The sequence below is a fragment of the Thamnophis elegans genome, chromosome Z (assembly GCF_009769535.1).
Source record: "Thamnophis elegans isolate rThaEle1 chromosome Z, rThaEle1.pri, whole genome shotgun sequence".
NCBI classification, from domain to species: Eukaryota; Metazoa; Chordata; class Lepidosauria; order Squamata; family Colubridae; genus Thamnophis; species Thamnophis elegans.
In genome coordinates, this window is record NC_045558.1 from 107,925,803 (window position 1) to 108,180,856 (window position 255,054).

The 255,054-nt window shown below is 40.1% G+C and overlaps 3 protein-coding genes across 4 annotated transcripts; 2 read left to right on the plus strand and 1 right to left on the minus strand.

Annotated features, from left to right (window-relative positions):
- Positions 1–26,593: 26,593 nt before the first annotated feature.
- Positions 26,594–31,063, plus strand: LOC116520324 (erythroid membrane-associated protein-like). 2 transcript variants are annotated; one of them, XM_032234476.1, is made up of 4 exons: positions 26,594–26,759; positions 27,329–27,627; positions 29,752–29,856; positions 30,501–31,063. In XM_032234476.1, the coding sequence occupies exons 2-4, from the start codon at positions 27,351–27,353 to the stop codon at positions 31,058–31,060; spliced, it is 942 nt and encodes a 313-aa protein (XP_032090367.1). In that variant the 5' UTR covers positions 26,594–26,759; positions 27,329–27,350; the 3' UTR covers positions 31,061–31,063. The 2 variants fall into 2 exon arrangements, with proteins under 2 accessions (XP_032090367.1, XP_032090368.1); XM_032234477.1 differs by having other exon boundaries at positions 26,597–26,759; positions 30,537–31,063.
- Positions 31,064–59,594: 28,531 nt separating this feature from the next.
- LOC116521270 (epididymal sperm-binding protein 1-like) lies at positions 59,595–207,440 on the minus strand. Its single transcript, XM_032235954.1, has 8 exons — positions 207,380–207,440; positions 207,021–207,164; positions 201,394–201,558; positions 199,994–200,155; positions 198,941–199,087; positions 196,581–196,745; positions 59,959–60,080; positions 59,595–59,603 (listed from the first exon to the last, which is right to left on the minus strand). Exons 1-8 carry the CDS (start codon positions 207,438–207,440, stop codon positions 59,595–59,597), a joined length of 975 nt encoding a protein of 324 aa, XP_032091845.1.
- Positions 207,441–250,551: 43,111 nt separating this feature from the next.
- Positions 250,552–251,523, plus strand: LOC116521271 (olfactory receptor 5V1-like). Its single transcript, XM_032235955.1, has one exon. The coding sequence runs from the start codon at positions 250,552–250,554 to the stop codon at positions 251,521–251,523; it is 972 nt and encodes a 323-aa protein (XP_032091846.1).
- Positions 251,524–255,054: the final 3,531 nt, after the last annotated feature.

Consider the following 255,054-nt stretch of genomic DNA (forward strand, 5'->3'; position numbering starts at 1 on the left):
TTCTTTTTTTGTTTTCCTTTTTTTTTCCCCTGCCTTGTTTTTTGTTATTTTTGTCTTCTCTGTGTTTTGATTTTTTCTTTTCCCACTGGTGTGGGCATGTGTGTTTAAGTAACAAAATAAAAAAAAAATTTTAAAATAAAAATTAAATGATATGATTCAGTAAAAAGAGAGATTGTTAACAGGGTAAACTATCTTTTAATTAGAATGTGTGGAAATTATATGAAGAACCTTAAAGCTGATAAATAATTATGCTATGTTGATATCTAAAACTTGAAATTTGAAACTTGAAGATTCATATTTTTAATGGAAAATAGATGGAAAAGAAATGATGAATTGTTTATTTTAAAGAGAAAGAAAAATCATATGTCTGTACATGTTAAAAACTAGAATTGGAAAATAGGAGAAGAAAAGTAATACAGCTAAATTGGAAATAATGGAAATATAATGTAAAATGAATGATGTCTTTTGAAGGAATGTTAAAGGAGGACTTTGGACAATGCTCTGTTCCAAAACTTTTTTTATTATGTAACAAAAATAAAATAAAAAAATTAAATAATAATAATAATAATAATAATAATAATAATAATAATAATAATAATAAAAGACTTCACGGGATCTTGATTCTATGCCTCTGTTTATGCAACCCAGGGTTGTATTAGCTTTTTTGGCTGTTGCTACACACTGCTGGCTCATATTCCATTGATCATCCTTTAGGACTCCAAAGTCCCTCTCATCGTTTTTGAGCCAGGTCTCTCCTAATCTGTATCTATACCTTTGATTTTTCCTGTTCCTCTTTCCACTTTTTGAACTTGTCCTTTTGGTCTTTCAGTATTTCAGAAAGATCTTTGTGTAGCCATGCTGGTTTCCTCTTGAATTTCTGTTTTTCTTTTTCAGTGTTATTGTTTCCTCATAGGCTCCAGGAAGTTTCCTCATAGGTCCCAAGAACACGTCAGTCTGTAATAGCTTAAGTACCACGATGTCCTTTCAAATGGACTTGCTCAGCCCAAACACAAAGAAAAATACCTGGGGCAATCAATTACCTATTATGTACTGAAGAATCCTCTGAGTTTCCGTAAAGTACTTAAAGAATGGCAAATATCAAAAGTATATTTATAGCCAATAAAGATGTTAACTGTTTTATATCTGGAAATGAAAGGGTTGCTGCCAGTATTTTTACCGGTTTGCAATCCGCATGCAACCTGTTTGTGCACTCACTTTGCTCGCCGCATGCACTGTTAGATGTAATTGTTTTTTGTGCAGACCACTTGAAAACTGAATTACACTCTCACAAATGTATTACTTTCCAAAGGATTCCAAAGAAACACAATTACCAATCTAATACAAAGGGAGACTCCCCTCAAGAAGGAACGGCATCACCCTCCTCCCTTACATCAAAGGCACCACAGATAAAATCAGCAAAATTCTCCACAAACACAATATCAAAACAGCGTTAGGCACTGACCAAAAAATAGCCAACATCTTAAGAAACCCCAAAGACAAGATCCAGCTAGCAAACCAAGGAGTCTATGAAATACCATGCAAAATCTGCCCAGCCACATACGTTGGACAAACTAATAGGAGAATAAATGAACCTGTCACAGAACACAAGAACAGAGTCAAAAAAGAAGAAAAAACTTCCTCCCTCTTCCAGCACCTCAAAGCAACAGGACATGAAATTGATTTTGAAGGAACCAAATTGATCTCCAAAACTGAACACTTCAACAAGAAAATAATTATGGAAGCCATCGAAATAGCCACCCCCACAACATGAATAAACGTGACAAGACCTCCCACCTATCAGACATCTGGAAACTAACCCTGGTCAACAAACGAGCCCCAGCCACAAAACTGACACCGGACCCAGAACAACACAGGATGCCACCACCAATCAACCTCACCAGACTCAAACCCAAACTCATCCCATAGACGAAATGCAACCACTACCACCCAGAAGCCAAACCACGGCAGCATCACAACTGCTGCACTCCGTCTGACCCCCACAGAAAGCAAACTAACACACACCATGAACACATGGTCAGACCACAAATTCTGAGCCAAACCAAAGCCCGGGATGTTATATCACAGCCATCTGCTCAGGACATTACATCACAGAACTCAGGAGGTTACAACACAAAGGCTCAGGATGTTACAATGCAGCCAACCTCCAAGGATTTTGCAGCACAGAGCTTGGGATATCGCTACACTAGAGCTCACACAGCCCATTACCCAGGTCATTACAACACAAAAGACTAATGGGCACACAGCTTGTACCTCAGCCATATAGGATGTTATGAAACAGCTGACTAATCTGCATACATTAACTCCATCAATTAATCAAGATGTAACAACACATCCAACCAACTTGCTTATAGCAACAAAGCCAGACTCCACCCGCCCTCCAATATTTATAGAAAGACGCAGCTCCGATCAGGCTTTGCACACACAAGCATGAAGCCAAGGCACCAGCATGAAGATGGCGAGTGGATCTCATCAAAACATCACCAAGATACTCTCAATCTTTACACAGGAAAAGACCTGAATACGCCAAGACCTACACTGGGCCTCCTCCGAATCCCATCTGCCAGTCAATGTCGACTGGCGACCACACGGAGGAGAGCCTTTTCTGTTGCTGCCCCGACCCTGTGGAACGAGCTCCCCATGGAGATCCGTACCCTCACCACTATCCAGACCTTCCGCGCAGCCCTCAAGATCTGGCTCTCCCAGCAGGCCTGGGGATAGGTTTCCAATTACCCGCCCGAGTGTTTGATTGCTGAATGAAAGTTGTGTTTTATTATTTTTTCTTTGTGCACATATTGTTCTGTTTCTGACCTTGCACCCCCCTCCCCTGTGGTTGTAAGCCGCCCTGAGTCCCCTCAGGGAAAAGGGCAGCATATAAATCCCAATAAACCTAAACCTAAACCTAACACATGCTGATATATATATCAGCATTCTGGACTTAATACACATTGACAGACATGAAATGATTGAAAGTTTGATGTTACAGGAACCTTAGAGAAGAGCAACCATGAAATTTTGGAATTCAGCATATTACAAGCTCAAGCAATAGAATAAGTCAAAGTAGGGCCTTGGGTTTTAAGAAAGATATTTGAACAAACAGAATAATGTTTAGAAAGGATTCTGTGGATCAAAATCTCAAGGGAAAACAATCCAAGAAGCTTGAGGTACCTTGACAAATGAGATTATAAAGCCCAATTCCAGTGAAAAATAAAATAAGAGATTCCAGAAAAAAACAGCATGCAGAAAGAAATCTTTGTTAATCTGAGGACAAAAGTATAAAAGTGAAAGAAATGCATATAACTAAGGCAGAATATAAGCATATAACCCAACTTGCAAAGATAAAGTCAGGAAAGCCAAGGCTCAGAATGAACTAAGACTGAGGAAGATGGAAGACTGAGGTCAGGTCAATCATTTGTGAATAGATGTATTAGTTTAAAATGCATGGGTCAGTTTCACAAGAGGTGGGATCTAATACTATAGTAATGTATTAACTTACATCGATGCAGTGTGTAGTAATACATATTATAATGAGTGATAATAACATGTTTCCTGAAAATAAGACCTACCCTAAAAATGAGCCCTAGCCCAATTTTATGCCTGTGCCAAATATAAGCCCTACCTCCTAGCCGAGGTGGCGCAGTGGTTAGGATGCAGTACTGCAGGCCACTTCAGCTGACTGTTATCTGCAGTTCAGCGGTTCTAATCTCACCGGCTCAAGGTTGACTCAGCCTTCCGTCCTTCCAAGGTGGGTGAAATGAGGACCCAGACTGTGGGGGCAATATGCTGACTCTGTAAACCGCTAGGAGAGGGCTGAAACCCCTATGAAGCGGTATATAAGTCTAATTGCTATTGCTATTGCTAAAATAAGCCCTAATGAAGGGGGATAGGCATGGCCAGCATATGAGGCAACAAGCACACACAGGCTGACAGTAACTGGTAGCAACACAAATTCAAGTACTTGTGCAAGTAGCAGGTGGGAAGTAGAGGTGGAGGAAGGGAGGCAATCCGGGTGCATCATGCAGGCTGTGGAAAGCTGAGCCATGGTGGGCCAGAGCAGTGGGCAGCCATTGGAGGGCCATCTTTGCATCTTTCAGCTTGCACATTAGAATCGCCCTGCCTTCTGTTCCATGCCTTCTTTTCGGTGCAATCCCAGAGTGTACTGACCAAGGAACTGGCATGCTGCAGCTGCTGCCTGAACCCCGTGTGGTTGCCAGCTTTTTTGTGTGTGCCAGGGAGCAGGGTGCCCAGCTGGGCTAATCATCCTGAAATCATGTTTCCCCAAGAATTTGTCCTAGTGCTTATTTTGGGGCTCAAAAGAAAATAAGAAAATAAGGTCTTATTTTGTGGGAAAACTCAGTGTGTGTGCATGTGTGTTTGTTTGTATGTATGTATGTATGTATGTATGTATGTATGTATGTATGTATGTATATGTATGTGTGTGTGTATATATATATATATATATATATATATATATATATATATATATATATATTATATATATATATATATATATATGTCTCTGTGTGTGTGTGTGGTGTGTGTGTGTGTGTGTGTGTGTGTATGTATGTATGTATATATATATATATATATATATGTTTGTGTGTGTGTGTATACCTTTTTTCTTTTAATGCACTTTTTAATGTCTTATTTGTTTTTGTTCTTGTTATTTTTAAATTGTAATGAAAATAAAAAAATTAATTTTTCTGTAGTTTTGTATTTTAACTTTTTTCAAATAAAAAAATAGATAAAAAAGAAAAAATAAGTAGCTCAGGGATGAAATGTTGGGTTTTTGGTGCACTCTGAGTTTTGTTGTTTCTTTGCAGACAATATTACCAGACTCAAAAATATCAGTGCCCTGTAGTGGTCTGTTCACACATCATCAATGACTGAGATGAGATTCGGATAAGATTTTCATGAATCAAGTTCTCTGAATCAAAATCTGTAGTTAGTCCTCTAAGGATTAGCTACCATCTTTCAATAACTCCTCATCCTCTGTTTATTCTTCCTGTTTTCAGCAAATGCAAGGTCCATATTTAATGCACTTAATCCATGGATGCTCCTTCTACAACTTCCCCAGGTTCTCAAACAATTTGATCTCAAGACCATTTTATATTCTTGGAAATGATGGAGGACTCCAAGAGTTTTGGTTATGTGTTCTATCTATGTAATGAATTAGAAATTAATTTGGTTATATGTGCTATCAGCATATATAATGTATTAGAAATTAAAACTAAGGCAAGATAACATATTTTACATGATGGACCCCCTGAAATGGTTTTGTGGATGGACTTTGCTGATATAGCTAATCATACTGGCCTAATGCAAATGTAGAAGGGAAATAGTTCCCTCTCATACCTGTGGAAATGTGCATTCTAAAAGCTGCCTCATGTCCTTAGATAAGAATCAATTTGTCCCACTTTGAATTATATCCAAACAATGCATCCAAACTACGATTCTCTTTCCAAAACGTTCAGGAGATAATGCTGCAATTCAGACAGCTTCCAAGAGTCAGATGAATGGTATCCAGGTGTCCTCTGCTCAGGCTTCATTCTTCAGTTGGAAGAATCATTGGAAGATTTTTACCACCATCTTCCCACAAAAAGGATATTGTGGCACCAACCTGATCCCAGAGATCAAATCACTAAGATCCCCTTTCATCTCACCTTATAAGAGCTAATTAATAGTAGGAATACTGGATCATATCTCCCTCTATTGTATTCTTGCACTTGGTGTGAAGTCATTTTAAGAATAACAGGATACAGATTTATAGAAAATACTATGGGAGGTAGTTTATTTAGGATAACCCTAAATGGGAATGGATAGGTTGGTCAACAAAAATTATGTGTTTTTACTTAAAGGTCAAGAAGCAATAATGGAAAGGTATGAACCACATGCATAGCACCACTTCAGAAGAGAGATTTCAAAAATTGAGATTTAGAAGACCACAAAAATGCGGTTCCGCAAAAATGCATCAAACCTCCAGAATAAGAATGCGCCCAGAATATGGAGAGTATCACCATTATTCACTGGAAAATAATGGTCATTGGAAAATCCAGAGCTCTCTCTCCTGCTGTTTTAACAAGAGTTCATTCTTTTACTGAGAAGACCAGGAACACAGATAGTTTTGTTTGTAAATATTGCAGAGCCTGATGGTCTGTCACAAAAAAGACAGGACAAAATCCTCTCAGGTGGATTTGGAGGGTGGATTTGGAGGGTGGATTTGGAGAGGGAAACCCTCCCACCATCAAATGTAAGCTACATCTACTTTACAGGAACAAAGGGTCTCAAACTGCAAACAGATTAATGGTTAGAAGTTAAGCCCCAAGCAACTGCATACTGGTATACAGTACACCCATGGTATGGTAGGCATGCAAATTAGAAAAACCTACACTAGGCAATTTCTTATTCCTACTCTGCTTTGTGCTACCCCGTACCACGTGTACAAGCTTCTCTGTTTTCCTACAAGTTTCAATGAAAGAAAAGGAGCAAAAGTGCTTTTGAAGTTGGAATTTTTAAAAAAAATGTTCTAAAAGCCTTGGAAGGGTTGGGGGGTTGGCATAGGAAGGCAGCAATTTTACACTTACAAAGCATGGTATCTTTATTTATGTATGTTTGTAGATCAAACTACTAGAGAACCTGGCTAACTCAGGAAGGGTGGTGATTTTTCAACCCATCAGGAATTACGGGCACCAGTCCTGGGAAAATCTTCCATTGACAGGGATCAGCCTTCCCCCAAAGGAAACAACACTAGATGAACTAGTATGTATTGTAAAATGACATTAACAGAAGCTTGCAAGTCTGGAAGTACAAACTTCCTGCCTCCACTTTTAACCATCTGAACAAATTAGGGCGCATCCTAATTCCCCCTCTCCCCCAGACCTTTACATTACTGGGAACTCATGCCTTTCTTGTCTGTTTCCAACACTGCGTGTCTTCATTTCCTTCCCGAAAGTCACCACACAGCTGTGCGTCCCATTCCCCTCTCCTCACATTTGTTTTCTAATTAATGTGTTAAGGAGTAGAAATGTATTAGAGGTGAGAATTCACCGTTGAGTAACATCGTTAGACCACAACGTTGGAATAACTTGAAAAGCTGATAGGTAATCCGTTATAACTACCTGCATGGAATTAGCAACCTAGTTTCATACTAGGTAAGGCGAGATGAGCAATGGGAGATGAAAATATGTAAAGAGCTTTATTTATTTTTGTATCTTGTATTTTGTAAATCTTGCCTTTTTTATATAACTTTCAAATAGGGAAAAAAAGAAAAGAAAAAGAGAACCAGGTCATCCTCTGAAGAGGAGAATATGTAACACAACAACGGTTAGAGTGGATGGAGGGAGGAGTAGAAGGAAAGATAGGAAGGAGAGGAGAAAGGAGAGGAATAGGAGAAAGGGAAAGGCAGAGGAAGAATGGGAGGAAATGTAAGAGTAGGAAAGAGGGGAGGAATGGAAGAAGAGGGGAAGGGTAAAGGGGAGGACGGGGAAGGAGAGAAGGGAAAGGAGAGGAGGAAGGAAGGAGGAAGGAAGGAGAGAAGAAAGAGAAGAAAGGAGGTAGGAAGGAGGGAGGGAAGGAGGGAGGGAAGCAAGGAGGGAAGGAAGGAGGGAAGGAAGGAGAGAAGGAGAGAAGAAAGTAGGGAAGGAAGGAGGGAAGGAAGGAGAGAAGAAAGGAGGGAAGGAAGGAGGGAAGGAAGGAGGGAATGTAGGAGAGAAGGAAGGGGGGAAGGAAGGAGGAAAGGAAGGGGGAAAGGAAGGAGAAAAGGAGAAAAGAAAGGAGGGAAGGAGGGAAGGAGAGAAGGAGGGAAGGAAGGAAGGGGAGTAGGAGAGAAGAAACGAGGGAAGGAAAGAGGGAGGGAGGGAAGAAGAAGTAGGACCGTTGTAAGATAAGATGGATCTATGGGATGATAAAAAAGCAATCTTCAAGTATATTGTCAACAGTAGGGAAAAATTGTTATAAATACATATTATTAATAACAGTTATGAGATCATATAATTGTCAATGTATATATGAAATTGATAAAATAAATAAAAAAAATAAAAAAAGATACTAACATATACAATGTGTAGTGCTTTGACAAGTAATAATGGATATGAATATTGAATGATACCCATGAAATGAAGATTAGAAATCCTTTTGGATTATATACTAAGGTTAATAAAAAAGAACTAAGTTAGATACAGTTAAGTTTTGATTATTAGGGGGGAAATGTGATGATACGGGATATAGTCAAATAGAGGAGGGATAATGATGATAACCTATATATATGTATGGGTACAATATAAGGAAACTGGATGAAAATTGCAAACAGTGATTTGGAAAGGAGGATTAGAAAAGTTTGTCATTAAATATTATGGATGTTTAGCTAGAATAAGACATAAGGATTCAGTGTTATTGGAGGATTTCAGAAATATTAAATGAAATGCCAGTATGTGGTTATGTACTAAATCTTGGTATATTTTATGATGAAGGACGTTTAAACAATTATAGTCAAATAAAAATGAAGGTATAAGGGTAACATGTATAAATATCTGAGTTAAAATACTCGAGCTAATATGAATTATGCTTGATGACCGTGGAAGAGATGCATGAAAGCCTTTTGCAACCAACTGATACACTTTCTAAAGTATGTAAATAAGGAAGAGTTTATGTCTTTGTTTTGAAAATAAAAAATAAAATTTATAATAATAGAGTGGTATTAGCAATTCACTTGATCTTGATTGCATCCTCTGTTAATGCAGCTCAGGGTTGCATTGGCTTTTTTGGCTCCCGCTGAATGCTGCTGTCTCATATTTAGCTGGTTCTTCACTAAGACTCCAAGATCCCTCTCACAGTTACTGTGATTAAGCCTGGTTTCACCTAATTTATATCTGTACTTTTGTTTTTTCTTGCCTAAATATGAGATTTTACACTTCTCTACATTGAATTTCATTTTGTTAGATAGGACCCAATGTTCAAGTCTGTCAAGATCCATCTGGATCTTGAGTGTAGCTCCTAGAGCAGTGATGGCTAAGCTTTTTTTGGCTCCCATGCCATAGAAGCGGAGCATTTATGACTCTTTGGGGAAGTATAGCAAACTAAAGATGGATCTAGGAAACTGCAGATGATGACTGTGATAAAGTTCAAAGGATCTGTGAGGATTTTGCCTTAAACACCAAGTCAAGCTGATAAAAACTTCATCCCTGAATTTGAGACACATTTGCAATTGCAAAGGGGCTTCTTTGCCCACCAAAAACTATGAATCACCAAATAATTCAGACTGAACATTAAACAACTAAACTCTGAGATCCACAGTTCAACCCTGCGTTACAATCATCTCTTCTTTCAAGTTTTACAGTTATATGTAAATGGCCATTTAATTTATTCTTATAGGACTGGAACTCCTCTTGATTATAGCCAAGTAATAACAGGAAAAAATAATACAAATTCTTTGCAATGTAAAATTTTAAAACAATTATTGCTGTATGTTCACCGCAATCCATGAGATAATCTAGGGCTCAGGGTGTTACTGTTACAGGCAAGATTCTTTAAAGTACAAATGTGGTCATGTTTAGCCAATTGTCCTGTAACATCCCAAGCTGCTACATAATTAGCTGGATTAATACAAATATGGGAGTGCTATATAATTGGCCACACAACACATATGGTGTTCCATGTCATGGACACTAAAAGAAAGAAGGGAAAAGGAAGAAGGGGAACTCAGACACAAAACAGGTCATTTAGAAAACAAACACAGGGTCAATCAAAAAGGACTCAAAAGCATTTAGACAATCGACAAAATAGGAGGAGTAAACACAGTGAATTAGAAACCAAAGTACATGAGGTGATGTACTTTGATATTATATTATAGATATGATATTATTGCCAATACTGAAACTTGATGGAATGAACTGATAAAAACCACTTGCTGGAATTTGGTGAATGAAAAGAAGACTTGAGTGATAAGACAGAGGTGTTGCAATAATGTGATTTACTTACCAATCACTGATCAGAGCAATGGAGAAGGAGGACTTGACTTACCTTCATGGAATGTCCAAAGAGAAAATCCAATGATTTATTTTAAAGGTCAGCATTTTGATTCCATTTTGGTGGGATTGTTAGCTGTAAATGATAATAACGTTCTTTAGCCTGGTATTTCCTAAACAAAAAGACAACCAAGTAGAAAAAGTAGATACTTATGTCTAAGTAAAGGACAGGTCTGCCCCAGGTACAAGTCACTTTATATACCGTTCAAACATTTTTGGCTTCGGAATTTCTGCTCTGATTGGCTAGCACAATTTGAGTCATAATGCATCGAGAGACTATGATCACTTGTATATTTGTTCCATGTAAGTGTTCATATTATCACATAATATTCTTAATATGATCTTGTTAATGAATAATTGGGTATACAAGGGTGGGGATTTTTTTCACCATTTTAATGAGTTTTTGAGTTCAGTTTTAAAGCTCCATTCTGAACCACTTCTTATCAAAACTTCATTTCCCCCATGAGGAATATATTTCATATTAAAAGACAGAAACATTAGAGACGTTAATCAAAGGTGCTTCCTTTAACTGAAAAACAGATACCCAAAGAGCCTCCTTTCTTTCTCCCATCAGTCAGAATAGAATAGAACAGAAGAACAAAACAAAACAGAATCTAGAAGGACCATGGGGGCTTCTAGTCTGACCCACTGGTGGGATTCAGCCAGTTCACACCACTTTGCAATACCGCTTGTTAACTTTCTGAGCAGTTTGGTTGAACTGGTTGTTGAAAGTAATCATTAGGGCAGAGAACAGTTGTTAAATTATTTGAATCCCACCACTGGTGTAGCCTCCTGCTTAAGCCAGAGAAACTATAGTATTTCAGATGTTTCTAGTCCCACAATGGCAAACCTATGGGATGTGTGCCAAAGATGGCACGCTACAAACTCTCGGTGGGAATGCGACCCATAGCTTCAGTTCAACTCCGCCACAATGTACATGTGCCAGTGATTTTGGATCTCTGCCACCACATGCTCAGGGGATGGGGCGTTTGCATGGGAGCCTCACATGCATATGTGGGGTGGAGGATATGTGGGGCCATGTGCACATAATACAGAGGTGAGTGAATGTATGGGGTGCGTGTGCATTGAATATTGGGGATTTGGTGCATACACGCACTTTGAGCACACTGTCTAGAAAAAGTTAGCCATCACTGGTTAGTTTCTTCTTTAAAAAATCCAGTGATGAGCGCCCATGATTTCTGAAGGAAAGCTGGTTAAATCTCCTCACTCTTAGGAAGTTTTTCCTTAATCCCAGTTTCCTTCTCTGTTTGATTTGTTTCCAACCATTGCTTCTTGTCGACATCTGGTGCATTTTACACTAATTTAACCCCGTCTTCTTTATGTCAGCACCTCAATATTGGAATACTGCTATCATGTGCTCCCAATTCTCTTTTCTTTACAGTAACCAAACCCAAATCCTGCAACCGTTCATATGTTTTAGTGTCCTGGCCTTTAATTGTCTTAGTTGCTCTTCTTTACACTTTGTCCAAAGTCTCAATGACTTTTTTGTATTGGTTGCAGTATTCTAGGTGTGGTTTTAAGACATTGGTTGGATTATTTTCTATTGCTTGTGTTTGCATTAGACTGAATCCAGTATGATGTTCTAACTTTCATCCAAGTTTCACCAACTTCAATTCCCTCTATCACTTCTTCTTTATTAATAAGAATTAAGTCCAGTACAGCTTTATTTATAGTTCCCTCTTCTACTTTCTAGATGACAAAGGTGTCTACAAGGTTGATCCCCCATTTGCAGCAGAATTTGTCTTGCAGTTGAGATTTGGACAGTTAAAAGTCTTCCATTACTATGGTGGTATGCTTCCTACATACTGTACATTTGTTACCTGGTTGGCAAAGAGTTGATCTATTTCTTCTCATTTGTTGTCACAAATGGCCTAAATACAAATGTAAAGAAGAAATAGTTTCCTCTCATACCTGTGGAAATGTGCATTCTAAGAGTTGTGCCGTGTCCTTACATAAGAATCAATTTGTCCCACTTTGAATTATGTCCAAATAATACATGCAAACTATGATTCTCATTTCAAAACTTTCAGGAGACAGTTATGAGCATCCTACATCTTCCTGGGCTTGCTTGCTTATTTGGTTGATTTAGAGTATTCTGTCACTTCGCCTTAGATATAAAATAACACCCAATTTAAAAAAGCCAACACCAGTGAGCTAATGAGGTAACTCAAATCTCATGAATGCTGTACAAGTAGTTCTCATTTCTGAACACAATTGAGACTGGAATTTTCAGAATTGCTAACCAAGGTGATTGTTCAGTGAATCATACCCAATTTTATTACCTCTTTTGACCTCAATTGTTAAATGAATTGTTGCAGTTCTTAATTGAGTCTGGCTTCCTCTGTTGGCTTTGCTTGCTGAAAGGCGATGGGGAAGATTGCCAATCCCATGACTCCAACCATTGTAAACACCATGTCATTCCATTGCCCACTGCATGAATTTGATCCTGTCATCATGGAATCCTAGGATTGTTGCAAGTGCAAGGGCTGGTTGTAAGACATTTCCTTCAGTGCAAGTAACTTTGAATGGGCACTAAGCGGATGGTTTTGAAAGAAGGATGACCTGAAATAGGCAAAAGGTTTTTAGGCAGAATTAGAAGACTTATATAAAAGTGAAATATTATCTATAATTCAAATGAAGATTACAGAAAGAGAAATCAAGGGCCATTTACAAAAGTGGATTTTTTTGTGATTTCTATATATGAAAATATATTTTTGCTCTTTACATAGATCAAACCAACTTATGGTACATCATTTTATAGTATGGTGACCAAAATTCGTTACAGTATTCTAGGTGTGATCTTACTTGGCTTTCATACAGAGGTTCTAAGACTTCATGTGATCTTGATTCTAGCCTCTGTTTATACAACCCAGGAAAGTATTAGCTTTTTTGGTTGTTGCTGCACACTGCTGGCTCATGTTCCATTGATCATCCTTTGGGACTCCAAACTCCCTCTCATAGTTTTTGAGCCAGGTCTCTCCTAATCTGTACCTATACATTTGATTTTTCCTGTCCCTCTGTCTTTTTCGTCTTTCAGTTTATCAGAAAGATCTTTTTGCAGCCATGCTGGTTTCTTCTTGAATTTCTGTTTTTCTTTTTCAGTGTTATTCTTTCCTCATAGGCTCCAGGAAGCTTCCTCATAGGCCCCAGGAACACGTCAGTCTGTAATAGCTTAAGTACCACGATGTCCTTTCAAATGGACTTGCTCAGCCCAAACACAAGAAAAATACCTGGGGCAATCAATTACCTATTATGTACTGAATAATCCTGAGCTTCCGTAAAGTACTTAAAGAATGGCAAATACTAAAAGTATATTAATAGCCAATAAATATGTTAACTGTTTTACATCCGGAAATGAAAAAGTTGCTGTCAGTGTTTTTACCAGTTTGCAATCCGCATGCAACCTGTGTGTGCAGTCACTTTGCTCGCCGTGTGCACTGTTAGATGTAAATTGTTCTTTGCACAGACCATCTGAAAACTGAATTACACACTCTCACAAATGTATTACTTTCCAAGGATTCCAAAGAAACACAATTACCAATCTAATACAAAGGGACACTCCCCCCCCCACGAACTAAGACACACCCTCCTCCCTTACATCAAAGGCACCACAGATAAATCAGCAAAATTATCACAAACGCAATATCAAAACAGCGTTAGGCACTGACCAACAAATAGCCAACATTTTAAGAAACCCCAAGACAAGATCCAGCTAGCAAACAAGGAGTCTATGAAATACCATGCAAAATCTGCCCAGCCACATACGTTGGACAAACTAATAGGAGAATAAATGAACTGTCACAGAGCACAAGAACATAGCCAAAATAGAGAAAAAACCTCCTCCCTTTTCCAGCACCTCAAAGCTACAGGACACAAAATTGATTTTGAAGGAACCAAACTGATCTCCAAAACTGAACCTTCAACAAGAGAATAATTATGGAAGCCATCAAAATAGCCACCCCACAACATGAATAAACATGACAATACCTCCTACCTACCAGATATCTGGAAACTAGCCATAGTCAACAAATGAGTTGACAACACAAGATGCCACCACCAATCAACCTCACCAGACTCAAACCCAAACTCATCCCATAGACGAAATGCAACCACCATCCAGAAGCAAAACCATGGCAGCATCACCAACTGCTGCATCCCACTCTGACCCCCACACAAAGCAAACTGACACATGACAGGAACACCGGCCAGACTGCAAACTCGGAACAAACCAAAGCCCGGAATGTTACATCACATCCATCTGCTCAGGACACTACATCACAGAGCTCAGGATTACAACACAAAGGCTGAGAATGCTACAACCTCCCAGGATGTTGCAGCACAGGACTCGGGATATCACTACACTAGAGCTCAGAATGTCATCACACAGCCATTACCCAGGTTGTTACAACACAAAAGACTAATGGGCACACATCTAATACCTTAGCCACACAGGATATTATGAAAAAGCCAACTAATCTGCATACCTCAACTCCATCAACTAATGAAGATGTAACAACACAAGCAACCAAAATGCTTACAGCAACACAGCCAACACTCCTCCACCACCACCACCAATATTTATAGAAAGACTGCAGCTCTGATCACGCTTTACATGCACAAGCACAAAGCCAAAGGCACCAGCCTGAAGATGGTGAGTGGGACCTCATTGAATCATTGCCAAGATACTCTCAATCTTACACAGGAAAAGACCCCAACTATGCAAGACCTGCATATGCTGATACCTATCTGAATTTCAGCCAGTCTTACTTAACTTGCAAAGTAGCAGCTGTTTTTGAATTTGTAAAACCTTCAGGCCGAGGGGCCTCCCCTTGCTTTGCTTTTGACATCTCTAAAAAACTGATTTGTACCTAGATTTTATGTGGTATAAGTATTTAATGCAGATTGAGTTTAATTGGGTGAAATTTATAAATTTAGTAAATACATCTCAGGAACGAGTCTTGGAGAAATTCAGGTTTGGATAAAAATTATTTACCACATATTTTGCACATTTTTACAAGGTTATTTCCACAAATAGGGCTAGTCATATTTGTTGTGGTAGACAAAAGAATCTTACATTCCAATTTCTATGAGATAAAATATTCTTCTTGGGATGTCTGACAGTGAACATCAGAGGCAATGATTAAAAAATAAGAAAAAGAAAAAGAAGGCCAGATATATGTAAATGGTGCTATAGATTATTTTTAAAAATGTTGTAAGCATATGTATACACACAACCTCACTTACAAATATGTGCAACATACAAACCTATCTGCAAATTTTTAACCAAAATACTTTGAAAATTGCTGATTGGCACTTGTATGGTATTTTATTTAAATATTTGAGATTCTCCTTATTCATGGAAGGGCTTGTCTGCATGGATATAGAGGAAGTATGAATACTTACAAATATTACTATATATACTCATGGATAAGCCAATCCATGGATAGAAGAATCCCAGTTTGGGAGTTGCACATTAAATTATCAGTTTATTCACAACTATATACAATACAAATTTGCACATATAAAGATAAATTTCTCTGTAGCATTGAAAGAAAATCATGATTTATTGTCTTTGTAGAGTAAAATAGTAGCTTTCCAGCATGATCTACATAATCTATTTTTAGTTACCCAAAGATTCTCACCTTTGGCTTAATTCCTTACAAAAGTTATGTCTGTTATCAGATTCAAACCAACGTTGTCATCTTAATCAACTTTAAATTACTACAGAGAGAAATTTATCATTTCCATCCATAGGCTACTAGTTTTGATTCGACTACCTTGTTTTTCATTTAGGACCATGTGTAATACTTGGTCTCAGCAAAATACTTTAAAAGAATTTATAAAAGATGCCATTTTCTATATATTACCTACAAGGTACAACAATATAGTCCATTCAATCTGCAGTTACATCGAAGGCACCCTTTAGAGTCCCATGAAGTTCCTACCAAATGCTTCGATTTATCAGTAGGGTCGGTGCATATCTTCCCTAGGGAAGAAATTCCAATCAGTCTCATCTCACCAGAAGATCAGTATTTATACGGCTTTATCTTTGCATATTTGCAAGGCACCAGAAGTCACCTTTGGGCACAAATACAGCACAAATACAACATACATACATACATACATACATACATACATACATACATACATATATATATATACACACATAGATAGATAGAGACATACACACACACACACACACACCACACACACATTATATATATACATATATATATATATATATATATATATATATATATATATATATATATATATATGATTTCTAATATGAAATTTTATATAAATTGTAAGTGAGGAATATGGAGAGGATGCTTAAAAGTTTTTTTATAAAAGAATAAAAATTCTATATAGAATAGAACTTAAACATGTAATACTATTAGATGTATTTGGGATAAGTAATGCTGTAATATAAATTTATCTTAAATTTAGAATATATTACATTAAAAGGATGTAATAATAGCTATAGTCAATGAATGTTTTATAACCATAATAATTGTATGCATATATTTTAGAATGATGGTATGACTTTTTATGTAAATTGCAAGTGAAGATATTGTGAGAAAGCATAAAAGTTTGTAAGCAGTCGACACACTGTAAGTAATGGAGAAAATTTTTTTATTTTGTGTGTGTTTATGTCTGTATGTTTTATCCTTGTCTAAAAATAAAAACTTTTTTATAAAAAAAATACAAGATTTATACTAATATCAAAGAAATGGCAGAGCAGAATCATTAAGCAAAGGATCATTTTTTAAAAGGAGGGACAAATAATATTATAAAAACAACAATGACAGATAATAGTAGAGTTATCTTGTGTTGTTATCCCATTTTCTATTGCTCCTTTGTCAATTGTCCATGATGGGTTCCAGATTCAATTCCAACCGGTATGGTTGGAACTGCCCCGGAGTTACCCACATGCATGAGCATGGTGCGTGCGCACATGAGTTATAATGTCAAATGATGCTTCCGCAAGCCTCCACGACAGTCCAGCTGCTCAGCACAGCATCGCGCAGGCACTATATGTGCTATGTGTATGCCGGAAGTGCCAAAAGCTTAAAGCACAGGTAAGGAGCGCACACCCTGGTCAAACAACCAGGTGTTCAAAGCTTTAGGGAAGGCTAGGATGATGGAGCCCCTACTGAACTTCAAGGGGCAGGGTGATCCAAAGGAAGGGACTGCCATGAAAAGACATCGTGCCTAGTTCTCATCCAATGGCAATATTTTGGGGATGGGACTAGGACTAAGACCACTCTATCTGACCTTGTAGAGCAATAAGGTCCTTGAGAAAGATGGTTCTGCAGATATCATATGCCAGTATTATATACCTGTGATGATCAGCACCTGGAATTGCACTCAAAAGAAAGTAGAAGCCAGCACAGATCACTTGTGAATTAAAGATTCAATGAAACTGCGCTGAATACAAACATTATCAAGTTACACAATTCAAAGAAACATAGAAGGGCACCATAGGCATAACATTACCATCTTTGGGTCTTTGTTGTCGATAAAAGCAAAATCCATGACACAAATTAAGAATGATGGATGAGAAAAGTAAGGTAAGAAGAAGATTCTGCAAAAGATGAGATTTTATTGTCAAAGTTATGTACAGCAATTTTATAACATAATTTATATAGATAATTATTCAATAAGATAAGACATGGAAGCATAACAGTATAAAGACCTTATCAAAGTGCACTTGAATGACAGCTGAACACTGCTTTGAAATTGACCATAGATTCTCAGGTGATGAAGGCAGTGGACAAGGAGAAATCCTCAAAGACCTGTTTAAGGGCAACCAGCATCCACCAATCCTTCTTCTTAAAGTGGGGTGGAGTTGAGGCAAGTATCAACACAGTTAAATTACAATGTTTAGCCATCTCCCAAAACTTTCTGTTTATGCCCAAAATGCATTCAAAGGATATTATTGATACTAGACGGTCATCTTTTTTTGAACCTCCACTTCAGGAAATAAAATACCTTTCTTATGCACAGTTGAGGCTTTCTTCTGGACTTTGGAGACAAAGACCAGATCCCCTACCAGCATATATCTTACTCAAACCAAACTGATATATCCAGGCAGAGTAACTGCAAACCACAACCCGTAAGAACAGAGGAATAAGAGATTTTTTGCCTTTCAGCTCTAAGGATCCCAGTTTAAAATGTAGTTGGGATTAATTGGAGCTGGTTGGATTAAACTGCATATTCAAATGCTGAGAGAATAGGTGGGTCTCACTGAGTGACTGCCTCATTTAGCAAATGTTTGCATTTATGAATCTCTGGGGAAGTATAACAAACTAAAGATGGGTCTAGGAAACTGCAGCTGATGACTGTGATAGAGTTCAAAGGATCTGTGAGGATTTTGCCTTAAACACCAAGTTTGGTGTCAAGCTGATAAAAACTTCATCCCTGAATTTGAGACACATTTGCAATTGCAAAGGGGCTTCTTTGCCCACCAAAACTATGAATCACCAATAATTCGGACTGAACATTAAACAACTAAACTCTGAGATCCACAGTTCAACCCTGCACTACAATCATCTCTTCTTTCAAGTTTTACAGTTATATCTAAATGACCATTTAATTTTTTTCTTATAGGACTGGAACTCCTCTTGATTATAGCCAAGTAATAGCAGGAAAAAAAACAATACAAATTCTTTGCAATGTAAAATTTTAAAACAATTATTGCTGTATGTCCATCGCAATCCATGTGGTTATCTAGGGCTCAGGGTGTTACTGTTACAGGCAAGATTCTTTAAAGTACAAATGTGGTCATGTTTAGCCAATTGTCCTGTAACATCCCAAGCTGCTACATAATTAGCTGGATTAATACAAATATGGGAGTGCTATATAATTGGCCACACAACACATATGGTGTTCCATGTCATGGACACTAAAAGAAAGAAGGGAAAAGGAAGAAGGGGAACTCAGACACAAAACAGGTCATTTAGAAAACAAACACAGGGTCAATCAAAAAGGACTCAAAAGCATTTAGACAATCGACAAAATAGGAGGAGTAAACACAGTGAATTAGAAACCAAAGTACATGAGGTGATGTACTTTGATATTATATTATAGATATGATATTATTGCCAATACTGAAACTTGATGGAATGAACTGATAAAACCACTTGCTGGAATTTGGTGAATGAAAAGAAGACTTGAGTGATAAGACAGAGGTGTTGCAATAATGTGATTTACTTACCAATCACTGATCAGAGCAATGGAGAAGGAGGACTTGACTTACCTTCATGGAATGTCCAAAGAGAAAATCCAATGATTTTATTTTAAAGGTCAGCATTTTGATTCCATTTTGGTTGGGATTGTTAGCTGTAAATGATAATAACGTTCTTTAGCCTGGTATTTTCCTAAACAAAAAGACAACCAAGTAGAAAAAGTAGATACTTATGTCTAAGTAAAGGACAGGTCTGCCCCAGGTACAAGTCACTTTATATACCGTTCAAACATTTTTGGCTTCGGAATTTCTGCTCTGATTGGCTAGCACAATTTGAGTCATAATGCATCGAGAGACTATGATCACTTGTATATTTGTTCCATGTAAGTGTTCATATTATCACATAATATTCTTAATATGATCTTGTTAATGAATAATTGGGTATACAAGGGTGGGATTTTTTTCATCATTTTAATGAGTTTTTTGAGTTCATTTTTAAAGCCCATTCTGAACCACTTCTTATCAAAACTTCATTTCCCCCATGAGGAATATATTTCATATTAAAAGACAGAAACATTAGAGACGTTAATCAAAGGTGCTTCCTTTAACTGAAAACAGATACCCAAGAGCCTCCTTTCTTTCTCCCATCAGTCAGAATAGAATAGAACAGAAAAGAACAAAACAAAACAGAATCTAGAAGGACCATGGGGGGCTTCTAGTCTGACCCACTGGTGGGATTCAGCCAGTTCACACCACTTGCAAATACCGCTTGTTAACTTTCTGAGCAGTTTGGTGAACTGGTTGTTGAAAGTAATCATTAGGGCAGAGAACCAGTTGTTAAATTATTTGAATCCCACCACTGGTGTAGCCTCCTGCTTAAGCAAGAGAAACTATAGTATTTCAGATCTTTCTAGTCCCACAATGGCAAACCTATGGGATGTGTGCCAAAGATGGCACGCTACAAACTCTCGGTGGGAATGCGACCCATAGCTTCAGTTCAACTCCGCCACAATGTACATGTGCCAGCGATTTTGGATCTCTGCCACACATGCTCAGGGGATGGGGCGTTTGCATGGGAGCCTCACATGCATATGTGGGGTGGAGGATATGTGGGGCCATGTGCACATATACAGAGGTGAGTGAATGTATGGGGTGCGTGTGCATTGAATATTGGGGATTTGGGTGCATACACGCACTTTGAGCACACTGTCTAGAAAAAGTTAGCCATCACTGGTTTAGTTTCTTCTTTAAAAAATCCAGTGATTGAGCGCCCATGATTTCTGAAGGAAAGCTGGTTAAATCTCCTCACTCTTAGGAAGTTTTTCCTTAATCCCAGTTTCCTTCTCTGTTTGTTTCCAACCATTGCTTCTTGTCGAGATCTGGTGCATTTTACACCAATTTAACCCCGTCTTCTTTATGTCAGCACCTCAAATATTGGAATACTGCTATCATGTTGCTCCCAATTCTTCTTTTCTTTACAGTAACCAAACCCAAATCCTGCAACCGTTCATATGTTTTAGTGTCCTGGCCTTTAATTGTCTTAGTTGCTCTTCTTTACACTTTGTCCAAAGTCTCAATGACTTTTTTGTATTGGTTGCAGTATTCTAGGTGTGGTTTTAAGACATTGGTTGGATTATTTTCTATTGCTTGTGTTTGCATTAGACTGAATTCCAGTATGATGTTCTAACTTTCATCCAAGTTTCACCAACTTCAATTCCCTCTATCACTTCTTCTTTATTAATAAGAATTAAGTCCAGTACAGCTTTATTTATAGTTCCCTCTTCTACTTTCTAGATGACAAAGGTGTCTACAAGGTTGATCCCCCATTTGCAGCAGAATTTGTCTTGCAGTTTGGACAGTTAAAAGTCTTCTATTACTACGGTGGTATGCTTCCTACATACTGTAACATTTGTTACCTGGTTGGCAAAGAGTTGATCTATTTCTTCTCATTTGTTGTCACAAATGGCCTAAATACAAATGTAAAGAAGAAATAGTTTCCTCTCATACCTGTGGAAATGTGCATTCTAAGAGTTGTGCCGTGTCCTTACATAAGAATCAATTTGTCCCACTTTGAATTATGTCCAAATAATACATGCAAACTATGATTCTCATTTCAAAACTTTCAGGAGACAATTATGAGCATCCTACATCTTCCTGGGCTTGCTTGCTTATTTGATTGATTTAGAGTAATTCTGTCACTTCGCCTTAGATATAAAATAACACCCAATTTTAAAAAAGCCAACACCAGTGAGCTAATGAGGTAACTCAAATCTCATGAATGCTGTACAAGTAGTTCTCATTTCTGAACACAATTGAGACTGGAATTTTCAGAATTGCTAACCAAGGTGATTGTTCAGTGAATCATACCCAATTTTATTACCTCTTTTGACCTCAATTGTTAAATGAATTGTTGCAGTTCTTAATTGAGTCTGGCTTCCTCTGTTGGCTTTGCTTGCTGAAAGGCGATGGGGAAGATTGCCAATCCCATGACTCCAACCATTGTAAACACCATGTCATTCCATTGCCCACTGCATGAATTTGATCCTGTCATCATGGGAATCCTAGGATTGTTGCAAGTGCAAGGGCTGGTTGTAAGACATTTCCTTCAGTGCAAGTAACTTTGAATGGGCACTAAGCGGATGGTTTTGAAAGAAGGATGACCTGAAATAGGCAAAAGGTTTTTAGGCAGAATTAGAAGACTTATATAAAAGTGAAAATATTATCTATAATTCAAATGAAGATTACAGAAAGAGAAATCAAGGGCCATTTACAAAAGTGGATTTTTTTTGTGATTTCTATATATGAAATATATTTTTGCTCTTTACATAGATCAAACCAACTTATGGTACATCATTTTATAGTATGGTGACCAAAATTCGTTACAGTATTCTAGGTGTGATCTTACTTGGCTTTCATACAGAGGTTCTAAGACTTCATGTGATCTTGATTCTATGCCTCTGTTTATACAACCCAGGAAAGTATTAGCTTTTTTGGTTGTTGCTTCACACTGCTGGCTCATGTTCCATTGATCATCCTTTGGGACTCCAAACTCCCTCTCATAGTTTTTGAGCCAGGTCTCTCCTAATCTGTACCTATACATTTGATTTTTCCTGTCCCTCTGTCTTTTTCGTCTTTCAGTTTATCAGAAAGATCTTTTTGCAGCCATGCTGGTTTCTTCTTGAATTTCTGTTTTTCTTTTTCAGTGTTATTCTTTCCTCATAGGCTCCAGGAAGCTTCCTCATAGGCCCCAGGAACACGTCAGTCTGTAATAGCTTAAGTACCACGATGTCCTTTCAAATGGACTTGCTCAGCCCAAACACAAAGAAAAATACCTGGGGCAATCAATTACCTATTATGTACTGAATAATCCTCTGAGCTTCCGTAAAGTACTTAAAGAATGGCAAATACTAAAAGTATATTAATAGCCAATAAATATGTTAACTGTTTTACATCCGGAAATGAAAAAGTTGCTGTCAGTGTTTTTACCAGTTTGCAATCCGCATGCAACCTGTGTGTGCAGTCACTTTGCTCGCCGTGTGCACTGTTAGATGTAAATTGTTCTTTGCACAGACCATCTGAAAACTGAATTACACACTCTCACAAATGTATTACTTTCCAAAGGATTCCAAAGAAACACAATTACCAATCTAATACAAAGGGACACTCCCCCCCCCAAGAACTAAGACACACCCTCCTCCCTTACATCAAAGGCACCACAGATAAAATCAGCAAAATTATCCACAAACGCAATATCAAAACAGCGTTAGGCACTGACCAAAAAATAGCCAACATATTAAGAAACCCCAAAGACAAGATTCCACTAGAAAACCAAGGAGTCTATGAAATACCATGAAAAATCTGCCCAGCCACATACGTTGGACAAACGAATAGGAGAATAAATGCACACATTGCAGAACACAACAATGCAGTCAGAAAAAAAGAAAAAAACATCCTCCCCTTTCCAGCACTTCAAAGCAACAGGACATGAAATTGATTTTGAAGGAACCAAATTAGTCTCCAAAAGTGAACACTTCAACAAGAGAATAAGTATAGAAGCCATCGAAATAGCGAAGCACTCCCATAACATGAATAAACGGGACAATACCTCCCACCTACCAGACATCTGGAAACTAGCACTAGTCAACAAACGAGTCCCAGCCACGAAACTGACACCGGACCCCAGAACAACACAGGACGCCACCATCAATCAACCTCACCAGAGTCAAACCCAAACCCACCCCGTAGACAAAATGCATCCACCATCCAGAAGCCAAACCACGACAGCATCACCAACTGCTGCACCCCCTTTTGACCCCCATGCAAATCAAACTGACACACGCCATGAACACATGACCAAGGAACCAGCACACTGCAGCTGCTGCCTGGACCGCGTGTGCTGGCAGCTGTTTTGTGTGTTTGAGGGAGCAGGGTGCCCAGCTGGGCTAATCATCCTGAAATCATGTTTTCCCAAGAATTTGTCCTAGTGCTTATTTTGGGGCCCAAAAGAAAAAAGATCTGGTCCTATTTTGGGGGGAAACTCAGTATGTGTGTATGTGTGCTTGTATGAGTATGTGTGTATGTGTATGTGTATGTGTATGTGTTTGTATGTGTATTGTGTTGTAACCAGCTGGGCTTGCATTCCAGATCAACATTGGACCAGGATTGTGGATTGCCTCCTTTGTAACAAAGGTTAGAACTGATATGCAATTGTGAACTAGCTTTGCCTATGAAAGAAACTTCCATGTATAAGGGGTAATAAGGGGTTGTATCCAGAAAGTTGCTAAGAATTGGAGTTAAGAGCTGTTTAGTTTCTAAAGTGTTGCTTGGTCATTGTATTTTTGTTAATATGTACAATAGCTCCAGGTTAAGAGGGGAAAAGCAAAGTCCGCTGAGAATTGCGGGGAAGCTCTGAAGCAAATGTATTAAATGTTCCTGATGAAGACTAGACAAGCTAGCATTGTAACCACCTGAAATGTTTGGTTAGATACTGCCTCAGTTTCTTTCCTCATAAAGAATTATTTACCTTGGATCAACTTATCTATGAATGGTCTGCCATGAAATTGTTTTCTACAATTCTAGGTGGACGTAGCCAAAGGGGACCAACCCGACCTGCCCCGGAGGCTTTTAAATCTTGCTTGTGTGACTCAATCTTTTAGCTTTATCCTTGTATTAAAAAAAAACAGACACGCTGCCTCCTGATCCCCGCTGAACAGGAGAAAGCAATTGTTTTAAACACAAGTTTGTTAAATCATCATTTCCCTTCAAATTGTACCAAATTGCCAATAAAAACTTGTATTGTGTAGCATGGTGGATAAAGAACTCTCTGACAAATTGAAAGACAAAAAAGGTAAGTATAAAAAGAGGAAAGAGGAGCATATAACTAAAGCAAATATCAGCAAATAGCCCGAGCGTGTAAAGATGATGTGAGGAAAGTAGAGACTCACAATTAAGAAAGGCTTGCCACAAAATGAAAAATAACAAAAAAAGCTTCTTCCAACAAGTTAAAAAGAAGAAAAAAGGTTAAGGAAACAGTTGGTCCATTGCTGGGAAAAAAATGGCAAGAAGGTGACAAGCAAATAGAGCAAACTATTTGACTCATGTTTTGCATCTGTCTTTACACAAAGGGATTAAAACAGTCCAACATATCAAAAAAGGCATCACAGAAATGATAGCAGTGTTCCAATATCTCAGGGGTTACCACAAAGAAGAGGGTATCAAACTATTTTCCAAGGCACTTGAGGGTAGAACAAGAAGCAATGGGTGGAAACTAATCAAGGAGAAACGCAACTTAGAACTGAGGAGAAATTTCATGACAGTTAGAACAATTAATCAGTGGAACTGCTTGCCTCCAGAAGTTATGAATGCCCCAATACTGGAAGTCTTTAACAAGATATTGGGTAGCCATTTATCTGAAATGATATAGGGTTTCCTGCCTAGGCAGGGGGTTGGACTGGAAGACCTCCAAGGTCCCTTCAACTCTGCAAATGTATTGTAAGAGCTAATTAAATTGTAGAAATACTGGATCATATCTCCCCTCTATTGTATTCCTGCACTTGGTGTGAACTCATTGAAGAATAGGAGGATACAGATTAAAAAAATTATAGAAAGTACTATGGGAGGTAGTTTATTTAGGATAACCCTAAATGGGAACGGATAGGTTGGTCAACAAAAATTATGTGTTTTTATTTAAAGGTCAAGAAGCAATAATGGAAAGGTAAGGAACCACATTTATAGCACCTCTTCAGAAGAGAGATTTCAAAAAAGTGAGATTTAGAAGACCACAAAAATGCAGTTCTGCAAAAATGCATCAAGCCTCCAGAATAAGAATGCGTTCAGAATGTTGGGAGTATCACCATTATTTCACAGGTCATTTGTAAAGGCACGTGAAATCCAGAGCTTCCTCGCCAGCTGTTTTAACAAGAGTTCAGTCTTTTACTGAGAAGACCAGGAACACAGATAGTTTTGTTTGTAAATATTGCAGAGCCTGGTGGTCTGTCACAAAAAATGACAGGACAAAATCCTCTCAGGGTGGATTTGGAGGGTGGATTTGGAGAGGGAAACCCTCCCACCACCAAAATGTAAGCTATATCTACTTTACAGGAACAAAGGGTCTCAAACTACAAACAGATTAATGGTTAGAAGTTAAGCCCCAAGCAACTGCATACTGGTATACAGTACACCCATGGTATGGTAGGCATGCAAATTAGAAAAACATACACTAGGCAATTTCTTATTCCTACTCTGCTTTGGGCTACCCCGTACCACGTGTACAAGCTTCTCTGTTTTCCTACAAGCTTCAATGAAAGAAAAGGAGCAAAAGTGCTTTTGAAGTTGGAATTTTTTAAAAATGTTCTAAAAGCCTTGGCAGGGCTGGGGGTTGGCATAGGAAGGCAGCAGTTTTACACTTACAAAGCATGGTCTCTTTATTTATGTATGTTTGTAGATCAAACTACTAGAGAAACTGGCTGGCTCAGGGATGGTGGTGATTTTTCAACCCATCGGGAATTGCGGGCACCAGTCCTGGGAAACTCTTCCATTGGCAGGGATCAGCCTTCCCCCAAAGGAAACAACACTAATATTTATTGTAAAGCGACATTAACAGAACTTGCAAGTCTGAAAGTACAAACTTTCCGCCGCCACTTTTAACCGTCTGAACAATTTAGGGCGAATCCTAACACCTTTACATTACTGGGAGCTGATGCACCTCTTGTCTGTTTCCGACGCTGCATGTCTTCGCTTCCTTCCCCAAAGTCACCCACACAGCTGGGCATCCCGTGCCCCTCCCCCCCCATTGATTTTCTAATTAACATCTGAGTGCCGGGACGGCGACAGTCTGTGTGCGGGGAAACTCAAGATGACGTCCCCTCCAGCTTCGCCGTCCACTTTCACTTTCCCTCTCCGCGCTGGGCGGGCAGAAGCAGCGGCGCCTGAGTGGCGATTTCCTTCCGGGGTCCCGCTCGCTTCTGTTGCTCCAAATTCTCCAGCACGGCGGCAGGCGGAGGACAGAGGTAAGCGGGGGAATGGGCGCAGAGCCGAGAAAGGTGCCTTCCTCTCCCTTCCTGCACAGGCGCCGGTTTCCCCGTTCCTCGGGGTAGCTTGACTGCAAGCAAACCCATTGGGCAGGAATGAGCCTCCAACTCCGACGCCTTGCCTTCTAAGAAAGCGCTGCCCGCTTATTCACTGGAGGGCAAGACACAGTGCCTACCTGCCCATCCCCCCCACCCCGCCGCCTTCTATCCTGAGCAGGACGAAAAGCAAAAGCGGTCCGTGGGGAAAGGAAAGCGATAGTCTCCCCAGCTTCCAAAGATAGTTCTCGGGGATCCCATCTCGGTTATAGTTAAGGTAGCATGCAGGAGGCCAGAAACGGAGAGAGTCGAGGAGAAATGGGTGAGAGCCCCCCGGGGGGGTTTGTGCTTTTTCCACTTTTTCTGCTACCCTATTTGAAAGGAGTTAGAGCTGGATGGAACTATATTTAACTTGCTTTCCTCTCCATAGACCTACCTAAACTTTGGCCACACTAGGTTTCATCCCTTTAATCTGGTTTCAATTGAAGTTTTTACACCTTTTTCCCTCCCAGGTACATTTGACTGAGGGGCACAATGTCACACACTCCCCGCTGCAAACTAGTTGACTATTTGGAAGAGCTGAATGAAGAGGAATTTGAGAAATTTAAGATGCACCTGGAGGACTACCCAGTAGAGAAGGGCTACAAGCCTATTTGCCGCTCCAAGACTGAGAAAGCTTCCCACATTGAAATAGCCCGATACATGATTGAGGCATTTGATGATATCAAGGCCGTGAAGATGACCGTCAGCATTCTAGACAGAATAAATAAAAAGGATCTGGCAGCAAGAATCCGAAAGGAGATGCCGGAATGTATGTAGGAAAAGCCCAACTGGCTACTCTTAAGCTTAATTCCTTTGTTGGCTCCTATTCCTCTTTCCCATTGGCTTTCTAATAATATTTCTCTCCAAATCAATGTGAGAACAGTCTTTACATGTTGTCACTTTGGGGTGTAAAGCAAGCATGTCAGACAGGTAGAGGAAAAGGGAAGTAAATGTGAAGTAGTGAATGTAGCATTTAGTAGTAGTATTGTGATATTCGTCTGTTTTTTGCAGCTCAAATCCCACCTCTTGTTTTGGCTGAGTTGCTAATCTTGCAAACAAAAACAACTACAGGGTGTTCTTTGATTTAATAGTCATCCCCTTTGTTTTAGCTGAGACATCTGCTTCCTCAGAAATCCTTTTACATTTTTATTTTTTATTTTTTTTATTAAATTTTGTTAATTTAAAACAAATACAACATCCTTCTTTACATGCTATAGAAAGTGTATCAGTTGGTTACAAATAGACTTTTGTGCATCTCTTCCACAGTCAACAAACATAATTCATGTTAACTCGAGCATTTTAACTCAAATATTCATACATGTCACCATCATCGTATATCCATTTTCATTTGACTATAATTGTTATTGTTATTATTATTATTAATAATAATAATAATATTTTTTGTTACTCAAACAAACAACACATGCCCACACCAGTGGGAAAAGAAAAAAAAAACAAAGAAGACAACAAGAACAAAAAACAAGGCAGGGAAAAACAAAAGAAAAACAAAAGAGAAAACAAAAACACAGGTGTATATTATAAAGAAAGTATATCAGCTGGTTACAACATGTTTTGGTGCATCTCTTCCATTAATTCATATTAATTCAAATATCTTAATTCAAATGTTTACCATATTGACATCATTATACCTCCACTTTTAGTTGATTACAGTTATTTAAACATCCTTCATCCTTAACTATTCCAAAGATTTAATCCATAACCACATGCTGACATTTCATTTACTTGTTTGTAATATCCTCTATTAACATCAAATCCTCATATCCTGTTTTAGCTGAACATCCATAATATTTAATACCAAAAATTCCATCTTCCATGCAGTATAGTTTATTATCATTCTCCCTTCTTTATGTAATTATATCGTATATCGTAACTATATATATATATATATTATTTTATTTTTTAATAGTGATAATTATTGTGATTAATAACCTTTGTATATGGTCCAAAAATATTCCCACCTCTTCTTTTGGCTGAGTTGCTAATCTTGCAAACAAAAATAACTACAGGGTGTTCTTTGATTTAATAGTTATCCCCTTTGTTTTAGCTGAGACATCTGCCTCCTCAGAAATCCTTTTACATTTTTATTTTTGAACTTGGTATTTTGATGAAAAATTCTATTGGCCAGTTTTTCTCAATGCGTGATACTCAGGCACTCTATGGATTATTCAAGCATAGGCACATGTGATCATAGAAAACAAACTGAACATACTAAAAATAACATTAAATGTTTTTATTTTTAAAACACTACATTACAATTACTTTAGTCTGTTTGCTTACTGGAAAACTGATGGCAAAAGAAGAGCTGGAATTCATTCCTTCTTTTTTGGACCCCACAGTTGCAGGAGATTCTACTAACTCTCTGCCCTTCCAGATGTGTTGTCCAAAACGATGGGAGTGGGAGACGTCTGGTTGGCAGGTGGGGGGATTGTTCTAGCGAATATTGCTTGTTGCTCATTTTATCAGTTGATGCTCATTGCATTAATTCTGTGCTAATGCATTTATTTGTTTAGCCCAGTGGTAGTCAACCTGGTCCCTACCGCCCACTAGTGGGCGTTCCAGCTTTCATGGTGAGCGGTAGGGGTTTTGTCCGATACTGAAGGACTTTCCTTTTTTTTAATTTAATTGACTTTTTAAAAAAAATTTCATAGCATTATTTTCATTAGGTTTTCATAAAATCACCATTACTGTGGAATCGGTGGGCGGTTAGAACATTTTACTACTAACAGAGATACAAAAGTGGGCAGTAGGTATAAAAAGGTTGACTACCCCTGGTTTAGCCTGTCAGATGGTTGCAGAAGGAACAAAGGAAACCAAGTAGATTCATTTTCTTCATTTATTTTTAAATATAAGGACAACCATTTATTTCCGACAGATTTCCTTCCAAAACCATCCACCATGACCAAGAAAGAAAAAAAGGAACGAGAAAAGAAAATACTGTCGAATCTACATGACAAGTTTTTTGGGATCCCAAAGAAAGGTTAGTTGCTGCTGAATGTATTAATGTGTTCCTAAATAAAAGTCTTGGGGCTGCTGCAACAAGAAGGGCAAAGAAGATTGATCTGAACGTTTGCCCCAGTTTGAATTGCTGTCCATCTAGTTGCCCCTGCGTTAACGCTTCCACTACCTGAGGCACCTCCCACTCCATTTAACAAATGCATTGGGGAGGGGAGAGATAGGTGTTATTTGGCAAGGCAGTCATGTCAGTGCCTCACTTACTGGCCATCACAACCTGAGACTATAATGGATAAGCTCCATTATGGTCATAAGTCAAGGATTATCTCTATAGAAAGTCAAGTCAAGTTAAATTTCTTGCTAGTAAGTTCTTCCTTTCTCGGATTTAATTCAGGTTTTTTTTCTAAATGCCACATTTTTACTCCAAACTTAGCTCTATGTTTCTCTAGAAATGTAAATGCTTATAGTATCTTATTGCCTTTTGTCTGAGGGCTCACACTTATATCCCCCTTACAAGTGCCATTTGAGAAAGAGACATTTTCCTACAAAGAGGCCACGTGTAGGAAAGTGGATGCCATTTTGAAAGCCGCCACCATATTGTGTGTAAGCAAATAAAGAACAGAACTTTGGTTGAATTGTTCTATATTGTTTTTAACCTTACCCTTACAGAAAATACCATTCTAATCTCTTTATCTACAACTTTAGTTGAAGTGATCTTGGATCCCAAGACAGCTTATCCCGCCCTCATCCTTTCAGAAGATCGGAAAAGAGTACATATGGGGGACCAAACCCAGATCCTTGTTGACAACCCTGAGCGTTTCTGTTTTTTACCAGGTGTTTTGGGAGCAGAAGGCATTGAGTCTGGGACTCTAGAATGGGTGGTGGAAGTGGGCAAGGCCAAAGAGTGGGCTATTGGGGTTGCCCGGGAATCAGTGGAAAGAAAAAATTCAGAAGATATCACCATTACTCAAGGATTCTGGGTATTGCAGCTAGCACAAGGAGAATACCAAGCATCTACAAGCCCTCCAATCAAACTTACACTTTGGAAATCACCACAAAGTGTCTTGATTATCCTGGAGCATGATTTTGATAGGCTCATCTTTTATAATGCTGACTCAATGGAACATATCTTTACTTTTAATTATCCATTTTCTGAGAAACTGTTCCCTTTTCTCCTAGTGAGGGACAAAGAGATTCCCTTGAAAATTTCTCCAAGAACTTCAGTGTGACAAGACATGGAGAAAAAAAAGGAAAATGAGTTTTTGAATCATTTGTTTATTTGCTCTGGAGGAGTTTCTTTTTGGATAAGTTAGTTTAATGTTTTATTAATCTTTGATTCATTTCTCCTTGACTTCAATCTATATCTTAATAAAGAATATGTAGATAGATAGTAAAGAGATAGAGATTGGTTTTTTGTTTAAATGCATATATATTTTAACTTTCTACTGCTGTTTGGCCACTTAATGAAAAGAATGGACTCTCTGGAGAGGGGACTAATGCTGGGAAAGATTGAGGATAAAAGAAGAAGGAGACAATAAAGAATGAGGTGGCTGGCTGGAGTCATCAAAGCAATAGGCGTGAGCTTAAATGGACTACAATGGTAGAGGACAGGAAGCCCTGGAGGAACATTGTCCAGGGGTCGCAATGGGTTGGATGTGACTTCACAATTAACAACAACAAAATTGCTGTTTTCTCATTATTGTGTTTTGCGTATTTTTTATAATATTTAATGTTTATTGTACTAACTGATGATTTTGTTTTAAGCATCTTTCTGATTTTAAAATATAAAACAAAAATATATGCAGCTCAGGATTTAATATTTTAGTTGCTTAGGTAGTTTAGTTGTTTAGTTTAGTTGATTATTGTTTAGCCAGAATGGGCTAATCATGTTTTGAGGGTAAAAACAGACACACACCTTTACTGACAAAAAGAAAAAGGTATTTTTATTTTCAAAATTAAGCTTTGTGACAGGACACAGGTTTGCCTCCAAAACGATGATAAATATGACGATGCCTTTAAAAAAATATAATACGTATTGACAACGATGATGTATATAACGATGTCTTTTAAAATTATAATACAGATTGACATTTTGTTAAACTTGGAAGAACTTTAGCAACCTTTGTTTTATAAAGTAACTACAGTTTTATCCACCATAATTTTAGCCGGTCTTATATTAACTTGCAAAAATAGCAGTGGTTCTAGAATCTGGAAATCAGGCACATGTACGATTGGCTCTCCCCGCTTTGCTTTTTTCTGGCCATTTAGACAAGAATTGTTAACGAATTATTTTTCTGAAATTTTTATAAGGTTTATTTCTATAATGTTAATCATATTTGTGGTGGTGCAAAACAGAATCTTACATTCAGATTTCAGTCAGATATAATATTCTTTCTGGGATGTCTCACAGTGAATGGCACAGGCGATGATTACAAAAATAGGAAAAATAAGAAAAATAAGGCTAAATAGAGATATCTGGGGCTATTTGTTTTTTTTTTTTTTTAAATCAGTCATTACACTCTTGGAAGCAGATGTTTACAATCAACTCCAATATACCCTACATATTTGTATATAAACCTACTTGCACATTTTTAACCAAAATACTATGAAAAATGTATCACTTGCAAATAAGTCAACCTTATATTTCATGATATTTTGGTTAGTTTACTTTATTGATTAGCCCATGGCCCATATCAAAGTGCAAAGTTCCAAACATAAATTATTATTAAAGTCTAATAAGAACAGTTTAAAGTGGAATTGGAATAAAATACAATTAAAATGAGATTGGAATAAAATACAATAATTTGATAGATTAACTATAAGGCATGCCTCCTTCAGTCACCAAGAAGAAAACTCCCAATTCCATTGTTTGTGGAATTCAAAGGTATTTTTACTGATTATGAAAAGATAGCAGTGAAAGTAAAGCAAGATCTGAGTCAGAAAGGCGCAAACACATACATATCAAACAATTACCTAACTCCCTCCTTAAACGACCCCCACCCCAGTGTCCAATCTTCAACTTCTTAATTTGTCATGTGGGTTGCATCTCCAGACAGCATCGTCATGTTGGTATGCATGACAGTTGGCCTTGACCAGTTCCAAACACCGACCATCAGCATGCGCAGAAGATGGTGAGAAGAAAACTCCCTTTGCCATATCACCTCCAGTACCATTTATTCTCATCCCAAATACCATGCTCCCACCCTCCCCATTTCTATGGCAGCCGATAGCAACTAAGCGAAGCAGAGGCTGACATCCGGCCCTCCTTCAGAAAAGGATTTCATCCCAAGAGAAAGAGAAAACAACACAAAAGACCAATAACCAGCTTTAGCATCTGCATGAAATTCAAGGCTTATCAGGATATTTGGTGTAAAATTTCTGTAAAAGTTTGAGAGCCCTGACATGGGATTTGTCCACCCATTCATCTTGGGAAAGGGGAAAATGTCTCCAGGACACAAAATATTAAATGTGTCCTCTGCTTTCTGGAATCTAAGATTTCTTTAACCTGAAAAAATATTGCTCTTCTTCAAAAAGAAGAGGAAACAGGGTTGAGGGTTGGGACAGATGAAAGGAAGAAGTGTGCTCTGGTTTTAGCAGGTTCACATGAAATATTGGATAAATCCTCCTAAGGGTCTTTGGCAATTCCAATTTTACTGATACAAGATTTATGATTTTCACAATGGGAAACGGACCCAGGTATTTCGGGCCCAGCTTCTTTGATTTCTGAAAGAAGTCTGCAGAAGCTTGGTGGACAAAAACACCCCAATTTGGTACTCTTTCAGCTGGGCCCTTTTTTATCCACCTGTTTGGTTATCCACCTGTTTTTTTTTGTGAGGTTGGTGATCTCCCTCTAGAGCTCTGCGGGTCATGGGCCAAAACTGCCGAAGTTGATCACTCCACTTGGATAAGGATAAAATTTACAGTTTTTCATGAGGCAATTCAGGAATCGGCACAAAGTCCTCACCAAACAGAACTTTAAAAGGGATCATTCTGATACTAATGTGCACTGAATTATTGTACTCCATCTCTCTATGTGGTAAAAGTTCAGCCCAATTATCCTGTTGATAGTGGATAAAACATCATACTGGTAGGTACTGCTCTAGAACCGAGTTAGCCTGTTCACAAGCCCCATTAGTCTGAGGATGATAGGCAGAGCTTAGTCCCTGGGCAGAGCCAATCAATTTCAGGAACTCTTTCCAAAATGGGGAGGTTAATTGGATCCACTGTCTGAAATAATGCATTCAGGCACTCCATGCAACCTATATGCATGTAAAATAAACAATTTAGCCAATGACTTTGCTGATGGGATCTTGGAGCAAGGCACAAAATGGACCTGCTTGGAGAACAGATCAGTGGTTACCCAAATAATGGTATTTCCAAGACTTTCGGGTAACTCGACAATAAAATCCATCAATATCTCCTTCCATCAGCCATAAAGTTATTCCCTCCTGGGATGCATTTGAGTGTAAAGTTGAAAGGGTTGAAATGCTGTGCCCGGCGTACTTGTTTAGGTGATAACTTAACATGGAGTCTTCAATGCTTCCAAGTTTTTATGATCAGTCCATACTTCAAAAGGGTGTTTTGCTCCCTCTAGGAAATATAGCCAGGTCATCAAGGCCCATCTGAAAGCAAAAGCTTCCTTCTCCCATATGGCCCATCTCCTTTCAGTTTCTGTATGTTTACATGAGGTGTAAGCGCAAGGATGTAATTTCCCCTCTGAGTTTGTTTGGAGAAATACTGCCCCCACTGCCACATCACTGGCCTCCACTTGAATCACAAATGGTGCATCCATGTCTAGGTGTTTCAAAACAGGCTCAGCTGTGAAAAGTCGCTTTAATTTCTCGAAAGCTGCTTTTCACTCCATAGTCAAGTTCAGAGGCTTACCCGGCTTAGGTTTAGCCTCTCCCTTTGATTTTAGGAATTTTGTAATTGGCAATAGCAATAGCAATAGCAGTAGACTTATATACCGCTTCATAGGGCTTTCAGCCCTCTCTAAGCGGTTTACAGAGAGTCAGCATATTGCCCCCAACAATCTGGGTCCTCATTTTACCCACCTCGGAAGGATGGAAGGCTGAGTCAACCCTGAGCCGGTGAGATTTGAACCGCTGAACTGCTGATCTAGCAGTAGCCTGCAGTGCTGCATTTAACCACTGCGCCACCTTGGCTCAATTGGCAATGCGATGCTAGCGAACGAGGGGGGAAATTGGCAATAAAAATTTCCAAATCCCAAAAAAGGTTGTAGTTGCTTGCGAGTGCAAGGAGCTGCCCGCACAGTGATGGCCTGGATTTTTGCCGGTTCCATTTCGATGCCCTTGTAGGAGATATGATAGCCTAAATAATCAATCTTCTCCTGGTGAAATTCACATTTAGACAATTTGACATAAAGTTCAGTGGCCCTGAGTTGTTTGGGGACTGAGCGCACCAAAGTCACGTGTTCCTCACATGTTTCCGTGTAGCTAAGGATGTCATCAAGGTAAACTGATACACCCTTGTAGAGGTGCTCATGCAAAACTTCATTTATTAATTGCATGAAAACTGCTGGCGCCCCCTCCAGTCCAAACGGGAGTACTCTAAACTGGAAACATTTCAAAGAGCAGTTGAAACAGTTTTCCACTCCTCTCCGTCTTTCATTCTGATCCTGATGTAGACTTCCCTTAGGTCCAACTTTGTGAAAAATTTCCCTTTGCCCAACTGGGCTAACATGTCCTTCATGAGTGGCAGTGGGGTAGACGTTTTTCACGCAAATGGCATTAAGATTTTTATAGTTAACTCATAAATAAAAAGCACCATCTTCCTTTTCTCTGAACAATACAGGTGCAGCCACCCGTGGTCTAGCTGGTTCCTTCTCCTGGCTGGGAGGGAAATCCTCAACAGCTTCCACCCCTTTCAAGGCAGTTTCTTTTCATTTTGCTGTCTGGCTGTCTGGTTTCTTCTCTCCAGCAGCAATGCATTTTCGGCCAATTTTTGAGTAGCAGCTTGCTGCTCGGTGCCCCTCCTTCCTGCATCGGAAACAAGCAGTAGATCAGGGCTTACTTATAGACCATCCTTTTCCTCACCTCGGAGCTCCTTTGCGGAGGTGAGCGGGAGATTTTTGCCTTTATCACTGCGTCCCCTGTATTTTGACATCTGCTGCCCTCTCATAGAAGTGTTGCAGGTTGCGTGAGGCCCATCTATTCACACAGCTCTGATATATATTTTGTTCAGACCATCCATAAAATTGTCCATTAAAGCCTCACGAAATTCTTGGATGTACTCAGCCACTGGACTTCTTCCCTGAGTCAGAGATTTCATCCTAGTTCTTGCCTTATTCTAGGCTATTGAATCATCAAAGTGCTTCCTTAGGGCAGCCATGAACACATTGTAGTTCCTCAGCAGGAAGGAGTCATCATTATGCAAAGCGACCATCTAGGCTGCCGCTTTGTTCTCCAATGCCTTGGTAACAGCTCTCACCTTGGCTTCCTCATTAGGGAAATCCTCCTCATACTGTTGCATGTAATTCCAAACCGGGACCAGGAAAAATCCTAGCTCTTTGGGGTCTCCTCTGAATTTCACACGAAGGGGAGGAACTTTTGGCATTCAGCATCTGCGGGGGACCCCTCCCCCCTTGGAGGGACTCAGACAGCTGCTGCAGCTGGGGCTCTCCCATCCTGATCAGCTCTTCTGTCTTTCCCCAGGGTTCCCCCCAGAGTCCTCCAAGGGTTAGGCAGGTCCGCCACGTGTTCCTCTTCTTGATCAGCAAAATCAGCTTCCCTCTCAGCACGGCTCTCATGGAAATGGTGTTTCTCCCATGCCTCTTGAAAAAGTTTCATAGCATGGGACATCATGAGGTTCTCTTGTTCAGCTTCCTGCCAGGCCGTCTCAGGTCGCCAGCATTGGCTGGTGGAAACTCCAGCCAGAATCTCCTCAGGATCTCTCCTTTGCCCCACTCCCAATGACCACCGGGGACAAGGGGATCTTTCTTCCAAGTTCAGTTCAGCCATCTGTTCCATACCCAAGGGGCATGAGGATCCGACAGCCCCCATGTAGTCCTCCTGGTCACTGCCTGGATTGGACATTTCTTAGGTGGGTTTTTGTTTTAAGTGCACTCCCCACAGAAGGTGTTAGCTTTGGAATGAGCACGAAGTGAGATCTTGCTTAATGTCAGGCGTGTCTCCTTCAGTAATCAAGAAAGAAAACTCCCAATTCCATTGTTTGTGGAATTAAAAATTTTACTGGTTATGAAAAGATAGCAGCGAAAGTAAAGGAAGATCTGAGTCAGAAAGGTGTGAACACATACATATCAAACAATTACCCAACCCCCACCCTACAATGACCCCCACCCCAGTGTCCAATCTGCAACTCCCTAAGGTGTCATGTGGGTTGCATCTCCAGACAGCATCATCACATTGGTATGCAGGACAGTTGGCCTTGACCAAACACTGACCATCAGCATGCGCAGAAGATGGTGAGAAGAAAACTCCCTTTGCCATATCACCTCCAGTACCATTTATTCCCATCCCAAATTTCATTCCCCCACCCTCCCCATGTCTATGGCAGCCGATATCAAGTAAGCGAAGCAAAGGCTGACATTAACAGAGTTGGATGTTGTAGGTCATCTAGTCCAACCTCCCCCACAGCAAGAGACCCTATATCATTTCAGACAAATGACAGTCCAATCTCTTCCTGAAAGCCTCCAGTGATGAAGCTTCCACAACTTCTGAAGGCTGCTGTTCTATTGGTTGATTGATTTCACTGTCAGAAAATTTCTCTTTATTTCTAGATTGAATAACTTCTTGGTCAGTTTTCTTGTCTGGCTTTCAGGTGCCTTGGAAAATAACGTGACCCATTCATCTCTGTGACAGCTTCTCAAATATTGGAACACTGCTATCATGTCTCCCTTGGTCCTTCTCTTCACTAAACTAGCCATGCCCAGTTCCTGTAACCGTTCTTCATATGCTTTAGTCAGAGTTGGTATTCAGCCGCTTCTGACTGGTTCTGGTGAAGCCATAGCAGAAATTTTGAATATTTTGAGCTCCGGCAAATACTACCTCTTACTGGCCTCACCCCTGATCTATTTGCTGTCTCCCAGCCTCTTAAGTCCCAGCTGATTGTCAGTGTATTGTTGGCTCCCAGCTGATCACTAGGTCTTCTTTTGTTGCCCTGCTCATCAGAATGGAGCTAGAAAGCAGGTTAGTGGGGTTGGGAGGGAATGGGGAATTTGCAGTAACCTTCCCAAGGAGTGGGGAAGGAATGGGGATTTTGCAGTATCCTTCCCTTGAGTGAGGAGGGAATGGGAGTTTTTGCAGTATCCTTCCCCTGGAGTGGGGGTGGGAATAGGCATTTTACAGTATCCTATCCCCACAAGTGGGGTGGAGGTGGGGATTTTGGAGTATCCTTCCCAGGAGTGGAGTGGGAATGGGGATCTTGCAGTATCCTTCCATGTTTACCAAGCCACACCAAGCAATGTTCACCAAGCCACACTCACAGATTCGGTAGTAAAAAAAAATTGAATTCCACCATTGGTTTCAGTCCCCAGTCCCTTAATCATATTGGTTGTACTTCTCTGCACTTTTTCTAGAGGCTCAACATCTTTTTTATAGTGTGGTGACCAAAACTGGATGCAGTATTCTAGGTTGGTCTTACTAAGGCTTTATAGAGTGGTATTAGCAGAGAAGGAGCCAATGTCACGACGATATGGTTGTGCAGTTTCAATGCTCTGAGACCACAGCCAACACTTTTGCCACTGGGTGGTCTAAACGGACCTAAACCATTCCGAAAAGACAGTGAACAGGAAGAATACATCTTGCTGATCTGGGGGATACTGCAAAATCCCTGAAAAAAGTAAGAGAAGTTCTTCAAGCCAGCAACAAAAAATCCAGCCAACGCTGACAAAGTCAGGGTGGCTCCAAAATGAAAGGATACGGAAAGAGAAATTGTTTCCAGCTGGTGAGGAATTTTTATTGTTTTAAAAAAGAGACTGCCTATAAAAACTCAAAAATCAATTTAGATTGAAGAATAGAAGAATCAAGCGGTGGAATTAAATTTGGAATGGTTTTGGACAATGGTTATCTTACTTTTTAAATGTTATTTTCACTGATCGAATCTATGCAAACCTTTTGAAACAGATGGATTAAGTTTTCTTCTTCTAACTTCCCCTTGTGACTCGCTGTAATTTACCATACAAAGTAGATCAAGAAGATGATTAGAGGATTGGTACAAAAAATGGCAGAAGATATGAAATTGTTTTGTTATTGGAAAGATACAGGTTGATAGAAGAAACATAACATAAAACTAGTTAAACTTAGTGAAAATAATGATAACAGATGTAGTTAAATAAATAATTGATAATGATAATAATGTATACAACACTACAATGTGTAGTGTTGTGACAAGTAATAATTGGATATGAATATTGAATGGTACCCATGAAAGGAAGATTAGAAATCCTTTTGGATTATATACAAAGATTAATAAAAAAAGAACTAAGTTAGATAGAGTTAAGTTTTGATTATTAGGGGGAAAATGTTATGAAGCAGGATATAGTTAAATAAAGGAGGGATAATGATGATAACCTATATATGTGTATGCGTACAATATAAAGAAACTGGATGAAAATTGCAAACAGTGATTTGGAAAGGAGGATTAGAAAAGTTTGTCATTAAATATTATGGATGTTTAGCTAGAATAGGACATAAGGATTCAGTGTTATTGGAGGATTTCAGAAATATTAAATGAAATACCAGTATGTGGTTATGTAGTAAATCTTGGTATATTTTATGATGAAGGACGTTTAAACAATTATAGTCAAATAAAAATGAAGGTATAAGGGTAACATGTATAAATATCTGAGTTAAAATACTTGAGCTAATATGAATTATGCTTGATGACTGTGGAAGAGATGCACGAAAGCCTTTTGTAACCAACTGATACACTTTCTACAATATGTTGTGTTTGTTTTGAAAATAAAAAATAAAATTAGCACTTCACTTGATCTTGATTGTATCCCTCTGTTAATGCAGCTCAGGGTTGCATTGGCTTTTTTGGCTCCCGCTGAACACTGCTGTCTCATATTTAGTTGGTTCTTCACTAAGACTCCAAGATTCCTCTCACAGTTACTGTGGTTAAGCCTGGTTTCACCTAATTTATATCTGTACTTTTGGGTTTTCTTGCCTAAGTATAAGATTTTACACTTCTCTATATTGAATTTCATTTTGTTAGATAGGACCAATGTTCAAATCTGTCAAGATCCCTCTGGATCTTGAGTGTAGCTCCTAGAGCAGTGATGGCTAAGCTTTTTTGGCTCCCATTCCAAAATGCAGGGGGAACACAAAGGTATGGTATGTTGGTGTGCCACACACAAAATGCTATGCATGTGACCTGTCCCCATGCACACACATGCATGTGTGACAAGCACACGCGCACAGACACACACACACACAGACACACAGACACACACACACACAGACACACACACACTTTTGGCATTGTTTTTTTGCTTTCCCCAGACTCCTGAGGCTTTCTAAGAGCTTGGGGAGAGTGAAAACAGTGTCCCCCAGCCCCCCGCAGATACCTCCTAGAGGCTTCAGGAGCTTCTGGAGGAACAAAATGGACCTATAGGGAACCCAGAAGTTCAGTTATTGTGACTTCTGGTTTGTCCGTAAGGCCGCTTTTCAACCTCAAGAGTCTTCAGGGCTTCCGGGGAGGGACTTCACCGTCGGCAGCAGCTTAATTGAGCTGCTCCCAGATTTCTGGTTCGTTATCTACTTAAACATCCCGTAGATATCTCATATCTTCAGGCAAGAAGGTTGTAGAGAGCGGCACAGCTGGTAAGAGCTTTCTTTGAAGTTTGCAGCTTTTTTTTTTTGCTGTGAATGGAGGGAAGAGATAACCGAGGCTGAGTCATATCTCCGGCCGGAAATCTCTGCTGTCTTCACAGCACAAGACAAAGAAACCCCCCTCTTAGGACAATTTTTGAAACTACTTTATTTGAAATTATTAACACAAGCAGAGCCCGTATCTGAGAACTTTATTTGTTTTTTCTAGGAAATATCCTAGCTTCAGTGTTATAAAGCTACAGAGTTTCTTTTGTGTATTTGTTTCCAAGATGGCGATTTTCCAGCTTTCACATTTGCAATAATGCTATATCTCTAATTCCTTGGCAGCCTCTCATGAACTAATTAGCTCCACTTGACTCTTCCTTATCAAAGTTTTCAAAGACTCTTTGTTGAGAACTTTATTTGCTTTTCCTACCAAAATACTAGCTTCAACGTTATAAAAAATTCCTTTGTGTAATTGCTTCTAAGATGGCGATCTTATAGCTTCTGCATTTGTATATCTCTAACTTCCTGGCACAGAATCAAAGGAATAACCTCTCACAAATTAATTAGCTCCACTCCCTTGAAGATTTCCTCTTATCAATCTCTAAAAGTTTTCAAAGACTCTTTTGCTAATATAGAGACATTCCAAACAGAGGTTTGTTTTTTTTTCTTTGCTGAACTGTTTTGACGTAATGCTAATCCTTTGAAACCTACTGTAAACTTTGCAAAAAGGGAGGAATTTCTCTTTTTTTCTTGTAAGCTGCACAGCAGGCTAGAAAAATTTGATTAAGTGCTTAAAGCAAAACATAATGGCATCAAAACCAAATCCTGCGAAATTACCTCCGAGAGCTACGTCCCCCATACCTGGCACAAAGTTGCAGCTTCCGCCCTCTATGCCCCCTAGTGGAGATGTACCAACGAAAGAATTCTTTTTGGAAATGTTTAGAGAATCTAGAGAACAGAATTTAGAAACTTTCAGAGCATTCAGAGATGAAATAAGGAATGAGATAAAAGTCTTATATGACAACTTTGATACTAAGATTACTAAAATGATGAGGATATGATGGGAATTGTAAATGTACTGACAGAATATGTATCCAGAATGGAAGATAACTTAGAGGTTCTTAATGAAGCTAAAACTAACTTGACATCTAAAACGGAAGTGATGGAACAAAAAGTTGAAAACGCTGAAAAACAAATTATTATGATACAGTATAAGCAGATGGAGCTTGCATTAAGAGTCAGGGGGCTGCGCAAAGAGAAGCAGGAGAACTTAAAGCAGATGTTTTCAGAGGCTTTTGACTGTCTAGTGGGAAGACAGGGATCCAATTTTGATTGGCAGATTGATAAAATTTATCGCGTTAATTCGTGGGTGGCAAAACAGAAGCAATTCCCCCGAGATGTGGTAATATACTTTGTTACAAGAGAGTTCAGAAACATGATATTACAAGAGTCCTATAATACCAGACTTCAAATTGGCGGACAGGACTTGATTGTCTTGAAGGAAATACCACCTCAAATGCTAAGAGCCAGGAGAGATTATGCTTTTTTGGTGGAAGAGCTCAGAAAGTGTCAGATACAGTATAGATGGGATGTCCCATTTGGTATCATAGTTACATTTGATAAGCAAAGATACCTCTCAATTCTGTATGGAAAGCTCGAGATTTCTATCATAAGATACTGAAGGTGGGACACCCTGAATCATCTGGATATGGAGAAAGACCACGAGAAGGACAAGACAAACAGCAAACCACACAACTACCAGATAAAATGTACCATCTCCCCCTTCCAGAAGGGCAAGGTGTCAGGGAACAAAGACCCAACCGTGCGACTACTAGACAAATGGAAAAACAAACCACAACACAACAATCTCAACAATCACCGGCCATCGATCAAGGAGTTACAGCAACAAGTTCCGAAGCCATGGGAGGAGCCAGACCAAAGGTGAGACAAGCCATGCAGGAGGCTCTAAAAAAGCTTCAGGCAACCGAAAATGACAACTAAGATTTTGACATGGAATGTTAACGGACTGAACTCTCCACAGAAGAGAAAGAAAATATTTCATTATCTCAGACAGTTTAAGAATGATATAATTTGCTTGCAAGAAACTCATATCAAAACAACTGATCAAAAATACTTGTTTAACCCCAAACTTGGTCAACATTTTGTGACCTCTGCCACTGAAAAGAAAAATGGCATAGTTATATACTTAAGAAAAGACATTAAAGCTGAGCTGATTGAAGCAGATCCCTTTGGAAGATATATTGCACTAGATATAATCTTAGAAGGGAAAAAGACATTACTTTTGGGGATTTATGCTCCTAATCAACAGCAAGATGGATTTTATAGAAATCTTCATGCCAAATTAGTACAGTGGGACTTTAAGTCTTGTATACTATTGGGTGACTGGAATGGCATCATTGACACTAAAAGAGATAAGAAGACATCTCGCTCGAACACCAAAATCCGAGCTAAGTTACCCAAATCTTTTTTTGATATGATGGACGATTTCGAATTGCGAGATGTTTGGCGCAAAAGGAATGCAGAGGAATATGACTATACCTTTTTTCTGATAGACATCAATCTCTTTCAAGGATTGATTTCATCCTAATTACTAATGATTTACTTTCTAGGGTGAAGAAGACAAAGATTGCGGCGAGGGTTCTTTCGGATCATAACCCAGTTTGGATGGAACTGGGAAGGGTAGTGCAGGCAAGAAGGTCTTGGAGGTTGAATGAAAATTTATTTAGATATGAAAAGTATATTAATGATTGTAAAAAGTTGTTATCTGAATACTTTGTTCTTAACATGAATAAGGGTACATCTATGGAATATGTATGGGATGCAAGCAAAGTGTATATGAGAGGAGTATTGATGAATATAAACAAAATACATAGACACAAACAAGGGCAAAAATGAAAAGAATTGGAAGAGGAAATTAAAGGGAAAGAGTTGGAACTAACATTAAATCCAGGTGATATAAAGGCTAAGGAAGCAATCTCCATTAAAATCCCAATTCGATATGCTGATTTCTGACCAGGTAGCCACCAGTTTATTATATGCATATAATATTGCATATAATATTGCAGAAATACTTTCAATACTTTCTGCAATGCAAATAAACCCGGCAGGTGGTTGGCTTACCAGATTAGGAAAAAAAGAAAAAATCAAAACGTATCCAAATTGCGTTATAGAGGGAAGGAGGTGTTTCAAAAGGAGGAGATTCAAAAGGCATTTCGAGAATTTTATACAGAACTGTACAAGGAGGACAAAATTAGGGGTTTAGACATAGATAAATATTTAGATAAAGAGAAAATCCCCCTAGTTAGAGAAGAATACAGGCAAAAGTTGAATCAATCAATAACCTTTGGGGAAATCCTGCAGGTAATCAAACAACTAAAGTTAGGGAAAGCACCGGGTACAGATGGTTTAACAGCGGTTTATTATAAAAACTTACAGTTAGAAATGGTAGAACCTCTTAGAGAATTATTTAATAAAATTCAATTGGAAGGTAAAGTGCCCCCATCATGGAAGACAGCGTTTATATCGTTGATACCCAAAGAAGATCAAGATACTACCCAGCCAAAAAATTATAGACCTATCTCATTACTTAATGTAGATTATAAAATTTTTACTAAAGTATTAGCAAATAGGTTAATGGTGGTTATTCAACAATTGATACATACCGACCAAACAGGCTTTATACAGGGGAGGCAGATGAAGAGCAATGTTAGATTAATCATTAATGCTTTAGAATACTTGGGAAAGAATAATCAAATCCCTGCTGCACTCATATTTTTGGATGCCGAGAAGGCCTTTGATCGAGTTAATTGGCAATTCCTGTTGAAGATATTGCAAAAAATGCAGATAGGAGATAGTCTTTTACGGTCAATTGCTGCAATATATCAGCAGCAAACAGCCCAAATCATAGTCAATGGAAGTTTAACAGACTCCTTTCAAATCGAAAAAGGTACAAGACAGGGCTGTCCTTTGTCCCCACTATTGTTCATTATAACTTTGGAAGTATTGCTGAATAAAATACGGGGCCTGGATGGTTTAAAAGGGATCAAGATTAGACAGCAAGAATACAGAGTCCGCGCCTTCGCGGATGATCTGGTTATAATATTGGAACAACCGCAGGAATCCAGTACGATCTTAATGAATACAATTAATCAATATGGTCAAGTCTCTGGCTTTAAAATAAATTTAGGAAAAACTAAAATATTAGCCATAAATATGGATACTAAACAAAAGGAAGAATTAGGAGCTATGCTAGGATGTGAGGTAGTTAAGAAAGTCAAATACCTTGGAGTTAATATTCTAACTTCAAATGGGAAATTATACAAGCATAATTATGAACCACTTTGGCATAGTATACAGACGGAGATGAAAAGGTGGGAGAAATTGCATCTATCCTTGCTGGGTAGGATAGCGGCAGTAAAAATGAACATCTTACCAAAAATTTTATTTCTTTTTCAAATGTTACCAATACTTAAAAGAGATGCGAACCTTTTAGAATGGCAGGAGGGTATCAACAAATTTGTAGGGGCAGGAAAGAAGCCGAGGGTAAAGATGAAAATAATGCAAGATTTACGTGAAAGAGGAGGATTGAAATTACCCAATTTAAAATTATATTATGATGCAGTGGCATTATCTGCAATCAGTGACTGGACCCATTTAACCAATGATAGAATATTGAATATCGAGGGACATGATTTGGTATATGGTTGGCATGCTTATTTGTTATTCAACAAAAAATTAGATAAGAATTTTAAAAATCATATTTTAAGAAATGCTTTATTGCGGGTCTGGAAAAAATATCAACACAGACTAAACAATAAGCTGCCCATGTGGGCAATTCCTAGACATGCAATTCAAAATATGAATATAGAACAAAAACACGATAGAACCACTTACAGACAACTTCTCACTTCAGAAGGGGGGGTGTTACAATTATAATCTTTATTGACACTTAAAGAGGAGAAGGTAGTTCAGACATGGTTTCAGTATGGCCAATTACAGGCTAGGTGGAAAATAGACCAAAAAACTGGCTTTGAAATAGTTGAGGATAACTTGTTTAAACAAATAAGAGATCAAAGCTTAATGCATATAAAGAGGATATATAATGTATGGATTCCGTATGGACAGATGGATTCCGAAACGGAACTGATTAAAGACTGTATGATAAAATGGGCACAGAATATTGAGGAACCAATAATGCTGGACACATGGGAAAGAATATGGGTAAGAAATGTGAAATTTACACAAGCACAAAACTTGAGAGAAAATTTTTATAAGATGTTTTATAGATGGCATTTAGATCCCAAAAAGCTCGCTTCTATATATCCGAATGTACAGCCTAAATGTTGGAGATGTGGTTCCCTTGATGCTACATATTTTCATATATGGTGGACATGTCGAAAAGTTAAGGCATTTTGGATAAAACTGTGGTGGATTATGCAAAATATCTTCAAAAGAAGGATAAAATTCACCCCTCAGTTATTTTTACTAGGTATATGTACTGATTTTACAGTGGTAGAGACTAATTTGTTTCTGTACTTAATAACTGCAGCAAGACTGTTGGTGGCACAATACTGGAAGAAGGAAGACGTACCTACAACTCAAGAATGGACTTTGAAAGTTATAAACTTAGCCGAGATGGCAAAAATCTCAGCATATCTTAAAGATCATTCAAACGAGAGATATAAACATGACTGGAAAAAATGGATTGACTATACACAAAGCAAATATGGGACTAAGAAATTCCAGATAGCATATGCTTAAGATTAGTAATAACTTAAACTGTTTAAAGTTTGGGTAACAGTAAGGTGACCAGATTTTCAGATTGGAAAAGAGGGACACCCTTGACGCGGGGGGGGGGGGGGGGGGGGGCTTGATTAAAAAAAAATTTTTTTGTCAAAAGGTCACCCCAGGACACTGAAACCAGCATAAATACGAATCTGTTGCCAAACAAAATTTTGATCACGTGACCATGAGGATGCTGCAACGGTCGCTAAGTGTGAAAAATGGTCGCAACGGTCGCTAAGTGTGAAAAATGGTCTCAACGGTCGCTAAGTGTGAAAAATGGTCATCAGTCACTTTTTTCAATGCCATTGTAACTTTGGTCACTAAATGTTTTCCCCCTCCTCGAGACTCCTCACTTCTTCCTTCATTCCTCTTGCTTATCTACCTTCACCTTATCTGTCTTCTGCTCTTTCCCTCTCTTCCTTCCTTCCTCCCTCCTTCCATCCTCTTCTTTCCTCACTCACTCCCTTCCTCCTTTTTTCTCTTCCTTCCTCCTTCCATTCTTTATACGATATAAAATTCAATGAGGGTGAAACACACCAAATCTGGCAAAGCTGCCTTGCACCAACCTGGCCTGCCCATAGAATAGCAGCCACTTTGAGACACATAAACCTGGTCTGAACATATTGCATCACAAAGATTTGCAAAGATCACATTTGCAAAAAGGAACATTTCTTGTAGTAAATACATTTTATAAACAATTTAAAAGTAAAAATCCCCCCAAAATAATAAAAAAGGTATTCTATAAATAAAAGAAATCCTTAAAAACCATTGTTAAGTATTACACCAGCAATAATTTATACTGTCACCATTTCAAACTATCATCAGAAATATGAATCCGTTGCCAAACATCAACATTTTGATTGCGTAACCATGAGGATGCCACAATGGTCGCTAAGTGTGAAAATGGTCACTAAGTGTGAAAAATGGTCATCAGTCACTTTTTTCAATGCCATTGTATCTTCCTGATTATTAAAAGTGCAAATTCACTCAGTGTCAATCATGACTCCTGAGTCCATTTCAAAGTATTGTGCATAGAAATTTTAAAAATGGCTTGTTTCAATTTATTTTGGATAGAATCTTTTTTTAAATAGTCTAAGACAATTTAAAAAAAGAATCAACACAGAATACCACTATTTTAAAAAATCATATGCACAATAAATAAAATATTATTTTAAAATACATTGAGCCTATACTCCTTACAGTAAATGACTCATCTGGAAACAAGCCAATAGCATTTTTTGTGCTTTCAAATTTACAGATGTTCCAAAATCAGCTTAAAGTCCAAATATTTAAAGACCACCCCCCTCAAAGCTATCTTACCAGAGCTTTAAATATCTTCTGGGGAGGCCCTGTAATCCCATTCATGACAAAGGTAGGGCTTTCTCAGGAGGAAGGTTTCAGCTGGTGCTCATCCTTTGGAAACCTCCTCCAGAGCAGGGAGCCCTAACCTGCTGTCCATTCAGGAAGGCTGTACAAATTATTCTGTCTTCTAGAGCCATTGGGATTTAATATGGTTTTATCACTGGATTTTCTTTTTATTGTTTTTGTGGAATTGTTACAATGATTTTATAATAATATAATTTTATTTGGCATTTTTGTTGCTGTAAACTGCTGAAAGCCCCTGATAGAATACAAATTATTTAATAATAAATTTAAAAAGCTGGATGCAAGATATGAAAACATTGCAAATTATTGTTCAAGATAATTTGAGAAAAGGGAATCATTCACCAAGAGTGCTAATAACTACTGCTAAGTTATATAGCAAATCAGATACTAAGGCCTAATGCCACAGAGGGGAGAGAAATTCATAAGTTTTCAAGATTTCCTGCACTGCTTCAAACATATACACTTAATACCAATGAATCCACAGCTATTATTTGATACAAGAAGATGGGTATGGAGAACGGAAAGAAATTTAAATTAATAAAAAAGATGCCACTGAAATCATCTGTTTTAAATTATAATCCCTCTTCCTGACAGTGGATCAATAAAAAAAGATTATGCCCAATTCAAACTGGAAAAATACATTTAGCTCAAAAAAATAAGATCGTCATGGTGATGAAAGAACATGGCAAATATCCCTAGGAATTATTTGTCTCTCCAGGCAAATAAGGAAATACCTGTTGCTCTGGTCTTTAATGCAATTCTTGCTTAAGGCAGAGCCCTCCCCCGAAAAAATGCTTCTGCCGGGCTGCGAGAGCCACGTGGAAGTTGTCTGCACAGCTGAAAAAAGGACTGTTTGCTGGGCTGGGAGGAGGAGACAGCCCCCTGCCTTCTCCTCCTTTGGCTTTGCGGAGTTCACAGCCAGCACGGGCGGCAAGTCTGGATGGAACCACGTGGAAGTTCTCTGCGCGACCGGCAGCCGCTTTTTACTCCCGAGTAAAATTTTTACAAAACATGATTTATTTTACTCACCACCAGTAAGCCCAGCTGCAACCCCAACAAGAAAGACAAAATAAAATGGAGACTCGCACATGCGTCCTCAGCTAAGGAGTCCAGCCAATCAGTGAGCTGGTTGGCCAGCTCACTGATTGGCTGGAGTCCAGCCAATCAAATCAGTGAGCGGCAGGCTGGGCTGGCTTAAATTTGTAGGTAGCATAGAACAGAACGATGAGCCAGCCCAGCAGCTGATGGGCGGGAGCTGCAAGCGCCAAAAAAAGCGTGCCTTTTAAAAAAGCGGGCGGGACACGGGAAAATGCATCAAAAAGCGGGGGTGTCCCGCCAAAAGCGTTATGTCTGGTCACCTTAGGTAACAGTAAGACGCTAAGTTCAATGCAGAGATCCTTTCGATCCTTTTCTTCTGCTTTGTTTTTAAGATACCTTAAACTGTGTTTGTTAAAAAGCTATACCGTGTACGGGCTCTGGGAAGTTGGGGGGAGGGAAGGGAGGTGGGGTTTTAGGGGGAGGGGGGAAACATAATATGTCTTAGATCTCAAAGCATATGATTGCACTTGTATACTGTGGCTTTTTAATGTTAGTGTAAAAATAGGACAAGCTGAATATATTGATAGACAATAGAAATACACCGAAGGGAGGAGTAGAGTGAAAGAAGAAAGAGGGGTAGCAAGGGTGGGAGAGAGGATTGGAGGTAGGAGGAGAAGGAAGGGAGGGAATGTATTGGGAGAGAGGAGCGATAGAGGGGGAGGGGAAGTAGGTAGTAGAGGGGAATGTTGGAAGGAAGAATGTAAGTTGGAGGGGGTGAAAGAGGGTGTATGGTGGGTCAAGGTGGCATATTGGGTTTGTATTTTGGGGGGTATGGTCTATGAAAGCGAGGGCTGTGTTTATTATTCAATGTTATATGCCCCGGTCATGCACAGTATACATGTGATTGTATGAAATGAAATGGAAATGGAAATAAACGTATTTTGAAGAAGAAAAAAATAAATAACAATAACAATAACAATAACAATAACAATAACAACAACAACAATAACAACAACAACAACAACAATAATAATAATAAAAAGAGTCTTCAGGAGGCTTCGGGGACCAGTTTTTGCCCTCCGCATACTTCAGGGAAGCCTCCTGAAGGCCCTGAAGGCTCCAGAAGGTGAAGAACAGACCTACGAGCAAACTGGAAGTGACTTCCGGTTTTTCTGTAGATCCATTTTCAGCTGTCCAGAGCATTCGGGGAAGCCTTTTGAAGGCCATTGAAGGTTGCAGAGGGCAAAAAATGGACCTACGGGGAACCCAGATGTTTGAGGGTTGAGGTTTATTTGATTTATATGCCACCCTTCTCCCAAGGACTCAGTGCGGCGTACAACATTAAAAGAAACACATACTGCAAAAGTTAAAAAGAAATTAAAAAGGATATCCCCAAACCCAATTAAAATTAACAATGACACAATTTTTTTAAAAATAATTCAAATTAAAATTAACAATAATCAATACTTTGATTTGTTTTGTTCAGGCCAAGCTGGCTTGCTGGAAAAGCCAACTTTTTAGGGCACGTCGGAAGGACTGGAGGTAGGGGATTATACGAACCTCCGGGGGCAGCTCATTCCAGAGGGAAGGCGCTCCCACAGAGAAGGCTCTCCTCTTGGGGGTCACCAGTCGACAGTGTCTGGCTGACGGCACCCTGAGAAGGCCAACTCTGTGGGATTGCACTGGACGATGGGAGGCTACCGGTGGCAGTAAGTGGTCTTGCAGGTACCCTGGGCCTAAGCCATGGAGCGCTTTAAATGGCATAATTAGTACCTTGAATCGCACCCGAAAGACAACTGGCAACCAGTGCAGGCCCCCTAAAAGGGGTGTAACATGGAAGTACCTGGGTGCCCCCATGACAACCCGCGCAGCTGCATTCTGGACCAGTTGAAGCTTCCGGGTGCTCTTCAAGGGCAACCCCATGTAGAGAGTGTTACAGTAGTCCAGGCAAGAAAGGGCGAGGGCATGGGTAATTGTGCACAGAGCATCCCGATCCAGGAAGGGGCACAACTGACATACCAGGCAAACCTGGTAAAAAGCCCCCCTGATCATGGCCATCAGGTGTTCTTCTAAACTAAGCCGCATATCCAGGAGAACGCCCAGATTGCAGGCCCTCTCTGAGGGGGCTAAAATTTCTCCCCCTATCATCAAAGATGGAACAAGATGCACAAATCGGGATGACAGAAACCACAGCCACTCCCTCTAGGAGGGATTGAGCTTGAGCCTGTTCCTCCCCCTCCAGATCCGCACAGCCTCCAGGCATCGGGACATCATGTCGAGGGCATTTGTTTGGGTGGTTTGGGGTAGAGATGAAAAGTTGGGTATCATCAGCATATTGATGATACCGTACCCGAAAACCACGGATGACTCACCCAGTGGTTTCATATATATGTTGAACAGGAGGGGTGAGAAGACCAACCCCTGGGGCACCCCACAAGTGACATGCCTCAGGATCGATCCCTGCCATCCAGTCAACACAAACTGCGACTGATCCGAAAGGTAGGAGGAGAACCACCATAAAACGGTGCCCCCCACTCCCGACCCCTCGAGTCGTCACAGTAGGATACCATGGTCGATGGTATCTAAAGCAGTTGAGAGGTCTAATAGGACCAGGACAGAGGAACAGCCCCTATCCCAGGCCCACCAGAGATCATCGACCAACGCGACCAATGCCATCTCCATTCTGTATCCGGGCCTGAAACCCTACTGAAATGGATCCAGGTAGACAGCTTCATCCAGGGACTGGGGAAGCTGACGTGATTTTCTTCAGTCTGCAGAATCACACGAGATGTTTTCTGAACCTCAAAATAAAGGTTAGTTGTCCACAGATGCGTTAAGTGTTTTCAAATTACAAGACTTGAATCAAGAAGAAAAAAAGAATGATGACTAGTCTGCAGGTGACTGGTTGCGGAATCAGATCTCAAGATTTCAAAATGAAAAGCATTTTGTTCCAACTCTTTTCTAAATGAAGTGGCTGGGGAGAAAGGGAGAAAGTGGATACCGGGAGTGGAGTCCCGTCAGAAAAAGCTCCAAAAGTTGCCATTGTTTTAGGACATGGACTAGCCTTCTGCATGAATAAAAGTCATAGCTCCCATAATATCCCCCTGAATGATTACCCCCTAGTGCCAAATTAATTCAAAAACCAATAAGTGAAATCTCTCAAGATCCACAAACATCACAACTATTCAGTATTTTTGCATAACATTTCATGAGATTTCCAGTATTTTTATCTTGCTTTAGTTTGGTGAGCACATCACCACCCAATACTATTTCATAGCAGCTTTTTCTTAAAAGGATCCATGGTCAAAAGGATTTGTTTAAAGATTTTGTTTTTCATGCCATTTCTTTGTATCTTTAGGTTCTTGATAATCCTGTCATCTTTCTCCTAAAAAAACCAGGAATCATTTTCTGCAATGGGATATTTTAGAAGGAATGCCCCAATCTTTCAGAATTTCTTATAATGAAAGCACACGTAACTTTAATGGATGTATTTGTATACAGTGTTATTGGTGACATTATGGATCAGCCTACAATTATTTTTTTCAAATTATTGTGCATCACTGCCCCTTCCAATTGGCTCCCCTTTTCAAGTGGTAATAAAAAATAAGCTTAGAGCTTATGAAACACTTCAACAGTTCTCATAACTCTTTTGTCCTTAACCTGTATTAATACTCTTTTTCCTAATTCTGTACGCCATCAATTGAGTTGCTACCACTTCAACCTTTTCTCCGTCTCTTCTCTTTAGTGGAGGTGATGCTGGATCTGAAGATGGCTTTTCCCACCCTCATCCTTTCATAAGATCAGAAAAGCGTATAATTGGGTGAACAAGCCCAGAACTTTCCTGACCATCTTGAACACTTTAATTTTTTTCCCCTGGCATCCAGGGAGCAGGAGACATCAATTCTTGGACTTCTCAGTGGGTGAGTGAAGTGGGCAGGGACAAACAATGGGCCATTGTGCTGTGTGAATCCATAGGAAGAAAAGGACGTTTACATATAAGGGCTACTAAAGGGTTTTGGGTGAAATGTCCCACTTGAGGAATTATCTGTCCAGATCTTGAAGTGATTGCCATTAGATTTAGGGAATCTAACTTTTGAATAAATACAATAGAATAGTGTTGTTAATTTCTGATTTCTGTTCCATTTATTCTCTTCATGAGAATCTTATGTATGAAAAAAATGTGAGAAATAAAGTTTATGAAACATTTACCCAATGTGCTAGAGCATTCCATAAAAAATAATATATGTCCACTTCAATTTTTTTTAAAAAAAACAACTTTAAAAATAAGGAATGGGATAAAACAATTCTGGCCTGCAGTTAAAATATGGGTCAACAAGGGGAGGAAGAAATTAGGATTTCTGGGCTCTTCTGGAAGAAAAAATAAAATACAAAACCACCAAACTCTCAATGAAGAACATTTTGTTGATCATGAGTCCAAGTATAACCATTCTTAAAAGGAGAAAAGATTTAGGCATCTTCAAAGGATGGATAATATTAACAACTTCCAGAATGCAGAGTATGATTTCTGCACTTTGCTCAAAGCAACTGCGATGTCTTTGATTCAAGAAGTGTTTCCCAAAATCTTTTGCAAGTAATTTTGAATTAAACTATAGCTGTTATTCTATAGAAAATAATAAGTTTTTTAACTAGAATAATTTAATTCAGGTTGATAGCATGATTTGGTTGATGGACTCAAATTCAATCATAGAGATCACTAGTTTACTTTGCCTTAGTCAAATAACACCACAAACTGCCTTGCCTGGTTACTCCAACACTAGAATGTGGAACCACAATTTGGGGGTAGAAGAAAGACACATCTGCCTTTACTGACTTTCAGTTGCAAATTTTATTTTCCTCTGCATTTTCCTGCTGCAATGTGAAAGTACATAAACTTTTCCTCTCAGGTTGCCTCAAATGCTCTCCTGTTTTTCCTTGAGCACTTTATTTTCTGACAAGGTAGCTCTGAGCAATATCAGCTATTTCACAGGGGAAGGAATGTAGCTTCAACTATGCCAGTACTGGTGACTGATTCTAATACCTTTTAGATCCCAATAACTTTTAAATAGAAGACAAGGAATAAAATGAAGGCACTGTCAAAGATTGCCTATTCAAAATCTGCAAGAAATATGTTAACCTCTGCTGCTGCTATTTTTTTTTATTATTATTCATTAAATTATTATTTAAAAAAGATTTATGAGCGTCCTACATCTTCCTGGACTTGCTTACTTATTTGATTGATTTAGAGCAATTCTGCCACTTCACATTATAGATAAACTAATTCCTATTTTTTAAAACTGCCAACTCCGGTAACCTGATGAACAAACTCAAAGCTCATGAATGCTGTACAAGTAGTTCTCATTTCTGACCACAACTGATACCAGGATTTCCAGAACTGCTAAGCAAGGTGATTGTTCAGTGAGCCATGCCCAATTTTATGACCTTTTTTGACCTCAATTGTTAAATGAATTGTTGCGGTTCTTAAGTGAGTCTGGCTTCCCCTGTTGACTTTGCTTTCTGAAAGGCGATGGGGAAGATTGCAAATCCCATGACTCCAACCATATTTTTTTTTCACAAAGTCTGTAATATTCTGCTGTTGCTTCAACACTGTATATTCACCACAGATGAAACAGAAACTGTCTGGCAAATTCATACATATTCACAGAGCCATAATACACCGTTGAGGAATGATGAGTTAACATGAATTCTGATGAAAAACTATGAACAGCCTAGAACCAAGAACCTGATGATGATTCATGCACAAGTGTGGCATGCAGGAGAGAGCAGCTCTGTTTCTGTACACGAGACATCACAGTACTGGCCATGCCTTCTGCACTGACTAGAGATGCTGCTATCTGTCCTGTGTCTCCCTCTCACTGGATTCTTCATGAAAGGTTAACCCCTTCTACCATTAGAAGCACAGACTTAAAACTTGCTTAGCTTATGTATAGATTGCTGACCATCAGATTTACAGTGATTTTTTTTTTTTACATAACCCGGACAAACCCTTTAAGGATTTTTGGGAATTTTATATCTTAAATGTACTTATGTGAATTAATTAATAGTAATTTGGACTTTAAATTTGGTTAAAAACCCATAATATAAAAAATACCCAAAATGAAAAAAATGAGAAATTTGAAGACAATTTTGCATGTTGCAGCAATTCATGAGGAGGAGTTTTTTGAATATTTTATTTGTTTTCAGCACACCAAAATACATGGAAAATAGATGAAAATAATCAAACAGCTTTTTAGTTGCAGACCTGTTACCTGTAATAGGCAAAAGACTTTATGCAGAATTAGAAGACTTATCTCAAAATGAAAATTTTACCTATAATTCAAATAAAGATTACAGAAAGGGAAAGCAAAAGTGGCAATTTTTGAGATTTCTATCCATGAAAAGATATTTTTGTTCTTTAAATTCAACATGTCTTGGTGGGATCATCAGTATGAACCAAATCATAATGACATGTCGTTAGATTTAACATCAATGTGCATCCAGGAATAGCCCTTACAGTAGGATACCTTTAAAAAAAAAACACAAAATTATATAACAAATTGAGGTTTCTGTTAACTTGGAAAATTAAGCTATTCAAAACATTAAATACATTTGTTCTTTACCTATCAGAATTTTAGCCAGTCTTACTTAACTTGCAAAGTAGCAGCTGTTTTTGAATTTGTAAAATCTTCAGGCTGAAATGCTTCTCTTTGTTTTGCTTTTGACATCACTTAAAAACTATTTGTACCTAGATTTTTATGTGGTATAAGTATTTAATGCAGATTGAGTTTAATTGGGTGAAATTTATAAATTTAGTAAATACATCTCAGGAATGAGTCTTGGAGAAATTCAGGTTTGGATAAAAATTATTTACCACATATTTTGCACATTTTTACAAGGTTTATTTCCACAAATAAGGTTAGTCATATTTGTTGTGGTAGACAATAGAATCTTACATTCCAATTTCTATGAGATAAAATATTCTTCTTGGGATGTCTGACAGAGGCAATGATTAAAAAATAAGAAAAAGAAAAAGAAGGCCAGATATGTGTAACTGGTGCTATAGATTATTTTTAAAAATGTTGTAAGCATATGTATACATTCAACCTCATTTACCAAATATGTGCAACATACAAACCTATCTGCAAATTTTTAACCAAAATACTTTGAAAATTGCTGATTGGCACTTTGCATGGTATTTTATTTAAATATTTGAGATTCTCCTTATTCATGGAAGGGCTTGTCTGCATGGATATAGAGGAAGTATGAATACTTACAAATATTACTATATTTACTCATGGATAAGCCAATCCATGGATAGAAGAATCCCAGTTTGGGAGTTGCACATTAAATTATCAGTTTGTTCACAACTATATAGAATACAAATTTGCACATATAAAAATAAATTTCTCTGTAGCATTGAAAGAAAATCATGATTTAATGTCTTTGTAGAGTAAAATAGTAGCTTTCCAGCATGATCTACATAATCTATTTTTAGTTACCCAAAGATTCTCACCTATAGCTTAATTCCTTACAAAGTTATGTCTGTTATCAGATTCAAACCAATGTTGTCATCTTAATCAACTTACAGAGAGAAAATTATCATTTCCATCCATAGGCTATTAGTTTTGATTCGACTACCTTGTTTTTCATTTAGGACCATGTGTAATACTTTGTCTCAGCAAAATACTTTAAAAGAATTTATAAAAGATGCCATTTCCAATATTTTACCTACAAGGAACAACAATATAGTGCAGCTGATTTGCAGATACATCGAAGGCACCCTTTAGACTCCCATGAAGATCCGACCAAATGCTTCGTGTTATCAATAGGGTTGATGCATATCCCCCCTATGGAAGAAAATTCCAATCAGTCTCATCTGACCAGAAGATCAGTATTTATACGGCTTTATCTTTGCATATTGTAAGGCACCAGAAGTCACCTTTGGGCAACCAATACATTTTATAAATAAATACAAAATATATACAGCATATGTAGATGTTGATAATTGAATCCAGAAACCTGCAAACTACACAGCTCTTCTCAAAAGAGCTATTCTCATTTCTGAGCTTCTTTTTAACAGTAGTATTTCTCCAGTCTAAATGTAACCGTTCCCCTAATTAAAAATTGGATGTTGGAAAAAAATAATTATTACCATTGTGCAATTTTGTTAATTAGTTAATTATGCTTAAAAGTTTTGTTATAAAAGATAAAAATTCTATATAAAATTGAACTTAAACATGTAATACTATTAGATGAATTCAGGATGATGTAAATGCTATAGTATAAATATAAATTTATCTTAAATTAGAATATTTTACATTAAAAGGATATAATAATACTAGAGTCAAATGAATGTTTTATAATATAATAATTGTATGCATATATATTAGAATGATGTTATGAGTTTTTATGTAAATTGCAAGTGAAGACTATTGTGAGAAAGCATAAAAGTTTTGTAACCAGTTGACACACTGTAAGTAATTGGAGAAAATTTTTTATTTTGTGTCTGTTTATGTCTGTATGTTTTATGCTTGTCTAAAAACAAAAAGTTTTTTATATAAAAAATACAAGACTTATACTAATATCAAATAAATGGCAGAGGAGAATCATTAAGGAAAGGATCATTTTTTAAAAGGGACAAATAATATTATAAAAACCACAATGACAGATAATAGTAGAGTTATCTTATGTTCAGTTATCCCATTTTCTATTGCCCCTTTGTCAGTTGTCCATGATGGTATGGTTGGAACTGCCCCGGAGTTACCCACATGCATGAGCATGGCCTGTGCGCACATGCGCTGTGATGTCAAATGATGCTTCCTCAAGCCTCCACGACAGTCCAGCTGCTCAGCAGAGCATCGCGCAGGCACTATATGTGCCATGTGCATGCCAGAAGTGCCAAAAGCTTAAAGCACAGATAAGGAGCGCACACCCTGGTCAAACAACCAGGTGTTCAAAGCTTTAGGGAAGGCTAGGAGGATGGAGCCCTACTGAACTTCAAGGGGCAGGGTGTTCCAAAGGGACGGGCTGCCATGAAAAGACACCGTGCCTAGTTCTTATCCAATGGCAATATTTTGGGGATGGGACTAGGACTAAGACCTCTCTATCTGACCTTGTAGGACAATAAAGGTCCTTGAGAAAGATGGTTCTGCAGATAACATATGCCAGTATTATATAGGGTGATGATCAGCACCTGGAAGTGCACTCAAAAAGAAAGTATAAGCCAGCATAGATCACTTCTGAATTAAAGATTCAATGAAACTGCGCTGAATACAAACATTATCAAGTTACACAATTCAAAGAAACATAGAAGGGCACCATAGGCATAACATTACCATCTTTGGGTCTTTGTTGTCGATAAAAGCAAAATCCATGACACAAATTAAGAATGATGGATGAGAAAAGTAAGGTAAGAAGAAGATTCTGCAAAAGATGAGATTTTATTGTCAAAGTTATGTACAGCAATTTTATAACATAATTTAATATAGATAATTATTCAATAAGATAAGACATGGAAGCATAACAGTATAAAGACCTTATCAAAGTGCACTTGAATGACAGCTGAACACTGCTTTGAAATTGACCATAGATTCTCAGGTGATGAAGGCAGTGGACAAGGAGAAATCCTCAAAGACCTGTTTAAGGGCAACCAGCATCCACCAATCCTTCTTCTTAAAGTGGGGTGGAGTTGAGGCAAGTATCAACACAGTTAAATTACAATGTTTAGCCATCTCCCAAAACTTTCTGTTTATGCCCAAAATGCATTCAAAAGGATATTATTGATACTAGACGGTCATCTTTTTTTGAACCTCCACTTCAGGAAATAAAATACCTTTCTTATGCACAGTTGAGGCTTTCTTCTGGACTTTGGAGACAAAGACCAGATCCCCTACCAGCATATATCTTACTCAAACCAAACTGATATATCCAGGCAGAGTAACTGCAAACCACAACCCGTAAGAACAGAGGAATAAGAGATTTTTTGCCTTTCAGCTCTAAGGATCCCAGTTTAAAATGTAGTTGGGATTAATTGGAGCTGGTTGGATTAAACTGCATATTCAAATGCTGAGAGAATAGGTGGGTCTCACTGAGTGACTGCCTCATTTAGCAAATGTTTGCATTTATGACTCTCTGGGGAAGTATAACAAACTAAAGATGGGTCTAGGAAACTGCAGCTGATGACTGTGATAGAGTTCAAAGGATCTGTGAGGATTTTGCCTTAAACACCAAGTTTGGTGTCAAGCTGATAAAAACTTCATCCCTGAATTTGAGACACATTTGCAATTGCAAAGGGGCTTCTTTGCCCACCAAAAACTATGAATCACCAAATAATTCGGACTGAACATTAAACAACTAAACTCTGAGATCCACAGTTCAACCCTGCACTACAATCATCTCTTCTTTCAAGTTTTACAGTTATATCTAAATGACCATTTAATTTTTTTCTTATAGGACTGGAACTCCTCTTGATTATAGCCAAGTAATAGCAGGAAAAAAAACAATACAAATTCTTTGCAATGTAAAATTTTAAAACAATTATTGCTGTATGTCCATCGCAATCCATGTGGTTATCTAGGGCTCAGGGTGTTACTGTTACAGGCAAGATTCTTTAAAGTACAAATGTGGTCATGTTTAGCCAATTGTCCTGTAACATCCCAAGCTGCTACATAATTAGCTGGATTAATACAAATATGGGAGTGCTATATAATTGGCCACACAACACATATGGTGTTCCATGTCATGGACACTAAAAGAAAGAAGGGAAAAGGAAGAAGGGGAACTCAGACACAAAACAGGTCATTTAGAAAACAAACACAGGGTCAATCAAAAAGGACTCAAAAGCATTTAGACAATCGACAAAATAGGAGGAGTAAACACAGTGAATTAGAAACCAAAGTACATGAGGTGATGTACTTTGATATTATATTATAGATATGATATTATTGCCAATACTGAAACTTGATGGAATGAACTGATAAAAACCACTTGCTGGAATTTGGTGAATGAAAAGAAGACTTGAGTGATAAGACAGAGGTGTTGCAATAATGTGATTTACTTACCAATCAATGCTTAGAGTAAAGGAGAAGGAGGACTTGACTTACCTTCATGGAATGTCCAAAGAGAAAATCCAATGATTTTATTTTAAAGGTCAGCATTTTTGATTCCATTTTGGTTGGGATCGTTAGCTGTAAATGATAATAACGTTCTTTAGCCTGGTATTTTCCTAAACAAAAAGACAACCAAGTAGAAAAAGTAGATACTTATCTCTAAGTAAAGGACAGGTCTGCCCCAGGTACAAGTCACTTTATATACCGTTCAAACATTTTTGGCTTCGGAATTTCTGCTCTGATTGGCTAGCACAATTTGAGTCATAATGCATCGAGAGACTATGATCACTTGTATATTTGTTCCATGTAAGTGTTCATATTATCACATAATATTCTTAATATGATCTTGTTAATGAATAATTGGGTATACAAGGGTGGGGATTTTTTTCACCATTTTAATGAGTTTTTTGAGTTCATTTTTAAAGCTCCATTCTGAACCACCTCTTATCAAAACTTCATTTCCCCCATGAGGAATATATTTCATATTAAAAGACAGAAACATTAGAGACGTTAATCAAAGGTGCTTCCTTTAACTGAAAACAGATACCCAAAGAGCCTCCTTTCTTTCTCCCATCAGTCAGAATAGAATAGAACAGAAAAGAACAAAACAAAACAGAATCTAGAAGGACCATGGGGGGCTTCTAGTCTGACCCACTGGTGGGATTCAGCCAGTTCACACCACTTTGCAAATACCGCTTGTTAACTTTCTGAGCAGTTTGGTGAACTGGTTGTTGAAAGTAATCATTAGGGCAGAGAACCAGTTGTTAAATTATTTGAATCCCACCACTGGTGTAGCCTCCTGCTTAAGCAAGGGAAACTATAGTATTTCAGATCTTTCTAGTCCCACAATGGCAAACCTATGGGATGTGTGCCAAAGATGGCACGCTACAAACTCTCGGTGAGAATGCGACCCATAGCTTCAGTTCAACTCCGCCACAATGTACATGTGCCAGCGATTTTGGATCTCTGCCACACATGCTCAGGGGATGGGGCGTTTGCATGGGAGCCTCACATGCATATGTGGGGTGGAGGATATGTGGGGCCATGTGCACATATACAGAGGTGAGTGAATGTATGGGGTGCGTGTGCATTGAATATTGGGGATTTGGGTGCATACACGCACTTTGAGCACACTGTCTAGAAAAAGTTAGCCATCACTGGTTTAGTTTCTTCTTTAAAAAATCCAGTGATTGAGCGCCCATGATTTCTGAAGGAAAGCTGGTTAAATCTCCTCACTCTTAGGAAGTTTTCCTTAATCCCAGTTTCCTTCTCTGTTTGTTTCCAACCATTGCTTCTTGTCGAGATCTGGTGCATTTTACACCAATTTAACCCCGTCTTCTTTATGTCAGCACCTCAAATATTGGAATACTGCTATCATGTTGCTCCCAATTCTTCTTTTCTTTACAGTAACCAAACCCAAATCCTGCAACCGTTCATATGTTTTAGTGTCCTGGCCTTTAATTGTCTTAGTTGCTCTTCTTTACACTTTGTCCAAAGTCTCAATGACTTTTTTGTATTGGTTGCAGTATTCTAGGTGTGGTTTTAAGACATTGGTTGGATTATTTTCTATTGCTTGTGTTTGCATTAGACTGAATTCCAGTATGATGTTCTAACTTTCATCCAAGTTTCACCAACTTCAATTCCCTCTATCACTTCTTCTTTATTAATAAGAATTAAGTCCAGTACAGCTTTATTTATAGTTCCCTCTTCTACTTTCTAGATGACAAAGGTGTCTACAAGGTTGATCCCCCATTTGCAGCAGAATTTGTCTTGCAGTTGAGATTTGGACAGTTAAAAGTCTTCCATTACTACGGTGGTATGCTTCCTACATACTGTACATTTGTTACCTGGTTGGCAAAGAGTTGATCTATTTCTTCTCATTTGTTGTCACAAATGGCCTAAATACAAATGTAAAGAAGAAATAGTTTCCTCTCATACCTGTGGAAATGTGCATTCTAAGAGTTGTGCCGTGTCCTTACATAAGAATCAATTTGTCCCACTTTGAATTATGTCCAAATAATACATGCAAACTATGATTCTCATTTCAAAACTTTCAGGAGACAATTATGAGTATCCTACATCTTCCTGGGCTTGCTTGCTTATTTGGTTGATTTAGAGTAATTCTGCCACTTCACCTTAGATATAAAATAACACGCAATTTTAAAAAAGCCAACACCAGTGAGCTAATGAGGTAACTCAAATCTCATGAATGCTGTACAAGTAGTTCTCATTTCTGAACACAATTGAGACTGGAATTTTCAGAATTGCTAACCAAGGTGATTGTTCAGTGAATCATACCCAATTTTATTACCTCTTTTGACCTCAATTGTTAAATGAATTGTTGCAGTTCTTAACTGAGTCTGGCTTCCTCTGTTGGCTTTGCTTGCTGAAAGGCGATGGGGAAGATTGCCAATCCCATGACTCCAACCATTGTAAACACCATGTCATTCCATTGCCCACTGCATGAATTTGATCCTGTCATCATGGGAATCCTAGGATTGTTGTAAGTGCAAGGGCTGGTTGTAAGACATTTCCTTCAGTGCAAGTAACTTTGAATGGGCACTAAGCGGATGATTTTGAAAGATGACCTGAAATAGGCAAAAGGTTTTTAGGCAGAATTAGAAGACTTATCTAAAAGTGAAAATAGTGTCTATAATTAAAATGAAGATTACAGAAAGAGAAATCAAGGGCCATTTACAAAAGTGGATTTTTTTTGTGATTTCTATATATGAAAATATATTTTTGCTCTTTACATAGATCAAACCAACTTATGGTACATCATTTTGTAGTATGGTGACCAAAATTCGTTACAGTATTCTAGGTGTGATCTTACTTGGCTTTCATACAGAGGTTCTAAGACTTCACATGATCTTGATTCTATGCCTCTGTTTATACAACCCAGGAAAGTATTAGCTTTTTTGGTTGTTGCTGCACACTGCTGGCTCATGTTCCATTGATCATCCTTTGGGACTCCAAACTCCCTCTCATAGTTTTTGAGCCAGGTCTCTCCTAATCTGTACCTATACATTTGATTTTTCCTGTCCCTCTGTCCAATTTTTTGTACTTGTCCCTTTCGTCTTTCAGTTTATCAGAAAGATCTTTGTGCAGCCATGCTGGTTTCTTCTTGAATTTCTGTTTTTCTTTTTCAGTGTTATTCTTTCCTCATAGGCTCCAGGAAGCTTCCTCATAGGCCCCAGGAACACGTCAGTCTGTAATAGCTTAAGTACCACGATGTCCTTTCAAATGGACTTGCTCAGCCCAAACACAAAGAAAAATACCTGGGGCAATCAATTACCTATTATGTACTGAATAATCCTCTGAGCTTCCGTAAAGTACTTAAAGAATGGCAAATACCAAAAGTTTATTAATAGCCAATAAATATGTTAACTGTTTTACATCCGGAAATGAAAAAGTTGCTGTCAGTGTTTTTACCAGTTTGCAATCCGCATGCAACCTGTGTGTGCAGTCACTTTGCTCGCCGTGTGCACTGTTAGATGTAAATTGTTCTTTGCACAGACCATCTGAAAACTGAATTACACACTCACAAATGTATTACTTTCCAAAGGATTCCAAAGAAACACAATTACCAATCTAATCAAAAGGGAGACTCCCCCCCCCCAAGAACTAAGACACACCCTTCTCCCTTACATCAAAGGCACCACAGATAAAATCAGCAAAATTCTCCACAAACGCAATATCAAAACAGAGTTAGGCACTGACCAAAAAATAGCCAACATCTTAAGAAACCCCAAAGACAAGATCCAGCTAGCAAACCAAGGAGTCTATGAAATACCATGCAAAATCTGCCCAGCCACATATGTTGGACAAACTAATAGGAGAATAAATGAACCTGTCACAGAACACAAGAACATAGCCAAAATAGAAGAAAAAACCTCCCTTTTCTAGCACCTCAAAACTACAGGACATGAAATTGATTTTGAAGGAACTAAACTGATCTCCAAAACTGAACACTTCAACAAGAGAATAATTATGGAAGCCATCAAAATAGCCACCCCCACAACATGAATAAACATGACAATACCTCCTACCTACCAGATATCTGGAAACTAGCCATAGTCAACAAATGAGTTGACATCACAGGATGCCACCACCAATCAACCTCACCAGACTCAAACCCAAACTCATCCCATAGACGAAATGCAACCACCATCCAGAAGCCAAACCATGGCAGCATCACCAACTGCTACACCCCGCTCTGACCCCCACACAAAGCAAACTGACACATGACATGAACACACAGCCAGACCGAAAACTCGGAACCAAACCAAAGCCCGGAATGTTACATCACATCCATCTGCTCAGGACACTACATCACAGAGCTCAGGACAAAGGCTCAGAATGCTACAACCTCCCAGGATGTTGCAGCACAGGACTCGGGATATCACTACACTAGAGCTCAGAATGTCATCACACAGCCCATTACCCAGGTTGTTACAACACGAAAGACTAATGGGCACACATCTAATACCTCAGCCATACAGGATATTATGAAATAGCCAACTAATCTGCATACATCAACTCCATCAACTAATCAAGATGTAACAACACAGCCAACCAAAATGCTTACAGCAACACAGCCAGCACTCCACCACCATCACCACCAATATTTATAGAAAGACAGCAGCTCTGATCACGCTTTGCACGCACAAGCACAAAGCCAAAGGCACCAGCCTGAAGATGGTGAGTGGGACCTCGTGGAATCATCGCCAAGATACTCTCAATCTTACATGGGAAAAGACCCAACTATGCCAAGACCTGCATATGCTGATACCTATCTGAATTTCAGCCAGTCTTACTTAACTTGCAAAGTAGCAGCTGTTTTTGAATTTGTAAAACCTTCAGGCCGAGGGGCCTCCCCTTGCTTTGCTTTGGACATCTCTAAAAAACTGATTTGTACCTAGATTTTATGTGGTATAAGTATTTAATGCAGATTGAGTTTAATTGGGTGAAATTTATAAATTTAGTAAATACATCTCAGGAACGAGTCTTGGAGAAATTCAGGTTTGGATAAAAATTATTTACCACATATTTTGCACATTTTTACAAGGTTTATTTCCACAAATAGGGCTAGTCATATTTGTTGTGGTAGACAAAAGAATCTTATATTCCAATTTCTATGAGATAAAATATTCTTCTTGGGATGTCTGACAGTGAACATCAGAAGCAATGATTAAAAAATAAGAAAAAGAAAAAGAAGGCCAGATATATGTAACTGGTGGTATAAATTATTTTTAAAAATGTTGGAAGCAGTGACGTGCCATGAGGTTCACCGCCGGTGAGGCAAGCGTGCAGGACCTCTATATTCTCCTCCCCTCACCCCTCCAATCTAGGCAGGGTCCAAGCTGCTCCGGAAAAAAAAACCTGCACGCCTCTTGCCTTTGAAGGAGAGGAAGAGGAGGAGGAGGGCACCTGCTTGGGGGGGGGGGTATGACAAGCTATGGGGTTCATCTTCCCACTGCATAAGGATCGGAGGGCTCGCCTCGGAGCCTGCCTCTTTGAGCACGCACTTGCTATAGCTGGGTGAGGAGGGTGGTGGGGGGTTTTAAGCCAAGCGTCTGAACGCAAGAAATGAATAATCTCCCCTAGCAGCCTTACACACCAGAAGCACTGAGGTGGGGCAGCAGCAGCTGGCGTTGGCAGAGCCCCCTGACTCTGCCCACACTCACGCGCCAGGATTTTCCTTGTGGGATTTCGCCTCCCCCCCGCCAGATGAGTGTGCGCGCACATGCCATCCACCCCCCCTCAGCTCAGCTGCACCTGAGGAGAGAGGGGAAAGCCAAGCAGAGCCCCCCTTCCCACTCAAAGCCCTCTTAAAGCAGAGAACAACCTGCTCTATGGCGGAGAGGCGCGCTGCCACTTTAAACTGCCGGCATGCCTTCCGAACCGGCGATTCAGCAGAACATGCTGTATGAATACTTACAAATATTACTATATTTACTCATGGATAAGCCAATCCATGTATAGAACAATCCCAGTTTGGGAGTTTGGGAGTATCAGTTTGTTCACAACTATATGCAATACACATTTGCACATATAAAGATAAATTTCTCTGTAGCATTGAAAGAAAATTCTGATTTAGTGTCTTGGTAGACTAACATAGTGGCATTCCAGCATGATCCACATAATCTATTTTTAGTTACCCAAAGATTCTCACCTATAGTTTAGTTCCTTAAAAAAATAGTGTCTGATAACAGTGTTATCAAATTAAAACCAACGTTGTCATCTTAATCAACTTTAAATTACCACAGAGAGAAATTTATCATTTCCATCCATACGTTTCTAGTTTTGATTCAACTACCTTGTTTTTCATTTAGGAGCATGTGTAATACTTTGTCTCAGCAAAATACTTTAAAAGAATTTATAAAAGATGCCATTTCCAATATATTACTTACAAGGAACAACAATATAGTCCATCCAATCTGCAGGTACATTGAAGGCACCCTTTAGACTCCCATGTAGATTCCACCAAATGCTTCATTTTATCAATAGGGTCGATGCATATCCCCGCTAGGGAAGAAAATTCCAATCAGTCTCATCTGACCATACGGCTTTATCTTTGCATATTGTAAGGCATCAGAAGTCACCTTTGGGCAAACAATGCATTTTATAAATAAATACAAAATATATACAGTATATGTAGATGTTGATAATTGAATCCAGAAACCTGCAAACTACACAGCTCTTCTCAAAAGAGCTCTTCTCATTTCTGAGCTTCTTTTTAACAGTGGTATTTCTCCATTCTAAATGTAACCATTCCCCTAATTAAAAATCGGATGTTGGAAAAAAATAATTATTACCATTGTGCAATTTTGTTAATTAGAGGTGGGCTGCCAATTTTTTACTACCAGTTCGGTTGCACTTGTGTTGTTCTGCACATGTGCAGAAGCATCCGGGTGGCAGGGTGGAGCCTCCCAACACTGCTACTACTGGTTCACCCAATCTGGGCCGAACCAGGAGCCATCCACCTCTGGTTAGTGAAAACATTAATGTTGCTATCCATCCTATAGCTAATTCTGTGCAGCTTCCAATCAAAATTTAAAACAGGACAGAAACCATAGTAAAATTATAAAAATGATCATGTTACACATTACTATTTCTTTGAAATGATTTTCATTTTTGTCATTCACATTTTATTTTGTCCCTCCTTTAGCATCCTTTCTTCAATGATTCTATTCTACCATTTCTTTGATTTTAATGTAACTCTTGCATTTATCAATTCATTTATTATTTGTTACTGGCAATTAAGGCTCACAAGAGTGTCATTTGGGCAATGGCAAATATACCCACTGTCATTGGCTAAATCCATGTTTCAGCAGGATTCACTATCGGATCCTCTGATGAATCGAGAAATACAAGAGTTGAGAGGGTGGGGATGACGGCGCTATGACATGACATGCAGTCTAGGAGCTCCAGGATTGCTGTCAATATCTCTGCTGCTGGATGGTCCTTTTGGACCTAAACTATCCGATAGAGATGGTCATAGAGAAGGGCACATCCTGCTGATGTCAGGGACATCGCAAAGTCCCTCGTTGAGCCAGGAGAAGCTCTTTTTTTCCAGCAAAAGAGAAGCAGCTATTTAAGTTGCAGAAGGTTGGGATAGTCCCTGAATGGAAGAAAAGTAGGAGAGAGAGAGTATGTCAAAATGGTGAGATAAATTTTTACTATTAGAGAAGAAAACACCCCAAAAGGCTTGGAGTAAAATTAAAATTGAAGGCCAAAGGGAGCAAGTGGCGGATTAAGCCTGAATTAAATTTAGTGTGTGGTTTTTTTTTAATTTTGCTTTTTTTATGGGTGGAACTTTTACAAATGCCTCTTACTTTTTAAATTGGACTGTTTTCTTTTTCCCCTCTTCTTCTATTTTTTTCTTTTTTCATATTTGTGGATTATGATTTTCTTTCTTTTCTTTTTACAATGCTCAGCTGGATTGTTTGCTTTTCAGCACTTTCTTTCTTAAAGTTTGGAATTTAAATAGAGGGGTAGAGATAGCATAAAAAAGAAACATTCCCATCTAGAGGCTTGAGGCTTGGAAACATCGTTTTTTTAATCTCCTTTGAACATTCGACTCGAATCTAATATTTCAAGGTTCTTGATTTTGTTTATTAAAAGAGATAGTGGGAAGAGTACAGGTTGTTTATACAAGTGCTCTTCTGGAGTACTATCAATAGCTGGACTAGAATGAAGAGAAAACCTTGACTTGAAAGATTATAGTGAATTTGTTTGAAACTTAACAAAAAAAGCTTTGGATGTCTTAGTGGCAGTGTTTATAACTTGGAAGAATGGGGCAATATGAAGAAGAAAAAGAATTAACATTGCAAATGATTATATTTGAAATTCAAAAAGTACAAATAAGTACAAAAAATCTTTACAAAGATGATGGAGAACATACAACAAAAACAGAAAAAATAGAAGTGTTGAAAATATTTATAAAACGATGATGAAATTTGAAGATAGAGTTCCACAAATTGAAGACACTCCACGACACTCCAGTGGCTCAGCAGAGCATTGCACAGGGACCATACGTGCCATGCGCATGCCGGAAGTGCCAAAAGCTTAAAGCACAGGAAAGGAGCACACACCCTGATCAAACAACCAGGTGTTCAAAGCTTTAGGGAAGGCTAGGAAGATGGAGTTCTATTGAACTTCAAGGGGCAGGGTGTTCCAAAGGGACGGACTGCCATGAAAAGACATCGTGCCTAGTCCAATGGCAATATTTTGGGGATGGGACTAGGACTAAGACCACTCTTTCTGACCTTGTAGGGCAATAAAGGTCTTTGAGAAAGATGGTTCTGCAGATAACATTATAACAGATTATCTGGACTCCTTTCAGTCAGGATTCAGGCCTGGCTGCAGCAAGGAAACAGCTTTGGTCGCACTCATCGATGATCTCTGGAGAGCCAGGGATGGAGGTCACCCCTCCATCCTAGTGCTCCTTGACCTCTCAGTGGCGTTCGATACCATCGACCAAGGTATCCTTTGGCGACGGTTGCGAGAGGTGGGGGTGGGAGGCACTGTTTTTCGGTGGTTCTCCTCCTACCTCTCAGACAGGTCGCAGTCGGTGTTGGTCGGGGGGCAGAGGTCGATCCCTAAGCCCCTGAAATATGGGGTTCCTCAGGGTTTGGTCCTGTCCCCCCTCCTGTTTAACATCTACATGAAGCCACTGGGTGAGATCATTCGACAGCACGGGATAAAATACCATCAATATGTGGACAATACTCAGTTGTATCTGTCCGCCCCGTGTCAACTCAGTGAAGTGGTCGACATGATGTGCCAGTGCCTGGAGGCTGTCAGGGTCTGGATGGGGGTTAACAAGCTTGTGCTCAATCCAGACAAGACCGAGTGGCTGTTGTGTTTCCCTCCCAAAAATTCTAGAACATCATTTGTCGGCTGTGATCAGGGGGGCATTTGCCCAGGTTCACCTGGTGCACCAGTTGCGTCCCTACCTGAACCGGGAGGCACTTACAACAGTCACTCACACCCTCGTGACCTCAAGACTGGACTACTGCAATGCACTGTACATGGGGCAGCCCTTGAAGAGCATTCGGAGACTTCAACTTGTCCAGAATGCAGCCGCACGAGCGATTGTGGGTGTACCTCGATACACCCACGTTACACCTATCCTCCGCGAGCTGCACTGGCTTCCAATCGGTCTCCGGATACGCTTCAAGGTGCTAGTTATTACTTATAAAGCCCTTCATGGAATTAGGCGTGGGTACTTGAGAGACCACCTGCTGCCAATTACCTCCCAAAGACTCATTAATTTAATATAGATAATTATTCAATAAAATAAGACATGGAAGCATAACAGTATAAACACCTTATCAAAGTGCACTTGAACGACGGCAGAACACTGCCTTGAAATTGACCATAGATTCTCAGGTAATGGAGGCAGTGAATAAGGAGAAATCCTCAAAGACCTGTTTAAGGGCAACCAGCATCCACCAATCTTTCTTCTTAAAGTGGGATGGAGTTGAGGCAAGTGTCAACACAGTTAAATTAGAATGTTTAGCCATCTCCCAAAACTTTCTGTTTATGCCCAAAATGCATTCAAAAGGATGTTATTGATACTAGACGGTCAGCTTTTTTGAACATTTGCTTCAGGACAGAAAATATCTTTCTTCTGCACAGTTGAGGCTTTCTTCTGGACTTCACAGACAAAGACCAGATCCCCCACCAGCATATATCTTGCTCAAGCCAAACTGATATATCCATGCAGAACAACTGCACACCAAATGGTGAGAGAATAGGTGGTCCTCACTGACTGACTGCCTCATTTAGCAAATGACCCTTCAGGGGAATTATCACAAACTAAAGATGGGTCTATGAAACTGCAGCTGATGATTGTGGTAGAGTTCAAGAGATTCTAGGTGTGGTTTTAAGACATTGGTTAGATCATTTTCTGTTGGTTGTATTTGCATTAGACTGAATTCCAGTATGATGTGTTTGCTTTCACCCAAGGTTTCACCAACTTCGATTCCGTCTATCACTTCTTCTTTATTAGCAATAGCAATAGCAGTTAGACTTATATACCGCTTCATAGGGCTTTCAGCCCTCTCTAAGTGGTTTACAGAGTCAGCATATCGCCCCCAACAACAATCCGGGTCCTCATTTTACCCACCTCGGAAGGATGGAAGGCTGAGTCAACCCTGAGCCGGTGAGATTTGAACAGCCGAACTGCAGAACTGCAGTCAGCAGAAGTAGCCTGCAGTGCTGCATTTAACCACTGCGCCACCTCGGCTCTTAATAAGAATTAAATCCAGTATAGCTTTATTTATAGTTTCCTCTTCTACTTTCTAGATGACAAAGATGTCTACAAGGTTGAACTCCCATTTGCAGCAGAATTTGTCTTGCAGTTGATATTTGGACACTTAAAGTCTTCTATTACTTCGGTTGTATGCTTCCTACATTCATTTGTTAACTGATTGACAAAGAGTTGATCTATTTCTTCTCATTTGTTCGGTTGCCTATAAGATACACATATGGCAATGTCACTTTGTTTCCTTTTATATTGTTTGTTTTGCAAGCTTTGAGCATTTGTATATAAGCATTTAGTTTAAAGTCCTTCTGATGAATTGGGCCTGCAATTTTTCTGTGTACACTTTTCCTGTTTTGTGAAGTGCAGGCTATCCCTTGCCAAGAGACCTTTGTGTAGGGTCATTTGTCTCAATGTGAAGGAGGAGGAAAGGGTATTAATCTGAGGACCTAATTATTTTGGTTAGGATCTCAGTCACATCTTTGATTTTCCCTGCCAAAATTGCTTTCTACACTGTCTCACCCATTCGCAGCATAAAAGGATTATAAAACTAGCGTAAGTCTCACAGAAGTCTTGATTGCTTAAAAATGATAACTCCCCAAAGAATTAATATTCTTTTCAGTGGTTTCAGAGGTCATGGAAGACTAAAAGGAACTTCAAGAATGAAGGCCTTGTGCATGCCGGAACCTCAGATAGGCTGCAAGGGCCTGTCAACAGGAAAAAACCCACTGCCGGAATATAAGTGATGAGATTCTGGGAGTGGAACACTGAGGCCACCTTTTTGAATGGCAGTTGTGTAACTAAGACTGACATGAGGTCCAAGCCCAACTCCAGGTCCACCCTTGGGGTGCCCCAAAGTGTGACTGTCCAGTGAGGGGGGAGGTAGAGAATTGCTTCTCTTTTGTTTGGGGAGTGTGCATGTGAGAGAGATAGATGAGGTTGGGGCCAACAAATTCAAGTTAGGCATTTCTCAAATATTTGATACCTAATAGCCCATCAATTTTACTAGAAGAAATTGCTGGAAGTTTCCTCATAGGCTCCAGGAACATGTCAGTCGGTAATACCTTAAGTACCAAAACGTCCAAACCCAAAGAAAAGTACATGGGACAATCAATTACCCATTCGGTACTGAAGAATCCTGTAAGCTTCCATAAAGTACTTGAAGCATGGCAAACACCAGAACCATATTTGTAGCCAATAAAGATGTTAACCTTTTAATATCTGGCAATGAAAGAATACATTCAGCTGCCAAGGTTCCCAGAAAGTTAGTAAGAGTTTCATCCGGGAGATAGATAGATATATGCATTTTCATCCGGGAGATAGATAGATATATGCATTTTCTTTCATTAAATATATATATATATATATATATATATATATATATATATATATATATATATATATATATATATATATATATATATTTATTAATGAAAGAAAATGCAGCCACCATTAAATAGATTCAAAATAGAAAATTTATTCCGAAAGGAATTCAGATTCAGGATGTTGAATAAACCCATTACTGATTCTGCAGGACATATGTCTGAGCAAGGTTTTTTTACCAGGATTATGGTCTGGGAACAGTGTTGTTGGCAACTTCCTTCATTTGTAGTCTCAGAAAGCAGAGTTGTAAGGTTCAAAGTTGTACACTGCTTCATACTCACATTTGGTGTAGCTTGAAGCTCTGCTTCAGAAGCACCTAACTGCTGATATATAAAGGCTTGAGTCTGACGTTGAAGGAAATCAGCCAAATGTGCTCATCAGAATGAAAGAAAAATTGGTAATGGAAAACCCATAACCAAGTCTTGTAACTGTTGAGCATGAATGATAGTAGCACCCCAGGTTCTCCAGCATCCTATTTCCCCAAAAAGCTGTAGGGTCTGGCTGTTGTAGAACAGTGGGCTACAGATTGCTCTATAATAGTGAGAGGGAAAAAATTTTTTGACAGAGAACAGAAAAATAATTTTTAAAATGTTTAAATATAGAATTAGTTTTAAATGTTAAAAAATTGTTATAGTTTTTCAAAGAATTACCTTTTATGCAAATATCAAAATTGAAGAAATATCTTACTGGGGAGCTACCAAATGACTGGAAAGCAGTCTGTGTTGTTCCTACTTTTCAGAAAAAGTAAAAAACAATGAATCCAGGAAGCTACAGACAAATCTGCATGACATCAATACCTTGGAAATTCTTGGAAAAGATATTGAGAATGTGAGACTTGAAGATTCCAGTTCTTTTGGGAGTGGTCAGAAACTCATAGATGGCATCGTTTTATGGACATTTTGTTTTTTGTTCTTTTAAACCCCTCTGGGTCTTAACTTGGCTTTTGGAACTTTTTGTTTGCTTTTTAGTTTTAAAAATACACTGGCTGGCTGAATGGTGAATTTTTTTAACCCTCTGCTGGATTCCAGTTGGACTTTCTTATTTGTTTTTCCCCTTTGATTGATGCTATTGTTCTAACTAACTTTTGCTTTTCCATATGAAAATAGAGTGCTCTGGGATGGTGAAGAGCTTTTATTTGATTTACAGTAAGCTTGAACTCTCACCATGGAGCTTTTGCATTTATTTTTTACTTGCCCTTAGAATGTCAGGATTCCAAGTATACCCAAGTTCCATAAGAATTGCAGGGCTGGAAAATTCCTGAAAGGACATTTTTATTAGAACATATTGTATTTGCAAATTCCGGGTGGAAAACTAGCTCTAAGTTTGTGCCGGTTTTTCTCCCAATAAAAATAAAACTTTATAAATCTCCCCCCCCCCCCTTGAGTCTCAGGCACATGGTCCAATCAACATACAGCCCAGTTGGTACATGACCTCAGTCTCCACCCTGCGGACACCTGCATTCACCATGTCAGTCCTCAAGCAGTGAGAAAAGAAACCTCTCTAGAGAAGGCAAAAAAAGAAAATGGCCACAATTCTTTTCAGGGTTGACATAAAGTTTATTTTCTTTAATTTTTCTTTCAATGTTGGCTCGAAATACCCCAAACATAAAAAAAAACTTGAAAAGAGCACCCATTCTTTTCTGGGAGAAAAAGGATGGTGGCTTACGCCACTGTGTAGACTTTTGGGGGATTACTGCCATCTGTGTGAACATTTGTACCTTTTAATGAAGGACATTCTGCCTTAGACGTATCTAAAAGTGAAAATATTATCTATAACTGAAATGAAGATTACAGAAAGGGAAAGTAAGGGCCATTTACAAAAGTGTACGAGCTTTTTTGGCTGCTGCTGCATACTGCTGGCTCGTATACCATTGATCATCCTATAGGATTCCAAGGTCCCTCTCATAGTTTTTGAGCCAGGTCTCTCCTAATCTGTATCTATACTTTTGGTTTTTCCTGTCCCTCTTTCCAATTTTTTGTTATTGTCCTTTTTGTCTTTCAGTTTATCAGAAAGACCAGCCATGCTGGTTTCTTATTGAATTTCTATTTTTCTTTTTCAGTGTTATTGTTTCATCATAGGCTCCAGGAAGTTTCCTCATAGGCTCCAGGAACATTTCAGTCTGCAATAGCTTAAGTACCACAATGTCCTTTCAAATGGACTTGCTCAGCCCAAACACAAAGAAAAATACCTGAGGCAATCAATTAGCTATTATGTACTGAAGAGTCCCCTGAGCTTCCGTAAAGTACTTAAAGAATGGCAAATACCAAAAGTATATTTATAGCCAATAAAGATGTTAACTGTTTTACATCTGGAAATGAAAGGGTTGCTGCCAATGTTATTACCGGTTCGCAACCCACATGCAACCTGTATGTGCATTTAGTTTGCTCGCCACGTGCACTGTTAGATGTAAATTATTCTTTGTGCAGACCATCTGAAAACTGAATTACACACTGTCACAAATGTATTAATTTCCAATGGATTCCAAAGAAACACAATTACCAATCTAATCCAAAGGGAGACTCCCCCCAAGAACCAACGGCATCACCCTCCTCGGTTACATCAAAGGCACCACAGATAAAATCAGCAAAATTCTCCACAAATACAATATCAAGACAGCCTTTGGTACTGACCAAAAAATACCCAACATATTAAGAAATCCCAAAGACAAGATTCCACTAGAAAACCAAGGAGTCTATGAAATACCATGAAAAATCTGCCCAGCCACATACGTTGGACAAACTAATAGGAGAATAAATGCACACATTGCAGAACACAACAATGCAGTCAGAAAAAAAGAAAAAAACATCCTCCCCTTTCCAGCACTTCAAGGCAACAGGACATGAAATTGATTTTGAAGGAACCAAATTAATCTCCAAAAGTGAACACTTCAACAAGAGAATAAGTATAGAAGCCATCGAAATAGCGAAGCACCCCCATAACATGAATAAACGGGACAATACCTCCCGCCTACCAGACATCTGGAAACTGGCCCTAGTCAACAAATGAGTCCCAGCCTCGAAAACTGACACCGGACCCAGAACAACACAGGACGCCACCATCAATCAACCTCACCAGAGTCAAACCAAACCCACCCCATAGACAAAATGCAACCACCATCCAGACATCAAACCAGAACAGCATCACCAACTGCTGCACCCCCCTTTGACCCCCACGCAAATCAAACTGACACACGCCATGAACACATGACCAAGGAACCAGCACACTGCAGCTGCTGCCTGGACCGCGTGTGCTGGCAGCTGTTTTGTGTGTTTGAGGGAGCAGGTTGCCCAGCTGGGCTAATCATCCTGAAATCATGTTTTCCCAAGAATTTGTCCTAGTGCTTATTTTGGGGCCCAAAAGAAAATAAGATCTGGTCCTATTTTGGGGGGAAACTCAGTATGTGTGTATGTGTGCTTGTATGTGTCTCTCTGTGTGTGTATGTGTTTGTATGTGTATTGTGTTGTAACTCTAAATAGATACCTATCACCCCGGCTCAGATGATAAGGAGTTGAACTCTGTGGCTTAGTGGTTAACACATCTGCCTAAGATGCAATACAACACAGGTTCGAATCCCAGTAAGGTTATGGCTAGCTGATAAGAGCTAAATAGCTTGAAATAGATCTATACTAGTCTCCCTTTATTTATTTATCAGCACAAATACAACATACATACATACATACATACATACATACATACATACATACATACATACATATATATATATATATATATATATATATATAATTCTTTTAATGTACTTTTTAATGTCATCCTCCGTTTATTCTTCCTGCTTTCCAGCAAATGCAAGGTCCACATTTAATGCACTTAATCCATGGATGCGCCTTCTAACAACTACCCCTGGTTCTCAAACATTTTGATCTCAAGACGATTTTATATTCTTGAAAATGATGGAGGACTCCAAAAAGTTTTGGTTATGTGTTCTATCTTTGTAATGAATTAGAAATTAATTTGGTCATATGTGCTATCAGCACATGTAATGCATTAGAAATTAAAACTAAGGGAAGCTAACATATATTACATGATGGACCCCCTGAAATGGTTTTGTGGATGGACTTTGCTGATATAGCTAATCATACTGCCCTAAGTGCAAATGTCGAAGGGAAATAGTTCCCTCTCATACCTCTGGAAATGTGCGTTCTAAAAGCTGCCTCATGTCCTTAGATAAGAATCAATTTGTCCCACTTTGAATTATGTCCAAACAATGCATCCAAACTATGATTCTCTTTCCAAAATGTTCAGGAGATAATGCTGCAATTCAGACAGCTTCCAAGAGTCAGATGAATGGTTCATTCCTCAGTTGGAGCATTGGAAGATTTTTACCACCATCCTCCCACAAAGGATATTGTGGTACCAATCTGATCCCAGAGATCAAACTACTAAAATCTCTTTTCACCTCATCCTTATTAGAGTTGTACTATATATAAGAAATAATTACCTCTCTACAGAAATAGAGCACAACAATGATGAGAACTATCTTGAAAGCATTTGGGTCAATATTAAAGGTTGCAGGGGGAAATGACATTGCCATAAGTCTATATACTACAGGCCACCCAACCAAGCAGAGGAAGTAGATGAACTTTTTGCTAGTCAGCTAACTAAGGTATGTAGGAAGCACACCACAATAGTAATGGGGGATTTTAACTACCCTGACATCAACTGGGAAACAAACTCTGCACCAAGTGGAAGATCCAACAGGTTCCTAACAAACCTAGCAGACAACTTTGTTTCCCAAAAAGTAAAGAAGGGAACAAGGGGATCAGCCATATTGGACTTAATTCTCATTAACAGAGAGGAAATAATAGAAGGTGTTGAAGCCACAGGAACCCTGGGGGCAAGTGACCATGCAATATTGGAATTCAACATTATGAAACACAAGTAGAAGAACAAAGTCAAACTAGAGTCTTGGACTTTAAGACAGCTAATTTCAATAAACTTAGAGAGAGCTTGGGAAAAATTCCATGGATGAGAATCCTCAAGGGGAAAACAACTCAAGAAGCTTGGGACATTTTGAAAAATGAGATTACAAAAGCCCAGTCTAGCACAATACCTATGAAGAAGAAAAGTAACAGCTCCCAAAAGAAACCAGCATGGCTGCATAAAGAATTCTCTGACAAATTGAAAGACAAAAAAAGATAAGTATAAAAAGTGGAAAGAGGAGCATATAACTGCCTTTTGGGGGGCTCATTTGTTTTTCCCGGGGTGGAGGTTGGGTTGGGAGGCAGAGGGTGGGTTCACTATGGAGGGGCCCCTTTTACGCATCTTTTTCTTCCTGATGGCTTCCAGGGGAGGGAGTGGGCAGCTGCTGGGTGAGTTGTGCTACCACCCGCTACAGGGACCTGAGTCCCACCTTGTAGCTTACTATTGCCTTGGGTTCCAGGACCATAACAATGCCCGGTTTTGCTGTGGAACCTGCAGTGAGCCCTTCTGCTGATCCTCCCAAGAGCACAGCTTGGATCCGACTCGCTGTCCTGCTTTCCACCCGGTTCCCGAGGTGACCAGTCCGACCAGACCCACGCTTGGAGAGGATGGTAAAGAGCATCTTCTCTGGGCTAGAAAACACCTTGGATGTTGAAAATGTGGTACCCCAGCTTCAGCTGCCTCATTTCGTCCCCTTTGCCCACGTTTTAGAAGGCACCTGCTCCCTGGCTGACCTTCTCTGAAACGAGGCAGGCTTGGGCTGCTTTATCTCATGAACAGGAGACCACCAGGAAATGCCAGGAATGAAAGAAAAGCAGGAGTTTTCTAAACAACTTCTTCCCCCTGTAACAATGGATACTGGAGGGGCTTGGGTGTTTATTTTCTTTCCAGGGCTCCTATCCCTCGGCCCCGTTGACGATGCCTTCTTCCATCCGAAAAAGCTGGCCTTCTCACTTAAAACCCACCTGTCGTTTGAGGGTCAATTGTCCAAAATCGCCCGTTTCCCTTCTTTAATCCGCCCCTATTTTGTAACCTGGGCTACTTGAAGATGTCTGGGTTTCAACTCCCAGAATTCCCCAGGCAACTATGCACGGCGGCTGAACATCTTTTGGTGTTTTAATGGGATCTTGGTTGGCACCATTATCCTGTGGAGCCTTTGCCGCAATTACAGTGTTTTGAAGTGTCCTAGAGTCTGTGGCGACCATGAAGAAGAGGAAGAGGAAGGAGAGATCGAGATGGTGGAACGTCGCTCTCAAGTTTCGTCTCCCCCATTCTCCTACCTCCCTCTTCTTCCCCACACTCTATTGATTACCCACCACCATACAGTGCTATCGACCCTCTCGCCTCTTTGCCGGTTTCTGCGACCAATGCACCACTTAGGATGGGCCCAACTGAGGGGGCATCCCCGCCCTGACTCCGTGGGACTGAGGGCGGAGCCCATAGCAGGCTCCATGAGACCGAATGGGGATACCCACCTCCACCTTATCCGGCTGATCCACCTCGATACAGTGCCATCGATCTTTTTGCCTCCCCGAGTTTTCTGCCTCCTGTATCCAATGCACCACGCTGGAAGCGCCGAGCTAAGGCCTCCGGGGCTGTGCGGAGGGCCCCGGCCGAGCCCGCCGGGGCTGTGGGGGGAGTCCCGGCTGAGCGCGCTGGGGCTGTGGGGGGAGCCTTTGCAATGTAGCGGGTTTCACTTCTAAGGGAGCCCTTGTGCTTCCCTAGCAAACCACCACACTAAATCCCTTGTTTTTAAAATCAAGAAAATGAATGACCCTCTCAGGATTGATTTTAATTGTATTGATTAGCCTTGATTGATGCTTTTAACCATGTAATCCTTTACTTGCTTAATGTCCATCACCTTTTTGCCACCAAGCTATTGGCAAGCCATGAAGATCCTTTCAAGTGGTTTCCGTGTCCCAACTGATGCCAGCAGTGGGAAGAGTAATGATTTTTGCTTGGACCAAGATCACCTGTCCCCCTTTCCCTCTGCACAGAGTGAACAAACCAGCTGGGCTTGCATTCCAGATCAACATTGGACCAGGATTGTGGATTGCCCTCCTTTGTAACAAATGGTTAGAACTGATATGCAATTGTGAACTAGGTTTGCCTATGAAAGAAACTGCCATGTATAAGGGGTAATAAGGGGTAATAAGGGGTTGTATCCAGAAAGTTGCTAAGAATTGGAGTTAGGAGCTGTTTAGTTTCTAAAGTGTTGCTTGGTCATTGTATTTTTGTTAATATGTACAATAGCTCCAGGTTAAGAGGGGAAAAGCAAAGTCCGCTGAGAAGGGCGGGGAAGCTCTGAAGCAAATGTATTAAATGTTCCTGATGAAGACTAGACCAGCTAGCATTGTAACCACCTGAAATGTTTGGTTGGATACTGCCTCGGTTTCTTTCCTCATAAAGAATTATTTACCTTGGATCAACTTATCTATGAATGGTCTGCCATGTAATTGTTTTCTACAATTCTAGGTGGGACGTAGCCAAAGGGGACCAACCCGACCTGCCCCGGAGGCTTTTAAATCTTGCTTGTGTGACTCAATCTTTTAGCTTTATCCTTGTATTAAAAAAAACAGACACGCTGCCTCCTGATCCCCGCTGAACAGGAGAAAGCAATTGTTTTAAACACAAGTTTGTTAAATCATCATTTCCCTTCAAATTGTACCAAATTGCCAATAAAAACTTGTATTGTGTAGCATGGCTGCATAAAGAACTCTCTCACAAATTGAAAGACAAAAAAGGTAAGTATAAAAAGAGGAAAGAGGAGCATATAACTAAAGCAAAATATCAGCAAATAGCCTGAGCGTGTAAAGATGACGTGAGGAAAGCTGAGACTCACAATGAAGAAAAGCTTGCCACAAAATAAAAAATAACAAAAAAAGCTTCTTCCAACAAGTTAAAAAGAAGAAAAAGGTTAAGGAAACAGTTGGTCCATTGCTGGGAAAAAGTGGCAAGAAGGTGACAAGCAAATAGATCAAACTATTTGACTCATGTTTTGCATCTGTCTTTACATAAAGGGATAAAACAGTCCAACATATCAAAAACGGCATCACAGAAATGATAGCAGTGTTCCAATATCTCAGGGGTTACCACAAAGAAGAGGGTATCAAACTATTTTCCAAGGCACTTGAGGGTAGAACAAGAAGCAATGGGTGGAAACTAATCAAGGAGAAACGCAACTTAGAACTGAGGAGAAATTTCATGACAGTTAGAACAATTAATCAGTGGAACAGCTTGCCTCCAGAAGTTATGAATGCCCCAATACTGGAAGTCTTTAACAAGATATTGGGTAGCCATTTATCTGAAATGATATAGGGTTTCCTGCCTAGGCAGGGGGTTGGACTGGAAGACCTCCAAGGTCCCTTCCAACTCTGCAAATGTATTGTAAGAGCTAATTAAATTGTAGAAATACTGGATCATATCTCCCTCTATTGTATTCCTGCACTTGGTGTGAACTCATTTGAAGAATAGGAGGATACAGATTAAAAAAATTATAGAAAGTACTATGGGAGGTAGTTTATTTAGGATAACCCTAAATGGGAACGGATAGGTTGGTCAATAAAAATTATGTGTTTTTATTTAAAGGTCAAGAAGCAATAATGGAAAGGTAAGGAACCATATTTATAGCACCACTTCAGAAGAGAGATTTCAAAAAAGTGAGATTTAGAAGACCACAAAAATGCAGTTCTGCAAAAATGCATCAAGCCTCCAGAATAAGAATGCGTTCAGAATGTTGGGAGTATCACCATTATTTCACAGGTCATTTGTAAAGGCACGTGAAATCCAGAGCTTCCTCGCCAGCTGTTTTAACAAGAGTTCAGTCTTTTACTGAGAAGACCAGGAACACAGATAGTTTTGTTTGTAAATATTGCAGAGCCTGGTGGTCTGTCACAAAAAATGACAGGACAAAATCCTCTCAGGGTGGATTTGGAGGGTGGATTTGGAGAGGGAAACCCTCCCACCACCAAAATGTAAGCTATATCTACTTTACAGGAACAAAGGGTCTCAAACTACAAACAGATTAATGGTTAGAAGTTAAGCCCCAAGCAACTGCATACTGGTATACAGTACACCCATGGTATGGTAGGCATGCAAATTAGAAAAACATACACTAGGCAATTTCTTATTCCTACTCTGCTTTGGGCTACCCCGTACCACGTGTACAAGCTTCTCTGTTTTCCTACAAGCTTCAATGAAAGAAAAGGAGCAAAAGTGCTTTTGAAGTTGGAATTTTTTAAAAATGTTCTAAAAGCCTTGGCAGGGCTGGGGGGTTGGCATAGGAAGGCAGCAGTTTTACACTTACAAAGCATGGTCTCTTTATTTATGTATGTTTGTAGATCAAGCTACTAGAGAAACTGGCTGGCTCAGGGATGGTGGTGATTTTTCAACCCATCGGGAATTGCGGGCAGCAGTCCTGGGAAACTCTTCCATTGGCAGGGATCAGCTTTCCTCCAAAGGAAACAACACTAATATTTATTGTAAAGCGACATTAACAGAACTTGCAAGTCTGAAAGTACAAACTTTCCGCCGCCACTTTTAACCGTCTGAACAATTTAGGGCGAATCCTAACACCTTTACATTACTGGGAGCTGATGCACCTCTTGTCTGTTTCCGACGCTGCATGTCTTCGCTTCCTTCCCCAAAGTCACCCACACAGCTGGGCATCCCGTGCCCCTCCCCCCCTCATTGATTTTCTAATTAACATCTGAATGTCGGGACGGCGACAGTCTGTGTGCGGGGAAACTCAAGATGACGTCCCCTCCAGCTTCGCCGTCCACTTTCACTTTCCCTCTCTGGGAATGGGTGGTGGAAGTGGGCAAGGCCAAAGAGTGGGCTATTGGAGTTGCCCGGGAATCAGTGGAAAGAAAAAATTCAGAAGATATCACCATTACTCAAGGATTCTGGGTACTGCAGCTAGCACAAGGAGAATACCAAGCATCTACAAGCCCTCCAATCAAACTTACACTTTGGAAATCACCACAAAGTGTCTTGATTATCCTGGAGCATGATTTTGATAGGCTCATCTTTTATAATGCTGACTCAATGGATCATATTTTTACTTTTAATTATCCGTTTTCTGAGAAACTGTTCCCTTTTCTCCTAGTGAGGGACAAAGAGATTCCCTTGAAAATTTCTCCAAGAACTTCAGTGTGACAAGACATGGAGAGAAAAAAAGGAAAATGAGTTTTTGAATCATTTGTTTATTTGCTCTGGAGGAATTTCTTTTTGGATAAGTTAGTTTAATGTTTTATTAATCTTTGATTCATTTCTCCTTGTCTTCAATCTATATCTTAATAAAGAATATGTAGATAGATAGTAAAGAGATAGAGATTGGTTTTTTGTTTAAATGCATATATATTTTAACTTTCTATTGCTGTTTGGCCACTTAATGAAAAGAATGGACTTTCTGGAGAGGGGACTAATGCTGGGAAAGATTGAGGATAAAAGAAGAAGGAGACAATAAAGAATGAGGTGGCTGGCTGGAGTCATCGAAGCAATAGGCGTGAGCTTAAATGGACTACAATGGTAGAGGACAGGAAGCCCTGGAGGAACATTGTCCATGGGGTCGCAATGGGTTGGATGTGACTTAAAATAGCTGTTTTCTCATTATTGTGTTTTGCGTATTTTTTATAATATTTAATGTTTATTGTACTAACTGATGATTTTGTTTTAAGCATCTTTCTGATTTTAAAATATAAAACAAAAATATATGCAGCTCAGGATTTAATATTTTAGTTGCTTAGTTTAATTTAGTTGATGGTTGTTTAGCCAGAATGGGCTAATCATGTTTTGAGGGTAAAAACAGACACACACCTTTACTGACAAAAAGAAAAAGATATTTTTGTTTTCAAAATTAAGCTTTGTGAGGTCATCAGGACACAGGTTTCCCTCCAAAACGATGATATATGACAATGCCTTTAAAAAAATATAATACAGATTGACAACGATGTATATGATGATGCCTTTTAAAATTATAATACAGATTCCCATTTCATTAAACTTGGACAAACTTTAGCAATCTTTGTTTTATAAAGTAACTACAGTTTTATCCACCATAATTTTAGCCGGTCTTATATTAACTTGCAAAAATAGCAGTGGTTCTAGAATCTGGAAATCAGGCAGATGTACGATTGGCTCTCCCTGCTTTGCTTTTTTCTGGCCATTTAGACAAGAATTGTTAACGGATTATTTTTCTGAAATTTTTATAAAGTTTATTTCTATAATGTTAATCACATTTGTGGTGATGCAAAACATAATCTTACATTCAGATTTCTTCAGATATAATATTGTTTCTGGGATGTCTCACAGTGAATGGCACAGGCGATGATTAGAAAAACAAGAAAAACAAGGCTAAATAGAGATATTTGGGGCTATTTGTTTTTTGTTTTTGTTTTTTAAAAATCAGTTTTTAAAAAAAATCAGTGTTTTTTAAAAAACACTCTTGGAAGCAGATGTTTACAATCAACCCCAATATACCATATATACTTGCATATAAACCTATTTGCAAATTTTTACTATGAAAAATGTATCACCTGCAAATAAGTCAACATTATATTTCATGATATTTCGGTTAGTTTACTTTATTGATTAGCCCATGGCCCATATCAAAGTGCAGACTTCCTAGCATAAATTATTACTAAAGTCCAATAAAAACAATTTAAAATGGAATTGAAATAAAATACAATAATTTAACAGATTAACAGAATTGGAAGGAATGTTGTAAGTCACCTACACCATTTCCGACAAATGACAGTCCAATTCTTCCTGAAAGCCTTCAGGGATGAAGCTCCCACAACTTCCGAAGGCAATCTGTTCCATTGGTTGATTGATCTCACTGTCAGAAAAATTCTCTTTATTTCTAGTTTGAATAACTTCTTGGTCAGTTTCCTTGTCTGGCCTTCAAGTACCTTGGAAAATAACTTGACCTCTTCATCTCTGTGGCAGCCCCTCAAATATTGGAATACTTCTATCATGTCTCCCCTGGTCCTTCTCTTCACTAGACTAGCCATGCCCAGTTCTGTAACCATTCTTCAAACGTTTTAGTCAGAGGTGGTATTCAGCCAGTTCTGATAGGTTCTGGTGAAGCCATAGCAGAAATTTTCAGTAGTTTGGACACAAACACCACCTCTGAGTGGCCTTGCCCCAGATCTATTCGCTGCCTCCCAGCTCTGAGTCACAGCTGATGGTCAGTCTTTTGTTGCCTCTCAGCTGATCACTGGGTCTTTTGTTGCACTGCACAAGAAAATGGAGCAACAAAGCAGATAAGGGAGGTGGGGAGGAAATGGAGATTTTGTAGTAACCTTCCCCGGGAATGGGGATTTTCCAGTATCCTTCCTCAAGGAGTGGGGAGGGAATGTGGATTTTGCAATATCCTTTCCCTTATACACCAGCAAGCCACTCCAAGCAATGCCCACCAAGCCACACCCATAGAACCGGTAGAAAAAAAATATTTGAATTCCACCACTGGTTTCAGTCCCCAGTCCCTTAATCATATTGGTTGCACTTCTCTGCACTCTTTCTAGAGGCTCAACATCTTTTTAATAGTGTAATGACCAAAACTGGATGCAGTATTCTAGGTAAGGCTTTATAGAATGGCAATAGCAGTTAACTTGATCATGATTGTATTTCTCTGTTAATGCAGCTCAGGGTTGCATTGGCTTTTTTGGCTGCACACTGGTGGCTCATATTTAGCTGGTTGTCCACTAAGACTCCAAGATCCCTCTCACAGTTACTGTGATTAAGCCTAGTTTCACTTAATTTATATGTGTACTTTTGGTTTTTCTTGCCTAAGTATAAGATTCTTTACATTTCTCTACATTGAATTTCATTTTGGTAGATGGGACCAATGTTCAAGTCTGTCAAGATCCATCTGGATCTTGAGCCTATCTTCTAGAGCAGTGGTCCCCAACCTTTTTATCACCGCGGACCAGTCAGCCTGTGATAATTTTACCGTGGCCCGCTGAGCGCGTGCAGGGGTGGGGGTGGGGGTGTAAAAAAACTCCCAGCCCGGAGTACCCCTTTAAGTAATCCATATTTCAGTAAACTGATCTACCGTCAGGCTGTTGCTTGTAAACTGGACTAACTATTTCTAGTTAATTTCTAACTATTTGAATGGAAGATTATATGCTTATAGTTTCTATTCTTTTGTTAACACACAACCACATTTTTATTCTTCTACAGACACCATTTTTAATTACCAGGATAGTACACCAATGACAGCACCATGATCAGAAAATGTTAAATGTTGCATTATTTTCAATATGTATTTGTAAATATATGCCAAATAGATTGCAATCGCTTTCTGGACTTCCTTTAAATTTGCAGGTAAATGCTGCAATAGATATATAGCTCCCATCAGATTGATGATCACCCAAAAATGTTATTCATTGAATTCACTGTGAATCCTTTCTTAGTAAGTGCATTCAAGCCAGCCTACTACTAGCTGGTAGCCTCTCTGTCCATTCACCAAATTATCTGGGACAAGGGTGTCAGAGTGACATCGAAAATGTCAAGGTAATAGCCATGACTATGAAATTAAAAGCCTATTTATTCTTTTATTTGCATCACATAAAAACCAAGATGGTTCCCATCTTGAATTTTTCTAAATACATCCTACATACAACCATGATGCAGGAGTTTTCATTCAGCAAGAAAAAGGAACCGGTGACTTGAGCCAAGTCAACATCTGGAAATCTTATCCCAGTCATATCCAACCTAGCTTATTTTTTGAGATCACCTCAAGGCGAGCTGGAGCGGGACGCGCTGCGCCACGAGTTGGAGAGCTTGGAGAGGCTGAGCACGCAACTTGGAGAGCTGCGTCTCCGCCGCCTGGAGCCCGAGCTGGCCCGGCGGCGGCAGCAGCTGGAGGGGCTGTGGGCCGACTGCGCCGCTCTGGAGGCGCTGCTGGAGCAGCTCCTGGCCGAGCACGAAGGGCTGCAGGAAGCGCGCAAGCAGCGGCCAGCCGCACTGCTGTCTGCCCCGCGCGTCCTCCGGGCCGGGCGCTCCGAGAAGCGGCAGCTGGCCTCCGACTACGCGCTGGTGGTGAGCTGGAGCTGCGCGCAGAGCCTGGAGCGATACGAGGCCGAGTTGCGGGCGATGCAGGAGCTGGAAGGGGGCCGCCTGGGCCAAGAGGACCTGCGCAAGCTGCGCGCGCAGAACCAGGAGAGCCGCCGGCGCCTCGAGGAGCTGTGGCGCCGCTGCCGGGAGCTTTGCGCGCTGGGCGAGCGGCTGGAAGAGGAGCGGCTGGCGCAGCAGGAGAGCCACGGCGCCCAGCTGCAGGGATCATGGCCCCCGGCCGCTGCGCGGCCCGGTGCCAGGTACTCCGCGGCCCGGCACCGGTCCGCGGACCGGGGGTTGGGGACCACTGTTCTAGAGTGTTAGCTATTCCTGCCAGCTTAGTAACATCTGCAAATTTGTTAAATTCCACTTCTATTCCCTCATTTAAGTCATTTATGAAGATATTAAAGAGTGTAGGGCCTAAGATGGAACCTTGTGATACCCCACTGCTTACTTCCCTCCACGCAGAGGTAGACCCATTAAGGACTACTCATTGAGTACAGCTTGTCAGTTAATAATCCATCTGGTGGTGATGCTATCAGTCCCACTTTTTTCTAGCTTACCAAGAAATAGTTTGTGGTCCACTTTGTCAAATGCCTTTTGAAGTCTTTTTATGTTCAAAGTATTTCACTGGTCTAGTAATTTAGTCATTATGTTGAAGAATGAAATAAGATTCCTTTGGCATGATCTGTTTTAATAAACCCGTGCTGGCTGCTAGTTATTACTTTACTCATTTCTAGATATTGGCCGATCTGGTCTTTTTTTTAAATTCTCTTTTCCAGTATGATCTATGGTATTGATGTTAGGGGGATTGGTTTGTAGTTTCCCAGATCTGTTTCCCCCCCTCCCATTTTTTTAAAATATGGGAATAACATCAGCTCTGTTCCAGTCCTCTGATAGTTCCCCAGTGCTCCATGGTTTTTGAAAGATGTGGTACAGTGATTATCAGATAACATCTGCCAGCTCCTTTAGAACTCTGGGATGTAATCCATCACGTCCTGGTGACCTGTATTCATCAAGATCAAACAGGTGTTCTCTTACTATTTTTTTGCTTATTTTAACTTTTATTTGTAATCAGTCTTTTACAGTTATGTTTTTGGTAGATTAGGCTTTTTGGTAGGATAGAATCCCTTTGGTGAGATTCATAGCCTTTGGGGCTGATTAGTAGCTCAACAGCTGGAGTCATAACCAAGGACCTAAGAACTGTTATGGTATATTATTATTATTATTATTATTATTATTATTATTATTATTATTATTATACAATTTTATCACAGCGGCCAGTTGTTTCGCCGGATTTGGCATTGGTTACTAGTCGGGCCCCACCAAGGGGCCTAGGATGTCGTAACGTATTTTTGTAATATGCGTGCAGATCCAAGCAGTGCGGCTTTTTGCATTTGACTGATGGTGATTTTGTCAATTTTTAACTGTTTTAAATGTAATTCCAGTGCTTTTGGTATAGCACCCAGTGTGCCAATTACCACTGGAATTATCACTGCTGGTTTGTGCCATAGTCGTTGAATTTCGATTTTTAAGTCCTAGGATCTTGTGATTTTTTCATATTCCTTCTCGGCGACCCTGCTATCACCTGGTATTGCGAAGTCTATGATTGTGACCTTATTTTTCTCAACCAGTGTGATGTCTGGTGTATGCGCCAGTATTTTGTTGGTTTGTATACGGAAATCCCACAAGATCTTGACCATCTGATTTTCGGTGACTTTTTCAGGCTGATGTTCCCACCAGTTTGTTGCTGTTTTAATATTATAATTTTTGCACAAATTCCAATGGATCATTTGTGCTACTGAATTGTGCCTCAATTTATAATCAGTATGCGTGATTTTTTTACAGCAGCTGAGTATGTGATCAACAGTTTCATCAGCTTCTTTGCAAAGTCTGCATTTGGCATCATCAGAGGATTTTTTGATTTTGGCCTTGATGGCATTTGTGCGGATAGCTTGTTCTTGCGCAGCCAGGATTAGTGACTCTGTTTCTTTCTTTAATGTACCTGTTGTTAACCATAACCAAGTTTGTTCACTGTCCACTTTATCTTTTATTTTTTCCAGAAATTGGCCATGCAGTGCTTTCTTCTGCCAACTCTCCATTCTTGATTTTATCACATCTTTTCTGTATTCTTGTTTCGTCTGTTGGGCCTTCAGTAGATTTTTGTTCTTTACTTCGATTAATAGATGTTCTTGACTTTCTTTTAAATAATCAGCCAGTGCATGTTTTTCTTCTTCAACTGTTTGCTTCACTTGTAATAATCCTCTGCCACCTGATTTTCGTGGCAGGTATAGTCTATCAGTATCACCACGTGGATGTAAACTGTAGTGCATTGTCATTAGTTTCCTGGTTTTTCGGTCCAAAAGGTCCAAATCAGCTTGTGTCCAGTTAACTATGCCAGCTGTGTATCTTATAACTGGTATTGCCCAGGTATTTATGGCCTTGATTGTATTTCCACCATTCAATTTAGATTTCAAAATTTTCCTAACTCTGTTGGTGTACTCTCGCCTGACAATAGTTTTTACTTCTCCATGCTTGATGTTATCCATCTGCAGAATGCCTAAGTATTTGTAGGCTTCATTTTCTTTGCATTTAATTAATTGGCCATTGGGCATTTCAATTCCCTCACATGCAGTGATTTTGCCCTTTTTATGGATACAGTGGCGCATTTTTCCATGCCAAACTGCATTGAAATATCGGTGCTGAATACTCGGACTGTGTTTGTCAATGATTGGATTTCTATTTCTGACTTTCCATAGAGTTTCAAATCATCCATAAATAGTAAATGCGAAATTTTTTCAGCTTCTTTCAGCTAATTTCATTTTTTTTTAAGATTACTGATAGTGGGATCATTGCGATGATGAAGAGAAGAGGTGAAAGTGAATCACCCTGGAAAATTCCTCGCTTGATATTAACCAATCCGTAGATCTCATTCCCTACTGCCAACTCAGTTCTCCATTGTTTCATCGCCTTTTCAGTAAAGGATGTAATATTTTTGCTAATGCCAGTTGTTTCTAAGCATTTTATGATCCAACTACGTGGCAGTGAGTCAAATGCCTTTTTGTAATCAATCCAGACCATATTCAAGTTCGTTTTTCTGTTCTTACAATTTTCTAATATCATTTTATCAATTAGAAGCTGGTCTTATGTGCCCCTGCTCCTTCTTTTGTTGCCTTTTTGCTCTACTGGCAAGATGTTGTTTGTTTCCAAATAATCCATCATGTTATCTGCAATAATGCCTGTGAGTAATTTGAAGGTTGTTGGCAAGCATGTTATTGGTCTGTAGTTTTCAGGTGTTGTTCCTTTAGTTGCATCTTTCTGAATCAAGTATGTTTTTCCAGTTGTCAACCATTCATCAATTTGGCCCTTTTGTAAAATTTCATTCAGTTGCCTGGCCAATATTGCATGTAAACTGGTCAGATATTTGAGCCAGAAACCATGTAATTGGTCCTTTCCAGGTGATGTCCAATTCTTTACCTTTTTAACTCGATTTTTGACCATCTCAGTTGTTATTTCTAATACTTGCATTTGTTTGTTGCCAATGCTTTTCTCAAAGTCATGTATCCACTTTGCTTCCTTGTTGTAGTCCTTTGCATTTTCCCACAATTCTTTCCAGAATTCAACTGTGGCCTGTTTTTCTGGTTTTTCACTTTTGGTGTCACCATTCACATTAAGTCTTTGATAAAAACGCCGTTGGTCTGATCGAAGTTGCTGATTTTGTTTATATTGGATGATTCGTGCCTCATATCTTTCAATTTTTCTAGCTGTTGCTGTTATCTGCTGTTTTACAATCTCTACAGCTTCATTGATGTTTCTTGTATCCAATCTATATCTTCTGATTAGCCGATCTATGATTTTGTTGTTTTTAAGCCATTGCTCATGCATGTTCTTTCAGTTACTAGCATCTACCCTTAATTTTTTTATTTTTTGTTCTAAACGGATTTTCCACTTTGGTTTTGATGCTTTTTCTGTTGTGTGACTAGGTACTTTAATTTTAATGTCTAGTTCATTAGTGACTATTACAGCTGCGCTGTACATTAACTGGTTTGTTTCCAAGATGGATCCCAAGATGGATTATTATTATTATTATTATTATTATTATTATTGTTGTTGTTGTTGTTGTACAATTGTATCACAGCGGCCAGTTGTTTCGCCGGATTTGGCATTGGTTACTAGTCGGGCCCCACCCAGGGGCCTAGGACGTCGTAACGTATTTTCGTAATATGCGTGCAGATCCAAGCAGTGCGGCTTTTTGCATTTGACTGATGGTGATTTTGTCAATTTTTAACTGTTTTAAATGTAATTCCAGTGCTTTTGGAATAGCACCCAGTGTGCCAATTACCACTGGAATTACCACTGCTGGTTTGTGCCATAGTCGTTGAATTTCGATTTTTAAGTCCTGGTATCTTGTGATTTTTTCATGTTCCTTCTCGGCGACCCTGCTATCACCTGGTATTGCGATGTCTATGATTGTGACCTTATTTTTCTCAACCAGTGTGATGTCTGGTGTATTATGCGCCAGTATTTTGTCGGTTTGTATACGGAAATCCCACAAGATCTTGACCATCTGATTTTCGGTGACTTTTTCATTATTATTATTATTATTATTATTATTATTATTATTATTATTATTATTGTTATTATTATTATTATTATTATTATTATTATTATTATTATTATTATTATTATTTTATTATTATTATTATTTCAGATTATTATTTAAAAAAAGATTTATGAGCATCCTAGGTTTGTTTAGGCTTGCTTGCTTATTTAATTGATTTAGAGCAATTCTGCCACTTCATCTTTGAGAAAAAATAACTCCCAATTTTTTTTTAAAAAGCCAACTCCAGTAAGACAACAAGCTAACTAGAAGTTCATGAATGCTGTACAGGTAGTACTCATTTCTGACCACAACTGAGACTGGAATTTCCAGAATTGCTAAGCAAGTGATTGTTCAGTGAGTCATGCCCAATTTTATGACCATTTTTTGCTAAAATTGTTTAATAAATTGTTGCTGTTCTTAAGTGAGTCTGGCTTCTCCTGTTGAAAGGTGATGGGGAAGATTGCAAATCCCATGACTGCAACCATTGTAAATAACATTTCATGCCATTGCCCACTGCAAGAATTTGATCCTGTCATCGTGGGAATCCTAGGATGGTTGCAAGTGCAAGTACTGGTTGTAAGACATTTCCTTCAATGCCGGTTACTTTCAATGGGCACTAAGTGGATGGTTTTGAAACAAGGACTACCTGTAATAAGCAAAGAGCCATAGGTAGAAATAGAAGACTTATCTAAAAGTGAAAATATTATCTATAATTTCCAGAAAGAGAAAGCAAGGGCCATTTACAAAAGTGGCATTTTTTGAGATTTCCATATGTAAAAAGATATTTTTGTTCTTTTAAGTTCAATATTCCTTGCTGGGATCATGAATACGAAATAATTGAAATTCACATGTCATTAGATTTAACACAAATGTGCATGTAGGAGTAGGACTTGTTGTAGGATACCTTTAAAAAATGTTATAATAAAAAATTGAAGTTTCTGTTAAACTTGGAAAATTAAGCTATTCAAAACATTAAATATGTTTGTTCTTTTAAGTACCTACAGTTTTACCTATCAGAATTTTAGCCAGTATTATTTAACTTGCAAAAGTAGCAGCTGTTCTTGAATTTGTAAAACCTTCAGCAAGAAACCTTGCTTTGCTTTTGACATCTCTTAAAAACTGATTTGCACTTTTATGTAGTATGATTGTTTAACAAAGATTTAGTTTAATTGGGTGAAATTTATAAATTTAGTAAGCAAATCTCAGAAACAAGTCTTAGAGAAATTCAGGTTTGGATAAAAATTATCTACGACGTATTTTGCATATCTTTACCACATTTATTTCCATAAATAAGATTAGTCATATTTCTTGTGGCAGAGAGTAGAATGTTACATTCTGATTTGTGTCAGATAAAATATTCTTCCTGGAATGTCTGGCAGTGAACATCAGAGGCAATGATTAAAAAATAAGAAAAAGAAAAATAAGGTCAAATATATGTAACTGGTGCTTTAATGTTTTTTAAAACAATGTTGGAAGCAGATGTATACAACCTCATATACTGTATATGTGCAACATATAAACCTATATACAAATTTTTAATCAAAATACTTTGAAAATTGCTGATTGGCACTTTGCATGGTATTTTATTTAAATATTTGGGATTCTTCTTACTCATGGATGAGCTTATCTGCAAATATATAGAGGAAGTATGAGTACTTAAAAATATTACTATATATATTCATAGATAAGCAAAACCATGAATAGGCTTACCCCAATTTGGGAGTTGCACATAAGTTATCAGTTTATTCAGAAGTATGTACAACACAAATTTGCAAATATAAATGATAAATTTGTCTATAGCATTAAAAGAAAATCTCCTTCTGTCCCTCCCACTTCTCCATAAGAGAGAGCCCCCCCAGCTGCAAGACATCACCCATACAGGAAAATGCCCCAAAGGCCCCTCCAGAACTATTGACAGCCACCTCTGACAAAATTCCAGAGGTTGAAGAGATCCTCAAAGAATATCAGGATCTTGAAGAAGTGCTCAGTGAGTCTGAATGTAACATCCTACCCCTACCCGCATCCCCACCCCTCAACTACAAGACAGGATGCACCAGCGAAAATATCCCTGTGACAAAACTACCGAAACCCAAACTATACACCATGACACCCCAGGAAATGCAAGAAATGCATAATACATAGAGAAAAACCTAGCAAGAAGGTTCATCAAGCCATCGAAGCCACAGGTTGCACCCCCAGTCCTATTCAAAGGGGGGGGAGGGAATGGGACAATGAGATTATGTGTAGACTTTAGAGGGATAAATTGTATGTATGTACACAACCTATGACCGCTCCTTCTCATGAAAGATATGCTCTTTCTACTAGCCAAGGGGAAAGTCTTTACTAAAATAGACTCAGAGAAGCAAACTACTGAGTTTGCATCAGGGAGGGAGATGAATGGAAAACAGCACTCAACTGCTCCCTAGGGAGCTTCCAATTCAAAGTAATGCCTTTCAGACTGCAGGGAGGGGGCAGCAGGGTTTATGCAGTTAATAAACAAGGTGTTGCATGAGCACCTTTATATGGGGGTCCTCATCTATCTAGATGACATCCTCATTTATACTGAGACCATGAAGAACCACATACCCCTAGTTTGCCAAATACTGAAAAAACTTTTGGCATCAAACCGGTATGTCAAGCTGTCAAAATGCAAATTTCACTGCAAATGGCTATACTTGGGCTATTGAGTGTCAAATGAGGACATAGAGATGGATCCAGCCAAGGTACAAGCTGTCCTCGGCTGGCAGTCTATTGGGTCACCTGAGGGCCTTAGCTGAGCTTTTCATCTAACTACCAATGGGAGGGGCAGAATGTTTGAATGCCATGGTAACACCTGAGGCGTAACATGAACTATCAGAAGTCCAATTGGGAGGACCTCTTGCCATTCACTGAGGCCACATACAGTAATGCTGTTCAAAGTGGCACAGGACTAACTCCATTCAAATAGTCAGCAGCATGGACTTTGTCCCAATGCCAGAATTCCCCAGGAAAACCCCCCTCCTCAATCAGCATGACAGACTGGCTATTGAAACTAAAAGCAGCATGGGAAAATGTCAAGAAGGTGCTAGATAAAGCGGTGCAGACCTATAAGAAAAAGACAGACAAACACCTAGTCCCACAACAACCAATCCAGCTGGGGATAAAGGTCTACTTCTCCACAAAATAATTGAGGCTAAAACTCCCCAGTAAGAAGCTGGGACCCAAGTTCAACTAGTTAATGGCAGCTTTTTCTTAAAAAGATTCACAGTGAATAGTATTTGTTTTAAAGATTTTATTTTTCAGCCAATGTATAGGTCTTCAGGTTCTTGGATATGCTTTAGACTCTTGCTTACTCTTGCTTTGGCACCATTAATCCTGAAAACAGCTGCCTGGGGTTTAGCAAACATCAGAAGCTGTCCAAGTAGTAGCTTTCTTTGCAAAATGGCCAGGCTGGTTTAACCTTGCAGTCCCTGTTTCCTATGTAGTGATAGAATTAGCATAATTCTGCTATGTGGAAAATTACACAGTAATGCAGCCCTACTTGTTGTCCTTCTATTGTGTTCACTGGGAATGTTGGGAACTATGATCCAATATAGCCAAAGGGCAACCATTTGGAAAAATATATGTCAATCCATATTTTAGCCAAATATGGTCCAGTTCTATTTGAAAAACAACCTGATCTTAATTGAAGCAATTTAATGTTTTGCTCCTCTACAGGTTATTTACCTGATTATGACCAAAGGAAAAAAAGGGACAGCCAATTAGCTTTTCCAACAGATTTTCTTCAGTCTGCAGAATCACACGAGAGGTTTTCTGAACCTCAAAATAAAGATTAGTTGTCCACAGATGTGTTAAGTGTTTTCAAAATACAAGACTTGAATCAAGAAGAAAAAAAGAATGATGACTAGTCTGCAGGTGACTAGTTGCGGAATCAGGTCTCAAGATTTCAAAATGAAAAGCATTTTGTTCCAACTCTTTTCTAAATGAAGTGGCTGGGGAGAAAGGGAGAAAGTGGATACCGGGAGTGGAGTCCCGTCAGAAAAAGCTCCAAAAGTTGCCATTGTTTTAGGACATGGACTAGCCTTCTGCATGAATGAAAGTCATAGCTCCCAAAATATCCCCCTGAATGATTACCCCCTAGTGCCAAATTAATTCAAAAACCAATAAGTGAAATCTGTCAAGATCCACAAACATCACTGCTATTCAGTATTTTTGCATAACATTTCATGAGATTTCCAGTATTTTTATCTTGCTTTAGTTTGGTGAGCACATCACCACCCAATACTATTTCATAGCAGCTTTTTCTTAAAAGGATCCATGGTCAAAAGGATTTGTTTAAAGATTTTGTTTTTCATGCCATTTCTTTATATCTTTAGGTTCTTGATAATCCTGTCATCTTTCTCCTTAAAAAAAACAGGAATCATTTTCTGCAATGGGATATTTTAGAAGGAATGCCCCAATCTTTCAGAATTTCTTATAATGAAAGCACACGTAACTTTAATGGATGTATTTGTATACAGTGTTATTGGTGACATTATGGATCAGCCTACAATTTTTTTTTTCAAATTATTGTGCATCATTGCCCCTTCCAGTTGGCTCCCCTTTTCAAGTGGTAATAAAAAATATGCTTAGAGCTTATGAAACACTTCAACAGTTCTAATAACTCTTTTGTCCTTAACCTGTATTAATACTCTTTTTCCTAATTCTGTACGCCATCAATTGAGTCTCTATCACTTCAGTGTTTTCTCCATCTCTTCTCTTTAGTGGAGGCGATGCTCGATTTGAAGACAGATTTTCCCACCCTCATCCTTTCAGATGTTCAGAAAAGCGTATAAATGGGTGATCAAGCCCAGGACTATCCTGACCATCTTAAACCCTTTAATTTTTTCCCCTTGTGTCGTGGGAACAGAAGACATCAATTCTTGGACTTCACAGTGGGTGAGTGAAGTGGGCAAGGACAAACAATGGGCCATTGTGCTGTGTGAATCCATAGAAAGAAAAGGATATTTACATATAAGGGCTACTAAAGGGTTTTGGGTGAAATGTCCTGAGGAGTCTGATTTCTACACTTTGCTAAAAGCAACTGCCATGCTTTTGATTCAAGAATTGTTTCTTACAATCTTTTGCAAGATGTTTTGAATTAAACTATAGCTGCTATCCTATAGAAAATAAATGCAAGAAATCCTGAAATGCATATCCTGGATTAAGCATTGGGTAGCTGGTACTCTGAAGTTTATGAAGATTGGGAACATCCAAGCTGTCCAACTTTGGGGCACTTTTTGCAGCTCGGTAAGAATGGAAGTCATCAGGAAGTAATGAGAAAGTTGGATATAGGGTGGTTTGCAAAATGGATTTCTAAACAAGCTTTGGTTCTTGTCCAAGTGCCCCGTGATGCCCGTAAAATCTTTCTGGCAAAGAACCTATAAGTCCATAAGGATCTCCTTCAAGCAACTCATTCAATGCACTTAATCCATGACTACTGCTCCTCCTCCAAATAAGGCCTGGTACTCAATATTCTTGAGAATAATTTGACATGGATAGTTATTACTAGAATATTGTTCTTCTAATCTTTATCCACTTATCAGATCCATATTTAGCTTGTTTCCAGGTTGGTGCTTGGACCATCTTCATGCCTTCTCCCAGTGGATCCTCAATGTGTCTCTTTGCTTAGAGCAGTTAAGTGATTTGTAATAAAGACTACAGAATAATAAGTTGCTTAACTAGAATAATTTATTTCAGGTTGATAGTATGATTTGGTTGATGGACCCAAATTTAATCATAGAGATCTATTTTACTTTGTCTTAGTCAGATAACATCACAAACCGCCGTGCCTGGTTACTCCATCACTAGAATGTGGAATCACGTTTTGAGGGTAGAAGAAAGACACATCCGCCTTTACTGACTTTCAGTTGCAAATTTTATTTTCCTCTGCATTTTCCTGCTGCAATGTGAAAGTACATAAACTTTTCCTCTCAGGTTGCCTCAATTGCTCTCCTGTTTTTCCTTGAGCAGTTTATTTTCTGACAAGGCAGCTCTGAGCAATATCAGCTATTTCACAGGGGAAGGAATGTAGCTTCAACTATGCCAGTACTGGTGACTGATTCTAATACCTTTTAGATCCCAATAACTTTTAAATAGAAGACAAGGAATAAAATGAAAGCACTGTCAAAGATTGCCTATTCAAAATCTGCAAGAAATATGTTAACTTCTGCTGCTGCTATTATTTTTATTATTATTTATTATTCATTAAATTATTATTTAAAAAAGATTTATGAGCGTCCTACATCTTGCTGGGCTTGCTTGCTTATTTGATTGATTTAGAGCAATTCTGCCACTTCACCTTATAGATCAGTGGTCCCCAACCTTTTTATCACCGCGGACCAGTCAGCCTGTGATAATTTTACCGTGGCCCGCTGAGCGCGCGCAGGGGTGGGGGTGGGGGTGTAAAAAAACTCCCAGCCCGGAGTACCCCTTTAAGTAATCCATATTTCAGTAAACTGATCTACCGTCAGGCTGTTGCTTGTAAACTGGACTAACTATTTCTAGTTAATTTCTAACTATTTGAATGGAAGATTATATGCTTATAGTTTCTATTCTTTTGTTAACACACAACCACATTTTTATTCTTCTACAGACACCATTTTTAATTACCAGGATAGTACACCAATGACAGCACCATGATCAGAAAATGTTAAATGTTGCATTATTTTCAATATGTATTTGTAAATATATGCCAAATAGATTGCAATCGCTTTCTGGACTTCCTTTAAATTTGCAGGTAAATGCTGCAATAGATATATAGCTCCCATCAGATTGATGATCACCCAAAAATGTTATTCATTGAATTCACTGTGAATCCTTTCTTAGTAAGTGCATTCAAGCCAGCCTACTACTAGCTGGTAGCCTCTCTGTCCATTCACCAAATTATCTGGGACAAGGGTGTCAGAGTGACATCGAAAATGTCAAGGTAATAGCCATGACTATGAAATTAAAAGCCTATTTATTCTTTTATTTGCATCACATAAAAACCAAGATGGTTCCCATCTTGAATTTTTCTAAATACATCCTACATACAACCATGATGCAGGAGTTTTCATTCAGCAAGAAAAAGGAACCGGTGACTTGAGCCAAGTCAACATCTGGAAATCTTATCCCAGTCATATCCAACCTAGCTTATTTTTTGAGATCACCTCAAGGCGAGCTGGAGCGGGACGCGCTGTGCCACGAGTTGGAGAGCTTGGAGAGGCTGAGCACGCAACTTGGAGAGCTGCGTCTCCGCCGCCTGGAGCCCGAGCTGGCCCGGCGGCGGCAGCAGCTGGAGGGGCTGTGGGCCGACTGCGCCGCTCTGGAGGCGCTGCTGGAGCAGCTCCTGGCCGAGCACGAAGGGCTGCAGGAAGCGCGCAAGCAGCGGCCAGCCGCACTGCTGTCTGCCCCGCGCGTCCTCCGGGCCGGGCGCTCCGAGAAGCGGCAGCTGGCCTCCGACTACGCGCTGGTGGTGAGCTGGAGCTGCGCGCAGAGCCTGGAGCGATACGAGGCCGAGTTGCGGGCGATGCAGGAGCTGGAAGGGGGCCGCCTGGGCCAAGAGGACCTGCGCAAGCTGCGCGCGCAGAACCAGGAGAGCCGCCGGCGCCTCGAGGAGCTGTGGCGCCGCTGCCGGGAGCTTTGCGCGCTGGGCGAGCGGCTGGAAGAGGAGCGGCTGGCGCAGCAGGAGAGCCACGGCGCCCAGCTGCAGGGATCATGGCCCCCGGCCGCTGCGCGGCCCGGTGCCAGGTACTCCGCGGCCCGGCACCGGTCCGCGGACCGGGGGTTGGGGACCACTGTTATAGATAAACTAATTCCTATTTTTTTTAAAAACGCCACGCCAACTCCGGTAACCCAATGAGTGAACTCAAAGCTCATGAATGCTGTACAAGTAGTTCTCATTTCTGACCACAACTGAGACCAGGATTTCCAGAACTGCTAAGCAAGGTGATTGTTCAGTGAGCCATGCCAAATTTTATGACCTTTTTTGACCTCAATTGTTCAATGAATTGTTGCAGTTCTTAAGTGAGTCTGGCGTCCGCTGTTGATTTTGCTTTCTGAAAGGCGATGGGGAAGATTGCAAATCCCATGACTCCAACCGTTGTAAACATCATGTCATTCCATTGCCCACTGCATTAATTTGATCCTGTCATTGTGGGAATCCTAAGATGGTTGCAAGTGCAAGGACTGGTTGTAAGACAGTGCCAGTAACTTTGAATGGGCACTAAGTGGATGGTTTTGAAACAAGGATCACAGGGCTGCCCAAAAAAAAATTTCAACAGCTGTTTTGGTTATTCCACCTAATCTTTATGTTTTTTGGTGCGCTGAATCCGAAAATGACCTCCATTTTGTCATAGGACATCATGATTCCTGACAATTTAGGTAACTATGTTAAATAACTCAATACCTCAAAATAAATGGAAATAGATATAAAATTAAAGTTTTATTACAATATTTTCATGAAAATCCTTTTTGAACTGATATGAGCTCACCTACACACACTAAACTCGATTCGTGGAGCTCCTCGGTGCATTTACGCTTGTGAGTAGCATCTGGAATTTCTCTCTGAAGCATCCAACAGTAGTCTGCCATCATTGTAATGCTCCATTTTCCCTTGTATCTCCTTTCCATCTCTTTAATGTCTTGGTGGAATAGTTCACCTTGTTCCTCGCTCACAGCTCCCAAATTTTCAGGAAAGTAGTCATGGTGGGACTGGAGTAAATGTACTTTCAAACTCATCAGGAATTACCTACAGGTATGGAAGCGTAAAAACCGTTGTGGAGTAAAACTGCTTTGAGACTTCTTTTTGAAGAATCTATAAAAAGATCCCATTGTTCTGAATCGTATTGGATTTTAAATTTACCCATCAGACCTTTGACATCAAAGCAATAAACCAACTTGTCTTCCTGGGCGAAGTAAGGAATTAACTCCTTTTCACGATCTCTGAAGCATGAAGATGACACTCCTGGCAACAATAAATTTCTGCTTTTCAGCCTTGATCTGAGTAACTCAGCAGCATCTTTGGGAAGATTCAAGTCCCTTACCAAATCATTCATCTCCTCCTGAGAAAACAATTTTGGTCTTGTATCATCTTCAAAGTCAGAACTTGATTCATCATCTGGTTTAGGTATGACTTCGCCTTCATCGGAGCTAGGTATCTCTTCCAAGGTAGCAGGGGGCTTGGGTACTGGTATATCTGTGCCATGGGGGATGGGACAAATTGCTGAGTGAAGCTTGGAGTATTGAAATGGAATGCTTCCATTTGAAATTAAACCCTTTCACATCGCATGAACAAAGGTAACAGTCATCGCTATGGTTCTTTTGCTCTCGCCATACCATAGGAGCCCCATAACAGAAAGATTTTTTCTTACCCTTGAACCAGTTTCAGAGGACCTCAACACACCATTTGCACACTTTATGAGGCACCCAAACTTTATCTTCATCTCCAATTTTTAGTCCAAAGTATGCAAAGTATACTTTTTTCACAAAGTCTTTAATATTCTGCTGTTGCTTCAACACTGTATATTCACCACAGATGAAACACAAACTGTCTGGTGAATTAATACACTTTCACGGAGCCATAACAATGATGAGCTAACATGAGTTGCGATGAAAAAGTGTGAACAGCCTAGAACCAAGAAACTGATGATGATTCGTGCACAAGTATGGCATGCAGGAGAGAGCAGCTCTGTGTCTACACGAGATGTCACAGTGTGGGCCATGCCCCCTGCACTGACTGGAGATGCTGCTATCTGCCCTGTGTCTCCCTCCCACTGGATTCCTCAGGAAAGATTAACCCCTTCTACCATTAGAAGCACAGACTTAAAACTTGCTTAGCTTATGTATAGATTGCTGACCATCAGATTTACAGTGCTATATTTTTTTTTTACATAACTTGGACAAACCCCTTAAGGTTTTTTTGGCATTTTATATCTTAATGAACTAATGTGAATTAATTAATAGTAATATGAACTTAAATTTGGTTAAAAACCCCCAAAATACCATTTTTTTTAAAAAAAATGATAAATTTGAAGAGCGTTTTGCATGTTGTAGCAAATCATGACATCTAGGAGTTTTTGCAATATTTTATTTGTTTTCAGCACACCAAAATACATGGAAATTAGATGAAAATAATCAAGCAGGTTTTTAGTCGCAGACCTGTTACCAGTAATAGACAAAAGGCTTTATGCCGAATCAGAAGGCTTATCTCAAAATGAAAATTTTATCTATAATTCAAATGACGATTACAGAAAGGGAAACAAGGGATGTTTACAAAAGTAGAAACTTTTGAGATTTCTATACTTGAAAAGATATTTTTGTTCTTTAAATTGAACATTCCTTGGTGGGATCATCTTTACGAAAGAAATCAAACTTACAAGTCTTTGGATCTAATACAGATGTGCATTCAGAAATAGAAACTGTTCCTTGATACCTTTAAAAAAACACAAAATTATATAACAAATTGAGGTTTCTGTTAAACATGGAAAATTAAGCTATTCAAAACATTAAATACATTTGTTCTTTAAAGTAGCTACAGTTTTACCTATCAGAATTTTAGCCAGTCTTACTTAACTTGCAAAGTAGCAGCTGTTTTCGAATTTGTAAAACCTTCAGCAAGAAACCTTGCTTTGCTTTTGACATCTCTTAAAAACTGATTTGTACCTAGATTTTTATATGGTATAAGTATTTAAGGCAGATTCAGTTTAATTGGATGAAATTTATAAATTTAGTAAACACATCTCAGGAATAAGTCTTGGAGAAATTCAGGTTTGGATAAAAATTATTTACCACATATTTTGCGCATTCTTACAAGGTTTATTTCCACAAATAAGGTTAGTGACATTTGTTGTGGTAGACAATAGAATCTTATATTCCAATTTCTATGAGATAAAATATTCTTCTTGGAATGTCTGACAGTGAATATCAGAGGCGATAATTAAAAAATAAGAAAAAGAAAAAGAAAGCGGGATATATGTAACTAGTGCTATAAATTATTTTTTAAAATGTTGGAAGCAAATGTATACACTCAACATCATTTACCAAATATGTGCAACATGCAAACCTATCTGCAAATTTTTAACCAAAATACTTTGGAAATTGCTGATTGGCACTTTGCATGGTATTTAAATTTTTGAGATTCTCCTTATGCATGGATGGGCTTATCTGCATGTAAATAGAGGAGGTATGAGTACTTACAAATATTACTATATTTACTCATGGATAAGCCAATCCATGGACAGAACAATCCCAGTTTGGGAGTTGCACGTTAAATTATCAGTTTGTCCACAACTATATACAATACAAATTTGCACATATAAAGATAAAATTCTCTATAACATTGAAAGAAAATCCTGATTTAATGTCTTGGTAGACTAAAATAGTAGCTTTCCATCATGATCTACATAATCTATTTTTGGTGACCCAAAGATTCTCACCTATAGCTTAATTCCTTTAAAAAATAGTGTCTGATAACAGTTTTATCAAATTCAAACCAACGTTGTCATCTTAACCAACTTTAAATTACCACAGAGAGAAAATTATCATTTCCATCCATAGGTTTCTAGTTTTGATTCAACTACTTTGTTTTTCATTTAGGAGCATGTGTAATACTTTAAAAGAATTTATAAGAGCTGCCATTTCCAATATTTTACCTACCTGGTACAACAAAGTATTCCATCCAATCTACAGTAACATCGAACGCACGGTGTTTTAGACTCCCATGATGATCCTAACGAATGCTTCTTTTTACCAAAAGGGTCGATGCATATCGTCCCTAGAGAAGAAAATTCCATTCAGTATCATCTGACCAGAAGATCAGTATTTATAAGGCTTTATCTTTGCATATTGTAACGCACCAGAAGTCCCCTTTGGGCAACTAATACATTTTATAAATAAATACAAAATATATACAGCATATGTAGATGTTGATAACTGAATCCAGAAACCTGCAAACTACATAGCTCTTCTCAAAAGAGCTATTCTCATTTCTGAGCTTCTTTTTAACAGTAGTATTTCTCCATTCTAAATGTAACAGTTCCCCTAATTTAAAATCGGATGTTGGAAAAAAATAATTATTACCATTGTGCAACTTTGTTAATTAGAGGTGGGTTGCCATTTTTTTACTACCAGTTCGGTAGCACTTGTGTTGTTCTGCACATGTGCAGAAGCGTCCGGGCGGCAGGGTGGAGCCTCCCAACACCGCTACTAGTGATTCACCCAATCACTTTCCTTTCCCCCCCAAAGGTGGCGGTGGTGAAACCCCTACTGAAGGAGCCGTCCTTGGATTCAGCCATTTTAAATAACTACCGTCCAGTCTCCAACCTCCCCTTTGTTGGGAAGATTGTTGAGAAAGTGGTGGCCTCTCAGCTCCAGCGGTCCTTGGAGGAAACCGATTATCTAGATGCCTTTCAATCTGGTTTCAGGTCTGGCTACAGCACGGAAACTGCTCTGGTCGCACTGGCCAATGATCTCTGGAGAGCCAGAGACGGGGGCCATGCCTCTGATGCTCCTTGACCTCTCAGCGGCCTTCGATACCATCAACCATGGTATCCTTCTGCAGCAGTTGCGAGAGGTGGGGGTGGGAGGCACCGTTCTTCGGTGGTTCTCCTCCTACCTCTGGGACAGGTCGCAGTCAGTGTTGGTTAGAGGGCAGAGGTTGACCCCCAAGCCCCTTAATTATGGGGTACCGCAGGGGTCGGTCCTGTCCCCCCTCTTTTTTAACATCTACATGAAGCCGATCATCTGACGGCACAGGATAAAATACCACCAGTGTGCGGACGATACTCAATTGTATCTGTCCGCCCCATGCCAGCTCAGTGAAGCAGTTGACGTGATGTGTCAGTGCCTGGAGGATGTTAGGGTCTGGATGGGGGTGAACAAGCTGGGTCTCAATCATGACAAGACCGAGTGGCTTGTGTTTTTCCTTCCCACAAATTGGCTAGGTACTCCATCTCTCAGGCTGGGGGGTGAAATTATATGCCCCTCAGACAGGGTTCATAATTTGGGAGTCGTCCTGGATCCACAGCTGACTTTAGATCATCATTTGTCCGCTGTGACCAGGGGGGCATTTGCCCAGTTTCGCCTGGTGCACCAACTGCGTCCCTACCTGAACCGGGAGGCTCTTACAACAGTCACTCACGTCCTTGTGACCTCAAGACTGGACTACTGCAATGCGCTCTACATGGGGCAGCCCTTGAAGAGTGTTCGGAGACTTCAGCTTGTCCAGAATGCAGCCGCCCAAGTGATCATGGGTGCGCCTCGGTACACCCACGTTACACCTATCCTCTGTGAGCTGCACTGGCTGCCTATTGGTCTCCGGATACGCTTCAAGGTGCTAGTCGTCACTTATAAAGCCCTACATGGTCTTGGACCTGGGTACTTGAGAGACTGCCTTCTGCCAATCACCTCCCATAGACCCATTAGATCCCACAGATTAGGCCTTCTCCGAATTCCATCTTCCGGCCAATGCCGGTTGGTGACAACTCGGAGGACGGCCTTCTCTGTGGCTGCTCCGGCCCTCTGGAACGATCTCCCCGTGGAGATTCAGGCCCTCGCCACCCTTCAGGCTTTCCGTAAAACCGTTAAGACCTGGCTGTGACAGCAGGCCTGGGGTTGTTCAGTTCTACCCCTACACGAATTGGTTGTGCTTGTTGTGACTTTTAAATTGTTTGTATCGTTGTTCTGTTTTGTTTTACTTTTTTGTATTTGTTCCCTTCCCTCCTGGTTTGTCAGCCACCCTGAGCCCCTTCGGGAATAGGGCGGCATACAAGTCAAATAAACCACAACCACAACAAATCTGGGCCGAACCAGAAGCCATCCACCTCTGGTTAGTGAAAACATTGACATTGCTATCCATCCAATAACTAATTCAGGACAGAAACCATAGTAAAATTATAAAATGTACACCATACACATTACTATTTTTTTGACATGATTTTCATTTTTGTCATTCACATTCCTTTAGCATCCTTTCTTCAATGATTCTATACTACCATTTCTTTGATTTTAATGTAACTCTTGCATTTCTCACCCAATGGGGTGAGGCCACCAAACATGTTATTAATCATTGCATTCGGACTTTCTGTAATTTGGGTAACCCAACAGAGTTGAAAACTGATAATGGCCCGGCTTACACTAGTTCCGCCTTTGCGGCGCTTTGCCATCACTGGTGCATTATCCATAAATTTGGTATTCTTTATAACTCCATTGGTCAAAGCATTGTGGAACGAGCTAATCAAACTTTGAAAACTGCTCTTGCTGCACACTCCAAACATAAAGGGGAAAATAACCCCGGCTTACCTGGAATACAAAATGTTTTAAATCTTACTCTTTACACTCTCAGCTTTCTTAATGTTACTGGCACCCTGGGTCTCACAGCCACCAGCAGGCATTTTTCTGCTTCTCCTGCAGACACTCCACATCCACAAGTGTACTACCGATGTCTGCCGGACCCGTCCTGGAAAGGCCCTGCCTCCCTCATTACTTGGGGCTGTGGTTACGCCGCAGTTGAAGACCATGGTGAAATTATCTGGACTCCTGCTCCCTGTGTTCGGCCTTACATGGTGCCTGCTGATGTTCCCTTGGTGTAGTACACATGACTTGGGGGCCTGGGGTCCCAATTCTTATTTACAGGACTTGAAGAAGGTTTTTAATTTAACTAATTGTTGGATTTGCTTACATATCCCAGCTGATAGCAAAGGTGGCATGGTGTTACATGCTATTCCCTTTAATGAAACAGGATGGAAACAAGCTACCTGGCCTAGAACGCAAAGTTTGCTCGACATCACATATGCTGTAGCCACCTGTGTGCAAGAACCTGCTCATTACTGTTTTTCCAGCACAAGCCGATGGAAGAATGCAACATATCTTGGCAACTACACTAATTGTAAGACTCTGATTCCGTGGAATGGATTGGCTACTTGTTGTAATGCCATTAATACAACAGCACCAGATGGAGTCAATAAATACTGGGCTTGCAGTCAAATGCAGGCCATGGTACAGTTTGCCAACTCCTCAAAAAAAGGAACTTATGACATACCTAATATGTGGCTCATATGTGGTAGAAGGGCTTACTGACAGACTCCAAGAAATTGGCAAGGTGTATGTACGTTGGGATTGTGGGCCCTGGCTATATATGCTATGAAAGAATTCCCTAGTGGAAGAATTTGAAATAAACGAGACACCTTCTCCGAATCCCCCCTGATGTTGGGAGGATCATCCTGGACTCAATTTTCTAGAGGTGTTCTCCCTCCACTAGGTGTTGCAATGAATTATAGAGATTTGCATTTGTTAAATAATTGGACTGTTGTTATGTTTAATGAAACTATTACTGCTCTAAAATTAATTAATCAGGAACTGGAGGATATACATAGTGTAACATTGCAGAATCGTTTTGCTTTGGATATTATTTTGGCTGCAAAAGGTGGTGTTTGTGCTTTGATTCATTCACATTGTTGCATGTACATTCATGATAATCAACCTAATATTTCTGCCACAGTGGAAAAAATGGAGTCCTTGGTACGTAACAACCTCCTGCATAGTGGTGGCTCTGGAACCATCGACTTATGGGGGGCTTTGTGGTCCTGGCTACTTGATGGCTCCTGGTTGAGATCACTGATTCCTGTGATAATAACCATCATTGTATTGCTGGTGTTACTCTGTTGTTGTATCCAATGCCTCCCATCCCTGCTACACATGTGCAAAACCCTTCTTTCCTCTAATAGGGCGGATGCTCTGGCCATGGAAACCAAGGTCCGTTTGAACTTAGAGGAGATCTCTGTTGATAATATAAAAAAAGAGGAGATGTGAGAATAATTACAGAGAAATGTTCTCACAGGATGTCCCATAGTGTACACGAAACAATGAAAGTGCATGGGAATGTGGAAAACAGGATGAATGAGAGAATTCAGAGAGGATTTTAATTTCTGGTCTGGTGTCACGCCAGTGCGAGCTGGCGACAGATCCTCTGCTCAGTTCGCCCGGCCTTTTTCACGAGCGTGGCCGTAGCAGGCAAGGTCTTTTCGAGGTGCGAGGACCAGTGGAGAGGGGAAGCATCAGAGCAGAGGCGGTAGAAAGGCGATCTCCCCCACGAAGCGAGACGCTCCCTCAGATCGAGTGCAAAGGAGGGCGGCTGATTAATGGCCGACCAGAAGACGTGACTGCCAGTCTTTAACAAGGAAGGGAAAGACAGCTGCAGGGAACATATCGGATTGGAAGACGGTAAACGAAAGACCTTGATTCAAGAGACTAAATTTGAAGAAATTAAAACCTAATCAATCTGAGCACGGATACGTAAGTGGGTGCATTGAGCTGAAGCGGCGAATAAAGACAGACAGGGAAAGATTTAAGAGAGCTGAGCGGCAGATCGGATAGAGAAGTTTTTGAATATTTAAGTTTGGAGGATAAACAGTGGGCGAGACGGTGAAGAGAAAGACAGTGGGTTGTATCTGCCCTCCTCATGGAAAAGGGGGAAGAAGATCCGCAAGCCACAAGGGTTTGAATCAGCTTTAAAACTCTTTAAAACTCTGGTGAGGCGGTGCCGAGACATACTGATAGAGACAACAGAGGGGCGACATCTTGAAAGCGAAAACTGAGCTGCGGGGAAAAAAATCATCTCTCTCTCTGCCTCTTTCTTTATTTCACTGACAACAAGAAGTGATTGATGGGTGAGCTTTGAAATGACTATCGTGAGCTCTGACCTCTCCCATCTCTTGACTCTCCACTGAAAAGTTCTCTCCCTATCTAGTGGACGCCTCTTAGATATTATAGAACTGTTCTACTGTATAGTACTGCTCTAATTTAACTATCTCTCATTTTTTGGGGGGTGTTCATTATAGTGGATTGATTGTTGAACAACATATTGAGACTTGGGTAACTGATATATTATTAACACTACTGACTAGATACTTAACTCATTGGTTAATTAATTAATTAATTAATTAATTAAGTATAAGTTATTTAAAAAGTTTATAGATTAATGTAATAGAATTGTATAAATACTCTAACAGCAACTAGAAGGTACTGGAACTACAGATTAAAGGGGGATAGCTGAATTAGGTTAAATGGCAACAAGAATATTAACCTTAACTAAAGGAAGCAAAAAACAAACTTCTCTATCCATTCCGGTGAGGGAAAAGTCGCCTGAGAGCAGGCTGACGGGAGATAAGACAGCCTCAACTTCACAAGGCCAGGAGGTAACGATGACTCTCTACAGGAAGCAATATTGAAGATGAATGAAAACATCACCAAAGGCCTGGAGGGAGTAAAGAATGAAATGAGTGAAGTCAAAAACAATATGGGGAGGATTGAAGAGCGTGTAGGGGCTATCCAAGCAGCTTTGTCAAGAAATGAACAGGAAATAAAAGAAGTTAAGGGGAGAATGGAAATAGCAGGAAAAAGGATAGACAAGACAGAGGATAGACTGGAATCCATAAACAAAAATCTGGAGGAGGCTATCCTCCACCTAGAATTAGAGAGATCAGCATTTTATTTGAGATTGTAGAAGAAGGAAGAGATGTAGAAATGTAGAAGAAGCGAGAGATGAAAATCTTCGGGAACTGATTGCAGAAATCCTGGGACTAGTACTCAACAAACCCAAAAACGAGATCATTAATGAATTGGATGAAGTTTACAGAATTAACACAAGCTTTGCGAGACGTCATCGACTTCCAAGGGAGATCCATGTGAGGGTTCTAAGAAGACAATTGAGAGAGGATATCTTAAGCACAATAAGAGGGGATTCATTAACTTATAAAGACAAAGAAATCCTTATTTTAAAGCAGATCTCCTGGAGAGTTAGAGAGAAAAGAAGGAAATATAACTTCCTCTACTCACAATAAAATAGACATAGAATCCTGTTTCGATGGCTCCTTCCGAAAGGAATGCTAGTAACATGGAGGGAAAAGAAATACCGGATAGATACCTTGGAGAAAGCGCAAGAATTCCAAGAACTTTTATTTGCAGATGAAGAGAGGTTTAATAAAGAAGGAACCTCAAGTAGAGGACAGGAAGATACTATACCTGAATCCCAACTGGAGGAGTGAGAGACGAGAGAGGTCAGAGAACGAGAGAGATATGGCAGAGAAGAATCAAGAGCAAGGTCACCAATTGAGACAAGATCTAAAGGTGCCCTCAAAGCAAACAACATGTAAAGAAGTTGAGGAATGGGAAACGAATATACTATCAGCAAATATAAATGGTCTTAACATAACATTAAAAAGAAAATGTGTACTGTTGGATTTATTGAAACAAAAGTTAGATGTAATCTGTCTTCAGGAAACCCACATTAAAGAAAAATACAACAATCGGTTGAAATGCCCAAAATTAGGAAAAGTATTTTGTTCATCAGCACAAACTAGAAAAAAGGGAATTGTGATGTACATAAAAGAATAGTTAAACCCAAAATTAAAATATGTAGATAAAGAGGGTAGAATATTAATGGTGTAGATAATGAATGGTGGGAAAAAAATCTTACTAGTTGGAATTTATGCCCCAAATCAAAAACAAGAAAGATTTTATGTAAATTTACACAAGAGGATAAATGAAATAAAGTGGCAAAATATATGTATTCTAGGGGACTTTAACGCAGTAGTAGACGGTAAAATGGATTATAAGGGTATACACAAGAAAAGCACTAGAAGGAATCTACTGACTGCTTATGCAAATATGGTGAAGGAACTAGACCTCTATGATGTCTGGCAAACACTGAATGACAAGATACAGCAGTACACATTCTACTCTCAACCACATAATTCTTGGTCACGTATTGATATGGTCTGGTCAAACCTGGCACTACTTATGGATACTGTAAATATTGAAATAACAACAAACAAGTGGGCCGACCATCATCCAGTCCTATGGCAAAGGAAAGGAAAGACAAAGATAAAACCTAGGTGGACATTAAATCAGAACATATTACAAGAGAAACAATTTGTACAATCAATAGAAAAGGAATTGGGATACTTTTTTCAAGAAAACAGTAAAGAGCAGACATCAACACAAAATGTCTGGGATACGATGAAGGCAGTCGTGAAGGGAACATCAATAGCTTATATAGCAAGAAGAAATAAAATGCATAGGAAAAAACTTAATACATTGAACAAAGAATTGAGAGAGATAGAACTCTGATTCAGAAAGAGCCAGACACTATCAAATACAGGGAAAAAGGAGAGTTAATTAAACACCAAATAAATCTGATCTCTCAAGAGGAAGTAGCACGAAACATTAAGAGAATGAAGCAGAACTACTGTCAGATGGATTCCTCCATCTCTCTAGGGGACATTGAATATATTTGGGGCTTTGGAAGCTTAACCCTGGGCAAAATATCGATGGAGCAATCAGTAGGTCTATGGGGCGGAAGCTCATCTGAAGATTTTTCACTAAAAACTCCTTTCAGGTTCCAATACTCTTTTGGAATCTTTTCTCCCCCTTCCATTCTCTCCTGGCCCCTGGCGGCCAATGCGGGGCTGGAGCCAGCAGGCTCTGGGGAATCGTCCTCCCCGTTTGGAGCTGTGCTGGTGTGAATGCGCAGCCATCCCTCCCTCCAATTAATGCGAGGGTTCCATTTACGAAGCCAGGGGAGGCCCAAAATCAAGGGTCTGTCCATTCCAGGAGCCACAATAAAAGAGATTAATTCTACATGGGTGCCCATTTTCATCTCTAGAGGTTCAGTATAGAAATGGGCTGGGCCACCCCCTGCGATGGACCCATCGATTTGGCAAAACACAATAGGGGTTTTCAAAGTTCTTAATTTCAGGCCTGGTTTTTCCACCATTGCAGGGTTGATCATACATCTCGAACAGCCTGAGTCAAGGAGGGCAGGAAGCTGTTCTGACACCCCATCGGGTGGTAATCTTAATTCTATTGGGATCAACATGGGGCCTTTATTTGAACTCACCCAGCAAGGCGAGGCATCGTCATCGGAGTCAACAGAGGAGCTGATGGTGACGTCAGCTTCTTCCTCCACCTCCTGTCTGAGGCCCGGGGGGGTGTTATCAGCAGTGAAAGCAGCCTCTTTCTTCTTCTTCTCTGGGACCCTGCTCGTCTTCCCTTCTTCTTGGCAGGGGGCGGGGCGGTTGTAGGAAGTTTGACACGGCAATCTGTGGCGCGGTGGCCGCCCCTCTCACAATGGAAGCATGTGAGCGGCTTGCCTTTGCCAGTGGAGCTTCCCTTTCCCTCACTTCTGATTCGGAAAGGGGGCTTCTGAGTTGGGGGGTGATCTTCCTGCTTTCTCCTCTCTCACACATTGAAGTCTAATCAAATCGAGCTCAACGTCTGCTGCATTTTCATACCAAACTGTTACGCGCTTGGGAAGGTGTCTGTTAACACATTGTTGGTAAATGTCCTCATTTAATCCTAATGCAAATTGGTCCAAAAGGGCATCCTGAGACCAGCCTCTCATATAACAAGAAAGGTGTTGAAACTCCTGAATATATTGAGTCACCGGTCTATCTCCCTGCCTGAGGGCCATAAATTTCATCTTCCCCCATTTCTCAATTAGAGGGTCATCAAATCGTCCTTTAAATGCAGTCATAAAAGCATCAAAATTCCTCAGGAGGGGGGAATTGCTTTGGTGCAAACTGATCATCCATTCAGCCGCCTCTTCCTCCAAAGCAAGTAACACCATTCGCACTTTCATTTCATCTGTTTCTAAATCGGGCCCATAAATTTCCATATAGTTATAAATTTGTATAACAAAGAGACCCAGTTTCTTGGAATTCCCGTCATATTTTACAGGTAAGGGAGGGATTTTTGCCATTCTGCGTCTTCTGGGGGCCACCCCTGCTCTGGCAGCCATCCTGGCTGGGGGAGGAGAAGCTGTTTCTGGGTTAGTTTGCTCCCATCGTCCCTCGGCCTCTTCACCCCCCCTAAATTTTTGCATAGAGTACCTTTGTTCAAAGTCTTCCGTTTGGTCTCTTTCTCAGGGTTTCCGTTCGGGCAAGGTTTCTTCCAATTCGGCTGGCTTCACCCTTTGTTTTCTCCTAGTAACTCCAGCATCCCAACTTTCGCTGTCCTCCTTTTGCCCCACACTTAGGGACCATCGAGGGGGAATTGCAGGGTCCGTTATTCCTAGGCCAGCCATTCTCCCAGGTAATGATGGGTCTGCAGTTTCCCTTTCAATCTCTTCATCGCTTGCTCACAAAGACATCTCCCTCATTCCTTCTTGTAAGTACACCCCCCACGGAAGGTTGAAATCTCCTGGTGGGGTGTGAGTGAGACTTTGCTTACTGTCAGATCCTCTCCATTAGATAATTAGGAAAGAAGACCACGAGACTCCATGAGTAGAAATCAAGTGTACTTTTACTAATTATAAATGATTAAAGGCATAGCGAAGCGAAGTCTGATTATTTAGGCGCAAAAGCGATTGATATATAGAATAGCCCATTCCCCACCCCTTGGCATTACAGTTACAGTCCAATCATAATTCTCCAAAGTGTCAGGTGTGAGATAACTTCAAAAGGCATCACGAAGATGGAATGTCGGTGCCGTTAGTCCTGGCGGGAATCTCCTACGCATGCGTAGTCTGACAGGCAGCTGAACTCCAGAACCTTCCTCCAGCACAATGAGTAACCCCTCCCAAATACCATGTCCTCCCTCCCCGTTTCATGGCAGCTCAACAGCAAAGCAGAGGCTGACAACTACTTTGAATATGCAAATAAAACTGGGAGATGGCTGGCTCACAAAATAAGAAAAGACGATGCAAAAAGAACTATTAAACAGCTGAGGGATGAGGAGGGGAACCGGAAACAGGAAATAGGGGAAAAGAAAAAGACCGTACAGAACTATTATAAGAAACTATAGGAACTGGATGAAATTAGTGAACAAGACATCAGAAAATACCTAATAGAACAGAAACTTCCAGTCTTGCCGGAGGAGATGAGAGAGATGTTTGACAAGGAAATTACACAAGAGGAATTGAAAAAGGCCATTCAAAAACAAAAAAACAATAAAACACCTGGTCCAGATGGGCTTCTGTCGGAAATCTATAAAAAACTCCAAAATACCTTAGAAGACAAATTATTAGAATTATTTAATGAGGCACTACAAAAAGATAAGGTCCCAAAATCATGGGGGGAAGCTTTCATTACCCTAATACCAAAAGAAGAGGTGGACAGTAGTAAAATCCAAAATTATAGACCTATATACCCAAATCTGATAAATTTTCACAAAAATATTACGTACAAACAACTGTTAGATGACCAAAATAGACTAAATTCCAGGAAAAATTTGGCTGAAATGGGAATAAATATTGATTGGTGGCCATACTTTCAAATACAAAATAAATACAAATCAGATCTAGCACAATTTGGCTTTCAGGGCAAGGACCAGGAATTGGATAAAATTTTAATAGGACCAGACGAGAAATTAATCTCAAAAATATATAACTGTTTCCTGACTCAAAAAATGGAAATAGAAAGAGTGAAAGAAGTTATGGTAACCTGGGCCCAGAATATTGGCCACACAATTGACCTAGATGACTGGGAAAAGGTATGGGACTGGAATCTGAAACTAACGAAGTTGACGGCCTATAAAGAAAATGTATACAAAATGTTCTACCGCTGGCATCTCCCTCTGACAAGACTAGCAAAAATTTCCACAAAATTATCGGCCAAATGTTGGAAATGCAAAATAACACTGGGCACTTACTACCAAATGTGGTGGACATGTCCGGTGGCTAAGAATATTGGAAGCGAATGCTGAATGAAATTATGACAATTAAATTAAGTCTCAAGCTGGAAATGTTTCTATTAGGGATAACAGATAAAAAAATAAGTAAAACCAATCAATACATTCTCGTCCATATCTTGACGGTGGCAAGGATCGCTTACGCGCAGTGCTGGAAGAATGAAAATGCCCCGCTAGCACAATGGTGATGAATAAAATCCTAGAAATAGCGGAAATAAACAGATTGACAATACGGATTAACGAAAAAGAAGACTCAGACTTCTACAAAGTCTGGGAGAAAATATACAAATGGCTTGACAAGACAGTGAGGATTAAGATATAAAAGGAGATAGTTGACTAACTTAAAATGATCTAAGCAACAACTTAAATATACAATACACAAAGACTGAGTGACAAACGAGAGTAGAAATGTATTAGAGGTGAGAATTCACCGACGCGTAATACCATTAGACCACAATGTTGGAAAAACTTGAAAATCTGATAGGAAATCCTTTATAACTACCTGCATGGAATGAGTAACCTAGTCTTATACTAGGTAAGGCGAGATGAACTATGGGAGATGAACAGCGCTGTCTGCGCTGTAAATATGTAAAGAGCTTTATCTCTTTTTGTATCTTGTATTTTGTAAATCTTGCCTTTTTTTATAACTTTAAATTAGGGGGAACAAATTTTTTTAAAAAGAATCCTAAAAATAACTAGCCATAGGCAATTCTGGCCCTCAGTGATAACATTGTATGGTAATGAGTGTAATAAGAATAAAAGGGGGCTTCAGAGTCTGTTCTGAACGCTCTCATCCCGAGACATCTTGCCTGAGTGTCTTATTCCTCATGAGAGACCACCACATGGGTGTGGATAATGAACTTTTAACTGGGTGGGATTCTGATGTAACTTCCAGAGTTGGGATCACACAGCTATGTGCCAACATGCCTGCTTTATTAAATTGGAACTTTAAGCATAGTTTTGCCTTCGATTCTGATTTGATTCTACATGGTATTTGGAACACTGACAGGCGCAATATGAAGAAGGGAAAGAATTAACATTGCAAATGATCATGTTTGAAATTCAAAAAGTACAAATAAGTACAAAAAACATTGAAGAGAGGATGGAGAACGTACAACAAAAAAACAGAAAAAATAGAGAGAAGACTTGAGAATAATTATAAAATGATGATGAAATTTGAAGATAGAGTTCAAAAAATTGAAGAAAAATAGGAACAAAGTGATAGGAAAATTGTTGACATTGACAGCAAATTGAGCCTGGTTGGAAACGACAGAAGTAGAATGTTGAAAGGAGATATTAACGAACTGGAACTCTATCTCAAATCCCAAAATATGGAAAAAGAAAAGGGAGAAAATTTGGCAGAAACAATGAGAGAAATTCTGGCAGAAACACCGTTGATAACGAAAGGCATGAGGATGGAAGGAACAGATGGAGGGTTTCAAGTCTTTACAAGATATGCAAGGAACAACAAGGTACCAAGAGAAGTCCACATAAGACTTATCAAGAAAACAATTAGAATACAAATACCACAAATGGCAAGAGATATAGGACTGCACTACTACTGGGAGGATACAGGAAGAAGAAATGAAATGTTCAAATAAAAATTAAGTTAAACTTAGTTAAATTTAGAGTATTATGTATAAAATAAAGTAATAATAGTTAAAGCTAAATATGATTAATAATGAATATATATATATAAACACACATATATATACATACATATATACACACACACATACACACATACATACATATACTAGATTGATAATATGAAATTTTATATAAATTGTAAGTGAGGAATATGGAGAGGATGCTTAAAAACTTTGTCATAAAAGATAAATAATTATATATAGAATAGAACATAAACATGTAATACTATTAGATGAATTCAGGATGATGTAAATGCTATAATATAAATTTATATGAAATTTAGAATATTTTACATTAAAAGGATGTAATAATAGCTATAGTCAAATGAATGTTTAATAACCATAATAATTGTATGCATATATATTAGAATGATGATATGAGTTTTTATGTAAATTGCAAGTCAAGATTATTGTGAGAAAGCATATAAGTTTTGTAACCAGTCGACACACTGTAAGTAATTGGAGAAAGTTTTTTATTTTGTCTGTGTTTATGTCTGTATGTTTTATGCTTGTTTAAAATAAAAACTTTTTTATAAAAAAAAGAAATATAAGAGTTATACTAATATCAAAGAAATGGCAGAACAGAATCATTAAGGAAAGAATCATTTTTGAAAAAATTCTAAAGGAGAGACAAATAATATTTAAAAACCACAATGACAGATAATAGTAGAGTTATCTTGTGTTCAGTTATCCCATTTTCTATTGTTCCTTTTTCAGTTGCCCAATGGCAATGACGTGCGGTGAGATGTATTGATGGTGAGGCAGCAATTTTTTTAGACTTGTGGACTTCAACTCCCAGAATCCCACAGCCAGGCATGCTCAGTTCCAATTTAAAGCAACAGCATTTGTTTTTCTCCTTTGCTATATAAGTTTTCTTCATTCATTTTCTTTTTTTTCTCCCTTCCCCTCCTTTCTCCCTCCCTCCCCCCTCTCAATCTCTCTCTCTCTCTCTCTCTCTCTCTCTCTCTCTCTCTCACACACACACACACACACACACACACACACACACACACACAAGTTGAATTGGACTATCTCTCCTACCCCCTTCCCTCTCTCATTCAAACAAACTCTCTCTCAAACAAGCATATACACAAACACACACAAAGTTGGATTGGAGGGAGTCAGGGAGACCACAGGAGGAGGCAGGAAGCCAGTCAAACAGCCATACTGGAGCAAACACACTTTCCCCCAGTGCCGGAAGGATGCAGCCCAGCTTCACTGATTGCAGGTTTGAAAAGACAATGTGGCTCTGCCTGCAATCAAACTACACTTGGGGAGGAAGAGCATTTCCCTCCAGTTTTTGCCCAAAGCCCCGTACCAGGAAGATGAAGTTTGAATTCCTCCCCCTCCCTCCGACCCACACATATCCAGCTGTTTCAGAGAGGATTTTAACTCTGCTCTTGCCTGCCATCATGAAAAGAAAAAAATGTAAAAGGAAAAAGGCAAGAGCTGTGGTCAGGCTAAGCTAGTTGCTGCCAGAGTCATTGTGGATGACTCTGCTTAACTGTTTTAAAAAGCCTCTAAAAAAGTGTCCCTTATAGGAGGAGGCGGGAGAATGACGTGCCTCATCTATGTCAGGAATTTTTTGGCTTTTAACCTTGCTTAACTCTGCTCGACTGATCATAAAATGCCAGACTAGATGAGGCACATCATTCTCCCACCTCCTCCTGTAGAGGGCACTTTTTTAGAGGCTTTTTTAAACAGTTAAGCACTAAGCATAGTCATCCATGGTGACTCTGGCAGCAACTAGCTCAGCCTGACCTCCGCTCTTGCCTTTTTCCTTTTACATTTTTCATGATGACAGTGGGGAGGCGCTGCCTCCCCTGACTGCACGTCCCTGCCCAGTGGTGGGTTCCAGATTCCGTTCCAACCGATATAGATGGAATTGCCCCAGAGTTACCCACATGCATGCACATGGCACATGCGCACTGTGTTGTAATGTCAAATGATGCTTCCGCAAGCCTCCATGACACTCCAGCTGCTCAGCAGAGCACCACGCAGGCACCATACATGCCATGCGCATGCCGGAAGTGCCAAAAGCTTAAAGCACAGGTAAGGAGCGCACACCCTGGTCAAACAACCAAATGTTCAAAGCTTTAGGGAAGGCTAGGAGGATGGAATCCTACTGAACTTCAAGGGGCAGGGTGTTCCAAAGGGAGGGACTGCCATGAAAAGACACCGTGCCTGGTTCTCATCCAATCGCAATATTTTGGGGATGGGACTAGGACTAAGACCACTCTATCTGACCTTGTAGGGCAATAAAGATCCTTGAGAAAGATGGTTCTGTAGATAACATATGCCAGAATTATATGAGGTGATGATCAGCACCTGGAATTACACCCAAAAAGAAAGTAGAAGCCAGCATAGATCACTTATGAATTAAGGATTCAATGAAACTGCACTGAATACAAACATATTCAAGTTACACAATTCAAAGAAACATAGAAGGACACAATAGGCATAACATTACCATTTTTACCTTTATCATCTATGCGTCTTATTTGTCGATAAAAGCAAATTCCATGACACAAATTAAGAATGATGGACGAGAAAAGTAAGGTAAGAAGAAGATTCTGGAAAAGATGAGATTTTATTGTAAATGTTATGTACAGCAATTTTATAACATAATTTAATATAGATAATTATTATTCAATAAAATAAGACATGGAAGCCTAACTGTATAAACACCTTACCAAAGTGCACTTGAATGACAGCTGAACACTGCTTTGAAATTGACCACAGATTCCCAGGTGATGAAGGCAATGGACAAGGAGAAATCCTCAAAGACCTGTTTAAGGGCAACCAGAATCCAACAATCCTTCTTCTTAAAGTGGCGTGGAGTTGAGGTAAGTGTCAACACAGTTAAATTAGAATGTTTAGCCATCTCCCAAAACTTTCTGTTTATACCCAAAATGCATTCAAAAGGATATTATTGATACTAGACGGTCAGGTTTTTTTGAACATTTGCTTCAGGACAGAAAATTTCTTTCTTCTGCACAGTTGAGGCTTTCTTCTGGACTTCACAGACAAAGACTAGATCCCCCACCAGCACCACAACCCATTAGAACAGAGGAATATGAGATTTTCTAGGGATCCCAGTTTAACATGTAGTTGGGATTAATTGGAGGTGGTTGGATTAAAGTACATATTCAAATGCTGAGAGAATATGTGGGTCTCAGTGAGTGACTGCCTCATTTAGCAAATGTTTGCATTTATGACCCTCCAGGGGAAGTATAACAAACTAAAGATGGGTCTATGAAACTGCAGCTGATGACTGTGGTAGAGTTCAAGGGATCAGTGAGGATTTTGCCTGAAATACCAAGTTTGGTGTCAAACTGGTAAAAACTTCATCCCTGAATTTGAGACACATTTGCCATTGCAAAGGGACTTCCTTGCCCACCAAAAATTATGAATCACCAAATAATTCAGACTGAGCATTAAACAACTAAACTCTGACACCCACAGTTCAACCCTGCACTACAGTCATCTCTTCTTTCAAGTTTTACCATTTAATTTATTCTTATAGGACTGGAACTCCTCTTGATTATAGCCAAGTAATAGCAGGAAAAAAATAATACAAATTCTTTGCAATGTAAAGTTTTAAAACCATTATTGCTTTATGTCCACTGCAATCCATGAGATAATCTAGGGCTCAGGGTGTTACTGTTACAGGCAAGATTCTCTAAAGTACAAATGTGGTCATGTTTAGCCAATTGTCCTGTGCAGGTTTGTGTGGTAACATGCCAGCTGCTACATAATTAGCTGGATTAATACAAATATGGGAGTGCTATATGATTGGCCACACAACACATATGGGATTCCATGTCATGGACACTAAAAAAAAGAAGGGAAAAGGAAGAAGGGGAACTCAGACACAAAACAGGTCATTTAGTAAACAAACACCGGGTCAGTCAAAAAAGACTCAAACATTTAGATAATCCACAAAATAGGAGGAGTAAACACAATGAATTAGAAACCAAAGTACATGAGGGCAGGTATGATATTATTGCCAATATTGAAACTTGATGGAATGAACAGATAAAAACCACTTGCTGGAATTTGGTGAATGAAAAGAAGACTTGAGTGATATGACAGAGGTGTTGCAATAATGTGATTTACTCACCAATCAATGCTCAGAGCAAAGGAGAAGGAGGATATGTCTTACCTTCATGGAATGTCCAAAGAGAAAATCCAATGATTTTATTTTAAAGGTCAGCATTTTTTATTCCATTTTGGTTGGGATTGTTAGCTGTAAATGATAATAAGCTTCTTTAACCTGGTATTTTCCTAACCAAAAAGACAACCAAATAGAAAAGGTAGATACTTATCTCTAAGTAAAGGACACGTCTGCCACAGGTACAAGTCAGAAAGACCCTTAGAGAAGGGGAAAATCACTTTATATACTGTTCAAACATTTTTGGCTTTGGAATTTATGCCCTGATTGGCTAGCATAATTTGAGTCATAATGCATCGAGAGACTATGATCAGTAGTATATTTGTTCCATGTAAGTGTTCATTTAATCGCATAATATTCTTAATATGATCTTGTTAATGAATAATTGGATATACAAGGGTGTATTTTTACCATTTTAATGAGTTCTTTGAGTTCATTTTTACAGCTCCGTTCTGAACCACCGCTTATCAAAACTTCATTTCCCCCATGAGGAATCTATTTCATATTAAAAGACAGAAACATTAGAGATGTTAATCAAAGATGCTTCCTTTAACTTAAAACAGATACCCAAAGAGCCTCCTTTCTTTCTCCCATCAGTCAGAATAGAATAGAACAGAACAGAAAAGAACAAAACAAAACAGAATCTAGAAGGACCATGGGAGGCTTCTAGTCTGACCCATTGGTTGGATTCAGCCAATTCACACCACTTTGCGAGTACCGGTTGTTAACTTTCTGAGCAGTTTGGTGAACTGGTTGTTGAAAGTAATCATTAGGGCAGAGAACCAGTTGTTAAATTATTTGAATCCCACCACTTGTGTAGCCTCCTGCTTAAGCAAGAGAAACTATACTATTTCTGATCTTTCTAGTCCCACAATGGCAAACCTATGGGATGTGTGCCAAAGGTGGCATGTAGCACACTGTCGGTGGGAATGTGACCCATAGCTTCAGTTCAACTCCACCACAACGTACATGTGCCAGCGAGATGGTCTTTGGATCTCTGCCACACATGCTCAGGGGTTGGTGTGCTTGCGTGGGAACCTCACATGCATATGTGGGGTGGAAGATATGTGGGGCCATGTGCACATATACAGAGGTGAGTGAATGTATGGGGTGCGTGTGCATTGAATATTGGGGATTTGGGTGCATACACGAACTTTGAGCATTCTGTCTAGAAAAAGTTAGCCATCACTGGTTTAGTTTCTTCTTTAAAAAAAAATCCAATGATGGAGCGCCCATGATTTCTGAAGGGAAGCTAGCTAAATCTCCTCACTCTTAGGAAGTTTTTCCTTAATCCCAGTTTCATTCTCTGTTTGATTTGTTTCCAACCATTGCTTCTTGTCGACATCTGGTGCATTGTAGACTAATTTAACCCCCTCTTCTTTATGTCAGCCCCTCAAATATTGGAACACTGCTATCATGTTGCTCCTAATTCTTCTTTTCTTTACAGTAACCAAACCCAAATCCTGCAACCGTTCATATGTTTTAGTCTTCTGGACTTTAATCGTCTTAGTTGCTCTTCTTTACACTTTGTCCAAAGTCTCAATGACTTTTTTGTAGTATGGTGACCAAAATTGGTTGCAGTATTCTAGGTGTGGTTTTAAGACATCGGTTGGATTATTTTCTAATGCTTGTGTTTGCATTAGACTGAATTCCAGTATGATGTTCTAACTTTCATCCAAGTTTCACCAACTTCAATTCCCTCTATCACTTCTTCTTTATTAATAAGAATTAAATCCAGTATAGCTTTACTTATAGTTCCCTCTTCTACCTTCTAGATGACAAAGGTGTCTACAAGGTTGATCCTCCATTTGCAGCAGAATTTGTCTTTCAGTTGATATTTGGACAGTTAAAGTCTTCTATTACTTCGGTTGTATGCTTCCTACATACATTTGCTAACTGGTTGGCAAAGAGTTGATCTATTTCTTCTCATTTGTTGGGTTGCCTATAAGATACACCTTTGGCAATGTCACTTTGTTTCCTTTTATATTGTTTGTTTTGCAAGCTTTGAGCATTTGTATATAAGCATATAGTTTAAAGTCCTTCTGATAAATTGTGCAAGCATTTTTCTGACTACACTTTTCCTGTTTTGTGAAGTGCAGGCTATCCCTTGCCAAGAGACCTTTGTGTAGTGTCATTTGTCTCAACGTGAAGGAGGAGGGAAGGGTATTAATCTGAGGACCTAATTATTTTGGTTAGGATCTCAGTCACATCTTTGATTTTTCCTCCCAACATTGCTCTCCACCCTGTCTCACCCATTCGCAGCATAAAAGGATTATAAAAGTAGCATAAGTCTCACAGAAGTCTTGATTGCTTAAAAATGATAAATCCCCAAAGAATTAATATTCTTTTCAGTGGTTTCAGAGGTCATGGAAGATGAAAAGGAACTTCAAGAATGAAGGCCTTGTGCATGCCGGAATCTCAGATAGGCTGCAAGGGCCTGTCAACAGGAAAAAACCCACTGCCGGAATATAAGTGATGAGATTCTGGGAATGGAACACTGAGGCCACCTTTTTGAATGGCAGTTGTGTAACTAAGACTGACATGAGGCCCAAGCCCAACTCCAGGTCCACCCTTGGGGTGCCCCTAAGTGTGACTGTCCAGTGAAGGGGGAGGTAGAGAATTGCTTCTCTTTTGTTTGGGGAGTGTGCGTGTGAGAGAGATAGATGAGATTGGGGCCAACAAATTCAAGTTAGGTATTTCTCAAATATTTGATACCTAATAGCCCATCAATTTTACTAGAAGAAATTGCTGGAAGTTTCCACATAGGATCCAAGAACATGTCAGTCTGTAATACCTTAAGTACCAAAATGTCCAAACGCAAAGAAAAGTACATGGGGCAATCAATTACCCATTAGGTACTGAAGAATCCTCTAAGCTTCCATAAAGTACTTGAAGCATGGCAAACACCAAAACCATATTTGTAGCCAATAAAGATGTTAACCTTTTAATATCTGGCAATGAAAGAATACATTCAGCTGCCAAGGTTCCCAGAAAGTTAGTAAGAGTTTCATCCGGGAGATAGATAGATAGATAAATAGATAGATAGATAGATAGATAGATAGATAGATAGATAGATAGATAGATAGATAGAGATAGAGATAGAGATAGAGATAGAGATAGAGATAGAGATAGAGATAGAGATAGAGATAGATAGATAGATAGATAGATAGATAGATAGATAGATAGATAGATAGAGATAGAGATAGAGATAGAGATAGAGATAGAGATAGAGATAGAGATAGAGATAGAGATAGAGATAGATAGATAGATAGATAGATAGATAGATAGATAGATAGATAGATAGATAGATAGATAGATAGATAGATATATATATATATATATATATATATATATATATATATATATATATATATATATATATCTTCGCTGATAACGGATAAGAGCCTGTGGCCTAATGGCTAAGAAGTCTGCCTAGTATGTAATATAGCCCAGGTTCAAATCCCAGTAAGGGTATGGCTAGCTGATGAGAGCTAAATAGCTTGAAATAGATCTACACTAGTCTCTCTTTATTTATTTATCAGCACAAATAAAAAAACCAAACAAACAAACACACACACAAACACACACACACACACGTGTGTGTGTGTGTGTATGTATGTATGTGTGTATATTAATGAAAGAAAATGCAGCCACCATTAAATAGATTCAAAATAGAAGATTTATTCTGAAAGGAATTCAGATTCAGGATTTTGAATAAACCCATTACTGATTCTGCAGGACATATGTCTGAGCAAGGTTTTTCTACCAGGATTATGGTCTGGGAACAGTGATGTTGGCAACTGCCTTCATTAGTAGTTTCAGAAAGCAGAGTTATAAGATTCAAAGTAGTACACTGCTTCACACTCACATTTGGCGTAGCTTGAAGTTCTGCTTCAGAAGCACCTAACTGCTGATTTGTAAAGGCTTGAATTGAAGGAAATCAGCAAAATGTGCTCATCAAAAAGAAAAAAATGGTAATGGAAAAGATTTCAAAGGTTTCAAAGGTTTATTTCACTTGTATGCCACCCTATTCCCGGAGGGACTCAGGGCTGCTAACAAACCAGGGAGGGGATAGTACAAAACAAAAAACAAAGGACAAGCAACAAAATACAAAGACAATTTAAAAACAATCAACAGCCATACAATTCAAGTGTGGATGGCAACTCATCAGCCCCAGGCCTGCTGGAACAGCCAGGTTTTAACGGCTTTGCTGAAAGCCTGAAGAGTGGTGAGGGTCCGGATCTCCACAGGGAGCTCGTTCCAGAGGGCCAGAGCAGCCACAGAGAAGGTCCTCCTCCGAGTGGTCGCCAATCGACATTGGCTGGTGGATGGAATTCGGAGGAGGCCTAGTCTGTGGGATTTAATAGGTCTTTGGGAGGTAATTGGCAGCAGGCAGTCTCTCAAGTACCCAGGTCCAATACCACGAAGGGCTTTATAAGTTGCGACTAGCACCTTGAAGCGTATCCGGAGGCTTATAGGTAGCCAGTGCAGCTCGCGGAGGATAGGTGTAATGTGGGTGTACCGAGGCGCACCCACGATCGCTCGCACGGCTGCATTCTGGACAAGCTGAAGTCTCCAAATGCTCTTCAGGGGCTGCTCCATGTTGAGCACATTGCAGTAGTCCAGTCTTGAGGTCACAAGGGTGTGAGTGACTGTTGCAAGAGCCTCCTGGTTCAGGTAGGGACGCAATTGGTGCACCAGGCGAACCTGGGTAAATGCCCCCCTGGTCACAGCCAACAAATGATGTTCTAAAGTCAGCTGTGGATCCAGGAGGACTCCCAAATTGCAAACGCTGTCTGAGGGGTGTAAAATTTCACCCCCCAGCCTGAGAGATGGAATACATGACCAATTGTTGGGAAGAAAAAACACAAGCCACTCGGTCTTGTCAGGATTGAGTGCAAGCTTGTTTACCCCCATCCAGACCCTAACAGCCTCCAGGCACTGACACATCACGTCAACCACTTCACTGAGTTGGCACAGGGCAGACAGATACAACTGTGTATCATCTGCATACTGATGATATTTTATCCCGTGCCGCCGAATGATCTCACCCAGCGGCTTCATGTAGATGTTAAACATGAGGGGGGACAGGACTGAACCCTGCGGCACCCCATATTTAAGGGGCCTAGAGGTTGACCTCTGCCCTCCAACCAACACTGACTGCGACCTGTCCGAGAGGTAGGAGGAGAACCACCAAAGAACGGTGCCTCCCACTCCCACCTCTCGCAACCGTCGCAGAAGGATACCATGGTCGATGGTATCGAAGGCTGCTGAGAGGTCAAGGAGCACTAGGACGGAGGCATGACCCCCGTCCCTGGCTCGCCAGAGATCATCAGTCAGTGCGACCTAAGCAGTTTCTGTGCTGTAGCCAGGCCTGAATCCAGATTGAAAGGAGTCTAGATAATCGGTTTCATCCAAGGACCGCCAGAGCTGAAAGGCCTCCACATTCTCAACAACCTTCCCAACAAAGGGGAGTTTGGAGACTGGACGATAGTTATTTAAAATGGCTGGATCCAAAGATGGCTTCTTCAGGAGGGGTCTCACCACTGCCTCCTTTAATGGGGGGTGGAAAGAACCCCTCCCAAAGGGAGCCGGTAACTATCGCCTGGATCCAGCCCCGTGTCACCTCCTTTCTGTTCGCGACCAGCCAGGAGGGGCACGGGTCCAGCGCACATGTGGAGGCACTCACAGCTCCCATGGCCTTGTCCACTTCCTCAGGAGTGACAAGTTGAAAATCAATCCAAAGATGTCGCTCAAGACCCACCCCCAGTACCTCGGCTGGCTCTGCGCAATTGGAGTCCAGGTCTGTCCGAAGCCGAGCAACTTTATCCGCGAGAAATTGGACAAATTCCTCAGCTCTACCTCGTAGGGAATTACCTGTATTCCTCCCCTTCAGGAGGGAGCGGGTTATCCTGAACAAGGCGGCTGGGCGCGACTCAATGGATGCAATCAGAGCGGCAATATATGTGTTTTTTAGAAGTCTGAATTGCCAGAAGATAAGCTCTGGTGCAGGCTTTTAACAGTGCTTGGTCTGACTCTGATTTACTGGACCTCCAGCGGCTCTCTAGGCATCTCTTTTGGCGTTTCATCTCCCAGAGATCCTCAGTAAACCAAGGAGCCCTCCTGGATCCACTGCCTCGGATCGGCCGTAAAGGCGCAATCCAGTTGAGAGCCTCCAACGCTGCTGAGTTCCAAGCAGCGACCAAGGTCTCCGCCGGACTGTGGACGAGAGAATCAGGTACAACACCAAGCGCCGTCTGAAAGCCCTGAGGGTCCATAAGGGTCCTCCGGTGGAACCACCTAATTGGTTCCTCCTCCCTACAGTGGGGGATTGGCCTCCGAAAGTCAAGGCTCAGTAGGAAGTGGTCCGACCATGACAGGGGCAAGAACTCAATACCCCTCAAACCAAGATCACAACTTTACTGCTCCGAGAGGAATACGAGGTCGAGCGTGTGACCCGCTGAGTGAGTCGGGCCCCGAACTACTTGGGTCAAGCCCATGGCTGTCATGGAAGCCATGAACTCCTGCGCTCCATCGGAGTGCTCACCGAGCGAAGGCAAATTGAAGTCCCCCAGCACCATAAGCCTGGGGAACTCAACTGCTAGCTCGGCTACTGACTCGAGAAGTGAGGGGAGAGCTGTTGTCATGCTGTTGGGAGGCAGGTACGTTAACCACAAGCCCACTTCACCCGCAAGGTCCAACTTCACCAGCAAGGATTCACACCCGACAAGCTCCAGAGCAGGGATCCTACGAGGAACTAAAGACTCCTGGATAACAATGGCCACTCTTCCACCCCTTCCCTGAGGTCGCGACTGATGAAGCACCTGAAAACCCTCTGGGCACATTTCAGTGAGGGGGAATCCTCCCTCCGGGCCCAGCCAGGTTTCAGTAATACATGCCAGGTCTGCCCTCTCATCTAAAATTAGGTCCCAGATGAGGGGAGCCTTGTGAACCACAGACCTGGCATTTAGCGACAACAGCCTGAGACCAGGGTCCTGACTACTCACATCATCTGGCCTTGGAGTGGGACTAATAGGGCCGGAAGGAGGGATCTCTGTGACGTAGCGAACCCTCCTTCCCCGGTAATGGCTCGCCCTAAAGTCCCCGCCATATCTGCCCCTCCCCATTATGACCTTAATGTTCCGGCCCACTCCTGCGTCTATGGTCCCTCCACCACCACCCCTGGCCACTGAGTTCCCCGGCAGGCCCTTCGACACAGACATCCTAAGGCCGGGAATGGGCCCGGTCCCCCCTAACTTCTGCAAAACACTCAGTGTAGGATGTACCCGGCTGTAGTCCCAGCCTACTCACACATACACACACATACAATCAGTCAATCCCCACAAACGAGTTAAAAACAAGAACCAACAATATAATCAGTAAAAGTGGGTACATTCAATCAACCACAGTCATACCAAACACTCCCCATACATTTTAAAATATAAGCTGCGCAGAAAAGTGAAAATTGCTCAAAATTGGTCTGATGTAGGAGAGGAAATTAATGTCCCGGTCCTCCCTTGCTGGGCCCAGGGTCCAAAAGTTGGGAGACAGAATGTTAATAGCAACTGGAGAGGGAGCCACACTTCCCAACCACGTCTTTTCCGTCCAGTGCCCTCTCTCTCTGCCGGAATAGGCTTGAAGAATAGTCGGTAGAGGTATAAACGGGGGGCTCAGAAGGGCCGGCGACAAGGTCGTAAGTCTCGATTCGCTCCCCGAAGATTATCCGGAGGACAAAGCAAAGGAGAAAAATAGCTGGGAGACAAGTAGGCCATAGGTGGCGGATATAAAAGCAAAGGCAAGGATCGTAGGGCCAGCCATGAGTGATGACAGGTCAGGCAACCACTCCTTCCCTCAGAAACAGGAGGAACAAAGGAAGCCAGGGACACCCCACGGTAAAAAGGGGGGGGGAGAACCCCACTCCCAGCTGGGTCGTAGCGCTCTCAGTGGCGGCAGCCAACCGGTAGGCTGTCAGGCTAGCAACCCCACCCCCTACCCTCACCCTAACTCTAACCCTAACTCTGAACCTAACCCTACCCTACCCTAGCCCTAAGCTCAGCCCTAACCCTAGCCCTAACCCTAATCAGATATACCTACCCCTACTCCTACCCCTAACCCTAATCCTAAACTAACCCTAACCTAACTAATCCTAACTCTAACCCTAGCCCTGTCCCTAGCCTGACCCTGCAGCAGCACAAACAGCGGTTGGAGGCGTCAGACAGTCCAAGGGGTTGAGCCCCCCCAAGACCAGTCTCCGGTAGCTGTCCCCACAGAAGCCAATGGCGGTTTCAGCCAGCTCTTCCAGGCTCCAATATGCTCCTCCAGGTTCTGGTGGTCAGAATAGTCTCAAGCCAGTCGCTCGTCACAGATTCGAAGTGGCCACCACAAAATCAGCAAAATGGTCCGCAAAATGGTCTAACCTTCCTAAGAAGGGGGGGGTGCTTCCTCTGCACGGAACCCAGTGCCGCCCGCCCACCCCTTGGTGCCGTTTGGGGCGCAAACCAATCAGGGGCGGCAGTCCAAGCAATCCAAACAGCCCGTGCAGCTACCAAGTTCTTTTCTCGCAAATGGCAGGAGCGGCAGTCCCAGCAGCCAGTACAGCTACCAAGTTCTTTCCTCGCAAAACGGCAGGAGCAGGAGCAGCAGTTCCACAGCCCGTCGCCAGTCTATCTCCCGCTAAGCCAATCAATCTCCCACTGAGCACAACAGCCCCCCAGCAATCGACAAACTATGCCCCAAGCACTCTCCACGCTCTCTTCACGCCAGAGGCAGGCATAGACCAAACTCAGCTGCCAATCGTGCAAGGGGAGGGGGGTGCTGCCCAGTGAGCCGCAGCTGTTCACGCGCATGCAGAGACACCGAAGCTGAACACCGAAGCTGAACGCCGACACCAGCCCGTCCCAGCGCCTTCAGAGTGGCAGTTTCCAAAATGGGCACCTCTCCAGATTCATCTCCTCCAAGTCCCTCGCTAACAGTGGGCTACAAGTTCCTCTATATTAGTCAGAGTCAGAAAATTTTTTGACAGAAAAATAATTTTTTGAATGTCTCACAAAAACCATTGTGTGGCAGTTGGAAATTGCTGCACGGTGTTTTGTTGCAATGCACAGCCGTGCAGCTTACAGGGAACGTATGGGACAGTAGCTCCAAATTGGAGGTTTAAGGTTTAGAGAGCTGATTTAATGTCATTTTAACCTTTTCCCATCTCTTCTCTTTAATGGGGATGATGCTGGATACCAAGAGAGCTTCTCCCACCCTGATCCTTTCAGAAGTTTGGGAAAGCATATACATGGGTGAACAAGCCCAGGACTTTCCTGACAATCTTGAATGCATTAATTATTTTCCTTGCATCCTGGAAATAGAAAGCATAAATTCTGGGACTTCACAGTGGATGGGCAAGGCCAAACAATGGGCCATTGGTGTTGTGCGTAAATCCATTTTAAAAAAAGGACATTTACATATAAGGGCTACTGAAGGGTTTTGGCTATTGCAGCTGATGGATGGAGAAAACGAGGTCATCACCACAGCGAAAACAATTCTTCCACTGTGGAAGACAGTACAACGGATTCTCATTACCTTTGTTTAGGCAAATTATCCTCTTATGATTTGGACTCTATGGAGATTATCTTTACTTTCAACAATCCATTTTATGAGAAAATGCTCCCTTTCTTCTTGACTTGGGACAAAAAGAATCCATTAAAAATCAGTACAGATTACTCCATCAAATAATATGAGGAAGAACAAGAAGAAACAGCTCTGGGAAATGACCCAACCTGAGGAATGGTATGTTCAGACCTCGAAGTGATTGCTATTAGATTCAGAGAATCTTACTTTTGAATAAATACAATCAGTGATGTGCAGTCAGGGGAGGCAGGGGAGGCAGAGCCTCACCAGTGTCATCATAAGTTGAATTGTGAGCCGCCCTGAGTCCCCTTCGGGGGAAAAGGGCAGCATATAAATATAATAAAATCAAATCAAAATCAAATCAAATAAAAATAAAAAAATGTAAAAGGAAAAAGGCTGAGGTAGTTGCTGCCAGAGTCACAGTGGATGACTCTGCTTAGTGCTTAACTGTTTAAAAAAGCCTCTAAAAAGTGCCCTCTACAGGAGGAGGCAGGAGAACCACGTGCCTCATTTAGTCTGACTTTATGATCACTCGAGCAGAGTTAAGGAAGGGTTAAAAGCCGAAAAATTCCTTATGTAGATGAGGCACGTGGTTCTCTTGCCACCTCCTGTAGAGGGCGTTTTTTTTAGGCTTTTTTAAACAGTTAAGCAGAGTCATCCATTGGGGACTCTGAGAGCAGCTAGCCCAGCCTGATCTCAGCAGCTCTTCCTTTTTCCTTTTACATTTTTACATTTTCATGATGGCAGGCAAGAGCAGAGTTGAAATCCTCTGTGATTGTGAAACAGCTGGAAAAGCTATGTGGGTCGGAGGGAGGGGGAGGAATTCAAAATTAATGTAATTTGTAAGTAATTGTAAGTAATTTGTGTGTGTGTGTCTGTGTGTGCGTGCGTGCGTGAGTTTGTTTCTTCACTCAAACAAACTGTCTCTCAATTTGAGAGAGACTTTGTTTGAGAGGGAAGAGAGGGAAGGAGGCAGGGAGGGCAGCCTGCCAGCTTTCTTTCTCTGTGTCCAGGGCAGCCCTCCAGCAGAGGCGGGTCCTTTAACTGCCTCTGCTGGCAGGCTGCCACTTTCTTTTGCCCAGAGGCGGGTAGCTCAGGTGGGCTGCAGCCTCTGGGCAATAGAAAGAAAGTGGCAGCCCACCACCGGCTTTCTTTTGCCCTGCTGCTATGTCCGACATAGAGGCGGGCCACCTCTATGTTGGACAGAGTGGCGGGGTGGGCAAAAGCCGATTTCTTTCTTTTGCTCAGAGGCGGGCAGCTCAGGCGGGCTGCAATCTCTGGGCAAAGAAAGAAAGCGGCAGCCCGCTGCTGGCTTTCTTTTGCCCACCACTATGTTGGACATAGAGGCGGTCTACCTCTATGTTGGACACAGTGGCGGGATGGGCAAAAGAAAGCCAGCGGTGGGTTGGTGCTTTTTTCTTTTGTCCAGAGGCGGGCAGCTCAGGAGGACTGCAGCCTCTGGGCAAAAGAAAGAAAGTGGCAGCCCACCGCCGGCTTTCTTTTGCCTGCCCTGCTGCTATTTCCAACATAGAGGCGGGCCACCTGAAGTCAACATCAATGAGTAATCTTCCAGGAGACTCACTTTCACCACTACTGTTCAACATCACATTAATTCCACTGACAATAATCCTACGAAACACTCAATCTCACTTTGGCTTCGATGCTTTTTCCCTTGTGTGATTAGGTGCTTTGATTTTAATGCCTAGTTCATTAGTGACTATTACAGCTGGACTGTACATTAACTGGTTCATTTCCAAGATGGATCCCGATTCAATTGTTGAAAACACTGCATTAACCATTTTCATGATAACGGCCAAAATTTTCTTAGGGACAGTTTTTAATGATGGTAAACGTTGCCTTTCCTCATTAGACAGAAAATGCTCCATGATCTTCTCCTTTAATTCTTTTTGTTTTTGAGTTAGTTTATCAGTTGCTTCCGTGATAACTGGTTCTGGTGGTAGTGTTGTTATTTCCTCCCTGACAGCTTCTTCTGGGAGTTCTACTACAATGTCTTTAGTTGTGTCTTGAATATCAGTTATTTCCATTTGTGATGTTGTTTTTTTAGTTTTGCAATTTGCCTGAATTTCCTCAAATTCAACTTCACCTAACACTTTATTCCGTATAATAAATCACCTTTGATCTGCTAGTCGTTGTTCACTAACATTTAAATCTGGATATTGTTGTTTCCATAATTCATACATTCGCTTTAAATAACCTCTTTTTTCTGGCTCTGAGTTGTAGTAACAGGCCATTATGGCACGATTTTCATTTGCACTATATTTTTGTTGTTTTGTTGGCTGGTCCACTTGTAGCCCACTTGTCGACGGATGTCTAGGGACCCCAACATCCGCCGTGGCCCTTGTTAACCCATGTGACGACTGATGCGGTATAAAATTTTTATTCATTTCTTTCACCATATTGCATGGGTTGGCGGGGTTTTTTTATGGGGCCAGGTTGCCAACCTGACCCTAACCCTCCTCCTTTCTCATCCGGGCTTGGGACCGGCAACGGCGGAGTTGTTATACAAGTGTATCACAGCAGCCAGTTGTTTCGCCGGATTTGGCATTGGTTACTAGTCGGGCCTCACCCAGGAGCCTAGGATGTCGTAACGTATTTTCGTAATATACGTGCAGATCCAAGCAGTGCGGCTTTTTGCATTTGACTGATGGTGATTTTGTCAATTTTTCACTGTTTTAAATGTAATTCCAGTGCTTTTGGAATAGCACCCAGTGTGCCAATTACCACTGGAATTACCACTGCTGGTTTGTGCCATAGTCGTTGAATTTCAATTTTTAAGTCCTGGTATTTTGCGATTTTTTCATGTTCCTTCTCGGCGACCCTGCTATCACCTGGTATTGCGAATGTCTATGATTGTGACCTTATTTTTCTCAACCAGTGTGATGTCTGCTGTATTATGCGCCAGTATTTTGTCTGGTTGTATGTGAAAATCCCACAAGATCTTGACCATCTGATTTTCGGTAACTTTTTCAGGCTGATGTTCCCACCAGTTTGTTGCTGTTTTAATATTATAATTTTTGCACAAATTCCAATGGATCATTTGTGCTACTGAATTGTGCCGCAATTTATAATCAGTCTGCGCGATTTTTTTACAGCAGCTGAGTATGTGATCAACAGATTCATCAGCTTCTTTGCAAAGTCTGCATTTGGCATCATCAGAGGATTTTTCGATTTTGGCCTTAATGGCATTTGTGCGGATAGCTTGTTCTTGCACAGCCAGGATTAGTGACTCTGTTTCTTTCTTTAATATACTTGTTGTTAACCATAACCAAGTTTGTTCACTGTCCACTTTATCTTTTATTTTTTCCAGAAATTGGCCATGCAGTGCTTTGTTCTGCCAACTCTCCATTCTTGATTTTATCACATGCTTTCTGTATTCTTGTTTCATCTGTTGGGCCTTCAGTAGTTTTTTGTTCTTTACTTCAATTAATAGATGTTCTTGACTTTCTTTTAAATAATCAGCCAGTGCATGTTTTTCTTCTTCAACTGTTTGCTTCACTTGTAATAATCCTCTGCCACCTGATTTTCGGGGCAGATATAGTCTATCAGTATCACCACATGGATGTAAACTGTAGTGCATTGTCATTAGTTTCCTGGTTTTTCGGTCAATAGTTTTTACTTCTCCATGCTTGATATTATCCAACTGCAAAATGCCTAAGTATTTGTAGGCTTCATTTTCGTTGCATTTAATTAGTTGGCCATTGGGCATTTCAATTCCCTCACATGCAGTGATTTTGCCCTTTTTATGGATACAGTGGCACATTTTTCCATGCCAAACTGCATTGAAATATCGGTGCTGAATACTCGGACTGTGTTTGTCAATGATTGGATTTCTATTTCTGACTTTCCATAGACTTTCAAATCATCCATATATAGTAAATGCGAAAAATTTTTCAGCTTCTTTGGCTGTTTGGTAGCCTAATTTCATTTTTTTTAAGATTACTGATAGTGGGATCATTGCGATGATGAAGAGAAGAGGTGAAAGTGAATCACCCTGGAAAATTCCTCACTTGATATTAACCATTCCGTAGATCTCATTCCCTACTGCCAACTCAGTTCTCCATTGTTTCATCGCCTTTTCAGTAAAGGATGTAATATTTTTACTAATGCCAGTTGTTTCTAAGCATTTTATGATCCAACTATGTGGCAGTGAGTCAAATGCCTTTTTGTAATCAATCCAGACCATATTCAAGTTCGTTTTTCTGTTCTTACAATTTTCTAATATCATTTTATCAATTAGGAGCTGATCTTTTGTGCCCCTGCTCCTTCTTTCCTTGCCATTTTGCTCTACTGGCAAGATGTTGTTTGTTTCCAAATAATCCATCATGTTATCTGCAATAATGCCTGTGAGTAATTTGAAGGTTGTTGGCAAGCATGTTATTGGTCTGTAATTTTCCCTTGTTATCCCTTTAGTTGCATCTTTCTGAATCAAGTATGTTTTTCCAGTTGTCAATCATTCATCAATTTGGAACTTTTGTAAAATTTCATTCAGTTGCCTGGCCAATATTGCATGTAAACTGGTCTGATATTTGAGCCAGAAGCCATGTAATTGGTCCTTTCCAGGTGATGTCCAATTCTTTACCTTTTTTACTCGATTTTTGACCATCTCAGTTGTTATTTCTAATACTTGCATTTGTTTGTTGCCAATGCTTTTCTCAAAGTCATGTATCCACTTTGCTTCCTTGTTGTAGTTCTTTGCATTTTCCCAAAATTCTTTCCAGAATTCAACTGTGACCTGCTTTTCTGGTTTTTCACTTTTGGTGTCACCATTCACATTAAGTCTTTGATAAAAACGTCGTTGGTCTAATCGAAATTGCTGATTTGTTTATATTGGATGATTCGTGCCTCATATCTTTCAATTTTTCTAGCTGTTGCTGTTATCTGCTGTTTTACAATGTCTACAGCTTCATTGATGTTTCTTGTATCCAATCTATACCTTCTGATTAGCTGATCTATGGTTTTGTTGTTTTTAAGCTGTTGCTCATGCATGTTCTTTAAGTTACTAGCATCTGTCCTTAATTTTTTGACTTAATTTTTTGACCCCAACCCTCCTCCTTTCTCATCCGGGCTTGGGACCGGCAACGGCGTAGTTGTTGTTGTTGTTGTTGTTGTTGTTGTTGTTGTTATCACCATCATCACCATCACCATCATCATCACCATCATCATCAAGTAGTTCTCATTTCTGACCATAACTGAGACCAGAATTTCCAGAATTGCTAAACAAGGTGATTGTCCAGTGAATCATGACCAACTATGTGACCTTTTTGGCCACAATTGTTAAATGAGTTGTTGATGTTCTTAAGTGAGTCTGACTTCTCCTGTTGACTGCTTGCTGAAAGGCGATGGGGAAGATTGCAAATACCATGACTGACTCCAATCATTGTAGACACCATGTCATTCCATTGCCCACTGCATGAATTTGATCCTGTCATCGTGGGAATCCTAGGATAGTTGCAAGTGCAATGACTAGTTGTAAGACATTTCCTTCAGTGCCAGTAACTTTGAATGGGTACTAAGGAGATGGTTTTGAAACAAGAGCTACCTGTAATAGGCAAAAGGCTATAGGCAGAATTAGAAGACTTATCTAAAAGTGAAAATAGTATCTATAATTGAAATGAAGATTACAGAAAGGGAAAGCAAGGACTATTTACAAAAGTAAAATTTTTTGAGATTTCATCTGCATATTAAAATATATTTTTGCTCTTTAAATAGGTCAAACCAACATATGGTACATCATTTTGTAGTATGGTGACCAAAATTGGTTACAGTATTCTAGGTGTGGTCTTACTTGGCTTTCATACAGAGGTACTAAGACTTCACGTGAACTTGATTCTATCCCACTGTTTATACAACCCAGGGTTGTATGAGCTTTTTTGGCTGCTGCTACACACTGCTGGCTCATATTCCATTGATCATCCTTTAGGACTCCAAAGTCCCTCTCATCGTTTTTGAGCCAGGTCTCTCCTAATCTTTATCTATATCTCTGAATTTTCCTGTCCCTCTTTCCATTTTTTGTACTTGTCCTTTTTGTCTTTCAGTTTATCAGAAAGATCTTTGTGCAGCCATGCTGGTTTCTTCCTGAATTTCTGTTTTTCTTTTTCAGTGTTATTGTTTCCTCATAAGCTCCAGGAAGTTTCCTCATAGGCTCCAGGAACATGTCAGTCTGTAATAGCTTAAGTACCACAATGTCCTTTCAAATGGACTTGCTCAGCCCAAAGACAAAGAAAAATACCTGGGGCAATCAATTACCTATTATGTACTGAAGAGTCCTCTGAGCTTCCGTAAAGTACTTAAAGAATGGCAAATACTAAAAGTATATTAATAGCCAATAAAGATGTTAACTGTTTTACATCTGGAAATAAAAGGGCTGCTGCCAGTGTTATTACTGGTTCGCAACCCACATGCAACCAGTGCGTGCACTCAGTTTGCTAGTCGTGTGCACTGTTAGATGTAAATTGTTCTTTGCACAGACCACCTGAAAACTGAATTACACACTCTCCCAAATGTATTACTTTCCAACAGATTCCAAAGAAACACAATTACCAATCTAATCCAAAGGGAGACTCCCCCCAAGAACTGAGACACAATGGCATCACCCTTCTCTCTTACATCAAAAGCACCACAGATAAAATCAGCAAAATTCTCCATAAATACAATATCAAGACAGCCTTTGGCACTGACCAAAAAATAGCCAACATCTTAAGATACCTCAAAGACAAGATCCAGCTAGAAAACCAAGGAGTCTATGAAATATCATGCAAAATCTGCCCAGCCACATACATTGGACAAACTAATAGGAGAATAAAAGCACACATTGCAGAACACAAGAACGCAGTCAGAAAAGAAGAAAAAACTTCCTCCCTTTTCCAGCACCTCAAAACAACAAGACATGAAATTGATTTTGAAGGAACCAAATTAACCTCCAAAACTGAACACTTCAACAAGAGAATAAGTATAGAAGCCATTGAAATAGAGAAACACCCCCATAACATGAATAAACGTGACAATATTTCCTGCCTACCAGACATCTGGAAAAAAGCCCTAGTCAACAAATGAGTCCCAGCCACGAAAACTGATACCGGACCCAGAACAACCCAGGACGCCACCACCAATCAACCTCACCAGACTCAAACCTAAACCCACCCCATAGACGAAATGCATGCATGCATGCATGCATGCATACATGTATACATACATACATACATACATACATACATATATATATTCTTTTAATGTACTTTTTAATGTCTTATTTGTTTTGTTGTTCTTGTTATTTTTAAATTGTAATGAAAATAAAAATAATAATTTTTCTGTAGTTTTGTATTTTAACTTTTATCAAATAAAAGAGAGATAAAAAAGAAAAAAATAAGTAGCTCAGGGATGAAATGTTGGGTTTTTAGTGAACTCTGAATTTTATTGTTTCTTTGCAGACAATCATTACCAGACTCAGTAACATCATGCCCTGTATTGGTCTGTTCACCCAACATGAATGACGGATATGAGATTCGGATTAGATTTTTCATGAATCAAGTTCTCTGAATCAAAATCTGTAGTTAGTCCTCTAAGGATTAGCTACCATCTCTGAATAACTCCTCATCCTCCGTTTATTCTTCCTGCTTTCCAGCAAATGCAAAGTCCACATTTAATGCACTTAATCCACGGATGCTCCTTCTAACAACTACCCCTGGTTCTCAAACATTTTGATCTCAAGACGATTTTATATTCTTGGAAATGATGGAGGACTCCAAAGAGTTTTGGTTATGTGTTCTCTCTATGTAATGAATTAGAAATTAATTTGGTCATATGTGCTATCAGCACGTATAATGCATTAGACATTAAAACTAAGGCAAGCTAACATATTTTACATGATGGACCCCCTGAAATGGTTTTGTAGATGGACTTTGCTGATATAGCTAATCATACTGGCCTAAATGCAAATGTAGAAGGGAAATAGTTCCCTCTCATACCTGTGGAAATGTGCGTTCTAAAAGCTGCCCCATGTCCTTAGATAAGAATCAATTTGTCCCACTTTGAATTATGTCCAAACAATGCATCCAAACTACGATTCTCTTTCCAAAATGTTCAGGAGATAATGCTGCAATTCAAACAGCTTCCAAGAGTCAGATGAATGGTGTCCAGGTGTCCTCTGCTCAGGCCATGGGAGCTGTAAGTACCTCCACATCTGTACTGGACCCGTGCCCCTCCTGGCTGGTCGCTAACAGCAGGGAGGTGACACGGGGCTGGATCCAGGCGGTTGTTACCGCCTCCCTTCGGGAGGGGTTCTTCCCCTCGCTCTAAAGGCGGCGGTGGTGAGACCCCTTCTGAAGAAGCCATCTTTGGATCCAGCCGTCTTAAACAACTATCGTCCAGTCTCCAACCTCCCCTTCGTGGGGAAGGTTGTTGAGAAGGTGGTTGCCTTTCAGCTCCGGCAGTCCTTGGAGGAAATTGATTATCTAGACCCCTTCCAGTCGAGATTTAGGCCTGGCTACAGCACGGAAACCGCTTTGGTCGCATTGATCGATGATCTCTGGAGAGCCAGGGATGGAGGTTGTGCCTCCGTCCTAGTGCTCCTTGACCTCTCAGCGGCTTTCGATACCATCAACCATGGTATCCTTCTGCGATGACTGCGGGAGGTGGGGGTGGGAGGCACTGTTCTACGGTGGTTCTCCTCTTACCTCTCGGACAGGTCGCAGTCAGTGTTGGTCGGAGGGCAGAGATCGACCCCTAGGCCCCTGACTTATGGGCTACTGCAGGGTTCGGTCCTGTCCCCCCTTCTGTTTAATATCTACATGAAACCGCTGGGTGAGATCATTCGACGGCACGGGATAAAATACCATCAGTATGCGGATGATACGCAGCTGTATCTGTCCGCCCCGTGACAACTCAATGAAGTGGTTGACGTGATGTGCGAGGGCCTCGAGGCTGTTAGGGACTGGATGGGGGTTAGCAAGCTTGTACTCAATCCAGATAAGACCGAGTGGCTGGTGTGTTTCCCTCCTACTAATTGGCCAAGTGTTCCATCTCTCAGGCTGGGGGGTCAAACAGTACGTCCCTCAGACTGGGTCCACAATTTGGGAGTCCTCCTAGACCCACAGCTGACTTTTGAACACCACTTGTCAACTGTGACCAGGGGGGCATTTGCCCAGGTTCGCCCGGTGCACCAGTCGCGTCCCTACCTGAACCGGGAGGCCCTCACAACAGTCACTCGCACACTTGTCACCTCTAGACTGGACAACTGCAACATGCTCTACATGGGGCAGCCCTTGAAGAGCATTCGGCGACTTCAGCTTGTCCAGAATGCAGCCGCGCAAGCGATCGTGGGTGCACCTCGGTTCACCCACGTAACACCTATCCTCCGTGAGGTGCACTGGCTGCCTATTGGTCAAAAAGAGATTCGCACCCTCACCACCCTCCAGGCCTTCCGCAAAGCCCTTAAAACCTGGCTGTTCCGACAGGCCTGGGGCTAAAGAACCATTGCCCCTATCTCGAATGGTATGATTGTTGTGTGTTTTAAATTATGTATTGTTTTGTGTTGTTGTTAATTTGTCTGTATCCTCCTTCCCTGGTTTGAGTTGTGAGCCGCCCTGAGTCCCCCTTCGGGGGAAGAGGGCAGCATACAAATGAAATAAACATTCAACATATTTACAAAAGTGAAATTTTTTGAGATTTCATCTGTATATTAAAAAATATTTTTGCTCTTTAAATAGGTCAAACCAACATATGGTACATCATTTTGTAGTATGGCGACCAAAATTGGTTACAGTATTCTAGGTGTGGTCTTACTTGGCTTTCATACAGAGGTACTAAGACTTCACGTGAACTTGATTCTATCCCACTGTTTACACAACCCAGGGTTGTATGAGCTTTTTTGGCTGCTGCTACACACTGCTGGCTCATATTCCATTGATCATCCTTTAGGACTCCAAAGTCCCTCTCATCGTTTTTGAGCCAGGTCTCTCCTAATCTGTATCTATACCTTTGATTTTTCTTGTCCCTCTTTCCATTTTTTGTACTTGTCCTTTTTGTCTTTCAGTTTATCAGAAAGATCTTTGTGCAGCCACGCTGGTTTCTTCTTGAATTTCTGTTTTTCTTTTTCAGTGTTATTCTTTCCTCATAAGCTCCAGGAAGTTTCCTCATAGGCTCCATGAACATGTCAGTCTGTAATAGCTTAAGTACCACAATGTCCTTTCAAATGGATTTGCTCAGCCCAAAGACAAAGAAAAATACCTGGGGCAATCAATTACCTATTATGTACTGAAGAGTCCTCTGAGCTTCCGTAAAGTACTTAAAGAATGGCAAATACCAAAAGTATATTAATAGCCAATAAAGATGTTAACTGTTTTACATCTGGAAATGAAAGGGTTGCTGCCAATGTTATTACTGGTTCGGAACACACATGCAACCAGTGTGTGCACTCAGTTTGCTAGTCGTGTGCACTGTTAGAGGTAAATTGTTCTTTGCACAGACCACCTGAAAACTGAATTACACACTCTCCCAAATGTATTACTTTCCAACAGATTCCAAAGAAACACAATTACCAATCTAATCCAAAGGGAGACTCCCCCCAAGAACCGAGAAACAATGGCATCACCCTTCTCTCTTACATCAAAAGCACCACAGATAAAATCAGCAAAATTCTCCATAAATACAATATCAAGACAGCCTTTGGCACTGACCAAAAAATAGCCAACATCTTAAGATACCTCAAAGACAAGATCCAGCTAGAAAACCAAGGAGTCTATGAAATATCATGCAAAATCTGCCCAGCCACATACATTGGACAAACTAATAGGAGAATAAATGCACACATTGCAGAACACAAGAACGCAGTCAGAAAAGAAGAAAAAACGTCCTCCCTTTTCCAGCACCTCAAAACAACAAGACATGAAATTGATTTTGAAGGAACCAAATTAATCTCCAAAACTGAACACTTCAACAAGAGAATAAGTATAGAAGCCATTGAAATAGAGAAACACCCCCATAACATGAATAAACGTGACAATATTTCCTGCCTACCAGACATCTGGAAAAAAGCCCTAGTCAACAAATGAGTCCCAGCCACGAAAACTGACACCGGACCCAGAACAACTCAGGACGCCACCACCAATCAACCTCACCGGACTCAAACCCAAACCCACCCCATAGACGAAATGCAACCACAATCCAGACATCAAACCAGAACAGCATCACCAACTGCTGCACCCTCATTTGACCACCACGCAAATCAAACTGACATATGCCATGAACACATGACCAAGGAACCAGCACGTTGCAGCTGCTGCCTGGACCGCGTGTGGTTGCCAGCTGTTTTGTGTGTGCGAGGGAGCAGGGTGCCCAGCTGGGCTAATCATCCTGAAATCATGTTTTCCCAAGAATTTGTCCTAGTGCTTATTTTGGGGCCCAAAAGAAAATAAGGTCTGACCTTATTTTGTGGGGAAACTCAGTATGTGTGTGTCATATAACCTTTTTTCTTTAAATGAACTTTTTAATGTCTTATTTGTTTTGTTGTTCTTGTTATTTTTAAATTGTAATGAAAATAAAAATAATAATTTTTCTGTAGTTTTGTATTTTAACTTTTATCAAATAAAAGAGAGATAAAAAAGAAAAAAATAAGTAGCTCAGGGATGAAATGTTGGGTTTTTAGTGAACTCTGAACTCTGTCTTTCTTTGCAGACAATCATTACCAGACTCAGTAACATCATGCCCTGTATTGGTCTGTTCACCCAACATGAATGACGGATATGAGATTCGGATTAGATTTTTCATGAATCAAGTTCTCTGAATCAAAATCTGTAGTTAGTCCTCTAAGGATTAGCTACCATCTCTGAATAACTCCTCATCCTCCGTTTATTCTTCCTGCTTTCCAGCAAATGCAAAGTCCACATTTAATGCACTTAATCCACGGATGCTCCTTCTAACAACTACCCCTGGTTCTCAAACATTTTGATCTCAAGACGATTTTATATTCTTGGAAATGATGGAGGACTCCAAAGAGTTTTGGTTATGTGTTCTCTCTATGTAATGAATTAGAAATTAATTTGGTCATATGTGCTATCAGCACATATAATGCATTAGACATTAAAACTAAGGCAAGCTAACATATTTTACATGATGGACCCCCTGAAATGGTTTTGTAGATGGACTTTGCTGATATAGCTAATCATACTGGCCTAAATGCAAATGTAGAAAGGAAATAGTTCCCTCTCATACCTGTGGAAATGTGCGTTCTAAAAGCTGCCCCATGTCCTTAGATAAGAATCAATTTGTCCCACTTTGAATTATGTCCAAACAATGCATCCAAACTACGATTCTCTTTCCAAAATGTTCAGGAGATAATGCTGCAATTCAAACAGCTTCCAAGAGTCAGATGAATGGTGTCCAGGTGTCCTCTGCTCAGGCCATGGGAGCTGTAAGTACCTCCACATCTGTACTGGACCCGTGCCCCTCCTGGCTGGTCGCTAACAGCAGAGAGGTGACACGGGGCTGGATCCAGGCGGTTGTTACCGCCTCCCTTCGGGAGGGGTTCTTCCCCTCGCTCTAAAGGCGGCGGTGGTGAGACCCCTTCTGAAGAAGCCATCTTTGGATCCAGCCGTCTTAAACAACTATCGTCCAGTCTCCAACCTCCCCTTCGTGGGGAAGGTTGTTGAGAAGGTGGTTGCCTTTCAGCTCCGGCAGTCCTTGGAGGAAATTGATTATCTAGACCCCTTCCAGTCGAGATTTAGGCCTGGCTACAGCACGGAAACCGCTTTGGTCGCATTGATCGATGATCTCTGGAGAGCCAGGGATGGAGGTTGTGCCTCCGTCCTAGTGCTCCTTGACCTCTCAGCGGCTTTCGATACCATCGACCATGGTATCCTTCTGCGATGACTGCGGGAGGTGGGGGTGGGAGGCACTGTTCTACGGTGGTTCTCCTCTTACCTCTCGGACAGGTCGCAGTCGGTGTTGGTCGGAGGGCAGAGATCGACCCCTAGGCCCCTGACTTATGGGCTACTGCAGGGTTCGGTCCTGTCCCCCCTTCTGTTTAATATCTACATGAAACCGCTGGGTGAGATCATTCGATGGCACGGGATAAAATACCATCAGTATGCGGATGATACGCAATGTTCAGGAGATAATGCTGCAATTCAGACAGCTTCCAAGAGACAGATGAATGGTGTCCAGGTGTCCTCTGCACAGGCTTCATTCCTCAGTTGGAGCATTGGAAGATTTTTACCACCATTCTCCCACAAAGGATATTGTGGCACCAATCTGATCCCAGAGATCAAACCACTAAGATCTCTTTTCACCTTATCCTTATTAGAGTTGCACTATATATAAGAAATAATTACCTATCTACAGAAATAGAGCACAACAATGATGAGAATTATCTTGAATGCATTTGGGTCAATATTAAAGGTTGCAGGGGGAAATGACATTGCCATAAGTCTATATTACAGGCCACCCAACCAAGCAGGGGAAGTAGATGAACTTTTTGCTAGTCAGCTAACTAAAGTATGTAGGAAGCACACCACAATAGTAATTGGGATTTTAACTACCCTGACATTAACTGGGAAACAAACTATGTACCAAGTGAAAGACCCAACAGGTTCCTAACAAACCTAACAGACAACTTTGTTTCCCAAAAAGTAAAGTAGGGAACAAGGGAATCAGCCATATTGGACCTAATTCTCACTAACAGAGAGGAAATGATAGAAGGTGTTGAAGCCACAGGAACCCTGGGGGCAAGGGACCATGCAATATTGAAATTCAACATTATGCAAACACAAGTAGAAGAACAAAGTCAAACTAGAGTCTAGGACTTTTAGAGAGCTAATTTCAATAAACTTAGAGAGAGCTTGGGAAAAATTTCATGGATGAGAATCCTCAAGGGGAAAACAATTCAAGAAGCTTGGGAAATTTTGAAAAATGAGATTACAAAGGCCCAGTCTAGCACAATACCAGTGAAGAAGAAAAGTAACAGCTCCCAAAAGAAACCTGCATGGCTGTATAAAGAACTCTCTGACAAATTGAAAGACAAAAAAGATAAGTATAAAAAGTGGAAAGAGGAGCATATAACTAAGGCAAAATATCAGCAAATAGCCTGAGCATGTAAAGATGACGTGAGGAAAGCTGAGACTCACAATGAAGAAAGTCTTGCCACAAAATAAAAAATAATAAAAAAGCTTCTTCCAACAAGTTAAAAAGAATAAAAAAATTAAGGAAACAAATGGTCCATTGCTGGGAGAAAGTGGCAAGAAGGTGACAAGCAACAGAGAGAAAGCAAACTATTTAACTCATGTTTTGCATCTGTGTTTACACAAAGGGAAAAACAGTCCAACATATCAAAAACAGCATCACAAAAATCAGATTAGGAACATGAGTTGAAATAGGGAAGAAAATGATAAGTTAGCACCTGTCTACCCTAGATTGAGTTCAAATCACCAGGACCAGATACATTACACCCCAGGATTCTGAAGGAAGATAGGCTAAAGATACAGAAGGATCTTGACAAACCTGAACATTTGGCACTATCTAATAAAATGAAATTCAATGGTGAAAAGAGTAAGGTCGTACATTTAGGCAATAAAAGTGGTACCTTGATCAATAGTAGTAACTGTGAGACGGATCTTCCTCTCCGTTCCCAAGCAGCCCCGGCTGGGCAATGGCCAGCAGCGGCCAAAGCGGATGGAGGGAGAGCGAGCACAGGTTTTGGCGAGGCGGCCATGGGAAGGACCGAGGGAGGAGAAGAGGATGGGGCTGCTTGGGAACAGAGAGGACCCGGGCGCAGAGGGAAAGAGCAGCGCGTACCACACCCAGCCTCGCCGCATCTCTTCTCTACAGTGGCGCGCCAGGCTGGTCGGGGAGCCTCGCCGGGTCTGGAGCACTAGTAGCCATTGCCCAGCTGCCACCGCCACCTCCCCTTCCTCCCTCCCTCCCCCTTGGACTCCTCTTCCCGCCCCTGCTGCCTTGGCTTGGAAGGGCCGGGAGAGTGAGGGAGAGAGAGAATGGGGGAATCTTTCGGGGCTCGCCAGAGCACTGCTCCTTTCCCAGAGCGGGGGCAGTGCAGGGAAGGCGATCAGCCGGAGGACCCTTCCAAAGTGGCCCTTATTTTGCGCTATTCCATGCCTGACATTGGGGCACCAAGACAAAGCGCCCAAGGAGAGAGAAAGAAAGAAGGGGGAGAGAAAAGGGGGCACCCAAGCCCTTTCCCCACATCCCTATGCATCAGGGAAAGAGAGGTTGCTCCTGGTGAAGCATCGCCCCCATGCTCGCTGCTTCTGACACAGCCACACCAAGGCCGAGACAGGATTCGGGGTTTTGACAGATGCCCGTTCCCCCCCCCCCCCGCACAGCTCCCTCCAGCTGGAGAGCCATGTAGATCCCTTGTAGGGGGAGGGGAGGGAGGGAGGGGAAGAGACTCCATGGGTGAGGGAGGGGAGGGGAGAAAAATGGGGGATGCTGCGGAGGTCAAGGAGATGAAGAAGACCTTCATTGTGCCAGCCATCAAACCCTTAGGTCACTATGATTTCGCCGCCACCCAATCCTGTGACTGCCACCATGGACGGGGAGGAGGAGGAGGTGGAGGAAAAAAAAGAGGAGGAAACGGTGGCCGAGCCAAATCCTTTTGAGAGGGGATGTGCACGACCTGAGACACAGGAAAACTCCGCAAAGGGGGAGGAGAGGAGGGCCGTCTCTTCCCCCCAGCACCTCCCGATTCCCACTGGTACCATTACTCACCAGTTAAGCAGCAAGAAAAAGACAAAATGAAATGGAGACTCGCGCAGCGTGCTAAGCTAAGCGGACTCCAGCAAATCAGTGAGCTGGCTGGGATGGAAAACTTTAAGCATGCCGCGTACTTAAAGTTTTCCATCCCAGCCAGCTCACTGATTGGCTGGAGCCCAGGCCAATCAGTGAGCAGCAGGCTCGGCTGGCTTAGATTGTTACTGTAGAACGGAACGATCAAGCGAGCTAGCAGTTGAGGGGCGGGGGAGCGAGCGAGTTGCGAGTGCCAAAATAAAGCGTGTTTTTTTAAGAACCGCCTGGGATGCGGGAAAAATTATGGAAAGGCGTGCCTGTCCCACCACATGCAGGATGCAGGTCACCTTACTTATTCCTACTCTGCTTTGTGCTACCCCGTACCACGTGTACAAACTTCTCTGTTTTCCTACAAGCTTCAATGAAAGAAAAGGAGCAGAAGTGCTTTTGAAGTTGGAATTTTTTTAAAATGTTCTAAAAGCCTTGGCAGGGCTGGGGGGTTGGCATAGGAAGGCAGCAGTTCTACACTTACAAAGCGTGGTATCTTTATTTATGTATGTTTATAGATCAAGCTACTAGAGAAGGGATGGTGGTGATTTTTCAACCCATCGGGAATTGCAGGCACCAGTCTGGGAAACTCTTCCATTGGCAGGGATCAGCCTTCCCTCAAAGGAAACAACACTAATATTTATTGTAAAGCGACATTAACAGAAGCTTGCAAGTCTGGAAGTACAAACTTTCCGCCTCCACTTTTAACCATCTGAACAATTTAGGGCGAATCCTAATTTGTTCCCCACACCTTTACATTACTGGGAGCTGATGCACCTCTTGTCTGTTTCCAACGCTGCATGTCTTCACTTCCTTCCCCAAAGTCATCCACACAGCTGGGCATCCCGTGCCCCTCCCACCCTCATTGATTTTCTAATTAACATCTGACTGCCGGGATGGCGACAGTCTGTGTGCAGGGAAACTCAAGATGACGTCCCCTCCAGCTTCGCCATCCACTTTCACTTTCCCTCTCCTTGTTGAGCCGACAGAAGCAGCGGCGTCTGAGTGGCGATTTCCTCCCAGGATCCCGCTTGCTTCTGTTGCTCCAAATTCTCCAGCATGGCGGCAGGCGGAGGACAGTGGTAAGCGAGGGAATGGGCGCAGAGCCGAGAAAGGTGCCTTCCTCTCCCTTCCTGCACAGGCGCCGGTTTCCCCAGTCCTCGAGGTAGCTTGACTGCAAGCAAACCCATTGGGCAGGAATGAGCCTCCAACTCCGACGCCTTGCCTTCTAAGAAAGCGCTGCCCGCTTATTCACTGGATGGCAAGAGACAGTGCCTACCTGCCCATCCCCCCCCTTCTATCCTGAGCAGCACGAAAAGCACAAGCGTTCCACGGGGAAAAGAAAGCGATAGTCTCCCCAGCTTCCAAAGATAGTTCTCGGGGATCCCATCTCGATTATAGTTAAGGTAGCATGCAGGAGGCCAGAAACGGAGAGAGTCGAGGAGGAATGGGTGAGAGCCCCCACCCCCGTTTGTGCTTTTTCCACTTTTTCTGCTACCATATTTGAAAGGAGTTAGAGCCGGCTGGAACTATATTTAACTTGCTTTCCTCTCCATAGACCTACCTAAACTTTGGCCACACTAGGTTCATCCCTTTAATCTGGTTTCAATTGAAGTTTTTACACCTTTTCCCCCCAGGTACATTTGACTGAGAGGCACAATGTCATACACTCCCCGCTGCAAACTAGTTGACTATTTGGAAGAGCTGAATGAAGAGGAATTTGAGAAATTTAAGATGCACCTGGAGGACTACCCAGTAGAGAAGGGCTACAAGCCCATTTGCTGCTCCAAGACTGAGGAAGTTGCCCACATTGAAATAGCCCAATAGCATTTTCCCACAATTCTTTCCAGAATTCAACTGTGGCCTGCTTTTCTGGTTTTTCACTTTTGGTGTCACCATTCACAATAAGACTTTGATAAAAACGCCATTGGTCTGATCGAAATTGCTGATTTTGTTTATATTGGATGATTCATGCCTTATATCTTTCAATTTTTCTAGCTGTTGCTCTTATCTATTGTTTTACAATCTCTACAGCTTCATTGATGTTTCTTGTAACCAATCTATATCTTCTGATTAGCTGATCTATGATTTTGCTGTTTTTAAGCCATTGCTCATGCATGTTCTTTAAGTTGCTAGCATCTGCCCTTAATTTTTTGACTTTTTGTTCTAATCGGATTTTCCACTTTGGCTTCGATGCTTTTTCCCTTGTGTGACTAGGTGCTTTGATTTTAATGCCTAGTTCATTAGTGACTATTACAGCTGCACTGTACATTAACTGGTTCGTTTCCAAGATGGATCCCAATTCAGTTGTTGAAAACATTGCATTAACCATTTTTATGATAACGGCCAAATTTTTCTTAGGCACAGTTTTTAATGATGGTAAACGTTGCCTTTCCTCATCAAACAGAAAATGCTCCATGATCCTGTCCTTCGGTTCTTTTTGTTTTTGAGTTAGTTCATCAGTTGCTTCCGTGATAACTGGTTCTGGTGGTAGTGTTGTTATTTCCTCCCTGACAGCTTCTTCTGGGAGTTCTACTACAATGTCTTTAGTTGTGTCTTGAATATCAGTTATTTCTGCTTGTGATGTTGTTTTTAGTTTTGCAATTTGTCTGAATTTCCTCAAGTTCCACTTCACTAAACACTTTATTCCATATAATAAATCTCCCTTGATTGCTAGTCGTTGTTCACTAACATTTGGATCTGGATATTGTTGTTTCCATAATTCATACATTCGCTTTAAATAACCTCTTTTTTGTGGATCTGAGTTGTAGTAACAGGCCATTATGGCACGATTTTCATCTGCACTATATTTTCGTCGTTTTGTTGGCTGGTCCACTTGTAGCCTTGTCGATGGATGTCCAGGGACCTCAACATCTGCCGCAGGCCCTTGTTAACCTGTGCGATGACCGATTATTCGTTTCTTTCACCATGTTGTATGGGTTGGCGGGTTTTTTATTGGGTCAGGTTGCCAACCTGACCCCAACCCTCCTCCTTTTTCATCCAGGCTTGGGACCGGCAACGGCGGAGTTGTTGTTGTTGTTGTTAGATGATGATGATGATGATGATGATGATGATTTCAAATTATTATTTAAAAAAAGATTTATGAGCATCCTAGGCTTGCTTAGGCTTGCTTGCTTATTTAATTGATTTAGAGAAATTCTGCCACTTCATCTTTGAGAAAAAATAACTCCCACTTTTTTTAAAAAAAGCCAACTCCAGTAAGACAACAAGCTAACTAAAAGTTCATGAATGCTGTACAGGTAGTCCTCATTTCTGACCACAACTGAGACTGGAATTTTCAGAATTGCTAAGCAAGTGATTGTTCAGTGAGTCATGCCCAATTTTATGACCAATTTTTTGCTAAAATTGTTTAATGAATTGTTGCTGTTCTTAAGTGAGTCTGGCTTCGCCTGTTGAAAGGTGATGGGGAAGATTTCAAATCCCATGACATTTCATTCCATTGCCCACTGCATGAATTTGATCCTGTGATTGTGGGAATCCTAGGATGGTTGCAAGTGCAAGTACTGGTTGTAAGACATTTCCTTCAATGCCGGTTACTTTCAATGGGCACTAAGTGGATGGTTTTGAAACAAGGACTACCTGTAATAAGCAAAGGGCCATAGGCAGAAATAGAAGACTTATCTAAAAGTGAAAATATTATCTATAATTTCCAGAAAGAGAAAGCAAGGGCCATTTACAAAAGTGGCATTTTTTGAGATTTCCATATGTAAAAAGATATTTTGTTCTTTTAAGTTCAACATTCCTTGCTGGGATCATCAATACGAAATAACTGAAATTCACATGTCATCAGATTTAACACAAATGTGCATGCAGGAGTAGGACTTGTTGTAGGATACCTTTAAAAAACACAAAAAATGTTATAATAAAAAATTGAAGTTTCTGTTAAACTTGGAAAATTAAGCTATTCAAAACATTAAATACGTTTGTTCTTTTAAGTAGCTACAGTTTTACCTATCAGAATTTTAGCCAGTATTATTTAACTTGCAAAAGTAGCAGCTGTTCTTGAATTTGTAAAACCTTCAGCAAGAAACCTTGCTTTGCTTTTGACATCTTTTAAAAACTGATTTGCACTTTTATGTAGTATGATTGTTTAACGAAGATTTAGTTTAATTGGGTGAAATTTATAAATTTAGTAAGCACATCTCAGAAACAAGTCTTAGAGAAATTCAGGTTTGGATAAAATTATCTATGACTTATTTTGCATATCCTTACAACGTTTATTTCCATAAATAAGATTAGTCATATTTCTTGTGGCAGAGAGTAGAATGTTACATTCTGATTTCTGTCAGATAAATATTCTTCCTGGAATGTCTGGCAGTGAACATCAGAGGCAATGATTAAAAATAAGAAAAAGAAAAAGAAGGTCAAATATATGTAACTGGTGCTTTAATGTTTTTTAAAACAATGTTGGAAGCAGATGTATACAACCTCATATACCGTATATGTGCAACATATAAACCTATATACAATTTTTTAATCAAAATACTTTGAAAATTGCTGATTGGCACTTTGCATGGTATTTTATTTAAATATTTGGGATTCTTCTTACTCATGGATGAGCTTATCTGCAAATATATAGAGGAAGTATGAGTACTTACAAATATTACTATATATATTCATAGATAAGCAAAACCATGAATAGGCTTACCCCAATTTGGGAGTTGCACATAAGTTATCAGTTTATTCAGAAGTATGTACAACACAAATTTGCAATATAAATGATAAATTTGTCTATAGCATTAAAAGAAAATCTCCTTCCGTCCCTCCCACCTCTCCATAAGAGAGAGCCCCCCCAGCTGCAAGACATCACCCATACAGGAAAATGCCCCAAAGGCCCCTCCAGAACTATTGACAGCCACCTCTGACAAAATTCCAGAGGTTGAAGAGATCCTCAAAGAATATCAGGATCTTGAAGAAGTGCTCAGTGAGTCTGAATGTAACATCCTACCCCTACCCGCATCCCCACCCCTCAACTACAAGACAGGATGCACCAGCGAAAATATCCCTGTGACAAAACTACCAAAACCCAAACTATACACCATGACACCCCAGGAAATACAAGAAATGCATAATACATAGAGAAAAACCTAGCAAGAAGGTTCATAAAGCCATCGAAGCCACAGGTTGCATCCCCAGTCCTATTCAAAGGGGGGGGGGGGGGGGAAAATGGGACTATAAGATTATGTGTGGACTTTAGAGGGATAAATTGTATGTATGTACACAACCTATGACCGCTCCTTCTCATGAAGGATATGCTGTTTCTACTAGCCAAGGGGAAAGTCTTTACTAAATTAGACTCAGAGAAGCAAACTACTGAGTTTGCATCAGGGAGGGAGATGAATGGAAAACAGCACTCAACTGCTCCCTAGGGAGCTTCCAATTCAAAGTAATGCCTTTCAGACTGCAGGGAGGGGGCAGCAGGGTTTATGCAGTTAATAAACAAGGTGTTGCATGAGCACCTTTATATGGGGGGTCCTCATCTATCTAGATGACATCCTCATTTATACCGAGACCATGAAGAACCACATACCCCTAGTTTGCCAAATACTGGAAAAACCTTTGGTATCAAACCGGTATGTAAAGCTGTCAAAATGCAAATTTCACTGCAAATGGCTATACTTGGGCTACTGAGTGTCAAATGAGGACATAGAGATGGATCCAGCCAAGGTACAAGCTGTCCTCGGCTGGCAGTTTATTGGGTCACCTGAGGGCCTTAGCTCAGCTTTTCATCTAACTACCAATGGGAGGGGGCAGAATGGTAACACCTGAGGCGTAACATGAACTATCAGAAGTCCAATTGAGTGGACCTCTTGCCGTTCACTGAGGCCACATACAGTAATGCTGTTCAAAGTGGCACAGGACTAACTCCATTCAAATAGTGAGCAGCATGGACTTTGTCCCAATGCCAGAATTCCCCAGGAAAACCCCCCTCCTCAATCAGCATGACAGACTGGCTATTGAAACTAAAAGCAGCATGGGAAAATGTCAAGAAGGTGCTAGATAAAACGGTACAGACCTATAAGAAAAAGACAGACAAACACCTAGTCCCACAACGACCATTCCAGCTGGGGATAAAGGTCTACTTCTCCACAAAATAATTGAGGCTAAAACTCCCCAGTAAGAAGCTGGGACCCAAGTTCAACTAGCTAATGGCAGCTTTTTCTTAAAAAGATTCACAGTGAAAATTATTTGTTTTAAAGATTTTATTTTTCATGCCATGTATATGTCTTCAGGTTCTTGGATATGTTTAGACGCTTGCTTAATCTTGCTTTGGCACCATTAATCCTGAAAACAGCTGCCTGGGGTTTAGCAAACATCAGAAGCTGTCCAAGTAGTAGCTTTCTTTGAAAATGGCCAGGCTGGTTTAACCTTGCAGGTCCCTGTTTCCTATGTAGTGATAGAGTTAGCATAATTCTGCTATGTGGAAAATTACTCAGCAATGCAGCCCTACTTGTTGTCCTTCTATTGTGTTGACTGGAAATGTTGGGAACTATGATCCAATATATCCAAAGGGCAACCATTTGGAAAAAAATATGTCAATCCATATTTTAGCCAAATATGGTTCAGTTCTATCTGAAAAACAACCTGATCTTAATGAAGCAATTTAATGTTTTGCTCCTGTACAGGTTATTTACATGATTATGACCAAAGGAAAAAAGGGACAGCCAATTAGCTTTTCTTTCCAACAGATTTTCTTCAGTCTGCAGAATCACACGAGATGTTTTCTGAACCTCAAAATAAAGGTTAGTGTCCACAGATGTGTTAAGTGTTTTCAAAATACAAGACTTCAATCAAGAAGAAAAAAGACCAATGACTAGTCTTCAGGTGACTAGTTGCAGAATCAGGTCTCAAGATTTCAAAATGAAAAGCATTTGTTCCAACTCTTTTCTAAATGAAGTGGCTGGGGAGAAAGGGAGAAAGTGGATACCGGGAGTGGAGTCCCGTCAGAAAAAGCTCCAAAAGTTGCCATTGTTTTAGGACATGGACTAGCCTTCTGCATGAATGAAAGTCATAGCTCCCATAATATCCTCCTGAATGATTACCCCCTAGTGCCAAATTAATTCAAAAACCAATAAGTGAAATCTGTCAAGATCCGCAAACATCACCACTATTCAGTATTTTTGCATAACATTTCATGAGATTTCCAGTATTTTTATCTTGCTTTTGTTTGGTGAGCACATCACCACCCAATACTATTTCATAGCAGCTTTTCTTAAAAGGATCCATGGTCAAAAGGATTTGTTTAAATTTTGTTTTTCATGCCATTTCTTTATATCTTCAGGTTCTTGATAATCCTGTCATCTTTCTCTTTAAAAAAAACCAGGAATCATTTTCTGCAATGGGATATTTTAGAAGGAATGCCCCAATCTTTCAGAATTTCTTATAATGAAAGCACACGTAACTGTAATGGCTGTATGTATACAGTTTATTGGTGACATTATGGATCAGCCTACACTTAATTTTTTCAAATTATCATGGGTCACTGGCCTTTCCATTTGGTTCCCCTTTTCAAGTGGTAATAAAAAATAAGCTTAGAGCTTATGAAACACTTCAACAGTTCTCATAACTCTTTTGTCTTTAACCTGTATTAATACTTTTTTTCCTAATTCTGTAAGCCATCAATTGAGTCTCTATCACTTCAGTGTTTTTCTCCATCTCTTCTCTTAGTGGAGGTGATGCTCGATCTGAAGACAGATTTTCCCACCCTCATCCTTTCAGATGTTCAGAAAAGCGTATAAATGGGTGATCAAGCCCAGGACTATCCTGACCATCTTAAACCCTTTAATTTTTTCCCCTTGTGTTGTGGGAACAGAAGACATCAATTCTTGGACTTCACAGTGGGTGAGTGAAGTGGGCAGGGACAAACAATGGGCCATTGTGCTGTGTGAATCCATAGAAAGAAAAGAATATTTACATATAAGGGCTACTAAAGGGTTTTGGGTGAAATGTCCTACTTGAGGAGTCTGATTTCTACACTTTGCTAAAAGCAACTGCCATGCCTTTGATCAAGAATTGTTTCTTACAATCTTTTGCAAGTAATTTTGAATTAAACTATAGCTGCTATTCTATAGAAAATAAATGCAAGAGATCCTGAAATGCATATCCTGGATTAAACAATGGCTAGCTGGTACTCTGAAGTTTATGAAGATTGGGAACATCCAAGCTGTTCACTTTGGGGCACTCTTTGCAGCTTGGTAAGAATGGAAGTCATCAGGAAGTAATGAGAAAGTTGGAAATAGGGTGGTTTGCAAAATGGATTTCTAAACAAGCTTTGTTTCTTGTCCAAGTGCCCCGTGATGCCCGTAAAATCTTTCTGGCAAAGAACCTATAAGTCCATAAGGATCTCCTTCAAGCAACTCATTCAATGCACTTAATCCATGACTGCTCCTCCTCCAAATAAGGCCTGGTACTCAATATTCTTGAGAATAATTTGACATGGATAGTTATTACCTTTTAGATCCCAATAACTTTTAAATAGAAGACAAGGAATAAAATGAAGGCACTGTCAAAGATTGCCTATTCAAAATCTGCAAGAAATATGTTAACCTCTGCTGCTGCTGCTATTATTTTTATTATTTTTATCATTATTCATTAAATTATTATTTTTAAAAGATTTATGAGCATCCTACATCTTCCCGGGCTTGCTTGCTTATTTGATTGATTTAGAGCAATTCTGCCACTTCACCTTATAGATAAACTAATTCCTATTTGTTTTAATAGGAACTCTGTTAACCTGATGAGCGAACTCAAAGCTCATGAATACCGTACAAGTAGTTCTCATTTCTGACCCCAACTGAGACCAGGATTTCCAGAACTGCTAAGCAAGGTGATTGTTCAGTGAGCCATGCCCAATTTTATGAGCATTTTTTTACCTCAATTGTTAAATGAATTATTGCGGTTCTTAAGTGAGTCTGGCATCCCCTGTTGATTTTGCTTTCTGAAAGGCGATGGGGAAGATTGCAAATCCCATGACTCCAACTGTTGTAAACATCATGTCATTCCATTGCCCACTGCATGAATTTGATCCTGTCATCGTGGGAATCCTAGGATGGTTGCAAGTGCAAGAACTGGTTGTAAGACCATGCCAGTAACTTTGAATGGGCACTAAGTGGATGGTTTTGAAACAAGGATCATAGGGCTGCCCAAAAAAAAATTTCAACAGCTGTTTTGGTTATTCCACCTAATCTTTATGTTTTTTGGTGCACTGAATCCGAAAATGACCTCCATTTTGTCATAGGACATCATGATTCCTGACAATTTAGGTAACTATGTTAAATAACACAATACCTCAAAATAAATGGAAATAGATATAAAATTAAAGTTTTATTACAATATTTTCATGAAAATCCTTTTTGAACTGATATGAGCTCACTTACACACACTAAATTCGATTTGTGAGGCTCCTCTTGGTGCATTTACGCTTGTGAGTAGCATCTGGAATTTCTCTCTGAAGCATCCAACAGTAGTTTGCCATCATTGTAATGCTCCATTTTCCCTGGTATCTCCTTTCCATCTCTTTAATGTCTTGGTCGAATCGTTCACCTTGTTCCTCGCTCACTGCTCCCAAATTTTCAGGAAAGTAGTCAAGGTGGGACTGGAGTAAATGTACTTTCAAACTCATCAGGAATTACCTACAGGTATGGAAGCGTAAAAACCGTTGTGGAGTAAAACTGCTTTGAGACTTCTTTTGAAGACTCTATAAAAAGATGCTATTGCTCTGAATCATATTGGATTTTAAATTTACCCATCAGACCTTTGACATCAAAGCAATAAACCAACTTGTCCTCCTGGGCGAAGTAAGGAATTAACTCCTTTTCACGATGTCTGAAGCATGAAGATGTCACTCCTGACAACAATAAATTTCTGCTTTTCAGCCTTGATCCGAGGTAAAAGCAGCATCTTTGGGAAGATTCAAGTCTCTTACCAAATCATTCATCTCCTCTTGAGAAAACAATTTTGGTCTTGTATCATCTTCAAAGTCAGAACTTGATTCATCATCTGGTTCAGGTATGACTTCACCTTCATTGGAGCTAGGTATCTCTTCCAAGTAGCAGGGGGCTTGGGTACTGGTATATCTGTGCCATGGGGGATGGGACAAATTGCTGAGTGAAGATTGTGGTATGAAATGGAATGCTTCCCATTTGAAATTAAATCCATTCACATCGCATGAACAAAAGTAACAGTCATCACTATGGTTCTTTTGCTCTTGCCATACCATAGGAATCCCATAACGGAAAGATTTTGTCTTACCCTTGAACCAGTTTCAGCGGAACTCAACACACCATTTGCACACTTTATGAGGCACCCAAACTTTATCTTCATCTCCAATTTTTAGTCCAAAGTATGCAAAATATACTTTTTTCACAAAGTCTTTAATATTTTGCTGTTGCTTCAACACTGTATATTCACCACAGATGAAACACAAACTGTCTGGTGAATTAATACACTTTCACGGAGCCATAACAATGACGAGCTAACATGATTTGCGATGAAAAAGTGTGAACAGCCTAGAACCAAGAAACTGATGATGATTCGTGCACAAGTGTGGCATTCAGGAGAGAGCGGCTCTGTGTCTGTACATGAGATGTCACAGTGCAGGCCATGCCCCTGCACTGACCAGAGATGCTGCTATCTGTGTCTCCCTCCCACTGGATTCCTCAGGATAGATTAACCCCTTCTACCATTAGAAGCACAGACTTAAAACTTGCTTAGCTTATGTATAGATTGCTGACCATCAGATTTACAGTGCTATTTTTTTTTTTACATAACTCGGACAAACCCCTTAAGGTTTTTTTTTGGCATTTTATATCTTAGTGAACTAATGTGAATTAATTAATAGTAATTTGAACTTAAATTTGGTTAAAAACCCATAATATAAAAATACCATTTTTTAAAAAAATGATAAATTTGAAGACAGTTTTGCATGCTGTAGTAAATCATGACGTCTATGAGTTTTTGCAATATTTTATTTGTTTTCAGCACACCAAAATACATGGAAACTAGATGAAAATAATCAAACAGGTTTTTAGTCGCAGACCTGTTACCAGTAATAGGCAAAAGGCTTTATGCCGAATCAGAAGACTTATCTCAAAATGAAAATTTTATCTATAATTCAAATGAAGATTACAGAAAGGGAAAGCAAGGGACGTTTACAAAAGTAGAAACTTTTGAGATTTCTATACTTGAAAAGATATTTTTGTTCTTTAAATTGAACATTTCTTGGTGGGATCATCTCTACGAAATAAATCATATGTACAAGTATTTGGATTTAATATAGATATGCATTCAGTATGAAAAACTGTTCCTTGATCCCTTTAAAAAAAACACAAAATTATATAATAAATTGAGGTTTCTGTTAACACGTGGAAAATTAAGCTATTCAAAACATTAAATACATTGTTCTTTAAAGTAGCTACAGTTTTACCTATCAGAATTTTAGCCAGTCTTACTTAACTTGCAAAGTAGCAGCTGTTTTTGAATTTGTAAAACCTTCAGCAAGAAACCTTGCTTTGCTTTTTACATCTCTTAAAACTGATTTGTACCTAGATTTTTATGTGGTATAAGTATTAAGGCAGATTCAGTTTAATTGGATAAAATTTATAAATTTAGTAAACACATGTAAGGAATAAGTCTTGGAGAAATTCAGGTTTGGATAAAAATTATTTACCACATACTTGTGGATTCTTACAAGGTTTATTTTCCACAAATAAGGTTAGTGGCATAGGTTGTGGTAGACAATAGAATCTTATATTCCAATTCTATGAGATAAAATATTCTTCTTGGAATGTCTGACAGTGAACATCAAAGGCGATGATTAAAAATAAGAAAAAGAAGGCCAGATATATGTAACTGGTGCTATAAAACTATTTTTAAAAATGTTGTAAGCATATGTATACACTCAACCTCATTTACCAATCTGTGCAACATACAAACCTATCTGCAAATTTTTAACCAAAATATTTTGAAAATTGCTGATTAGTACTTTGCATGGTATTTTATTTAATATTTGAGATTCTCCTTAAGCTTGGATGGCTTATCTGCATGTAAATAGAGAAAGTATGAGTACTTACAAATATTACTATATTTACTCATGGATAAGCCAATCCATGGACAGAACAATCCAGTTTGGGAGTGCACATTAAATTATCAGTTTGTTCACAACTATATACAATACTAATTTGCACCTATAAAGATAAAATTCTCTATAGCATTGAAAGAAAATCCTGATTAATGTCTTGGTAGACTAAAATATGGCTTTCTAGCATGATCTACATAATCTATTTTTAGTCACCCAAAGATTCTCACCTATAGTTTAATTCCTTAAAAAAGTGTCTATAAAATAATAGTGTTATAAATTCGAACCAACATTGTCATCTTAATCAACTTTAAATTACCACAGAGAGAAAATTATCATTTCCATCCATAGGTACTAGTTTTGATTCAACTACCTTGTTTTTCATTTAGGAGCATGTGTAATACTTTGTCTCAGCAAAATACTTTTAAAAGAATTTATAAGAGATGCCATTTCCAATATTTTACCTACATGGTACAACAAGTATTCCATTCACTCTGCAGGTACATCGAAGGCACACTTCAGACTTCCATGAAGATCCTACCAAATGTCTCGTTTTATTACTAGGGTCAATGCATATCTTCCCTAGGGAATAAAATTCCAATCAGTCTCATCTGACCAGAAGATCAGTATTTATACGGGTTTTATCTTTGCATATTGTAAGGCACTTATAGGAGGAGGTGGGAGAGTGACGTGCCTCATCTATGTCAGGAATTTTTTGGCTTTTAACCTTGCTTAACTCTGCTCGAGTGATCATAAAATGCCAGACTAGATGAGGCACGTCATTCTCCCAACTCCTGTAGAGGGCACTTTTTTAGAGGCTTTTTTAAACAGTTAAGCACTAAGCAGAGTCATCCATGGTAACTCTGGCAGCAACTAGCTCAGCCTGACTTCTGCTCTTGCCTTTTTCCTTTTACATTTTTTCATGATGACAGTGGGGAGGCAGAGCCTGGACTGGACTGCACATCCCTGCCCAGTGGTGGGTTCCAGATTCCGTTCCAACCAGTATGGTTGGAATTGCCCCAGAGTTACCCACATGCATGCACATGGCACATGCGCACATGCGTTGCAATATCAAATGATGCTTCCGCAAGCCTCCACAACACTCCAGCTGCTCAGCAGAGCACCACGCAGGCACCATACATGCCATGCGCATGCTGGAAGTGCCAAAAGCTTAAAGCACAGGTAAGGAGCGCACACCCTGGTCAAACAACCAAATGTTCAAAGCTTTAGGGAAGGCTAGGAGGATGGAGTCCTAGTGAACTTCAAGGGGCAGGGTGTTCCAAAGGGAGGGACGACCATGAGAAGACACCGTGCCTAGTTCTCATCCAATGGCAATATTTTGGGGATGGGACTAGGACTACGACCACTCTATCTGACCTTGTAGGGCATAAAGGTCCTTGAGAAAGATAGTTCTGCAGATAACATATGCCAGTATTATATAGGGTGATGATCAGCACCTGGAATTGCACTCAAAAGAAAGTAGAAGCAGTAGATCACTTCTGAATTAATGATTCAATGAAACCGCACTGAATACAAACATATTCAAGTTACACAATTCAAAGAAACATAGAAGGGCACCATAGGCATAATATTACCATTTTTGAGACTTCTTTTTCGGGAAAAGCAAAATCCATGACACAAATTAAGAATGATGGACGAGAAAAGTAAGGTAAGAAGAAGATTCTGGAAAAGATGAGATTTTATTGTAAATGTTATGTACAGCAATTTTATAACATAATTTAATATAGATAATTATTATTCAATAAAATAAGACATGGAAGCCTAACAGTATAAAGACCTTACCAAAGTGCACTTGAATGACAGCTGAACACTGCTTTGAAATTGACCACAGATTCCCAGGTGATGAAGGCAATGGACAAGGAGAAATCCTCAAAGACCTGTTTAAGGGCAACCAGCATCCACCAATCCTCCTTCTTAAAGTGGCATGGAGTTGAGGCAAGTGTCAACACAGTTAAATTAGAATGTTTAGCCGTCTCCCAAAACTTTCTGTTTATACCCAAAATGCATTCAAAGGATATTATTGATACTAGACAGTCAGGGTTTTTTTTGAACATTTGCTTCAGGACAGAAAATATCTTTCTTCTGCACAGTTGAGGCTTTCTTCTGGACTTCAAAGACAAAGACTAGATCCCCCACCAGCGTATATCTGGCTCAAGCCAAACTTATATATTCGTGCAGAGCAACTGCAGACCACAACCCATGAGAACAGAGGAATATGAGATTTTCTGCCTTTCAGCTCTAGGGATCCCAGTTTAACATGTAGTTGGGATTAATTGGAGCTGGTTGGATTAAAGTACATATTCAAATGCTGAAAGAATATGTGCCGAGTGGCGCAGTGATTAGGGTGCAATACTGCAGGCCACTTCAGCTGACTGTTATCTGCAGTTCAGCGGTTCTAATCTCACTGGCTAAAGGTTCACTCAGCCTTCCATTCTTCTGAGGTGGGTGAAATGAGGATCCAGACTGTGGGGCGATATGCTGACTCTGAAAAATGGTTAGAGAGGGCTGAAAGCCCTATGAAGCGGTATATAAGTCTGCTATTGCTATTGCTATGTGGGTCTCAGTGAGTGACTGCCTCGTTTAGCAAATGTTTGCATTTATGACCCTCCAGGGGAAGTATAACAAACTAAAGATGGTCTATGAAACTGCAGCTGATGACTGTGGTAGAGTTCAAGGGATCAGTGAGGATTTTGCCTGAAACACCAAGTTTGGTGTCAACTGGTAAAAACTTCATCCCTGAATTTGAGACACATTTGCCATTGCAAAGGGACTTCCTTGCCCACCAAAAATTATGAATCACCAAATAATTCAGACTGAGCATTAAACAACTAAACTCTGAGACCCACAGTTCAACCCTGCACTACAGTCATCTCTTCTTTCAAGTTTTACCATTTAATTTATTCTTATAGGACTGGAACTCCTCTTGATTATAGCCAAGTAATAGCAGGAAAAAAATAATACAAATTCTTTGCAATGTAAAGTTTTAAAACCATTATTGCTGTATGTCCACTGCAATCCATGAGATAATCTAGGGCTCAGGGTGTTACTGTTACAGGCAAGATTCTCTAAAGTACAAATGTGGTCATGCTTAGCCAATTGTCCTGTGCAGGTTTGTGTGGCATGCCAGCTGCTACATAATTAGCTGGATTAATACAAATATGGGAGTGCTATTTATTGGCCACACAACACATATGGTGTTCCATGTCATGGACACTAAAAAAAGGGAAAAGGAAGAGGGGAACTCAGACACAGAAAACAGGTCATTTAGAAAACAAATACAGGGTCAGTCAAAAAAGACTCAAAGGCATTTAGACAATCCACAAAATGGAGGAGTAAACACAATGAATTAGAAACCAAAGTACATGAGGGCAGGTATGATATTATTGCCATATTGAAACTTGATGGAATAAAAACCACTTGCTGGAATTTGGTGAATGAAAAGAAGACTTGAGTGATATGACAGGGCATTGCAATAATGTGATTTACTCACCAATCAATGCTTAGAGTAAAGGAGAAGGAGGACATGACTTACCTTCATGGAATGTCCAAAGAGAAAATCCAGTGATTTTATTTTAAAGGTCAGCATTTTTGATTCCATTTTGGTTGGGATTGTTAGCTGTAAATGATAATAAGTTCTTTAGTCTGGTATTTTCCTAACCAAAAAGACAACCAAGTAGAAAAGGTAGATACTTATCTCTAAGTAAAGGACACGTCTGCCACAGGTACAAGTCAGAAAGACCCTTAGAGAAGGGGAAAATCACTTTATATACTGTTCAAACATTTTTGGCTTTGGAATTTCTGCTCTGATTGGCTACATAATTTGAGTCATAATGCATGAGAGACTATGGTCAGTAGTATATTGTTCCATGTAAGTGTTCATTTAATCGCATAATATTCTTAATATGATCTTGTTAATGAATAATTGGATATACAAGGGTGGTTTTTTACCATTTTAATGAGTTCTTTGAGTTCATTTTTACTGGTCCATTCTGAACCACCTCTTATCAAAACTTCATTTCCCCCATGAGGAATCTATTTCATATTAAAAGACAGAAACATTAGAGACGTTAATCAAAGTGCTTCCTTTAACTTAAAACAGATACCCAAAGAGCCTCCTTTCTTTCTCCCATCAGTCAGAATAGAATAGAACAGAACAGAAAAGAACAAAACAAAACAGAATCTAAAGAACCATGGGGGCTTCTAGTCTAACCCACTGGTGGGATTCAGCCAATTCACACCACTTTGCGAGTATCGGTTGTTAACTTTCTGAGCAGTTTGGTGAACTGGTTGTTGAAAGTAATCATTAGGGCAGAGAACCAGTTGTTAAATTATTTGAATCCCACCACTGTGTAGCCTCCTGCTTAAGCAAGAAAACTATACTATTTCTGATCTCTCTAGTCCCACAATGGCAAACCTATGGGATGTGTGCCAAAGGTGGCATGTAGCACACTGTCGGTGGGAATGCGACCCATAGCTTCAGTTCAACTCCACCACAATGTACAATTGCCAGCGAGATGGTTTCGGATCTCTGCCACACATGCTCAGGGGATGGGTGCTTGCATGGAAGCCTCACATGCATATGTGGGGTGGAGATATGGGGTCCATTTGCACATATACAGAGGTGAGTGAATGTTTGGGGTGCGTGTACATTGAATATTGGGGATGTGGTGCATACATGCAATTGAGCACTCTGTCTAGAAAAAGTTAGCCATTACTTGTTTAGTTTCTTCTTTAAAAATTCCAATGATGGAGCGCCCATGATTTCTGAAGGGAAGCTGGCTAAATCTCCTCACTCTTAGGAAGTTTTCCTTAATCCCAGTTTCATTCTCTGTTTGATTTGTTTCCAACCATTGCTTCTTGTCAACATCTGGTGCATTTTACACTAATTAACCCCTCTTCTTTATGTCAGCCCCTCAAATATTGGAACACTGCTATCATGTTGCTCCTAATTCTTCTTTTCTTTACAGTAACCAAACCCAAATTCTGCAACTGTTCATATGTTTTAGTGTCCTGGCCTTTAATCGTCTTAGTTGCTCTTCTTTACACTTTGTCCAAAGTCTCAATGACTTTTTTGTAGTATGGTGAGCAAATTGGTTGCAGTATTCTAGGTGTGGTTTTAAGACATTGGTTGGATTATTTTCTAATGCTTGTGTTTGCATTAGACTGAATTCCAGTAGGATGTCCTTACTTTCACCCAAGGTTTCACCAACTTCGATTCCGTCCACTTCTTTTTTTTAATAAGAATTAAATCCAGTATAGCTTTACTTATAGTTCCCTCTTCTACCATCTAGATGACAAAGGTGTCTACAAGGTTGATCCTCCATTTGCAGCAGAATTTGTCTTGCAGTTGATATTTGGACAGTTAAAGTCTTCCATTACTACGGTGGTAGCTTCCTACATACATTTGTTAAATGGTTGGCAAAGAGTTTGTTGAATCCCGAGTAAGTCCTCAGACTTACGAATGACAGCTCGGCAACAGCCAGGCGCACCTTAGCCAATCAGGTGCGACCTGCAAGTTGCCGGGCTGTCATACGCGCAGCTATTGGTCCTCCTGTCTGACAGCTTGATATAAAAGCTGTCAGACAGAGGAAGGGTGCCGGTCTACTCCTGTTATTTTGTTCTTGCCTGCAATAAACGTTGTTATACTTACGGTTACCTCAGACGCCTCCCGCCTGGTTCTTTCCGCGGATCTAATACTGGCGATGAGGATGGGACCACGGGCTCTGAGTAAACCTATAGGGCAAGCAACGATTTTTTTTTAGGAGCCTTAACCGGACAATTTTCCGCGCCTCGCTTCACCTCAGCTGCTAATTGACATGGCCGGAATGCCCGCTTTTGCTCCTTTCGGAGCTGCCGGTGAATCCTGGGCCGCCTTTTTAGAGCGGTTCGAGTGCTTCTTAATTGCTAACAACTGGCAGGGGTACTCCCAAGCCAGGAAGTGCAGGTTCTTTTTGACCGCCTGCAGACCCGAAAGACCCACTGTGCCCGCAAGTCTCAAAGTCCCAGCTTTCTCCCTCGGACACCTTGTTAAAAGACTACCAGGGGACTAACATTCCAAACCTGGGCTGTTACGGGGTGCGGGTTCAATATGGGAGCAACTGTGCTGTTCTCCAGGCCCTGGTTGTTCAAAAGCCCCTCCCCTCTATTTTAGGCCTTGACTGGTTCACCCCTCTGGGCTTATCCCTGACAGGGGTGTATACTGTGGCGGACCGCCCTGACGTGGCGGCGGTCCTTCAGGACTACGCCGACATTTTCAATAGGGAACTTGGGCAGTATAAGGGCACCCCTATCTCCTTAACTTGGACCCCCAGGTTGCCCCCATCCGGCTGAAGGCCCGCAGGGTGCCTTTTGCCTTGAGGCCTAAGGTTGACGTCGAACTCGATAAGCTGTTGGTGCAGGGCGCTGGAGCCCATTGACCATTCACGCTGGGAGACCCCCATAGTGAGCCCCGTGAAGGCAGATAGGTCCATCAGGATCTGTGCCGACTACAAGTCGACGATCAATCTTGGCCTCCAGGCAAACCCCTATCCAGTCCCTGTCGTGCAGCACCTGCTCCACTCCTTGGGGCAGGGCTGCATTTTCTCCAAACTGGATATGGTGCAGGCCTACCAGCAGCTCCTGGTGGATGATGATGCGGCGGCTGCCCAGACCATCGTCACCCACCGCGGGGCTTTCCATTGTCGCCGCCTCCAATTCGGCGTTTCCGTTGCCCCGGGGATCTTCCAGAGCCTCATAGAGCACTTGCTCCATGGGCTCCCCGGCATTGTCCCTTACTTCGATGACGTCCTGATCACTGCAAACAGCCGCTCAGGAGTCATCAAAGTTCTCTGGAAGGTCCTCGACCGTTTTAGGGGCGTGGGTCTCAAATTGAAGTGCAGCAAGTGCTCTTTTGCTGTGCCCCAAGTGGAGTTCCTGGGCTTCTTGATTGACGCCCAGGGCATCCACCTCACCCCCTCCAAAATTTTGGCCATCAGGAACGCTCCCACTCCCACCTCCAAGGAGCAGCTGCAAGCGTTCCTCAGCCTTTTAAACTTTTACGCGCCATTTCTTCCTCACAAGGCGTCACTAGCCGAGCCACTGCATTGGTTGCTCGACCGATCCGCGGCCTGGCAATGGGCAGCCGCGAAGCGCATGCGTTCGCGGCTGTCAAATCCCTGCTGATGTCAGAGGCAGTCTTAGTCCAGTATAGCGACAAGATGCCCCTGACGTTGGCATGTGATGCCTCCCCCGGGTTTGGGGGCAGTCCTGAGCCATGTCCTGCCCAATGGCTTGGAGGCCCCCATAGCTTTTTACTCCCGGACACTTTCGGCTGAGAGGAACTACAGCCAGATCGGCAAGGAGGCTCTGGCTGCGGTGTCCGGGGTTAAAAAGTTCCACAATTACCTTTACGATCGGCACTTTACACTCTACACTGACCACAAGCCTCTCCTTGGGCTTCTGGTTGGTGATAGGCCGACCCCTCCCATACTGTCCCCCAGGATGACCCGCTGGACGGAGTTCCTAGCCGCATATTCCTATGCGCTGTGCAACCATCCGGGCAAGCACTTAGGGCATGCTGATGCCCTTAGCCACTGCCCTCTTCCCTGCTCTGACCCCCAGCCGGTCCCCTGCCTTTCCGTCTTCTCCATCACAGAGCTGGACCTTCTCTTGACAGCCTCTGATGTGGGCCCACTCGGATGCTGACCCTGTCCTTTCCCAAATCATGGCATGGGTCCTGAGGGGCTGGCCTACAGGGGGCGTCCCTCCAGACTGCCGCACTTTTAAAATGTGTCAGTTGGAGCTGTCACTCCACTGCGATTGCCTCTGGGGTGACCGCATGGTCATCCCTTTGGCCCTCTGCCACCAGGTCCTCTAGCGGCTCCATGCCAATCACCCTGGATCACGTGCATGAAGGCACTGGCCCGGAGCTATGTATGGTGGCCCTGCCATGACACTGACATCGAGGCCTGGGTCAGCCGATGCAACCCATGCCAGGTGTCCTGCCCATCTCCCCCTCCTCCTCCTCCCGGGAGTGGGAGATGCCCCGCAGGCCCTGGTCCCGCCTTCACCTTGACTTCGCAGGTCCCTTCCACGGTCAGGTATTCCTGGAGGCTATGGATGCCTACTCACGCTGGGTGGAGCTAGTCCTCATGCATTCCACAACAGTGGAGAGTATGGTGCGGGCTCTGCGATGCTTGTTCACTACCCATGGGTTGTCGGACACAGTGGTGTCCGACAACGGCCCGCAATTCGCATCCGCAGTCTTCCAGTCCTACCTGGCCGCCCAAGGAATCCGCCATGCACCAGTCACCCCTTACCATCCGGCCAGCAATGGCCCGGCGGAGAGGGCGGTCTGATCGGCCAAGGAGGCTTTGGGCCACATGGACCGGGACGACTGGCAGACAAGGGTGGATGCTTACCTACTGGCGCAGCACTCCACCCTTGCCCACTCACACGGCAAAGCCCCGCGGAGCTGCTGATGGGTCATCGCCTGCAGACCACCCTGGATAGATTACACCCCCTCTATTCAGGACTTCAGCCTGGCAACCTGGGGCATCCCTCCCGTTCCTTCTCTTCCGGGGACTTGGTCTGAGCACATAATTACTCTGGGGACCCTCGGTGGGTGCCTGCCACCATCACCGAGGTAACCAGACCCGTCTCCTACAGGGTCCACCTTTCCAATGGCAGTGAGTAGCGGCACCACCTGGATCAACTAAGGTGTCACCACCCCCCGGAGGGTCCAACTCAACCCGACATGCAGAGGCCGGCCACCGGCCCCGGACCCACAACAGTTTGATCACATCGCACTTCCGCTGGCCTTCCCAGATTCAGGCCATCCTGCCCGAGCCGCCGGGTCGCTTCCGCCCCCGGACCAGCCTCCTGCAGCCTCTCAATCCGGCCCCAATTTTCCCTCTTCCTACCGTTCACAGGCCTTGCCCACCCCCTGGCTGCCTACTGGCCTGTTCAAATTCCGCCGCCACTCCCGGCCGCACCCCCTCCGCCCAGCCTACCTCCTCCTTGGATGCCGCCTCCTCCCCTAGGCCGCAATGGTGATGTCACCTGGAGCTCCACTGCCCGCAGGGAGGAGCTCTCACGGGGACATCCTTACCCTCCAGCTCCGCCTCTCCAACTGCGGCGTTCTGGGCGTGTCCGCCATCCCCCCTCCTACCTGCGTGACTACGCATGCGCCATTGCTGATGCATGCACCCTCGCTGGGGGGAAGGAGTGTTGAATCCCGAGTAAGTCCTTGGACTTACGAATGACAGCTCGGCAACAGCCAGGCACACCTTAACCAATCAGGCGCGACCTGCAAGTTGCCGGGCTGTCATACGCGTGACTATTGGTCCTCCTGTCTGACAGCTCGATATAAAAAGCTGTCAGACAGAGGAAGGGTGCTGGTCTACTCCTGTTGTTTTGTTCTTGCCTGCAATAAACGTTGTTATACTTACGGTTACCTCAGACGCCTCTTGCCTAGTTCTTTCCATGGATCTAACAGAGTTGATCTATTTCTTCTCATTTGTTGGGTTGCCTATAAGATACACCTTTGGCAATGTCACTTGTTTCCTTTATATTGTTTGTTTTGCAAGCTTTGAACATTTGAATATAAAGTCCTTCTGATGAATTGTGCAAGCATTTTTCTGAGTACACTTTTCCTGTTTTGTGAAGTGCAGCCCATCCCTTCCAAGAGACCTTTGTGTAGGGTCATTTGTCTCAATGTGAAGGAGGAGGGAAGGGTATTAATCTGAGGACCTAATTATTTTGGTTAGGATCTCAGTCACATCTTTGATTTTTCCTCCCAACATTGCTCTACCCTGTCTCACCCATTCGCAGGATAAAAGTATTATAAAAGTAGCATAAGTCTCGCAGAAGTCTTGATTGCTTAAAAATGATAAGTCCCCAAAGAATTAATATCTTTTCAGTGGTTTCAGAAGTCATGGAAGATGAATCTCAAAAGGAAGTTCAAGAATGAAGGCCTTGTGCATGCCAGAACCTCAGATAGGCTGCAAGAGCCTGTCAACAGGAAAAACCCAACTGCCGGAATATAAGTGATGAGATTCTGGGAGTGGAACACTGAGGCCACCTTTATGAATGGCAGTTGTGTAACTAAGACTGACATGAGGTCCAAGCCCAACTCCAGGTCCACCCTTGGGGTGCCACAAAGTGTGACTGTCCAGTGAGGGGGGAGGTAGAGAATTGCTCTTTTGTTTGGGGAGTGTGCATGTGAGAGAGATAGATGAGGTTGGGGCCAACAAATTCAAGTTAGGCATCTCTCAATATTTGATACCTAATAGCCCATCAATTTTACTAAAAGAAACTACTGGAAGTTTTCACATAGGCTCCAGGAACATGTCAGTCTGTAATACCTTAAGTACCAAAATGTCCAAACGCAAAGAAAAGTACATGCAATCAATTACCATTAGGTACTGAAGAATCCTCTAAGCTTCCATAAGTACTAGAAGCATGGCAAACACCAAAGTATATTTATAGCCAAAAAGATGTTAACCATGTTATATCTGACAATGAAAGAATACATTCAGCTGACCAGGTTCCCAGAAAGGTAGCCGAAATTCCATCCAGCAGATAGCTTTTAAAAAAGAAAGAAAATGCAACCACCATTAAAAGACTCTATCATCACAAAGAAAGAGTTATCCTAAAAGGAATTCAAAGTCAGGATTTGAAGAACACATTACTGATTCTGCAGGGCATAGGTCTGATCAAGGTTTTTCTTCCAGGATTATGGTCTGGGAACAGTGATGTTGGCAACTTCCCTCACTTGTAGTGTCAGAAAGCAGAGTTGTAAGGTTCAAAGTAGTACACTGCTTCACACTCACATTTGGCGTAGCTTGAAGTTCTGCTTCAGAAGCACCTAACTGTTGATTGTAAAGGCTTGAATCTGACATTGAAGGAAATCAGCAAAATTTGCTCAGCAAAAAGAAAAAAATTGTAATGGAAACCCATAACCAAGTCTTGTAACAGTTGAGCATGAAAGAAAGTACCACCCGAAGTTCTCCAGCATCCCATTTCCCCAAATTACTGTAGGATCTGGCTGTTGTAGAACAGTGGGGTACAAGTTCCTCTATATTAGTGAGAGTCAGAAAATTTTTGACAGAAAAATAATTTTTGGAATGTTTTAAAAAAAGAATTATTTTTAAATTTAAAAAAATTGTTATAGTTTTTCAAAGAATTAACTTTTATGCAAATATCAAAATTGAGGAAATATCAAGAGAAGAGGAGAAGCGAAGAGGCAGGAGAGATGAGGCAGGAGAGACGAAGCGGGAGCCAAGATGGGTCATTCCTTCCAAAAGGCAACTTTCCCATTGAATGACTCGCTACCCTAGATTCAAGGAGACCCTCTGCAGTCCCTCTCGTCTGGCCAGGATGCCAGCGAGAGTGTTGGGCTGAAGGAAGGAGGGATACACATGCTCATTTGGCGGCTCCTCGGGGGAGAGCCTTCTCTGTAGCTGCTCCGGCCTATGAAACGATTACCCCCAGAGATCCAGACCCTCCCCACTCTCACGGCCTTCAAAAAGGTTATTAAGACTTGGCTTCTCTGGCAGTCCTGGGACTGTTGACCTCTTGAATGAGGTCCAGCCCCACTACGGTTGAGTGTGTTGTGTTTTAACCTGCTTTGTTTTCTTTATTTTTTTAAACATTTTAGTATTTTTAAACTGCCTTTTATGTAAGCCGCCGGAGTCCTTTGGGATTGGGTGGCATATAAGTTTATTAAAATTAAACTTAAACTTAACTCTCCCTCTTCCTCTCCTTTCCTCTCTCTCTCTCTCACAAATGGCAAATCTGAGCAGCCGCTCCTGGACTAATGTCCTCAGCTACTTTCTGCCTTGTGGACCTAGAACTGATTGCTGTCCCCAGCTGGCTCTCTTCTCCTGTTATCATTGAAGGCGTCTCACAAAAACCACTGTGTGGCAGTTGGAAACTGCTACATGGTGTTTTGTTGCCATGCACGGCCGCGCAGCTTACAGGGAACATATGGGACAGTAGCTCCAAATTGGAGGTTTAAGGTTTAGAGAGCTGATTTAAAGTCATTTTAACTTTTTTCCATATCTTCTCTTTAATGGGGAATGCTGGATACCAAGAGAGCTTCTCCCACCCTGATCCTTTCAGAAGTTTGGGAAAGCATATACATGGTTGAACAAGCCCAGGACTTTCCTGACAATCTTGAATGCATTAATTATTTCCTTGCATCCTGGAAATAGAAAGCATAAATTCTGGGACTTCACAGTGGATGGGCAAGGCCAAACAATGGGCCATTTGTGGTTTGCATGAATCCATAAAAGAAAAGGACATTTACATATAAGGGCTACTGAAGGGTTTTGGCTATTGCAGCTGATGGATGGAGAAAACGAGGTCATCACCACACCTAAAACCATTCTTCCACTGTGGAAGACAGTACAACGGATTCTCATTACCTTTGTTTAGGCAAATTATCCTTTTATGATTTGGACTCTATGGAGTTATCTTTACTTTCAACAATACATTTTATGAGAAAATGCTCCCTTTCTTCCTGACTTGGGACAAAAAGAATCCATTAAAAATCAGTACAGATTACTCCATCAAATAATATGAGAAGAACAAGAAGAAAAGCTCTGGGAAATGACCCAACCTGAGGAATGGTATGTTCAGACCTTGAAGTGATTGCTATTAGATTCAGAGAATCTTACTTTTGAATAAATACAATCAGTGATGTGCAGTCAGGGGAGGCAGGGGAGGCAGAGCCTCACCAGTGTCATCATAAAAATAAAAAAAATGTAAAAGGAAAAAGCCTGAGGTAGTTGCTGCCAGAGTCACAGTGGATGACTCTGCTTAGTGCTTAACTGTTTAAAAAAGCCTCTAAAAAGTGCCCTCTACAGGAGGAGGTGGGAGAACCACGTGCCTCATTTAGTTTGACTTTACGATCACTCGAGCAGAGTTAAACAAGGGTTAAAAGCCGAAAAATTCCTTATGTAGATGAGGCACGTGGTTCTCTTGCCCCCTCCTGTAGAGGGCGTTTGTTTAGGCTTTTTAAACAGTTAAGCAGAGTCAGCCATTGGGGACTCGGGAGCAGCTAGCCCAGCCTGATCTCAGCAGCTCTTGACTTTTTCCTTTTACATTTTTACATTTTCATGATGGCAGGCAAGAGCAGAGTTGAAATCCTCTGTGATTGTGAAACAGCTGGAAAAGCTATGTGGGTCGGAGGGAGGGGGAGGAATTCAAAATTAATGTAATTTGTAAGTAATTGTAAGTAATTTCTGTGTGTGTGTGGTGTGTGTGCGTGCGTGAGTTTGTTTCTTCACTCAAACAAACTGTCTCTCAATTTGAGAGAGACTTTGTTTGAGAGGGAAGAGAGGGAAGGAGGCAGGGAGGGCAGCCTGCCAGCTTTCTTTCTCTGTGTCCAGGGTAGCCCTCCCAGAGGCGAGTCCTTTAACCGCATCTGCTGGCAGGCTGCCGCTTTCTTTTTTGCCCAGAAGCGGGTAGCTCAGGTGGGCTCTTGGCAAAAGAAAGAAAAAAAGCAGCAGCCCACCGCCAGCTTTCTTTTGCCTGCCCTTCTACTATGTCCAACATAGAGGTGGGCCACCTCTATGTCGGACATAGTGGTGAGGTGGGCAAAAGCTGATTTCTTTCTTTTGCCCAGAGGCGGGCAGCTCAGGTGGGCTGCAGTCTCTGGGCAAAAGAAAGAAAGCAGCAGCCCGCCACTGGCTTTCTTTTGCCTGCTACTATGTCGGACATAGAGGCGGGCTACCTCTAGGTCAGACATAGTGGTGGGGTGGGCAAAAGCTGATTTCTTTCTTTTGCCCAGAGGCAGGCACCTGAGGCAGGCTGCAGTCTCTGGACAAAAGAAAGAAAGCGGCACCCTGCCACTGGCTTTCTTTTGCCTGCCACTATGTCGGACATAGAGGCGGGCCACCTCTATGTCGGACATAATGGGGGGTGGGCAAAGAAAGTCAGCTGGGGTGGCACTTTTTTTTGTCCAGAGGCGGGCAGCTCAGGTGGGCTGCAGCCTCTGGGCAAAAGAAAGAAAGCGGCACTCCACTGCCGGCTTTCTTTTGCCCTGCTGCTATGTCCAACATAGAGGCGGGCCACCTATGTGTCGGACATAGTGGCGCGGCGGGCAAAGCGCTTTCTTTCTTTTGCTGGCTTTCTGCTGGCTTTCTTTCGCCCGCCTCTATGTCGGACATAGCAGCGTGCAAAAGAAAGCCTGCGGCGGGCTGGCGCTTTCTTTCACCCACCTGTTAGAACTCAGGCGAAAGAAAGAAAGAAAGCGCTTTAGACAGTGGGATGTCGGGGGAGAAGACTGCCTCACCAGCCATAAATCTCACCACACGTCACTGGTTCTAACAGAAAATGGGGAGAACATTGGTGAAGTCAACATCAATGAGTAATCTTCCAGGGGACTCACTTTCACCACTACTGTTCAACATCACATTAATTCCACTGACAATAATCCTACAAACACTAAATCTCAAGCAAACATGGCAAGATAAACCATCTAATATACCTGGATGACTTAAAAATGTATGCAAAAAGCCCCACTGAACTTAAATCAATAATCAACACAGTTCAACTCTTCAGCAGTGACATCAAAATAAACTTTGAACTTGAAAAATGTGTATATTATCCATGCAGCGAGGAAAAATGGAAAAAATAAAAGGAATAGAACTGGGAAATGGAAGTATAGTGAAAGCATTAGCAAAGGATGATGGTTGCAAATACCTAGTCATATTGGAAGCAGATAACATATTGAATGGAAAAGTCAAAGAGTCAATGCAAAAGGAATACATCAGGAGGGTCCACAAAATACTAAAATCAAAGCTGAATGCTGGAAACATAATTAAAGCCATTAATACATGGGCAGTTCCAGTGATACACTACTCAGCTGGAATCATCAACTGGACTCTGGCTGAACTGGAAAACTTGGCCTGAAAAACATGCAAACTTTTGAATATGTAATACACTTTACATCTAAGAAGTGTCATTGACAGGTTATACCTGCCAAGAAAAATAGGGGGCAGGATGCTATTGCAAATCCATCAAACTGTAGAAGAAGAAACACAAAGTTTGAATGATTATGTAGAAGTACAGAAAATTGCTGCAGGCCGTGAAAACAGAGAGCAGCATAAAAACAAGAGAAATAAAGGCAGAATATAAGGGGGAAAAGCTGGATGACAGCTTTTCCCCCTTATACAATGGAAAACCAAAGCTTTGCATGGACAGCACTTGAAAAACATTGAAGGAAATGTGATGACAACTTGATGTGGACATGGCTTAAGATGGGAACTATCAAGAAAGAAACGGAAGGTTTAATACTGGCTGCTCAAGAACAAGCACCACAAACTAATGCCATGAAAGCGAAGATACAAAAATCCACTGACAACCCAATTGCCGACTTTGCAATAACAAAGTCAAAACTGTTCACATTGAATATGTGTATGCAGAAAAATTGCACAAACTGATTACAAAGCTAAACATTACGGAGTTGCTAAATTAATCCACTGGTCATTATGTAAAAATATGATTTACCTGTATCCAGAAAGTCATGGGAACATAGGGTGGAAAAAGTTATCGAAAATGAGAAGGTGAAGATCTTTTGGGACTTTCGAATACAAGGATTGTCATTTGGAGCACAACACAGATATCACGGTTGTAGAGGGCCAAAGTTTCCAGTTGATTGAAATCACTGTTCCTGGAGATGCCAGAGTCAAAGAAAAAGAACTAGAAAAAATAATATCGCGACCTGGCCATCGAAACTACACGGCTATGGATGAAGCATGTAACAGTGATACCCATTGTCATCAGGGCACTTGGCACCATGTCCAAGAATTTTACAGATACATCAACAAATTGCAGCTGCCTGCAATAACACCAGTGAAATTGCAAAAAAAACTGTGCTACTCGGAACATCTTATATTTTAAGAAGGTACTTGGTTGACACCTAGGACACTGGCAGAAAACTGTATCAACCATTAGCACCATTCACTGGTATTTGTAATGCATTTTTGAATGTTCAGTTGGCTGAGATTCATGCTAATGAATAAAATTTATATAATAATAATCTTATTGTCATTGTACAAGATAAATACAACGAAATTGGTTTAACATCACTGGTGCAAGATTATAGTAGAAACAAAAAAGAAAGAAAAAGGGAAAAAAACTAGCATGTGCATATGCCTTTACTGACTTTCAGTTGCAAATTTTATTTTCCTCTGAATTTAATTGCTGCAATATGAAAGTAAATAAACTTTTTCTCTCAGGTTGCCTGATCTGTTTTGCCTTGAGCACTTTATTTTCTGACAAGGTAGCTCTGAGCAATATCAGCTATTTCACAGGGGAAGGAATGCAGCCTCAACTATGCCGGTACTGATGACTGATTTCAATACCTTTTAGATCCCAATAACTTTTAAATACAAGACAAAGAATAGAATAAAGGCACTAAGTCAAAGATTGCCTATTCGAAATCTGCAAGAAATATTTTAACTTTGCTATTGTTGTTGTTATATATTATTATATTGTGTTGTTGTTGTTGTTATTATTATTCAATTGTATCACAGCGGCAAGTTGTTTCGCCGGATTTGGCATTGGTTACTAGTCGGGCCCCACCCAGGGGCATAGGACGTCGTAACGCATTTTTGTAATATGCGTGCAGATCCAAGCAGTGCGGCTTTTTGCATTTGACTGATGGTGATTTTGTCCATTTTTAACTGTTTTAAATGTAATTCCAGTGCTTTTGGTATAGCACCCAATGTGCCAATTACCACTGGAATTATCACTGCTAGTTTGTGCCATAGTCGTTGAATTTCGATTTTTAAGTCCTGGTATCTTGCAATTTTTTCATGTTCCTTCTCGGCGACCCTGCTATCACCTGGTATTGCGATGTCTATGATTGTGACCTTATTTTTCTCAACCAGTGTGATGTCTGGTGTATTATGCACCAGTATTTTGTCGGTTTGTATACGGAAATCCCACAAGATTGACCATCTGATTTTCGGGACTTTTTCAGGCTGATGTTCCCACCAGTTTGTTGCTGTTTTAATATTATATTTTTGCACAAATTCCAATGGATCATTTGTGCTACTGAATTGTGCCGCAATTATAATCAGTCTACGCAATTTTTTTACAGCAGCTGAGTATGTGATCAACAGTTTCATCAGCTTCTTTGCAAAGTCTGCATTTGGCATCATCAGAGGATTTTTCAATTTTGGCCTTAATGGCATTTGTGCGGATAGCTTGTTCTTGCGCAGCCAGGATTAGTGACTCTGTTTCTTTCTTTAATGTACCTGTTGTTAACCATAACCAAGTTTGTTCACTGTCCACTTTATCTTTTATTTTTTCCTTTGTTCTGCCAAACTCCATTCTTGATTTTATCACATCTTTTCTGTATTCTTGTTTCGTCTGTTGGGCCTTCAGTAGATTTTGTTCTTTACTTCGATTAATAGATGTTCTTGACTTTCTTTTAAATAATCAGCCAGTGCATGTTTTCTTCTTCAACTGTTGCTGCACTTGTAATAATCCTCTGCCACCTGATTTTCGGGGCAGGTACAGTCTATCAGTATCACCACATGGATGTAAACTGTAGTGCATTGTCATTAGTTTTCTGGTTTTTCGGTCCAAAAGGTCCAAATCAGCTTGTGTCCAGTTAACTACCAGCTGGGTATCTTATAACTGGCATTGCCAGGTATTTATGGCCTTGATAGTTTCCATCATTCAATTTAGATTCAAATTTTCTTAACTCTGTTGGTGTACTCTCGCCTGACATAGTTTTTACTTCTCCATGATGCTTGTTATCCAACTGCAGAAGCCTAAGTATTTGTAGGCTTCATTTTCTTTGCATTTAATTAATTGGCCATTGGGCATTTCAATTCCCTCACATGCAGTGATTTTGCCCCTTTTTATGGATACAGTGGCACATTTTTCCATGCCAAACTGCATTGAAATATCGGTGCTGAATACTCGGACTGTGTTTGTCAATGATTGGATTTCTATTTCTGACTTTCCATAGAGTTTCAAATCATCCATATAGTAAATGCGAAAATTTTTCAGCTTCTTTGGCTGTTTGGTAGCCTAATTTCATTTTTTTTTAAGATTACTGATAGTGGGATCATTGCGATGATGAAGAGAAGAGGTGAAAGTGAATCACCCTGGAAAATTCCTCACTTGATATTAACCATTCCATAGATCTCATTCCCTACTGCCAACTCAGTTCTCCATTGTTTCATCGCCTTTTCAGTAAAGGATGTAATATTTTTGCTAATGCCAGTTGTTTCTAAGTTTTATGATCCAACTATGTGGCAGTGAGTCAAATGCCTTTTTGTAATCAATCCAGACCATATTCAAGTTCATTTTCTGTTCTTACAATTTTCTAATATTTTATCAATTAGAAGCTGATCTTTTGTGCCCCTGCTCTTCTTTTGTTGCCTTTTTGCTCTACTGGCAAGATGTTGTTTGTTTCCAAATAATCCATCATGTTATCTGCAATAATGCCTGTGAGTAATTTGAAGGTTGTTGGCAAGCATGTTATTGGTCTGTAGTTTTCAGGTGTTGTTCCTTTAGTTGCATCTTTCTGAATCAAGTATGTTTTTCCAGTTGTCAACCATTCATCAATTTGGCCCTTTTGTAAAATTTCATTCAGTTGCCTGGCCAATATGCATGTGTAAACTGGTCAGTCAGATATTTGAGCCAGAAACCATGTAATTGGTCCTTTCCAGGTGATGTCCAATTCTTTACCATTTTTACTCGATTTTTGACCATCTCAGTTGATATTTCTAATACTTGCATTTGTTTGTTGCCAATGCTTTTCTCAAAGTCATGTATCCACTTTGCTTCCTTATTGTAGTCCTTTGCATTTTCCCAAAATTCTTTCCAGAATTCAACTGTGGCCTGTTTTTCTGTTTTTTCACTTTTGGTGTCACCATTCACATTAAGACTTTGATAAAAACGCCGTTGGTCTGATCGAAATTGATGATTTTGTTTATATTGGATGATTCGTGCCTCATATCTTTCAATTTTTCTAGCTGTTGCTGTTATCTGCTGTTTACAATCTCTACAGCTTCATTGATGTTTCTTGTATCCAATCTATATCTTCTGATTAGCCGATCTATGATTTGTTGTTTTTAAGCCGTTTGCTCATGCATGTTCTTTAAGTTACTAGCATCTGCCCTTAATTTTTGATTTTTTTTGTTCTAAACGGATTTTCCACTTTGGCTTTGATGCTTTTTCTGTTGTGTGACTAGGTACTTTAATTTTAATGCCTAGTTCAGTAGTGACTATTACAGCTGCGCTGTACATTAACTGGTTTGTTTCCAAGATGGATCCCGGTTCAATTGTTGAAAACACTGCATTAACCATTTTCATGATAGGGGCCAAAATTTTCTTAGGCACAGTTTTTAGTGATGGTAAACGTTGCCTTTCCTCATTAAGCAGAAAATGCTCCATGATCTTATCCTTCAATTCTTTTTGTTTTGAGTTAGTTCATCAGTGGTTCAGTGAACTGGTTCTAGTGGTGGTGATGTTATTTCTTCCCCGAGATCCTCTTCTGGGAGTTCTACTAATGTCTTTAGTTGTGTCTTGAATATCAGTTATTTCCACTTGTGATATTGTTTTTTGGGTTTTGCAATTTGCCTGAATTTCCTCATGTTCAACTTCACCTAACACTTTATTCCGTATAATAAATCGCCTTTGATCTGCTAATCGTTGTTCACTAACATTTGAATCTGGATATTGTTGTTTCCATAATTCATACATTCGCTTTAAATAGCCTCTTTTTTCTGGCTCTGAGTTGTAGTAACAGGCCATTATGGCACGGTTTTCATCTGCACTATATTTTTGTTGTTTTGTTGGCTGGTCCACTTGTAGCCCACTTGTCGACGGATGTCCATGGACCCCAACATCTGCCGCGGCCCTTGTTAACCCGCGCGACGACCGATGCGGTATGGAATTCTTATTTGTTTTTTTCACCATATTGTATGGGTTGGCGGTTTTTTTTTTTACGGGACCAGATGCCAACCTGACCCCAACCCTCCTCCTTTCTCATCCGGGCTTGGGACCGGCAACGGCGGAGTTGTGTTGTTGTTGTTGTTGTTATTATTATTGTACATTAACTGGTTTGTTTCCAAGATGGATCCCGATTCAAGTTGTTTGAAAACACTGCATTAACCATTTTCATGATAGGTTAATGATGGTAAACATTGCCCTTTCCTCATTAGACAGAAAATGCTCCATGATCTTCTCCCTTTAATTCTTTTTGTTTTTGAGTTAGTTCATCAGGTTGGTTCAGTGATAACTGGTTCTGGTGGTATTGTTGTTATTTCCTCCCTACAGCTTCTTCTGGGAGTTCTACTACAATGTCTTTAGTTGTGTCTTGAATATCAGTTATTTCTGCTTGTGATATTGTTTTTTGGTTTTGCAATTTGCCTGAATTTCCTCAAGTTGAACTTCACTAAAACACTTTATTCCGTATAATAAATCGCCTTTAATCTGCTAGTCGTTGTTCACTAACATTTGAATCTGGATATTGTTGTTTCCATATTTCATACATTCGCTTTTTAAATAACCTCTTTTGGTTATTGGTGGTTATTGGTGAAGAGGAAAGAATGACGCTCTGAATTCCGTGTTCCAGCCAAGGAAGCGGGAGGCCTGGATGCCCCCCTTTTTTTCCAACTTCTGGCCTCCGTGTCATCATAGCCGCCTCCAGGACATTACTCCTTTGTCCTCCCTCCCCAGCCATCAGGAAGCCTTTACCATCTTCCCTAGCCCTTTGACTCTTCTCTACCTGGCCTGTGTCCGATGTCCTGCCTGTAACATCTACTCTCCTCCACCCGTCTGCCCCCTGCCATTGCTCTGGTTAGTTAGATAGGTTTAGATAAGAGATAGATATAGTTAGTTATAGGCATAGGTATAGTTAGTAGTTAGATATAGTTAGAAATAGTTACGAGGGCAACGGCTGGTTGCACCTGGGGGGGCGGTAGGGGACTGAATGGCCGGGATTAGGGCTAGGGTCATGGCTTGAGATGGAGTTAGGGCTGGGCTAGGGCCGGGTTAATGTAGGATTAGTATTAGATTAGGCTGGTGTTGGGCTAAGATTGGGTGGGGTTAGGGTGTAGGTTAGTGTTAGGTTAGTGTTAGTGTTAGATTAGTTTAGATTAGTGATTAGGTTTAGGAGTAGGGTTTGGGGGTGGGTTGGGATTAGGAGCGATGAGGATGGTGGCTGCAAGGGCAAGGACTTGGTTTCGGAAAGATCAGCACTCTCTCTCTTTCCCCCCCCCCCCCCGCCTAGAGTGGCTCAGGCAGTTTCAGACTTTGGCCCCCCAGACTTAATATCAAGAAAGAAACTTTTGTGCATGCAGTGCGCTGACCTTCTTTTGGACTCTAAGAGGGGTGAGACTGACCGATTGCTACTTGTGAACATCAGACTTTCATGCCTTACCCTTTCCCACATACAGTTACCCTGTACCTATGGTCTGGTAGCCATGGACATCTCTCCGGGACATAGAGGAGAGAGAAGGGCAGAGCAGTTCTCTCTCCACTTTTCATCATTGTTTGACATCGCACTATCGCAGTGCTCCGTGCATTTTAACGTATTGTTGTGGCTGTTGAGGAGTTTTAATCTGTTTTTGTAATTGTTTTGTTTTGCTTGTTCTTTTGTATTACCCCCTCCCCTATGAGTTTGTTAGCCACCCTGAGTCACCCTGGGAACAGTGCGGCATACAAGTTTAATAAACCATAAACCCAACCATAAACCATAAGATCCTTGAAACGCTATAAGGAAATATATCTGTGAACACTTGGAAGTGCGTAAAGCTACTACAGGAAGGTAACATGAGTTTGTCAAAAATGCATCATGCCCAGACACCTTTACTGCATTCTTTGTCATAGTTAGTAGACCAGTGACACTACTGTGGACAGAGTATACTTGGACTTCCGTAAGGCATTTGACCAAGTAGAAACAATATGAGACAGACAGAACCATTTAACGTTACGGTATAAAACTGCAGGAGCTGCAATTGGAGGTTACTTTCACAAGCAATTTGATCAAATTCCCCAACTTTACAAATCAGAATGATGGTTCAGATTGAATATCTAAATAAAAAACATGTACTTCCAAATCAATTTGACAATTTGAAAAATAAGTTTATTTTCCAGATTATTTCAAAATGTAAAGGACAGTGGAGTCAACAGGAAGTTCTTCAGCTGGACAGATGTGGGGATTGGGCTCTCAAGAGCCTCACATGAACGCTATCTGACAAACCACTTCCTAGGTCCCATTTGGACCAGAACCCCCCCACCCACCCTGGAGGGGAGCAGAGGACAGCCATCTCATCAGATGCAGGGGGAGGCAACAGATCCCTTGTAGGTGGAGTCAGAGTCGGGGTGAACAGCCTATAATATGGCTGACAAGATGCTGACTTCTTGTCAAGCAAAAGGAACAGGAGGGATACGGAAGAGATAAAAGGCTAGTAAGAAAATTTATGTAATTCACAGCGATAAATCATACCTGGAAAAGGCAAGGACTTTTCCAAAAGAAAGAAAGAAAGGAAATGAGGGTTGAAACACCAGCCCCCCCTAAAGTTATTTACTCAAACTATTTGGACAGAAAGGAGAAAGCAGAGAAATGACAAACCCAATCCCAAATATAAACTTTAAATTTGATTTTGGGTTTGAAGAAGAAATCAAATACTTTGAAAGATTTATTCTGTTTGACTTTACCAACTTAACTAAAAAAAAAAGAAGCACTTCGTCTTACTGATAACTGATAACCTAACTCTGTGCAGGAGTTTTAATCAACCAACTGCTATAAATCAGAACTTTGAGAAAGTAGGAGGTGAAGGGGAGTGCCCAATCTGGCTGGTTGCAAGCCTGTTTCAAGTGATATATTATGAGTGGCTACAAGAGACTGGACCTGGTAAAGAAAAGAATAACACAGATAATAACAGAATCCAAAGTGGAAATACAAAGGTTTGAGAGAGGCTCTTCTTCTTCTTCTTCTTCTTCCTCCTCCTCCTCTCCTCCTCCTCCTGCTTCTCCCCCTACCTCCTCCTCCTCCTCCTCCTCCTCTTCCTTCTTCTTCTTCTTCTTCTTCTTCTTCTTCTTCTTTCTTCTTCCTTTTTTTGCTGGGCAAAAGAGTAAGATGGCCCCAGCTTCTTTTCCAGTTTGAATTTAAGGTGGATCAGAATCTCAAAATAAGACTTGTATAACTAACTGCAATTTTGGATCTGGACATTAAGGTGGAAACAAAAGATTGGCCAGCATTATTTTTCCCCACAGCAATTGAAGCAGATAAACGTAAGGTGGAACAGAACTCTGAAATAAGAACTTGCATAACTATATAATTAACTGTAACTTTGGAAGCTGGACATCATGGAAAACTGGGAATTTGAAGAACTATGTGAAATTATAAAAATATATACATAAATCGGTAAAATCAGGCCTAATTAGAATTTTGAAATCCAGAGAAGTAATAGCTCTAGAAGAACTCAAAGAAGAAGGGAGGCAAGACATTGAAGGGGTAGAAGCAGAGGGAAATAAAAAGCAAACAAAAAAACTCCTTTGGTCCGGCAATGGTATAGGGAAAATGGTGAAAAGGGGAGGTGTCCCAACAAAGGGAAAAAAAACAGACAGAAGTGGTCTTGGAGGTTGTTAGTGGTATAATGAATATGAAGCAGGAGGTTATACTCCAACAAAGAGAAATATAAATATTCTTTGATGGTGACTTGGGGCAATTTGAAGGGAATTGATGTGTCAAAATAAAGAAAAGGGAGAAAGACAGTACAGAGAAATGGGACAAAAGACCTACTAGGAAAAAAACAGATAACTAGAAACTACTATATGGGAAAATATAAAGTTAAGAGTTTTATTCCTAAATGTGATAATAAAATGGAGTTGCTAACTAGTTGAATATGATAATGGAAAGATAATTAAATAAAAGTTAAAATATATGGAATATGGATAAATATGAAACTGATATGGGGAGTTGTAAAGCAGAGGTTTGTGATTCACCTTTTTAACATGATAATTGAGTTGCGAATTAAGTGAATATGACAATAGAAGGACAACTAAACATGGATCAAAATTTATGATGCATATATATATATATATATATATATATATATATATATATATATAATCTTTAAGATGATGAACAAAGTGAGATGTTTACTGCTTGTTACTTTATATAATATATTAAGGGAAGTGTAATGACACTGAACAGCGAAGATTCTATCTAGAGATAACTAAGGGTAATCTAATCCAAGGTACAGAAAAATGGAGAGGGAATATGAAATATACCTACAATGTGTAACTATTGTGATAAAAAGACAAAATCACAAATTGGGGGCATGTAAGAATGTATAACTATATAAAGATAATGATGGGAATAGCTGGGAATTATAACCAGGTCTACAGCTCGACAAAAATTAGGTGGGGAGCGGTTTAAAAGCAAAATGACTATATATGCATACTTTTCTGTTATATATATTTTTTACTAAAAAGGAGGAGAAAAAATAAATATGTATATTGAAAAAAAATTATAAATACCATCAACTAAAATGGAGCTTTCTCAGAAGCTGAAATACACCAAGTAAATGAGATAAGAGTGTGAAGTAAAGGAGAGAGGTAAGGGAAGAAGAGAGGGGTAGGAGAGGACAAGGGGGGGAGAGGAGGAGAGAAATTAGGAGTGGTAAGGGAGAAAGGAGAAGGAGAGAGGAAGGGGAAGTTGAGAATGGAATGGCGACAGAGGGAAGAAAGGAGGTAGGGAGGGGGAGGAGTGAGGGAGGAGAAAGTGATGGAGAAAGTACAAATATGGTGTATGGAGAGCAGAAGAGCCAATAATTGGTTTTTGGGAGTTGTTGGTAAGCTGAATTGATGTAACATTTAATAATACAATATGATGTTGGTTATATAATAGTATACATGTGGTTATATGTTAGGAACATGAAAAAAATAAAAAAAACTTTAATAAAAAATGTAAAAGGACAGTGATCAACTACCAGTATCAGACATGAATCAAGTAACCCATTTGTGGAAGTTCATCTACTGAGGCGATGTAAACCAATCTAGGCAATGCAAAATAATACACTCCAATTTGCTGCTAAAAGTGTTTATTACAAAGAATCAGACATTTAGAAATTATCAGGAGGCATCCAGCAAAGCAAAAAGAAGATATCATAATCATACACATTTCTATAAAGGCAGGCAAATGCCAGTGGTATATTCCGAGGACCGGTATGCTTTCTTTTCTGATATACCTTTTCTCATATGCCTCCTCCGTGTCTGCTGCCTCTACTAGGGAATGCTGGAGCCTTCACAGCCAAGCAGATAATCGGTGGTTGGATCAGCCTCTGGAATACAACCAATCAGCTCTTCTAGGTATCCTGACACCCATATTTGTTCCATAAGATGCACAGGCATTTCCACCCACTTTTTGGGGGAGGAGGAGTGTGTTTTATGGAGTGAAAAATACGCTAATTGATTCTTTACAATTCTGATGGCACAAATGAAGGTGCCCTGGAAGCTACTGAAATGTCAGATAGCAAGCAACTGGGAATTGACCATATCTGGCAATAAAATACTTCTTAGGTGATTTTTTTTTCATGCACAGTTATGAATAAAGATGGATCACAGTAAAGTAATTCAAAGTGTGATAGCTTCTAGAAAACCTAGATATATCTTTTCTGCAGTAATAAGTTTGCAAAGATAAGTGACAGATGGCATATAGCCATAATTTCCATTCAAACGTTATCATCCCTGGAATCACAAATATTAATATTTTCTGGATTGTGGTAATCTGGGGAGAAAAGAAAAACAATGCAGTTATAATGTTCAAGAGAGTTCAACATTTCCATCTGCAAAAGTCAGGAAGTTATCGCAACTTAAAATAAGTTTAAAATCTATTTGTGTTATGTTTTATTTTGTAGACATAAAAAATATAATTGTAATGTAGGTACTGATGAGTCAATACAAAATTCTTGCATCTACCTCTGTTCGTCTTTTGGCAGTATTGTTTAAACCAAAATTATAGATATTGTGTTTCCCCGAAAATAAGACAGGGTCTTATTTTCTTTTGGCCCCCAAAATAAGCACTTATTTTCAGGAAGGTCTTGTTATTTTTGAAGTGCAGGAGGCAGCAAATGTAATCACCTCATGGCTGCTGTTATGTGGCAATATTTTGGGGGAGGGATTATTTTCAGGGGAGCTAATTTTAGTGCAGGTCCTCAAAAGTCTGATTGGGCTTATTATCCAGGGAAGTCTTATTTTCGGGAAAACAGGGTAATTCACTCAGAAATTGTGAATATGCTACATAGATTCATTTAGACAAAAAGGAATAAACTATGAGCATCAAGTATTATTCAAACAAATTTTCAATGTCACATATAATTTAGGGAGAAAAACATATTTATCTTTTCTGATCTTGGAAAAAAGAAACAGCAAAGAGTAAGAAGACCTAAGAAACCGAAATATGTTCTTTGAATTTTATTCTCCAAAATAATTAAAGATTTCAGAGTGTTTAGATTAAAGCATAAATATATGCTTTCTTCCTCCCTCTGTCCTCTGGCATTTTTCTGATTTAATTTTTTTAATGTATTAGTTTATCAAATATAAAATACAAAGAAAATTAAAATAATGGGAAACTTTGGGAGGAGAACAGGGAAAAGGAGAAAGTATGAGATAGAAAGGGGAGGAAATCCTATGAAGGAGACTTATCTCTTTTCAGCTTACTAACAGAAGGAATAAAATTCCTTTAGCTTATATTACTCTCCTGGGTTATGGAGAATCTTAGAATCACTCCACAAGATCTTCCATGCAGCAGTGATCTTCAGGAAGCCTTAGGAGCTGTGCTTTGGATAACCCGACAAGCCATTCAGCTAAGGGGTGGGACTGCCATCATTTTATAGTTGAAAAAGGCCACCATTTTGGAATTTATATTTAAAGGGGACAATAAATCTGACTTTAACTTCTTAATCATTTATCTTTACCAGCTAAAAGAGGGAGAGGGGATTCAAATTTATTGTAATTTAATTTGTAATTTTTTTATTGTGAGGTTTGTGTGTGTGTGTGTGTGTTTTTCTTTTCTTTTTTCACAAATATTTATTTATTTATTTTAAAAAACACAAATATTTCATCATTCGTCAATCATTAAGACATTGAAGTACAATTTTTTTGTGCCCCTCCCTCCCTCCACCCCCCCAACCCCCTCCTCCTTCCCCCCCCCGACTTCCCAGAACCCATACATGGTATGGATTTTTAACTAACACAGTCTAAAATCTATTGAGAAAAAAGAAATAAAGAAATTAATGACATTCTACATTGACCTTAGCTTCTTCTTACCTAACTAACTTTTAACAGTTTAAATCATTTCTGATCTTAAGCATAGGCTAATTGGAATTTCTTAGTCCCGTATTTATTTTGTATATAGTCAATCCATTTTTTCCAGTCTCGTTTATATCTCTGATTTGAATGATCTTTGAGATATGCCGATATTTCAGCCATCTCGGCTAAGTTTGTGATTTTAATTGTAATACCCCCCTTTCCAAGGTAAGAAGCTGTCTGTAAGTAATTCTGTCCTGTTTTTGTGCTGTATTCATATTTCATTTGCGTGTCTAGGAATTGCCCACATGGGTATCTTGTCATTTAATTTATATTGGTATTTCTTCCAAACCCGCAATAAAGCCTTTCTTAAAATATGACTTTTAAAATTCTTATCCAATTTTTTGTTGAATAACAGGTAAGCATACCAGCCAAATACCAGATCCTGTCCCTCAATATTCAATATTCTATCATTGGTTAAATGAGTCCAATCACTAATTACAGATAATGCCACTGCATCATAATATAGTTTTAAATTAGGTAGTTTCAATCCTCCTCTCTCACGTACATCTTGCATTATTTTCATCTTTACCCTCGGCTTCTTTCCTGCCCATACAAATTTGTTGATACCCTTCTGCCATTCTAAAAGGTTCGCATCTTTTTTAAGTATAGGTAACATTTGGAAAAGAAATAAAAATTTTGGTAAAATGTTCATTTTCACTGCCGCTATCCTACCCAGCAAAGATAAGTGCAATTTCTCCCATTTTTTCATCTCTGTCTGTATACTATGCCAAAGTGGTTCATAATTATGCTTATATAATTTCCCATTTGAAGTTAAAATGTTAACTCCAAGATATTTGACTTTTTTAACTACCTCACATCCTAGCATCACTCCTAATTCTTCCTTTTGTTTAATATTCATATTTATAGCTAATATTTTGGTTTTTCCTAAATTTATTTTAAAGCCAGACACTTGACCATATTGATTAATCGTATTCACATTAAAACCATACTGGATTCCTGCGGTTGTTCCAATATTATCACCAAATCATCCGCAAAAGCGCGGACTCTATATTCTTGCTGCCTAATCTTGATCCCTTTTAAACCATCCAAGCCCCTTATTTTATTCAACAATACTTCCAAAGTTATAATAAACAATAATGGGGTCAAAGGACAGCCCTGTCTTGTACCTTTTCCAATTTGAAAAGAATCTGTTAAACTTCCATTGACTATGATTTGTGCTGTTTGCTGTTGGTATATTGCTTTAATTGACTGTAAAAAATTATCTCCTATCTGCATTTTTTGCAATAGCTTCAGCAGAAATTGCCAGTTAACTTGATCAAAGGCCTTCTCAGCATCCAAAAATATAAACACAGCAGGGATCTGGTTGTTCTTTCCCAAATATTCTAATGCATTAATAATTAATCTGACATTACTTTTCATCTGTCTCCCCTGTATAAAACCTGTTTGGTCCGTGTGTATCAATTGTTGAATAACCAACATTAACCTATTTGCTAATATTTTAGTAAAAATTGTATAATCTACATTCAGTAATGAAATAGATCTATAATTTTTGGGTTGAGTATAAGGTGACCAGATTTTCAGATTGGTAAAGAGGGACACCATTGACCCGGGGGGGAGGGGGGGCTTGATTAAAAAATTTATATTTTGTCAAACATGACTCCAGGACACTGAAACCATCATAAATATGAATCTGTTGCCAAACATCAAAATTTTGATCATGTGACCATGAGGATGCTGCAACAGTCGCTAAGTGTGAAAATGGTCATCAGACACTTTTTTCAATGCCATTGTAACTTTGGTCACTAAATGAACTGTTTGAAAGTTAAGGCTAGCTTGCATTATAATGCCTTATGCTAGCTTACATTTTCAAGAGAGAGAAGCTAAACTCCTTGTTAGAATTGAAATAGAAATGAATAGAGTAGAGTAAAATAGAATGGAATAGTTTATTAGCCAAGTGTGATTGGACACACAAGGAATTTGTCTTTGGTGAATATGCTCTCAGTGTACATAAAGAAAAATAAAATAGTAAGATAGTGGGATCCTTGCTGCACCTAGCCTTCACTAATCCTCTCACTTTCATAAAAATCAGTAAAAATCATTCATGCTTTTTTATTTTTATTTATTATTTTGCTATGGCCACATATGAATATATATGCACATTCCAAACAGATTTTCTTACTAAACAGCCACCATTCTCATCCATAGGCCACTAAATGCCTCACCAACCTTTTCTGTATTCTTTCATTTCCTTCCATCCATTTTATTTATTTAACACAGAGTAGATTAGGCTGTCAGCCCTAGTCATTCTTCTAACATGACAACAATTCTTATCAACAAGGACGGTATTGGCACATTTTAGCTAATGCAACCTAAACATAACCAAAGCCTATTTCATTTCAAGTATGCTAACTTTATTCTATGCCTTCCTACGCATTACATGGCTTGAACGTTCGCGGATCGCCACCAAATTGCACAGGTGGTTGTTCTACCAGATGGACATCCTTACTTTTTCTCGAAAATGGGAGAGAGACTGCCTTTCCTAGTCTAGCCATGTAACGACAACCCTACGAGGCAGGCTGGGTTAAAAAAAACGAGTGTCGGGGAATTCTGCAACTGCATCACCTCTTCGCTGCTCTTGCTTCCCAGGGAGCTCCCTTTCCTCTCACTGAGCAGCCCGTTCTTGGAACAAAATGGAGAGGCTCAGAGGCGGATACGCCTGGCAGTCAGTGGGGACGGTGCTGAGAGGGGCGTGCGCTGGGAAAGGGAGCTTGCACGGTCCGCCTCTGAGCCTCTCCGTGCAGTTACCACCTTCCCCGTCATGCCCCCCACCCCAAAAACAAACCACCAGCACTCCTCCCGCTCCCCCACTCCCCAGGCCTGCAGCGCCTTTTCTTCCCGTTCAGCTCCGAGCCACCGTCACGGACCTCTTTTGGCTCCGCCACGCCGCCGTCCTCCCCTCCATCATTCCCCCTCCTCCCAGAGCACCACCGGAAACATGCCAACCTCAATACGGATGCAAAGGCGTCACATCGCCGCTACCCATGTTCACAAGGCGCCAGGCATTGCAGGGCGCAGAGGAATCCAGCAGACAGACGGGACACTTGGGGAGGGGGGAAGGAAGAGATCCCATCCAGAGTAAAAAGAGGGAAAAGCGGAGAGCCTACCCTGGACGGGATCTCTTCCTCCCTCTCCCCCCCGGTCTCCCGTCTGTCTTCTGGATTCCTCTGCGCTCTGCGATGCCCGTCTGGGTTGGCTTCCTTGGACACTCAGCTGCCACCCCCACCCCCCACCTTCCCTCCAACCAACTGTCAGTTTATTCTTCCTGCACGTGAAAGCGCTTTAGTCAGTGGAGTGTGTGCTGGGAGGAATCTCTCTTCTCCTCCCTGCACGGACCCCACGGTGCCTGCATCAGAGCTCGGGCAGGATTCAGGTGAAGGAAAGGACTTTTCTTTTGCCAGCATCAGAGCTCGGGTGAGCAAAAGCAAGTATTTTAATCAGTGGGCTATGCGCAGGGACGAATACATCCCCTCCTCCCTGCATGCATCCACTGAATAAAGTGCTTCCTCTGGCCCGCATGATCTCTGCTGCGGGCGAAAGGGAGCTGGGAGGACAGGAGATTCCTCCCTGTACGTGAAAGCGCTTTAGTCAGTGGAGTGTGTGCTGGGAGGAATCTCTCTTCCCCTCCCTGCACGGACCCCACGGTGCCTGCATCAGAGCTTGGGCGGGATTCAGGTGAAGGAAAGGACTTTTCTTTTGCCAGCATCAGAGCTCTGGCGACCCCTTTTCTTCCTACCTCCTTCCCTCTTTTCTCCCTCCCTTCTTTTTCTTCCTTTCTTTTTCCATCTTCCTCCTTCTCCTTCCATTCTTTCTCCTTCCTTCCATCTTTTCTACTTCCATCTTCTCCCCCCTCCCTTCTTCTTTTCCTTCCCCCCTCCCTCCTTCCTTCCTCTCCTTCTCACTCCTTGCAACTGCAATCGGAATCGCAGACAGGGAAGAAGAAGAGGAGGAAGCGGTGGCCGAGGCGAATCCTTTTGAGAGGGGATGGGCACGACCTGGGAGACACAGGGAAACTCTGCAAAGGGGGAGAAGGTGAGGAGGGCCGTCTCCTCCCCCCAGCGCCTCCCGATTCCCACCGGTACTGTTACTCACCAGTTAAGCTGCAGCAAGCAAAAGGTCGAAATGAAATGGAGACTCGTGCGGTAAGCTAAGCGGACTCCAACCAATCAGTGAGCTGGCTGGGATGGAAAACTGCATGCTTAAAGTTTTCCATCCCAGCCAGCTCACTGATTGGCTGGAGTCCAGGCCAATCAGTGAGCGGCAGGCTGGGCTGGCTTAGATTTTTAGTGTAGATAGAATAGATGGGGGAACGGAACGAGCGAGCTAGCGGCAGCTGATGATGGGCGGGGGAGCCAGCGAGCGCCAAAATTAAGCGGGGGTTTTTGAGAAGCGGGCGGGACGCGGGAAAAATGATGAAAATGCGTGCCTGTCCCGCGAAATGCGGGACGTCTGGTCACCCTAGTTGAGTAGTATCTTGATCTTCTTCGGGTATCAAAGATATAAACGCTGTCTTCCAAGATGGAGGCACTTTACCTTCCGTTTGAATCATATTAAATAATTATCTAAGAAGTTCTACCATTTCTAACTGTAAGTTTTTATAGTAAACCGCTGTCAAGCCATCTGTACCTGGTGCTTTCCCTGACTTTAATTGCTTAATTACCTGCAAGATTTTCCTCGAGGTTATTGGTTGATTCAATTTTTGCCTGTGCTCTTCTCTAACTGAAGGTATTTTCTCTTTGTCTAAATATTTGTCTATGTCTAAATCATTAATTTTATCCCCTTTATACAGTTCTGTAAAAAATTCCCAAAAAGCCTTTTGAATCTCTTCCTGTTGAAACACCTCCTTCCCTCTGTAATTCAGTTTAGATATATTTCAAGTTTTCCTTTTTTTCCTAATCTGATAAGCTAACCATCTGCCAGGTTTGTTTGCATTACAAAAAGTATTGTGTTTTGCATATAATAAATTAGTGGCTACCTGGTCAGAGATCAACATGTCAAATTGAGATTTTAATATGTTAATAGCTTCCTTAACCTTTGTATCGTCTGGGTTCATTGTTAACTCCAGCTCTTTTCTCTTAATTTCCTCTTCCAGTTCTGTTCGTTTTAACCCTGGCTTATTTCTATGTGTTTTATTTAAATTCATCAAGACTCCTCTCATATACGCTTTGCTTGCATCCCATACAAATTCCATAGATGTACCCTTCTTCATATTCAAAACAAAATATTCAGATAGTAATTTTTTACAATCATTAATATACTTTTCATATCTACATAAGTTTTCATTCAATCTCCAAGACCTTCTTGCCTGCACTACCCTTCCCAACTCCATCCAAACTGGGTTATGGTCCAAAAGGACCCTAGCTGCAATCTTTGTTTTCTTGACCCTAGAAAGCAAATCATTAGTGGTTAGAATAAAATCAATCCTTGAAAGGGATTGATGCCTGTCCGAGAAGAAAGTGAAGTCATATTCCTCTGCATTTCTTTCTCGCCAAATATCTCTCAATTCAAAATCATCCATAATGTCAAAGAAAGGTTTGGGTAACTTTGCTTGCATCTTAGTATTTAGGCGGGAAATCTTCTTATCTCTCTTAGTGTCTATCACTCCATTCCAGTCACCCAATAGTATACAGGAACTATAGTCCCACATTTAGCATGAAGATTTAGCATGAAGATTTCTATAGAATCTATCTTGCTGTTGATTGGGAGCATAAATTCCCAAAAGTAATGTCTTTTTCCCTTCTAGGATTAAGTCTAAAGCAATATATCTTCCAAAGGGATCTGCTTCTATTAATTCACCTTTCATATCTTTTCTTAAGTATACAACTATACCATTCTTCTTTTCCATAGTGGAAGCTGCAAAATGTTGACCAAGTTTTGAGTTGATCAAATATTTTTGATCAGTTGACTTGATATGAGTTTCTTGCAAACAAATTACATCATTCTTAAACTGTTTGAGATAATGAAATATTTTCTTCCTCTTCTGTGGAGAATTCAGTCCGTTGACATTCCATGTTAAAATCTTAGTTGTCATCTTTGGTTGGCTGAAGCATTTTTAGAGCTTCCTGCATGGCCTGTTTAACCTTAGGTCTAGCTCCTCCCACTGCTTCCAGATTTGTTATTGTAGTTCCTTGATCGATGGCCGGTGATTGTTGATGCTGTTGCTTTTTAACTTGTTTCTCCATACGTCTAGTAGTCATGCGGCTAGGTCTTTGTTCCATAGCACCTTGCACTTCTAGAAAAGAGAGATGCTCCATCTTGTCTGGTGGTTGTGTAGTTTGCTGTCTATCCTGTCCTTCTTGTGGTCTTTCTCTAGGTCCAGATGGTGCAGGGTATCCGGCCTTCAATATATTATAATAAAAATCTCGGGCTTTCCATACAGAGTTGAGGCGGTACCTTTGCTTATCAAATGTAAATATGATGCCAAATGGTGCATCCCATCTATACTGTATCTGATGATTTCTGAGTTCTTCGACCAAAAAAGCGTAGTCTCTCCTGGCTCTTAACATTTGAGGTGGTATCTCTTTCAAAGCAGTCAGGTCTTGACCGCCAATTTGAAGCTTAGTGTTATAAGACGCTTGCAGTACCATATTTCTAAGCTCTCTTGTAGTAAAATATATAACGATGTCTCGAGGAAGCTGCTTCTGCTTTGCCAGCCAGGAGTTAACGCGGTAAGATTTGTCAATTTGCCAGTCAAGGTTGGTCCCTGGTCTTCCCATCAGGCGGTCAAAAGCTTCTGATAGGATCTGTTTCAGGTTCTTCTGTTTCTCCTCACGCAGCCCCCTTACTCTTAATGCGAACTCCATTTGTCGGTACTGTATCATAATAATTTCTTTTTCAGCATTTTCCATTTTTTGTTCCACCACCTCTGTTTTCAATGTCAAGTTAGCATTGGCATCATTAAGAACCTCTAGAGTATCTTCCATTCCAGAAATATGTTCTGTTAATACAGTTACAAGTCTCAGCATTTCGTCTCTAATTTTACCGACCTTAGCGTCAAATTTCTCATACAGCTCCTGTTTAAGTCCTTTTATTTCACTTTTAATTTCTTCTTTCATTTCTTTTATTTCCTCTTTTCTCTCCTGCTTTACCACCTCTCTATTATCTCTAAACTTATCTTCCATTTTAATTGTCAGTGCATTAAGAGCCTCGCTTAGATTACTCAGGAAAAATTCTTTCGTTAACACATCCCCAGCAGGGGGCGTAGGAAGTGAAGGCTGCAGCTTTGTACCAGGCACTGAGGATGTGCCCCTGGAAGTAGAGGGTGACGACTTCAAGTTAATATTTAGTTTTGAAGCCATTTCAAAATTTATCTGCCTGCAGTTAATAAAACTCTATTGCCTGAATATGCAGCTTTAAGTAAAGAGGCTGAGTTCCCCTTTTATTTTGAAGTTTAAGGCTTGGCAAAACTTTCAGTGAGTGAACATTGTAACAAGACTGTTCAGCAGATTCATCACCATTTAACTTCCAAATAAGCAAGATTAATGAAGGAGTGAAATTCTTGTAGAAATGAAACTAATTAAAAAGCTTCTACTGGCCTATTGTGAAACCAAAACAAATGATAAGCAATCTCTTTTGTTTTGAATTCTTGTGACAATTAACAAAAAGTGTTCATTATTACTGGAGAAACCAACCTGCTCGGCGCCATTTTAAAAGCCTCTAAGTAAATAATTTTTCGGAGGAGAAAAAGAAAAGAAGCTAAAATGTTGATAAACAATTATTGTCCATGCAAACAGATCCAGCTCATGATAAGATTAAATCAATCAAAACTTTGAACTGAGTGGGGGAGACCTACTTTGTCCCGCACAAGGTAGTTTGAAGTTCCCAGCACGAACAGCCGTTCTGCCTTGGGCTAGCCCCCCTTTCCCTGCAAGCACAAAAGCTGCAAAAATCAAAGAGCATTTTCCAGCAAAACAATTTCTTCTTTCCTTCTTGCCTGAAGGATAAGAAAACCTGATAAGACATCAGATGGAAGATCCTCTAAACAGGTACGTAACCAGGAATTCGGAGGCAGCTGATTTTTTGCTGCCACCACCAGCAGGCTCCTCCTCCCTTTCTTCACAGCGGTGGGGTCGGAGGAGGTGGGGGGCCAGGCGGCGGAGCACGGAGGCGGCAGGGACGTTCTCGCCGCTGTGTCCCAACAGGCCAGGTGTCTCGCATTTATGTCCGCCATAAACGTGAGATGCCTGGCCTGTTGGACACAGTGGTGGCGGGGGAGGAATGGGCTGGCTGGGCTGGCTGGGCTGGCTGGCTGTCTGGCTGGCTGGGGAGGGGGGAGCCCTTTAAAGCCCTGCTGCCACGCCTTCCCAGCAAGACTTCCTTTTGGCTCGCGGTTTCCCTTGCCTGCCTTAACCAAAGCTTGGCGCCCTGCCTCTGCTTTCACGCGCTCCCTCTCTCAGCTGTACAGCAGCTTCAGCAGCAGCTCTCGGCCTACGGCAGCAACATCGCGCAGGCTGTGGAAGGAGAAGGAGGAGGAGCGGGGAACCAAGAGAGGCTTTTACCAGGCATGCGCCCCACAGCCAGGACTGTCATTGCGCCTCAAGCCGCGTTTCTTCCTGCAAAGCCCTTCGGGCATCAGGTAGACCTCTCAGGTTGCCCGAAGGGCTTTGCAGGAAGAAACGCGGCTTGAGGCGCAATGACAGTCCTGGCTGTGGGGCGCACGCCCGTTAAACACCTCTCTTGGTTCCCCCCCCTCCTCCTCCTCCTCCTTCTCCTTCCACAGCCTGCGTGATGTTGCTGCCATAGGCCGAGAGCTGCCACCGAAGCTGCTGCACAGCTGAGAGAGGGAGAGCGCGAAAGCAGAGGCAGGGCGCCAAGCTTTGGTTAAGGCAGGCAAGGGAAACCGCGAGCCGAAAGGAAGTCTTGCTGGGAAGGCGTGGCAGCAGGGCTTTAAAGGGCTCCCCCCTCCCCAGACAGCCAGCCCACCCAGCCCATTCCTCCCCCGCCACCACTGTGTCCAACAGGCCAAGTTGCTGGGAGGAGAAAGTTTGGGCTGCAGAGCAGAGTTTGAACTGCCGAGTCACGTGCGGTGAGCTTCATAGCCGGTGAGGGTCCCTCTCTATGGCAGACATAGCGCCGGGGCTTTGGCAGGGCTTTCACGCTTGCCTCACTGGCCATGAAGCTCACCGCATGTCACTGCTACAATTCTCAAGAGGACAAGTTTGGGATTTTTAATTCATAGATAATAAAAAGGTTGAGAATTATTTGAGAAAAAGAAACTTCCAGAGAAAAAGATTTATTCTGTCAAAACAAGTTGAAGGGAATGACTTACATGTAATGAGTTAATTACAGTTAGAGAAGATTTCTACATGTCTGATATCTATATGTATTTGAAAAAAAGCTTGAATGTAATTTTCTGTTTATAAAAGTGAGTCTGATTTTTTTTATATACAATACTTATTTCTACAGCTTGTAAAATATTATTGAGAATGAATTTGAATATATATTTTAAAAGAAAATAAAGAAGATATATTAGAATTTAGAATTCATTTATTTTAGAAATATTTTCAAAGAAAGATGTAGTGTTTTAAAATGATTTTTTAAAAAAAATTAAGATTAAAAAATCTGAATTAGTGTAGTAAATTATATTAACATCAATCATTATAGTCTATAATGATTAATAAGTGTAAACAGAATTAATAAGTGTAAACAGAAATATATATTATTTTCCACAGAGAGAAAAAGTGGAATGATTAAATTAAAAGAACATATTTAATTTTGCTTCCATTTGGAAACTGCTTGTGTTTGTGATAGAAAAAAAAGAAAATGCTAATTTTGGTTTTGCTGATTAGATAGGGATGTTATTATAGAAATGGCTGGTATGTGTTAGTGTGTAAAAGTAAAAAGTTGAGTTTGTAATGTTATTTTCTACTAAAAAGACTTCCACAGATCTTTTCCCCACCTAACCTTAGCATCTCAAGGATTTTCTTGTCCCTTTTCCATTTTTGTCTTACCTGAGGAATCACTCATATTGTCCAACAGGCCTTCTTGGTTTATAGTCCTAGAAGGAATGGTAGAAGGTCAGTTCTGTGGTATACATAGATACAGTTCATCTGTTTACAAAGTAAAAAATAAACAGTATTTCTTCTTCTTAAGACAAAGTAGGTTATCAGATGGCTTATAGCTTGGATACCTACAGGATCACATTCATCTCCTGCAACTTAAAATTGCATAAAGTTGGAAAACTCCAAATCCCAGCTGTAGAACATGTCATCTTGCAGGACCTAGGAGATGACCCTCTCCTGTAGCTGCACCCACTCTGTGAAATAGCATTCTTCCTGAATTCTGTATGTCATTGACTCTGCTGCATATTCCTGTATCTTTAAGGACCTGGCTCTTCCAACAAGACTTAGGACAGAGTGATCATAATCTACTCTGTAGTATTGGATTTATATTACATGATGAGTAATTGGAATCTTTCTTTTTCTTTTTCTTTTATGTCTCATTGGTATCATTAATTATTCTTTATATTGTTAAATTGTTGATTTTAAATCTAACATGTAAGGTGCCTAAAGTTGCCTAGAGGTGGCATATGAGTGATTATGAAAATAAAGAGCTACCCTAGATTTCTAACCAAATAGGATAATTAAGGTGACCAGATGTCCCGCATCTGGCAGGACAGGCATGCCTTTCCATAATTTTTCCCGCATCCCGGGCCGTTCTCAAAACCCCCGCTTTATTTTGGCGCTCGCAGCTTGCTTGCTCCCCCACCCATCAGCTGCTAGCTCGCTCGCTCATTCCATTCTACACTAAAAATCTAAGCCAGCCCAGCCTGCCGCTCACTGATTGGCCTGGACTCCAGCCAATCAGTGAGCTGGCTGGGATGGAAAACTTTAAGCATGCGGCGAGCTTCTGCTGCTGGTGGTGGCACCTGTGCTGCAGTGGGAAGCAACCACACCTCGTGGACTCGCAAAGGCACCCTGGAAGAGGAAGAGGGAAAGAAGGCGGCAGCGGCGGGACCCGCAGCTCAGTGGGCGTCTCCTCATGGGACGGAATCCTCTCTCTCTCGTTCGCTCTCTCTCACTGCCACCGCATCCTGTAACTGCCACCATAAATGGGGAGGAGGAGGAGGTGAATGAAGAGGAAGAGGAGGAATCAGTGGCCAAGATGAATCCTTTTGAGATGGGACGGGCACGATTGGCAACGGTGGAGGCCGTGCCGATACTTCCCAGGTCGCACCCGTCCCCTCTCAAAAGGATTCGGCTCATCCACCGCTTCCTCCTCTTCTTCTTCCCTGTCTGCGGTTCCGATTGCAGTTGCAAGGAGTGGGAAGGAGAGGAAGGAAGGAGGGAGGGGGGAAGGAAAAGAAGAAGGGAGGGGGGAGAAGATGGAAGGAGAAAAGATGGGTGGAAGGAGAAAGAATGGAAGGAGAAGGAGGAAGATAGAAGAAGAAAGGAAGAAAAAGAAGAAGGGAGGGAGAAAAGAGGGAAGGAGGTAGGAAGAAAAGGGGTAGAGAGGGAAGAGATGGAAAGAGCAGAAAGACAAACAGGATGAAGTTGATAGGCAAGAGGAAGGAGGAAGGAAGGAAGAAAGAAAGAAAAAGGGAGGGAGAGAAGAAAGAAGAAAAGATGGAACTAGAAAGGAAAGAAGGGAGGGAGGGAGGAAAGGGGAAGACCAGGAACGAGCAGAAAGACAGAGAAGGTGAAGGTAGATAGGCAGAAGGAAGGAAGAAGGAAGAAATAGGAAGGAGGGAAGGTGAAAGGATGGAAGGAGGAAGGAACAGAAGCGAAGAGGAAGAGAGAAATGGAAAGAGCAGAAAGACAGAGAAGGTAGATAGACAAAAGAAATGAAGCTGAAAGAATGGAAGAATGAAGGAAGAGAAAAGGAGGAAGGGAGTGAGTGAGGAACGAAGAGAGGATGGAAGGAGAAAGGAAGGAAGAGAGGGAAAGAGCAGAAGACGGATAAGATGAAGGTAGATAAGCAAGAGGAATGAAGGAAGAAGTGAGGTGTCTCGAGGAGGGGAAAACATTTAGTGACCAAAGTTACAATGGCATTGAAAACAGTGACTGATGACCATTTTTCACACTTAGTGACCGTTGCGGCCATTTTTCACACTTAGCAACTGTTGCAGCATCCTCATGGTCACATGATCAAAAAATTGTTTGGCAACAGATTCGTATTTATGCTGGTTTCAGTGTCCTGGGGTGACCTTTTGACAAAATATAAAATGTTTAATCAAGCCCCCCCTCCCCTCCCGCGTCAATGGTGTCCCTCTTTACCAATCTGAAAATCTGGTCACCTTAAGGATAATGATATCAATAAATTAAATATTGACTTCCACCCAATTCAGCAATACCTTTTTTTTCCTCTTTTAGTTTGCAATAATCACTATGGCACATTTATTTTCCTATGTTATGTCGACATTATTCCTAAATTTGGTATGTCAACTAAACTATTGTACCCAGGTATTTTAAGAAACGTTCACATTCTGATTTCTGATTCTTAATATAGCAACTTCTGATTTATCTTACTTGTATCAGCACAGTAACTCCATTGCCGGTCTTTGTCATAGTTCCTTGTGACAGAACACCAAAATCTTCCATCCTCTGAATTTTGATTGGTGCAAGAAGTGAATGTTTTCCCATTGTAGATGAATGGAAAAACACAGCTCTTGCCTTTAGAGTTGCCTTCATATTCTGTAGATATTGGAAAAATAAAAATAAAAAAGAAGATAGTCTTTATATTGAGATGAACTTTGATCTTATCCAGTAAACATTCCAAACATTTCAACTCGCTGGAACTCCTACTCTTTGTCCTATCAAAGACTGAAGGCCTAGGACCCCCAAACTCCATTTTTCCAAACTACATCTTTAATCTATTTTCTTATAATGTTTTTCATTCTCTCTTTCTCTCTCCTCCCTCCCTCCCTCTCTCTCCTTCAATACATTTCTTACCTGACAGCACCAACATTGGAAAAGGAAATTGCCAACATGCTTTGCTAAGAAAAAGCAAGATCCAAATGTTTGATTAGGCTAAAAGTAGACATTACCAAGAAAACATAGTTGTCTAAGATGCAGTTAGAGAAGAACCTAGAAGCTTTTTGCAAGAAGAGCTGTTGCTGAAAAAGTAAGGTAACATGAAATTTAGCTTGTCTGTGAGCCAAACAGGGTTTTAAGGGTATAGGTCATGCTAAGAACACCTGATCAGCACTTTCTGTACACATGCTATTCCAAGTTGAACAGTATTACTTATATATGTGGTATACAGATGATAAGAGATTTGTTAACCAATAATTATACTTTGTTTACAATTTCCTGTATCCTGAGTAGTGGTGGGTTCTGGATCCCATTCTAACTGGTACAGTTGGAATGGGCCTGGTGTCACTGACATGGATGCATGTGGCACGAACATGCGTCGTAGCTGCCAGCGAAGCTTCCACAAGCCTCCATGACGCTCCAAGTGCTCAGCGGAGCATCGCTCAGGCACTGTATGCACCAAGTGCCTGCGCAGAAGTGCAGAAGGCTCTAAAGAACAGGTGAGGAGCTCGGGTGGGTCCTCTGTAGCACCGTACCGGAACGGTTCCTGGTGCTCCAGGAAGGCTCCGGTACACCCGTATCAAGGCATACCACCTTCAACCCACCACTGATCCTGAGGTATAAAAATAGAATGCCAGTTTTACTCATGGCTCCTCTCAGCTCCATTGTAACCAGTGTAGCTCCTGCAACAGAGGTGTTACATAGGCTACCCTAAAAGCTCTTAAAACTGCTGTAGCATTTCTGATAATTGTAGCTTCCAAATGTTATTCAATAGTAGTTTCATGTAAATCACACTGAAATAGCCCAAGTACAAGATGACCAGGGCATGAATAACTGAGACAGGGCCTTACAATCCAGGAAAGGTCCTAACTAGTATACAATATAAAGTTTTGCAAAGGGTCTCCTAGCCACAGCATCTACCTAATCCTTTAGCAAGATTCTAGAAGAAACCCTTAGTTGTACCCCAGATCTGTCTAGGAAAATGCAACCCCATGCAGAAGTAAAGATCTTAAATTCCCAGGTCGGGGCTCCATATATCCACAGCCACTCAGTCTTGCTGTGGGGGTTCTGAAGTCTGTTGTCTCCCTACATGCCCTCACAGCCTTCTGACACTGAGAGAGGTATTGTCAGCAATATGTATATCACCAGGCATGGATAAAGTTGGGTATCATCAGCATACTGATGGTACCTTATCCCATACTGTGGAATGATCACCATGAATGAAGTATTACCAACAAATTTGTATCACGTGTCTTTTTCCTATTATGCAGAACCTTATAATTTTTCATCAGTGAACAGCATTTTGGTATGTGTCCCCTCCACATTCCAGTTCTCCATAACTATTACCTAACCATGGTGAGTCCTTGAAGATTCTACAAATAGTCCTCAATTTACAACTATTGATGTAATAACTGTTTGAAATGGCACTGGAAAATGATTTACAACCAGTAAATATCGCATCATCCCAATGGTGACATGATCAAAATGTGGCCACTTTGCAACCAGCATGTATTTATGACAGCAGCATCCTAGATCATGTGATCAGCATTTGCAAACTTCTGACAAAGAGAATCAGTAAATCAAAACTTACAATCACATAATTTCAAGACTAACAATCATGAGTGATTGCTAGCCAACTAGGAAGGTCACAAACCTACAAACCCATATGATCCTGATTCAGGCACCTCACAACCAGTATGCATTTATAATGATTATAGCATTCCGCAGTTACATGGCTGTCAATTGTGAATTTCACAGCTGGCTTCTCACAAGCAGAATCAATGGAGAAACTGGGAGTAAGTAGGAAATCAAAGTCTCATGAACAGGTGTCTATACCACACTGTAGTTTCTCCTACCTTCACTGGCACATGCCCTCCATTTACTGTTCTTGTCATAGTTTGCAGTTGTGGCACACCACAATTGGTTATCAGATGCACCATCTCTTGTACAATGAAAGTAGGTTTTTTTGTTGAATTGGAAAGGAAACCTGCAAGGACGTAATTCTGAAAAGGAAAGATAATGGGGGAAGAAATTAGGCAGCACTCCCAAAATAAGCAATCTTAAAAACAAATAGAATTGGATGAGCAATGGGGTGATTAAGATTCCATGTGAAATTGATCTTATTAAGACATTGTATATGTCATGTATAGCTGTTGAAAAATGGATTTATCCAATAACAAAATAGATATGCTTAAATGGTTACATACATACTGTATCTTCCTGCTTAAATTGATTGATTTCTGTCAGGGTAATCTGGTAGCCCAGTCAGGAAGCATGATCAGATGGATTAATTCTACTGTATGCAAGGTTACATTAGCAGAATCTTGCAAGTCTGAAAGTTGCGAGACTTGCCATAATCCTGTTCTGTGGACTAAGCTGGTTTTTATTGAATCATTTCCCCAACCCCCATCTTCCAAGGTTATTCTCACCTTCCATTTCTTCTTCCTAATTCCTCTAACAAAGGAATAGCTTAATACCTGACTATTAATTCCTACAGTCCTAAATGGTTACTAGGACAGGAAAACACTTAGTTTTTCCTTGATGCACTCATGGCCAATGATGGCTCCACAACAGTTGAACATCTGTTCACTCACTATCCTGATACGTATGAGCTAGGATTAGATAAAAAGCCAAAAAGTTGTTTTAGAGCAGGCCTAGCAGGGGTAAATTCAGCAGGTTCTGACAGGTTCTGGAGAACCGGTAGCAGAAATTTTGAGTAGTTCGGAGAACTGCAAAATATCCATCCAAGTTGGATTGATAAAAGTAACTAGTGGAAAGTGATCTAGAGAATTTTTGCAACTTATTATGGATTTGAGTCTGATTCTCTCCTATCACAGTTTAATAATTTGCAGAGCTAGATAGCAGGATTGTCCAAAGTATTTCCTTCTATCATCTACGTTTTTGCATACCTGAGGTTACACAGTAAGTCCATTTTGGTTCTCTATCATAGTTGCTGCTCAAAGAGCACCAGAGCTTTCCATCAGAAGTCCCAGCTTTTGTGCAAGCTGAGTAGGATTTCCCCTTGTAGATAAAAGGAAACACACAAGGTCCCTGTGAATATGCAGATAGTCCTGAACAGTGATGAAAAAATGAGGAAGAGAGTTAGTAATCACTGGTTATTGGGTTCAGCATTTGAGTTAAAGTATTTTTGCCTCAATTACAGTATATCAGAAATTATACTAAAACAAATATTTATTCTTGAAACGGTGAACCTTATATGGATTATTTAAATTGGAGATACAAATATAATAAACTAGTATTAGGGATTTTATGGCCTCCAACCAATCAGCACTTCAGGCCAATGTGAGGTCAATTAAAAATTAGAAATCAAATGTAAATACAGGTAGTCCTCAACTTATGACTGATACTGAGCCCAAAATTTCTGTTGTTAAGTGAAACATTTTAAGTTTTGCCCCATTTTTATGATTTTTCTAGTTGTTAAATGAATCACTTCAGTTAATTAGTTAGTAACATGGTTGTTAATTGAATCTGGCTTTGCCATTGGCTTTGTCAGAAGGATGCAAAAGATGATAACATGAACTTGGGACATAGCAGTGGTAATATGAACCAGTTGCCAAGCTTCTGAATTTTGATCACATCATAGGGATGCTACACAGCTTGTTATAGTGAAAAATGATCATGTCACTTTTTTCAGTGCCACTGTAACTTTGAACAGTCACTAAATGAACTGTTGTAAATTGAGGAGTACCTGTAAGTGCCCTCCAGGAGGTGGAAAAAGAAGCCCAGGGTAGGCTCTGCGCAATTACCAGTTATGCCCAAAGGAAGGCAAGGAGAAAATGCCTTTTTCTGCACAGTGCTCACCCCTCGCCTGGAGTAGCCTGAAGAGGCAGCCATGGTCATCACATGAGGTGGCCTGGGCTCAGCCACACACAGCCATATCCTCAAAGCACCGCCTTAAAAGCAAATGAGTGTGGTGCAGTTGGGAGTTATTGGTTTGGCCTTCCACAACAGCTCCAATTCCTCATGTGGCCTTTTGAGAAAATTAATTGGCCACCCCTAATTAAACTAGTATTTGTGTTTTACATTGAATATTATCAGTTTACATGACTTTATTAATCTATTTCTCAAGTTGTAAGGGACTAGATCTAGGGACATTGGTTAAATTCTCTGCCTCTACACTACGCAGTATTATTTCTCCCTTCCTCCAAAATGTATTCACTTCTGCACCATTCTCAACTTCATTTATCCATTTTTTATCAATTAAAAAGTCCCTCTACTTTCCTTTGTGTACAAGTAACCTAGCTATTCCTATTACATCAAATAAGCTAACATCACACAGTTATCTTACTGGTATCAGCACAGTAGCTCCATTGTTTGTCCTTATCATAACTCCCAGTTGTTGCACACCCGAATGTCCCTATTTCTGCATCTTCATTTGTGCAAGTATAATATGTTTGTTTCTTGTACGTAAAGGGGAATGCACATTGTTTTCCACCAGAATTACCACCATATTCTAAGCATAAGAGAAAGCAGTAAAAGATATATATTATTTTAGCCATGTTCCATACCATATTATTCCAGATTTTATGTTCATATTATTGAGCCCCTTTACCATGTGTGTATTTGAAGAGTCTTTTTTTTTTACTTTTACTTTTGCCTTTATTTGTATGCCGCCCTTTTCCCTAAGGGGACTCAGGGTGGCTCACAATTCAAAAGGGAGGGGGAAACAACAAACAATAGACAATACAGCATGTTAAAAAAAGAAAAACACAACAATCGCACAATTCGAGTGGGGCTATAATCTTAACCCCAGGCCAGCCGGGACAGCCAGATCTTTACAGCAGCGCGGAAGGATTGGAGGGTGGTGAGGGTCCGAATCTCCACGGGGAGTTCGTTCCAAAGGGACAGAGCAGCCACCGAGAAGGCTCTCCTCCGGGTAGTTGCCAATTTGCACTGGCTAGAAGATGGAATTCGGAGGAGGCCTAATCGATGCGATCGAATCGGTCTAGTGGAGGTAATTGGCAGTAGGAGGTCTCTCAAGTACCCAGGCCCACTACCATGAAGGGCTTTATAGGTGATAAGTAGCACCTTGAAGCGCACCCGGAGATCAACAGGTAGCCAGCGCAGCTCGCGGAGGATAGGTGTTACGTGGGTGAACCGAGGTGCACCCACAATCGCTCGTGCGGCCGCATTCTGGACTAGCTGGAGTCGCCGAATGCTCTTCAAGGGCAGCTCCATGTAGAGCACATTGCAATATTCCAGCCTAGAGGTCACAAGGGCATGAGTGACTGTTGTGAGGGCCTACCGGTTCAGGTAGGGATGCAACTGATGTACCAGGCGAACCTGGGCAAATGCCCCCCTGGTCACAGCTGACAAATGATGTTCGAAGGTCAGCTGTGGGTCCAGGAGGACTCCCAAGTTGCGAACCCTGTCTGAGGGGCGTATAATTTGACCCCCCAGCCTGAGAGATGGAGTACTTGGCCAATTCTTGGGAGGGAAACACAGAAGCCACTCGGTCTTTTCTGGATTGAGCATAAGCTTGTTGATCCCCATCCAGTCTTTAACAGCATCCAGCCCCTGGCTCATCACATCCATCGCTTCGTTGAGTTGGCACGGGGCGGACAGATACAATTGAGTATCGTCCGCATATTGATGGTACTTTATCCCGTGCCGTTGAATGATCTCACCCAGCGGTTTCATGTAGATGTTGAAAAGAAGGGGGGACAGGACCGAACCCTGAGGCACCCCACACGTTAGGGGCCTAGGGGTCGATCTCTGCTCCCCAACTAACACCGACTGCGACCTGTCCGAGAGGTAAGAGGAGAACCACTGTAAAACAGCGCCTCCCACCCCCACCTCCCGCAGTCGTCGCAGAAGGATACCATGGTCGATGGTATTGAAAGCCGCCGAGAGGTCAAGGAGCACTAGGATGGAGGCGTGGCCTCCATCCCTGGCTCTCCAGAGATCATCGGTCAACGCGACCAAAGCGGTTTCTGTGCTGCAGCCAGGTCTGAAGCCAGACTGGAACGGATCGAGATAGCTGGCTTCCTCCAAGGACCGCTGGAGCTGAAAGGCCACCACCTTCTCAACAACCTTCCCCACAAAGGGGAGGTTGGAGACTGGACGATAGTTATTTAAAACAGCTGGATCCAAGGATGGTTTCTTCAGGAGGGGTCTCACCACTGCCGCCTTTAAAGCGGGGGGAAAGATCCCCTCCCAAAGAGAGGCGGTAACAACCACCTGGATCCAGCCTCATGTCACCTCCCTGCTGTTTACAACCAGCCAGGAAGGGCACGGGTCCAGCACACATGTGGAGGCACCTACAGTTCTCATGGCCATCCTCAGGGGCAACAGCTTGAAACTCAATCCAGCGATGACTTACCAGATCATCCCTTAGTGCCTCGGCTGGTACTGCAGAATTGGAGTCCAGGTCCGCCCGGAGCCGAGCAACCTTGTCTGCAAGAAATTGGACGTAGTCCTCAGCCCTGCCCTGCAGCGGATCGCCCGTATCCCTCCTATTTAGGAGGGAACGGGTTATCCTAAACAGGGCGGCTGGGCGTGACTCAGCAGACGCAACCAGAGAGGCAATGTGTGTTTTCTTAGCCGTCCTAATTGCCCGAACGTAATCTCTGGTGTAGGTTGTCAAAAATGCTCGGCTCGATTCGGATTTGCTGGACCTCCATAGGTGCTCTAGGCGTCTCCTTCAGCGCTTCATCTCCCGGAGTTCCTCAGTAAACCAAGGAGCCTTCCGGGATCCACTGCCTCGGAGCAGCCATAGAGGCGCAATCCGGTTAAGAGACTCCGCCGCTGCCAGATCCCAGGCAGCAACCAGAGTCTCCGCCGAACTGCGGGTGAGAGTATCAGGAATAACCCCAAACTCCGTCTGGAACCCCGAAGAGTCCATAAGTCGCCTGGGGCGGAACCACCTGGTCGGTTCCTCCTTCCTACAGTGGGGGTTTGGTCTCCGAAAGTCAAGCCTCAATAGGTAGTGGTCTGACCATGACAGGGGCAAGATCTCGCTACCCCTCAGACCAAGATCACAATTCCACTGCTCCGAGAGGAATACGAGGTCAAGCGTGTGACCCGCTGAGTGGGTTGGTCCTCGGATTACTTGGGTCAAGTCCATGGTTGTCATGGAAGCCATGAACTCCTGCGCTCCATCAGAGTGTTCACCGAGCGAAGGCAGATTGAAATCCCCCAGAACCATAAGCCTGGGGAACTCAACTGCCAGCTCGGCTATCGACTCGAGGAGCGAGGGGAGGGCTGTTGCAATGCAGTTAGGAGGCAGGTACGTTAGCAGCAGACCCACTTGACCCTTGAGGTCCAACTTCACCAGCAGGGACTCACACCTGACAAGCTCCGGAGCAGGGATCCTACGAGGTGCTAGAGACTCTCAGATAACAATAGCCACACCCCCACCCCTTCTCTGAGCTCTCGGCTGATGGTGCACCTGAAAACCCTCTGGGCACTTCTCTACGAGGGGGACTCCTCCCTCCGGGCCCAGCCAGGTCTCAGTAATACATGCCAGGTCTGCCCTCTCATCTAAAATCAAGTCCCGAACGAGAGGAGCTTTATGAACTACAGACCTGGCATTTAGCGCCAGCAACCTGAGGCCAGGGTCCTGATTACTCACACCACCTGGCCTTGGAGTGGGACTCATAGGGCCGGAAGGAGGGATCTCTGTAACGTAGCGAGCCCTCCTTCCCCGGTAATGGCCTGCCCTAAAGTCCCCGCCATATCTGCCCCTCCCTGTTAAGACCGTAATGCTCCGGCCCACTCCCGTGTCCGTAGTCCCACCAACCACCCCTATAGCCCCCGCGTTCCCCGACAAGCCCTTCGAATCAGTCATCCTCTCACATAAACACAGTCACTCGTCCATGCATTCCCCACATAGGTCAGTTAAAAACACAGAAAATACAACAATAATGAAATTAAAAAAGTGGGTACAATCATCAATCAAACATACCAGTCACACTGCATTCCTAAAAGTTTTTTGCGTACTGTGCAAGAGAGGAGAAAACTTAATGTTCTTGATCTTCTCCTCTGTGGAGTCCAGCAAAAAGGGCAAGGCCCAAGAGTTTAAAATGGTTGGAGGGTTAATGTCAGTTGGGGGAAGGTGCCAAGCAGGCCCCCTGCCCATGTCCTATTCGTCCCCTGCCTTCTTCTTTCTGCAAGATTAAGGTGCAGGATGGTATACAGGAAAATGGCTGGGAGTCTCAGCGAGGCCGGAGGTGGATTCAAATATCTCAGCTTATTCCAAAATGTTGGTCTTGAGGGTAAAGGCGGGGGTAAAGCCGGTCGAAAGGCGAGGACAGTCAGGCGTCTAAAATGGGGGCTCCTAAAGCAACCACAGATAGCAGCGGCAACAGCAACATGAGCCAAGAGGCAGGCCATGATAGTCAAAAGTTCAAAAGAGTTGTGATGGAAGGGGGGGTGCGTTTGGGTCAGTAGCAATAACAGCAGCGAGCCTAACCCTTCGGCCCACGGCGTCCCAGCAACAAACTCACCAACCCCCCTGAGGACAGCACACCCAGCGTCTCAGCAGCATGAACAAAAATAAGACCGTGACAATCCGGGTCCAAAGCTGAGCGCTGCGTCCACGATGGAGGGTGGAAAAGGGGGGCGCTCCCAGTTCAAAGGCCCAACGGCGCCACGCAGAACAAAGGCAGGACCGCGGCAATCTAATACAGCACTGGAACTGCCATCCGCTAGGAACCACCATCCGCAAGAGGAGGGAGGGGAGGCTTCACTTTCCAGCGGCTCCGTGGCGTCTCGCAAGGAAGGCAAGCTGCGGCGGTCCGTCAGCTGGAAACCGCCACCCACGCCGTCTGTAGCGGGGGAGGCCGCCCGCAGGCTTCTCAGCACCGCCCGACACCGCGTCGCCCAAAGCCATCCGAACAGCATTTCTCCAGGTGCTCGTTTTTCCAGCACCCTCTCAGTATCCTCTTACCCAGGCTTCGCCCTTCAGCAGTCTGGCTGCAGAAGAGGGTCGATTTTTTCGAGGTTTCCTTTCTCCTCAACCCCGAGTGAAAAGCTCAGGCAGCCATCTTCCTCGCACATGCGCATTTTTCATCACATATCTAATGAGCTATGGTGGCACAGTGATTGCAATGCAGTACTGCAGGCTATTTCTGCTGACTGCCGACTACCAGTAGTTCTGCAGTTCCATTATCACCAGCTCAAGGTTGACTCAGCTATCCATCTTTGTGAGGTCAGTAAAATGAGGATTCACATTGTTGGGGGCAATATATTGTCTCTGTAAACTCTTAGACTTGGCTGTAAAGCTCTGTGGAGCAGTATATAAGTCTAAATGCTATTGCTGTTATGTTCCAAGCACAAAAGGAAGTGTATGTTTTAAAACAGCTATCCAGTTTCCAAAATTGTTGGAAGGAAGACATTAGTCTGAAAATTGAACATTGCTTTGGAATAGTGTTATCCTAATGTGGATTTAGGGTTATGGGAGAAATTTCTCTCCCCACCCATCAAACCAATATCCTTAATTTCAAGAAAAGGGTTAAGGAGAACATCATAAAACAGGATTTATAAAAGAATGGCACTTTTTAAATAAGAGATTCCCAAGGAGTGAGTACACATATCATGATAAACCAAGGAAAGTTATTATGATGAAGCCAAATCATAGGCACTATTATAAAACACATTAATTCTTTCACACCAAATATATACTTTGAGACACAGATTCACTTCTGGGAGAGGGATTAACTGACTTGTCATCCAAACCACATCTTTTTAGTTTTATATAATTAAGCTGCACATTGATGGGCAGTTACAGCGTTGTGGTGGAGCTAGGTTAAGCTTACTAAAGTGAAGACAAACACTCTAGAATGCCTGTTTTATTTCTATACCAGAATAGGCCCAGAAACAGTTATAAAAGGAATCAGTTGACTGTTTCAGGATAATTGTTATATTTCCTAACCCTACAGAGTAATGTAACTCAGAAATTGAAATATGTCAAACCTTTAGTCGCACAATTCTTCCATTGTTGAGATTGATCATAGTTTGCAGTTGTGGCACACCATGTGCGGTTCTGGCTTGCATCTTTAGTGCAAGAATTGTAGACTTTTCCATGGTAAATAAATGGGAAGACACAGGGAGAAGGCACTAAAATGGAAAAAACAATATCAGAATTCAAGAAACTCTCTGGTAAGTATTCATTCAATCCTTTGATTTAGAAGTAGGAAACAAGTCATGCAAGAAATCCAAACATTATATAAATTATCTAAATAAATACTCTCTGAAAACCAGTCTCCAATAGCAAAGATCAGTGATAAGCTATCTCGGAAAAATGAATCAACACACTGGTGCATTTTCCTTACCTGATGCAAAAAGTGATTGAAGAAGTGTACTGAATAAAAAAAATGCTATGATTGTTGTCATTTTCTTTCTAAATGCACTTGACACTCCTGGAGAGAGATGTCCAGTCCACAGATATAAGATAGCAACTGGCTAATTAACTGCATTCAGCAGGTAGTCCTCAATGGAATTACACCTACATAGAGGGAATTATACAGTGGTGAAATTCAATTTTTTTTAGTAGCGGTTCTGTGGGCATGGCTTGGTGGGTGTGGCAGGGGGAGGATACTGCAAAATCTCCATTCCCTCCACACTCCAGAGAAAGGATACTGCAAAATCTCCATTCCCACCCTACTCTGGGGCCAGCCAGAGGTGGTATTTCCCAGTTCTCCAAACTACTCAAAATTTCTGCTAATGGTTGCTCCAAACCTGTCAAAATCTGCTGAATTTCACCCATGGAATCATACAGTGGGGTACATCCAGATTCGGTCTTGACCCAGCACTCTTCAATATCTTCATAAATGTTATAAACGGAATTGATCAGTGGAATGGCTTGCCTCCAGAGACTGTGGGAGTTCTATCAATGGAAGTTATTAAAATGAGATTGGACAGCCATTTGTCCTGAATGGTATATGGTCTCCTGCCTAAGCAGCCTATCCAGTTGGCTTGCAATAACATGAGTTCATGTTGTGTTTCAAACAGATGAAAACTCAATAGTTTCTGTTTTCCATTGATAAGTTCCTACATTTAACATTATGGTGTAAAACTACAGGAGCTGCAATTTGGAGGTTACTTTCACAAGCAATTTGATCAAATCCCCCAACCGAATTGACTTTATAAATCAGAATGATGGTTCAGATTGAATAGCTAAATAGAAATATGTACTTCCAAATCAATTTGACAATTTGAAAAGTCAATTCATTTTCCATATTAATTCAAAATGTAAAAGGACAGTGATCAACTACCAGTATCAGACATGAATCAAGTAATCCATTTGTGGAAGTTCATCTACTAAGGCTACGTAAACCAATCCAGGCAATGCAAAACAATACACTCCAATTTGCTGCTAAAAGTATTTATTATAAAGAATCAGACATTTAGAAATTATAAGGAGCCATTGGGTGATTCTTTCATACAAAATTATGAATAAAGATGGGTCACAGTAAAGTAATGCAAAGTGTGATAGCTTCTAGCAAACCTAGATATATCTTTTCTGTAGTAATAAGTTTGCAAAGGTAAACTTAGATATGATAGGTGGCATATAGTCATAATTTCCATTCAAAAATTATCATCCCTGGAATTACAAATATCTAATATTTTCTTGATTTTGGTAATCTGGGGAGAAAAGAAAAACAATGCAATTATAATGTTCAAGAGAGTTCAATATTTCCATCTACAAAAGTCAAGAAGTTATCTCAACTTACAATAAATTTAAAATCTATTTGTGTTCTGTTTTATTTTGTTGGCACAAAAGTTATAATTGTAATGTACATACACAGTCAATATGAAATTACCTCTGTTTGTCTTTTCATTGTATTATTTAAACCAAAATTATAGGTAATTCACTCAGACGTTGTGAAAATGCTACATAGGTTGCATTTAGAAAAAAAGGAATAAACTATGAGCATCAATTATTTAAATGAATCTTCAATGTCTCATGTAATTTAGGGAGAAAAACATCTTTATATTTTCTGATCTTGGAAGAAAGAAAAAGCAAAGAGCACTGAAACGTAAGAAACCAAATTATGTTCTTCGAATATTATTCTCTAAAATAATTAAAGATTTCAGAGTGTTTAGATTACAGCATAAATCTACGCTTTTTTCCTCCCTCTGTCCTCTCCTACCTTGGCATTTTTCTGATTTTTTTAATGCATTAGTTTATCAAAATATAAAATACAAAGAAAATTAAAATGATGGAAAATTTGGGGAGGAGAAAGGGAAAAGGAGAAAGCATGGGGTAGAAGGGCAGAAAAAAAATCCTATGAAGATGCCAACTATTACTTGGTTTATTTAAAAATCTGTTATTTGACCATAAGAGAGAGCTAAGAAGATGACAAAATATGAATTTGAGCATATTTTTAGAAAGATATTAGAAAAGTGTTTACAGAAAACCATTCACTTTTAGATCAATTATGTTTTAAAGATGGAAGAAAGATGAGCAATTTAGAGATGCAATAATGTTTAGAAATTTATCAAACAACTGAGGCAATTTCACAAATATCTGACAAAGAACTGAACTGTAAATCTTGGAGTATAAATCTGACATCTATCTTTATATGATGATGGTTTAAATACAACCCTCCCTTCCAGTGCAACTGAAAAAAGAGCTCCAATCAAATCTACAATACTCAAGAGGACACGTTTGGGATTTTTAATTCATAGATACTAAAAAGGTTGAGAATTGTTTGAGAAAAAGATACTTCATCAATATTACAGAGAAAAAGATTTATTCTGTCAAAACAAGCTGGAGAGAATGACTTACATATAATGAGTTAATTAGAGTTAGAGAGCATTTCTACATGTCTAATATCTATATGTATTTGAAAAAAAGCTCGAATGTAATTTTCTGTTTATAAAAGTGAGTTTGATTTTTTTCATATACAATGCTTGAGTTATCTCTAAAACTTGTAAAACATTATTGAAAATGAATTTGAATATATTAATTTTAAACGAAAATAAAAAAGAAATATTAGAATTTACAATTCATTGATTTTAGAAATATTTTCAAAGAAAGATTTAGAGTTTTAAAATGACTTTTTAAAAAAATGTTTTCCCCTTTAAGATTAAAGAATGAGAGAGTGTAGTAAATTATGTTAACATCTATGATGATAGTCTATAATGATTAATAAGTGTAAACAGAAATATGCAGTATATTACCTTCCACAGCAAGAAAAAAATGGAATGATTAAATTAAAATAACATATTTAATTTTGTTTCCATTTGGAAACTGCTTTTGGATTTTGTGCTTGTGATGGAATAAAAGCAAACTTTGATTTTGGTTTCCCTGATTAGATGGGTATGTTATCATAGAAACGGCTGGGGTGTGTTATTGTGTAAAAGTAAAAAGTTGAGGTTATAATGTTATTTTCTACTGTGCTAAAAAGACTTGTGCGGCCAGATCTTTTCCCCACCTAACCTTAGCATCTCAAGCATTTTCTCGTCCCTTTTCCATTTTTGTCTTACCTGAGGAATCACACATATTGTCCAAAAGGCCTTCTTGGTTTACAGTCCTAGAAGGAATGGTAGAAGGTCAGTTCTGTGGTATACATAGATACAGTTCAGCTGTTTACAAAGTAAAAAATAAACAACATTTCTTCTTTTTAAGACAAAGTAGGTTATCAGATGACTTGTAGCTTGGATACCTACAGAATCACACTCATCTCCTGCAACTTCTGCCCAGCCATTAAAATGAACACAATTGAGACCAGAATTTCCAGAACTGTTAAACAAAATGATTGTCCAGTGAATCATGCCCAATTATGTGAACTTTTTGGCCACAATTGTTAAATGATTTGTTGATGTTCTTAAGTGAGTCTGACTTCTCCTGTTGACTGCTTGCTGAAAGGCGATGGGGAAGATTGCAAATACCATGACTCCAATCATTGTAGACACCATGTCATTCCATTGCCCACTGCATGAATTTGATCCTGTCATCCTAGGATAGTTGCAAGTGCAATGACTGGTTGTAAGACATTTCCTTCAGTGCCAGTAACTTTGAATGGGTACTAAGGAGATGGTTTTGAAACAAGGGCTACCTGTAATAGGCAAAAGGCTGTAGGCAGAATTAGAAGACTTATCTAAAAGTGAAAATAGTATCTATAATTGAAATGAAGATTACACAAAAGGGAAAGCAAGGACTATTTACAAAAGTGAAATTTTTTGAGATTTCATCTGTATATTAAAAAATATTTTTGCTCTTTAAATAGGTCAAACCAACATATGGTACATCATTTTGTAGTATGGTGACCAAAATTGGTTACAGTATTCTAGGTGTGGTCTTACTTGGCTTTCATACAGAGGTACTAAGACTTCACGTGAACTTGATTCTATCCCACTGTTTATACAACCCAGGGTTGTATGAGCTTTTTTGGCTGCTGCTACACACTGCTGGCTCATATTCCATTGATCATCCTTTAGGACTCCAAAGTCCCTCTCATCGTTTTTGAGCAAGGTCTCTCCTAATCTGTACCTATACCTTTGGTTTTTCCTGTCCCTCTTTCCAATTTTTTGTTCTTTTCCTTTTTGTCTTTCAGTTTATCAGAAAGATCTTTGTGCAGCCATGCTGGTTTCTTCTTGAATTTCTGTTTTTCTTTTTCAGTGTTATTCTTTCCTCATAAGCTCCAGGAAGTTTCCTCATAGGCTCCAGGAACATGTCAGTCTGTAATAGCTTAAGTACCACAATGTCCTTTCAAATGGATTTGCTCAGCCCAAAGACAAAGAAAAATACCTGGGGCAATCAATTACCTATTATGTACTGAAGAGTCCTCTGAGCTTTCGTAAAGTACTTAAAGAATGGCAAATACCAAAAGTATATTAATAGCCAATAAAGATGTTAACTGTTTTACATCTGGAAATGAAAGGGTTGCTGCCAATGTTATTACTGGTTCAGAACACACATGCAACCTGTGTGTGCACTCAGTTTGCTAGTCGTGTGCACTGTTAGAGGTAAATTGTTCTTTGCACAGACCACCTGAAAACTGAATTACACATTCTCCCAAATGTATTACTTTCCAACGGATTCCAAAGAAACACAATTACCAATGTAATCCAAAGGGAGACTCCCCCCAAGAACCAAGAAACAATGGCATCAGCCTTCTCTCTTACATCAAAAGCACCACAGATAAAATCAGCAAAATTCTCCATAAATACTATTGTATTGTATATTGATATTTCAAGACAGCCTTTGGCACTGACCAAAAAATAGTCAACATCTTAAGATACCTCAAAGACAAGATCCAGCTAGAAAACCAAGGAGTCTATGAAATATCATGCAAAATCTGCCCAGCAACATACATTGGACAAACTAATAGGAGAATAAATGCACACATTGCAGAACACAAGAACGCAGTCAGAAAAGAAGAAAAAACTTCCTCCCTTTTCCAGCACCTCAAAACAACAAGACATGAAATTGATTTTGAAGGAACCAAATTAACCTCCAAAACTGAACACTTCAACAAGAGAATAAGTATAGAAGCCATTGAAATAGAGAAACACCCCCATAACATGAATAAATGTGACAATATTTCCTGCCTACCAGACATCTGGAAAAAAGCCCTAGTCAACAAATGAGTCCCAGCCACGAAAACTGATACCGGACCCAGAACAACACAGGACGCCACCACCAATCAACCTCACCAGACTCAAACCCAAACCCAGCCCATAGACGAAATGCATGCATACATACATACATACATACATACATACATACATACATACATACATACATACATACATATATATATATATATATATATATATATATATATATATATTCTTTTAATGTACTTTTTAATGTCTTATTTGTTTTGTTGTTCTTGTTATTTTTAAATTGTAATGAAAATAAAAATAATAATTTTTCTGTACTTTTGTATTTTAACTTTTTTCAAATTAAAAAAATAGATAAAAAAGAAAAAATAAGTAGCTCAGGGATGAAATGTTGGGTTTTTAGTGAACTCTGAGTTTTATTGTTTATTTGTAGACAATCATTACCAGACTCAGTAACATCATGCCCTGCATTGGTCTGTTCACACAACATGAATGATGGATATGAGATTCGGATTAGATTTTTCATGAATCAAGTTCTCTGAATCAAAATCTGTAGTTAGTCCTCTAAGGATTAGCTACCATCTTTCAATAACTCCTCATCCTCCGTTTATTCTTCCTGCTTTCCAGCAAATGCAAAGTCCACATTTAATGCACTTAATCCATGGATGCTCCTTCTAACAACTTCCCCAGGTTCTCAAACATTTTGATCTCAAGACCATTTTATATTCTTGGAAATGATGGAGGACTCCAAAGAGTTTTGGTTATGTGTTCTCTCTATGTAATGAATTAGAAATTAATTTGGTCATATGTGCTATCAGCACATATAATGCATTAGACATTAAAAGTAAGGCAAGCTAACATATTTTACATGATGGAACCCCTGAAATGGTTTTGTAGATGGACTTTGCTGATATAGCTAATCATATTGGTCTAAATGCAAATGTAGAAGGGAAATATTTCCCTCTCATACCTGTGGAAGTGTGCATTCTAAAAGCTGCCTTATGTCCTTAGATAAGAATCAATTTGTCCCACTTTGAATTATGTCCAAACAATGCATCCAAACTGCGATTCTCTTTCCAAAACGTTCAGGAGATAATGCTGCAATTCAGACAGCTTCCAAGAGTCAGATGAATGGTGTCCAGGTGTCCTCTGCTCAGGCTTCATTCCTCAGTTGGAGCATTGGAAGATTTTTTTCCACCATCCTCTCACAAAGGATATTGTGGCACCAATCTGATCCCAGAGATCAAACCACTAAGATCTCTTTTCACCTCATCCTTATTAGAGTTGCACTATATATAAGAAATAATTACCTCTCTACAGAAATAGAGCACAACAATGATGAGAACTATCTTGAATGCATTTGGGCCAATATTAAAGGTTGCATAACATTGCCATAAGTCTATATTACAGGCCACCCAACCAAGCAGGGGTTGCTAGTCAGCTAACTAAAGTATGTAGGAAGCACACCACAATAGCAATTGGGGATTTTAACTACCCTGACATCAACTGGGAAACAAACTATGCACCAAGTGAAAGACCCAACAGGTTCCTAACAAACCTAGTAGACAACTTTGTTTCCCAAAAAGTAAAGAAGGAAACAAGGGGATAAGCCATATTGGACTTAATTCTCACTAACAGAGAGGAAATGATAGAAGCTGTTGAAGCCACAGGAACCCTGGGGGCAAGTGACCATGCAATATTGGAATTCAACATTATGCAAAAACAAGTAGAAGAACAAAGTCAAACTAGAGTCTTGGACTTTTAGAGAGCTAATTTCAATAAACTTAGAGAGAGCTTGGGAAAAATTCCATGGATGAGAATCCTCAAGGGGAAAACAACTCAAGAAGCTTGGGAAATTTTGAAAAATGAGATTACAAAGGCCCAGTCTAGCACAATACCAATGAAGAAGAAACCATCATGGCTATATAAATTACTCTCTGACAAATTGAAAGACAAAAAAGATAAGTATAAATAGTGGAAAGAGGAGCATATAACTAAGGCAAAATATCAGCAAATAGCCCGAGCATGAAAAGATGATGTGAGGAAAGTAGAGACTCACAATTAAGAAAGGCTTGCCACAAAATAAAAAATAAAAAAAGCTTCTTCCAACAAGTTAAAAAGAATAAAGAAGTTAAGGAAACAATTGGTCCACTGCTGGGAGAAAGTGGCAAGAAAGTGACAAGCAACAGAGAGAAAGCAAACAATTTAACTCATGTTTTGCATTTGTCTTTACACAAAGGGATAAAACAGTCCAATATATCAAAAACAACATCACAAAAATCAGATTAGGAACATGAGTTGAAATAGGGAAGAAAATGGTAAGTTAGCACCTGTATACCCTAGACTGAGTTCAAATCATCAGGACCAGATAGATTACACCCCAGGGTTCTGAAGGAAGATAGGCTAAAGATACAGAAGGATCTTGACAAACCTGAACATTGGGCACTATCCAATAAAATGAAATTCAATGTTGAAAAGAGTAAGGTCCTACATGTAGGCAACAAAGGTGGTACCTTGCTCAATAGTAGTAACTGTGAGACGGATCTTGGAGTCCTAGTGGACAACCATTTAAATATGAGCCAGCAGTGTGCAGCAGCTGCCAAAAAAGCCAACACAGTTCTAGGCTGCATAAACAGAGGGATAGAATCAAGATCACATGAAGTGTTAATACCACTTTATAATAACTTGGTAAAGCCACACTTGGAATACTGCATTCAGTTTTGGTCACCATGATGTAGAAAATATGTGGAGACTCTAGAAAGAGTGCAGATAAGACCAACAATGATGATTGTTGAAGAACATATGAAGAACGGTTGCAGGAACTGGGTATGTATAGTTTAATAGAAAGAAGGACTAGGGGAGACATGATAGCAATGTTCCAATATCTCAGGAGTTGCCACAAAGAAGAGGGAGTCAAACTATTTTCCAAGGCACCTGAGGGTAGAACAAGAAGCAAGGGTGGAAACTAATCAAGGAGAGAAGCAACTTTGAACTGAGGAGAAATTTCATGACAATTAGAACAATTAATCAGTGGAACAGCTTGCCTCCAGAAGTTATGAATGCCCCGATATTAAGAAGATATTGGATAGCCATTTATCTGAAATGGTATAGGGTTTCCTGCCTAGGCAGGGGGTTGGACTAGAAGACCTCCAAGGTCCCTTCCAATTCTGCTATTGTATTGTAAGAGCTAATTAAATAGTAGGAATACTGGATCGTATCTCCCTCTATTGTATTCCTGCACTTGGTGTGAACTCATTTCAAGAATAGCAGGATAGAGATTTAACAAATTATAGAAAACACTATGGGAGGTAGTTTATTTTGGATAACCCTAAATGGGAACGGATAGTTTGGTCAACAAAAATTATGTGTTTTTACTTAAAGATCAAGAAGCAATAATGGAAAGGTATGGAACCACATGCACAGCACCACTTCAGAAGAGAGATTTCAAAAAAGTGAGATTTAATATACTGGAATACTTGGGAAAGAATAATCAAATTCCTGCAGCACTTATATTTTTAGATGCCGAGAAAGCCTTTGATCAAGTGAACTGGCAATTTTTAATGAAAATAATGCAAAAGATGCAAGTAGTATTTTTTACAATTAATTAAAGCAATGTATCAGGAACAAACAGCACAAATTATAGTCAATGGAAGTTTAACAGACCCATTTAAAATCGAGAAAGGTACAAGACAGGGTTGCCCCCTATCCCCATTATTGTTTATTATAACCCTGGAATTATTATTGAATAAAATACAGGGATCAGATGATTTACAGGGAATCAAGATTAGGCATCAAGAATATAGATTACGTGCATTTGTGGATGATTTGGTTATAACATTAACCCAACCACAGGAATCTAGCAAGGTTTTAATGAATGTGATTAATCAATATGGCCAAGTATCTGGATTTAAAATAAATTTAGGGAAAACAAAGATGCTAGTTAAAAACATGAACACTAATCAAAGGGAAGAATTAGAAGGAATGACAGGATGTGAAATAGTTAAAAAGATTAAATATCTAGGAGTCTACATCTCAACCTCAATTGGGAAACTATATAAGTATAATTATGAGCCACTATGGCGTAGCATACAGACAGAGATGAAAAATTGGGAAAAATTACAATTATCCTTGTTGGGAAGAATAGCAGCAGTGAAAATGAATGTTTTGCCTAAATTTTTATTTCTTTTTCAAATGATACCAATACTTTAAAAAGATGCAAATTTGCTAGAAGGGCATTAAAAAATTTGTTTGGGCAGGGAAGAAGCCGAGAATAAAACTAAAAATAATGCAAGATGTACGTGAGAGAGGAGGTTTGAAATTGCCAAATTTAAAACTATATTATGAAGCAGTAGTTTTATCAGTAATTTAACAGATGATAGAATACTTAATATCGAAGGGCATGATTTGGTATATGGTTGGCATGCTTACTTTCTATATGATAAAAAGGTGAATAAGAATTTTAAAAGTCATATTTTAAGGAATGCTCTACTACTGGTCTGGAAAAAATATCAATACAAACTAAATGATAAGATACCCATGTGGGCAATTCCTAAACATGCAATAGAAAACATAAATATAGTACAAAAACAGGATGTAACTACAGACAGACAGCTTCTCACCTTAGAAAGAGGTGTATTACAGTTAAAACCCTTCAATGTACTAAAAGAGGAAAAGGTAATTCAAACATGGTTTCAGTATGGGCAATTACAGGCCAGATGGAAGAAAGATGAAAAAAATGGTTTCACACAAAATGAGGATAACTTACTAAAACAAATTAATGCATATAAAGAGACTATATAATGTATTAATAGAAATGGATTCGGAAACAGAATTAGTTAAAGACTTTATGATAAAGTGGGCACAAAATTTTGAAGAACCAATAATGTTGGATACATGGGAAAAGATATGGGTAAGAAATGTAAAATTTACATAAGCCCAGAATTTGAGAGAAAACTTTTACAAGATGTTTTATAGATGGCATTTAGATCCTAAAAAACTGGCCTGTATGTACCCGAATTTACAACCTAAATGCTGGAGATGTGATTGTCTCGATGCTACATATTATCACATACGGTGGACTTGTAAAAAGGTAAACGCATTTTGGATAAAAATATGGTGGGTTATGCAGAATGTTGCACCTGCGTTAATGCTTCCACTACCTGAGGCACCTCCCACTCCATTTAACAAATGCATTGGGGAGGGGAGAGGTAGGTGTTATTAGGCAAGGCAGTCATGTCAGTGCTTCACTTAATGGCCATCACAACCTGAGACTATAATAGACAAGCTCCATTATGGTCATAAGTCAAGGATTATCTCTATAGAAAGTCAAGTTAAATTTTTTGCTAGTAAGTTCTTCCTTTCTGGAATTTAATTCATGTTTTTTTTTCTAAATGCCACATTTTTACTCCAAGCTTAACTCTGTGTTTCTCTAGAAATGTAAATGCTTATAGTATCCCTTTTGCATTTTGTCTGAGGGCTCACACTTATATCCCTAAGGTGACCAGACGTCCCACTTTCAGCGGGACAATCACAATTTTTAATTATTTCTCCCGTGTCCCGCAGCATGTTCAAAAAGTCCCGATTTTCCAAAAGAAAGAAAACAATTTTAAAAAGGACGCCGTTAAAAAAAAGTTTTTATATCTCTGAAGTGTTGTTCCCGATGTGGCCTTCAGAGGGCAGTGGTTTCCCTCTCTCCGGTCGGCTCCCTCCCCTTCTGCGCGTGCACATGCTGATGCACACTGTTTTTCTACAGGCAGCGCGGCGAGGAGGAGGCTCAGTCCCGGGCCAAGAGGCTCAACCGTCGGAAGGTTTTTCTTTTCTTTTCTTTTTTTGCCCACTTCTCTCGGGCGCCGCTCTCCCTGCAGCCATTTCTCCCTCTTTCTCCTTTTTGTCCTTTCTCCTCCTTACCCCAAAAAGAGAACGAGAAGGAGAAAGAGGAAGTGTGAGACAGATCGTGGGATCACTGGTTTCTGAGCTTGGTATGCAAGGATCCCCCACCCCACCACCTCTTGAGGAAAGAGGAGGTGTGGGGCAGATCGTGGGATCGCTGTTTTCTGAGTTTGGTGAGCAAGGATCCCACTATCTTACTATTTTATTTTTCTTTATGTACACTGAGAGCATATTCACCAAAAACAAATTCCTTGTGTGTCCAATCACACTTGGCTAATAAACTATTCTATTCTATTTTACTCTACTTTACTCATTTCTATTTCAATTCTAACAAGGAGTTTAGCTTCTCTCTCTTGAAAATGTAAGCCAGCATAAGGCATTATAATGCAAGCTAGCCTTAACTTTCAAACAGTTCATTTAGTGACCAAAGTTACAATGGCATTGAAAAAAGTTTCTGATGACCATTTTCACACTTAGCGACCATTTTCACACTTAGCAACCGTTGCAGCATCCTCATGGTCACGTGATCAAAATTTTGATGTTTGGCAACAGATTTGTATTTATGATGGTTTCAGTGTCCTGGGGTCATGTTTGACAAAGTATAAAATTTTTAATCAAGCACACACACCCCTTCCCGGTCAATGGTGTCCCTCTTTACCAATCTGAAAATCTGGGACTTCCTGGGAGGAGCCTGCTGGTGGTGGCAGCAAAAAAATCAGCTGCCTCCGAATTCCTGGCTACGTACCTGTTTAGAGGATCTTCCATCTGACGTCTTATCAGGTTTTCTTATCCTTCAGGCAAGAAGGAAAGAAGAAATTGTTTTGCTGGCAAATGCTCTTCGATTTTTGCAGCTTTTGTGCTTGCAGGGAAAGGGGGGCTAGCCCAAGGCAGAACAGCTGTCCGTGCTGGGAATTTCAAACTGCCTTGTGCAGGACAAAGTAGGTCTCCCCCACTCAGTTCAAAGTTTTGTTTGATTTAATCTTATCACGAGCTGAATCCCTTTCCGTGGACAATAATTGTTTATCAAAATTTTAGCTTCTTTTCTTTTTAAAATAAGTAAAATTATTGTAAATAAGTAAAATTATTTACTTAGGGGCTTTTAAAATGGCGCCGAGCAGGCTGGTTTCTCCGGTAATAATGAACACTTTTTGTTAATTCTCACAAGAATTCAAAACAAAAGAGATTGCTTATCATATGTTTTGGTTTCACAATAGGCCAGCAGAAGCTTTTTAATTAGTTTCATTTCTACAAGAATTTTACTCCTTCATTAACTTTGCTTATCTGGAAGTTAAATGGTGATGAATCTGCTGAACGGTCTTGTTACAATGTTTACTCACTGAAAGTTCTGCCAAGCCTTAAACTTCAAAATAAAAGGGAAACTCAGCCTCTTTACTTAAAGCTGCATATTCAGGCAATAGAGTTTTATTAAGTGCAGGCAGATAAATTTTGAAATGGCTTCAAAACCAAATATTAACTTGAAGTCGTAATTTTTTTTCTTATTACTATTCAAAATACCAGCTTCAATTTTGTAAAAGGCTTTCTTATCCAGCTGCGTTACAAGATGGCGATTTTATAGCTTCTGCGTTTGATATATGACACACTCAATCAGCTCTATTCTCCTGAAGACTTCTCCTTATTAACTGTTAAAAGTCTATAAATAGTATCCCATTTAAAACCGAGGGGAGCAGAGACTTTGTTTGTTTGCTTATTTGTTTGTGCGTTTTTTATAATGGCTCCCAAATCGAAGCAGTCTAAGCGCTTCCTTAATAATACATCTCAAGAAATTGTTACAAAATCGCTGCCCTTGCCTCCCACGCCCTCTACTGGAGATCTCTTAACGCAAGAATTTCTTTTTGAAACCCTTAAAGAGTTCAGACAGGAAATTAAACAACTTTTATCGGACTTATATGATAAATTGGATGCCAAGATTGCTCAAACAAGGGAAGATATGATCGGAGTTATGACTGTTATGACAGACTATGTTTCTGAAATGGAGGACAAATTGGAACTTTTGGAAAAAGCTAATTCTAATTTGACATCTAAAATTCAAACGTTACAACAGGAAGTTGAAAATGCTCAAAAACAACTCGTTATGATAAATTACAATAAGACTGCGTTTGCAATAAGAGTCAGAGGATTGCGTGAAAAGGAACAGGAGAATTTGAAACAGACCTTTTTTGAGGCTTTCAGACGTTCGGTGGGAAGTCCGGGATTTAACTTTGATTGGCAGATTCAAAACATTTATCGCCAGAACTCGTGTGTAGCAAAACAACGACAGCTTCCGAGGGACATAATTATATATTTCACCACAAGAGAATCCAGAAATGCAATAATACAGAAGTTCTACAATAACAGGCTGCGAATCGATGGACAGGACTTGATTGTTTTTAAAGAAATACCATCTCAAATATTAAGAGCAAGGAGAGACTACACTTTCTTAATTGAAAAACTCAGAGATTCTCAGATACAATATAAATGGGAAGTGCCATCTGGTATCACAGTCACATTTGAGAACCAAAAATATCGTCTCAATTCTGTTTGCGAAGCCCAAGATTTTTACTACAAAACTCTGAAGGCGGGACTTCCTGATTCACCCGGACTTGGAGAAAGACAAGGAGAAGGAGAAAATAAGCAGCGGGACACGTGGCTACAAGGCGGAGGGTGTTGCTTTCCCCTTCCAGAAGGGCAGAAGAGTAAAGAATAAAGATCCAGCTATGCCTTTAAAATACTTCTTAAATTTTTAATCTGAATAAAATTTCAGGACTCCTGTCTGGTATAAAATGACAAAGCTGTATACCGATGAAGAGATATTGAGACTGAAAGAAGCAGTGCTGAATTTGGACATATATTGTATGGGACTTATATAAGACTTGTTTGAATCTTAATTTAAACTGCGCATGATCTATTCTTTGGGGCGAGGAGAGCGGAGATCGTAGTTTTCTTGGATTGTGGTTTGGGATGAATGGAGTCGGGTGGCGTGGGGTAGATGGAAGGGTAGTGAAAGTTCAATTAGATTACCTTGATCCAGAATGTAAGCTGATTTTTGTATAAATTGTTATTTGAATACAAGGTTAAGAAAGATTATCTGGAGAGTCTACACGAGGGTGGAGTAAATATGAGAGGAGCAATGGATGAGGATAAAATATATATGTGGACACGGGTAAAGGCAGGATGGGAGGTATAAAATTTATATGCGGAAGCGGGTAAAGACATTGTTTAAGATTTTAAAAATAATGAGAAGCTGAGTTTAATGTTAGAGAGTTTATTGACTTCTCTTTCTTGGGGGGGGGGGTTTCCCCCCTTTTTTTCTTTTTATTATTCTTTTCTTTTTTGTTCTTTATTTTTTTATTATTATTATTATTCTGTAACTTCTAATCTATTTGGTTTCAATATACTCCAGACTTTGCTTGATAAAGAACGATGCCAGGAATGGGATCTGGGAAGTCAGAAGGGGGTCAGGGAGGGGGGGTTCAGGGGGTGGGTGGGGGGAGGGTGGAAATATAGACTCAATTTTCAGAACAATGAATGCACTTGGATACTGTTGCTTTTTTTTCTTTTTTTTTTCTTTTCTTCTTTCTTCTCCTTTTATTTTTCTTTTGTTTTAGTACAAAACAAATAGACCAATGAATACTAGAAATACACCGAAGCGAGGTGTAGAGGGAAAGAAGAGGGGGGAATTAAGAGGGAGTGAGAAGGGAATGTAAGGAGGGTGAGATGGTGGGAAGGGGAGAAAGGAATGGCTGAGGGGGAGGGGAAGTAGAAGAGGGGATTGTTGGAAGGGAGAAATGAAAGTTGGAGGGGTAGAAGGAAGGGTGTATGTAGGATAGAAGTGTTATGAGTTGTTTATTGCTTCTTTTTTTTAACTGCACAGTATTTAAGTGATTGTATAAAGGAAAATGAAAATGTAATAAAAGATTAATCTTGAAAAAAAAATTGAATATAGTAAAAAAAAATGAAAATCTGGTCACCTTATATATCCCCCTTACAAGTGCCATTTCAGAAAGAGACACTTTCCTACACAGAGGTCACGTATAGGAAAGTGGATGCCATTTTGAAAGCTGCCACCATATTGTGTGTAAGCAAATAAAGAACAGAACTTTGGTTGAATTGTTCTATATTGTTTTTAACCTTTTTATCTACTACTTTAGTTGAAGTGATCTTGGATCCCAAGACAGCTTATCCCGCCCTCATCCTTTCAGAAGATCGGAAAAGAGTACATATGGGGGAGCAAACCCAGATCCTTGTTGACAACCCTGAGCGTTTCTGTTTTTTACCAGGTGTTTTGGGAGTAGAAGGCATTGAGTCTGGGACTCTAGAATGGGTGGTGGAAGTGGGCAAGGCCAAAGAGTGGGCTATTGGAGTTGCCCGGGAATCAGTGGAAAGAAAAAATTCAGAAGATATCACCATTACTCAAGGATTCTGGGTACTGCAGCTAGCACAAGGAGAATACCAAGCATCTACCAGCCCTCCAATCAAACTTACACTTTGGAAATCACCACAAAGTGTCTTGATTATCCTGGAGCATGATTTTGATAGGCTCATCTTTTATAATGCTGACTCAAGGGATCATATCTTTACTTTTAATTATCCGTTTTCTGAGAAACTGTTCCCTTTTCTTCTAGTGAGGGACAAAGAGATTCCCTTGAAAATTTCTCCAAGAACTTCAGTGTGACAAGACATGGAGAAAAAAAAGGAAAATGAGTTTTTGAATCATTTGTTTATTTGCTCTGGAGGAGTTTCTTTTTGGATAAGTTAGTTTAATGTTTTATTAATTTTTGATTCATTTCTCCTTGTCTTCAATCTATATCTTAATAAAGAATATGTAGATAGATAGTAAAGAGATAGAGATTGGTTTTTTGTTTAAATGCATATATATTTTAACTTTCTATTGCTGTTTGGCCACTTAATGAAAAGAATGGACTCTCTGGAGAGGAGACTAATGCTGGGAAAGATTGAGGATAAAAGAAGAAGGAGACAATAAAGAATGAGGTGGCTGGCTGGAGTCATCAAAGCAATAGGCGTGAGCTTAAATGGACTACAATGGTAGAGGACCGGAAGCCCTGGAGGAACATTGTCCATGGGGTCGCAATGGGTTGGACGTGACTTCACAATTAACAACAACAAAATTGCTGTTTTCTCATTATTGTGTTCTGCTTATTTTATATAATGTTTAATATTTATTGTACTAACTGATGATTTTGTTTTAAGCATCTTTCTGATTTTAAAATATAAAACAAAAAATATATGCAGCTCAGGATTTAATATTTTAGTTGCTTAGGTCAGTTTAGTTGTTTAGTTTAGTTGATTATTGTTTAGCCAGAATGGGCTAATCATGTTTTGAGGGTAAAAACAGACACACACCTTTACTGACAAAAAGAAAAATATTTTTTTGTTTTCAAAATTAAGCTTTGTGAGGTCATCACGACACAGGTTTGCCTCCAAAATGATGATATATGACAATGCCTTTTAAAAAATATAATACAGATTCACATTTTGTTAAACTTGGAAAAACTTTAGCAACCTTTGTTTTATAAAGTAACTGCAGTTTTATCCACCAGAATTTTAGCCGGTCTTATATTAACTTGCAAAAATAGCAGTGGTTCTAGAATCTGGAAATCAGGCAGATGTACGATTGGCTCTCCCCGCTTTGCTTTTTTCTGGCCATTTAGACAAGAATTGTTAACGGATTATTTTTCTGAAATTTTTATAAGGTTTATTTCTGTAATGTTAATCACATTTGTGGTGGTGTAAAACAGAATCTTAACATTCAGATTTCTGTCAGATATAATATTTTTTCTGGGATGCCTCACAGTGGCACAAGTGATGATAGGAAAATAGGAAAAATAAGAAAAATAAGGCTAACTAGAGATAGCTGAGGCTATTTGTTTTTTTATTTTTTTAAAAAAAACAATCATTACACTCTTGGAAGCAGATGTTTGCAATCAACCCCAATATACCATATATGCTTGCATATAAACCTATTTGCAAATTTTAACTATGAAAAATGTATCACCTGTGACTAAGTCAACCTTATATTTCATGATATTTTGGTTAGTTTACTTTATTGATTAGCCATGGCCCATATCAAAGTGCAGAGTTCCTAGCATAAATTATTATTAAAGTCCAATAAAAACAATTTAAAATGGAATTGGAATAAATATACAATTTAAAATGAGATTGGAATAAAATACAATAATTTAACAGATTAACAGAATTGGAAGGAACGTTGTAGGTCATCTGGCAAGAAACCCTACACCATTTCCAACAGCTCCCACAACTTCCGAAGGCAATCTGTTCCATTAGTTGATTAATCTCACTGTCAGAAAAATTCTCTTTATTTCTAGATTAAATAACTTCTTGGTCAGTTTCCTTGTCTGGCCTTCAGGTGCCTTGGAAAATAACTTGACCCCTTCATCTTGTTGACAGCCCCTCAAATATTGGAATACTTCTATTATGTCTCCCCTGGTCCTTCTCTTCACTAGACTAGCCATGCTGAGTTCCTGTAACCATTCTTCATACGTTTTAGTCAGAGGTGGTATTCAACCAGTTTTGACAGGTTCTGGTGAAACCATAGGAGAAATTTTGAGTAGTTTGGACACAAACACCACCTCTGAGGGGCCTTGCCCCAGGTCTATTTGCTGCCTCTCAGCTCTGAGTCACAGCTGATGGTCAGTCTTTTGTTGCCTCTCAGCTGATCACTGGGTCTTTTGTTGCCCTGCACAGGAGAATGGAACTGGAAAACAGGTTGGGGAGGTGGGGAGGAAATGGGGATTTTGCAGTATCCTTCCCCAAGGAGTGGGGAGGGAATGTGGATTTTGCAGTATCCTTTCCCTTCTACACCAGAAAGCCACTCCAAGCAATGCCCACCCAGCCGCACCCATAGAACCGGTAGTAAAAAAAAAAATGAATTCCACCACTGGTTTCAGTCCCCAGGCCCTTAATCATATTGGTTGCACTTCTCTGCACTTTTTCTAGAGGCTCAACATCTTTTTTATAGTGTAGTGACTAAAACTGGATGCAGTATTCTACATGTTGTCTTTGTAAGGCTTTATAGAATGGTAATAGCAATTCACTTGATCTTGATTGTATCCCTCTGTTAATGCAGTTCTAATGTTGCATTCACTTTTCTGGCTGCCGCTGCACACTGGTGGCTCATATTTAGCTGGTTGTCCACTAAGACCCCAAGATCCCTCTCACAGTTACTGTGATTAAGCCTGGTTTCACTTAATTTATATGTGTACTTTTGGTTTTTCTTGCCGAAGTATAAGATTTTACATTTTTCTACATTGAATGTCATTTTGTTAGATAGGGCCCAGTGTTCAAGTCTGTCAAGATCCATTTGGACCTTGAGCCTATATTCTAGAGTGTTAACTATTCCTGCTAGCTTAGTATCATCTGCAAATTTGTTAAATTCCACTTCTATTCCATCATCTAAGTCATTTATGAAGATATTGAAGAGTACAGGGCCTAAGATGGAACCTTGTGATACCCCACTGCTTACTTCCCTCCATGCAGAGGTAGACCCATTAAGGACTACTCATTGAGTACAGTTTGTCAGCCAGCTAATAATCCATCTGGTGGTGATGCTATCAGTCCCACTTTTTTCTAGCTTACCAAGAAATAGTTTGTGGTATACTTTGTCCAATCCCTTGTTGCAGTCTTTTTATGTCCACAGTATTTCACTGGTCTTGTAATTTAGTCATTATGTTGAAGAATGAAATAAGATTCTTTTGGCATGATCTGTTTCAATAAACCCGTGCTGGCTGCTAGTTATTACTTTACTCAATTCTAGATATTGGCCGATCTGGTTTTTTTAAAAAAATTTCTTTTTGACTTCCGGGGAGGGACTTTGCCGTCGGCAGCAGCTTAATTGAGCTGCTCCCAGATTTCTGGTTCGTTATCTACTTAAACATCCCGTAGATATCTCATATCTTCAGGCAAAAAGGTTGTAGAGAGCGGCACAGCTGGTAAGAGCTTTCTTTGAAGTTTGCAGCTTTTTTTTGCTGTGAACGGAGGGAAGAGATAACCAAGGCTGAGTCATATCTCCAGCCGGAAATCTCTGCTGTCTTCACAGCACAAGACAAAGAAACCCCCCTCTTAGGACAATTTTTGAAACTACTTTATTTGAAATTATTAATACAAGCAGAGCCCGTATCTGAGAACTTTATCTGTTTTTTCTAGGAAATATCCTAGCTTCAGTGTTATGAGCCGAGGTGGCGCAGTGGTTAAATGCAGCACTGCAGGCTACTGCTAGATCAGCAGTTCAGCGGTTCAAATCTCACCGGCTCAGGGTTGACTCAGCCTTCCATCCTTCCGAGGTGGGTAAAATGAGGACCCAGATTGTTGGGGGCAATATGCTGACTCTCTGTAAACCGCTTAGAGAGGGCTGAAAGCCCTATGAAGCGGTATATAAGTCTACTGCTATTGCTATTGCTATTATAAAGCTACAGAGTTTCTTTTGTGTATTTGTTTCCAAGATGGCGATTTTCCAGCTTTCGCATTTGCAATAATGCTATATCTCTAATTCCTTGGCAGCCTCTCACGAACTAATTAACTCCACTTGACTCTTCCTTATCAAAGTTTTCAAAGACTCTTTGTTGATACAGAGACATTCCAAACAGGGCTTTTTTCTTTTTTTTTCTTCCCTTTTTTCTTTGCTGAACTGTCTTGGTGTAATGCCTGTCTTTTGGAACCTTCCATAAACCCTTTGCAAAAAGGGAGGAGTTTTTCCTTCCCTTTGCCAGCTGCACAGTGGGCCAGAAAATTTTTATTAAGTGCTTAAAGTAAAGCTATAATGGCATCAAAATCAAAACCTGCGAAATTACCTCCTAGATCCACGTCCCCCATACCTGGCACAAAGTTGCAGCCCCCACCCTCTATGCTCTCTAGTGGAGATGCACCAACGAAAGAATTCTTTTTGGAAATGTTCAGAGAATCTAGAGAACAGAATCTAGAAATTTTCAGAGAATTTAGAGATGAAATAAGGAATGAGATAAAAGTATTATATGATAAATTTGATACCAAGATTACCAAAATGAATGATGATATGACGGGAATTGTAAACGTACTGACAGAATATGTTTCTGGAATGGAAGACAACTTAGAGGCTCTTAATGAAGCTAAAACTAACTTGACATCTAAAACGGAAGTGGTGGAACAAAAAGTTGAAAACGCTGAAAAACAAATTATTATGATACAGTATAAGCAGATGGAGCTTGCATTAAGAGTCAGGGGGCTGCGCAAAGAGGAGCAGGAGAACTTAAACCAGATGTTTTCAGAGGCTTTTGACTGTCTGGTGGGAAGACCGGGATCCAATTTTGATTGGCAGATTAACAAAATTTATCGCGTTAATTCGTGGGCGGCAAAACAGAAGCAACTCCCCCGAGATGTGGTAATATACTTTGTTACAAGAGAGTTCAGAAACATGAGTCCTATAATACCAGACTTCAAATTGGCGGACAGGACTTGATTGTCTTGAAGGAAATACCACCTCAAATGCTAAGAGCCAGGAGAGATTATGCTCTTTTGGTGGAAGAGCTCAGAAAGCATCAGATACAGTATAGATGGGATGTCCCATTTGGTATCATAGTTACATTTGATAAGCAAAGATACCCTCTCAATTCTGTATGGAAAGCTCGAGATTTCTATCATAAGATTCTGAAGGTGGGATACCCTGAATCATCTGGATATGGAGAAAGACCACGAGAAGGACAAGGCAAACAGCAAACCACACAACTACCAGATAAAATGTACCATCTCCCCCTTCCGGAAGGGCAAAGGGTCAGGGAACAAAGACCCAACCATGCGACTACTAGACAAATGGAAAAACAAGCCACAACACAACAATCTCAACAATCACCGGCCATCGATCAAGGAGTTACAGCGACAAGCTCAGAAGCCGTGGGAGGAGCAAGACCAAAGGTGAGACAAGCCATGCGGGAGGCTCTAAAAAAGCTTCACGCAACCAAAAATGACAACTAAGATTTTGACATGGAATGTTAACAGACTGAACTCTCCACAGAAGAGAAAGAAAATATTTCATTATCTCAGACAGTTTAAGAATGATATAATTTGCTTGCAAGAAACTCATATCAAAACAACTGATCAAAAATACTTGTTTAACCCCAAACTTGGTCAACATTTTGTGACCTCTGCCACTGAAAAGAAAAATGGCATAGTTATATACTTAAGAAAAGACATTAAAGCCGAGCTGATTGAAGCAGATCCCTTTGGAAGATATATTGCACTAGATATAATCTTAGAAGGGAAAAAGACATTACTTTTGGGAATTTATGCTCCTAATCAACAGCAAGATGGATTTTATAGAAATCTTCATGCCAAATTATACAGTGGGACTTTAAGTCTTGTATACTATTGGGTGACTGGAATGGCATCATTGACACTAAAAGAGATAAGAAGACATCTTGCCCGAACACCAAAATCCGAGCTAAGTTACCCAAATCTTTTTTTGATATGATGGATGATTTCGAATTGCGAGATGTTTGGCGCGAAAGGAATGCAGAGGAATATGACTACACCTTTTTTCTGATAGACATCAATCTCTTTCAAGGATTGATTTCATCCTAATTACTAATGATTTACTTTCTAGGGTAAAGAAGACAAAGATTGCGGCGAGGGTTCTTTTGGATCATAACCCAGTTTGGATGGAACTGGGAAGGGTAGTGCAGGCAAGAAGGTCTTGGAGGTTGAATGAAAATTTATTTAGATATGAAAAGTATATTAATGATTGTAAAAAGTTGTTATCTGAATACTTTGTTCTTAACATGAATAAGGGTACATCTATGGAATATGTATGGGATGCAAGCAAAGTGTATATGAGAGGAGTATTGATGAATATAAACAAAATACATAGACATAAACAAGGGCAAAAATGAAAAGAATTGGAAGAGGAAATTAAAGGGAAAGAGTTGGAACTAACATTAAATCCAGGTGATATAAAGGCTAAGGAAGCAATCTCCATTAAAATCCCAATTCGATATGCTGATTTCTGACCAGGTAGCCACCAGTTTATTATATGCATATAATATTGCATATAATATTGCAGAAATACTTTCAATACTTTCTGCAATGCAAATAAACCCGGCAGGTGGTTGGCTTACCAGATTAGGAAAAAAAGAAAAAATCAAAACGTATCCAAATTGCGTTATAGAGGGAAGGAGGTGTTTCAAAAGGAGGAGATTCAAAAGGCATTTCGAGAATTTTATACAGAACTGTACAAGGAGGACAAAATTAGGGGTTTAGACATAGATAAATATTTAGATAAAGAGAAAATCCCCCTAGTTAGAGAAGAATACAGGCAAAAGTTGAATCAATCAATAACCTCTGGGGAAATCCTGCAGGTAATCAAACAACTAAAGTTAGGGAAAGCACCGGGTACAGATGGTTTAACAGCGGTTTATTATAAAAACTTACAGTTAGAAATGGTAGAACCTCTTAGAGAATTATTTAATAAAATTCAATTGGAAGGTAAAGTGCCCCCATCATGGAAGACAGCGTTTATATCGTTGATACCCAAAGAAGATCAAGATACTACCCAGCCAAAAAATTATAGACCTATCTCATTACTTAATGTAGATTATAAAATTTTTACTAAAGTATTAGCAAATAGGTTAATGGTGGTTATTCAACAATTGATACATACCGACCAAACAGGCTTTATACAGGGGAGGCAGATGAAGAGCAATGTTAGATTAATCATTAATGCTTTAGAATACTTGGGAAAGAATAATCAAATCCCTGCTGCACTTATATTTTTGGATGCCGAGAAGGCCTTTGATCGAGTTAATTGGCAATTCCTGTTGAAGATATTGCAAAAAATGCAGATAGGAGATAGTCTTTTACGGTCAATTGCTGCAATATATCAGCAGCAAACAGCCCAAATCATAGTCAATGGAAGTTTAACAGACTCCTTTCAAATCAAAAAAGGTACAAGACAGGGCTGTCCTTTGTCCCCACTATTGTTCATTATAACTTTGGAAGTATTGCTGAATAAAATACGGGGCCTGGATGGTTTAAAAGGGATCAAGATTAGACAGCAAGAATACAGAGTCCGCGCCTTCGCGGATGATCTGGTTATAATATTGGAACAACCGCAGGAATCCAGTACGATCTTAATGAATACAATTAATCAATATGGTCAAGTCTCTGGCTTTAAAATAAATTTAGAAAAAACTAAAATATTAGCCATAAATATGGACACTAAACAAAAGGAAGAATTAGGAGCGATGCTAGGATGTGAGGTAGTTAAGAAAGTCAAATACCTTGGAGTTAACATTCTAACTTCAAATGGGAAATTATACAAGCATAATTATGAACCACTTTGGCATAGTATACAGACGGAGATGAAAAGGTGGGAGAAATTGCATCTATCCTTGCTGGGTAGGATAGCGGCAGTAAAAATGAACATCTTACCAAAATTTTTATTTCTTTTTCAAATGTTACCAATACTTAAAAGAGATGCGAACCTTTTAGAATGGCAGAAGGGTATCAACAAATTTGTATGGGCAGGAAAGAAGCCGAGGGTAAAGATGAAAATAATGCAAGATGTACGTGAAAGAGGAGGATTGAAATTACCCAATTTAAAATTATATTATGATGCAGTGGCATTATCTGCAATCAGTGACTGGACCCATTTAACCAATGATAGAATATTGAATATCGAGGGACATGATTTGGTATATAGTCGGCATGCTTATTTGTTATTCAACAAAAAATTAGATAAGAATTTTAAAAATCATATTTTAAGAAATGCTTTATTGTGGGTCTGGAAAAAATATCAACACAGACTAAACAATAAGCTGCCCATGTGGGCAATTCCTAGACATGCAATTCAAAATATGAATATAGAACAAAAACATGATAGAACCACTTACAGACAACTCACTTCAGAAGGGGGGGTATTACAATTAAAATCTTTAGAGACACTTAAAGAGGAGAAGGTAGTTCAGACATGGTTTCAGTATGGCCAATTACAGGCTAGGTGGAAAATAGACCAATAAACTGGTTTTGAAACAGTTGAGGATAATTTGTTTAAACAAATAAGAGATCAAAGCTTAATGCATATAAAGAGGATATATAATGTATTAATACAGATGGATTCCGAAACGGAACTGATTAAAGACTGTATGATAAAATGGGCACAGAATATTGAGGAACCAATAATGTTGGACACATGGGAAAGAATATGGGTAAGAAATGTGAAATTTACACAAGCACAAAACTTGAGAGAAAATTTTTATAAGATGTTTTATAGATGGCATTTAGATCCCAAAAAGCTCACTTCTATGTATCCGAATGTACAGCCTAAATGTTGGAGATGTGGTTCCCTTGATGCTACATATTTTCATATATGGTGGACATGTCAAAAAGTTAAGGCATTTTGGATAAAACTGTGGTGGATTATGCAAAATATCTTCAAAAGAAGGATAAAATTCACCCCTCAGTTATTTTTACTAGGTATATGTACTGATTTTACAGCGGTAGAGACTAATTTGGTTCTGTACTTAATAACTGCTGGTGGCGCAATACTGGAAGAAGGAAGACGTACCTACAACTCAAGAATGGACTTTGAAAGTTATAAACTTAGCCGAGATGGCAAAAATCTCAGCATATCTTAAAGATCACTCAAATGAGAGATATAAACGAGACTGGAAAAAATGGATTGACTATACACAAAGCAAATATGGGACTAAGAAATTCCAGATAGCATATGCTTAAGATTAGTAATAACTTAAACTGTTTAAAGTTTGGGTAACAGTAAGAAGCTGAGTTCAACGCAGAGATCCTTTCGATCCTTTTCTTCTGCTTTGTTTTTAAGATACCTTAGACTGTGTTTGTTAAAAAGCTATACCGTGTACGGGCTCTGGGAAGTCGGGGGGAGGGAAGGGAGGTGGGGTTTTAGGGGGAGGAGGGAGGGGGAAAATATAATATGTCTTAGATCTTAAAGCACATGATTGCACTTGTATACTGTGGCTTTTTAATGTTAGTGTAAAAATAGAACAAGCTGAATATATTGATAGACAATAGAAATACACCGAAGGGAGGAGTAGAGTGAAAGAAGAAAGAGGGGTAGCGAGGGTGGGAGAGAGGATTGGAGGCAGGAGGAGAAGGAAGGGAGGGAATGTATTGGGAGAGAGGAGCGATAGAGGGGGAGGGGAAGTAGGTAGTAGAGGGGAATGTTGGAAGGAAGAATGTAAGTTGGAGGGGGTGAAAGAGGGTGTATGGTGGGTCAAGGTGGCATATTGGGTTTTGCTCTGTTCTTTGTTTGCTCAGTGCTTTGTTCTGCCAACTCTCCATTCTTGATTTTATCACATCTTTTCTGTATTCTTGTTTCGTCTGTTGAGCCTTCAGTAGATTTTTGTTCTTTACTTCGATTAATAGCTGTTCTTGACTTTCTTTTAAATAATCAGCCAGTGCATGTTTTTCTTCTTCAACTGTTTGCTTCACTTGTAATAATCCTCTGCCACCTGATTTTTGGGGCAGATATAGTCTATCGGTATCACCACGTGGATGTAAACTATAGTGCATTGTCATTAGTTTCCTGGCTTTTCGGTTCAAAATGTCCAAATCAGCTTGTGCCCAGTTAACTATACCAGCTGTGTATCTTATAACTGATATTGCCCAGGTATTTATGGCCTTGATTGTATTTCCACCATTCAAAATTTTTCTAACTCTGCTGGTGTACTCTCACCTGACAATAGTTTTTACTTCTTCATGCTTGATGTTATCCAACTGCAGAATGCCTAAGTATTTGTAGGCTTCATTTTTGTTGCATTTCATTAGTTGGCCATTGGGCATTTCAATTCCCTCACATGCAGTGATTTTGCCTCTTTTTATGGATACAGTGGCGCATTTTTCCATGCCAAACTGCATTGAAATATCGATGCTGAATACTCGGACTGTGTTTGTCAATGATTGGATTTCTATTTCTGACTTTCCATAGAGTTTCTATTATTATTATTATTATTATTATTAATAATAATAATAATAATAATAATAATAATAATAACAACAACCGTTGCCGGTCCCAAGCCCGGATGAGAAAGGAGGAGGGTTGGGGTCAGGTTGGCATCTGGTCCCGTAAAAAAAACCCTGCCAACCCATACAATATGGTGAAAAAAACGAATAAGAATTCCATACCGCATCAGTCGTCACGCGGGTTAACAAGGGCCGCGGCGGATGTTGGGGTCCCTGGACATCCGTTGACAAGTGGGCTACAAGTGGACCAGCCAACAAAACGACAAAAATATAGTGCAGATGAAAACCGTGCCATAATGGCCTGTTACTACAACTCAGAGCCAGAAAAAGAGGCTATTTAAAGCGAATGTATGAATTATGGAAACAACAATATCCAGATTCAAATGTTAGTGAACAATGACTAGCAGATCAAAGGTGATTTATTATATGGAATAAAGTGTTTTGTGAAGTTGAACATGAGGAAATTCAGGCAAATTGCAAAACCCAAAAAACAATATCACAAGCGGAAATAACTGATATTCAAGACACAACTAAAGACATTATAGTAGAACTCACAGAAGAAGCTGTCAGGGAGGAAATAACAACACTACCACCAGAACCAGTTATCACTGAACCAACTGATGAACTAACTCAAAAACAAAAAGAATTGAAGGATAAGATCATGGAGCATTTTCTGCTTAATGAGGAAAGGCAACTTTTACCATCACTAAAAACTGTGCCTAAGAAAATTTTGGCCCCTATCATGAAAATGGTTAATGCAGTGTTTTCAGCAATTGAACCGGGATCCATCTTGGAAACAAACCAGTTAATGTACAGTGCAGCTGTAATAGTCACTAATGAACTAGGCATTAAAATTAAAGTACCTAGTCACACAACAGAAAAAGCATCAAAGCCAAAGTGGAAAATCCGTTTAGAACAAAAAATCAAAAAATTAAGGGCAGATGCTAGTAACTTAAAGAACATGCATGAGCAATGGCTTAAAAACAACAAAATCATAGATCAGCTAATCAGAAGATATAGATTGGATACAAGAAACATCAATGAAGCTGTAGAGATTGTAAAACAGCAGATAACAGCAACAGCTAGAAAAATTGAAAGATATGAGGCACGAATCATCCAATATAAACAAAATCAGCAATTTCAATCAGACCAACGGCGTTTTTATCAAAGACTTAATGTGAATGGTGACACCAAAAGTGAAAAACCAGAAAAACAGGCCACAGTTGAATTCTGGAAAAAATTGTGGGAAAATGCAAAGGACTACAACAAGGAAGCAAAGTGGATACATGACTTTGAGAAAAGCATTGGCAACAAACAAATGCAAGTATTAGAAATAACAACTGAGATGGTCAAAAATCAAGTTAAAAAGATAAAGAATTGGACATCACCTGGAAAGGACCAATTACATGGTTTCTGGCTCAAATATCTGACCAGTTTACATGCAATATTGGCCAAGCAACTGAATGAAATTTTACAAAAGGGCCAAATTGATGAATGGTTGACAACTGGAAAAACATACTTGATTCAGAAATATGCAACTAAAGGAACAACACCTGAAAACTACAGACCAATAACATGCTTGCCAACAACCTTCAAATTACTCACAGGCATTATTGCAGATAACATGATGGATTACTTGGAAACAAACAACATCTTGCCAACAGAGCAAAAAGGCAACAAAAGAAGGAGCAGGGGCACAAAAGATCAGCTCCTAATTGATAAAATGATATTAGAAAATTGTAAGAACAGAAAAACGAACTTGAATATGGTCTGGATTGATTACAAAAAGGCATTTGACTCACTGCCACATAGTTGGATCATAAAATGCTTAGAAACAACTGGCATTAGCAAAAATATTACATCCTTTACTGAAAAGGTGATGAAACAATGGAGAACTGAGTTGGCAGTAGGGAATGAGATCTATGGAATGGTTAATATCAAGCGAGGAATTTTCCAAGGTGATTCACTTTCACCTCTTCTCTTCATTATCGCAATGATCCCACTATCAGTAATCTTAAAAAAAAAATGAAATTAGGCTACCAAACAGCCAAAGAAGCTGAAAAATTTTTGCATTTATTATATATGGATGATTTGAAACACTATGGAAAGTCAGAAATAGAAATCCAATCATTGACAAACACAGTCCGAGTATTCAGCACCGATATTTCAATGCAGTTTGGCATGGAAAAATGTGCCACTGTATCCATAAAAAGGGGCAAAATCACTGCATGTGAGGGAATTGAAATGCCCAATGGCCAATTAATTAAATGCAAAGAAAATGAAGCCTACAAATACTTAGGCATTCTGCAGTTGGATAACATCAAGCATGGAGAAGTAAAAACTATTGTCAGGCGAGAGTACACCAACAGAGTTAGGAAAATTTTAAAATCTAAATTGAATGGTGGAAATACAATCAAGGCCATACCAGTTATAAGATACACAGCTGGTATAGTTAACTGGACACAAGCTGATTTGGACCTTTTGGACCGAAAAACCAGGAAACTAATGACAATGCACTACAGTTTACATCCACGTGGTGATACTGACAGACTATATCTGCCCCGAAAATCAGGTGGCAGAGGATTATTACAAGTGAAGCAAACAGTTGAAGAAGAAAAACATGCACTGGCTGATTATTTAAAAGAAAGTCAAGAACATCTATTAATCGAAGTAAAGAATAAAAATCTACTGAAGGCCCAACCGACGAAACAAGAATACAGAAAAGATGTGATAAAATCAAGAATGGAGAGTTGGCAGAACAAAGCACTGCATGGCCAATTTCTGGAAAAAATAAAAGATAAAGTGGACAGTGAACAAACTTGCTTATGGTTAACAGCAGGTACATTAAAGAAAGAAACAGAGTCACTAATCCTGGCTGCGCAAGAACAAGCTATCCGCACAAATGCCATTAAGGCCAAAATCGAAAAATCCTCTGATGATGCCAAATGCAGACTTTGCAAAGAAGCTGATGAAACTGTTGATCACATACTCAGCTGCTGTAAAAAAATTGTGCAGACTGATTATAAATTGCGGCACAATTCAGTAGCACAAATGATCCATTGGAATTTGTGCAAAAATTATAATATTAAAACAGCAACAAACTGGTGGGAACATCAGCCTGAAAAAGTCACCGAAAATCAGATGGTCAAGATCTTGTGGGATTTCCGTATACAAACTGACAAAATACTGGCGCATAATACACCAGACATCACACTGGTTGAGAAAAATAAGGTCACAATCATAGACATCGCAATACCAGGTGATAGCAGGGTCACCGAGAAGGAACATGAAAAAATCGCAAGATACCAGGACTTAAAAATCGAAATTCAATGACTATGGCACAAACCAGCAGTGATAATTCCAGTGGTAATTGGCACACTGGGTGCTATTCCAAAAGCACTGGAATTACATTTAAAACGGTTAAAAATTGACAAAATCACCATCAGTCAAATGCAAAAAGCCGTACTGCTTGGATCTGCACGCATATTACGAAAATACGTTACGACGTCCTAGGCCCCTGGGTGGGGCCCGACTAGTAACCAATGCCAAATCCGGCGAAACAACTGGCCGCTGTGATACAACTGTATAATAATAATAATAATAATAATAATAATAATAATAATAATAATAATAATTCAAATTATTATTATTTCAAATTATTATTTGAAAAAAGATTTATGAGCATCCTAGGCTTGCTTGCTTATTTAATTGATTTAGGGTAATTCTGCCACTTCACCTTTGAGAAAAAATAACTCCCAATTTTTTTTAAAAAAGCCAACTCCAGTAAGACAACAAGCTAACTAAAAGTTCATGAATGCTGTACAGGTAGTCCTCATTTCTGACCACAACTGAGACTGGAATTTCCAGAATTGCTAAGCAAGTGATTTGTTCAGTGAGTCATGCCCAATTTTATTACCATTTTTTGCTAAAATTGTTTAATGAATTGTTGCTCTTCTTAAGTGAGTCTAGCTTCCCCTGTTGACTTTGATTGCTGAAAGTGATGGGAAAGATTGCAAATCCCATTACTGCAACAATTGCAAATAACATTTCATGCCATTGCCCACTGCATGAATTTGATCCTGTGATTGTGGGAATCCTAGGATGGTTGCAAGTGCAAGGACTGGTTGTAAGACATTTCCTTCAATGCCGGTCACTTTCAATGGGCACTAAGTGGATGGTTTTGAAACAAGAACTACCTGTAATAAGCAAAGGGCCATAGGCAGAAATAGAAAACTTATCTAAAATTGAAACTTATTATCTATAATTTCCAGGAAGGGAAAGCAAGTCCATTTACAAAGGTGGCATTTTTTGAGATTTCCCTATGTGAACAGTTATTTTTTGTTCTTTAAGTTCACATTCCTTGCGGGGATCATCAATACGAAATAACTGAAATTCACATGTCATTAGATTTAACACAAATGTGCATCCAGGAGTAGGACTTGTTGTAGGATACCTTTAAAAAAACAGAAAATGTTATAATAAGAAATTGAAGTGTCTGTTAAACTTGGAAAATTAAGCTATTCAAAATATTAAATACATTTGTTCTTTTAAGTAGCTACAGTTTTACCTATCAGAATTTTAGCCAGTATTATTTAACTTGCAAAAGTAGCAGCTGTTCTTGAATTTGTAAAACCTTGAAGCCAAAGGGCTTTGCTTTTGACATCTCTTAAAAACTGATTTGCATCTAGACTTTTATGATTATGCTCAGGGGTGGGGTGCATTCACCTATGGCTGGTGAGGCAGCAATTTTTTTAGACTTGTGGACTTCAACTCCCAGAATCCCACAGCCAGGCATGCTCAGTTATGATTTAAAGCGACAGCATTTGTTTTTCTCCTTTGCTAAATAAGTTTCCTTCATTCTTTTCTTTTTCTTCTCCCTTCCCCTCCTTCCTCCCTCTCTTCCTCCCTCCCCCCTCTCAAACACACACACACACACACACACACACACAGAGAAGTTGGATTGGACTATCTCTCCTACCCCCTTCCTTCTCTCATTCAAACAAACTCTCAAACAAGCACACACACACGCATACAAACACACACAAAGTTGGATTGGAGGGAGTCAGGGAGACCACAGGAGGAGGCAGGAAGCCAGTCAAAGAGCCATACTGGAGCACACGCACACACTTTCCCCCAGTCCCAGAAGGACACAGCCCAGCTTCAAAGACAATGTGGCTCTGCCTGCAATCAAACTACACTTGGGGAGGGAGAGCACTTCCCTCCAGCCTTTGCCCAAAGCCCCATACCAGGAGGATGAAGTTTGAATTCCTCCCCCTCCCTCTGACCCACACGTACCTTTTCCAGCTGTTTCAGAGAGGAGTTCAACTCTGCTCTTGCCCTGCCATCATGAAAAGAAAAAAAATGTAAAAGGAAAAAGGCAAGAGCTGTGGTCAGGCTGAGCTAGTTGCTGCCAGAGTCATCGTGGATGACGCTGCTTAGTGCTTAACTGTTTAAAAAAGCCTCTAAAAAGCACCCTCTACAGGAGGAGGTGGGAGAATGATGTGCCTCATCTACGTCAGGAATTTTTAACCCTTGCTTAACTCTGCTTGAGTGATTATAAAATGCCAGACTAGATGAGGCACGTCGTTCTCCCACCTCCTCCTGTAGAGGGCACTTTTTTAGTTAAGCACCATGAAAGCTGGAATGCCCACTAGTGGGCAGTAGGGACCAGGTTGACTACCACTGCTTTAGAGTAACCAAACCCAAATCCTGCAACCATTCTTTATATGTTTTAGTCTCATGGCCTTTAATCGTATTAGTTGCTCTTCTTTACACTTTGTCCAAAGTCTCAATGACTTTTTTGTAGTATGGTGACCAAAATTGGTTGCAGTATTCTAGTGTGGTTTTAAGACATTGGTTGGATTATTTTCTATCTCTTGTGTTTGCATTAGACTGAATTCCAGTATGATGTCCTTACTTTCACCCAAGGTTTCAACAACTTCCACTCTTTCTATCACCTCTTCTCTATTAATAAGAATTAAATCCAGTATAGCTTTACTTTTAGTTTCTTCTTCTACCTTCTAGATGACAAAGGGATTGGCAAGGTTGACCCCTTGTTTGCAGTTGATATCTGGATAGTTAAAGTCTTCCATTAGTACTGTGGTATGCTTCTTACATACATTTGTAAACTGGTTGGCAAAGAGTTCATTTATTTCTTCTCATTCGTTGGGTGGCCTGTAAGATACACCTATGGCAATGTTACTTTGTTTCTTTTTATATTGTCTCATATACATTCTGGAGGGGTTTAGTCTGCATTTCTGTACATACAGTATGTAATGGTCTCTTACCGTACTGCTAGTTGAACTCCACCTCCTCTTTTTGTAGATCTGTTTCTTTTGAATAATTGGTATCCATCCATTAGTACATTCCAGTCATGGATTTGTCCCACCAGGTTTCTGTAATGGCAGCTATGTCATTCCTACCCTTGTGTACTACTGCTTCTAGGTCACCCTGTTTGTTTTGAAAGCTTTGAGCATTTGCATATAAGCCTTTATTTTAAAGTCCTTTTGATGCATTGGGCCAGTCTTTTTCTGAGTACACTTTTCCTGTTTTTGTGAAGTGCAGCCCATCCCTTGCCAAGAGACCTTTGTGTAGGGTCATTTCTCTTAATGTGAAGGAGGAGGAAAGTGTATTAATCTTAGAGCCTAATTATTTTGCTTAGGATCTCAGTCACATCTTCAATTTTTCATCAAGAGAGACAGCATACCTCCTAACATTTGTCTCCAACCTGTTCCACCCATTCGGAGCATAAAAAGGTTATAAAAGGAGCATAAGTCCCACAGAAGTCTTGATTGCTTAAAAATAATGTCCCCAAAGAATTAATATTCTTTTCAGTGGTTTCAGAGGTCATGGAAGACAAATCTCAAAAGGAACTTCAAAAATGAAGGCCTTGTGCATGCCGGAACCTCAGATAGGCTGCAAGGGCCTGTCAACAGGAAAAAACCCACTGCCGGAATATAAGTGATGAGATTCTGGGAGTGGAACACTGAAGCCACCTTTTTGAATGGCAGTTGTGTAACTAAGACTGACATGGGGTCCAAGCCCAACTCCAGGTCCACCCTTGGGGTGCCACAAAGTGTGACTGTCCAGTGAGGGGGGAAGTAGAAAATTGCTTCTCTTTTGTTTGGGGAGTGTCCATGTGAGAGAGAGAGATGAGGTTGGGGCCAACGAATTCAAGTTAGACATCTCTCAAATATTTGATACCTAATAGCCCATCAATTTTACTAGAAGAAACTACTGGAAGTTTCTGCATAGGCTCCAGAAACATGTCAGTCAGTAATACCTTAAGTACCAAAATGTCCAAATGCAAAGAAAAGTACATGGGACAATCAATTACCCATTAGGTACTGAAGAATCCTCTAAGCTTCCATAAAGTACTTGAAGCATGGCAAACACCAAAAGTATATTTATAGCCAATGAAGATGTTAACCGTGTTATATCTGGCAATAAAAGAATACATTCAGCTGGTTTTTCTACCAGGATTATGGTCTGGGAACAGTTATGTCGGCAACTTCCTTCATTTGTAGTCTCAGTAAGCAGAGTTGTAAGATTCAAAGTTGTACATTGCTTCACACTCACATTTGGCGTAGCTTGAGAAGCACCTAACTGCTGATTTGTAAAGGCTTGAATCTGACATTGAAGGAAATCAGCAAAATGTGCTCATCAGAAAGAAAAAAAATGGTAATGGAAAACCCATAACCAAGTCTTGTTATAGTTGAGCATGAATGATAGTAGCACCCCAAGTTCTCCAGCATCCTATTTCCCCACAAGCCATAGGGTGTGGTTGTTGCAGAACAGTGGGCTACAGTTTGCTCTATAGTAGTGAGAGTAAAAGAAAATTAGACACAAAAAAGAAAAGCATTTTTTAATGTTTAAAAAAAGAATTAGTTTTAAATTTAAAAAAATAAAAATGTGTTATAGTTTCTCTATCAATCACAAAGAAAGAGTTATCCTCAAAGGAATTCAAAGGATTTTGAAGAACACATTACTGATTCTGCAGTAATATACTACCCAAAGATAGCCACAGGCCCCTTTATAATAGAATGGAATGGAATGGAATCTGGAAGGGACCTTGGAGGTGTTCTAGTCCAGCTTCCTGCTCAAGCAAGAGAACCTATACTATTTCGGATATTTCTAGTTCTGTGATGGCAAACCTATGCAGGTGTGCCAGAGGTGGCACACAGTGCCCTCTCTGTTGGCAATCAACCAATCACAGCACTTCAACTCTGCTACAATACGTGCAGACCTCCCACTGGCCAGTTGGTCTTCGGATCACTGCCGACATGGGTTGGGGAAGGGGTGAAAGTGCAGCGGGTGCACATGGATTGCATTTTGGGGGTTTGGGTATACTCACATGCTTTGGGCCTCAGTCCAGAAAAGGTTAACCATTCCAGTCTAGTTTCTTCTTAAAAACGTTCAGTGATGGAGCACTCATGATTTCTGAAGGCAAGCTGTTCCACTGGTTAATTATCCTCATTGTTAGTAAGTTTTTCTTTAATCATAGGCTGCTTCTGTCTGATTGATTTTCATCTATTGTTTCTTATCCTGAATTATGGGGCTTGTAATGATGTATAACTATATAATATTATGATGAGAATAGCTGGGAATTGTAACCAGGTCCACATTCCAGCCAAAAATAGGTTGGGGGGGGGGGTTAAAAATATAATTGCTACATATGTATACTTTTTTTCTATCAAAAAAGAAGGAGGAGGATATATGTTAAAACTAAAAAATTTTATTGAAATGAAATTATAAATACCATCATCATAAAATGGAGCTTGCTCAGAGTCTGAAATACACCAAGTAAATGAGATGAAGTGTGTGGAAGGGAGGAAAGAATTAAGGGAAGAAGAGCGGTATAGGGGATAGGGCAGGGGGGAGAAGAGAAGGAGAGAAAGAAGGAGTGGAAAGGGGAGAGAGGAGAAGGAAAGAGGAAGATAAAGTAGAGAATACAATAGAAGGGTGACAGAAGGAAGAAAGGAGGTAGGGAGGGGAAGGAGAGAGGGAGAAGAAAGTGATGGATAGGGTACAAATATGGTGTACGGAGAGCAGAAGAGCCAATATTTGTTTTTGGGGATTGATGGTAAGACGAATTGATGTAGATATTTAATAATATAAAAAATGTTGGTTATATAACAGTATACATGTGGTTGTTTGTTATGAAAATGAAAAAATGAAAAACTTTTTTTTAAAAAAGGAGCTTGGTCAATCTGAGTGAAGGAAAATGATGACAGGCAGACTGACGGTGACTTGCTGATGTTGGTGGAAAAGTCAGTCCCATATTCCAGAGCTGTAGTAATCACAGAACTGACCCTTTGGTTATCCTGGAGTAGTGCACCTGGGTGGAGGTGCTATTCCAGGATGGCTAAAGGGCAGGCTTGTGACTACTACAGCTGTAGAATATGGGACCAGCCTATGGTGCTGCTGGAAATCTCTGCCTTAATGGGTGGCACCTGCAAGGAGTGCAGCCCTTGCCAGATGGAATGAAGTAAGGGTGCTGTTACAGAACAGGGAGGGAAGAGGCCGGAGAGGGCTGAAACAGTGGTGGTGAGGGCTGGAAAGTGTGGGAGGGAAGCACTACTTGCATTTGTGCAGCATCAGAATTCTGCCTTCACCACAGTATATTTGTGCTAGCTGGTGGTGCTGGGCAGCTCTCATCTCCTGCTGCTTGGGACTGGTAGAATGGTAAACTTCGTCGGGGAGGCACTAGAGCAGAGAGAAGCAGCCAGAGTCAACCCTAACTTTGCTGTTCATTGCAGATGCTAGATTGCCCCCCTACAAACTCTCATCTCTTGAGGAGCCCAGCCAAAATTTCCATGCCACTTCAGCAAGTACAAGTACAACAGACAAGAGTTTGCACGAGGCCAATCTAGCATCCGGGGCTGGCTACAAGAAAAATGTGTATTCTTGGCCATCTTTGAGATTTCTAGCTGCCATGGACAGCAAAGCTAGGGTTGACCCCTGGCTCTTCTCTCCGCTAACAGGCCCCTCAAGCTAACTGCTTGAAGGACAACATCCTATCCCTGGGAGTCAAACCTCTACAGCATGAGCAGCACAGAAAACCTAAGCTGGGCTCCTTGAGAGAAATGCAAAGATTTCTCTGCAAACCACCAACATTTTCTCGCAAACAACCAGTTGGTGATCATTGTTCTAAATGACAAAGCTGTTGAAAAGGTTGGTTAGGAATCTGTTTGATTTCCCCATTTGCTGCAGAGTTTGTCTTCCAGGTGATATCTGGACAGTTAAAGTCTTCCATTACTACTGTGGTACGTTTCCTACATACATTTGTAAACTGGTTGCAAAAAGTTCATTTATTACTTCTGAGTCATTGGGTGGCCTGTAAGATACATCTACAGCAATGTCACTTTGTTTCCATCTATATTGTCCCATATATATTCTGGAGGGGTTTAGTCTGCATTTCTGTACATATGTAATGATCTCTTACTTGTACCGCGAGTGCAACTCCACCTCCTCTTTTTGTAAATCTGTTTCTTTTGAACAATTTGTATCTATCCATCAGTTCATTCCAGTCATGAGTTTTGTCTCACCAGGTTTCTCTAATGGCAGTAAATTTTTCCTGTTTTTGTCAAGTGCGGCCGATCTCTTGCCAAGAGTCTTTAGTGTAGGTATTGCCAAAGTTTTCTTGGCAATGCCAACCCTTTAGCCAAGAGTTTATTTTTCTCTCAATGGGTGTAGCTCTTTTGTTGGAAGTACTGATGAAAAAACTAGTTGTACTCCTAGCTCCTTACATTTATTGCCTAGTTGCTTATGATCTCTCAATATTGCTCTCGGGTGTTTTGTTGTGTCATTTATCCCAATGTGAAGGAGGAGGAAAGGGTATTAATCTGAGGGTCTAATTAGTTTGTTTAGGTTCTCAGTCACATCTTCAATTTTTGCTCCAGGGAGGCAGCATACCTCCCAACATTGCTCTCCACCCTGTCTCACCCATTCGCACCATAAAATGATTTTAAAATCCCACAGAAGGCTTAAAAATAATGTCCCAAAAGAATTCATATGATTTTCAGTGGTTGCAGAGGTTGTGGAAGATTAATCTCCAAAGGAACTTCAAGAATGAAAGACAAAAAGAACAAGTATAAAAAGTGAAAGAGAGGCATGTAACTAAGGCAAAATATTAGCATATAACCCAAACTTGCAAAGATAAAATCAGAAAAGACAACTAAGGCTTGCAAGAAAAGTCAACAATAATTTCCCTCAGAATTATGGATGCCTATTTTTTCAAAGATCCTGAAGCACTGAGGAGCTACCAAATGACTGGAAAGCAGCCTGTGTTGTTCCTACTTTTAAAAAATGTTTTTTAAAAAATGAATCCAGGAAGGTACAGACAAATCTGCCTGACATCAATACCTTGGAAATTCCTAGAAAAGATATTGAGAATGTGAGACTTTAAGATTCCAGTTCTTTTGGGAGTGGCCAGAAACTCATGGACTGCCATCTTCCTGGACATTTTGTATTTTCTCCTTTTAAGAATCTCTGGGTCTCAACTTTGCTGTTTGAACTTTTAGTTTGCCTTTTATTTTTAAAAATACACTGGCTGGCTGAATGGTGAATTTTTTTAACTCCCTGCTGGATTCTAGTTGCACTTTCTTCTTTGTTTTTCCCCTTTGATTTATGCAATTGTTCTAAATAACTTTCGCTTTTCCATATGAAAATACAGAATGCTCTGGGATGGTTAGAAGCTTTTATTTGATGTACAGTAAGCTTGAATTCTCACCATGGAGCTTTTGCTTTTTTTTTTTTTACTTGCAAAAAAAATACTTTCAGGCAAGTTTCTGAAAGAACATTTTTATTAGGACATATCATATTTGCACATTCCTGATTGAAAACCGGCTCTAAGTTGGTGTCAGTTTTTCTCCCAATTAAAAGTAAAACTTTATCAATTCCCCCCCCCCCAAGTCTCAGGCACATGGTCCAATCAACATACAGCCCAGTTGCTACATGACCTCGGTCTCCACCCTGTGGACATCTATACGAACATCCTTGATTCCCAGGGAAAAGAACTTTATTTTGACTATAATATCCCAGCTAATCTCTACAACCCCCTCCTTAGCTCCATCACTCTAGGCTTTGTCAGCCCTGAAGTAGTGAGAAAAGAAACCCCCCTTGAGAAGACAAAAAATAAAATAGCCCCAATTCAGCCAACTTCAGTTTGACATAGAGTTTATTTTCTTTAATTTTTCTTTCAGTGTTGGCTCCAAGTACCCAAAACTTATCTTTCCTTTTTCCATCTGTTTCCTTAGCTAAAGTTCACAGAGCAATAATATTTCCCATTACAAAAGGCTGGCTGAACTCTGAGAGAAGATCTTTTGATAACATGCAACTTTTAGTTGAAAGTTTTTTTTTAGTCAAGTTTGATGAGGTGGTAATAGCAATAGAAATAGCACTTAGACTTATATACTGCTTCATAGTGCTTTGCAGCCCTCTCTAGGCTGTTTGCAGAGTCAGCATATTATCCCCAACAATTTGGGTCCTCATTTTACCCACCTCGGAAGGATGGAAGGCTGAGTCAATCTTCACCCTGCTGAGATTCAATGTGCTAAACTGCTGGCAGCCGGTGATCAGCAGAAGTAGCCTGCAGTACTGCATTCTTAACAACTGTGACACTGTGGCTCATGGCTGTGGAAAATATTCAGAGTCATGTAATTTTTGATAACTGAGATTTACAAAAGCAATTTAATTTAATGCTGCAGATTAAAGAGATATTGTCTGTACAATCAGAATACTAACTGAGTCGTATACACTCTTTTATAAGAGCAGAAGTCTGACCTGGAGAAGTAACAAAATTGATTTTTCTTAGAAGGACTGAGGAAGATCGGGAAAAGGATTTATTGTACTTAAATCAAATATCACTTCTATCTGGACTGTGTTGGGAAGGTAGACCCAAGAGGTTGAATATTATATGTAACCCAATAATTGATAAGAGATGGTGGATAAATGATCTGCGACAGATAAAGTGTCAGTAAATTTTCTGCAAGTTGATTACAATCACACTTGGTAAACAGAGGATTTTAAAACATTAATCTTATATTTTTTAATTATTATTATTGGTTCTTCCTATTAACTATTTTGTCATTAATATAGCATATGATGAGAACCAATATTACAGTAATATATTAACTTACATTAATGCAGTACTATAATATGTGTAGTAATACATATTATAATGGGTGATAATACCCAAATAAGTCAGCCATATTTTTCATGATATTTTGGTTAGTTTACTTTATTGATTAGCCCATGAGCCATATCAAAGTGCAGAGTTCCAAACATAAATAATTACTAAAGTCCAATAAAAATAATTTGAAATTCAATTGGAATAAAATACAATTAAAAATAAATTGGAATAAAATACAATTTAAAATGAGATTGGACTAAATATACAATAATTTAACAGATTAACAGAGTTGGAAAGGTCCTTGTAGGTCATCTAGTCACCCCCCCCCCCCTCAAGCAGGAGATCCTACACATAACATCCCCACATACTAGAATGAATCATGGCCAGAGCTCTTATAGATATTCCTCAACTTACATCTATAACTGAGTCCAGATTTATGATCATACATTGTTAGGCAAATTACTATCTGACCACACCACATTTTACAGCTGGTTTTGTGGCAGTCATTAAGTAAAAGCCCAGACATTAAGTATTTTTTATCATTATCTGCAATGGAAGTTCTTTTGCCAGAACCTGGAAATCAACATTCATTTCCCGGAAAGCAAACAAACAAACATTGGGAATGACAGTCATGTGACTATAGGATGCTGCAAATGGCCATAAATTCTGGCTGGGTGCCGAACATCCAAAATGTGCTAAAGTGACTGCAGGTCATTTGGCAAGGTCCATTGTAACTTTAAACCGTCACTAATCAACCAATCGTAAGTCAATTATCGATATTCACCACAGAGTACTGTACTATTCCTGTATGCCATTCTGTTACATACCAAGCTGAATATGCAGCCATGAAAGAAGCTGAGTCTCAAGAGAATGTATTTTACTTTTTTTTGTAAAAGCAACAAATTCCAACTTTAAGATTCTATTTGAGATGAGAAAACAGCCATTATACTATGTAGCTTTCCAATCAGTTAGAAAGACCCATAAAATTCTCATCTGAGGTGTGTGCCACCATTGTACCATTTGATCCAAAATGACATAAATCACTGGTCAGATAAATGATTCTAAGAATTGTGTTATCTAACCATTCATTAAACTTATCAGCATATTTGTAATAATACCTAAACTGAGCTGATGTGAATTTGAAGTCTTCAGAGTCTAATCAAGAGTTATAACTTGGGCAAAAAACAGTAAAACTGGATTGGGAATTGTCTAAGATTAATACATTCCTTTGAGTGAAACAATCCCAAAGGCCCTTAGGATATCTTTATATTCTATGTCTGAAATTTAAAAATCATTTGTTGCAGTTTGGATATATTGATTTTAGAGGCTTGAATGTGCATGGATTTATTTGGTGTTATGGAAAGAAATAATCCAGAAGGAAGCTCACTATTACAAAAGTGACTGGTAATATTTTCATATTCTAGCTTTCCTGCCTTCCTTTCTATATGCTGGTCTCATTTTTCCACTTTATGCATGCATTTTCACATGCTGTGTTCTTATTGCAATTTGTTGTAGAATCATTATTCATATTATTACAAAGCAAAATTCAATACCACATTAACATCAGTTGTATTGATTCCCAGAATTGCCAGTTAGTCCAGCCACTGGGGGTTGCATTCCCAATAGAACAGGATGGAAAGTTTTCTATATCTCATCACCAGTATAGATGATAGCAGATATATTTGAAGCTAACAGTGTGCTTGCTATAGAATTGCAAAGCTGATGAGAATCAATGGATATAATTCAGTTTACTATTCTTTCCAGTGTAGCAACGATCTTCAAACTCTTCAGATCATCAAGATCTTCATGAAGTTGAAGACTGTTCATTGACTCCCATTATTATATGAAAATAATGTAATAGATATTACCTTACCTAATAGTACTATGAATACTAATATGCAACCCCTTGAATAGTCCCATCCACTCTTGGGATTTGATAATGATCACTTTGGGGGACCCTGCAGAATTGGATCTGAAATTCTGGCATCCTTCTGACCTTCCAAACTTTCTGAAAAATAGAACCCAAAAGCAAGAAGTCTGTCATTCTACATTCATGAGGTTTTTCCAATTACATAATTGAAATCTCTTCTCCAACATTTCCACCCACTTGTTCTATCTGGATTCTGTAGAACAACACAAAATAAGTGTGCTCCATCTTCTAAAACCGTCTGTAGACTTTTACCTTCTTTTAATAATCTTATAACCAGGAATCATGGGGCTATAAGAGTGGTCACACAACTTTGTGACCTTGGAGTTAACCAGATACTGGTAATATATTTCTCTGTTTGCTTGCTTGCTTGCTTGTTTGTTTGTTTAATGAAGAATGAATTAGATAACAGATATAAGTATAGACATGATTATGAATACATGAAATGAACACGAATACAAGAGAATATTATGACAGGGACGGTAGGCACACTGGTGCGCTTATACATGCCCCTTACAGACTTCTTAGGAATGGGGTGAGATTGACAGTAGACAGTCTAAGGTTAAAGTTTTGGTGGTTTGGGGAAGAAACCACAGTGTCAGGTAGTGCATTCCAGACACTGACAATTCTGTTACTGAAGTTGTATTTTCTGCATCAAGTTTGCAGTTTACCATAAGTTGGTATCTGTTGTGAGCTCGTGTGTTGTTGTGGTTGAAGCTGAAGCATTCATTGACAGGTAGAACATTGTAGCAGATAATTTTATGTACTATGCTTAAGTCGAATCGAAGATGGCAAAGTTCTAAATTGTCTATGCCCAAAATTTCAAGTCTGGTGGCGTAAGGTATTCCATTGCGAGCAGAGGAGCTGAAGATTCTTCTTGTGAATATCTCTGGACTCCTTCACTTGTATTTATGTCTGATATGCAGTACAGGTTCCAGACAGATGATCTGTATTCAAGAATTGGTCTAGCAAAAGTTTAGTATGTCCTGTTTGCAGTTCAATATTATGCAAGATTAGGTTAACAACTCTCAATGCCTTTTTGACAATGCTGTTACAGTGAGCTCTGGCACCTAGATCATTTGAGATGATTACTCCATCTTGTCCCTATAATATTGCCATAGGCCATTGTCCTCTTTGTGGCTGTTTACAACATCTTTTACTATCACTTGGCTATTTTAGAGATATTATAAAGTCTGTCCACATTACTATTATATCAATCTAAAAATGAGTGATTGGCTGTAAATTGCAAGTGGAGATTCCCACTCGCCCCCTTTCACTTCCTGCCCATGAATAAGATGGATTTAAGTTGTCCTCAGCTGTGCTGGGGTTAATATACTATTTTTCCCATATTCCAACCTGCCTAAGAAAAATTTCAAGGTTTTTAACATCTAGGATTTGTCAACCATTATTTTGGAGGCAAATCAAGTGCCTACAATGGCTTGAAAAATGGAAATAACAGTAGCAGGCTAGGAATTGGAAAAGGGACAGTATATTTACACAAGTTTACTTTCCTGCATTTCAAAGATAGGTACAGAGCATTTCAATCCATTTCATTATGTTCGTTTTTCAGAAGGGCTTTAGAAGATAATAGGAGCATTCTTGTTGAAACAGATTGATGTATTGCAGCATATTTTCAACACCCAAATGGAAACTTGCAAGCTTCAGTACTCAGGAATAGGTCTCTTTGAATGTAAAGAGGTTTAATGTCAGAGTCACAAAGAGAAAATTGTTTGTATACAGTTGTAATGCTATATTATTGTAGCTGTGATAGGTTCCAGTGTTACAACTTTTTCTGTACTTGTTTGTTTCTGGAAGATATAAGACTATATTACATGACACAGAAATGACAAATCAGTTAAGGACATATGAATGGTGCTGGAAAAGATCTTAACCTTTGTATGGACAGAAGTAAGGAAAATGTCCAGATAAATGTTTCATATCTTGGTTTTATTACCATGCTGTCTTTCTCATTTCAGATATAAAACATGGAGCAAATTGGAAATCAAAGTGATAACAGAAGAACATTTTCTTTCCTAGGCTACTCCATCTTCACTGAGCCGCATGTTTTGTTTTTTATCCTATTTCTTGCTATATACATCACTACTTTGTTTGGCAATGGACTTATCCTGACCACCACATGGCTGGATGTTGGCCTTCAAACTCCTATGTACTTTTTCATCAGGCATCTGTCATTCCTCGATATTTGTTACATATCTGTTACATTACCCCACTTGCTTAAGAATCTATTAAATGACACAAAAACTATTTCCATTCAGGGTTGCCTGACCCAACTTTACTTTCTTGTGGCTTTTGTAGGAGTTGAGTGTCTTCTCTTGACTACTATGGCCTATGATCGATACATCGCCATATGTTATCCCCTCAACTATGAGGTTGTCATGAATAGTAGAGTGTGTAATAGGATAGCAGTGGCTTCCTGGGCTTGTGGTTTTCTCAATTCAATCTTACACACTGTCATGACAGCCCAGCTCCCCTTCTGTGTTTCTCACAGTCTTGAACATATTTTTTGCGATGTCCCACAGCTCCTCAAATTGTCTTGCGTGGACACCTTCCCTAATCAAATGACACTGCTGGCAGTGACCATGATCCTTGGCATCATTCCCTTTCTTTTCATCCTAATTTCTTATGCCCACATCGTAATGGCAGTCTTAAAGATCCGCTCCACCCAAGGACGTCACAAGGTCTTCTCCACCTGTACTTCACACATCATTGTAGTCACCCTGTTTTATGCCACTTGTGCTTTCAATTATAACAGGCCCAGCAGCAGCCACTCTTTCTTTATGGATATTTTGGCCTCACTGCTCTTCAATGTGATAACCCCAATGTTGAACCCTATTATATATTGTCTGAGAAACAAAGAAATGAAAAAAGCCATGAGAAGGGTATTCAGATTCAAAGGAACCTCTTTCATCAAGGTTCAGTTATTTGCTGGATTCTAAATTATGTGTATTTATTCTCTTTGTAGCTTGTCTTCCATTCAGAAGTACAAAGCAACATAAATGGTTGCTTGTCTTTCATTCAGAAATACAAGGCAGCATAAATAGAAGTACAAGGCAACACAAATCAGTTAAAGACATATCAATGGTTCTGGAAAAGATCTTAACATTTGTGTGGACAGAAGTATGGAAAATATCCAGATGAATGTTTCATTTCTTGGGTTTATTTTTACCATGCTCATTTTATTACCATGCTCACTTCTTCATTTTATTTTTCCTGGCAGCATACATTCTGTGAAGAATTAATAGTTCAAAAGCACCCAAGGCCTTCCATGGCGAAGGGTGTACAATTCTGGATCCCCGTACTCCAGAAAACACTTTAACCACCTAGAAATATGTCAGGTTCATACTGCTGGTGAATTGGTAACAAATAATGCTTCAGAAATGAACGGTAGGAGCTTGACAGCTGATGTCCCAAGTAGGTAATGTTCTCCAATACTTAAAAAAGCTGGATGAAGCTCCTACAGAAATGCAGCATGTGTCCCAAAATGTTTTCTGATAATCTTTATTACTGGAAGTTTCTTTGGGCTTTTGTAGATTGAAAAGATAGATGAGAAGGGATGTAAATTACTGTCCCAAAACACTTTATATTGCCCTTTTCTTTGATGAGTTGAATCCCATCATCTTCTTGGGTTGATGTTCCTCACTCAAATGAATAAATGGTGTCTTGAATAATATCTATTCAAGAACTTGTGTCTATATGCATGTTCAAAATCAACTCAATGAGAAAAAGATTTATTGCAAAAGATTATGAGTCCATGTCTGATACATATCATATTAAATCAATTTTTTTCCAATTAAAAAAAATCTGGTTATATTTGTATATTAAATAATCTATTTTTATAGTGTGGAATAGAACATTTCCATAGAATGAGAATTTTTACTTGAAAACCAATAATCTCATAAATAATAAATTAATGGTTACTCAAAAGCTTTGTGTAGGAACCATATTTTCATCACCTGAATTATATCACCAAGATCTTTGAAAGTATTTGAAATTAATTTGATAGCTATCAATCTCACATGCATGTCTCTGGGCAGCTTATAAAGTTTCAAACAAGCACACAAAAGATGTAAAAATAATCAAAGGGTTAACAACAAAAAAGATTAAAAGCATTAAACATATATAATCTACAAAAAAAAGTATAATCTCACTAATGGTGCTCCATATTGCAGGCTCTATACCAGGACTACCAGATCCCCAAGTGTGGCAAAATTGACACCCTTAAAGAAAAGATTTTGCCAATTTTATTTCTACTTGGAAATCACTTTTAGTTTTTTTAGTTTTTTTGGGGGGTGTTGCAAAAAAAAAAACCTGAGATAAATGAAATTTTGATTCAGGAGTTGTTGATTAGAATTCTATGCTATTATACAAGTAATATAGACTACTGTTAATTTTAAAATTAAAGTTGGATGTATTTTTAATCTACATCTGTACCAAAGGAAGTTGGAAGTCATTCATTTTCTATTTGCTTTAGTTTTTCCTTTTTTATTCACACTTCTATCTTGTTTTTTGTTCAATTTTTTTCTTTTTTCTTTTTTGTTTTTCTTTGCTTATTTGCATTTTATTCCTGCTTTTGGAATTTAATAAAATCATATGAAAAGAATTGTCTGTATGTGCAGATGTGTGTAGACTATGGTAATTCATATTAATACATTATGTTGAGTGCCCTCTAGTGGCAGAGCAGGGACTATGGCATTTATGAATACTATGTAGCCAATCCTTTGAACCTATTACAATCATTGTCATTAACATGGTTTCCTGGCTGCATATTGGAGGACATTTTGATGCATTCTATGTGGGAAAATCTCAGGATAGATGATGTTTTTGGACATTCATGGAGGAAGAAAAGGAGCTATAACAGCATCTCAGAGGAACCAACTACTTATTCCAAGATAAGCGTTAGAGATCAGAATGGAAAATAAATTTAGTGCTTCAGCCTAAAACAGCAGTTCCAGTTCTACATGCAGACTAGCAGAGGGGGTGCATTTCCATAAAAATTTTCCAGCAATTACAAAATCTCTGCTCAGTATTTAATTAATGCCATGAAATAGAACATTTGGATTCACATAACATGCAAAACTAAAATGAGGTTCAGTGTTTCTAGCAGATTGCATGAACTCAGACATCACACCAAATTATGATATGGCTTACTAGTAATAGCGTGTTATGTAAATATAGTAATTGTGCTTATTAATCTAGTTTTAGGAATCAGGCAGAGTTTCTTAAACTCCTCTAAAACATAGAACACCCTCCACATGCCCTTTATCTGCAGCATCTATAGATATATCTTTTTGAAAAAGAGGGAGATAAAAGGAATAAAGACATAAAACAAGCTTTAATTATATTTGCTCCTCTTTATATTACATGCATTATATACTGTATACTGTAACAGAATAAATGAGTTTTTCTGAACAATTCCATGTCTGGTTTGAAAGTTTTTTAAAAAAGAACTTCTTAGAATCAGTATAATATCTATCCTATTTCAATCTTAATTGTAAATAAATGTTTATTCAAAAGTTTTCTAGTGATGATTTTCTTTCTCCAGTTATTTTAACGTAACATTAAAGAATCTTTTTTATTATGGATAAGCTACTTGCTTGTCTGGTGAAACTAAATAGCCTTAAGCTTCATTCCTTTGCAAAGTAGTGGTATCCCACAATATATGAAATATTTAGTGTGTTTTGTGAAACCAGCCAAGTAGTATTAGCATTTGCTAATCCTCTGTACAGCTTTCTCAAAAGTCCTTAACGTAATTATCTCTATATATTTGATCTGGGAGTCATCAAAGATCCTTTTTTTTATTACTAACTTATTTATGTATTTTAGCTTATATAGTTTATCTTTTATGATTGTAAACCCCCTAGAGTCACCCTGAGCTATGGTGGGTGACCAGTAAAAATTATCAAGAGAGAAAGAAATCTAGGTAACAAATTAATGCTGAAGACAAACCCAAAGTAGAATATATGGTGCCCTTCTCCATTTTAACTTTTGCAATAATTCTGAAAGATAAATTTGGCAACAAAAGAGTGAGTATCCAAGGTTGTTCAACATCATAACTGAGTAAATTTGTACCTAGGTCTCCATGCTCCAAGTCCATCTTATTAACCATTATGCCACAATAGCTCTTAAAGATTAGCTTGCAATGTCAAGCCAAAATATGAGGACAATTTTATCAGTGTTTCAATCATAAATCCTGGGAAAGAAGGAACTGGATACATTTCCTTCATTTTGCAAGGAAGTAGATAAATAGCCACATGATTACACATAGTCTTTGGCAAGCTGCCTCTCGGTTAATATTTATCTGTTACCAAACCTTAAGTACGACAATCAATAAAAGTACAGAATTCAGATGTGCTCAGAACATGTCCTTTTATCTCTCTGCATTTGGCAGACTCTTTATGGTTAATTTGTAACAAACGTTTTAAGAAATATTCGCATACTCAGGAACAACACTATCATTTCACAAATTC

Coding starts and splice junctions, on each gene's coding strand:
- LOC116520324 (XM_032234476.1), top strand. CDS start 27,351: ATGTCACACACTCCCCGCTGCAAACTAGTTGACTATTTGGAAGAGCTG. Junction 27,628..29,751: donor CCGAAAGGAGATGCCGGAAT/GTATGTAGGAAA, acceptor TATTTCCGACAG/ATTTCCTTCCAAAACCATCC. Junction 29,857..30,500: donor TTTTGGGATCCCAAAGAAAG/GTTAGTTGCTGC, acceptor TTACCCTTACAG/AAAATACCATTCTAATCTCT.
- LOC116521270 (XM_032235954.1), bottom strand. CDS start 207,440: ATGACAACAATCATAGCATTTTTTTTATTCAGTACACTTCTTCAATCA. Junction 201,559..207,020: donor GAAGAATTGTGCGACTAAAG/GTTTGACATATT, acceptor TCTTATGCTTAG/AATATGGTGGTAATTCTGGT. Junction 199,088..199,993: donor GACTTACTGTGTAACCTCAG/GTATGCAAAAAC, acceptor TTTCCTTTTCAG/AATTACGTCCTTGCAGGTTT.
- LOC116521271 (XM_032235955.1), top strand. CDS start 250,552: ATGGAGCAAATTGGAAATCAAAGTGATAACAGAAGAACATTTTCTTTC.